The sequence below is a fragment of the Sprattus sprattus genome (assembly GCF_963457725.1).
Source record: "Sprattus sprattus genome assembly, chromosome: 2".
In the NCBI taxonomy this organism is placed as follows: Eukaryota; Metazoa; Chordata; class Actinopteri; order Clupeiformes; family Clupeidae; genus Sprattus; species Sprattus sprattus.
Window position 1 is genome coordinate 50,316,271 of NC_137921.1, and position 252,500 is coordinate 50,568,770.

General features: G+C 44.1%; 6 protein-coding genes across 11 annotated transcripts in view; 3 read left to right on the forward strand and 3 right to left on the reverse strand.

Annotated features, from left to right (window-relative positions):
* The window catches only part of xpr1a (xenotropic and polytropic retrovirus receptor 1a), a 71,769-nt gene extending 56,235 nt beyond the window's left edge, over positions 1–15,534 (reverse strand). The window contains exons 1-2 of the mRNA XM_080831772.1: positions 15,246–15,534; positions 9,607–9,658 (exon numbers count right to left, since the gene is read on the reverse strand). Of these exons, the coding sequence (XP_080687898.1) occupies positions 9,607–9,658; positions 15,246–15,314 (121 nt within the window). The 5' untranslated portion in view covers positions 15,315–15,534. The remainder of the gene's footprint in view (positions 1–9,606; positions 9,659–15,245) is intronic.
* A 15,615-nt stretch (positions 15,535–31,149) lies between these two features.
* LOC308382741 (interferon-induced protein 44-like) lies at positions 31,150–61,089 on the reverse strand (the record flags this gene model as incomplete). Its single annotated transcript, XM_080860269.1, has 8 exons — positions 31,150–31,386; positions 31,620–31,714; positions 35,022–35,193; positions 35,680–35,832; positions 36,684–36,888; positions 37,247–37,298; positions 60,550–60,615; positions 60,918–61,089. The coding sequence occupies 8 exons, from the start codon at positions 61,087–61,089 to the stop codon at positions 31,150–31,152; spliced, it is 1,152 nt and encodes a 383-aa protein (XP_080716395.1).
* A 5,107-nt stretch (positions 61,090–66,196) lies between these two features.
* Positions 66,197–176,923, forward strand: col24a1 (collagen type XXIV alpha 1 chain). Of its 5 annotated transcripts, none has more exons than XM_080860566.1 (64): positions 66,197–66,386; positions 67,624–67,695; positions 69,339–69,505; positions 69,668–69,873; positions 70,718–70,773; positions 81,993–82,063; positions 86,541–87,898; positions 92,242–92,295; positions 94,823–94,876; positions 102,356–102,409; positions 102,906–102,959; positions 105,053–105,097; positions 106,381–106,434; positions 106,774–106,818; positions 109,373–109,426; positions 110,233–110,277; positions 111,675–111,728; positions 112,683–112,727; positions 118,618–118,671; positions 118,814–118,858; positions 119,143–119,196; positions 119,760–119,813; positions 120,589–120,642; positions 122,847–122,900; positions 126,019–126,072; positions 127,470–127,514; positions 127,950–128,003; positions 128,629–128,673; positions 133,844–133,897; positions 135,863–135,916; positions 137,874–137,927; positions 138,866–138,919; positions 144,973–145,026; positions 145,492–145,536; positions 147,188–147,232; positions 149,962–150,015; positions 151,898–151,951; positions 154,004–154,057; positions 154,365–154,418; positions 155,191–155,244; positions 155,471–155,578; positions 156,106–156,159; positions 156,508–156,615; positions 157,635–157,688; positions 159,043–159,096; positions 159,365–159,421; positions 160,838–160,891; positions 162,242–162,295; positions 162,749–162,802; positions 165,278–165,331; positions 165,728–165,835; positions 168,280–168,387; positions 168,772–168,879; positions 170,058–170,111; positions 170,324–170,386; positions 170,483–170,536; positions 171,152–171,187; positions 172,190–172,225; positions 172,535–172,561; positions 173,462–173,524; positions 174,112–174,280; positions 174,501–174,610; positions 174,868–175,083; positions 175,335–176,923. In XM_080860566.1, the coding sequence occupies exons 5-64, from the start codon at positions 70,727–70,729 to the stop codon at positions 175,479–175,481; spliced, it is 5,127 nt and encodes a 1,708-aa protein (XP_080716692.1). In that variant the 5' UTR covers positions 66,197–66,386; positions 67,624–67,695; positions 69,339–69,505; positions 69,668–69,873; positions 70,718–70,726; the 3' UTR covers positions 175,482–176,923. The 5 variants fall into 5 exon arrangements, with proteins under 5 accessions (XP_080716692.1, XP_080716688.1, XP_080716689.1 ...); XM_080860562.1 differs by having other exon boundaries at positions 70,721–70,773; XM_080860563.1 differs by lacking the exon at positions 69,339–69,505 and having other exon boundaries at positions 70,721–70,773.
* Positions 176,924–179,138: 2,215 nt separating this feature from the next.
* Positions 179,139–208,958, forward strand: znhit6 (zinc finger HIT-type containing 6). The gene is made up of 10 exons (XM_080831882.1): positions 179,139–179,292; positions 179,740–179,805; positions 182,286–182,392; positions 182,541–182,626; positions 184,064–184,167; positions 195,502–195,570; positions 195,844–195,924; positions 200,331–200,411; positions 205,358–205,482; positions 207,986–208,958. The coding sequence occupies exons 1-10, from the start codon at positions 179,189–179,191 to the stop codon at positions 208,462–208,464; spliced, it is 1,302 nt and encodes a 433-aa protein (XP_080688008.1). The 5' UTR covers positions 179,139–179,188; the 3' UTR covers positions 208,465–208,958.
* Positions 208,959–215,791: 6,833 nt separating this feature from the next.
* On the reverse strand, positions 215,792–218,678 carry ccn1 (cellular communication network factor 1). The gene is made up of 5 exons (XM_080860798.1): positions 218,462–218,678; positions 217,989–218,202; positions 217,293–217,637; positions 216,972–217,174; positions 215,792–216,851 (listed from the first exon to the last, which is right to left on the reverse strand). Exons 1-5 carry the CDS (start codon positions 218,507–218,509, stop codon positions 216,549–216,551), a joined length of 1,113 nt encoding a protein of 370 aa, XP_080716924.1. The 5' UTR covers positions 218,510–218,678; the 3' UTR covers positions 215,792–216,548.
* Positions 218,679–225,422: 6,744 nt separating this feature from the next.
* ddah1 (dimethylarginine dimethylaminohydrolase 1) overlaps positions 225,423–252,500 on the forward strand; it is a 63,529-nt gene continuing 36,451 nt past the window's right edge. For both annotated transcript variants that reach the window (XM_080860741.1, XM_080860742.1), the window contains exon 1: positions 225,423–225,870. In XM_080860741.1, coding sequence (XP_080716867.1) covers positions 225,577–225,870 — 294 coding nt within the window. In that variant the 5' untranslated portion in view covers positions 225,423–225,576. The remainder of the gene's footprint in view (positions 225,871–252,500) is intronic.

Genomic DNA, 252,500 nt, shown 5'->3' on the forward strand with positions numbered 1-252,500 from the left:
CAGATCTGGGCAGATCCTTATAAACCTGTCCAGGACGCCATTAGGAGGAGAAGTGTTTAGACCTCTGCAGGACACCAGGTCTTCCGAGAACCAATAACCTCCTGCTCACCCATCCCCCCACGCCCTCCCCAACGCCATCCGGCCGTGCTTTAATTCACAGATGAATAATGGATGGAAAGACTTTCATCTAACCCTGCCTGTGTGTGTGAGTGTGTGTGTGTGTGAGTGTGTGTGAGTGTGTGTGTGTGTGTGTATGTGTGTGTATGTGTGTGTGTGTGTGTGTGTGTGTGTGTGTGTGTGTGTATGTGGGAGTGTTCTTATCCAGCCTGCTCCCGCCAGTCTCTGGAAGGAACTGTAATGTGGGTGCATGCATATGGGACACCAGTCTGCCTGTGTGTTTGTGTGTGTGTGTGTGTGTGTGTGTGTGTGTGTGTGTGTGTGTGTGTGTGTGTGTGTGTGTGTGTGTGTGTGTGTGTGTGTATGTACGTGTGTATGTACGTGTGTGTGTGAGTGTGGACACACCAGCCTGTCTGTCTGCTGCTGCTCTCGTCTCCACCAGGCTCAGAGACGACTACTGCTCTCTATCTAGCCCGTCCCTCTCAGGAGATGCTTCTGAGTGCAGAGGTGAGGAGGACTGTTTTCAGATTCAATTCGGCTGACTGCATCTATGCGACGCTCAACAAGAGCCCTGTGTCGTTCTATTTACTTCAAACAGCTCCTTCTCCACCCTTTAAAAAACTACAATTCCCATTGTTTGACTCTCTCGCTCTCTTAGAACAATGGATACACCACTACTACACCAGAAGCCATGAACGTGTCACATTTCACCTTACATCTTTTTCTTGACTGTTTAATTATTTAACATGTTGTCTGGTATCTGGGGTCATTGAGGGAAAACAGGCAGTGGTATTGTTGTGCACTTTTTGTTTTATTGTGTATCGTTGACTGTTTTTAACATTCAATTTTCATTTATATATTGTGTAAGTTGCTTTGGACAACAGCATCTGCCAAACACCATGACCATAACCAAATACCCCAGCAAGAGGTACTTTTGGTGCTTTCTGGCAACCAACTGTAAATAGACACATTTCTTATAACCTGAGGAGATAGGATCAGGTCGATAAAATGATCAGAAACACACACAATGAACACAGTGACACCTGAAAGCCTGCTCCAGTGGGCTCTGCCTGCAATAAAAAGCGCAAGAGAATGAAACTGCCATGAATGGCTGAGGCTGGTGGGGGGAGGATGGCTGCTGGCGGCTGGGCTCCCAGTGTGGGGTGGGGTCCCTGGGGCCCATAATGGAGGCAGAGCCTGCGCTGGGCTGTGCTGGGCTATGCTGCCTACGCATGAAGAAGTAATACCTACAGTGAACAGGCTGCATTTGTCAATCAAACAGAGAGACTACAAAATGGATGCCAGTATTCATTAGCCCCATATGGGCCTGAACTAAACAGTCACCCACACAACTGTGGATTCCATGTAGCTAATAATGCGGCCTCTTTAATAAAATTGATTACTGTGCAAACATATAGAGGATTAACATGGAGCTGTGACCGAGAGAGAGACTGACAGAGACGGAGTGTGTGTTCGGTGCTTCGTTGCTGTTCAATGCTCTTTGATCAGCGCAGGCAGGGATGCTAATTGAGCTGGCTGCTCCCACAGCAGGCTACAAGCTGCTCTAGCTCACATGCCAACACTGCAGCCCTCTACGCAAGACTGGCATTGCCACCCACCACGCCAACATCAGACCCCTCAACACTAGACTGGCATCGCTACCCACCACGCCAACATCAGACCCCTCAACACTAGACTGGCATCGCTTCCCACCACGCCAACATCAGACCCCTCAACACCAGACTGGCATTGCCACCCACCACGCCAACACTGCACCCTTTAACACATAGGGCCCTATCTTGCACCCAGCGCAATTGACATTGTCACCGACGCATGTATCATTCCTATCTTGCACCCGGCGCACAGCGCGATTTTCCCTCCAGAGGCGCGCTTCGAAATGAACTTACGTCGACATGGGCGGGGGCGGAACAGAGAAGGCGTTTCTCTGGCGCAAGTGGTATTTTGCAGTTTCAAAACAACGCCGTGCGCCATTGACAAAAAAAAAGCTGGTCTAATGTGAGGCGCAATGTCTAAAGTCTGTAACGCGTATTCAGAACGCTATTTTAAGGGCGCATGTGCTTGCCCGCACAGTATAGGACCTGTAGGCTACACTTTACTTCTGTCGTCTTCACGAGAGATTTACACCAATTGTTTGGCAAGCCATATATAATTACAAGGAAAATAAAGTATTTACCACATGAGGAAATCATTTTGATATCCGTATCCAAGACATTTAAAAACTAGGCATACATCTAGCGTACACAATTGACCCAAATGATTCAGGTTAATTGAAGCTGCGTGACATTTGATTTATTGTATGGCTTTGTTGCATTTATTTAATGCCAGTATTATTATAAATCTTGTAAACTCATCTCTGTGTATGTGGACTTTATTTATGTACCTTGGGTTTGGTCAGCTGGTGCACTGGCTTGGGTGCCAATTTCCATGCCCCCAAATCCCTGCACGCTCTCAGGCGTGAGGGTAGACGTGGCGATGTCCTCTGCGAGATCCTGGGTCGAGGCAGATCCACCTCCCGTGAAGGCACGAGAACGTGTGTTACCTTCCAGCTTGGATGTCCCACGTCTCCGGACGTCATTATAGCGTTTTCGGCAACGTTTTCGGGTGCCCCGTTGCAGAAACAATCACGGCAATATCTTGACATGCTTGCTTGACTTTGCTTACTTTTGGAGGGTTTCTCGCATCCCCATATATATCTATCTCCCGGCTTTTTACAAAGCCATACAATAAATCAAATGTCACGCAGCTTCAATTAACCTGAATCATTTGGGTCAATGTGTAGGCTACATGTATGCTTATTTTTAAAATATCTTGGATATGGATTTCACAATGATTTCCTCAAGTGGTAAATACTTTATTTTCCTTGTAATTATATATGGCTTGCCAAAAAATTGGTGTAAATCTCACGTCGGTCTCCTCGGCTGTGAACATCTCTCTCAGCCATAGGTGTGGTTTGGGCGTAATATGCAATAAACCAATCGGAGCGTCATTTCACATTCCCTTTAAGAGCGAGAAGCGCATAGTCCATAGCGGCTTGTTATTTTGATGGCGGAATTACCTGGTGGAAGACCGGAGATGAGAGAGATGAGATCAATATTTGGTGGAATAACCTTGATTTAAAATCACAACTTTCATGTGTCTTGGCATGCTCTCCACCTTTTCATGGGATTCAGGTCTCGAAATTGGGCTGGCCATGACAGGGTCCTGATCTGGTGATACTCCATCCACACCTTTACTGGCCTGGCTGTGTGGCATGGAGACTGTGAAAGACTGGTGGAGAGCATGCCAAGACACATGAAAGTTGTGATTTTAAATCAAGGTTATTCCACCAAATATTGATTTCTGAACTCTTCCTAAGTTAAAGCATTAGTATTGTGTAGCTTAAAAATGAATCTGAGCTTGTTTTCTTTGCATTTTTCGAGATCTGAAGACACTGCATCTTTTTTGCTATTTTGACCAATTGTCATTTTTCTGCAAATAAATGATCTAAATGACAATATTTTTATTTGAAATTTGGTAGGAATGTTGCCAGTAGGTTATAGAATAAAACAAAAATGTACATTTTACTTTAACACATACCAATAAATAGTAAAACCAGAGAAACTGATAATTTTGAAGTGGTCTCTTAATTTTTTCCGCGGCTGTATATATACATACAGTATATATACGTATGTATATAAATATACTGTATATGTGTGTGTGCCTTGCAAAAATTAGGTAACACCTAGATCCCTGAGAGACATGCGGTAAGCTTTGAAGAGCACGCAAGGGCAGAAAGCCAGAGCGCTGTGAGAAAGGTGTGCTGTCTGCCAGGAGCCATATGAGATGTGATATACCCTTACGACTCCTACATGAGAACTGAGAAATGCTGTAGTCAGACAGCCAGACGGTGACAAAATGTGGGGATTCTGACTTGAACTACGAGCGACACCTACACCCTACACATACGTCAGAGAAAAAGCTCCGCTCAGAAAGCCAGACAGCACTGAGCAAAGGGAGGTTTCGGAGTAGATCCAACAAGTATAATTGGTGAAATCTATGAATGAGACCTAGATGTAACCCAGACACATACCTCTGAGACACATGGAGACACAGAGGGAATAGAGACTGAGACACATGGAAACATATGGAGACACAGAGACTAGGAGACATTGAGACACAGATACTTACAGACGCAGAGGGAATAGAGAAACAGATAGAAAAAAAAATAATAATAAAAAATCTATGTGTCAGATTCAAACCTTTTAGGTTTCCCACCTAAAAGGTTTGAATTTGACACATAGATTTTTTATTATAATTTTTTTTTCTATCTGTTTCTCTATTGGCATGTCACTATTAGTACTGTGATGTTTCTGTTGTTTCTGTGCAGATTTTGTGGTTGACTGGTCCAAAGACAACATGTTGTATTTTGGTGTATTAATGGCTGCTAATGTTGGATACGTGATGATGTTTACTTTGTAGATGTGTTATACGCTGTGTTGATAATATATTATAAATAACCTTTTAAATGTGACACTAATTAGAATGAGAATTATTGGAATTATAATTAGACTTATTTCAAGTCTGTTTGTGACTGTCTGTCTGTCACTGGCTGTGGATGAGGAACAGGTGTGTTCTTATGGCTTAATATACCACCCTTATGCAGGATTAACATGGTAGTGGTCTGGCCTTTGAGATCTGTGTGATGTGTTATCTGTTTAAAAAAGCTTTAGCCTTAGAAGGGCTTTGGCTCAGCAACTGACTGAGCCCTACCCTGAGCCTACCACACAGCTCTGGACTTTCTGATCTGGCCCAGACAGCCTCCACATTCATCTGATAACCCAGGCAGTCAGGACAGACAGACAGGCAGGCAGGCAGGCAGGCGGGCAGGCGGGCAGGTGTGCAGGCGGGCAGGCGGGCAGGCGGGCAGGCGCGCAGGCGGGCATGCGAGCAGGCGGGCAGGCGAGCAGGCAGGCAGGTCAGCACCATAACGGAGCCCTAGACTCCCTCTGGCACGGCCCCTGTGAAACTTTCATTTGCAAATAAACGCAGCTTCCCCTAGTGCCCAAGTTTATGTGAGGTTACTGCTGCGCGGTATCTAATAACCACACGGCTAATTCAGGCTGATGAGACGTCCACCACCTCCACCATCTCCACCACCTCCACCACCTCCAACACCTCCACCACCTCCACCACCTCCACCACCTCCACCATCTCCACCACCTCCACTGGCCCGGGCAGCCGGCTGTTCTCCCTCCCCGATCCACTCCGCTCCGCTCCAGTCTGGGGTTTCTGAAGCGCGAGCGCTCTTTTAATTAAAACTGGAGCTCAGGAACAAAAGACTCGAGCCGTGAGTCCACAGCGGTAAAGCTACAGAGACGGATGTTTTAATGGCAACAGTCACAGGCACTCGAGTGCTGTGGAGGGCTCAGCATATGAGCACAAATGATACATGGCTGGCACAGACGGGCACAGAAGGCACAGACGCTGGTGGTTCACACCCTGGGGGCTGGGCTGGCAGTGCCACTTGGAAACCAACGGCTACACAATCCATCACTGTTGCTGAGCAAGCAAAGCAGCTCATTTTTTTAATGTTTTATTGGCTCTAATGAACCTGATCTTAATTTCTGTGGGACAATAAACACCTAAGTTACCACCTGACGTAATGAGTAGAGTGTAATTAAGGTTTGTGCTCGTTTGCTTGTTTGTCCTGAGGCCTGGACACAGGTGTTCACCCATCCACTCCATGCTCACCTGTACAACAGGCCAAGCAGGTGCTAATTACACCAACACCATATCACGCTTCTTTTTCCTCAAGTGCTGCAGAGGGCAGAGCATTATGCTCAGACACAGATAAGGCAAATAGGTCAGAATAATACACCACACACACACATACACACACACACACACACACACACACACACACACACACACACACACACACACACACACACACACACTCACTCAATCACTTAATCACTCACACACACACACGCACTCACACACACACACATGCACACACAGACACACGGTCACTCACACACACTCACACTCAATATGGCCCTATTTCCACTCTCCCTGGTCATTTTTTGGCTTGATTAGTGGAGCATGGGCCACCATGGCTTTGTGCTAAAGGTCATGAGGTTAACTTCCAGGGCACACACACACACACACACACACACACACACTGTAACTGAACTGTCCTGAACTGTGCTTCACTTTGGATAAAGTAAAGTTCAGATCAATGTAGAGCAGAGTAAATTACTTCTTAGCTCTAGTGGTTACATGGACATTTATTCATTTTAGCACACACTGTTATCCAGCACCCTTTACAGTACATCCCTTTACACACTGGTGTAGTGGTCCCTGGAGAAGTGGGTATACTCTTAATTTTTTTAAGTAGCCCATACAGAACAGGATAAACGCCCTGTTTTGAGAAGTGGGTATACGCAATGCTGACTGTAAAATAACTGGGTACCTGCATATACCCTGGACTACACCACTGCCTTTACAGTACAACCCTTTACAGTACATCCCTTTACAGTACAGCAATTTACAGAACCGCCATTTACAGTACGACTTACGTTTCACAGTACCACGATTTATAGTCATGTGATTTATAATGATTTGATTTATAGTCATGTGATTTATAGTACTGTGTAATGATTAAATATCATCAGTAGGTGTGTTGCCTGGGGAACAGAGATCTTAGTGGTGTAGGCTTTACCAGTTGATGTACAGGCGCCCAGGAGCTGTTAATCATCCCTGTGTTCCCAGTGTTCCCAGTATTCCCAGGATTCCCAGGATTCCACAGAATAAATGTTTGGAATAGGAGGTGACAGTATGAATACCTCGTCTACTCTATGTTAATTATACATTAATGTTTCACAGATCTCAAAATCCCTCAGATCCATCACAAGGCTCATTCAAATGAATGTAAATGAGCAGTGTGTGTGTGTGTGTGTATGTGTGTGTGTGTGTGTGTGTGTGTGTGTGTGTGTGTTTGCGTGCGTGCGTGCGTGCGTGCGTGCGTGCGTGCGTGCGTGCGTGCGTGCGTGCGTGCGTGCGTGCGTGCGTGCGTGCGTGCGTGCGTGCGTGCGTGCGTGCGTGCGTTCGTGCGTGTGTGTGTGTGTGTGCGTGCGTGTACACACATGCGTGTGTGTTTGTGTGTGCGCGTACGTGTGTGTGTGTGCCCTGAGAAAGTGGCTTTGAAGGGCTGAGTTTCCCTCACTGAACTGATGAACTGACAGGGCAGCAGCACAGTAAATGACTTCCCTGAGGGGGCAATGTGCCCGCAGAACACCACTCAGAGAATGCTGACAGTGTGTGTGTGTGTGTGTGTGTGTGTGTGTGTGTGTGTGTGTGTGTGTGTGTGTGTGTGTGTGTGAGTGTGTGACAGTGTGTGTGTGTGTGGGTGAGTGTGTGAGTGTGTGTGCATGATTTTATGCATTTGTGTGCCTGTGTGTGAGTGAGTTTGTGAGAATGCATCAAAGTAATATAAATGTGTGTGTGTGTGGATTCTTTTCATTAGCATTTCATCTGGGAATATTTAATAAAATCACCACTTCAGAGCACAATATGCTCTTAGCAAATATCTAAATGATGGATGCAGGGGGAAATGCTGCTGTAAGCACTATCTTCCTGGCCTCTGTTTAAATCACGTTAAACCAGCAGCACCCAATCATGTGTGTGTGTGTGTGTGTGTGTGTGTGTGTGTGTGTGTGTGTGTGTGTGTGTGTGTGTGTGTGTGTGTGTGTGTGTGTGTGTGTGTGTGTGTGTGTGTGTGTGAGTGTGTGAGTGTGTGAGTGTGTGTGTGTGTGTGTGTGTGTGTGTGTGTGTGTGTGTGTGTGTGTGTATGTGTGTGTGTGTGTGTGTGTGTGTGTAAACCCCACCGTGAGGGGCTATATGAGGGCCTGTGCTTCCAATACCACTTCACATTTCATACTCTGCTTCAGTCTGCCCTGCCCGCTGACAGATGGCTGCTCCGCCCACTTGACCTTACTGGTGGCAGTGGGACATCAAAGATTTTCAAAAGAGGACGGGAGCTTTTGAACAAATCTAACAGACTCCATGAGATTGGTTGGTTTTCCTGTGTTTAGAAGTAACTGAACATCTTTGCATGTGCATATATTTATATGTATGTATAGGCTTTTTTCTTTGACATTTCAACATTCAAATGTGGTTTTAAATACAAAAGACAATAAACTGATCATTTCAAAATGAACATGCACTGTCGCCTGAGTTTATGAACATGGGGCCCAAACTTTACATCATCTGAAGAACACAGGAAGGGTATTCAGATCATAAACCAGACAAAGACAATGAGTGCTTATTACCCTTAGAACAAGTGTCTCACAATCCATAGGTGTCCTATTTAAACCAGAACCAGGCATATCATCAGCCTTCAACCCAGCAGACCTTTTAAGAGATACAAAATACTTCCAACGTTCATGCTGAAAGATGCTATGAGCAGACGACACTCGCGATGCTTTAAACTTTGATAGAAATGTCGATTCTCAATCTCTTTCTCGTGCTCTGAAAAGTCTACCCTCTCCATAAATACAAACATATACCCCTTCCGTATACAAACATATACCCTCCCCGTACCCTACCCTTATCCCCTGGACACTGAACCCTCCTTGGATCATTCAGATGTCTCTCTTGCTCCAGCTGATCACATCTGCCTCCCTGTCAGAAACACACACACACTATCTGAAACCCACTACTCTCATTTCAAAAGACACAAGGTCAAAGACACACACACACACACACACACACACACACACACACACACACACACACACACACACACACACACACACACACACACACACAGATGAGCCCATCAGCACCTTCCGCTCAAATTAGCACCTCAGGACTGTTGGAATGAGAACAGTGCACCCTTGCACCAGACTGCAACTGGAGCTGTGCAGCCACAAACTACCATTAGTTAGTTCTTCTTCCATATGATAGGAATGAGTTCTAAAAGGGGCCCTCTGTGTTTATGTATGTGTGTGTGCATGTGTGTGTGTGTGTATGTATGTATATGTACTGCATGTATGTGTGTGTATGTGTGTGTGTATGTGTATGTGTATGTACTGCATGTGTGCATGTATGTATGTATGTATTTATGTATGTATGTATGAATGCATTTCTGTATATATGGGTGTGTGTGTGAGTGAAACCCAAGCACTCTGTTTACCCTACTCCGTAACTTCTGCTGATAAACCATTTACATGTTTCACTCGTTATTAATTTTAGCCGGCCCCTTGTCTAGTCTCGGCTCCACTCTGCTCTGCTGTGTCTCGTGTGAGCAGTGTGGTAGGGTGGAGCAGCCAGTGGGGGGGTCGGCCACTGAGGGAGGGTCGGCTGACTGATTTGTGGATCTGTCTGGTTATATTTAGAGAGGGGGGTCTGGTCTGGCCGAAATGAGGCAATGGTCCCAGCCACCCCTCCTAGAGCATGAAGGTGGGGGTGGGGGGTGGTTCTTACCTTCTATGGAGGGCGCCTGGTCCTGGGCAGCGTACAGCATCTCTTTGAACGCCTGCGGGAGGAAATAGAAAACTTTTAATGAGATCACACACGCGCGGTGAAGTGGTGATTCAGCGCTTGGCGGCCATTATAGCGCCAGTTTCCACAGCACCTCTAGAGAGCACATTCCGCACATGTGTTCAGTCATCAGATGAGGGGACCCTCCATTTAAACAGGAGGCCAACAGCCAAGTGCTTTAAAAAGACATCTCCCCCTGCATTCGACAATGGTGACTGAGGTTACTGTATTAAGAAATACTGGGAGTAATGTTGGTGATTTCCTAATAAGGATACACCAATTAAGCACAGATCACAGGGTTGCATTTAATCAATGACTTAATGACCTTATAAGTAATGTATGCAGATGCAACATTCAGGGACTTAGCTGAAATCAACTCCTTTTTTTGGTTGGAAGAAGAGCCTTCCATTCAATACAGTACATTACTAGTAAGCAAAGACTTAAACAACAAATACCAAAAAAACAAATACTTAATAACAACAACAATAACAACAAACACTGCAGTAACAATAACAAATAACAACAAACACTCCATACATCTGCCAGTCTTGGAGCTGTTATATTTGCAGATCTGAAACCTGTAGATAGATAGATGCTTAAAGATAGATGGTAAATATGCTTATGAGAATGCAAGCTCAAATGGCCATTTACAGAGGCAACACAGAAGCAACACATGAGGAATCTGTTGAAAGTGACGGATGTGGAATCTGTTGAAAGTGAGCGGCAACAATGGCCACAAGTGTAACATAGAGATGGCACTGACAGCTTTACTTAAGAGATCAGCTTTCACTGGTCCAGAGATGACCATCACACACACACACACACACACACACACACACACACACACACACACACACACACACACACACACACACACACTCACACACACACACAAACACACACACACACACACACAGAGGGTGTGCAAAAGCATATTATTGACGTATGGAAAAAATGAAACAAAATCAATAAAATGTGCAATGCTAGAGCCCAGTGAGGCGTGGACAAATAAGCTGCATGTGTAAGTGCAGCTTTCTCACTCACAAAATGTCACCACACAAAACAACAAAAAAACTACACATGCGCTACATTAGCAAAGCAAATCTTCTAGCTTGCCCAACTGGTTGGTCACTCGACCAAAGAGCTTGCATGTTTTCCTGAAGGGATCTTTCCTATGAGCCCATTCAGGGTGGCAGGGTTTATGGATGCGGTTGATTTCTGGTTGGCAGACTGTGCCAGCATGGCAACAGATGCCAGCTCAGTGGGGGGGTGGGGGGGTAGTATGAGATGCTCCATCTCTGTCCAATCATCCATACATCCATACATTCAAATACACACACAGAAAATGCCGTATTGTACACCCTGTCTCTCATACGTACCTACATCTACACAGACGCTACAGATTTGTACAAAAATTGGCATTTCATTTTGTATGGAAATTGCCAAATTGCTAAGTCTCCACTGAGCATGTCATGGTAATTTGGAGCAATCATGTGTAGGTGGATTTGTAAGAATCCAAGACTTGAGTGAATTTTTCGTGCTATTGGCATTTTTTATTAGCATTGCTAATAGTGTCACCCCGAAAGGTCACACACTCCATGTGTAAGCCAGATGAGCGGCTCCTGAAAAGAGATATATGTTAATAATAATTATTTTCTTAATTTGAAAACACATTCAGGGCTCTTTCTCAAAACCATCTCTGGACAGCAACCACCATGGTAACTAAGACAGTATTGCCCATGATGGCCTCTCCATCATTTAAGGATGGTAGCTGTGCAATAACACTTTTAGAAAACACACCCTAGCTTAGGAGGACAGAACTATGGCTAACACCGCCTAGATGGCAGTCAAACAGTATAAAGATGGTGATGCCATCAGTTTTGTGATGCTTTAGGAACACATTGTTGACTGAGAAATAAAGTCTTATTTAAATGTATTTAAACACAGTCGTGTGTTGGGTGATTTCTAAAGCACTCTACACTATTTAAACTTATTAAAACACATACAGTACATGAATTGGGTACATTCCAAAGCACCCTGCATTATTTAAACGTATTAAAACACATACATGTATTGGGTGATATCTAAAGCACCCTACATTAACATACAGCCTATTATCATATCAGGGCCAGAGGCAGATGCTGCCTAAGATTGGTGTTAATGGCCGACCAATCACATGTTTATGGGTTTGGACATAAATAATATCACCACTGCCCTCTTTGTGTGCAGCCCATGTAAACCCCCATGGCAGTATGAAAATGTGCGCATTAAAAGCTCAGAGATGCATACACACTCCGCCATCCACACACACTTCGCCGTCCACACAGCCCTCTGCCGCTCAGACCCAACTAGCCGCTGTCAGCCATTACAGGGGATGCATTTCAGCCCTCAATCAGCTCTCTGCCCTTTCCTAATCTCAGTCTAAACTAATCAATAACCTGTTCTGATCAATAATCCAATCAAACTCAGTCCGACCCCCCACACAGATCCCAGAGAGCTACGACTGTTAACTAGCCCGACTGCTCCTGACAATCCTTTTGGATCAGGATTCTCCCCCGTTTCCAGCAGAGATCACCGGAGGTTTGACTCCAGTTTGAAATCATTCTTTGATCTCATTCTCGATCAAATCAGCCCAAGTTATTGCAATCTAGCCATTGATAATAACCTGAAGCTGGATTCCAAATAGATGTAGGCCAACATTTAGAATAACTTCTCTCTAATATGAAATCAAGATTAAAGTTGCATCAATCCACTGCATTTGCTGCAGAGAACGAGGAACAATAAGCGCATGCAAAGACATGGACACGAATGCCCCTGTGTCCACACTGCGGCAAACCTCAAGGCTGCGCTGGAGTTAAATATTCAGATGGAGACCTGCACAACCTCGTTATTCACTCAATTAGTCAACCATTCATCAATACAAACCCTCTCTTAGTCCAGACTCTCTGAACACCAGTGATAAAGCAGCTCACTTAGACATGCACCACTCACACTGGTAAACAAGGAGAGGAGGAGGAGGAGAGGAGGAAGAGGAGGGGGAAGGGGAGAGGAGGGCTTGTGGTTGCTGCGCTGCACCATTCCAGTTCACAGTCAGGGCATCCTCAAAATTACATTTTTTTTACCATCAAAACATCAGCCTGGCACTGATGAACACGCAAGCCTGGGCTATGAAGCAGTGTTTGCATAGCACACACACGCAGCATGCCAGCATGTAGATGCAGCAGGTCTCTGTTCATCTATGTTGCTTTGTGTTGAGCTATGAGCATATCCAGCAACGCTGATCTTCACTTTGCAATAAATGGCCACTTGTTATACGTAGGCTTAGCTTTTCCAGGGTTTTCACTAGTCTTAATGAGATTCAGCAGATCTTTCCTGCTCTTTGTTTGGCCACATGTTTCCCATTGAATTTTTTAATAGATGACCAATGGAGAGATGTGGAGGTCGTTTAATGTTCCACATTTCACTCTCATCTTTTCATGACTTAACACACAGATAAACACTACACACTCGCTGCAACACAAATGGACTCAGACAAACTTTCAACCCCAGTTCACCTCTCTGCATATTTTTATTTTTTATTTTCTATTTTAAGAAGCAGGTTAAGGGCTGGGGGGGGGGGGGGAGTGTTTACTACACTTAGAGTTTATTAATATTATGACATAGAAATGTACCAAACGGTTGAGTCTAGGTCAGCATGGGTCTTGCATCAGCTTTGCTAGGTTCAGGAGGATTTTAAACAGTAGACGGTGTGTGAGCCATTTTTAACCCATAAAATGCTGAATTTTGAGGGTGCACGTACACTTTAAACTGTATCAGAAACCGTTGATACATACCCTTTCACTAAATATGATTAATTACTTAGCACATTTACAGCATTGATGGATGTTTTTAAATTCAAAGAAACAGCCATGGTGTTTGTGGCATCCTCAGAGGCAGGAACAGTGTCACGGAATGACAGTCTGTCTTTGAAATACGCTTGAAATGCTACAGAATGCCTTCAATTAAAAATGTCTTCCACAAAGAATGTGTTGTTAATTTTCTGTCCAAGTTTTTGAGTATGTGTTTTTTTTTAAATGGTAACGTGAAGACACATTTTTTTCTTTAAACAACACTGCACTTTAGACCAGAAGAAAGCGTACGCCATTTCAAAACACCACAAGACACAGACGCCAAAACAAATATGGCTCTCCCTACTTACCTACCACTGAGAAAATCAACAATATAAACCCGGGGAGAGAGAGAAATTGGACAAAACCTGCAATTTTCATTGGCAGGAATTTATGTTGATAGATGTACAATTATATTTGCATATTATTTCACACTTAAACACTGCAAGAGACAATTCTTGAGGCTGTGTGCATGGATACCATGACAGGAATTAATTTCTCTTTGTTTATAATTTATAAAAGCATGAAAGAATGTTATGAACAACTCATATTTTTCAAAAATGTCACATTTTAAACTGAAGCCAACCCATCATGACTGTTTCTCTATATCACGGTCAGAGGAATGAAGGGTCTTCAGCTAAGACCTAGGTGATTATTGATCATTAAGACCGTACATGATACCGACAGACACTATAAAAGAGAACGAGAGACAAAACAAAGCCTAATAAAATGAAACTAATAAAATTAATAAAAAAAAAAATGAAATGCTGTCATTGTTGGGCTCTTGACTAATGGATGGCAATTCCAGCTGTTTAATTTGCCTACATATTTATTAAGACAGACGCAAAGCCGTTTCTGTCACATTTACATTTATGAGTGTATGTTCTCTAATGTACAATCTAAGAATTTGGTCAACATTGGTTGGAATAGGTCTTGTTTTGTTAGCACTGCGACTTGAAAAAAACATAGTAAATTATTTAACATCTCAATGAAGCTTCATAAATAAAAATTGAATAAAAGCTTCACTTTAAATAGTCAACATGCATAGTCTATGTATAGAAAAAAGACACTGTTACATTCAGTCCACATATATTGGCATTGAAATGTAAATTGACCAGTTAAGGGTCAGAAAGCGACCCACCCTAACAATTAGCGACCGAGAGACAAAGAGCTCCAGCGGGCACTCATACTGACAGCTTGACCCACTAACGCCATTGATTCATACTTGGGTTTCTTATTAAAAAAATACCATATTTCGGGAGAAAACAGAGACAACACGTGGACAAAAGCGATATTCAAAAGGTTTAACAACAACCTGGACAGCATAGGTAAAAGACTAGTTGTGCGAGTTGTGTGTTAATGCGGTTTAACATAAGTTGTAGCAAAGTCATTTTAATAAGCAGAGACAATAACTAATTCCTTTTGAGGTGCCAACAGACTCCATTTATTTTCTTTCAGTTTATGAGAAGAGTAACCTGACGTGTCATTTAACTCGGTGTCCAGTTAGATCACCAAAATGTTTGTTTTTTACGCATGGTATGTTATTTCATGTATTATATCTGTTAACCCTGAATGGAATACGCTATGGCTAAATTCATATTTATTGTGCGATATTATTTCAATGAAAAGTGTCGGACAACATTTAGACAACATTCAAACATCCATACAATACATGTATACAATATGATCAGCTACCTCATACTGGACGTATTGTTTCCTCCATTCCGGCGTGATATGAGCCGAAATATGCTCTCCAAATTTCATCCTGCCGGATTTGCTATTTCCTCGAGCGCCTTAAATCCTGACGGGACAGTCTTCAGGTTGGCTCAAGCTTTGTTATTTATCCAAGCTAACTTGCTGGCCCACATGCGTCTGCTCGCACTTCGTGCAATCTGTTAAAGCCTTGTTCAAGCAGCCGTAGTCGAGACGTACTCTTTCTTTCCTACATTCTATTTCGTGGTAAGCTAAGCGCTCTGCACGCAACACGAGGAAAGCTCCCGTCCTTTAACAGGTGGCCGAGTACGGTGCAGCGGCTCCGTTGCGACCGGCATGTAGAATGACTTTCTGTGTCCCGGTTGGGTATGAAGTTATATCAATCCGCCATCACAGTCGGTGCAGCGTGTCTGCGTCACTGACGTGCTCCTATGCTGCACTCCGACTCACAATAACAGTACTGCGAAGCCTCAAAATAGTACGAATTCACACGACGCGGGAGGTAGCCTACAAATGTATAGGCGTAGGACAGCATACCGTCTTTAGCACACTGGCTGGTTACACATAAGCTGAATATGGAACTGACGCAGTTGAAAAAAGACTTTCCAGACCAAATAGGACCTAAAAATGACTAAGCACAGTTCAGAGAGGTGTGGTAGCCCACTTCATGCTGCTCTTGTGACTGGGTTCTTTTCAGAGGAAAACAAGGATGTTAATTTCTACCCGAACAATCAAAACAGTTTATTTAAAGATACATTCTGAAAAACAGGTGGCCCCTACATTTGAAAAATGACAAACACATGTGGTTGCTGCTGGTTGTCCTTTACTGTCTGGTTGTTCCCATTCCCTCTGGCTTTAAAATTAATACATTTAATAAATCAAATTTTCATCACGTAAAACTGTAGAGTTAGACTTGATAGATGTTCAGTAGATCAACAAACATGTCCCTAAATCAATCTCAAAACTTTGTTCACCGTGCTCAACACACGCAACACCTAGCCTACTAGATGCCTATTACATTGGTCACCCCGTTGTAGAAACTGTCATAGCCTACTTTAGTGCAGGTCAGGATCAAAGTCTGGCCATGCACAGAAACACACTCTTACATAGTGCCTAACAGCATTTGGCATTAACTAGCTACCGACAGAAGTCCCGGACAGTTTTCACACACCTTACAATCATATGTCAACAGCGCCACCTGGTGTTCAACTGAGGTGTTGAGTAGAGGCGCGCACTGACAGGAAGACGCCGCCCACCAAAACGCTTAATGTTATATGAAGCACAGAAACGTAAAAGAAAAGGAGTAAGACAGAGTAGTAAGATAGAAATCTAAATGTCTATTTCGAGTAACGTGAGGTCAGACAAAACATTTGCTGCAAAGTGGCACACAGTAAAGATGCAGAAGTTGAAAGAAATCTGTTTCACTAGCGTTGTCCTCTGCCTGTTTTTCTCCCAACCCAAAACCACACCGCTAACCAAACAGCGAAGATGTTTGGCTGTCGGTGAGGTCACACCTACTACAGAGTGCAAAAATCTTCTCAACACCTCAGCAACTGCAGCCAGCATTCAGAGAAGCTGGACCAGGCCACAGGTGCAGTGAGCTGTACCACTGTATCTCTATTACAGTGTTAACACACAGTAACATCTGTGGATGGGTATGGAGATGTCAGAAGGCCTACTCTGTCATTTTCCACATTCTGAGACTTCAGCAGAAGGGTATTGCTGGTGTCGAGAAAGCTGAGGTGAGCACTTGAAACCTGAGTGCTCACCTCACATGGGTTATGGCACCCTAGACGTACATGTGTGCATGTGTGTGTTTGTGTACATGCATGCGTGTATTGGTAATTCCATAAGGCCATCCATCTATGAGCTATGGCTTTACATCAGGCCACAATTTCACTGCTGATTTTCTTGCAGACAAGACAGATGTGTGTGTTCGTGGACAGACTCATATGACAGCTAAACACATGGGCTGGACACGTTCCTCAGCCATCTGCTCAAGGGAAGCTCTTCGCAGAATTCTAGGTCCAAAGCAACAGCATGCAGGGACTTACCATTTTTGAGGCATATTATCGAACAAATTATACTTATGGTAATAGATATCTGTGATAGAAGTTGCTGTCAAGGAAATAGTAATACAAATATCAAATTTCTAGAGTTTGTATTTAATTTCCTGATCATTTAGTGACACAGTGCATGTCTGTCGTCTGACGCCGTCTCCTCCACCTGGTGCACCTTTGAAGATGGAAAATAAAGATTATTACTAATCTGAAATATATTATTCATTTCAAAAATAAGCATAGACATTTACCTTACAGACCATCCTGCACCAGATAGTCACATTACATCGCTACAATCAAGCATCACATCAAAAACTTGGCCTAAGAGATTTCCTGTCAAGAGGTAACTCATATACACAATGTGGCAAACGTCATTAAAGATTGTGTTACAGTTCATCTTATAGATATCTGTTTATAAAGTATGAGTTTAGTTATGCACTTACTTGTTTAACAACTATTCACCAGATGATGATTTAAGGAAAAAAAGGACAGGTCATTTCTCTGTCAGTGTACGTGTGAGAACATTTTGAAGGGGTAGGGCTTTTCAGGCTTAACTCGACTCCATTTTGCGTGGAAAACCTACATTTCTGAAACAGGCTCAAAAAAACAAAAACAGCTCCATCCTAGCCAGCTGCTTCACCAGGCACACCCTCTTCCCTATGATAAAACAAGCACAGAGCCAGCAGAGTGAGTCATCTCCTGTTCAAAGCCATGCTTACTCCTCATCCACACTGTCACACTAAACAGGGAGGGTGTCAGCGACAGACGTTCAGCACAGCAAGTTACTCCGAGGTGCTGAATGTGTTCAGTGAGATGTGTGTGTGTGCGTCTGATTTTGTGGTGTGAACCAATAAACTGAAATTACCCATAGGCGATGGAAGTCCAAAGAACACTCTTTAGAAACACTTTTCGTACACTGTAAACCTGAACAAGTTCAGAGAACTCAAAACTTTTGATGTAACCGAGTACATCAGAAAATTTGAGTACATATATTTTTTTTTTAAGTAAACTTAACTCAAAAATTAAACATCGGCTATTCTGATTTTTTGTGTTATCATTTTCATATTTTTTGAGTTCTCTGAACTGATATTATTCCAAAATCGTAAAGGATTTAGCCTCGTCAGATATTTGTGTTTCTCTGGGTCTTTCTCAAACTAGTTATACGCCCTTACAAGTTTTTGAAAGGGTATCTTCCTTACGTTCCAACTTCTTGCGCAAGCTCTTACTGTAGAGAGAACTGTCATTGGTCGACCGCCTTCCCAGTGTTGCCACTGCATTCACATTTACATCTGTGATTTAGCAGATGCTTTTATCCAAAGCGATTGACAAGGAATTTTGCATTTATAAATCATGAGCAGTTTAGGGGTTCACACTTATACACTTGGTAAGGAGGAGTGGGAAATCGAACTAGCAACCTCCCAACCTCTGGATTACTAAACGACTCCTCTACCTTAAATCTGCTGTGTCCGTCTCTCATCACAAGAGCTTTGCAATGGTGTTCTCAACGACGTTGATGACGTCAGATACTAACATTTTTTGAGTTATCAGGCAATATTAACTCAAACAAATACATTCCAATACAATTAAAACATCTGCACTTGCTCAGAAAACTAATACATTTTAAGTTGGGTCAACTAAATACCAGGTTTTAAGTACTGAATACATAATGTTAATGAGTTAGTAGAACTGTCTGGGTTTACAGTGTAGCGTCATGGGTCCTTAAGTTTGCAAAGGTATGAACTAGCAGAAAATAGTTCATTATTATTTGAAGAAAAATATGGCCCAGTAGGCAGTCACTGGTAAGCAGAGGAATTATTTTGGGTTATGCAAGAGCATTCATTACCCTAGCTGGGTGGGCCAATCCCTCGCTTAGTGGATTTACTGGATTACTGAAACATCGACAAAAAGTGGAAACCAAATCCGCTGGACACTCGCTATCGATGGCCTATGCTCCACTATGGAGTGAGAAGGCAAACAACAACAACAACAACATTCATCACCCTTACACTGGAGATTTAATCCTACCTGCAGAGAAGGGCATGAAGGCTTCCTCTCTCCTGAACTCGCCCTCAGGAAGTGACCTGGGTTGAATTCCGCTGGGGTTTGCCCATTCAGATTCATCGTACAGCATGAAGGTCAGTATAGGCACCGGAGCTGCTACCTACAGAAAAAAACACACAAACATCACAGATGTGAGATTGATGACCTGTGGCTTACACTGCATACATGAAACCCATCAACACCTACCACTTCACTGTAAATCATAGGTATTTATTTACCACAGGGGATGTGTTTGCCGCAGTAGTTTAAAACTTGACTCTTTAACACCTACAGCAGTTTAAGAGAAAACACTTATTCCACTAAACAAAGAATGAAAATCTTTGTTCAGTTTGAGTTAAAGAGATGACCCCACTTTTGGTGAACGCTCCATGGGTTGCTGAGAGGGACCAAACACTGGGAGGATACTTCATATACACTCCTATCCTTACACATCTTATACTGACACACACACACACACACACACACAGAGAGAGTCAGTCACCCCTTACACATCTTATACTCACAAACACAGAGAAAGAGAGAGAGTAGAGTCACTCACCCCTTACACGCATAATACTGACACACACACACACACACACACACACCCTTTACACGTTTTATACTCACACACACACACACACACACACACACACACACACGCAGAGGGAGAGAGAGTCAGTCACTCCTTACACGTCTTAAACTGACACACACACAGACTGATTATACTTCATACCCAAAGTGGGGTCGTCTAAGAGGCATGTTAGCTCGGTCAGCCATGCTGGGTTTGGCGTGACTGACCAACTTCACTTTTCATTTCTGCTTGCATCTTCTCTGTAGTTCAACAGGATGGTACTCACACACAATGACCACAACTTCATCAAATATAACTTGCACACCTATTATTTAGCAATGCACTGAATCCGACAGTTAGGCTAAAATTCACTCAAGATACCTCAGGACTCCAGATCTGCATATAAGTGCAGACAACAACAACAAGCCTATCCGGCTCACGTCCTGGCAGGTCAGAGAGAGGAACGATCCTCTCTCAGAGAGAGAGGGAGCCTGGGCTCACTCCCAGACTGTAGCAGACGAGAGAGAAGCGAAATTAAACATATCACACAAAGTTTATACAGTGGCGGCTCGCCCATAGGGTGCGCTGGGGCTCCGCCCCCCCGCTGACCTGACTGCCTGTTTTTCTTTTCTTTTCTTTTTTAAATAATCTCTCATTTTGAAAAAATAACCTGTGTTAATACAATGATATTGATGATTTTGCTTTAGAATGGGTTTAGAACTCTCCAAAATTATATTTACATTACATTCACTTTCAAGTTCCACGTTTAAAACGTGAACGTTTATCATTTTTGGTGTAGTAGCCAATAGGATGTCTTGCCGGGGCTCCTGGTCGATCAGCCCGTGTGTGCTGTATTTAAGCCAATGGCTCCCCTGTTGCTAGGCAAAAAAGAATACACATCCGCCAATCATCGTCGAGGAATTTTATGGGTTACGGGCGCTGAAGGCTAGAGCCCCTACCAAGATGCACCACTGCTTGTTAACAGGTATTTTCCATTCTAGCAGAGAAGTGTTAAGCATGGCGACGTCGGATGTAGTTGTGGGAGCTCAGCTAGCCCCAAATTCAGTCAAATCCTTACATCTGCATCCCTTTGGAAGAAGAACTTTTGCGGAAAAGCTAATTGTTAAACAACTCGGACCAGACAAGCCAGAAGTGAAAATAACCCAACAGACGCGAGAAAAGGGGAAAACATACACCAGAAGCTTTTCCCGAGATTGGTTCGATCGAAAGGCATGGCTAGCTGTGGGTATGTCAATGCCATCTTTTGTTTTCTTTGCCTGCTGTTTAAAACAAGTGCGTGTGATAGACAGTTCGTGGACACAGACAGGAATGACAGAACTGAAGCATTGGTCAGAACGCGTTTAAAAACATGTGCGGTCAAGAGTGCAATTTGTTGTTTCTAAGTTGTGAGCTGTTACTGTTTCATACCAGTTAAAATAATCTTTCTTCTCATACTCATACAGCTGCAGTATACATGTCTTTAAAAAAACTAAATTGTTGTAGTAGTTGTAGTAACAAAAAACTGTTGTTCCCTAGTATAATTTATCGTTATGTGTTGGCACTTTCTATCTGGACATGGACCATAATAAACATGTAACTTGTTCATTATCATTACCTGTGAAACAGTTGATTTCTACATGGCAGATATATTAATATTGTCTTTAGACCATTGGTATTGACTGGTTTGAGTTATTTTATTGGTATAGGCAAGGGGCTGTTTTAAAACTGAGCAGCACTTCTCTGCATCAACAGCTCACGTCTCGTTTTTAATTTATTGGCCTACATGAAATAGCGAACAACAAATTTATCATTGTGAATGATTTGGGATCTCCGGCTGGCCACCCGAAAATGCACCAGAATGCAGGAAATCATATCTACGAAATTCAAAAATTTCAGGGGGAGAACCCCCAGACCCCCCGCTCAAATAGCCCCACCAAAAAAAAAAATCACCAGCCGCCACTGAGGTAGAAGTAAGCGTTTTGTGACGCCACAACAATTTGTCAGCAGGGATAAACACGTGGTGGGTCTCTGACGTCCGAGGTCATCTTCATATGCTTTCTGTCATGCGAGGATATCAGTTTTACACAAAGTTGAAATCACCTCTGGCCCAAACATGCTCTTACACATATGCAGAAGCGTCAGCACCTAATATTTTAACACACACACAGAAACACAGAAAAGCCATGTTCCCGCTTACATAAGCAAATTATTAATACAATACCAGGCACTTGATTAAAACATTCTTAAGTCATTTACAGTGTTTCAAAATTAATTCTATCAGCACCTGTCATGACTATAAAACCTGCTAAACACACACTTATTCCCACACGTATATTTTATCACTGAAATTATTAAATGACACATTTGTAAACTGCATTATAACCCATTTGTAAACCAGTCATAGCGTTTCTCTGTATTTGCAGATTTGTAATTGACACACAGTGAAATGTCACAAGGGACACCCCATCCCTCACCTTACCAGGATGGAAATCACATACAATGACCACTCATTTATCAAACATAACTCGAAAACACCTGATATTTAACATGCACTCATATCTCTCATGACTTTGTAATTGATATACGTATAGGGGGATGTCATAAGGGGCTACCCACCCCTCAGCTTGTACATCTGGGTATTTGAGCAGAAGTAGCAGGGCCCACCGCAGGGTTGTGGAAGGCGATTTCTGTCCCAGCAGGAAACAGCTTAGAGTTTAGCGTTTAGAACCAAACTGGCCCCATCAGAGCCATCAGTGGGGTCACATGAGCCTTAATGAGCAGAGCATAAACATAACATAGCCTACAGCTGGTAGGTGGAAGCATGCATATCACAGGTACACACTGACAAATGTAGTTGCACTGAGTACATGGTGATATATTACAAAATAAAATGACTAATCTCTGCGTGACTGCAGAATTGAATTAATCCCAGATTTAGAAAAGTATCAATGGAAAATATATACTGTACATGCATAAAAACTTGCAAGAAAGTAAACACAATATGTATCATAACCTCAAAGAATGAAACACTAACAGGTAACATGTATGTAAAACAAGATAGATAAGATAAAAATGATTTTCATCACTATAAACATCAAAGAATGTGGATATTACACTTTACTGCACCAAGAATGAATGCTAATGAATGTCACTGGGTCACTTCCTGTCCTGTACCTTTTTTGCGCCTCCATCTCCTCCTGAAGGTAGCGGCTCTCCATACACATGGCATTCTCCGTTGTCTTCCTCCCACCAGTTATGACGTCACTTTTGGCAAGAGCCAGTGTGTGCAAGGATGGCAACTCTGTGACCATAAATACTCTACATCAGATTCACATGGAAAAAAATGCATATTACTAATACATATTTACTTCTAATCTGTCCATCCATGTTTCTCTCATAGTTTATGTCCGTTTCCCTAGGAAGCTCGAAGGAAAATGATTAATGCCTTTGTCTCCGGATCTGTAAGCTACTTTTTATACTACGATTCTTTGTCGGATAATACCTACAAAATGTAATCCAGCATTAGCTTCCTTCAGCATCCTCCCAGTGCAGCTCACCAGCACTGAACAGGTGTGCTGCTACTATGCAAGTGTATTGCTACTGAACAAGTGTGCTGCTACTGAACAGGTGTGCTGCTGCTGAACAGGTGTGTGGCTACTGAACAAGTGTGTTGCTACTGAACAGGTGTGCTGCTACTGAACAGGTGTGTGGCTACTGAACAAGTGTGTTGCTACTGAACAGGTGTGTGGCTACTGAACAGGTGTGTTGCTAGTGAACAGGTGCAAAGGTGAACAGGTGTGTTGCTACTGTTGTTCTGCTGTCTATGTACCCAGAGACCCACTCAACTTGTAGGACATACAGTAAATCCTTTCCGTGCAGAGACTAACTTAGATCAGGACTGATCTAGACAGGCTCAAATATGGATTTATCGGCTATATGCAAACTAAATTCTGTGTTCAGATATTTTTATTTTTTATATACTTTCCATATAACAACAATGACAATGTTTAACGTTCAAGTTCAACATACAACAGAATACAGTTTGTACTCAAAAATGCTAGAAAAGCTTAATGTAGATATTTATACATACATGTATGTATAAAATAATTTAAGTGCACACAGAACACATAGGGGAGAGTGGGGTGATTTGTGCCAGCGGGGAAGTTGTGCCACCCCTTATTTCTAGGGAACCATAGAAAAAATTGGTCAAGTGACCACATATTTTTGAAGAGTCAGCCATTTAACTCATCCTGCAAAGAAGAGAGCCTCCTTGCATGAGAGATAAGCACATTTATGTTCCAAAACCAGTTTTTTGCCTTCCAAAGTAACATTTCTATGATCACGGTTTTTTGATTGTTGTATCTAAACGGGTTTAGACAAGTTTAAAAACTTTTCACACATGTTTTAGTGCTTTGGTAAGCTGAGTCTTTATAGCTAGTATGATTTTAGCTCAAAACAGCTGGATGATGCATTTTTTCCAAAAAGGTGGGATTGGGGTGATTTGTGCCAAAGGGCCTGTAAGTTGTGCCAGTGATCTGTATAGAGAATTCCATTCAATTTGGTCTTCATTTGAATTTCATTTTGTTCTGAACATGTGTTCATGTAAATTACCTTTAAATAATTTATCTAGCTTTTATATAGCAACACAGTTTCTGAGATGCAAATATACTGTTTTACTTCAATAATCAATGGCACAATTTACCCCAATGTATTCTCTTTAATGGCACAACTTACTGGGGGCAAGTTGTGCAACGAGACCACTTTTTTTCAGAAAGTTATATTTCTTAAATACTATATTTCAGATCCAAAGTGATTGTTTCCAAATATGCATCACATCCTGAAATATATGTACATATTTTAGTTGGAAGCATTACTGTCATGGCCTCGCTTAAAAGTCACTTTAAGTAAAAACTGGCACATCTCACCCCACTCTCCCCTACAGGTGTTCACCTGGACAACATGTGAACAAGGTTGACATGAACATTAGTCAGTTTGAATGTGGATGAGGAGTGCAGGTGGGCAAGGAGGTGCTGTTTCAGTTCCATTTCATTTCCATGCTCACAGTTATAAGAGGTAACGCCAAAGCAAAGTTCACCTGTCATGAAATAGATGAATTTTAAATTGGATTAAAATACTTAGGCAAGTAAATGAGACACAGGGAACTACATGATGCTTGCATCAATCCTTGCTGGTGTCCTGTATAACTTGAAAGCAGTTCATGGACAGAGGTGAAATAAGATGCACAAATACCTTGAACTGTTCTGTCACTTTTCCATGTGTGTCGTCATCTGTTCATCTCTGCCAAAGAGCAATGGAAACTTATTACCTTACACATCGACACACGAGAAGACACTAGACCCACCCATGCCAGAAACAGTAACTGTAATAACACCACTGTTGCCCAATGGCAGGTACACACAGTTTGTTTCTAGAAATACCAAACTGAGGTACAGCAACAGTGTGTTGGAGTCTTCCCGTAACTTTTTAAACTTTATTTTGTTGCAACACAACTTGCAAAAGCACACAGCAGCAGATGAACACCTCGCACCATACCGTCTAGAAAGACTCTCTTGAGACAGTAAGCATTTTAAATGTGTTTAAATCTGAAATATGGCAGATTGCATCAGTGACTTACCACAATACTTTTTAATGGCCACAGCCAGACATACGAGATAAACCACTGCAACAGGGATTTTCAAAAGTATTTTCAACGCGGGAATCCTGTCAGGATGGATTAAGATGATGATTTTACATTTCAGGGGTTTTAAATAAATTACATGGAAGATGTAATATTTATCCATGAAAGTTGCACAGCACTCTGAACTGTCTTATTCACTCACTTCCCCAGGGACGTCTGGATAGACTCATCTGAAGGAACTGTCAGTGTCTGTTGACTGGCTTCTGACTGACTTGCTTTCTGCAGCAGAGTTGTAGCTTCACTTGTGAACGTTGTTTTCATTGCTGTTACAGTAATTGAGTGTAATCATAAGATCAGGGTTGTAGCTTCATTTGTAAACATTGTTTTCATTGCTGGTTATATTGTCATTTATATACTTAAATCACATAAATCAGAGCATAACCATAACTATGAATCAGTCCGTAAGGCAGACATACAAACACTGAGGACAGAATTTGAACTCACCTGTTGTTTGCGCTGGTGTGGTAGCTTGAGTTCTACGGGATGTTGTCTTGCCTGTTAAAAGAGTATTATCACAGACATCATCAAAGACACTATTTCAGATCATAACCATTATCAAAATGTAGTAAAGTAACCGATTATTAATGGATAGAGATCTGATTCTAGTTATTGTCCAAGATGACGCCAAAATAAACAAAAACGTGAATAGAGTTTTACAATGTCACAAAACAAAAGCTGTTTTCATTGCTGTTGATTAGGTGCAATTATATACATAGATCAAGGTTACTTGGTTAAATCCAATAAACAAACAGTAGTTAAATAAACAAAGAAACCCAAAAACTCAGTTGTGTTAAATCATACTTCTTCTCTGGGATATGTGTCCCAACTCACCTTTTGTGACTGGAGAGGTGTGTGTCTTCAGGGTCACAGACACAAACACGGGGAGCTGTGTGTCCCCCCCTGTGCAATAGTACCAGCCGGCGTCCTTGGGGCTCAGATCTCTGATAGTAACTGTCAGCGCTCTGGTCTTCGCGTCGACGTGCAGCGTGTACTTGTGCAGCCTGGAGGCTCGACCAGCGGTCAGACACACGTTCGTGCCGCCTCGGCACCACTTCTTCTCACTGCTCTTCAGGCGGTCGCCGTAGAGACACTGCACCTGCACCAGCCCGCCCACGGTCCCAGAAAATATGCTGCTCTCCGTATATAACTCTGTAGGGCCTGAGGGACACATACACAGAAAAATAATTTGTTAAATGTTTACATCCCTGCTTGATAGATTGGTGGAGTAAGTGTATTCAGACACTTTTTTCAAGTCTGGATGTACAGTATATGTATTATTACATACTGAGTTTGATACATTGCTTTAACATTTATTTGTACAGTGTTTATTGTCAGTTTTAGTTTAATGTTTCAGTTTAAAACTATGGCTGGGATCCATTTGAAATCAATGTGCATTTAATGTCAATTATCTTTATATTATCACCTGGTATGACAATCATTTTCAGATATGCTTTATCATCTGGTCCTGCTGTGATGTCCACAGCACACCAGTAAACATCTGAGTCTCTGTCCTGCAGGTTTTTTATGGAAACAGTGAAGACACACTGGGTGACATCATCACTGATGGACATCTCCGTGTCGGGAGCTGGTGGACTGCTGGTGCGGATCAGGACGCTGCAGGTGTCCCAGGTGTAGCCGCGGCACCAGTACTTCACCTTGGCTTTGTGCTTCTCCTCGTAATGACAGGGTATGGTGGCCAAACCTCCTCGCTGCACAGTCAATTTACGAACAGTCTTCACGCCCTCCGACCCTCGGCACAGAAACATTCAAGTTATTATCAGCAGCTATGGTGGATATGAGTATGGTCTGAAACCCAAAATCTGACAGGAAATTCTACCCACAACAGTCCTGTAAGCAACCAAACATCACCTCACGACACACATATAACACCATGAACACTGGCATTTATTACGGAACAAAAATTTGACCTGTGAATATTGTGATCACCTGTTCCCCAGTAAACCCCAGTACATTTTGAAGGTGACTATAAATGGCTCCTACATGTATATAATGAAAAATAAAAATACGTATGATACTATACATGTTACTATAATTTATTTTATCCATTCAAGTAGGTAGGGCGAAGGATGTTATGAATGCTTGTGAGTTTAAGATGAAAGAAAATATTTTAATTAAAGACTTATGACCAGAACACTACAAGAGGGCTCATTTTCTTAGACAATCTCAGCAGTCTGAAACAAGTTTCCATACCATATGCTGGGAAGTTCAAACAATACCAACAACAAAATAATTTCCTCATAATATTGCCACAAAACCAGAAATCCTAAAGTAAATGATTTAAATATTTGACTCACTCTGTATTCCAAAGAGAAGCCAGACCAGCACACACAGAACAGCAGCCATGATCATGGACGTCATTGTGCTGAGTTAGACAGTGGGGGTGTCACTTTACCCCAAGTCCTTCTATAACCACAGAGTGCTGTGAAAAGATATTTACAGAATGACACAGGAAGGCAGGGTACCTGCAGTGCATCTTTGCCCACTGCGAAATGGAAACAGAAAGCTCTGTAGGAAGTGTTCTTATTGCAACAATTTCCTGTGCCTTTCTGTGTCCACGATAAACGAGAAACCATGAGGTGCAAAATAAGTTATGAAATATTTTAAAACCTTTTTGTCTATAATTTCACTCATCTGTCCACATTTTCTTGTAGTTAATGGCAGTTTCCACAGGGAGCACAACAACTACAAAAAAATCTTCCCCTACTCAGCTGTAGGTCACTTTAAGTCAAATTGGACTGCTTTATTGAATGAGTTCAAGGCAGTCTAAAAGTCCTTTACTAAATACAGCCCAGTGCCATCTTCCTTCAGTACCTTCTCAGCACTGAAAGGTTGCATAATAAATGACATTTTTACATACATTTAATTACATTACCTACAGTTTTTTCAATCATTTTCACACTTGGTTCAATACCATGTACACTTTCTCAAAACACTCAACACATCCAGCATATCAGTAGACTATATGTGAACTAAACTGTGGATACTTTTCTATTGCTTAGATGAAGTCAATGGGCCTCATTCTCGTTCATTTTCTGAAATTCTTCTGAAATGTTACTTACGCGACTTTGTAAAAACAACATAAGGCAAACGTTTCCGCCGCATTCCCGCATGCTTGAAAATGCGTTCATAAGCAGCCGAAGTCTTCTCAGCTGTGTTCCGGATAAGTTTCTTAAATTGATGGCGTTCTTGTGAAAGTGGATTTGCATTCATACACGCTCCGCCAGCTCCTCCGCCAGCTCCTCCGCCGCAATCATAGAATTGTGTGCTGTCGGAATCTCCTGAATCCACACGAAAGTACCTCGTAAGGCAAGTCATGTCTAAGCAGAAAGCGAGCAAAAAACGCAGATTTAACTTAACCGGTGCAGACATGGAGGTAGCCTACTGCAGGATATATATGTGTCCATTCTATTCATCTATAGCTATTTAAACGCGATTGGGTTTAGTGTTTATTTATTTATTCACTCACATTTGCAGTGTTTGTGTACATTTACATTCACATTCAGTCATTTAGCAGACGCCTTTTTCAAAAGTGACGTACAAGGGAGAGAACAATCAAGCTACGAGCAATAGAGACCCAGTGTAACAATAAATACTACTTTACAAAAGAAATAGAAAAACGTGGTAGAAAATAAAAAAGAAGTGCAGAAATGCAACTGCTGGAAGTGCAAGTCAAGCAAGTCAAAGAATAGTCTGGATTAGCATCCTGGTTTAATCCTTTTATTTATGTAATGACATCATGACTATAAATGTGAAACATAATTGTTAATGATACAATTATTCTTGTATTTATTATTATTATAATTATTTTAATCTGAGGATGTCTGTAGAGTTGACGTGAACGCAATCACCAACGGGTTCTCCCAAATTCAACCGTTAACCCGGACAGTTGCGACAGGGCCATCTTGTGGTTATTTGAGGAATCGCATTGAGGAATCACATTTGAGAAGATTCCGGCAGAGTTACGACTGCTATTTCGCGTTCTGAAAGTCTTCTGAAGTTCAGAAGAAATCTCAGATGAGAAAACTATGGAGAATGGCAAATGTTTTCCTAAATCCACCGAAGTGGAGTTCAGAAGGAAGTCCTTCTTAAAGTCTTCTCAACTGCTGTCGAGAATGAGGCCCAATGACCACTTCTTCTGAAATTCATTGATACCCGTGTCAATGTTCACCACCAGCAAAATGTGTGCAACTACAGCATTTTTTGCAGATATTTAGATACTTTAACATAAATATGGTTGGCACTGTGTGTCTGTGTGTTTACATATTGGGCTGTGTGTGCACATATTGGGCTGTGTGTCTGTGTGCACATACTGGGCTGTGTGTGTCTGTGTGTGCACATATTGGGCTATGTGTCTGTGTGTGCACATACTGGGCTGTGAGATGAAGCTCCATGACTCCTTGCACACGCAGTCTCTCACCTTGTGCAGAGTCAACCGAAAGAAGCGGGATCATTTTTGTGGTATACAAATGAATGTGTTTATAAGATATGCTCTTCCTTTCGGTACGTGGGGTCAAAAAACTTAAATATGCATTTTGGTGCATACACAAATTCCTTATTCTAATGAGGAGCATGAGAAACATATTATCTGGACTATGGGACCTCCCTTTGGCAGACACAAGCCACAATGTAACATACCTGGCCTTAACAGTAGCAGGAAAGGCTGCTGACCGACATAATTAACACCACGGGATGGAGCATGTGATGACAATAATTGGAGGACAGTAGGATGCATTTAGTGTATTGTGAACCCCACCTTGAGTCATCACTTTTTCCTAGTCTTGAAGGAAACCAGCCAAAACACGTTTGGTCATATGCTTGTACCCATGTGTTTGTCACTAAATTAATGGGACTGTATGTGTGATGTATGAGTTGAGTCGGTAATGAGGCCCTCGCCCCACAGAGTGTTCTTGCTTGACCCTTGTAGTGCTAGTCACCTTCCCCGGAGTCGTGAATAAATTTGCAGTCTCACACATGTGTTGCCTGAAAGTTTTTACTAGAAAAGGACCTGAAACCCTAATTTGTTTGCCACTAACGAAAAATATAATGAGTAGCAGCGGAGTTATCCAATTAGGTGGCTTCTTCAAAATACAGTGAATAAAAATAAAAAGACAACAAACCTTCCCCTAATAGTGAAAAGGGCTGCTTGACTATTATAAAAATCATAATAACATTTATTTTGGTCAATATTGATATGTTGTTTTCTTACCCATTTGAAGCCATAATTGCATTTTTAAATCAAAATTCAATCCATCGCCCAGCCCTAGTAGTAAATGCCAGTGTTGTTGCTGCTCTGACAAAAAAGTCAACAACAGTGCAAACTCACAAAACCAGTCACAAAGAAAAATCAAATATAAAACCATCTCCTCTGCTATACGTTCAGCTGTAAGACAATCAGATTCAATCCCTTTAGGACTATAATCCTTTATAAAATTCTAAGATTTCTACAGAAATTTCTGATGGTGTTCTTTAGCCATAGCCTGAACTTGTCATCATCTTTCAATTCTCTAGTGATGAGGGTCGTGACGAGAAGGAAACGGCACTGTCTGCATCGTCTGCCTGCTGGGGTCCCTGTGGGTGGTCTCTGAAGTTCAGCTCCACATACTGCAGGATGTGGTCAACTGCTTTAAGCAGCAGTGTGTCTGTGTGCGCCTCCAGCTCCAGCTCCTCTGAGTAGTTCTTCACCGGCACGATGGAGGAGACGGGCAGGCCGAGCAGATCGCCGGCCTTCACCATCTAATCACACACAGACCCCAGAGGACAGGGAACACACACAACGACGCTGTTAACATGACATTTGATTAATTTAGGAGATGGTTTTTATTTAAAATAACATAAAGTACAGGTATTTGTTTGCATTACTGTTAATTCATTTGTTTGGGATACACTTCTTAAATGGTCTTACAGGTTTAAGAAAAAAAAAAAAACATACTTTAACCCACGGACTGTGTAACTCTATCAGGCCTTACCGCATGCTTCAAAGGTAAACTTCTGTACACCTGGGTGATGTCACTGGCTTTAACCAGCTTATCCACATGAGTCAATAGCGCCACCTGGTGTACACCTGCAGCAATGTTGAGTAGATTCTCAGACTGGGACTTACGTAAATCATTCTTTAAATCATAACTTTTACCAATGCATCAGGAATGATAAAGGGTACAATGACCGTTTACAGATGGTTTACAGATGGTCATTACACAGAACACTGTATGAAATGCACCTGCTTACCCCACAGTGGCGGCGCCAGGGGGGGGCTAGGGGGTGCTAGAGCACCCCCTAGATTGGCCATAGCACCCCCATAGCACCCCCAAGAAAATAATGGTTTATTTAGGCCTATTATTGTTATTTAATTTCATTCTGAGTTCTTAATAAAATGTATTGTGTGATAATAATATTTTAATCACAAAAGAAAATAACAGATTGAAACTAGAAAATGCATTTCCTGAAGGAAATACCAGTGCATGAAATGCAAAAGTTAGGAAAGGAAGAAGAAAAGAAAGAAGAGTGAAGAAAGGGAAGAAGAGTGAAGAAAGGAAAGAAGGAAAGAATAGTTGAAGAAAAGAAAGAAGCGTGAAAGAAGGAAAGAAGAAAGGAAAGAAGAGTGAAAGAAGGAAAGAAGAAAGGAGAGTGGAAGAAGGAAAGAAGAGTGAACAAGAGTGGCTCTGGATAAAGAGAAAAAGAGAGTGAAAATATTGAAAAAAGGAGATAAAAATGGAGTGAAGAAGAGAGATTGAGTGTGAGAGAAAGTAGAGAGAGAGGGATAGAGAGAAAGATGGAGAGATGGAGAGGAAAAAAAAGTAGAGAATGGAAGGTGTCTTAATGTTCCTAGTTACAGTTAAATTGAGAGGGACAGAGAAGAGGTTCCTTTGATTTGGCGCAGGTGTCAGTGAAGCACAGGTGCAAGCCAGTTTAAAGACCCTATTATGATGTCATAATGGCCCAATGTTAGTCAATGGGAAAAATTTTATTCGTTTTTATTTAATATCTTAAAAAGCATAAAGTTTAGAAAAGTGAAAAATACATAGCATAAGTGTCCTTTACAAAACCTACGCGACAAAGTTTGAATGAAGTTTCTACGTTAAGCGGTTCGGGCTGAATTAATCGCAGAAAAAGGTAACAAGAACTAGAAAATGCATTTCCTGAAGGAAATACCAGTGCATGAAATGCAAAAGTTAGGAAAGGAAGAAGAAAAGAAAGAAGAGTGAAAGAAGGAAAGAAGAAAGGAAAGAAGAGTGAAGAAAGGAGAGAAGAGAGGATGAAGGAAAGAAGAGTGAAAGAAGGAAAGAAGAAAAGAAAGAAGAGTGAAGAAAGGAAAGAAGAGTGGAAGAAGAAAAGAAAGAAGAGTGAAGAAAGGAAAGACGAGTGAAAGAAGGAAATAATAGTTGAAGAAGGAAAGAAGAAAGGAAAGAAGAGTGAAAGAAGGAAAGAAGAAAGGAGAGTGAAGAAAGGAAAGAAAAGTGAAAGAAGGAAAGAAGAGTGGAAGAAGGAAAGAAGAAAGGAAAGAAGAGTGGAAGAGAAAAAGAGAGTGAAAATATTGAAAAAAGGAGATAAAAATGGAGTGAAGAAGAGAGATTGAGTGTGAGAGAAAGTAGACTGAGAGGGATAGAGAGAAAGATGGAGAGAAAAAAAAGTAGAGAATGGAAGGTGTCTTAATGTTCCTAGTTACAGTTAAATTGAGAGGGACAGAGAAGAGGTTCCTTTGATTTGGTGCAGCTGTCAGTGAAGCACAGGTGCAAGCCAATTTAAAGACCCTATTATGATGTCATAATGGCCCAATGTAAGTCAATGGGAAAATTTAGATTCGTTTTTATTTAATATCTTAAAAAGTATAAAGTTTAGAAAAGTGAAAAATACATAGCATAAGTGTCCTTTACAAGACCTACGCGACAAAGTTTGAATGAAGTTTCTACGTTAAGCGGTTCGGGCTGAATTAATCGCAGAAAAAGGTAACAAGAATAAGAAGAAGAAGAAGAAGAAGAAGAAGAAGAAGCCTAGGAATAACAATACAGGGCATTTCATGCACTGTAATAAGAAGAAGAAGAAGAAGAAGAAGCCTAGGAATAACAATACAGGGCATTTCATGCACTGTAATAAACAGATTGTTCACGTAGCACGACACAGACACGTTGCGCGTGAACGTGATTGTTCAATGAGTAGTAGGCTATAACAGTAATCCTCGCGAGCGGTCAATTCTAAGTCAAGCGTTCACAAAATCACGAAAATGGATCGGTATTTGATCCGCAAATTTCCTCAAGTTGAATAAGATGTTCAAGAGGAAGAAAAATGCAAGAGGTGTTGGATTCTGATTCTGATGTAGAAGAAGAGGAACATCCTGGTCCAAGTCAACCCTTCACCTCTACTGAGGGCGCTGCTAGCTATGCTGCTAGCACCCTGGGTGACTTAAGCATGAACGCCCAGGATGGTCCGAAAAGACCAATATTACAAAAATGTTGTGGAAAGCTTGCGCTACACTGCTTGTCAGGGGATCTCACAGCGAGGCCACATTGAAGATGAGGATTCAGCAAACAGGGGTAATGTCCGCGAGTTGCTATCTGTAATTGGAAAATTTGATAAAACCGTTCAGAAAAAGTTAGATAACAACCCGTCAAATGCAAAGTATGTGCACCATGACGTGCAGAATGAGATCATCAATGTAATGGCAGAAATGATTAGTAAACAATTAAGGGATGTTTTAAGCATAGTTTTGTGCGCACTTTTTGATACACTTTTTGATCTCTTATTATTGTGGTTTCTACTGTTTGGTCTCATTCATGTTTTTATTGATTGTGACCTAAAATAATATAGCCTACACTTTTTGAAAGCATTTCTGACTCTTTGCCTTTTTAAGTTAATTCTATCTGATATTCTAATCTGCCGTCTTTAGTTAGAAGTGTATTGAACTTGGTATGTTTAGTTTAATTTGCCGCACATGGTAGTGGTGACCTGGTAGTCATCTGGCGCAAACTTTAATCCACACACTGAAGTAAGTGAAGTATTTGGGATTACGTTATCTATAACATGCTGCATCCATTTTGACCGTCGGAGATGAACGCAGCTTTGTGCGCGTCCGTCAGAAGTAGCCTAATGATAATGATAATACGATCGATTTGAATGACGCTTTTTATGTACCCCAAAGACGCGTTAGAGATCAAACGTCCAAACATATGTGACGATATGGTGGGGAGGTGTTGTAGTAGAGAAAAATGAGACTCATATGCTATCACCCTAAATTCATAGCACCCTCAGTAAAACGCCGAGCACCCCCATAGCACCACCAGAAAAAAATCTCTGGCGCCGCCACTGTTACCCCACCACCTGCTGCCCTGATCACTGACCCCCCTCCCCACTCACTCACTCAGACACACACTCACCCAGTGCGCTGATATGCTTCCTGAGCTGCTGGAAGGTGGAGGTCATCGTTTGTGAGTAGGATGAGAGCTCAAGGGCACTGACCACAAAGGCCACACAGTGGACCTTCTCTGCACGGTGAGGCTCCTTCACATAGCCTGGCGTGTCCGACCCTACAGGACTGCAGGCACTGAACTAGAGATGAGGGAGAGAGAGAGAGAGAGAGAGAGAGAGATAGAGAGAGAGAAAGAGAGAGAGAGAGAGAGAGCGAGAGAGAGAGAGCAAGTCAGCAACACCATTTCCTGTTAGCATCATTCAAAATGGTGACTGTTATCAAAATGTAATTTTCTTTCCCAAAGCCAACAAGACATGGCCTAAAAAACATGCCTACCTTCTCAGTGATACAGTTATAGGAAAAAGTGTCCTGCTGTTTCTATTTTTGGCCCTTTAGAGCAACTTCACACACAGTCAAAGGCCACCTTACACATGGCAAAAGACCAGACTGCAAGCACCACAATTTCAGTTGACCAGCCAAGAAGGTCTCATCAACAGTACTGATTGCCTGAACAATGATTACTCAATGTGTTATTTTTGCATGGATATCTGTGGCCTGAGGAACCACCTGTAGACACATGAATATAGAGTTAAAGCATTAGAGCCATGGAAAAGAGTGTCTAGTACCGTGTATCCCTCTGGAACGTGTCCCTTGATAGTTGCCAGCGTGTCGTGAAGAGTGGGGCTGTTGCCCTCCCCCAGTCCCGCCATGTCAGATAAGGTAAGAGCCATATTCTTACCATCTCTCTCTCTGCTGCTGTAGAGCTGAAACGACTGAAGCTAAGGAGGTAAAACAAGAGATGTACATGAGCAACTACTACATATAGAACCTTCAGGGCATGAAAACCTACTGTACTCTAAGAATATCATCCATCACACACAAGAAGTGGCAGATCAAGCTACAGGACATACATACAAGCTATATCTCCAAAATATCCTCCATTATGGCTACCTATATCTCCTCCATTATGGCTACCTATATCTCCTCAATTATGGCTACCTATATCTCCTCCATTATGGTTACCTATATCTCATCCATTATGGCTACCTATATCTCATCCATTATGGCTACCTATATCTCCTCCATTATGGCTACCTATATCTCCTCCATTATGGCTACCTATATCTCCACCTCTATGGCTACCTATATCTCATCCATTATGGCTACCTATATCTCATCCATTATGGCTACCTATATCTCCTCCATTATGGCTACCTATATCTCCTCAATTATGGCTACCTATATCTCCTCCATTATGGCTACCTATATCTCCTCAATTATGGCTACCTATATCTCATCCATTATGGCTACCTATATCTCCTCAATTATGGCTACCTATATCTCCTCCATTATGGCTACCTATATCTCCTCCATTATGGCTCCCTATATCTCCTCCATTATGGCTACCTATATCTCCTCCATTATGGCTACCTATATCTCCTCAGTTATGGCTACTTATATCTCTGCAATCTCCTCAATTCCTGGCCTCCGCTCTGATGCCCTACATGCATCATTGTACAGTACGCTTATGATTGATCCACCTGAGTCACATAGAAGTAGATGTTCCACAACCAATCAGAGTTTATCTCTCACCCCCCATCATCTCCACCCTCATGGTCATCTCCTCTACCTGCTTGGTGAAGCTGGTGGAGGAGCTGGAAGATGAGCCTACCATGGCCCGGTTCACGACCCGCCCATAGAACATGGACTGGACGGAGCTGATGAAACTGGACTTGCCCGCTCCAACTGGACCGATTAGCAGAACTCTGGCCGCAGCTACAGAGCAACAGGCCGGCTTATATGAGCGGACGGACTCCATCAGAACCTCCTTAGTCCTAATGGATTTGTGTACACAGTATATGCTTCTGTACAGAGAACACTATAAAATACACCAACACTATAACCTAGCTGTCCTTAGAATAAGCAGAGTATTAGTATATTTCACTGAAATAGACTACTGGGGATAAAAAGACTAGTACATTTCATTATATGACCAGGGAGAAGTAACATATTGTTGAGCAACAAACTACTGAGGAACACAGAGCGATGGCATATTTTACTGCAACTGAGCACTGCATTTCACTATACGACCACGAAGACAGAAGTCAGGTGTAACTACTTTAACACTAAAACCATTTAGGAGAAACACTTATCATTTACTGTGACATGAAAGACAGTGCCCTGTGAACTTACTCTTCAGACCAATCCACCTGCCTCCACGGAGATTCCGGAAAACTAGGCCAGGCTGGCAGACAGAGAAGAGAGGTAACAGTCAAATATGTCTTTATATGTTAGCTTCATGACGAGAGGAAGAAAAAGACAAAGACAAACGTTCACTAACTACACACAGTATGTTAAACACTGTGCCTCCAATTATCTTTGGTGTATTCTCACCAGATTGGCTGTCATTGAAAGGTATACCGAACACATGTGGCTCTGCTTCTTTCTTCCCTCTTATCTTAGGTGAAAACAGCCTCTGAGAGGGGGCTTCAGGTGCACCTGAGTCAGGTGGGACTGGTGCAGACAAGGTGAATGAGGGAGGGGGGTTTATGGAAAAGCTGAATCCTGTAGTCTTGACTGTGTCATCTGTCTTCTCCGCCATCTTTTCATTAACCTCCCTTTCAGCTTTAATGACAGTTAAAGAAAAACGTTAATTCAGCAGCATCAAATATAAGAGATTTTACTACAATAATAATAAACTGTTGACTACATCCATTATTTCATACTTCTGCGTGCATTGGGTGGGTATGTAAAGGATGTTTTGCACAATTTATACAATTTAATACAGAAATTTCATTACTTTACTATCTAGCTAACAATATAGAGGTCAATAAGGCCGCATTTTTTCCTGGCAGAGGTAGGATACTTTGCTAAGCCTTCATGTAACAACTACTGTAGGCCACAGCATGATCATCATGTTCAGGACCAACGCTCTGTTTCAGGATACATTTTATGTTTTTGTATAAGCACTACTACCGGACATTTTAACCAATAAGATTATATGAGGAAGCATCCCTGGCGTCGGTGTCAAGCTGCATTCTGTACCCCTATCATTAGTCTCGGTGGATATTGCCGTTTTTGATGCATTAAAGCAAGTTGACAAGTGAGACTGTCTCGAAGACAGAATCGACTATATAATATTTCGTAGCATTTAGATCTGTATAGGTTTGCAGTCCTCCTTAACCTTTTAAAGTAACGTTAAATAACACGGGTATAAAGGTAGTAAGCTACCTCGGACTTTTATTATGTTTTCCGTGCATTCATTTTGATAAAACGTGTAAAAACTTGTGAAACTATTTTTTTTAAGTTAGACTGACTCTAGCCCGGGGTACAACAACAAAAACATTAATTTGTTTGCGCAGCGTAACCTATTATAATTTGGTGTTGTGCAACGTGGCACAACACCGGTCCTAATGAACCGTGTTTAAAATAATTAGTTATCGTAGTAGTAAATAGTAGTATATAACTTACATAAACTAAATCGTTTTTATTTCAAGTAATGCTGCAGAAAGTTTTTAATTGGAACATAAATAATGCAGCATACTCACCTCACCCAGGTGTGTTGTCGAGATCTGGTAGAATAACTGGTTTCGATTTCACTGGAAAATTGAATGAACAGAAAGCGAAACGGGATGAGGCTGTCACATCAGCTGATGGGTAACTTTGGGCCATATGACTATAGCTCCGCCTTTAGCATCTTCAGTCGAATAATTTAGCATTGTGTAGATTAAGTAGGCTACAAATTGCGCCTTTTTAAGTAAAGTCCGAAAATGCGTATTGGCATTGAATTATATATAGTTGGAAAGCCTGTTTATTTACCTGACCAACTTGTAAGGATCATGCATTTGTGGAATGAGCAGCACAGCTGATTATGTGGGCAGTAGTACAATTTGCCAAAATAATGCAAACTTATCCGCCAATGTTTAAAAGTGTATTCTCCTGTTGGTATTGACTTTTGTTTTGAGTAGGGTTGGAGGATTGAACTCTCGATCGGTAACAAGGAACAAACCAGACATATGGGCAAATGTACCCTTTATTAATTTAACGGAACACATACATGCCTAACATGTGATACACTACGTAATCAATTTAATAATCTAAATACATTTAATTAAACACATTTGCAATTTCGGAGCTAGATATTGAAACGAAAAATACAGAGTTTACATGTCTGCACTTGTGGGAGCAGAAGAGGTCAGCTCTATTTTCTATGGACATAAAAGTTTTCGGATTTACAGAAACCTGTGTTTTCTAAATCCGCTACTTTCTCTCCTTTCCCCAATAGCACAGGCTACGTACTGTGTGGTGATGCAAAGGAATGATCTTTAGCTTTTAGGCTACTGCAACAGCAAAACTTTCATCTTGGGTAACTGTGATATCTGAGGTTAATTAGATTTAAATGTTATCCTTTACTTTTATACTCAGAATTATTCTGGGAACAAACTGTATGCTACTTAGTGCAGTTGATGGATCCAGAACCCCAGCAGAACCGAGCAGGACAGTGAAAGCATTTTTAGCTGACCACTGGATCAACAGGAGAGATTGGACATAAAGGTAGCCTATTCGTTTGTGTAACACTAGGTGCAGAAAGAGGATATGGTTTTAAATTCCCCCGTAATATTAAGCACCATAAGTACGTAAGCACATTCATTCTAAATTACCATAGATGATGACATCTATTGTTACCTGGCTATGTTAGAATTTTTGCATTATGTCGTCACTCTAAAACGTTAGTGAGAAAGTTTAGTTTACTCTGGAGCAACCTGCTGTCCAGACAACTTAATTTAATTTTAATTAGAAATGTCATATTTTTAGATTTAAATATTGATCGGACATACCAACTTTTACAGTGAACGTCTCGTTTTAGCACTCCTACAGAGTGGTTATACTTAGGATGGAGCAATTGGCTGGAAGTAGGTTGAAATACATACATAGTTTGCACACTTTCTTACTTTCTTTGTTCGTTTTTAAAATTGAATTGAAACCTAGATCTAGAACTAGGTTGACCATTAGCCATTCACTTCTATGTCTACATGTGTTATTCTACAATGTATCATATTTTTTCTTTCAGGTGAGCCACATGGCAAACCTCCACTAAAGCCACCCTTATGGGGAAGCCGTGGAGATGCCAATAGCAAGAACCAGTCTACAGCACTGAAGGTAAGAATAGTCAACAAGTACCAATTATAGGGCCAAAACCTAGGGATATGAGATAAAATATTATGCTTGAATCTACAACCTCTGACCTAGATTGGCCCTGAAATAAGTTGATGATGAAATGCTGAAGGAGTTAAACAGAACAAGAGCAGAATCTTAAGGCTATATTATATACCAATTTATATACCACAAATGTTTTCCTGTCCCTCCAGTTTGATGTATTTGCTGTGATATGAATTGGAATTTTGCACAATAATAGAATTAAAAGTTAGTTTTGTGAAGCTTTTTTTAAAAATAGCCTACTAGCAGTCGAGATCTTTGATAATTAGGTCAAATTTGTAGAAGGATGGGATGCTACGTGAGATGCTATAAACTCTGCATGACCCCAGGAATCTGAGGGGGCTATACGTTTTTAACCCATGTGTCAGTAGATACAAGCATCAAAGAATGTCTGTGGTTTGTTGTTGGTGGTAGAAGGACTGATGTTTGAGGCCCAAAAACTGTGAAAGAATTTAATTTACTGTTCACAATTAGTGTCTCAATTAACATAAGAAAGTGTGCAAACTACCTAACCACCTTACACGGCAGAGATAGATAGGTCTTTAGTAAGAAGAAAAAGTATTAGTGCCATAACCTTTGGTGATTGGCCCATAACGATGATAATAAGAAAACACCAATATTGGCCATCATATCAAAGGGTGCTAAGCCACTAATATTGGGAAAAAGACCCATCAGAGAGATTTGCAATGAGATAGATTTAAATGGCTGTAAAAGACATTCAAAATCAAGATTTGTATACTAAAAAAGATTTTAAAATCAAGTGTTTTTCTACACAACACATGCAAACACAGGAGAGGGAAAATTATGTTTGTGGCATCCAATTTGAGCAGATGACACCAGGACTTCTGGAGCAGCAGTGTCCAGTTAATAAAGTTTCAAAGAACACTCCAAAATGCGTGTTCTTGTGTATTCATGTGGCATTACAGAAAAGCCCGTGCCTAACCTCCACAACCTTTCTCCTCAGGGAAATGAAGTCGCTATTGGCTCTTATACCAGTTATGAAGATGACCTATTGCACTCGACCATGCTGCAGAAGATGCTAGCAATTGATGAGTCGCAAGCCCTCCATTTGAGCGATATACTCCAGCTGCAAGAAAAAGCTCAGAGGAGGATTACAGAGGCCCAACTCTGTCAGCTCGCCAGGAAGAAAAGGTTGGTGGTTTATTTATCAATAACATAAATGAGGTTATATGTATGTATGTATGTATGTATTTATAACTGCTGTAGGTAAGAGAAAAATAGGCTAACAAATGAATTGCAAAATTTGCCGTGAGAATTCGCAATTAATCATTTTTTTCTTCTTCAGACTGAAGCTTGTAGAAGTTGATTTAAAATCACAGAATTAAGGGAGAACCAGGTTTTGTTTCTCTCTTTTTGGGTCAAGAGTTTTACTTTTTTGCGGTTGCAGATTATACCGATCTTACTCAATGCTGGACCGATTTCAATCGTTATTGGTGTAACACCCCCAACATCAAGAATTGGTTTCCAGGGGGGTGAGGGGGATAGAATGCTATGCACCACTGTGAGGTATTTGTAGTTCTACGTGGTCCAGCTGGTAACTGTTTCCCCCTTCACTGGCAGATATCATAAGGAAAATGGAGCAGATGAAGGAGTCATCCAAATGCAGATGGATCACCTTACACTCGAGTTCAAGAAGAACCAGGTGCACCTTGGATATCTAAACCAAATCATGTTAACTACAATTGTAAACATTGTCATTGTAAATGACTGATAATGTTTGAAAGATGATATTGTAAAGATACTTCTGTCTCTATATGTGAACTACTAGTATGGAGCTGATATAAATTCTGTCTTTGTCATGGAAATGGTTTTTATTAAGATATTGATTGTGAATCTGTTTTATCTTTAGAATTTATTTCAAAGCTATCACAAATTCCTCCAGTCAGCCACAAGTAATAGGCAATGGCTCACCCAGTTGGTTCAGCGCATTGAGACGACTATGAGCTCTGCATCCTGCCTGCAGGAGGAAATGAAATATCAGGGAGAGGTGATGTTTTTTTCAGACACCAGCAAACACTGCTGCTCTAATTACCTGCAAAATCCTCGTAATTTATGTTCTACCTAAAACTCTCTTTCAGGAGGCAGTTTTGTGTAGCCCTCTTATTCTGGTTTCACATTTGAATGACACTAAAGATCATACTGAGAGGTACTGTTCCTCTTTTTGTACTTTGTAAATCTTGCATAAGCCTGTTACACAAAATACATAGCTCTCTCTTAAGTCTCTTAAGTATGGCATTTATAAGATTGCCATGATTACGTCCAGGTATGGCCTCAAGGACCTGGTTAAAGACAGTGGGTCTCACTTGGAAAGAGTAGTGGATCAACCTAATCAGAAGGTAGGCATGGCTTTGGAAAAGTGTAAGGCCAAGGAGGTGGAGCTCTGTCATGAGTGCATGCTGAGGACATCCCAGGCATCACCAGGTATGGTGTTACTTTTGTGAATCAATATACTTGTCCAATTCGATTTTCAATACAATTGTGTCAAGGCACTTTACAGAGCACAGTGCCTGGACCCCCTTAGAGCAAGCACAATGGCAACAAGGGCAGGGAAAATTAAGAATTTTATTAAGAAGGAACCTTAAGCAGAACAACGGCACATAAGGGGGGACCCATCTGCTTGAGGTCAGGCTGAAAGAGATAGGAAGGGGGGGGGGGGGGGGGGGGGTGGGGGGGGGGTATTAGAAGGGGAAGGGAAACAATAAGAGGTAGCTCTAAGCTATAACATATAAGCATCTCTTTGTGGTGGTCGGCAAACAGAAGTATAGTCATGTCATTTGAATACATATTTTTGTCATAGGAATGTTTACACTGGAGGGCAGTGGCGCAGAAAGGTGCACAAACATCAATGGTGATCATGTCACAAGATACAGAGATTCTGCTGTGCAGGTTTGTGAGGTTATTGTACCATTTCTATATTGCTTTAAAATAAAAAATAAATGTTTTCTGGCAAAATGTTGGTGCGTCGTGGCAGCCACATAGTATTTAAGTACTGAATCACTTTTCAATTTGACCACATTGATTCTCTATTCATCAGACTGATATGCTATATGCTGAGGAAAAAGTTGAAGGGAAGGAGGCAAATGTGTCCCTTCTGCCTTCACCTGATACCCAACTGCTCCTTCTGCCTTCACCTGATACCCAACTGCTCCTTCTGCCTTCACCTGATACCCAACTGCCCCTAGTAGCCATACTGGTGAGTATGCACTTTCCATAGCTGTATTTTATGTGCAAGGCACTTCATGGACATGGCTGGTAAATCATCTTCCAAGAGAGATACAGTATGTCACTGTGATTCTGATGTTTTGCCTATGCATACAATTATACATACAATTATTCACAGTCCTCAATAAACATGGAGGGTGCTTTTCTGCATTCACATCTACAATAAACAGATGGCTTTACTTGGTACATTGTACATCTTGTACAATCTGGCGTTCTACCGAGTGAGCACCAAGCAGCACCTGCAGAATGCAGGCAGCAACACTCTGGATGAAACTAAAGATGTTCTTCAGCACCCTCAGATGAATGTGAGCGCCAACAAATGTGCACTGATGGAGGCGGCTGTGTCCACAGTGCTCACAACTGATGCCAACCTGTCCTCTGCAGTTCTTCTGGTAGGAATCATCTTTTTGCAACTATTATATTTTGAGATGTAAAGTGCCTCCGTTTGCTTGTCTAAATGTGGGACAAATATTTTTGGGGAAAGTTTTGGTAATCTAACAAAAATATTCTAGTAATATTCTTCCCAAAACAGACATATTTGGGTCGGCAGAATTAACATTTAGGAACCAAATGTACTACAATTCGAAGAGCTTTCATAAAATTACTTTTTCTTTGCTAGGATCATAATGATTGTCCACAACAGAATACGGAGGCTGCTCAGCCATTTTTTGAAAATGAACATGTAGGTTGATTTGCTTCCTCCACTTTTCCATCTAAAATGGCTTTTTGTTGGTACATTGTACATCCGTTTTTTATTTATTGCCTTCGGTTTATTCCTTGTTTTAACCAGGTCCCTGATCAGAGCATTGGAATTGCTACTGAGATCACAGACCATGCTAAAATGTGAAGGATGTGGAAACCTCTTGGCCATCCCCTGACTCCAAAAAGCTCCATCACAAAGCCTCAGAATTGGAATATGGTGACGAAAACATCAATCAGCACCTTCAACTAGCTAACGCTGGCATTGTGGATAAAACTGAAGATGACTATGAACACCTTGATGTTGCTGAGAGTGGCCCCAAATCTGAGCTGAAGGAGGTAGTAGAGACTACATTGTTCAGAAACAAACATAATTGCTGGAATTTTATGTTTGTTTACATCTTAATTTAAAATGCACATCAGCCAATGGACATGGCTTGTAATTCATTACGTGACTACATGCTTGCGGACATTAAGCGCCTTAGAGCTTTACCAAGATCAGAAGACCTAGCAGTGTATTGCATCATTACTTTTTAGCTGAAGGCTGTATTATTTATAATGACTGATGTGATAATTGTAACAACACATTTTGCAGATACATTATAACCTAATTAAGCCAAACCATGAGGTGGCTGTTGGTCATAATGAATGTCCTAATGATGGTCCTGAGCTGAAGTTCCCAGGTGCTCAGAAGAGAGTGGGAGAATTGACCCAAAAGGCTGTACAGCTTTTCTTTGCTTCTGAAATGCTCACCCCTACTCCAGCAACAGTAAGATGGCCACTTACTCAGAATGGGAAAAGCCTAAATGTGAAATGGATTGCTAAATGGCAAAGGAATTAGCTTCAGTATTTGATGAACACATTTATTTTTTATTCAGCAGGCCACTGATTTGGTTATTAAAACAACTCCAAAGGTGAATGGCCCTGAGGTGAAAGTGAATCACATGCAGACTTCACGGCCACCTCCTAGCTTTGAGAAACTCCAACATGGAGTGTCAGAAGTGCAGTTTAAACATGGAAACATCAAGATGTGTAATCAGAATATAAAGCATTTCAAGACGTTTGAGAGTGATTCACCTGTCAAGAGGGTTGAAGCTGCTGCTAGATTGTATCCACCAGCCATACAGGTACAATTGTTGTTCCTGCAACTATCATTTTAATTATTTTTTTACGAGGCACAATAGCTTACTATTCACACACTCATTACTGTGTCTTTACAGATTTAATGCAACTCCTATAATTCCACAATTGAGTGTTCATACTGTATAGATAATTTGTTTGTATTGGTAATTCAAATCCAAAGTACAGATAACTTATACTCATCATAACTTATGTTGAGTATAAACATATCTCAGTAAATTATTTTATGTATTTTGAAGAAAAATACTATACCAAACATTGTAGTACATTTTGGTATCTGGTCGCCCTTTGCTCCACTGACAGCTCAGCTGGATATCATATTGCTCTCAGTCTGCCTGACTTATAGAATGGGACTCACCTCATATACCTGATTTAACTTCTTATGTGTGGCATAATGAACGCAACATATCAGTTGATATAGCCCTTATTAAACATTCAGGGTCACATGCTGCATCCATTTATACAATAAACTTCACTTGATGAAGCAGTGTTTAATTAACCATCTGTTGTTTATTCCTTTTCCTCCCCTTTTCTACTAGATGTTTATTCGGTCACTAGCAGAGCAGAAGGTAGCATCCAATCAACAGAAACAGCAAGGGCATGAAGAAGCTGTGAAGGTGCCTCTTCTTAAAGGGTCAAAGCTGCAGAAGGTGCCTCATCTTGAAACACCAAAGCAACAAAATGTGAAAAAGCAACAAGGGCATGAAGAGACTGTGAAAGAGCCTTATGTTCAACTGCAAAAGCTGGTGTACTCTGTGGTCAAGGAAATATATGACCTTGGAGAAGGCCCAAAGGTTTTATCGGGAATACCTACACCGAGTCCATCTATACTCTTTATGCAAACCTTAACATGTGCGAATCACATCAAGCCAAGCGACAGGCACAGCTACCTCAAGGTTCGGCTACTAGGTGTACTGTATAAAAGGGTGAAAATATGGCTAAAACGAAAGTGATTAAGTCAGTTTTCTAGACAACATAAGCCATTTACAAAATAATACCACTTTAACATTTACACTTTTTTTGTCTTCTGTGTGAAGTATACATTTAAACTCTGCTGGGAGATCATTCAGGATATGTATACCAAAGAAGATTGGTCTGCTTGGTCAGACCCACGACCTGAGGACAAATTAAAACCCTTTAGTGACCACCTCTCCAAGATTCAGGTAACAAATAGCTGAATGATTGATGCTTTTCAGCGCAACCAGCATTGCATTTGCCACTGATGCCAGATTTAATTCGTATTGTTCGGTCAGGACAACTGAAATATAAATAACTATTGTAAAGGACATTATATCATAGTTATTAAACACTAAGATACACATACCTTAAACTGTCAATCCACCTTTATGTGACTCAATGAAGGGGGGAAACACAGTGGTAGCAGGTGGTATTACCTCATTGATTTTGTGTGTGAAACTTTGATAATTCCACTTTGATAATTTCTTTTTCTAGGAGTTCGTAAGCAAAACGGTCTTAAGACTGAGTGAAATTAATCCTGAGGAGATTGGAACCCAATGTCACCATGTGCATGAACGAAAACTTTACCCCAATCCTCGTAAGTATAGTGCCCAGCATTCATTCATCTCTGCAACTTTTCTTTCAGAGTTGGAGGGATTGCTGGGGATGATTTCAGAAAGTATATCATAAATACTGTAGATGTGTGTATGTACATAGGTAGAAACAATAGCCAACAATATATATTATCATTTATTATAATATATTATCATATATAATATTGTGTTTCTAATAATTAGTCAGTATAATCAAGATACTCACTATTGCCTCTTCTTGAAGGGCCAAAGCAGCAGAATGTGCCTCATCTTGAAACTCAAAAGCGACAAAAAGTGAATAAGCACCAAGGCCATAAAGAGACTGTGAAAGAGACTGTTATAGAACCTCATCTTCAACTGCAAAAGCTGGTTTACACTGTGGTCAAGGAGCTATGGAAGATATATGACCTTGGAGAAGGCCCAAAGGTTTTATCGGGAATACCTACACCGAGTCCATCTATATTCTTTATGCAAACCTTAACTTGTGCGCATCACATCGAGCCAAGTGACAGGCACAGCTACCTCAAGGTTCGGCCTCTAGGTGTACTGTATAAAAGGGTGAAAATATGGCTAAAACGAAAGTGATTAAGCCAGTTTTCTAGACAAAATAAGCCTTTTTCAATATAATACCACATTAATACAATTTTTTTTGCCATTTTGTCTGAAGGATAAATTTAAACTCTGCTGGGAGATCCTTCAGGGTATCTATCCCAAAAAGCCCGGTGCATCACCTGCTTGGACAGACTCACGGCCTGAGGAACAATTCAAATCCTTCAGTGACCTCTCCAAGATTCAGGTAAAATGTCACGAATGGCTGAATGATTGATGCTTTTCAGCACAACCAGCATTGCATTTGCCACGGTCCCAGCGATGCCAGATTGAATTAGTATTGTTCAGTCAGGACAACTGAAACATAAATTACTCTTATAAAGGACATTATATCACAGTTATATGAAGTTATTAAACACTTAGATACACATGCCTTAAACTGTCAGTCCACCTTTATGTGACTCAATAAGGGGGGGGGGGGGGGGGGGGGGGACAGTGGTAGCATGTGGTATTACCTCATTCATTTTGTGTGTGAAATTTTGATAATTAATTTACAATAAAGGTCTCATGTCTTTATCTAGGAGTATGTTAGCAACAAGGTCATAAGACTGAGTGGAATGAATCCTGAAAAGAATAACAATGGAAGTAACCAATGTGACGTTGAGCATGAACAAGAGCTTTACCCCAATCCTCGTAAGTACAGTGCGCAGCATCCACTCTTAGAAAAAGTGGGGAGATGGAGGGATTGCTGGGGATGATTTCAGAAAGTATATATCATAAAGACTGTAGATGTGTTTATGTACATAGGTAGAAACAATAGCCTACAATATTGTATCATGTGTAATATTTTGTTTCTAATAATTAGTCATTATAATTAAGATACTCACAATTGGAGGGAGCTCAATGTATCCATGCCAAGCTAATTCACATACATTATGATTTCAGTGCTGCAGACAAATTATATGAAAAATATATAAAGTGAAGATAAAGTTGGCAGATGTCCTTGAGTACATAATGGGACACTTTTATGAACTTGAATATTTTTTGTGAAATGAAGAGCAAAATATGAAATGGCTGCTCTCAGTCCCATCTTCATCTCCCTCATCACTTCCCATCTCTACCAATCCCCTCCCTCAATGCATTCATAAAAATGAATAAAACAAATTATAAACCATTATATGGTGGTGTATTCTTTATTAATACTTTCTTAATTCATGTGTACATAACCATAAAAATGACTTTTATAGGCTATAATGATGTAGCATAGCATACATGTGACAAGTACTGTACATTAAACAAATTCCTTCTCTAGCACATCGTTCAGAGTTTTGGGAAACACGTGCAACTTGTCATATGAATACAATTTCAAACTTTGTGTGTCGTCAAACTGAACAGAACTGTTTGAGTTAATCTCTAAACAAATGCACCTCTTGTAAGCTGGCAAAGGACAAAGAAAGAATTGCTTTAGCACAAATTTTCACATACTTAAAAACGGTTCTCAATTGATTGAAATGGTCATTAAACAGATACAAAACCATCATTATTAAACTGAATAACACTGTCACTGTTTGTTGAATTGCTCTGTGAGTGGCAAGTAGACCACTTTACAAAGAAAGTACAATGTACAATACCCTTGCAGGGACAGGGTTTAGACAGGGAATGGGCAGGTCTTAGATCAGAAGTGGGTGGACCTTAGATCAGAAGTGGGAGTTGTTTTATTTCGAAAATTTCATTTGAAATATAAAAAATTGCAAGAATTGAAACGAAAGAAAATCGTGGCTAGGAGGCTGTGAAGGGGCTAACGCGGTTTGTATGCCTATCCACTTTTCATAGGTTTCAGTGTGAATGTTCTTGCACTTACGCAGAGTTATTTTCTATGTGATGACTTATTTTGCTTTAGTAAGCCAATACTTTCAAGATCAGTCAATAAATAAAGTGTCCTGTTAAGCTATGTTACATCATGCAACATTTGAGACGTGGATAATGAAAAATTGGGATAATTTAATGTGGAGCTATGAAGGCTACTGGATGCAACATCTTTTCATAGCTTTCCACCTGTAACTAGTTAATCTAATACTGATACTAGCCCAGAGTAAAGCATATAGCAAACTATACATTGGAGTGTTACAATAGCCAGTTTAATTGTATTCCATGTGTCCATCCAGGCAAATTGGTAGATTCAATTGTCATAAAAAATGTTTACGTATATGATGTAATTTCTTTGTTATCATCCAAAATAATGTTGTGTATGGGTATTTTTCCGATATGTGCGATGCATTGAGTGGGCAACGCGCCGTGTATTGAGTTGGCCGGTCTGACAATAACTCCCGGGCCACTTTCCCCCCTAGTCCGCCCCTGTTTGTATCCCGGACTTTGTGCTGATCTCAGGGTCCGTGTCTTGTGAGAAGCTTTGTCCGCCACTAGATGGCACACACGTTGCAACATTGCAACACAGGTGTCTAGAAAAATCCACATTGACTCATAAACACTTCCCGTTACAAAGAAATTATCTCTTTCTTAATGATGCTGGTGGTGAATTTTTCTACTGCTCTAATAAAATGACACTCTCAGACAAAAAAATAAACATGAATATAATTACACTGACATGTGCAGAAACATTTCTTGGCTGGATATCATTGGTCATGCCATCTAACCGAGCAGCATTTTGAAGGAGGTTTTTTTTCTTATTATTATTTGTCACTGTCATTTAAAACTTCAAAGCTAACATCTGTCCTGTTTAACCTACTCCCAAGCAAGGAAAGAAGACTGTGAAACTAAAAAGTGCTTAATGTCTTATCATGCTGTACAGAGCTACAGTGACTTTATAGTGTACAAAACCCCATCAACTTAATCATGAACTTTCCAAATAACTTCAAATGTCTTAATATCAACTTATTCGAAAGAGAGCGGCATGGCTCACACACACTACATTGCTTTCTTAATGTATAGTCCTGGGCCTGACCTCTCGTTACGTTGCTCTCCCCACTTGGGACTTGATGAAGAGTAGCTCTTCGCTTTGGTCTTTAGATCTCATTCCCTTCACCAGGTCCTGGAGCCTCCCTGCTCCCAGCTGACCCTAAAGGACTGCCCTGACCTGAGCCACCTGAGGCCCTGATTACATTGGCGGGCAACTGACAGCGACCACAGCACACAGCACATGAACTGAAGCTAATTTCATATTTTCATAATTTCTCCCAATTTAATATGTGAGTGGGTCAAATTCCCCCACACAACAGCTATAATTCATGCGTGATGGACTTTCATTGAAATAAGGGCCGCAACTCTAATTTTCAGGATACACCGCTAGTACTGGAGGGTACATTAGTTGATTGTGTTGAGGCTAATGTGGCTGTAGCGAAGGGAGAGCGTAGTCACCCTACCTGGACTTGAACCTGTGTCTACAGGGTGCCAAACATGCACACACTCATCTGTAGTGATGGCACATTGTCACCTTCACCTTCGGGAAGCGCACCCTTGCGCTTCACGCACACAGGCATCCCCGTGCATCCACCAACTGTACTTTTCCCTTGCAGAGCGCACCACACACAAGTGCTTCACCCATCTATGGGGTCCCTCACACAGGGGTCAACCTACACATTAAACAACATTAAAATGGTACCAATAATAACGATAACTCAATCAGGCCTTCACAATATTGATACCAATGGTTATAGGTCACATTCACCGCTGAAAACCTTATAACTCAGTAAATTGATTTCGCGAGGGCGAAACCACATTCCTCGCAAACCTGCCCAAACCATAAAGGCACCCCGGGACGGGAGTGCACTTCCTAAAACAGGACTAGAATCAATGGCGGCAAGAACTCATTCAAGCTTGTTTGGTTGAACAAGCATGGCAGGTACGCTGTCAAACATTATTATATTCTATGTGTACAGACAACGGTAGAACAGTGATCTGATGGAACAATATTGATACAATAAAACAGAGATTTTGATCAACAGTTAATGAATGAGTGTGCAGTGAATTGTTTGGTGTGGTGTTCGCAATCAGTGTGCACCCTTATGCCTCCAAACACGCCAGCAAAGGTAAACCAGTTCACAGAGTTATGTGGGGATGTAAAATAGGCACTGTAGATGTCTCCGTTGACAGTTAAAAGTATAAAAAATATCAGTTGCGTCCACCATTAGGATGCTGTGAGGATGCGCTTAAGAAACGCTGCGTCACAGTGGCCCTCTCCCTTTCTTGCAACAACAAAAAGGTGTGATGTTAAAAATATACACTGTTGATCATTTTGCAGTTTTTGAATCTGAGACAGACAGGAAGCTGGTGAGGTTTTGGTGAAGAGAAGGAGGAGGATGGGGGCTATCATTTTCACCCTGTCTCCCTCTATTTTCTTACTCTCCCTTGGAGCCCGCCCATGATGTGAGAAATTCCCTATGGAGGTGAAAAACCACACCTCGGCTCTCTTCGTCTTAATGTGCCCATGCAGAACTCTTAATAATTATGACTGGGCCTGTCTGGTGGCAGTGTGGTAAGTTGTATCGTTTGTAATCATGCGATTGAATGATACCATTTTGGTTATTCATATGAATAAGATTATTATGATTTTGTATTGGTCGGAGGGGTAATCACAGCTGAGATTGGTCCTCAGTTGGCAGGCCTACGGCTAATCATGCAAAAGCTTTTTGGCTCCATTTGAACTGATCATCTGAGAACAAACCATCAATTTCTAGAGGATTCATAAGAGGGCCTTAAGGAACACTGCACCATGCATGTGCTTGAGACGTTCCAGCATGAGAGGAACATATGGAATTATGCATGCTAATAGCCCTGAGGTAAATGACTGTGGCATCATCACTGATTCTTATGGTTGTTAGACCACTCCACTATAGCGCAATGCTCATGTTTATCTATCTCATTTCTTAACTTGACTTCCTCTTCAGCTGTTAAGCCACACATTCCTTTAGCTGCATCTGTCAAGTGCCTTTTAATCTCTCTCTCTATGTCTTTCTATCTCTCTCTCTCTGCCTCTCCCTCTCTGTGTCTCTCTCTCTGTGTCCTTTTCTCTCTCTCTCTTTTTCTCCCTCTCTGTCTCTCTCTTGCTCATACACACACACATGCACGCACACACACACACACACACACACTCACACCCTAATACACACACTCTTTCCTTAGTGGGTTTGACATAGACGCACCGTAGAGGGCCGGGAATGGGAATGGGAATAACGTGTCTTGTCATGGCAAGCACCTTATTTTAGGATTGCAGCTTCCTTCAGGCAATATGGAGAAAGCTGGCTGTTTGTTTAACTTCTGAGTTCAAGTGCAGAGTCGTGTTAAAGCAAGATTTTTTAAAGGGGGGGGAAATAGACATGTGCGATGTGCACTGCCATGTAATACACTCCCATTTAACTGCATGTAGACACACACACACGCGCGCACGTGCACACACCCACACACAAATATACACACACACGCAAACACACACGCACACACAAATATACACACACACCCACACATATGCACACCTGCACACATATGTGCCCACGTGGAGGACATGTTTGCTGTGGCCACTCATTTTTTGCATTTAGCTAAAATCTTGTGAAGAGGCATTTTTGAAGTAGCTTCATAAACAAAGAGCAAAAACGCCGGGCCGTGGCCTCGTACCTGTTAGGGCTCGTGGTGGGGATAGGGGATAGAGATAGGGATGGGGAAGAGGCATGGTGTCTCCCCACGGCACAACAACCCCTTAAGTTTGAAACCCCTGAGCCTCCTCAAAGGGCTTCAAAGGTCAGCCCCTTCCTCTCTCCCCCCTGGGGGTCTCCTCCCTGGCTGTCAGCTCAGCTAACCCATCACTCCTCACAGAGAAACAGAAGACTTATTATCTTTTCATGGATCATTTGTCTGGTGCTAGCGTCCATGCGTGGTTCTTCCCAAAAAGTCACATTTTTGCATGATTTTAGCAGAAACCCCCTAATAGTATACATTTTTTTTATGTAGATCCCTTTTAATGATCTGAACTGCATTGCCATTTTGCAATGTACACCCAGAAAAGTTGAGCCTTTTGAAATGATACTGAAAAAAAAATTAACACAGATTGCACTGAACTTAAGTTATACAGAAACATGTCCAAGTATGTTTAATGTTTGCATATAGAATATTTTCCAACTTACTTGTGGTTGAGCATGAAAGGACAAGTATCTTAAAGCTGCAGTGTGATCAGTTGCTTCTTCCGAAATACATTTTTAAAGTCTCATCATTGAGACATATTAGTGTACCCTGCTGAAATCTTACTAGACTTAGACATAGTCACCTCAGGTATGTGCATCTTAGTTTTGGCTCATCAATGCCAATGGTGATTATGCGTTTTGTAGATTGTCCACCATTGTGTACAGTTTTTCCCCCCCAGAAAATCGGTATCTGTCAGACAGAGTAGATCAGCATAAATGCATGCTAGAAATATACTTCACATCTCCTGGTCATGGAACTGCAGCACAGCAGCAGAGCAGTATCAGCACCTTCTATGTGGGCACACTCTACATTGCCCTACGCATCTCATCACTGTTATTAAGGTACCTCTGCTGGGGTCCTTCTGCCCTGTAATGACACCTGTGTGCTTTTAAAGTAGAGGGCAGGACTTCACACACCCAGTTCATCACTCAGCTCTGTAGTCATGACCAATTAGTCTGACTAATTACCCTCTTAATTGACCCAATTTGACTCCTCCCTTCAGGAAGTGGCTGATTGTTCAAAGGGCCCTAGGAGAGCTAGTCTTTAAGGCCGGGTGTTGTCCCCCTGTGCACTCTGAGTAGAACACTGCAAACGAGTAAGGGGAAACATGTAGTGTCTGGAAGGAGAGCTTGCCGTTCTCCATCCGCTCGGAGCAGAGAAGTTAGGTGGCAAGTTTGTTTCGGAGCAGTGCAAAAATAAGCCAGGAAGGAGCAGGTCGTTTACGATCCCCCCAGGGACCGCATTCAAGGCAATCTGCGAAACACATTTGTCACTGCGAGGCAGGCAAGTGCCTCCCCCCCCCCCCCCCCCCCCCCCACACACACTGTATGCTCTGCACATTTCACAGAAGAATGCTTTGAGCTCTGCTCCAAAAGCATCCGCACTCTGAATGCATCAGTTAAACAGTGCCATAGCCTCTGCCTGTCACCCTACACGACCACAGGCCGGCACAACCGAGAGGAAACGCAGAATTTGACGGCTAAATATAGCCCCAGTCGTAGCTGCAAACAGACTGAAGCTACAGCTTTAGGGCAAAAAGAAGGAGAGGAAGGAGAAGGAGAAGGAGAGAGAGAGAGAGAGAAAAAAAAAAAAAAAAAAAAACTAGCATCTGAAGGTTATGGGTGAATTGTAGTTTTTGGCCTCGATGACTCTGATGTCATACTGGCACAAATGACCAGTCTCTGAGCCAAGGACTTCCAAACTCGAGTTTCAATTTTCCGTTGTAAGTATACAAGCGCTAAACAGTCTCTGACATCAGCAGTGGGCACAGGTCATGTGTCTCCATCCTTACAATATTCCTTTAATGAGCGTGGCGAGTAGGACCTCATGTCGGAGAGAAAATCTCAGATGAACCCCCCTGTTAGCGGGTCACTGGCTCCTCTGGAGAGCTCCAGGACTTTTGATTGCATTGTCTCTAATGAGCCAAGCAGGACACAATGCAACCCCCCCCCCAACACACTCACAGAGACACATGACGGTCAATCACTGCTAAGGCTCCCTTGTCTCGTCTCATCTCAGCTCTCTGAGACTTGACACTTGAGACTTGTCTCAGGTACTGTCTCTCTGCTTCTTGGCACCGCAACACAAACCCTCCATGATGTCAGATGTTCTTTTCTGCAGTGGTTCTGTGAATGTCAGGTCCCACACAAGAGATGGCCTAGAGAGAAGGCATAGAGCCATGAAAAAAGGGAGAAAAAGAGGAGGATAGAGGGAGGGAGGGAGGGAGGAGAGGAGGAGTAGGACACAGTCTGAAGATCAAACAGGTAATCCCCCCTTCGTCGCGGCGGTCACATAGCTCAGTCTGACAAGTCTTAAGCGACCGCCTCAAAACAGCCCAATTAGAACAGAACAACACTTACCCAACACTTACTGGGCCAAATCATCAAAATGCTGTTATAATGGCTCTCATACACACATGTTACACGTTCACACAGTGATAATGATAGAAATCAAACAACGAGCAGCTCTGCCACCTTGCTGATCCACAGTTCACTCGTTATTCGGCTCTTACTACACCACTCTGACTCAAAGAATAAGCCCTTTAACTGACCTAAAATTGAATTTTCTGTCTCATTAAATATACTTGCTTCAGCTGAGTTCCTAAATTGACCTTTCACGCTGAGAGGCGGTTTGCGAAGGGCTTTTCACACACACCGCTGTGCTGACGTAATTCTGAGTGAGTAAAATCTAATTGTCACTCCATGGGGCTGCAACACAGCTCACTGCTCTCAGTATGTGCGCGCGCGCGTGTGCGTGTGTGTGTGTGTGTGTGTGTGTATGTGTGTGTGTGTTTGTGTGTGTGTGTGTGTGTGTGTGTGTGTGTGCGTGTGTGCGTGTGTGTGTGTGTGTGCGCGTGTGACTGTGTGTATAGCTCACACTATTGGCACATTCTGGCTTTATTTTTCATAGTATGCTGTTGTGAAATGTGAATATTTGTCCATCTATTCATCACAGCACATCCTGGTTGGATATAAGGTGAATTCAGTGCCATTCAAGCAGTGTGCCAGTTGTGTAACTTGCTGTTATGTTAGAACAGTAGCTTAGCACTCTAGTGGGGATGTGAAGCTGGGGTTACGGCCTTCACTGTACAGAGGCTCTAAATGCGCTCTTTCACGGTTGGTAGTGTTCTCCTCTGAGGTATTTACAGGACGGTGCGGTGAGCAGGGGACCGTCTGGAGAACCTCTGTGGGTTGCCGTGCTTACTGGAAGCGCGGTCGAGCCGCCATCGTAAAAGACAGGCAGTGGTGGTGGACGGAGAGGAGAAGAGAGGTGTGGAGCGGAGGGAGTGCGGCAGCACAGGCGGCTTTGGAGCTGCTGTATCAGATTCCACATGCACTCTGTGATTCAACATCCAGGGTTTATCGCTCATGCCACCCCTCCTTCCCGCTCACTCTCTTTCTCTCTCTCTCTCTCTCTCTCCCGCTCTCTCATTCCCCCTCCCTTCTTTTCTTCCCTAGTGCCCATTTAAATCTGTTCTGGGGGATTTCCAGGTGCGATCAGCCTTCCTGCATATGCTCCAGGTATACAGCAGTACAATAGTGACTCTCTTTCTACTTTCCTGCCCACCCTCTCTCTCTCTTTCCTTGCCTCCCTCTCTCTCCGTCTCTCTGTATGTGTGTTGTATGAGATGTTTCAACCCCCCTCACCTCCCTCCATTCCAACATGCCAGGTCATTATTTTTGTCTCATGATTTCTTCTAGGAATAGAACAAAAGCACAGATGCATTATGGGGCGCTGTGATAGATCATGGGCCTTTGTCATCTAGACTGAGAAATTAGCACGGGCCAAAAATGACCACAGTCGACAGCATGGCAACAGATCCTTTATAAATCTCAGAGCACTTATTGACAGTGGTAACTTAAGCCAACACGCATTCAGAATTTTCCATGCTCTCGTGGAGGGAGAGCCAGTATGTGTCCTTGTGACATGTTTTTCTATGATGTCTTCAGCATCCTGCACTGGCTGGCTCTGTAAATACCCATGTTGTTTTATTTAGCATTATTTGCTGATTGACATAGCTTTGTGCACCAAAGAGAGGGCCAAATGTGAGGGTTTATAATAAGGCTTAATATGGAGAGAGACAGAAAGAGTCATAGACTGAGGGCATGCAAGGCCTACAATAGCCTTGATTTAACTGTGTACTGATAGTCCTGAGTCGCGTGTGTTTGTGCATGCATTTATAAGAGAGAGAGCGAGAGAGAGGCTGAGTCTGTATGGGTTGAAACGGATGGATGCCTGTAAGTGTTTGTATGCGTGTGTGTGTGTTTGTTTGTGTGTGTGCACACACACCCTGTTGATTGCTCTCACACAGGCACAGGAATTTTGAAGGGCCATTGCTCTGCCCTGGAAAATAGGGGCAACACGTTCATTTTTGTAACCGCCACGCCCCCTCCCCCTGGACGCATATTCTGCCTATATCACTTGAAACTCTGAAATTGCTAGGGTCGATCACTAACCGCCGCCGCCACGCCCCCTTCCCCGTGCACACATTCCGCGAAGTTCTGCAGCTGTAAAACTATTTTAAAAATACTAGTGCAGTGCCCGTAGGAATTATGCATTCTGTAGTGTTAGCAGACGTAGGTGTAGGCTAGCTGTTGTTCAGTGCAGAACTGGGAGGATAACATGACGACGTGGCCCGACATAACTTACAGCGAGAATTGCGCGTATTTCGTGGACTCCATAGCAACAGATGGGAAAGCAATGTACAATCTGAAAGCCTCCGAGGCTTATCAATATAAGCTACCATTTGTAGCGGCCACTCTTGCGTTGTGATTTTGATTGGCACCCAGCCGTTTATTCATACACTCTGACAGGTTTAATGAACACAGAGCAAAGGTGACCACACACAGTATCTTCCGAATGACAGCCTCTACCAGCCAGGGCAAATGCAGACTGAGGTTTATAATATTGCAATAATGAGAAAACAAAGTCTACACACGAATTACAACAGATACATCGGGACACATCTGAAAACCTCTCATTGCGTCAGTAGATGCATGAACGCATGGTCACTGGTCTAGGCTTACCATCAACATTGAATAGAAAGCTAACTCTTATACAAATACATCAAACTACAATATACTACTTAACATGGTAATGAGAGTTGGTTACATGTGAGGCCCATACGCATCAACTTTGAAACTTAATATAAAGAAGCTTAAAAATAAACGGAACGAAATCAATCACTGTCTTTAGATTATAAAGAAGCTTAAAAATAAATGAATAGATCAAATCAATCACTGTCTTAAGATTACCTGAGCAAAAGTCTGTATCTGTTCACCAAGAAGAATTTGAATGCGGACCTTCTTATCATCCAACGCTATTCTGAACTTTGAGTGAAGGCAGGATAGTTTAATAACGCTACGCGTTTGATTGTGACGTCACTACCCATAGTGCCGACGGAACGGGAGACGATAACCCATTGTTTCCTACGGGAAACGGTAAAATACAAATATCTCGAAAACTATAAATTCAAAAATCTTCAAAATCAAGGATGCACAGGTTCATGACATGCGTAAGCTACATGCGAAATCTCATAACTAACGGAACTACCGTCAGTGAGGAACGCCCTAGACAGACAGACAGACACACAGAGTTCCTGGATTTATAGATAGATATATATTTCCTTCGGAGGGGCAACTTCAATCAAGGAGGGCAAACAGGCAGTTGCTCCGAGCAACCTTAGCCCCCTCCTGTGCACGTCCCTGCTCTCACATGTCCACTTTAGCAGCATCCTCTCAGGCCTCTGTTGCTCAGTCCATAGGATCAAGAGTATGGTTACACTTGGTGCTTTCCCTGAACACCAGTGAGCCTCTGTCTGGTCGCGGTCTGGTGGAACAGAGAGAATTGTTAGGTAACCACCTCTGGTCCGGAACCAGGTTAGGCTCTCTGTAAGCTTGTCCCGTCTGAGTTGGACCCGGCGGCTATAGCTCCTTTAACTGCCAACATGTCTAGGTTGGAGTTTCCGACAACAGGGGATGTAATGCCCACCTGGACAAAAGACAGGGCTGAGTCCAGCAGACCAGTACAATAGTATGTGGGTTTGTGCACACACACACACACACACACACACACCCACACACACACACAAACACACGCAGACACACACACACACACACACACACACACACACCCACACACACAGACACACACACACACACACACACACACACACACACACACACACACACACACACACACACACACACACACACACACACACACACACACGCAGACACCTCACACACAAACACACACACACACGCAGACACACACGCAGACACACACACAGACACACACAGACACACACAAACACACACACAGACACACGCAGACACACACACACACACACACACAGACACACACAGACACACACACACAGACACACACAGACACACACACACACACACACAGACACACACACACACACACACACACACACACACACACACACACACACACACACACACACACACACACAAACACACGCACACACATACGAAGAGTGACTGTCATTACGTAATGATTTATTTTGGCACGTACTGATAGAATTACATTCAGTCTCTTAACCTGTGTCATAAAAAGGTCTGTCTGTCCAGCTGACATCCGGGCCAGAGGAGAGGCAGGCTATTTTTACCCAGGGCCACCAGTGGCAGGCACAGAGACAGCTGGGCCCTACGGGAAACACAGCCTGACTGACAGGAGCCAAAAGGTGCCTTCTGATGTGCCTGTGTAAAAACTTATGAGACAATTATCCCAGTCAAGGCTGGTAATACGAGTCACTCATCTAATAATACAGGAACTGTCTCTCCTGCCAAACGCAGTAAAGCCAGTCTCCTGTTTGTGCCTTTAACTTTTTCTCATTATTTTGTTGGGGTATTTATTCATACAAAGCACTGATGCCTGCAGTGATCTATAAAGATATACAAAGTGCTGAGCTTGCAAGGACTGAGGTGGTCCAGGCCCTTTTATGTGACGCATTTATATAAATGACATTTCTGGGGTTGTGCTGAAAAGGCTTGGATGGCAATCCTGTATTGTTTCAGGTTTGTTTTATTAACTTTTCTGTTTTCTGTGCCGTTTTATTAAAAAAATATATATTTATATATTTAGTTTTCTTTTGTTTTGTTTCTGGACATCTTCATGGAAAGTGCTGAATTCAACAGGAACCATCTATCCACCATTATGTAAATGTATAAACCCCCCAACTCCACCACCAGCCTCTGAGACTGTTTACAATTTTCTGAGCAGTTGTTTCTAATCTTCGGCAGAACACAATGTTTTGCACAGCGAAACGCCGTTTATTCTCTAAAGGAATAAATATGTCTGTTTTTCATTGCCACGGCGTTTGAAGTTTCGAGTGGATGCTTAGAGGCTTCACCAAACAAGGACTGCAGATTCACTTACAGGTAGAGAGCTCAACCACCACATCCATCTTCCACAGGCCCTTGCCCTCACAACGTGCCAAGTGATCTGCAGCACCATAAAAGTCAGAATTTACACAGTCCTCCGCTAGGAGATGTACCCTTCTGTTAACCTTAAAGCCCCCTTCATGTCAAAGGGGCTAAGCTTTTCCACCGCAAAACACTTTGCCTGTTAGATCCTATTCATGTTGTTTTTTTGCCTTCCTCATCCGGATTCACTGTGGAGAGAACCTATTCATTTGTGCAGTGGAAAGGCAGTAAGCTTTGCCGCTCTCTATTGTCTGGGGATAGCCTGAAGCCTCTATTTGTGGAGAGGATTTTAATGTACCATCATGATGTCTTCCTCCAGACCAGTGTTGTGACAGGTGTGCAGACTCCTTTCTTTCCCCCCTGCCTGTCCACCGCAGTCACGGAAACAGGCTCTTGTGTTGTGGAACACAGGGGAAATGTCGCCGGCATCCGGCTCTGTGCGGACAGACACGGTACAGTAGAGTACCTGCAGGTGTTCACAGTGCACCGCCATCCGGTGTCCTAAACTGTTAATCCGCTCAGTTGAGGCACAGGCACAGACGGGTGGGCAGGCAGAACGCCGCTGACCTGGCAAGGTGAAGCCCGGCAAGGTGGAGCCCAGCTAAGAGAAGCACGGCAAGGTGAAGCCTGGCTAAGTGAAGCCTGGCTAAGTGAAGCCTGGCGAGGTGAAACAGGCTTGTGGCCAGGCCAGACATGTGAAATATTTGCAGTCCTGGTCAAGTGAGGGAGAGGCGGTGACGTGCTGGTGTGAACTCTGCCCCCGCTGGTCCAGCCCTGTGAGAGGGAGGCCTAGGGAGCTGAAGGGCCACCAGCGTCCCTCCAAACAGCTCCCTCACTCAAGCCCTGTCTCTGGTCCTCAGTCAGACCTCACGAAAATGTAAATATTTCAACTGGAAATGAGAGGAAAGTAGCAAAAAAAAACACCTCTCTTTGTTCCTGAAGATATTTCATGAAAGCCTCCAAAAACAACCTCACCGGGGCTTCAGTCTTAATCACTCGCCTCAATGGAAAGATGCTATACATCAACGGTGTTAATAAGCTGGCTGTCTAGACTCTGTCCTGTGGTCTGGCGATGGCGCCGTAAAGTTGTAATTGTTCTCCTAACCAACTTCAGAGACACAGGCTGCAGACAGGATGACGACTAATGACTCAGAGTGCCGCTGCAGCGCCTCGCTCATCTGCCCCACAGCTGATCTGAGATCAGAGCCTCTGACCGGTCAGTGAGTCACCAACACTTATCTGCAGACTGCCTGTTTGTGCTGACTCCACAACGCAGCCACCAGCGGTGTCTTCTCAGGGTCTGTCTTGGGTTTCGTGTTAGTTTCGTCTTTTTTCATTCTTTCAAGGAGTTTATGGCGCTGATGTGCCTCAGATGTTTTTGACTTCACTGATATCAGCTTGCTCAGTTGATGGGAGTTTTAGACACACCACTAAAATCAACACAGCTCGCATGGCGTAACAGTTAAGGTTGTAAACCATTGACTTTCTTATAGGCGGTGGAACGTGGAGCCAGGGAACTGAAGTGCGGCCAACCTGAGCTTTTAATAGTTGTATTGATTTATGTCTCATTTAATACAGGAAGGATATTTTTTTAAAGCCAAGGCTCCGAGTTGGTGTATGATTTTGATAATGTTGCAGATATACTATACCATAGAAGGCAGCCACCAACCTTAGCAAAACATTTACTGTAAGATGTATGAGCATGTAGGCAGAGATGGGCAGTATTTCAATTACTTGTATTTGAAATACAAGTTAATTTGCTTTTGAGTATTTTGTAATTTGTATTTGATAGGGCCGATAAAAAAATTGAATGTAATTTGTAACAAAATACTTTAGAGTTTAAAATACTCAAATTACTTTCTCCAGTGTTTAGGCAGAAGGAGATTTTTTTTCTGTCGAATTCTACCATGAGACCATCTGATCTGCCTCTGAATGTCATTGTCGAGTCAGTCAATTTGCCAAAGGTGTTGCTTCTTATGGCCCGCCCCTTTTTGGGGCGAAAAGGAAATCACCCCAGATCTCTCTCATGACTCTCATGTTAAATCAATTTTTTTCACAAAACAGAGTTGTGGTCGAAAACTTAGAAAGCTGTCTTGATCCTTGTCAATTTATCTTCATTAGTACACCGACTTAAAGGAGGTTCTTTCAAAGAGCGAATCGAGTTATTGCACTGAACGTTAGCCATCTTGACACAATGTGACTTGATGAAAGCCGTGTGATGTCCTTATACCCAATTAGAGCTAAGGTCCGGGACGCAATCTGGCACTCTGTGCCTTGGCGAGACTCTCCACTTTGTGAATGAGGCGCACCTCACCTAGGACGCGATCTGGCACTCCACGCCTGGGCGAGACGCTCCACTTTGTGAATGAGGCGCGCCTCACCTAGGACGCTATCTTGCACTCCGCGCAGCATTGCATAGAGGCAGGGACCCGGGCGCACATGAGACTCTTATTAAAGATCTTGGCCTACTATAAACGTTGTTGAGACTCGCACTAAAGATCTAACTCATTCTCACAGAGACAAAACAAATAGCTACACGGTCATTTATCTGTGTGATGTCACATGTGTGCGCCAGTGTTGTCAATCACATGCGGGCGCCAATGTTGTCAAAGATAATCTGTAACTTGTGGAAGTTGTATTGTTAAACGGTGAGTACTTTGGTAGATTAAAGTATAAACCTTGAATACAAATGCTAGTACAACTTCTATACGTTATCTGTAATGTTGTGAGTGTGCAGTGGTAATGTAAGTTGGATTCGTAAAACGTATTTTAGGAAATAAATGACATTGCTTGACGTGTAGCTATTTGTCTCTGTTTTGTTACCGACTTTCAACTTAATACAAATCTCAACAATGTTTATAGTAGGCTACTTGATTGTTTTGTCTCTGTGAGAATGAGTAAGATCTTTAGTAAGAGTCTCAACAACGTTTATAGTAGGCTAAGATCTTTAAAAAGAGTATCATCGGCGCGGAGTGCCAGATCGCGTCCTAGGTAAGGCGCGCCTCATTCACAAATTGGAGCGTCTCGCCCAGGCGCGGAGTGCCATATCGCGTCCTAGTCCTTACCTGGCAATTACGTTTGACGAAAGCACGGTGGGGATAGCCCTCCCGGAAGCCATAGAGATTGCAATGAGAGTCCTGTGGCGGCGGTTACAAACATGAAAAAAAGGATACGGAACTACTGACATGGGCCCATCATAATAGCCTGCACCTGGCCCCGTGGTTACTACGTTACGCCACTGAATAGCCCAAACCTGAATGTTCTGCTATACCAAATTGTGAGAAAACTGAAAATTCAGAAAAAGTATTTCCTGTATTTTAAAAATACAAAATACATGTATTGTATTTTGTTAAATTTTCTGGCAACAGTATTTTGTATTTTATTTTGATACATTTATTTGAGGGGTATTTTGTATTTTGTATCAAAATACATTTTGATGTATTTTTGCCCATCTCTGCATGTAGGATAGGCTACATTCATACCTAGTTATCAAACACCAACTCTCTTTGTTGATCCTCAGATCTACTTTGCCGTAATACACTAAGTTCTGTTACAGCTATCAAGGTGGGCTCCAGTGCCAAACCTTCCCTGCAGGAGAAAATGATCTGCCCTAAAATGAATCTGATACAACACAAAAAACGAATCTGAATACCTTTGCAGTAACACAACTTTGTTTAGCCATTCAGATGGAACTGCAAGCATTACAATGTTGTGTTAGGAGTGTGGTTGAAAAGGAACAGTGTTTCTTCTTCAGGTTTTTTCCCCTTCTCTTTGTAGCCTCTGGTCTACTAATTACTACCTGATAACTCATGATGTTGTAATGTCATCTTAATTCCCACAGTTGATGTCTGTTTGGCTGCACTTCACTCAGATCTCGGCCTCAGCAGTAATTACTTCCTAATAAGACTATCACCACAGATTAAACACACAGAACCACACATTGCCTGCTCTTCAAGCAGCCCTTTTAAATCACCGCAATATTTTGTCTTACAGTAGTTCCCCTCATAAAGCCATAACGCCAGATAACAGTTGACTATGTAAAGGGCTCTGGCCTGAGTATGGTGCAGGTCTGGGCTGTAGCTCATCCTGAAGTCCTCTGTTATCTGGGAGGCTTTCCTCTGTTCCCCAGCCAGTCAGGGAAACACGTCACATCGAGCTCGAGATGGGCCTTCGAGATGAAAGCACGGTCAAAAATGTGATCCCCTCACCCCATTTAATGTCCGTCTCAGTGCTACCGGTGGAGCCCACCTTCTCTCTCTCTCTCTCTCTCTCTCTCTCTATCTCTCTCTCTCTCTCTCTCTCTCACTCACTCTCTCTCACTCTCTCTCTCTATGTTTCACAGCACACATGGCTGTAGTCTCAGAGACCCAGCAGGCCAGGGCTGATTCCTGACTAGCGGTGATGAGCCATGAGGATGGGGATTTGATGAGGTAATTCTAAAGAATGCACCTTTACAGCCAAACTTTAATCCAGCACAGCTTTTCCCAATAAGCTCAATTTGCTGCGTGAGCTGTGTTTGTCTGAAGAATTAGATACAGAGAGAGAGAGCACTCAGTATAGGCTGAATACTGTGTTGGGTTGGCAAGTACACAACTTTATCTCAATTACAGTGTTTAGTTTTTCCATTAAACTCTGGCAGATTGCTCAAAAGCATTGTCTTTTCTGTCCTGCTTAATAACGGCATGCGTTACTAATAGACTGTACGATGGGGGAGCTGTATAATTTAGAAGAAACTGACCTATTGCTGTTATTTGGCTGAACAAACTGATAGACTAATTGGGCCTAAATGAAACATGGAATGAGGTAACAAAGTTCCCTTTACTACAAGTACTCCAGGATTGCACTTCAAACACATTGATCATTTTCATTTAATTGACAGAACAGGCAAGTTTAGTGTTTCTGTTTTTCCTGCACAATGCAATGAGTCTCATAATGTTAATATTATAAACACTTTATCTTCCATAGTCACTGCCAGTGTGACAGTAAGGACTGGTTACTAAAACCAGTTCTGAAATAACATTCTCAACTTAGATCTTTGACATGTGTTTTAACGACGCTGTTAAGAAGTGCTGGGACTATTTTTGTCATCATGCCTTTACCAACACCACCTTTGAGCAACTTCTTTACGACAACAGCAGTTATCAATGGCTCTGCACATACTTACCACGCAAATTCTCTTTAGAGTATTTGGAAATCATATTCAATTGTAGCAGCTACTAGTTTATTCTGCTGTCTACACAACTAATAAAGCGAGCCCTCTATCTTCGGCAATGGGCACCCATTGTAGTGTCTGAGGGGATGACTCCTGCTGCCAGAGGGTTGTTAGAAGTGGTGCTTCTCCATTTCCTTCCACCATCAGGCTTCTCAAGCGATGCTAATTAGCAAAAGTAGGCCATGTTACTTTCTGGGGGTAATAATGGTTTGCAGATGGATGCCCTTATGCTGTATGAGAAGAGACAAGCTCAAGCCACCCGTTGCTCAGCCTTAGCACACGTCACAGTATGTTGCTGTAAGGGGGAAAACATCTATCTTTAGTCAGCACCTTGATCAAATTACTGATGTGAACTCTTTAGGAGCACTTATTGTAACCAGCAGCTCAGCAGACTCTCAGCCGAGCGCTTTCATTCGGGATTGTTAAAGTTCTATAAGATCTCTTTTTTTTGGTGCCGATGGCAACCTCGGCAGACTGTTATATGTCTTTTCAAGTGTTTTAGTTAGTTCTTTGAATTTATATGTTTTTTGCTTAGGAAAGTGTGCAGTTCAGGAGGAGTGATTCGAAGTGTATGGCAGGTAAGAGAAGATTGATGGTGCATGTCTGCATGGTAGGAATATTCCAGAATATAATGGTTCCTAAAGAGAGCTTTGTGCAGATGCAGTGAGAAAAGGCAGAAAAAAAAAGATTTTCCATCAAAGTATAATGAACCGGGTCTCTGGTAGAGAACTTAAGTCCTCTGCTATCCTCTAGTGTAAGTTAGAGCAGGCAAAATCATCGCTTTGCTACTTAATAGTGTAACCACCAGGGAACAGTACAAGACAGAGAGAGGCGAACATGGAAAATGAATTTCCAATCGGAAACACCCAGAGTATAAAGGCCAGGAGATGAGTAGTAAGGGGTTTTCTTTCTTTTTTCCCCTGTCTTTCTCTCCTTTGTACATCATGCACCTAAGCCTTGGCTGAAAGCCTGAACAAAGACATTTCTACTTCATTATTACAACAGTGGAGTTTGACTGCTTCAATGGAATGCTGGGAGAACTATAATGGTTGATTTCATCTAGTATTAGAACTAACTGTTCCTTTTTCACTAAGCTCGGTAAGGTAGAGATTACCTACACTAGATGCTTGACTTGAGTGGTGCCTCATGTTGCATCAGACACAGTAGCTTGAGCATGTAGCAAGTAGCATAGTCTTACACTATATTTCATGTGGACTGAAAGTCCATGTTGGCTATTTTTTTCTAACTTTCTGCCATCAGATAAGTACAGGGAAAGTATGTTTCATAAACATTATTGCGCCTCCTGAGATTGGTTCAAGTAGGCCACTGCCCAGGCGAAACGGTATTGGCTTCATTCTCGACAAGCTCCGCTGACATCACATCAACATTGTAGCACTCTCTGGCAACAAAGTCTTTTGCATTATGTTGTCTTTAGCTAAAGCTATTTAGCTTTCGTCTAAGGTAGCCAATTCCTTGTATATTGTAATGAATTACATAAAGCAAATTACATATCTCAAAAAGGTCTGATTACAACCTTCTATGTTGATACTTTTAATTTATTTATTTGTCAATGAGTGCTATGAGCTAGCATAAGGTCCACAAAAGAGAACTGAAGCCTAAAAGCTAAAAACTGCGTGTCTGTTTTGTCTGGCTATAGTTTCACAAAGTATAGGTATTGTCCTGCACTCAAAGATCCAGTCCATTTTTCTTTTTTCTTCGTTTTTCTTGCTTACTTTTATCCAGCCGGCATTGAATATATTTTCAATCAGCACAATTAATCAGATCCTGTTTTCATTCCCATGTTTTGGATTTCAGGCGCTGAGGACTGATTGAATCAGATTGCAAAAGATCAACTCCTCACGTTCTGTACGTAGATACTATCCTCAGGTCAGTTTTGGCAAATTCCGTGCAGGTGTTTACATTTATTGTATCTGGTATCAACTCAGTTGCTTGAATGTCATCCCCACAGTGTTTCCAATCAAGTCATTGGGGCTATAAGCTATAAGCTATAAGCTACTCTTTGTTTCAAATCATTCCCTCCGTCTCAGGCGATGTCTTGATGATATCCAGTGTGCAGCTAGTGTTCTGTTGAAAAGAATATCTTGATGCATTTACAGAGCAATTTCTAAAGGCCTTTTGAACAGTGTGTGTAGAATTTATATCCATTAATTAATTATATTTATATATTAATAATGCAAAAATCTTTGCTTAAGTTTCAGCACGCAGCTAAAATGTGCTAAAATGGCTGTCTCAGAGTTACTGATTATCTGTTGGTCATGGACATGTGGCAAAGTTCTGTGTTGTTGTTGCTTGTCAATTTTTCTATATTTTCCATCCTTAATCATACCATTCCAGTTAAAAGACAGCCATGGATTGGTTCTTCTCTAATTCAGTATTCACATTCACATTAACACTAACTCAGGAAATCACACACGCTGGACAGTTCATTTTCCCAGTGAGTTTTAAAAGCTTGTGTGTCACGGATGAAATATATGACTTTACTGTTGTGGGAACAACTTTGGATCACAAAGTCATCTGATCACTGACTTAAATGTAGTGTCAAACTGTCTTGTACAAAATAGAGCCGTCTGTTCTTCCATGATTGCTCTCCCCTTTCCTCACCTCCTCAGCAAGCTACATTCTGCTTTCCTTTCTCTCCAAAAATTCCTCCACACTCACCTGGGGGTGACTGTCAACGCCAGCACATCCACTCTTTCCTTCACATCCATGAGGCTCTTTTTTGGGCCACACACACACAAAAACACTCACACACACACACACACACACACACACACACACACACACACACACAAACACACAAACACACACACACACACACACACACACACACACACACAAACACACACACACACACACACACACACACACACACACACACACACACACACACACACACACACACACACACACACACACACACACACACACACACACACACACACACACACACACGTCACACAAACAGACAGACCCATTGGCCTTTCAGACAGACCCTTCCACTTTCTACACTACCATCTGTTTTGTCTGGTCAGCCCAGCTGTTCTCTCAAACACTCTATGCCTGCACCAAAATAACATCCCTTGAGATACATGGAGCAATTTCTCAGAATTACACACCAGCACCTGAGCTAATTAAAGAGACAAGACTGTTTTCTGTCACTGTGGTGGCTGCACATGGTAGTTTGGCTGGCCATGGTCACGCACTCACTACTTTCTCCTATTTAGTCGTGTGTCATCACGTTAAGAAGAACACAAGTGCTTTGTCTGTGTTCACCCTCAACGGAAGGCATTCCAAGTTCAGCTCTTGGAGTTTATCACAATGTGACATTAGAAAGCTAAAAACACTCACACTTGACTTATTGCCTGTGTCATATATTATCTGTTTGCCACTGATATTCACACAGAAGTCTTCGCCATCCCATCACATGCTGTTCCCATAGCCGTCCACGCCTGGCAGAGCGGCTGGAAAGTAAATGTTAAAACAGTTTTCCTCTCTTGTCATCCGCTCAGCCAAAGAGACGTTTAAGCCCGGCTCTGAGCGGGACTGTGTGGTCTGCTCTCGACAGTCTGGCCATGGTCAGTGAGATGGGTACTTAAAAATCAACCACGCATGAATTGTCTGGCAACGGATCAGACAAGGAGCCCTTCATTGGCTTGCCAGTCGTTAAATCACTCAGGTAAAATCCATCCTCTGTGTAGACTTTCTAGAGGGGGTGGGAAAGGGAGGCGGGTTGAGGGGTGGGGGGTTGCGGAGATGCATTCTGACTTTCTCCCCCCATTTTGAACATTTTCAATCATTTTATCCTTTGCTCTCTCTGTCTTCATTTCTGTTTATCCAGGCTTGAGCTGATTTTGGCCTGGCTCTGGTCCTCAGAGGCCGAAAAGTTTCCACAAACCCCACATTTACAAGCTGTTACTATGAGGCGTGCGGCTGAAAGACAATACACGCCTGAACCACATGGTGTTTGGATCCAACTTGAGTAGGAAGTTGCCTCTCTGGTGTTCCTATTACATGGGGCTGAGCTGGCAAGGAAGGGAAGAGGAGGTGTGTGTGTGTGTGTGTGTGTGTGTGTGTGTGTGTGTGTGTGTGTGTGTGTGTGTGTGTGTGTGTGTGTGTGTGTGTGTGTGTGCCTGTGTGTGTGCCTGTGTGTGCCTGTGTGTGTGAGGGTAGGAGGGGAGCCTCAGAGACACTGAGCCAGTGTTTCACCTCCACTCTGGCTTTCATGCCTCAACAAATGCACACACACACACACACACACACACGCACGCACGCACGCACGCACGCACGCACGCACGCACGCACGCACGCACGCACGCACGCACGCACGCACGCACACACACACACACACACACTGACAATCACACACACACACACACACACACACACACACACACACACAAACACACACACACACACACACACACAAACACACACACACACACAAACACACACACACACACACAATCACACACACACAGACAATCACACACACACACACACACACACACACACACACACACACACACACACACACACACAATCACACACACACACACACACACACACATACACACACACACACACACAAACACACACACACACACACACACACACACACACACACACACAATCACACACACACAGACAATCACACACACACACACACAATCACACACACACAATCACACACACACACACACACACACACACACACACACACACACACACACACACATACATACATACAATTGCAAACAATACCTAAAGAAAGTCACACACTCCAAGCATTCATTCCAACACTTGCACCGTGACATGCATTCTCCCCACGTGTAGTGTGAGTATTCTTAACCACAAGCATTTTTCATTTTCCAATGTGCTCCCTTTTAAGTAGGATTTGATGACCACTTGTTCACTTCAACATCTCATTCCGGATCAAATTATAAGGTAATGTAACCTCACTAACATTTTTTCTTCGGCTCCGTACATGCTATTCTCATCAGGGCTGACTTACTGCCTGTGGCTATTGTTTCGGAAGGTAGTCCCCTCCAAAACGGCTGCGGCTTTTGGACTGCCTGCTTCTGCAGATTTATCGGTCATCCATGTATAAGTAAAGAAAATCCAGAGTTGGGAATCACCATATGGTTCACTGGGGTGGTGAACAAGCAGTTTCATCTGAGTGTTTTGTTCCTTTTAGCCAAGTCCAGTCAGGAAGTCCACGGAGGAGTGTAGAGAGAGTGAGAGTTGTAATGGATTCCATTTGGTCTCCATTCGTGTTGTTCTCTTGGTGAAATGCTATTATCATGTACATAATGGACTCATTTATTCACATCTGGACCACTGATAAATGGGACACTGTTTTTTTTCCATTCAGTTCAAAGGGAAAGCCAGTTTGAAAGAACTTTTTGAATGGTTCTGCTTTTTTAACAGGCTGCCCTAATCCATTTTCACCGCAAGATGCTTGTCTGAACCTATATAGATGGACAGTCTCTAATCATCTGTAATTCCCACAAACCCACACTAACTGTCCATACAGACATAGAAATTAAACTATTTTAATTCTGAAAAATACAGTGTGATCTACATATTAACAGTTACAATATTTGATCCGTAGTCAATGCATAGTTGCTACAGTAACAGTACAGTACAGTACAAAGCCTGTCGGAGTGGAACGGAACATGCTTTCGTGTCTCGCTCTCTGTGTCAGGTGATGATAGGAGCACGTTTTTCTTCATCTTTGCTTTTATGTAGATGTGGGGAAAAACATCTGGACAAGGCATTTACTCTCCTGCTCTGCGTAAGCCATTAGTTGGTAACCATGCACGTGCTTCATCTGCAGTCACCCCTGTGGGAAGGAAAATGTGTTTACCTGGGCCCTGTTGCTCCCCGTCTGAGAACACCAACGGTCAGCATACCACCATCACAGATGTATTAATATGCTTATAACACTTAGATTCACATGTATGTGCGCACTCGTACCGCCTAGTGTGAACAGGATTTTCATACGTCGTTCATTTTTCTGGCTCTTAATTTTCTTCTGTTTAAGTGTGTCAACGAGGATTTCAACACAGAGCCACCGTGTATCCTGCTTGCCACATTTTCCCTGAACGCAACACCAGCTGGCTTCCTCACGTGACCGCAATGCACATAGAACTTCTCAGATGTTTTGTGATTCACCTGAGCATGTTTGTTCTGGGTTAATGGGTCAGCCTGGAAACTTGTGGCTGTGGTTACTTCTTATGTCGAAATTCAGCAAACACCCTTGAGACCCGGCATCCTGTTTTTGGACGGGGGGCTCCGTAAGGGGCAGCCTGGCTGTGCAGTCACAGTTGCGGCCCGGTGATAGGGAAGTCTGGCACACAAGCAGAGAGCGCTCAGTCTAACTTCCAGGAACATCTAGCATCTAACATTACTCATCCGTACGGCACGAAAGCACCACACACCACAGTATCAGGCTAAACTTAAATATTTAATAAAAGATATGAGTGACTGTGGTAATTAGATGTCAGCCTGACAAAATCTTCAATTGGGAGGTTTGTTATGACACCAGTTGATAAATCATGCAGATAAAATTAGTATATAACCATCTAGGGTGGTTATTCTTAGGGTGTGAAAGCTATAAAAGCCATTGGCTAGTGGCTGGTGTGGGGCCTGAGTGGGAACAGGGCTATTTTGAGTCCAGCCAATGACAATAAAGATTGGGTCACATTGGGGTCGATCCAAGAGTCCTCTTCTGTGTGGATGCACTGACAGCTTGTAGCTAGGAGAGGGTGAAGCAGACTTCACTGGAAATAACTACTCGCTCTAATCTAGGGACGGGATTTGCTGTTTCATGAACTAAGCCTTCCTGGGTAAAGCCAAATGAAAAGGGATTGTAGGAGTCTTGTTATATTTATAAAATGCTTTGATTTTTGTCAGCACAAGGTAAAAATGTCATCCACTGAAGCAACACATATCCAATGTTAGGTGATCTTCGGGTGTATAAAGATCACATTTTACGACAACATATACCAGACGTGTGCCTTGAGCAATGTACTTTTTGGGAACACTTTGACCTTGTTTCAGACCTGACTTTGTTCTGCCAACTCGACAGGACTTTCTATTTCCCTCTCCCCCTCCCCCGCCTCTGTCTCTGCATCTGTCTGTGAGAAGCGCTGCTACGTTTATTTCTGTGCATTAGACTGAGCAGAGATGACACTTCCACAAAGGGATTAAAGACCTCAGCAGGGCTGTCAGACCCAGCAAGTATCATGGAAGTGAGCCCAAGCTAATTTTCAGCTGACTTGGGCTTGAGAAGACTCCTCTTTCAGGGCAAAAGAAGATTTAAAGGGGCCGTCTGCGTGACTAGAATAACAAGGAAACACTGCTCTCTATCTATGCCCACCTTGCCTATGTTCTGTGATGATTGTGAAACTGCCTTAGGCAGCATTTTACTCACTGACAAATCCGTATATTGTACTATCCTTTGTAGAGCTACAAGTCATTCCTTGAGAGAATAAATTAGGTATAAATGTCTTATGATTGGGCTATAATGGGCCGTATAATGGACAGGAAAGGATTTTGTACATTTAAAAGCTAAAATGCTTAGACATGTATTGCCTTTTTATAAAGCTTTTGGGTCTGACTAATAAATGTTGTACAGACTTTTTAATTTCCTCAATATTTGTTCTCCATCTTTCTTTCAAAACAATAAAGTCATCCTAAATCGGCCAGGTCTAGAAATCCAACTTTTTTTCTATTATTATCAAAACTTGCCGCTGTAAGGAGTTATACAGTTACTCATTGTATCAATGGGTCAGTGATGATTTGCTGTAAAGTAAGAGGTATATCCGATCTGTGATGTCACAAGTCAGTAATTGGTGAAACCTAACACCGGCTAGTACTTGCAGTGAGTGCGGCAGCGTTTGCAACAGTGCAAGTCAAGGCACATGCAGAAACCAACGCCTGGAGGTACAGCGCGGCTGTGGGGTTGTCTGTCTACATTGGACCCCTCTTTTAGAAGCATTGCATCCAGCACAACACGGATTCCTCTTATGCGCACTGTAAATACATTCACGCTTTTTGGTTCCCCAACGCTCCCCAGTGGCTCCGCTGTATCTTTGCAGACTATGCGCTTCTTCGTATGTTAATGAAGTGAGATTACTGAATGCGCGTCGCACTTGGGGGAAAATTTAGAGATTTGGGAATCTCTCTTTCTGGACTCCTCACAATGAGGAAACTCTGAGGTGGCAGTCTTCGTTCAGTTACGCTTCCTTTGGCTGTAACCAAGGGCTAGCTCATGAACCGGTATCCTCTTGCGTGGAATTCTGTTTTCACTTAGAACTCTGCTGCCTGGACAAATGCATACAAATGCATTTAGGAGCCCAACGGACAAGGAGTGGACACGTTTCTCCCACGACAAAAACGTAAGAAACTTCAATGCATGTTTGCTATTGCACGAATGGGGCGATAGAATGTTTAAATCTGCCACAATTATGTTTGCAGTTAGACTTGTCCCCGCGTAATCTCTTTCATTGCCACAGTGTTACGACAGTTTGACAGGAGCGGTGAGAGAGATTTTTTTCTGAAGTGAGCACTTTAGCGCATCTTCTCACTGAAAAGTTCCCAACAACATATGGAGTATGTTTCGTCAGTTTACCGGACAATATATTTGCCATGCTATGCCGCTCAGGTTGGCTTCGTTGACACAAATTGTATGGGCTAGCTTTTCAGTAAAGCACAACCACTGTCGACGGAGTGAAGACAAATGCTTTAGATGTGCCTTCATTTGACATCCTTCCAGTCCACATGATATGCCCATAAATGATTCCGCAGACGATGCATCCAGACATTAGAAAATTAGAAACAAATAACTGAGATCAAACGAGGCTCTCTGGGTACAGTTCTCAGGCTCTACTGGGTCTTAGAAGCGCATAACTTTGTAACTGTATTTATTGACGCCACTGAAGTAAACCACACAACTGTCTGTGTTTAGGGTATTTCCAAACCTTACACAATCCCATACACACATAGCATACGTTTTTAGAAATACCTTGTCCCCATGGAATACCTCACAACACATGTATGAGAGAACCATGCAATTTACCATACATTTTCCCATATGTATTTAAAAAACCCAAACACTACTGAGCTTGCACGTTCTATTTATTTGTGTTGACTTCAATTACATTCAGATTAAATTCGTTTTCAGTTGCGGCCAATAAGAATTTGCAGAGGTTTAGGCTACTTGTAGGGTATGACTGAAGACAGACGCTATCCTGCTCCGGATACATTCTTGGTCTTGGACCAAATAAATACCAGATGATAAGACCTCTGGAGTAGCTCCTCATCAGAGAACACTTGTAGCCGATGTGCAGGAACCACGAGGATCTTTTTCTTTGTCAGCATTTCTACGTCTGTTTATATTTTTATATTCCGTCGCAAGTCTAAGTTGTTGAAGGGCAAAATATTGTCGTCTGAAGCCTCGTGACTTTCGTTATGATTGTGGTGTGCTCATGGAGATGAGCCGGTTTCGCATGATAGCTGACACCAAACAAACCGCTATGATGACACGGGGTTACCGCTATGAACCGCCTCAACACCCACTGCCTGACTGAAAATCGGGCATGAAACCAGTTATGCCCAAAAATTCCTCATGCAAGTGCCTATGGGTTACATTACATATAGATCTGGGTATGCAGTTTTTGCCCAGCTGTTACATTTAGCTCAGACAGTTGTGCTAGATTTAAACTGTCTGATAACTGTACATTTGTGAGTTAGTCCCTGAGTAAGTCACTGTCACAACTGTGCTGTATGTCCTCCGTTGTGTTAATTGCTGCCTGTCATCTAAGCATTTTAGCACGCAAAAGCATCTAGAGTGTGATGAACTGGATTCATTTTGAGTGCTCAGAGTTTTTTATATGGACTGGACTTTGGCAGATAATGTGTTTTGAGAACATAAGTCAAATAAGTGAATATATTGATTCTTTACTAAGGTTGAAGGGAACGGGAGGGAGGAGACTGGGGGCTTCAGCTCTACTCACTCAACGTGATGCCTATAACTACTCATCCTCTACTGTCCTATTGTGTTAGTCCTCATTAAAGCAACCCTGGTTGCTTCTGTGAAATGAATGATCAGTTTGATTAAACAGAACATTCAACAGAAGCACAGGATGAGGTGAGGTTGGTTGCCTTTTTAAATGTAGTAGTAACTATAGTGTTGAATCACATGGCAACCCCTATCTTGAGACTGATGTTGAGCATTCATTATCTTTTTTGAATGGCTGTGTTTAGCTTCTTAATGCAGTGGTAAGTGTCGTTAGCAGTTTCTGCTAACTTCCATCAGATTTAGCAGAAGTATGAAGTCTACCCCTTCCTTTAAACCTGCTCTATCCAGGAAAAATTATTGGCTGGCAGGGCTGCTCATCTCATTGGAGCTTTCGTGATTGGTTTCTACAGTCAGGCTGTGTTGAAAACATTCACAGTTGATCACAAAGCCCTGAAGAGTCTGAGAGAGATTTACCCCCTCAAAAGCAAGTAGCTTATTCTTTGTGACAGCCATCAGAGTATAAAGAGAACTTATAAGTGTTCTAAAAAAACTATCACTTAAAGCAGCTTACACATCTGCAACTTCTACTGCTGACAGAAAAGAGCAAACCAATAAACCCCAGCAGAAGTTTGCTCACAGTGCTTTGTCTGCCTGCTGCCCTGTGGACTAAGTCAATCTTTACTCAAGTCTGCAATGACCTCTTGACTCTCTGACCAATTGGACTCAGAGGGGAAGGGACTCCGAGCATTTAACAAGCTTATGTGTAGCGAGAACCTGGATTCTGTCCAAAACGTTATGCAGAAAGGGAAGGGATCCTTGGGAAAAGATTGGGATGATGGTTTGAGTGTAGATTATTTTTTTGTCAGGGTTATGATTCTGTAATTAGTGTTTTTTTTTGTTTTGTTGCAGTCAGCCAGGTGTGAGATGTGAACTCTAGCCAAGGAAAGCACATTTTGGCTCACTATCAATCATTCATTCAGAAAAAGAGCGAGAGGAAGTAGACACGAATCTTACATAGCAACAGCACCAGGTGACAGAAGAGCCAAGACGTGCTCAGAGCTCGTAACTTAAATCACTCACGTCTGGCATGAACAGAATGAATCGATGAATATAAAATACTGTAAAACCGTAAGTGCTGATGTTTACTTCGTCATGCCTTATTTGGTAGCGTCTTTGGAGGAGTCCCGGTTGAGAGATCCAGTCGCTGAGGTGGACTCCACAAGGGTATGAAAAGAAAGCACTGGGTCAAGTGCATGCTTTATGCAGTAAAGCATGACTACCCACCCCATTCTCTCCTTTGAGATGAAGCTAGCATTGTCGGTAGGATGCTAGACTGGGCGTTGTGCTGTTAGAATGTCAACAGATCCTCAGCGAGAGCACCTAAGGTCAAAGGTCAAGGGTCAACATAAAATGTTTCCGGGGCAGGAGGAGTAAATAAAATATTTCCTTTTAATTACCTACATTGTTTAGATTGTGTAGATTAGATACATTTAGTTTTTTTCACAGTGACTTTTCTGAAATCTGAAAAAAAAATTCAAAAGGATCACCATGGACTCTATGTGAGTGTGACTTGTATTCATGCATCACGAAAAGCCTGGAAATCAGAGGGCAACCAAACCAAACCAAACCTCTAGTTTTACTTTTTTAACTCGTGAACCGTTGGCATCTCACATAATTGTGGAAAGTCAAACTCACACCAATAACTTTTTGCTCCAGATTTTCTCCTACTAAATTCCTTCCATAGGAATTCAGTACTTCATTTTCCCCATCACTGGACTCATTCAATATTGTTTGCCTGTTTTCATTTAAGCAATTGCATCACGTTGGGTTGGTGGACTTGAATTTGGTGTGCGTTATATGAAGGAGAACAAAAATCCCCAGTGGATATTGACGTGATTTCTGTGAATTTGCAGTCATGCATGATTTACAGCCAATTGCTCTTTTGTTCACGCATTCGTAATTTTCCATGAACACATGTAATTGAATAGCCACTTGAAAAAAAAACTAGTCTGTGATACTTCACTGTTATAAAATTTGGATAATTTGCTTAGTCCTTTGGGTGGTTGTAAATAAAGACTCCTTTTTTTTGGTATGTGTTACAACTTCCCTAGTCTTTTCACATAACACAGCGGTGATGGATTGCCCCCAAAAAACTCTTCATCTGTAAATTAAAACTTTTAACAGCATGGAATTTACCATTGTTTAGGCATGGCACTCAATCAAGGTACTGTGGCATTTCCTTTGGTCAACACAAGCCTGTTTGGGGAGCATTGTTGACCATTCAACTCCTTTTCATATGAACTGCATTCGCTGCTGGGTTGCTGTTGACAGACCCCTGCATTGACTGGTGGGTCCAAGGCTCTGTTTATGTGAAACAGAGGAAGATTTCTTTCAAGGGGAAATTTGAGGTGAAGTGGAACAGAGATGGGAGGAGGGGGAGGGTCAGGACGCGTACGATTCAAACTACTTTACTTAATCTTCTAGCATCATCTACTCCCATAATAAACTTAAGGTCACTCATTCCATGAATTTTTGGAATAACCCAGTTCTTTGCCGTGAGTAACGAGAAATGTGCCTTAAAGTGACTGAAAGCTAAATACCCTGGAGATGGAGCTGTGTCTTATGCATTATGTTGTGGGGCTTGAATCCTCTGTTTTGGGCTGAGGAATGTCACACCAGCATCACGACCAGGAGCAGGTGACACGGCTCGTTTGTTGTTTCCCTTCTCTGAGAGCTCAGGAAGCCGCTGTGGTCTGGGAAAACAAACATGGCTGACTGCTTAGCCACCCCAAACCACTTGGCCACACACAGAACAACAACACTCTAGCAAAGCCCCCCTATAACTTGACATAACAGCTTGGGCCTTATGAGTCATCCGTGACAGATGATGAACATCTTCCTTACCAGGGTTTCAGGACAGTGCACTGTAAGTGGTAGGTACATGATAAATGAGTTAGCAGGTTCACGCCGCTAAAGTCATTTTTGATTGATTGTTTCTCAGAAACCCTGCTGGGACCCTAATGAGGATTTGGAAGCCTTTGTAGTTTTGTTCTGTTGAAGCATATTTCGTGTCACAGCAGAGATAGTTGACGTGATACAGTCATCAAACTGAAAATTAAGCCAGTCACCAACGGCAACTCAACTGACTGTTCCTTTTGTATGCTGATAGTTAAAGATAGTGTGTCAGTCTGACTGATGTACAGTCCTAAGCTCCCTGACTCTTTCAGTGCTGCTGTTCTGTAACTTCAAACCCATCCTTTGCATGATGTATATGAGACCTGCCATATCATTTTGAACACATCTCCCAACTCAGAAAGAACATGCAGACACTCTCACACTCACTAAAGTGCTTGAAAAGACTACACTTAGTTTGAAACTATTGTAGAGGTGTGGTCTATTTGTTTACAAAGAGTCATAGTTAAGATTAAGAATAGGCTTTGTAAGGCTTTGAGCTTTGGGCAATGTGTGTGTAATGAGATGCATGATTTACCTGCCGCCATGTCTGGTCTTCATTTTGGCAGCAGGATCAGCTTGGCCAAAAGAAAGTGTAGCTGCATTTCAGGCTTAACTATTTAAGCATTTTTTTGCATCCTATAAATGGCTCAAAAAATATAAAGACACAGACACAGACAAAGACACAGATGCAGAGATGTATCTGAAACAAATTTGTAGTTGAAAGCCTACCATTAGGTCTCTATCAGCGTCTATACGCTTCAAGTCACACTGTTGAAGTCAACTCTCCACTAAGGTTGGGGACGCAGTATTGGCATTGTAAACAGCGCCCCCCAGAGGTGGGTGGCCACACACAGGTATCGCTCCCTAACAGCTGGGGAGGATTGGGTGTATCCCACCCCCACCCTCTCTCCTGTTGGTCGCGTGTGGAGGGTGGCACGGGCTGCTCCGAAAGCATCTCTCATTGTCCCTAACCGGCGTTTAGAGGGCGGCCATTTCCTCGGAGGCTGTGTTTAAAGGGGCTGTGGCAAGTGGTCGGGCCGGTGGTGCCTGGTAGGTATCCTGCCCCTCTTTATCACCATTGCCCCCCCCCCCCCCCCCCCCACCGGTGGATGGTGTTTATGTTTCAGCATGCCCACACACACACACACAACACACACAACACACAAGCACACGCACACGCACAGACACACACACGCATAGACTCAGGGTAGCCCTTCTGTTTTCTTTTCTTTCACTTAGGGGGATAATTACACACAGCCCAGATCCTAGCCCAGAGATTGCCCACACACTGTCCACATCAAATCCCCCATTGTAAAAGGATCAATGTGCTTCCTCAATATGGCTTTGTACATTTTGTATAAGGGTCATTCGGAAATGAATTCCCTTGCCACAGGACTGTTTGTTTGGACTTGGTTGGAAAAAGAATTGGTTTGATAATAGTGAACACAAAACCTCTGTGTCTTGTATTATGTGCATGAGGCTTCAAGCTGCATTAAACAGAACCGTTGAACCAGATAATGAAGCCATTTGAAGAAGGATACGAAGAGGATGCAGCATCTGCAGGGCAGCAACTTAAAATGCTGTAGTAACATTCTAATGAGGTAACAGGAATAGGCATTTGAACTAAGATGGGGGTAAAATAACGCCTTTGGTGAAAGGTATGGTCCAGAAGTCAGAGTTTATGCAGAGTTTACAAGCAAATGCAACTCAAATGTGATGGAGATGGGGCTTTTGGTGCTATGCTTTCATGGACGTCCTCACTGGAGTCTCACTGTCAGCCTAGTTTGAAAGTTCAGCAGTCTGAAGTCCAGCCAGTACTGATTTACAGAAAAGAGAAGAAACCTCAGACCTGAAGGTGAGATAAGACGCAGCCTTAAAAACTGACAGCAGAGGCATGAATGACTGTCCTCTTCGCCAAACATATTTGGGTTAACTCCCCCTGGACTCCACAGGTCCTGGACCACATGACTCCTTGATTTGTGCTCCTCGAGTCTCACACAGGAATGTGGGCCCGGGGGATGTGTGCTAGCGGAGGTGGTTGTGTGTGTGTGTGTGTGGGGGGGGTTCTCTAGGTTGGAAGGAGCCATAATGACAGGTTACCCGAGGGACTAGCCCCCCACTCCAAACTATATAAACACAAAGCTCCAGGACAAGGGGGACTCTGCAAATGGGCGCTCTTGAGTTGAGAGGCACTAATTCATCGTAAGTAAGGCCTAATTCTGTAGTTCGGGGCAGAAGGTGGGCGTTTGGATTGGGTGCTGTCAGTCAGTCGTCTTACAATGTGAAGATGACAGGTTCTTATATCATGAAGCAGTGTTCCTTGCAACTAGCTGTTGAGGAGGTTTGCAGTGGATGCAGTTGAACTCCCTTTACCTTGTGCCAGTGAGTCATTTGTTCAAGTAATTAAGTGTTTGTGCATTCATAGTTGGTTGGGACATGAAATATATTATATAATTCATATTTTAGGAAAGCCACATGCCTCATTTGAACTTGGAGTGAGTCATTGTCCTCTACATTTAGATTTACCTAGATATTCAAGGTAAAGCCTAAACTTGCGTATGAACATTTTCATCTGATGTTGACATTTGGGAGGTTGTGTGGATGTATTAGTGTTGTTGTGGTAGTGAACTTCATGCAGCACACTTTAAGTGGCACTAAAGTGATACTATTGAACATGGCAGTAGTCTGGGGGATTTACGCTCTGACATATCACCTTTCAAGCTTTCTGTGAACGAAGAGGAGAGTTTATTTAGAAATTCTGGTGTGATCTCTAACATACTCTTTTTAATTGACCTCTCCTGTGCCTGTAACATTGCCATGATCAGACATTCTAATCCTGGTGCATCTCACTAATGTCTAATTCTGTACACAAAGCTTGACCCATAGTGTAATAAATATCTGAATCTCGACCTGAAGCCAATACTGCTGAGATGATAGATCTTTAATGCAAGCAGGTTTAGTCTGCCTTGTCAAAAACTCATTAGTCTCTAATCACTTACCATCTGGGTTTTCTTTAGACGCTGGTTGGGAAAGTCACACAGGATTTTTATTTCCTCTGCTGCTTCAGCTAAGTCGGCTGCTAGGCTAAGACAGCTTTTCATCATCTGGACTCAGGCTTGTTTTGGGGAGGGTCACATTTTCCATGAATAAGGTCTGCATTTCTCTTTCTGTTCTGTTTTAATAGGAGAACCGTCCTCCTGCTCCTTTCAATATGCACGGCAGTACTGTTTGCAGACGAACACTCCCAAGCACAAGGTAAGTCCCCCCCCCCCCCCCCCCCTGCTCCTCCACTCACTCAACCAGCCTTTGACCCCACAGTTACCTTTGAACCCGACTAGAATGACCGCGAGCCGGGATGCCCAAACAGTGCCTGGTCTTGCCTGCCCTGTTTCTCGTGAAATTCAAATACAGTCGACAGAGGTGACCTTTTTCCCCCCCAAAAAATTGGTTATTTTTTAAGCGGGGGAAAGGTCATTTTCCTCATGGAACATTTCTGTTTAGAGTGTGTATTTCATGAAAAGTGTTGATTGTTGCAGAGTTTTGTGTGGGTGCGAAAGCTATGAGCAGCTGAAATGTCACATAGTGAACTGGATAGTCTCAATGATGAATCCCATCTTTGTAGTTTTGCTGAACTGTGACCCATATTGGGATGACTTCAATCAGTTCAGTGGAACATAAGAGATGAAGAGACCTTGATTCTGCTCATCTTACATCTGTCATCAAAGGGCATTGTTCTAGAAATGTTCGGACACAAAAATCTCACTCACACATAACCAAGAACCTTTTTTTTTCAAAACCTCAAATCCATGGTCTAAAGCTGCCAGTGTCTGAAGATCAATCACATTTCCTGAGTGCCATTTAAGAAGAGGTTCTCCCTGATCCTGCTGATCATGTTTCAGTCTCTGCTTGTTCCTAAAAAAAGTCTTGATGTCCTCCTTACCACAGCCATTACGTGTCAGTGATATTTTTACTAGCATGCCAAGAGTTGTACTCACAGCCAAAACCACCACAGAATCAAAGCCAAGTTACAGAGTGGAGCAGCTCCTAGAGTAGAAGAGATGCATGCTGGGCCCACAAAAGCCTTGGGTTGGGGTGAAACAGAAAGGAGAATCAGCTTAGAAGGATTAGGAGAAAGACAGAAAAGATAGAGGAAGAGGGAGAGAGAGGGAGAGAGAAAGGGAGCGGGAGAGGGAGAGAGAGAGAAGGAGAGAAAAAGGGATAGAGAGAGGGAGGGAGAGAGAGAGAAAGAGAGAGAGGGAGGGAAGTAAGAGAGGAAGCAGGGCACAGAGAGGACAGCTGTGCACAGGAGCTGTTCTCCCCCCCTCTTCATTTAAACATCCCTCTTTCTCTCTCTCTCTCTCTCACTCTGTCTCTCTCTCTGTGTCTCTCTCTCTGCATGTCCGCTCTTGCTTCCTGGGTCTTGCCGCGCAGGCTGTAACAGGCCTGCATTTTCCGCTCCTCTCTCCCAGCTTGCTTTAAATCAGGCATTCCCCAAGTGCAGGGCAGTGCTGGGAATGCTCTCTCTCTCTCTTTCTCTTTCTCTCCTTTCTCTCTCTCTCTCTGGCTCTCTGTTTCTCTTTCTCTCTCTTTCTCTGGCTCTCTCTTTCTCTTTCTCTCTCTCTCTCTCTGGCTCTTTCTCTTTCTCTCTCTCTCTAGCTCTCTCTCACACAATAAAACACACGTACACACACAGATTGCTCTTCTCCAAATGCATCCAGTAAATAAATTATCACACATAGATAACAGAAACAAAATGCCAGTTTTTTTTCCCGTGCATGTCTGATATATGTGTGCAAGTGTGTGTGTGTTTGTGTCTCTCTGTCAGTCTGTGTATGTGGTGTGTGTGTGTGTGAGTGTGTGTGTGTGTGTGTGTGTGTGTGTGTGTGTGTGTATGTCTGTGTCTGTATTTTTTGTGTGTGTGCTGGAACTTGGCTGGGGAGTGTGAAAGCAATGAGGCTAGATGGAGCGTGGTTCCCTCACTTCTCTTCTGTTTCCTCCGACATACTCACTTAGTGCTGTGTACACCGCTTGGCCCCCTCTCACAGCTGCCCACCTAACCCCAAACCCTTAACCGTCTCTTCAACTAGGGGTCAGGCCAGGAGTGTAAAACCTCCCTTATGGGAAGGTGGAGACGAAGGTGCCATTTCACATAACCCGCTTTCTTTTTTATAGAGATGAGCAAGGTCTTGGGTTGGATTGGATGGATTTGGATTCCTAGGGCACCACTGACTAAGAGAAGAATGAAGCAATTGCTTCTAAAGTTTTTTTTATACTGATCCTGATGGAGCCTGGAACAATACATGTTTTCTCAGAATTTATCAGGAGTAGATCTTGCTTTCCTCCAAATGATTTCCGAAGTATGTACTCTGGTCAACCACTCAATACACTGTTTGCAGTGTATGAGCAAGTTTTCTTTCCCTCTTCGTTTGGACATCTCTTTCTCCCTGTCTGTCCATCCCTTCCAAAATTATGGTTTAAATCAGGATGGACAAGCTCATTAAACAACTCAAGCCTTGGCCAAGGTCCATTTCAGATAGCAAACTCAGTTGGCGCCCGTCATTGCCGAACCCCTTTGCTCTGGATATCAAAGTGGACCTTCCTGTGCACGGATCGGATCCATCAGGGCTGCCAGAGGAATGCGTCGTGCGGGTTGAAAAAGCTTGTCTTCACATATGAGACAGGTTAATTGGAATCCAGGCTGACGTTTCCCCAGGCAAAGAATGTCAAGGGCATCTCTTTCTCTTTCTTCCTCTCTCTCTCTCTTTCTCTCTCTCTCTTACTCTCCTTTTGGGTCTAGATTTGATGCGGATACTGCGGCCACGCATGTTCTTTTTGTCTGTGTCTGTCTCCATTCGTGTGTTTCCCCGTCTCTCTCTCTCACACACACACACACACACACACACACATACACACACACAGTGTCTATAAAACACAACCTTTGGCCCCATTTTTGAAGCATTCACGTAGCAAAAGATTAGAACCATGTCGCCCAGTGAGAACCCTTTATCAAGCGACACCAAGTTCACTTTCTAAACATAAGGACTCGATAGTAAACACCGTTAAGCGTAGCAACATCATTTCACTCTCATTGTAGTGGGATAAACAAAAACAGATGTTAGGATGTGACGTGGTTTTGGCATGACACAAAAATCTGAGGGTGGAAAGATCACAGGCTAGAATCGCCAAATATCCATGTTTTGAATTTGGAGGCTCAAATTGAAATACTAAGAAACCACGTATAGCCGCTGAGCGCTAAATGTCATGTAGGTACGCTTAGTCTGAGGTCTAAATTGGTGGCATTCTTAAACTAAAGTTGACTTTTATTGCGGAGACATCTGTTAGACCAGTCTTATGTCTCTGTTGTCAGCATTTAAAGACAAGGGGGTCTCTGAATAAGTTATTGGCTGTCTGAATTGACCCAAGAAAAGGGTGAGAGGTCACAAGGTCATACATGTGTGACTTGTCAGAAATGGCAGTGATGCGTCTTTGATGTCCGACACCCCCACCACCACCACCAACACCTCCACCACCACCACCACACCCTTGTGGTTTGAGTGGCTGAGTGTTTAAAACAGCACTTTGTCCTCCGACCCCAGAGAACCTCAGTCGGAGTTTATACCAGAAGTATGTTTTATAACTGAGAACCTGAGACCAAAATAAAAAAAGACATGAACTCTTCAGCCTGAATGTCGGTGTACGCATGCAGTGCTCCCACTTCTGTAAAATCATAAAACAGACTTTGTGAAAAATCGCCCCTAGAATGAGACCAGGAACGTTTCAAAGGAAACCACTGTCTCTGGATTAGTAATGAACATGCCTTTCCCTGCAGTCGCACCTCCTGGGATCCCCCCTCTGGCATTCTTAAACTGTTTAAAAGGTCTTTGGTTTCCTGTCTTTCTGAGAAGATGAACCCCTTTTGCCCTCTTTGGTCAGGACCATATGATTGCTTTCTTTTTATTTCAGTGTACGGTATAATTTTGCAATGTTGTAGCCAGTATGTCAGGTTCTTCTGCCTCTGAGAGGTTTTCAAGGTGTCCAGCAAGGGAAAACTTCACCTTCACTTAGACTGTGCCATGACTTAAAATAATGTGTCTGTACCAGGGCATTTACAATTTTTGGCAGCACCATTGGCAACCTTTCATATACAAGGTTAAAAATACCAGTCATCCACACTGGAAAATTGTAAAGTAATAATAATTTAGTATACTTCATGTCTTTTAATTTTGATATACTTCCACTTCTTCTCTAGCCAATAATCCAAAGCAGAATGTCCAGACCAGCTTTGTGGACTTAATGCATCTTCCATGCCCTCTATCCTCAATCGCTTATGTGTATGACATATCTGCAGATGAACAACCTGGGAACGAGAGAAATCCATGAGTCAGCGCTTTCCGTGAACCTAATAGTCACGGTGATTCGAACAAGATGTTGTAGTATCTAAAGTTCTATCCCACAGCAGTCCTCCCCCCCCCCTCCTCATCTGGTCCCTATCTTCCTCAGTGGCAGCAAGAGTGGGGCTTCTGGGAAGTAATTCTCATCCTGTTACCTTACTCACTTTCTCATGAAATGTAATGACATCACCTATAATGACATATCAATGTCTCTAATTTTGCATTTAACAGGTACTAGTTGAGAACTTAGTGAATAACTTAATTATATTGCTCTGTTCCCTCTCTCTCCTTCTCTATACATCTCTCTATCTCTCTATGTGTATCGCTCTCTCTCCTCACAGGTGTAGATCTTGTTCTTCAGCTGGGCCTCACAGGCCGCAGAGAGACGCACTTGTCTGGCACGACTGCGCCCTCTCCCTCGCCCCCTCGCCCCTCCCTGGACGTCCTTCCGCCTGGAGTTGGCGTTATCCTCGGCGAGGATGCCCACATTGAGGCTCCCGCTCCGGAGCTGTTCCCCTCCGACCTCGGGGAGGAGTTCTCTGTCATAGTAAGCCTGCGCTCCTGGCGAGCGAACAATGCATTTCTTTTCAGTGTCCGGGACGGCAGCGATAGGCTGCAGTTCGGCATTCAGCTCCTGGTTGAGAGCGTGGTCGTGTATGTCAGCGAGGCGACAGCTGTAAGCTTTGAACACAGCGTCCTGGACGGGCGATGGCACTCGTTTGCCGTGGGGGTGCGCCCGCGCTCTGTGTCATTCTTTGCGCACTGCGGGAGTGTCCGGTACAGCGAAGAGACCCCCGCTGGGTTGCCGGGGATGCTGGCCTCCAGCGGCCTCTTCTCTTTGGGGAGGATGAACTCTACAGCTGCCCAGCTGGAGGGGGCCCTGTGCCAGCTGGACATCTACCCCTCCGCCCAGGCTGCGGCGCAGTACTGCGACTATGTTAAAAAACAGTGCCGCCTGGCGGACACTTTCCGATCGCCCCCACCGACGGAGAGCGGAGCTGGGAGCGGAGCAGGGCCCTATGTGCCCCCAATTTCATCCTCTCGGGGGTCCCCATCAGCCTCGCCTGCTCCCCTGGTGCCCCTCTGGCAGGAGAGTACCTCCCCTCTGCTTCCACCCACCCCCACTAGCCCACCCTTGGGCACTTCTGTGCAGCCTGAGCCGGGGGTTCACACTGAGAGGACGTTTGCTGTGCAGCGCTCCAGTCCCTCCCCAGGCCCCCTCAGCAGGATGGTGTCTGAAGCCGCCGCCGCCTCGAGGACTACCACAGCCAGTACTGGTGGCAGAAATACCACCATCAACCCCAATGCCATCACCCCTGCAGGCGAAGCCATCCTTCAGGATGCCAATGACACAGAGGACAAGTGGCTCCGCCGTAGGCTCCGTCCCACGGGTGCAGTGACCCCTGGCCTGATCTCCCCCGTCAGGCAGAGCCGGCTGAAGGAAGGCCAGAGGAACGGTACCAGGGCGCCGCAGCCCGATGATGAGCTGATGGAGACCCAGCTACGTCCGAACGGCACCACCCTCTACCGGGACCCTGGCTCGTACAACCAGGTGGACGACTCGGAGGAGCATCCGCAGGGACGGCCCTTCAATGAGGACGACACGGACAGCTATGGCTATGACTACGGCTATGAGGAGGAAGACTATTTCTTTGACTATGACGGCCTCCCTGGTCCGAAAGGAGAACCAGGCCCTCCGGTGAGTGTGCTTTTTTTTCTGCTCAGTTTTCTAATTATGCTCTTGAGTTTGCATCAGTTTGTGGCACCTTCAAAGTGTTTCAGACCTCCACAAGTCGATGCAAACTAAAAAAGTGTGCATGGGAAATGAGTCAAATAACAATTCAGTGCTATTCAAGCTAATTTATAGCCATTATAAAGTAATTTGAGAGCTATTCCATTTGGCTGTGTCACACAGAGTTCCCCAGAATCTCCTGGGGAAAAAAAGTATATGAAAGAAAAATATTTTGGCAGGCCCATGTATTGATTTAGAAGCAAGGTGATAGGTTGTCCAAGTGCTCTTACTTTTTTCATGTATCAACAGGTGGTAAGAATAACACGTCATTTTCCTTTTGAACCGCTGCCAGCTCTCGTGCTGTAATGGCTGAGAGCATGAAGTAATTTATAAGTGCACATGCATGCTCGGAATTGCACTGCCTAGCGACAGTGGGAACAAGGGGATATCAACACGTATTCGAGAGAAAGAAAGAGAGAGAGAGAGAGAGAAAGAGAGAGAGTCGTGTTGGAGGACAGTGTGGGTTCAGTGAAGTCAGATGTATGTATTCCACAACGTATTGCCTAAGGGGAATTAAGTGGATGGAAATGAGATGATGTGAGCTGCTAGGTAAGCAGGTCCAGATTCGCCTTGCGCGTTTCACGACAGGCTCTAGAAAGCTTAACCATGGTTTCTAACATGACGTCATATAATGTACTGTATGTGCATATGCATCAACTCAATACACCTTGACCAAATACAATACTGCTTTATAAGGTATGGACATCCGTCTTCGTCTAGCTTTGTGCTCAGTCAAAAACCCAATGCTCATTGACCGGCCTAGCGAGCAGGCTGTCTCAAAGGGACCCTGGACATATTTTTAGCTGGGGTGGGAGGAGGAGCTTGTTATTTTCATGTTATTTTCATGAGGGCGGGCTTAGCTCCCTGGGTCAGATGCACACTGGGTCAGTGGGTCAGTAAGGCAATCAGCCAAACAGTCGCTCTGATTATGCAAACAAACGAGCTACCGTGAGAGGAAGAGGGAGAGGGAGAGAATGGGAGAGAGAGAGAGAGAGAGAGAGAGAGAGAGAGGGAGAGAGAGAGACATAGAGAGTGAGAGAGGGAGAGAGAGACATAGAGAGGGAGAGGTAGGGAGGGAGAGGGAGACAGAGAGAGAGATATATATATAGAGAGAGAGGGAGAAAAAAGACAGACAAGTGATCCAACTGCTGGAGGACCGCTACCAGCACTAACATTTTAATCTGTTTAAGACTTCACTCTGTGTTCACCGCTTTCACTTAAGCACAGACCGCGCTGGTCATGTTTGGAAGGGAGAGCAGAAATGGAAGGTCATGTTTGGCGTGCTCCCATAAAAGCTGTGGCAATGGGGCTTTAATGCAGTGTAGTATGGCGTGGTATACTAGTATATACTCTTTTGTCTTGATTTCACCCTATTTGCACTCTGGCTGGATCTAGCTCCGCGCTCCTCTGGCTACGCTCAGCGTGTTCCCCGTCCAGGGATGCAAATCCACCAGCTGCAATTCCAGAGAGCGCACTTCCCCCTTGTTTCGAAATCCCTTCTAAATCACATATACTGTCCCCCCCCCCCCCCCCCATAATCATACACCTTAAAAAATGTGGCGCCATGAGGAGTTCACAGACGTTTGGTTTCTCAAGTCAGACAGGGGCAGCTGGCTGTGCGAAAAAGATGAACTCGGAGGGTGACCCAGCCATGTGTGACCCCGCTGGCCGCTGCTCCGTGTGCGTCGGTATGTGTGAGCGAGCTGTGTGGTGCCTTGTGATGAAGCGCTGTCGAAGATGATGAGGGCTTATCTATCTCAAGTCCTTGTGGGTCATCGTTTGGTCGAGGAGGAGGAGGCAGATGGAGGCATGAACAGCTGGCTGTAATACACTCCCTATTCTGTCGTAGGCCCGCGCTCGGAGTTCCCCTCTCTCTCCCAGATGTTACAACACAACAACTGGCCCCAACAGTCACCACGTCGCCATAGGAACGGAACCACCAGAGCCAGAGAAACCCCCCCCCCCCCCCACATTGCTCAGTCTGTGAGAAGAAGGACCAGGGGGGATTGTGTTGGGGGTTAAAGGTTCAGTGAGTCCAGTGGATTAAAAGCAAGAGATGAGTCACTGTGCTTACATGCTATGGCTTTTTCAAATAGTAGGCTGTTGCGTCAAAGACAATAGGACACACAGCATCCAAATGGGAAAGTAGTCAAAGTTCAAGGGCAGCCAACCTTCAGATATCATTTATAGTGTCATATTTATTGTTTTGTGAACATTCCCAGATGATTTAAAGTGGGACTGTTTGTATTCATGCTGCAAATTCAGCTCTTTCCTCGAGCCCACTGAACACTGCAGTTTTGTGGGAGATTAGCCTCCTGTATTAACATTGGCATCCCTTCTCTCTACCGCCGAGGCCCTGAGATGGTTTCTGCTGGTTCTGTTTACTTTGGAAACCCATGAAAATGCCCACGCAAAAGACAGATGATAACTGTGCAAATGACTCTGGAAGGCCTCCAGTTCGCAGTCATATTTTCCCCCCAGAAGTAGCTGGGGATGGGCCAGTCTGCAATGAAGCCCTTCTGCTCCATTGATCATGTCAAAAACAGCACTTGTCTCCATCTGCAAAGAGACACCACAGAGAAAACAAACAGAGCTTCAAATGAAACCTGCAATTGTATACATACACACACACACACACACACACACACAAACACACAAACACACACACACACACACACATACACACACACACACATGCAGATGTGCATTGCCTTGAACCAATTTATGGTCATAAATTGACTCAACCATAGCTGTGTCACATGTCTTTTGTTTTGTGTGTGATATTCATATGGTATGTTCATTGCACAGTAATGTCCACATATTAACCACATCAGGAAGGGATTGGTTATATATCATTAGATTCATTCATTCGTCATGTCTCTATGCATTAGGATTTGGACGCCAGCAATAAATGCAAACTGCTCGAATGACTGATGATACTGAAGGCAGCCAAGTCAGAGACATGCTGCTGGCGCTGTTTCGCATGTGTCCAGCAGCGTTCACAGTTTTCCAGGAATCCCAGAGAATTTCTCACAGATATGGCTTGACGCTTTTTAAAGGTGCAGTAAAGGCTGTTGTCAAAAAGGAAACGCTATTAGACGTTCTGCTGAAAAAATTGAATCTTTATGGTTCAGCAGTACTTTGCATACTGTGCTTCTTGTTTTATCTTATTTCATTTATTCATTATTTATGTATATTTTTCTGGCGCTATCATGTAAACAGTAAACTGTGATAGCTCTTAACCTTCATGTATGCAAATGCAAGTAAATGTATATAGATGCAAATAATGCATCTCTTTGCAATGCAAATAAAGGAGCAGTGGGCAACATTGTGTCATTGAGCTTTAGAGCATCATTGTCACCATCTAGAATGTATTACTACACATTCTTGATTATCTGTGTAGTGTAGTGACTGTAGTTCTGAAAAAGCAGCTGTTCTTCAGCTGTTCTTCCCAGTTCATTTCCAGTTTATCAACTTGTGAAACACACCGCTGGCAAAACCAATCCCAGCAGAATGAGATGTCTTTTGACTGTCGCCCCTGTTTTATGAAATGGTTATTGGATTAAAGGAACAGGATGCGGCAGTACATCAATCAGAGGGAAACCAATGGGCTGGATGAATTGGACATGACTGTGAGCCTTTGCAGACCAGTCTGTTGTCATGTTTGGAAAGAGCCCAGTGTCTTGTCCAGCATATCCAACCCATTATGTTCTAAGTCATTTGACATATACTCACTCGGCATTACTTTCTGAGAGGGAAGTGCTGCCAGCGAGGCAATCTCTCTGTGCCTTGGCCAAAAACCCCTGTTGAGGCCCATGTCACTACAAGGTTCATAAAAAGTTTCAAGTGGTCATTAATGTGAGACGGTTTGTTGATGTTGATATCGTTCGAGTATAATCTCCTCAATGTGATTACTGGTAATAGGCTAGATGTGATCGCGGAAACGTTGCAGGATGCAGTCACACTGACCCTTACCCAAACCCTAAGTATAATCTCAACACACTGTACGTTATTATAGGTAATAAATGTCTGTATTCTGTTAAGCATGGACTGGCAGGTTGGTTGATATGCTGGTTGGGTTAGTAGAAACAGCCTTAGCTTTTCTCATGCAGAAACATCAGGTTTATGTTATTCCTAAAGACATCCTTAAGCATCATGGCTATATTAAATCCAAATGAATACAAGTACAATCCCTGTGTCTAACCTCTCTCTACCTCTCTCTCTCTCTCTCTCTCTCTCTCTCTCTCTAGGGTGCTCCTGGTCCGTCTGGGCTTCCAGGACCCTCTGGAAAGAGAGGACCACGGGTGAGAAAAGGAGTGATTCCTCAGCTGATGTTTGTATTATGTCAGAGCAGAGCTCCATAATGATGTTTGTATGATGTCAGAAAAGAGCTCCATATCAATGTTTGTATGATGTCAGAGCAGAGCTCCATAACGATGTTTGTGTGATGTCAGAGCAGAGCTCCATAATGTGTGCAGCCCATGTGACAGGCACGGGAAGACTGTCACACCACTCCGTCCACTGTCAGCAAAATCAGGATTTTGCTCTCTGCAGTTGTCTGAAGGGGGGAGGCATTGTCAAAAACATTGTCAGGAGCACATTCTGATTGTGTGTGTGTGTGTGTGTGTGTGTGTGCAGGTGTGGGCTTGTAGCCATGTTGTTAAATGACAGGGAATTACTGGTAAGATTAGCAAATGAAAATGAATCAAATCAGTGCATTATTATTGCAATACATTCTGTCAACAGTTCACACTATTTTAACCTCAAAAGTGTTTTTATTGTGCTCATTTGTGAGCCACTTACGGTCATGAAACTGGGATGATTGATGCTCATTGGATTTTTTCCCCCACTATCAAGCTGGCCAGCTTGTGTAGCTGCACAGCTGACACTGATTGGGAAATGTGTTAATGGTTCAACTTTGAAAATCACTGTCTTAGCCAAAGTAATTTATAATAGCTGATGCTGGTGTGCTGCCTAAGATGCCTACAGCGTGTCATTTCCATTGGCAAAGAATCACAAAGACGCTCTTTATTATTCTATGAGCTCGATTGGTAGCTGATGTTAGGCCAAGCACTTTGGCTGACTTTGTTATACTGCTACCAAAGGAACGGGTTAAAATGGTGCAATTACATTTCAGCTCCACTGCATCTACAGGGTATAATCAATGTCAGTGGATTGCTAAAACAGATGCTTACTTTAATTTGTAACTTTGAAATACTCTAGAATGAGGTCCTCTTGAAAGATCCCCAGTACGGTGGGTTTATTCACACCCTTATCCTATGTGCCAGTAAGACCAGTGATTATACCAAAACAGTTTATCCTATAGAGAAATGATTTGTTGTGGTCGTTTTTACATGACAGTTGTGATGTTGTGAACTTTGGAGGAACAAAAGTTGGCAGGATTTGCATGAATCAATTTCCGAAATGGCGAACAGTATCATTGTGTAGTAGTGTTACGTTAAAGTCTTGCTTACCGATACAAGTTGATATCAAGAAAGAGAATGTTTGGGGGAGGTTGTATGTTTTAAGGCACGGTGGGGGGTTCATTAGCTGGAGACTATGGAGGTCCATTAGCTGGAGACTAAGGGAGGTTTATTAGATGAGATGTTTGGTGGTGATGGAGGCTTTGCTGCAGGGTAGCACAGCGGTGGAGCTGCACAGAGCTCTACAGCAGCCAGCCGCCGCCACGCTCTTCAATGCCCAGGGCACTGTGTGTGTCTGTGTCTCCCTCACACAGGTGTTAGCACTTTTCTCCCAGAACCGCTGTATTAAAACATCTGCTCTTAAAATCAAAGAGGGAGAGAAACTTAGAGAGAGAGAGTGTGTTTCATGTCTTTGTTTTTGTGAGGTAGAGAACGAAAGAGGCTGTGTGTATGTGTATATTTTACCTCTGTGTGTATGTGTATACGTATGTGTATGTGTATGTTTGTCTGTGTATCTGGCATGCATGCATGTGTGTGTGTGTGTGAGTGAGAGAGGAATATGCAGAGGAAAAGAATAGGACGCGTTCGGTTCTCATGGATCAAGGAGTTAACAGTATTAACCATGTGGTATTTTTTCACATGCCTACACTGTAAGGAAATGTTCTTACCGCAGAACATGGCTACAGCAACATAAGAAGTGATGGAAAGTGTGTGGGCGAGAAAGAGAAGGTGGCATTAAGGGTTGGCCCAGGGAAGAAAAATGAAAGCAAGCTGCACATGTTAGCAGTTGAAACAGCGGTGGGTTTTCACCAGCTTTCAGTCCTGCACAGCGCCTGTGCTCAACCTGGATACCACAGAAATCTTGAAATTAAAAAGGGGGGGGCATTTACACCAGAGTGGAGTCTAACCTAAACGAGAGAAAGAGTGAATATGTGAGAATAATAATGTGTGTGTGTGTGTATGAGAGAGAGAGCAAGAGAGAACAGCAGGAGTGCAGATGTGCATTGCTCGCTACTGCATTCCTCCACAATACTGGGAAGAAGGCACAGATTTGGCATATGGGAAAAAATGTGACATCATATTATATATAGGTGTGATGGTGAGTGGACTACCTTTGAGGTATAACTTACAGTCACTGTTTATCACTCAGGGAGCAGGGAGGCCTGTCTCCCCAAAGCCCTCGGCTGTCAAGGCCTCAAGCCTCTCTTTCCCCCTGAGGATTTTAGAATGGCTTTAGTGACTTTATCTGCCCCATAGATAAGATACTGATGTAGTCCTTCAACTGCAGACCTTGGTCTTGGATCTTGTATGCTATGGCAGTGAATAATCTGTGTGTGTGTGTGTGTGTGTGTGTGTGTGTGTGTGTGTTTGTGTGCGTGTGTGTTTTCCCCCTCTCTCTCTTGTCTAGGGTCCGCTTGGTCCCCATGGGAACCCTGGCCTGCCTGGTTTACCTGGTCCCAAGGTGAGTTCACAGCTCTGGGCCACAGCCAGCCTTGGCCGACCCCCCTCCTGTCTCATGTCTGCTTCTCCTTAGGTGTGTGTGTGTGTGTGGTGGGGGGCAGGGGGCAAGTTTCAAGGCCACACACACATCCAAGGAGAATTCTCACTGATGTTTAATGTCATCCATGTTATAATGCCACAGACCCCATCCACAGTCACAGGCATTGAACTTTCAGCAAAACCCTGAATTCGGTCACGTCAAATCCCCCCCATCCCGACCCCTTTCACACACATTAACCCTGTGCAGTTCCACCCAAGCTGGTCAGCATTGTAGCTCAGTAGCTCATTCTCCTCCAGGCCATGTCCCTCTCTGTCTGCACAGACTCCTTATTCCCCCTCTGTCTGCACAGTCTCTTCATTCCTAAATATGAGGAGCAAATGACTCCTGATGGAGATTGATGACTCGATTGAAGAGAGAGGTGAGCAGGAGGTGGCTGACATGTTAATATCCAGCTTGAGGAGGCGGCTCTGGTTGCCAGTCCTGTCACGGCGAAGTGTTGCAAGTCTTTTAAATGGGTGGAAAGTGCCTCTTGGGCACTGGGGAGGCTGGATGAGGCGGTGAGCTGCTGATAGATGAGGGGAAAATGCCCTTATCTTTCTTTCCAAACCAAGGAAGCGGGCATGTTTTTCTTTTTTTCGGGGAGGTGACTTTGTGTACGTGTGCATTTTTTATGTGTGTGTATGTGTGTGTGTGTGTGTGTGTGTGTGTGTGTGTGTGTGTGTGTGTGTGTGTGTGTGTGTGTGTGTGTGTGTGTGTTCAAAGTAAGCACAGAGTTTGAGAAAGACTGAGAGAAAGAGAGAGAGAGAGAGAGAGAGAAAGAAAGGGAGTGAGAGAGAGGGAGAGCGAGAGCGCGAGAACGAGCATGTGTGTGAGTGTAGACCCATGGAAAACACCTGGTCTGGCCTGTGTTGGCTGATAGTTGAAGTAGGCGTGTGCTTTGGGCATTGATTAATTTGTTCCTGGGAGAAACGGGATGTGCTTGCTGGAGTCTTCTCTTTCAAGCTAGGAAAAGACCCTCTGCTATCATGATTCATGCTCAATGATTCATAAAGGGGGTTTGTTTGCTAATGCTTTCACTGCTGTTTTTTTTCCGCCCACTTCAGTATAGTAACATTTGCAAGTAGTATATAGACAAAGCAGTCCACACTGGGTATCATGAAATTGGAAGTTTTTTGCAAGTTTTTGAGGTAATACTGTATACAGTCAACCACTGATCCAGCCTCTGACTCCCTCTCTCTGGCTTAAGTCTTATTTCATTTTTGTCTGTTTATAATACATTACTATAAATCATGGTCAAAGATTTTTCCAGCTTCAGTGGAATGGTCCCATGTTTGCATATTTGCTTTTTGAGAAGACACTGGACCCATACCTTAAGCTTTCGATAGCTGACGGCTTTATTTGTTTTAATGAAAAGTACGCTCAATATATCACAAGGAGATAGCTTGTGGCCTCACTTTCAAACGTCTCTGAAATGTGTTCCAAAGCCAATGTCTTTGACACTTCAGCACTGTGCCACATTCTCCTCAGCACTTGTCTCAGAGGGACTGAAAGCACTCCAGCTCTCCCAAAGGAATGCTGTTTTTTCCCTTGGTGAGGGAATAAAAATACACTTTGATTTAGTGCATGGATCTGATATGAAGATTAAAATGTCATTGGTGTATTTGTATCTGTGTCTGTCTGTGTGTGTAAGGAAAATCTGTGAAGAGGTTAGCTTTACAGTGTGCATCTTCTATGCAATCCTCAGGCTCAGTGAGGTAAAATAGCAGGTCAGTGCGATGATCCCACTATTCTGTCTGTCAGATGGGCTCTCCGGAGCAGAGGGAGGGGGGTGAGGGGAGAGCCAGTGGTAAGGCGGTTGATCAAACACTACTGGTGGACTGTAAAGACTGTAATGGGCGCTGGATTGACGGAGAGAAACAATGTGATGTTCTGTCTTGGCCTTGTGAATGTCGTGTCCACGGGCAGCCGCCTCTGCCCATCTGATCTCAGATCTGAAGAGTAATGGCATCAAGCCCCGACTCGGCTCAGCGCGGCCCGGCGTGGTTCATCCTTGGATCTGTGCCGTCTGCACCACTGATCCTCCTTCCTCCGCCTCAAGAATGCTCTAAGCCTCCAGGTCCGGGCCAAGATATGTGCACATTTCACCCCAGGCTCATCTCGTCTTTCTGCCCGACCGCACAGTCTTGGTCAGGCTGCATGCACCCGAGAACACATCCAAGTCTTTGGTATTGCGGACGATCTTTTTTCCAATTTTTTTTTTTTACCTTTGTTTACTTAGCGTCCTATCTAGCCGTTCCAGCCCAGCCTAATTTTGGCCTGTCAGCCTTGTGTCTGGATAAACTCAGTCTCAGAGCTAAAGGGCAGAATTAATAACACTGCTAAGAGCCTTTATTACTCTCACTGCAGGTTGACGTCTGAGTAGGGAATCAGTGGGCTGCGTCCACAGATGTTTCGAGCGGGGACTATTGTTTTGCAGTCCTTGAAGTTTTGCGGGCTGAATCGGATTGTGGAATGACTTCTGCTGGCGTGCTGTCTCTCTGGGTCACCATGTGCAGAGTGCTGCAGAACCGGCTCACCGTGTATTTCATTATCTATGTTTGGCTGTGTAGATGACTTATCACACGCACACTCAAACACACACACACACACACACACACACACACACACACACACACACACACACACACACACACACACACACACACACACACACACACACACACACACACACACACACACACACACACACACACACACACACACTCACACATCTTCTTGCACAGAAAGAACACGCTCCAAAAGTGTTTTTGCCTTCAGCTCACCACAACTCTGCTCTGAGACTGAAGAGTGACAGGAGTCTGACATCACGTCGCTGTTCTGTACAGTGCACACTTGTCAGCCATCGCGTTGGCCCAGTCAGATCCGACCGCATCTGCTTGATGAAGAGCTGCCTTTGACAATCACTGCTGTGGTTTTGGCACGCCACTCGCTTGCCATCGCTTTACCGGACTGATCCGCCTCCGCCTCCACCCAACCTCCCACAAACCTCTCTGTGTGTCTCCTCAAACCTACTTGTTCTTCAACACCTGTTGACACCTCAGCTCTGGGAAGTCTTACCTCAGCCCCTTCACACCCTGCAAGCATTGAATCAGTGACAGGATGGAGCTCACCCAAAAATCATACACAGACAGAGAGATGGATAGAAAGATAGATTCATGGATAGATGCTTTGTTAGTCTTTTTTTTAATACCCTTTGGAAATCCTCAGTGGTGTCGTAATGAGGATGTAAAGCTTCGGAAAATGCACCTGCAGTCTTTTCCGCACGCTGTCTCCGAGCCAACCTGTTCAGTGTTTCGACTCCGATTGCACCAAGTTTCTTAATTTATGGACACACACTTAGTGCGTATTGGCCTGTAGTTTTTCTATGGGGTATTTGTCTTTCTTTACATACAGGAAAGGGTCTATCCACTGACCAAAGATATTTTGGGTTAATTAGTTATTTTTCACATTATGTGCAGTGATTATTGTTTTATTTATTTGGTTGTTTTAAATTTTTATTTGGTTATATATTTGCATTATTAAAGCCTTTGCACAGCTGGGTTTTTAAGCAGAGTAATAAAATGGAATGCAGCATGTAGCCTCAGGGGAAAGGCAGCTTTCAAACCCTGTCCACTGCATCATCTCATAAAACCGCATCCGATCTGATCATTTGAGTCCGTGTCTGGGAGTGTGAAACTCCCCTCCCATCTTCCATGTCTTCCTTCATTGCTTTATATAGTCAGGCGATGTACAATTAAGGGCCTTTCTTGTAACAGGATGCACTTCACGTAGGTGCAGCGAGGCTTGCAGCAGTTAATGTGGACTGGGAGGAAGCGGAACCCCCCATAAAACACTTCAGAAGGGGCTCCAGGAAGGGGCTGTGCTGTGCTGGGCTTGTCCTGGCTGGGCCTGGCTGGGTTGGACTCGCTCTCGGGCTGTGCTCCATGCAGCAGCAGCAGCTCCGATGTGGATGTGGTTTTGTGCTCGGCAGACGTCTGCGGCCAGTCAGTGGCTGCTCCAGAGCCGCAGTTTGGGAGGGTGTGTGTGTGTGTGTGTGGGGGGGGGGGGGGGGGGTTAAATGTTCCATGATTGCCTGCAGAGGAGGAAACTTACAAAACTGCCTTTTAACAGCTGCAGAGCCTCTGCATTGTGTTGACGGGGGAATTATTCAGGTTTACAAAAACTGGGCTTGTAATGCAGTTGTGACTGTTTGCAGCCTGTTTGGTAGACGTTTTGCCTCTGCATTATCTTCCCAATCAGTGTTATACTGTGGAGTCCCTGCTGCAGTCACACACATTAATACTACAGCCATATCCTTTTTCCCCCTGCCCTTCCAACAAATGAATTCCTTTTGAACGTTAAAAATGATCTAGTGTTTGTTTCTGTGTGTGTCTGTTGGTGTGTGTGTGTGTGTGTTTCCTAAACTTTGACCTTGAATGGCTGCCATGGGAGGCCATTCTGGATGCCGTTGCAGTTATGAGGAACTATGGCTGTGGGCTAAAACAGCCAGATTTATCACCACATTGCGTCTTGTATGAGTCATCCCGCTGAAGCACTCGAGAGAATGGCAACAAGCTGACTGCTGTTCATTTTCGCACTCAAAATCCCTCAGTAAGCTGGGATGGGAACATGACTGTAGCTGTGTGTAAACTGGTGTGTGTGTGTGTGTGTGTATGTGTGTTTGTGTGTTTGTGTGAAACCTGGTGTGTCTAAAGATCTTCGGCAGTGTCCTGAAAGCTGGAACTGACAGCTGTTGTGTGTGTGTGTGTGTGTGTGTGTGTGTGTGTGTGTGTGTGTGTGAGTGTGTGTGTTCGCGTGTGTGTGTTCATGTGGGCAGTGCTGTAGTGGTAAAATTTGAGGTGGGCAAACTATGAATTTTGTGATCAGACAGACCTCGACGTGAAGCAATGCAACACAAAGCGTTGCGACTCACCTGTAGGCCTCACAACAATGAAGGGGGTGGAGGGGGAGACAAAAGAAAGGACATCTATAGGACCTACAAAAATATTAAGGCCTCTAGAAACAGGCCCTGGGTGTTACAGCTGATATAAAAAGAAACCATGCTGCAATTAAACACTTCCCCTGTTCTTTAACCATTGGAGAAACCTCCAATGTCAACACAACAACACAATTCATTATGAAAGTAAAATACAAATTTCTACTGATCTGTGCTATAAATATATTTTCTGCATGATTCCAATCATTGTGAGGATTTATATAATCAAAATCGCTGAATTTGTGCTTGTCCTGTTCAAACTGGAGATAGCGAGACGGTGAGGCAGCAATGAGCTGTGCCTCATCTCAGATTGCGCAACCCCTCGCAAACTGGGTTGAGCGTATGCGTAGAAACTACTAGTCTTGCTGATCTGACATTAAAACGAAGTGAAAATACACAGAGGGAATGCAAACAGTACCTCTGCCCATAGACATGAATGCACATCAATGAACGTTTATGTCTATGACTATGCCTCTGGCTCACCGGTCGGGTTAATGCTTGTTCTGCAGTTGCTCCTCTTCTAGACTTATATTTGACCTTGACCTCGAAAATAAAAGATTATATAGCTAAGCTAAAACATTTCACCTAGCAATTCACTTAACTATGTCTTACTGCCTTGCAAAGAATCTGTCTACAATTTTCAATGAATAAGCTTATTATTAGCTATTTATCTACAGTGATATGCGTGTGGATAATTACTCATGCATCTTCAATTGCTGAAATAATTTACGTTTTATTAGGCCTATTTAGATGGGACCGGGAAGGCTGGCTTATTACCTACATCATCGTAATCGCAAGCACGTTACTAATAGAGATTGTCCCTGTTTTAATGCGATGTTGTCCGAACCAAAACAACGTTTAAAAACGTGAATTGATCTTCTTCAGTCTCACTTTTTTCCTTCAGGCCTTTTGCGGGCATCTGTGGGAGTTGGAGCACTCGATAGTCTCTTCAAAAATCGCCTGATATCCATGGCTAGTTAATCCATTCCGAGGTATGCAGGCAGCTTAATTCACAACGTGTAGCCTATGTGTTTACATACTTCCTGGATCCTGATTGGTGTCGCCGGCGCAGCAAAGACACTGATTGGTGGTTCACAGACCATAGTACAGCACAGATGAAAATGATGACTACAGCGTTTATATGTTCCACAATTTGAAATGTTGGTGTTTTAAAATGACACAAAATTTATTTCTCATTATTCCAACGGCGGAATACAATGCCCATGGAACTTTGAGGTGCGTAAACGCCATTTACAGGTGCGTAAACGCTATTTCCAAAATTCCAAAGGTGCGTAAACGGCGTTTACGTGCGTTTACCCTCCACTACAGCCCTGCATGTGGGCTTGAAGAAATGTTTTGATGATGTGCCTCAGCCTTAGAAATTGGATTATATCTGCACACACAATATTTTTCCTTCCAAGAAAAGAACCAGGATTTCACAAGGAAATCTTTTTCATCCTCAACTAAGTGTTTGAATGAGAATGAATCAGTCAGCTCATCAACCGTTACTTTGCTAACAGTTCAGTGCTCAGAGTTACCGAGTTATCTGGCCTATGAAGGCATGGTAGTTTTCTGTTTAATATTTAGTCTGTGATAGAAATATTTACTGATCCTCAGAACACCTCTTGCTCCTTTTCAGAGGTCATGCCTATTTGGCAGAAAAACGTGAAGTAAAACTCCCACCTGCAAATACATATTTTTGGGGTTTTCAGCAATGTTTTAAGAATGGTGTTACTGAGGACTCCTTTGTTGAGAACTGTCTGTAGAGTTGCCAAAGTTGTAAACATGTCAATGGAAGATTACCAGGCAAGACCACATGTTTGAGCCCACGTCAAATGAATTGTTGTTTCATTTCCTGGTTTCTGCTCCCCCTGCCCCTTCACTACTTTTTGCTTTGCAAAATACTCCCAGGAATTCATGTTGCTGTCAGTAGCCTCTTGAGTCAGGGCTGACGTGGCTTTGTGTCTCAATTCCTCCGGGCAGAAGGGTTCTCAAAAGAAGAGCTTAAGAGAGGATGTCTTCACCCAGCCCACCAATCAATGCTCTCAAGGAGTCCTCTCTCAATGGCCGTGTGCACACATACACAAAGCTTGACAGCTATATGTCTCCCATGAATACAGGGATCACTCAGGAAGTGACAAGGGGCTTTTGAGGGAAAAAACACATTGATTAAGATCTCGCTGCTGAGATCTCTGTTGTCAGCTAAGAATGTAATCTCAAGTCTCTCTGTATTCTCTTTCTTTTCCAGCTAAAAGAACTAAAAAAGTCTTTATTGTAAGAGAAAACCATACAAATTGAATAGTTGATAACACATCCTGCACACCATTCAGGCTGTGGAAATGAGTGCTCTTATGTAAGGAGGGGGCTTGAGTAAGTAACGGTGTGGTGAATCTGTCTTTTGTTAGGGCTCCAAAGGTGATCCCGGACTCTCCCCTGGCCAGGCCCCTGCAGGGGACCAGGTAAAGCATCTGAGATATAAGCCCTAAATCCAGCATGTCCTGTCAGCTCCTCTCATATCTGCTCTAAATCATGGCTCTTCCTGTTCCAGTCTCTCTCCCTCTCTCTCTCTCTCTCTCTCTCTCTCTCTCAGCGACTGTCTTTGGAGCCTTTGTGGCTTTCTTGTCATGTATCTTTTCAGTTCTCCTTCCTGTAACTTTGTTTTTCCCCCTACCCCTTCACTTATCCCTAAATATTTTCTCAGCGATAACATCACCTCTAGATTGCAGATCTAAGATCATAAGGTCAAGCCTCTTTTCTGCTGGGCCTCCGCTAAACTCCTTTCCCAGTGATAACGCCATACCATAACACTCCACTCCATTCACTAACTATTTCCCTATTCCACTAACCCAAAGCACATTTTTGGTGCACACCGCTGTTATAATAATTCCATAATAATTGTGCGACGGTGGGTGAGAGTCCACGCCCTTGACTGTTTTGATGTTGGTTGTGTTTCAGGGAGACAGGGGACGTCAGGGTCCTGCGGGCGCAACAGGCTTCACAGGTCCACCGGTAAGGGCTGTCTTTCATTCATCGTCCTCTCCGAGCGGGTAACACAAGCTTGGCACTATTTAAAACCTAGGGGTTAACTGTGTGCTTTTACAGTCCTCACAATCCTTCCACACAGAGCGCCAGCGCTTCACTTTTTTATGCCTGCACTCTTGCACTGGAATCAGAGGCTGCTGCTGCTGCTGCTCCAGCTGCCACCCAGCTCCTCTCAACACACAGGCTATGAGCTGGATTAGGTTACCGCCGTGACAAAAAGAGCCTGTGTCAGAGTGCAAGGCTGCCGTCTGGCCTCTCAGAGGCCGGCTGCCACCGCAGCCCTGGCGTCGGTCGGGGCAGGGGTACGTCTGCAGCCCTGAGAGAACCCGAGAACACCTTAAAAGTCAAAGGTCATCCCACGGCGGAAAATACACTCCATGGGAGGTTATGCTCCCACTGGCCACAAGCATCCCAAACAACTTCAAGGAGCAACTGGCCCTAAGAGCAACCCTCTTGCTGTCTGTGTGCTGTCACTTAAATCAAGGCTTTAAAATCAGTCTAAGCTTTAGTTTTTTGAATTACCTAACGTCAAACACATGTAATAACACATCTACTGACATGTAATAAAGGTCATAAACAATCCTATAACCTTTTATTTCCAAATATTATGCCTACAACAACGGACTCAATAGACTTAGTGTGTGACCTATTTCATAAACACTTACAGATTCCATGTTTCCTTATCAGTGACTTGTCTTTCCGAGGAAGCCTTTAGAAAAGCAAGTGTAAATCCCTTGCGAGGATATACCTGAAGATGAATGACTGGAGCTTCTATTTAAGCTGCGTGTCTGCAGCACAGTAGCTCAGTGAAACGAGTCTGCGTCTCCTGTCCCGTGAGGACTGTTGAGAATGTTTGCAGAAACTTAACCTAATACCCAGAAGATGAACTAGGCCCCATGAGGTATTTTCATAGGAAATGGATGACATTGGACCAACCTTCTCTGACCCTCACAAGTGAAGTCTTTTTATTGAGCTCCGTTAGAGTTCAGGTGTCACAACCTAGGAAGTGATTAAATGGCACAACACTGCCCACAGATTCTTTTTAGTTCTTTATCTCCTTCTTTGCCTGAACAGGGTCCCCAACCAACCAATCAAACCTGATCTCCTTGGACACAGGAATGGAGCAATCTGAAGTGGGTTCAAACCCAAAGCATATCTGGACAACATTTGGCCTGAGTTCAGGGCATCTCAGTGTAGATCTAACTGTCAGATAACATTTTGGGTTATGAGCCACCCTTGTTCTATGTAATATGCTGTGTATGTAGCTGGGCATTCAGCAAAACTATCCTTGAAACGCTGTGCCAGATATCCTTAAAATGCTGAACTGCTGCGGTCTACAAGTTCAAACCCCCCATTTGAGGATGTTTCTGTTTTACTGATTTCTGTTCGAGTTATTTGTGGTTTCCCCCAAACTACAGTTCTTCGCCTCCTCTTATCCTATCCTCTACACCACTGTTGCGCATTAATAGCTTTTGAGGTTTGGAAAACGCTTGTTGTCGTCCTGCCATTTTCCTGCCATGCGTACCCTCTCAATGCCATGCTGTCTATATGGTGGGAAGTGAATAACAGCCTCCCAGTACTGCTCTCAACAATGATCATTACGCTGTTGCTAGCGTGCTTAAGGCAGATTTCCCACACGGAAGGTGACCCCCAACAGAAATAGCCTGTCAGGTCTAGGGCAGGTTAGGAGGTAATTCATGCCGACCTTTGACCTCGGTAGTGCCATTAGGCTGCTGGGTGTTGGAGTATTGGCCTTGGGAATTTTCCAGACCCTTCAGAGAATTCAGACTGGATGGACATGCCCCTCCTTTTCTGACACCACCACAGTGCACTGCCCTCTGTTGTTATGTACATCTCATTGTTTACTAACTACCCACTGACAGAGAAATATAAGTAATACAGGGATAAGGATCACTTAATTTGTAATGAAGCAAGCCAGTATTGTCTATTAGGCAGGCTCTGAGTCAAAGGACTGATGGTCCTCATGCGAGGCAATGTCCAGGCCAGTGTTAAAGGATCTTATTAGAGTTTAGGAGTTGATTTTGTTGTTTTACTCGCAGGGTCCAAAAGGGTACACTGGGCCTCCAGGATTGCCAGGAGATCAGGTAATTTGTTCACACACTTCATCTTATATCCTTGACATGTGATGCGCTTACACATGTGCATAAAAAGTACATACCCAAATCATTGTATGATCAATCTTTATTTTATCACTCTGTTTTCACACGGACACTGATACCCAGAACAGTTGCCTCACACGCTGATTTGTCTGTCTCCTCACTCTTGCTCAATCTGTCATGCATTTTTAACACAGATGAACACACACACACACACAAACACACACAGACACACACACACACACACACACACACATACACACACCCACACACAAACACACACACACACACAGACACACACAGACACACACACACACGCAGACACACACACACACACACACACACACACACACACACACAGACACACAGACACACACACACACACACACACACACACACACACACACACACACACACACAGACAGCTGTGGTCTGCATGTCACCGGTTATGTCACTCCTGTCAGCTGTTCCTCCTTATCGTCACATCTTTCATCCCTGTGTCCTTTCTACAGGAAGTACAAGCCTTCAGAACCTAATAATTAACACTTACACCAAGCTGCCCTGAAACACTGATGACATGACCAAACATGACCATCTGGCGGCTGGCCTAACAGACAAAAGAGATTCACTTTGTGTTTTTAACGCTAGAAGGAAAAAATTAGATACGTTAGGTTACACATCTCTATCACCTGTGTAATTTCTATGCATAAGTCAAAAATGGCACCCTTGAAAACAAATATTTATTTACATCTGACAGGCATTGCCAGACATATAAAAGCAGTCCTTGATCAGTTTAACAGTCTAGATCATGATGCTTTATTAATTACAATCCTCATACTAATTTCAATACACTAAGGGTATCATATGTCATTAGGAGACATTGTAATATGGAATATTTACAGTATGTCAGACAAGGTATACACTGAAGCTTTAACCATAATTTGGTTGATACCACCACTGAAGACAGGGTTATCAGTATTAGTATTAGTATTAGTTATAAGTATCAGTATTTTGTGCTCTTTTATTACCCAAGTTGAGATGCTTGAGTAATAGCGCAAGCTAGATAACAGTTCAGCTCATATTTCGCCATCAGACCTGGATCACTGCCAGTGGCGGGGAACTGGAAGAGATGGGTATTTCAGCACAGAGACTGTGGACATGGCAGAGGGAAGGGCCTCATGGGTCGGGGGAACAACTGAGAACAATACCTGTCTTATTCTCCGCTGGCATAGTTTCCTCTCTTTCATGCCCCTCTCTCTACTCTCCCGCAGGGTTTGCCAGGACTACCAGGCGAGACCGGGGCAGCAGGTTACCCTGGCAGGCAGGTGCAGTGACCACGATCCACTTAAAAACTACACTACCCAGAATCCTACTACTACAGTACCATGTGTGCCACCACAACTTCCCCCCTTAACTGCCCAGAATGCACATGCTTTACCTCACTGAAAAATGTACACAACACATAACCCTAACTCTAGCCAGTTCTCATTGCTCATCGCTTTACCATAATAAGTACCTCTATATATGACATTTTTTGCGTTTACATTTTACATTTTCCCCATCTACTGTCTATCTAAAGCTATTTGGCACACACTTTTCCTCAAATATTTCCATTTTGTTGTATGGGATAGTGCATTCTCCTCCTCATGTCTGCTCTGTTTCAGGGGTTGGCTGGACCAGAAGGTAACCCAGGTCCTAAAGGTGTCCGTGTAAGTACAGCAAAATCCTCTCCTCTTTCCCTCCTGTGCTGTAAAATGTGAACTTTTAATTTCCTGAGAGGATTAGACAGTGGCAGGCAGCTCAGGCTACCATTCCTGTTCACCAATAGCTGACCTGGGGTCTGTGTGCTGCTTCTTTAATGCTGCGCTGCTCCACTAGGGGCTGTTCAAGGGCCTGTGTTATTTAACGAAGTGCCGGCTGACCACTCCCACAGCGCATACTCTTCAGGAGGCACCAGCATGAGAGAGAGAGAGAGAGAGAGAGAGAGAGAACCTAGAGAGCGAAAGAGAGAGAGAGACTAGAGAGAGAGAGAGAGAGAGGAAGAGAGAGAGAGACAATGGGTGGGGGTAGGGTTACAGTGAAAGAAAAGTAGGGGGATTCAAGACAGTGCTCAGAAAAGAAGGGAGAGACTGAGGGGGGGGGGGGGGTGGGAGAAAGAAAAGTTCAAAATGACAAAATGAACAGGGGAGGAGAGAGCAAGAAAAGAAGAAATTGGCTGACGAGAGAAAGCTAAGAAAAAACCCCAGAAAAGACCTACATTATAGTTTGAAAGCTTTTATAGTTGCATCTGAAGACCTACAAATCACTGCATTGTTTTATGTCCGGGGACTTCAGAGGCATTTACTGAGCCTGGACTTTTCCAATCTCAGAGGAATGTCTAAGAAGGAAGAAAGTACAGGGAAAAGAATGGCAGACAGTGGAAGACGAGAGAGAAAGAAAGAGCTGAAGCGGCCTCCCGTCTATCTTATTTCATCTTTGACTGACTGGCCATGTGATTTCATTTAACAAGAAGCCAAAACATAGCAGATAGCCTGCCACCTCTGTAGCCTAGATTGCCTTTCTCTTGGATTCTGGAAGTGGTCAACCTGGGAGCGTAATCCCTCAGTTTTAAGGAACCCTTTGCCTCATATTGAACACAAACTCCACACTCATCCTGCCCATATCTTATGAATGATTGGTGAGGTATTGACCTTGTGATGCAGCAGGGTGAAAACACAATCTTACATTCTTAGGTGGTTACTGTATTTCATGATGAGAACCAGTTGTCCCAACAGGGCTTAACTAAGGGGGATTTAGTTAACAGACAGGACAACATCAACTTCAACCCAAGTAAGGCACGTGTGCAGATAAAGCCAGATTTAGTCAACCTAATGTGGAAAAAATATATAACAATAGCAAACATATATTTAACAACATATATATGTATAGTAAAAATCTATGTAAATATATAACAACATGCAGTTGCTATGATGAGCTTGTCTGGGAATTCCCCGCCCCTTCACTGCATTTCATTTGTTCAGTTAGTCTGGCCAACTCCTCAATGGAGGTCCACTTCACTCACGTAATTGGACACGCCTTTAACCAATCAGACCAACGATACTATACAACGATACAACGGTCGGTAATAAAGCAAACACATCTTTTTTCTGTATGAATTGTTCCAGAGCAGGTTTCTGTTCTATTTTCAAAGAAAACTTGCCTTTGAAATCATCCAATACAGCCGCGAAAGCAGTATATAGTTTACTGTGCTTTTCTCTTAAGTTTCGCTTTTGTTACGGTAGACGTGGTTATTTTAAATCCGCCAATGGCGCGCCAGGTAGCCAAAAGCCAGTTTGTGATTGGCTCCAAGGATTCTGGAAATCTTGAAATGAACGGCTATCCAAAGTTTGCCAGACCCAGTTCTGAGGCAAAATCAATTTGGCCGGAAGAAGTGGGGCGGGCCTTCCCAGACTAATGATGAGCTGTACTTCCTGCACAGAAGACGCTAGCTAGCTCTGACCTCTCAAGGGGAAGCAGGGGGAGGGGGAATTGTGTTGGATGACTAGTTAAAGCATACATAAATGATATAGGAAGAGGACATACCGCAAGCCCAAGCACAGAGCCATGAAGCACTCCAAAGCTAAAATGTCGCTCTCAGCAATTCAGCAATGAGCTTTGTTCTTTTTTTCCCAATAGAAAGAAGTGCATTTTCTAGGAGAATACCAATGCACAGTAAATCTTTAACAGTGTTTCACATAAATCATGAATTTACTGAGACCCTCATATTTTGATGGGCTCTGGAAAATACTTTTCCAGATATTGAAGGGTGGCTTGGAAAAGAGTACAGCATTTTGCAGCTCAGACTTTCTCTTATTTATTAAGTGGTATTGTTCATCATTCAGTCCTGCAGGAAACTAGATGTATAGTATAACATTAAAAACATTTATTAGAACATGCACAGACAAATGATTTGTACTTTTACTTGGTAATGTATGTGTTTATTTAAAGATGAAATAGTGAAATTGAAGCATCAACCAAATAATTGTATATGTATACGGCTTTCTGCACTATTTCAGCCATATTTTGATATTCCATCTTCCCAAAAGTTTTATAAACACTTAAGTAGGTACTGCAGTATTATATCATATATTATTTATGTATACTGATATTTTTTTAGTAAAGTTAAATTAGATGCAGACACAAAAATTGACACGTCTCATCTTTGATGGATATCAAGTGTCCAGCCTCCTGTAACTGGTCGGATTGTTAATTCCACTCTGTTAGGGGTTCATCGGCCCTCCAGGTGTAGCCGGTCCAACAGGCCTGGAAGGAGAGAGAGTAAGTCATGTGATTCAATATAAGGAGTCTACTCCTGTTGCTTTTTTTTTTTTACTATGGAGTCCAGGGAAACTGCATGTATATGCTTTCCTCTGTGTAAAAATATACTGTAACCCTAGCATGTCTGTCTCTCTGTTTTACTGCGGATGAAGTGTAACACATGCTGTTCCTCTCTTGAATTCCCTCCACTATTGAGTGACTATATAACTCAGTTAATTTATTTTCCATCACCAGCATGCCTCTCTGTTCCAAAAAAAGATGTTGGCAAGAACTGAACAACCGCATTGAATAATTTTCTAGCTGTCTATGTTTTGTCTTGTCCTTGCAAAGTTTCGATTTGTACATGTTCTTGTTGAGGAGAGACTAGTCAGGGCCAGTTTGCCATGGTGAATAAACCTCTCCAGATAGGTAAAGTCATACAGTATATACGTTTTATTGGATCATGGGAAGACTGAACAAAAAATATCGCATTGCCTGTGTCGGGAATTTCTTTGGCACTGGCAGCTTTTATGGTGATCAAGGCTCATGGGATTTCATGTTTTGAAGCAATAAAAATAATTGAACACATTTTTCCATAATCCCCAGGCCAATGTTGGAAAAATGACCTATAAAAAGCAATAAAAAGACTGAATTTAAATGTCAACTTCTTGCTTAAGTAGCTCATTCCATTGCAATGTTTCCATGTTTTGTTGTAAGATGCAAATGGTAGATGAGAGACTGGAGGAGTGTTTGAGATGTGACTTGGTTGGGAATGGAAACATGGCACACTGTAATCAAGAGCTGTGTTATCTCTCTTTATTTCCAAGGGGATTCCAGGTCCTCCTGGGAAAACAGGTCCAAACGGAAGGCAGGTAAAGTGTTGTAAACAAACCAGAAATGTATACTCTTTGAGTAATTGTCTGTTCCATGTTTAGACAAAATGTAGTGTATCAGTGTATATATATATATATTTATATATATATATCAGCAGCAGTAGATATATATATCAGGAATAATTCTACAAATGCAGAGAACATCATAATAACCTATGAACTTGTACTTCAAGGACTATAAAACTGTAATGCTTAACTATCATGTAGCCTGCAGGCATGTCACAAAAGGTGATTTTTTTTTACGGTGTGCACACTCAATGTGCCGCATCCTCAGCCAAAAGTGTGGCTCTCAGAGGAGCACCTTCAGAAGCACAGCTGAGTACAATTGGTGTGACTGCTGGGGGAAGTTTCTGTTCCGGGTTATTGAAGCAATACTTTTTACTGAGGGTGATTGCATATTGTAACCAGTGACTGGCACCAGGCTTGAGGCAGTCTGAAAAGTAATAGCCTTATGAAAACACGGGTGTCGGTAAAGCACCTTGAAAGACTGCAAGCCGCCGCAGTGCCAACTGGGCGCTCTTCCCTGTGTTGCCGAGCAGGACTGGATTATCAAACATCTCTGGACTGCTGAAAGCTATATGGAGGCCTTTCAAATTCCCTGGGGTAAATATGGGTGGTGGGGGGCGGGAGGGAGGAGGTGATGAGAACAATGTCACAGAACGAGCTGGCTCCTCTGGGCAAAGCAGACTTTTTCCATGGCCTCGAGTGGAACCAGGCCTTCGTGCCAAATCAACTAACATCTAACTGGTTGGTAGCACCAGAGAGACTTGGGGTAAGACTGGCCCTTGGTGCTAGGACAATGTGATTAGTCCAGACACATGGGGGGGTGGGGGGGGTGGGGTGTGTTAGGCCACCAGCATAGCCAACTAAGGTCATCCAAGAGATGCACAGATAGTAAAAATCAAATGCAAGGCATCGCATTGCAAGATGTCCCCCAGTTGTGAACTCTTTCTTCTTTATCTCGTGTTTAATTAGACAGCTTTACCCCAAGAAGACTCAGCAGCACACTTTACATCTTGTGCTTATACGAACAAAAAATGTCATTAGTCATCATTCCTTCCAATCTATGTTTTTGGAGATTGCATCGTACTAAACAGGCCTAGACAGTCTTTTTTAGGCATTTTTTGGTGACATTGACATGGTCTTGGTAGGGATACTGAAGGCTGAGATACTCCACATACCTCTACTTAACATGCATCAAGATGTATTGATGTGGAAAGAACACATGTAGTAAATCCAAATCCATCGTGCTGAAATTTCCAAAGAGTAGATTGAAAGTACCCATGGCAAAGGTGAAATTCATATCCCATTTGTCATGGCCTACTTGCTGCCAAGGCGTGTACATGCAGTAACTCAACTGTCTGTTCTGTTTTCAGGGTGTTGTTGGCGACACTGGTGAGAGGGGTCCTCCTGGGCCGGATGGGAACGAGGTAAACACTTAATTATGCCCTCTTGCAACCTGTTGCACATAAAACTTCACAAGAGTTTGTGGCCATTTAGTTGATGTAACTAAATTACAGATCCTTACTCTTACTCAGCTCTGTGTGCCCAGACCTGCCCATACTCTGTAAAAGGAAGCGTTGACAGCTTTCTCCATGTTTCAGCAGAGTTGTAAACATGGAGAACTACGTTTTGATTAGAGAGTCAGCTAAATGCATCTTCTTTTCATAACATACGGCTTACTGTAGCGTCTGTGAAGGTAGGCTGTAGGCTAAAGGCGGGCTTAAGTGCAGAAATGTCTGTATGAAAACATTTTCGCTCATGTCAAGCTGTTTGAATAAACACAGCTTCTCAGTAGCTTTTACAGTGAAGCAAGCGCACTGTTGTAATCTCAATTTACAGTTTATGCAGAGCGTGAGCCACACGCAGACACTCATTCTTTGTCGTGCCATCAAGTTTATGTAGCCTATTTCAATTTTTATGTGTACAAATTCAAGTGATTTATAGAAACACTGTAGAATGATGTGTTCTCCCGCTTTTCTGAAGAATATCGGAGTTCCAGTAAAGCACTTACTTCACACTATTAGTGTCAGGACTAGTCAAACTAGACTCCATTAAACTCAATGGTGTTGAAATGAACAGTCATATATGAGATAAATAGCTTGATGCTTTGCTGAGCTGGGTTGAGAAGAATATACTGGAAGGTGTTCTGATGCATTACGCTAAGATCAAAGCCCCCTTTTTTTTTGTTTTTTTACCTTTGCAATTTGTACATTTTTCTGGTGTTTAGCAAGATTGTATACATACACCTGCGACTTGGTATAAACATATAACACTTAAGCAAATTGGAAAATAAGTTGTATCATCTTCCTGTGTTTTTCTTGTTTTATCAGAAGGCATGTTCGAGTTCACTCATATCCCATTTGTATTTATTTTGCTTCCAGGGGCCTGTTGGAGCTACTGGTACTGGCGGCTTTCCAGGACTGAGGGTGAGAAGGCTGAACCAGTATTCCACAGTACAGATGTTTGAAAAAAAAAAAGATTACACATGTTCTTTCACTTTTGCTTCGCCTGCTTTGTTTTGGAGGTATCAGTAACAAATTTGAACGTCATACACATTCGAAAACTGCAAATCGCCTTCTCACATGTCTTAAAGGGTCTCAGAAGGGTCTTGATTGTACTATGCTTTATACTGTCATCTTTAAAAAATAACAAAACTTCAGTTTTACACTGAGGGCCGTCTTTTCCAGCAAAACCACTTTCTATCTATATATCCTTCTGGATATTGCTGAACCTTGGGATTACTTTTAATTTGAAACATCAATCATTTTGCATCATAACACATATCATATGCTTCCATTGTGTTGCTCTCATCTTTTTTGTCCAGAGCTAAACTCATAATACATGACTTCCATTCATGTCTGCCATGATGAGCTATATCTGTATTAAGCAAAAGAAAGTCATTTTTTGCTAATCATTTTTTTCTAATCATGCATCTTCTCATCGATCATTACTCAGATGATTCATAAGTGGACATTCTGATTTGTTTTCCGTTTATGACATAGTGATTGATATGATGGCAGAAAGAGTTGACATCCTCTCCAGCACATATCAATGGACATATTTCGTGCCAGTCTGTATTTTTTGCTCCGAGGAACCACTGGAGTATCAGGCCCAGGTCATTTGTTTTTAATGGCAAGAATATACGGCTCTCTCCTGAGTGCTACCGTAAAGTGCTTAGCTTGGCCAGCGAGCTTCTGCCAAGGATGGATTACTAATATTTTATGCTCTCTAAATGCTTGGCGGCCTGTCAGCCCTGAAGGGATTCACAGAGAGAGGGAGAGGGAGGGATAGAGAGAGGGAGACCAGAGATCTGGAGATAAACAGGGGTAGGAAGAAATGCAACTGCCCTGACGCTGGGTTCTAAATCCCGCAGAGTGGGAAGCAGTGGAAGGCCTCTCACGGAGCTGCAGTAGGAGGAAAGGAATGAAAAAGAGAAGATGGGAAAGGGAAACACTAGACAGAAATGTAGTGGTGTACTGTGGGCATATACGTAGAGGTGCAGAAAATGAAAAGTGAAGCGGGAAAAAAAGAGGCGAAGGGTTAGAGATGGTTACAAGAGAAATTTGAGAGGCTGTATCTAGTCAGTCTCTAGAGCCTAGAATATAAGGTGAGGAACCTGGTGTCCCAAATCCTGCCTACACACCTGTGAGCAGGCGAACCAGCCATACCTCATTACAAATCTTAAGGCCCCCCAAAAAGAAGCTTTGGTTTCAGAGGCCCTGTTGATGGTCCTGGGACAGCAGTCAATAAGATTTAAGGGGCTACCCCTGCTGATTCTCACCCATGGAACCTGCCCCCATTTCAGGATAGATTTACACTTACCTTTTGCTCCATCCTTCGGCACAGCCACAATAACTCATGACTGTATGGAGCCATCTGTCTGTACAATGTTACAAACTGCCAGGACGACATGGCTTCCCTGCCGCAGGGCTCCTGTAAAGAGATTGCGCATTCAGAGGCAAACCCCTTTCACAGCTGGACACGGTTAGCTGGTTCCACTGCATCCCCCAGTCCAGTCTCTTTCCTGAAGCTATCAAATTGCCTGCCTGCATCACAAGGGTAAAATTCTGAAACACTGGAAAAAGAACTGGTCAGAAACAGACAAGTGATATAATTGAAATAAATTATTATGGGACTGTCCAAGACTGAGTCTTACTAGCCAAACCAACAGAGTCGCCAGCTGGTTAGAGAGCCAGGAGATCGACTTTAGCCAATTCCTCAAAACACTCTTATTGGATTCATTCAACAGTCTGGATATGCTACACTGCTGCACTAACTGACTGCGCTTTTTAATCGATTGGCTGTTGAGGATCAGTTGTAAGAGCTTTTTAAAGAGGGGCTCCTCGTCACTGTCATAGGACCAATTCCAATGCACTGTTGTCTAGGTCCAGTCCATCCCAGTCCAGTATGCTGCCATTATTTTCTCTGAGAGCTGTGGATCGGATCCAGGTCCGATTTGTTGTCCATCACGACCAGCGGAGCCAGACCCGACACGGTCCGAATGGGAACCACATGCGGCCATTGAAGTGAAAGGAAGGCCGGCGGGATGTGCATTCGTCATGTCCTCCCCCTTGTATACCCCATGCGCGAGGAAAGCCTTTCAAATGCAAAGTGGATGGACAGGATGCGCCACGCTACAAATTGGCTCATCTCCGTTGAACAGGCATCCATGAGAAAAGCCCCCTTATTCCAACCACAACCCCTTGAAAGATGATGTTCGTGTCTCCACACCAGTCCTTAGCCTTTGGACTCCATATTTATTGCTTCAGAGTTATCTCCGTGATCTGTAGTGGTCTGGCCTCATGGCAAGGAGTGTCTGAAACCAGGTTACGCTGTTAGACCCTTGAAGTTTAAGCTGATGAATGTTAGGTCTTGAGTGGTAGACCCTTTATAGGTTTATGTGACACAGTGTTGTGATGGTCTCTTGAGCTCATGAACATCAGTTGAACCGCCTGATTTAGGTTCATGGTAATGTTTATGAATAGGCGATTATGCTTTGCTTTTGACCAGCGTCAGGTTAACAACTGTGGTCAGTCCTCACTGTGGTTAACTGAGATGTGGTGGTCGACCAGATGGTGGAGGGCAGACATTTTAATGCCGGGATTTGGGATGGTTTCCATTTCAACATGTGTTTTGCCTCAAACACACACGCTGTAAGACAGTGGTGACAATACCACAGGGTCGTGTTCTGCCAACAAATGAGTCATTACAGTTTCAGATTCTCACAGACCATATTTCAATTGCATCCCTGTATTGTATGATACAAATGTTAAATATGCATCAAGGAATTTTACCAAGAGGCTGCATTCACTGTGGGTGTTCCTCTTGAATTTGATGAAGATAAAACAACCTCAACTGGGTTGTGTGAATATGACACTAAAGTGATCAGTTTTCATCAGAAGATACATGACTTTCCACAGACACTGTGGGTGTCTGTGGGCCCCTGCTCTGCTTGGGTTCCCAGAGATAAATAGGGGTTGTTGTTCTCCTGATCTTTTCGTCATGCGTGGTCACATTAGCCTTGGTTTTTGCACTGAGAAAGGTGACACCTCGTCAATTCCCTTTGAGCGGAACAAGCCCCAACTCTCAAAGATGCTTGTGTGTTTTTTTATTCCTCCGAGTGTTCAAAGGCTTTTTCAGTTTTTAGAGAAACTGTTGCTGGGGAGGATGAAGACCTGTGGGAGAGTTCCAATGTGGTTTGCATCAGGTTCATCAACAGCAGTTTGCCATGGCAAACTAGTCATGAGCCATACACACACACACACACACACACACACACACACACACACACACACACACACACACACACACACTCTCACACACTCACACACACACACACAGAGACACATTTTTGTTGTGATATGTCAGAGATAATTTGTCTGGATGAAGCAGGAGCTGGTGGTTTTCATGTTACGGCTGGCCTCTTGTTCTCCTGCCCCCTCGTCCTCTACATGCCACGGGGGTTGAAAGCAGTTTTTTTTTACGAACTGCGTGCGATTAGTCTTCATCCAGCGGTGCCATTAGGCCTTTCTCCTCGCCATCAAACAGCGTGCTTACCCAGCACCAGATGGACTCAGCTCTTTTAAGCCACATGCCGTTGATGACGCCGCATTAAAAGCCGCTCGCTCATAGCACACTGCCCTGACCGCGGGTATTGATCATTTTGATGGAGGATACCTCTGCAGCTGTGAACAGGCCAAAGGAGAATCCTTTCCATGCTCCCTTCATCGTTTTAGGTCAGGGCTCTGTTCTAGCCAAGAATTAATCAATTACACTAGCCAGATGTAATTCCATGCTTGTGTTGTGTTCATAAAACCTCAGAGGTGACATTTTCTGATAAAAGCTTTTACATTTTTTTTACCAAATGTTGGTCAGGCTTGGGCCACCCAAGTCTTTGGATGTCAGTCGGACGTCAGTCTAATCCAGATCACACAAGTGTGTAGTTTTGTATACCTCCCAATTGGATGTGTTGTTGGTTCCGCGGTTCCGCAGGACGGATTTAAATGATTGGCCTAAGGATTGGGGTATTTTTCTCGCTCAAGCCATGTGACGTACTCAAAGAGGGCAGGGCTATTCTGGATAAGCCTCACCGAAGCCCCCTATGAAAAGAAACATCACAAACAACACATTTGTTTAAATTCTGATTGGCTGCTGGCTGCTTACAGTACATGAATCGGCATCACCAACAAACCACATAAGCTCTGATTAATTTAGGACTTGATTGTTTCAACACGCCATGCAGGCCATATGTGACATTTTCCACACACATTTTATGAACCTATACATGACGCAACTGGAACTTTCCGAAACCATTTTAATGCATCATTCAGTTCTTAAATCTGCCCTCTCTGGGGTTGCTTGTGCCACTGGTGTCAATTCCTGAGACGCCTACACGCTCATGCACAAGGCGCAGTGAATAGCTCAGGTCAGTGTGTGTGTGTGTGTATAGTGGGGAGTGGGAGGCGGGCTCTGCCTGATGCGATCAATGTGTCCAACAGATGCATCCACACGCATACTGACGCACATGCTCGCTCACGCACCAGGAGTCTGGACGTCTCTCGAGATTGTACATAAACAACAGAAACAATGTGCTGCAGATGCGATCGTCAAGGAGTTTGACCTGTATCCGTGACGACAGCCATCCTTACTGACATGAAACAGGTCGTTGGTGGGTGTGTATGGATGACTGTGGGGGAATACCATTAGGGACCTTGGTAAGGTTAAGGGGCCGAAATCCATTGAGGTCTTCAGCCATTATGTGTTTAGTTATTAGCAATTTATTAGTATTGTCCTGATAGCCTAAGTTCCATTCTCCATAGTGACCATCTGGCCTGAAAGTATACTGTTACAAAACAGCATTACACCAGAAAGCTCCCGGCCCAACTGGAACCACTTAGATATGTAACAGAGCCATGCGCAAACTGCCCCAGGCCTCACATTATATACCTGAGAGGTCCGCAGGGCCTCTGCTGGATTACTTTCTGCTCGACATAGGTGGCAGACTCGCGTCCAACTCGAAAAAGAGCCTCTATCAGGCAAGCATGGACACAGATGGCCATTCATCCAGTGTCAGACTGGATTAGATTTGATTTATTAACGCACACAGGCAGATGATAAGGCCAGTCCGTATGATTGTTTGCCAGTGAGGCTTTGATCTCTCAGCGAGATGTTGACACTGAGGAATGGGCGTTTTAATGCGAAGAGCACAACTGTGTGACGGATCAGCCCAAAACTGGGGCTGGCACAAAAGGGATTGAACGTTTCCTCTGAAACATGTCATTTAGTGCTGGCAGGGCATTACAGGTGGTGAAATAAGTGCTTTTCCAGAAGTCTGTTCCCAGCGGGGCTTTTAACTTCAGGCTGTCTGAAGGCTTTGAGTGTGTTGTCATGGTGAACTGTTATTGGTGCCATGCATTTATTTATTGTCCTATTCTCTTGTCCACATTCTCAACACTTAGGCAGTGATTCTGGTCAAGCTTCAAAACTCTTTCATTATGGTAGTAATAACATGGCATTTCATTTGGATAAAATTAGAAATGGGGTCTTTCTCTAGAAGTGTCCACAGTTTACATAAAAGATAAAAGCAAAGACATAAGGAAAAACAAAACAAAATTATACAAATAAGCATGGCTAAAAACTACGATAGCATCAAGTGACACAAATATAACATAAATGCCTGTAAAAGGGAATAAATAAACAAATAGTTTGTAGTTTCTCATGTGACCATCATTTTTCTCCCCTGCCTCTCTGTCTATCTCTCTCTCTCTTTCTCTCTCTCTCTCTCTCTCTCTCTCTCTCTCTCTCTCTCTCTCTCAGGGTGACCCTGGGTCTGAAGGACCTCGCGGCCTGCAGGGAATCTCAGGACCCCAGGTAACATTAGCAGTCCGCTGTGTTTTCGGTGTGTTTTCTATAAAACACTGATTCTCAAAATGGCCCACGCTCAGGACCTCTCCACCCCACCTCACCACCCCCACCCACCCACTCCCCCCCCTACCTTTTCTCTCATTGGCAGGGCCCAGCTGGCAGGGCGGGGCCACCAGGATTGAAAGGTGATAAGGTGATCTAAATATTTCTATTATTGCAGTGAAACATGTTTTCCGAATGTAGTGTGCTAATGCTTAAGTATTAGCAATCCTGTAGTAGTGGCAGTGAGCGAGGTTAGCAAGGTGAAAAAAGTCACGTGCATGCTCCGACATGCTAATGCATGATTTGGGTAGACACTGAAGGGATTGTAGATTGGATGATTTAGCTGTTTCATGTCCCATTATCATGATATTCCATGGGTGCTGTGCTGCAGTGGGTTGTCTCTATTTTATCTTATTTTTCTGTGATGAAATTTAGGCGGAACCTGGATTAATTGGCGAGCCAGGTGAAAACGGTTACCAAGGTGATAAGGTAAGGAAGACGATGGAGATCGCTGGTCAGCTGGATAATCACCAGTCATATAGACGCTAGTGTGCATTATGTGGATCTAGGTGTACATCACACCATGGCGAGGATAATGGAGTCCATTCAAACATATGATTCATATAATATAAGGCCTCTTGACTTGTACTGTATTTTCCTGGTATTTGTGTTGAGACACTATGAGTAGATTAGCACACGACGCATCATGGGGTCTTAACTACTACCAGCCCGGCACTGCTGAGCCATGCCAGTGGGGAGTGTTACTGTAAAGACAGACATGTCAACCCTGCCTTACTTTCAAACGTCCAACCCTTCATCATGTGGGATTGCTCTCAACACAATCCCCCACACACTATGGGCTACAGACTAAACAAGCAATAAACACCTGGAGGGGTCTCTTACACCGTCAAACACAAATGTGGTTTTTGTGTGTGTGTGTGAGTGTGTGTGTGTGTGTGTGTGTGTGTGTGTGTGTGTGTGTGTGTGTGTGTGTCTGAGAGTGTCTGAGAGAGGGTGATTGTATTCACCATGTTTGATGTTTGATTTTGCAGGGTGCACCAGGCTTGCCAGGACCTCCGGGGCCGAGGGGAAAACCAGGACCACTCGTAAGTCTATAAGTTTCATTTGCCTGCTGTAACAGACATACTGTATTACTGTGCAGAAAAAGGCAGAAGAATGCAAAACACTTTCATGAGGTTTTTGGCACGCGTTCACCTTTAATGGATGAGTATGGCTTAGAGAAATTGTTATCTGAAAGTCAGCATTAATGGAATTTATACTCACAGCGTAAGTGTGTGTGTGTGTGTGTGTGTGTGTGTGTGTGTGTGTGTGTGAGAGTGTGTGTGTGGAAGGTGCTGGGCATCAGGATGTTTAAATCTGATGTAGTTGCGCAGTAGACACAGCTAGTTGCTGGACCATGGAATGGCGTGCTGTGTCTGATTTAGCTTCTGCTTGTTCTTTGCCATGTTTGTCCAAGTTCTGCTCCCAGCCCCCCCGCCCCCCAGGGTAGATACTCTATCTTTTGTAGTTCCAGCGCCAGGACTCCTGGCTGTAATTTTAGTAATATCAAGTTAGCATGAGAAAAAGTGGGGTTGGAAACATTACCACCCATGGTTTCCATCCTGACAAACGCTGGCAACTCCCATGGGTTGGAGACTCCCAGTCAAGTAAGATATGAGGGCGGCTTTGTAGAACAAGTCCCGGTTTGCCTTCGCTTGGTGTGCGTGTGTATGTCTCTGTGTGTGTGTGCGGGCGGGCGGGCATGTTTTTGCATTTGTGTGAATGGGAACGGTTGTGTGTATGTAAATGGTTTGGCATCGGTTTGGTTCTGCTGGGGTGTTGCGAGTGTCTCATGTGTTCTCTCTGTCTGTCTGTTGAAAGGGGAGACTGGGGGAGATGGGACCACCAGGCCCGCCAGGCCCACCTGGACCTGAGGTAAGACACTCAGAGCCACCGCCCTCCTTTACTCCAGGTTAACTAAACATATGCGGTGATGGATTCAATATGTCGTTCTATCTGTCCCTCACTTACACACACATACACATACATGCACACGCACACACACACACACGCACGCGCACACACACACACATGCATTATTACAAGTTTGACTGGAAGGCCTGAGTGGATTAGGTGGTAATGTAAATGTTCTGTTTTACATTCCACTTGCACGGCCAAGCTCCCTTGTGTTGATCAAAGTCTACGGGCTCCCAGAGACATGTCAGGGAAGGTCATCCATCACTTACCAGCATAAACGATCTGCCTATGTCTTCCTGTAACCCAATTCACTGTTACACTGCATAGGAATACACTGCAGAAGACACAACAACAATACATAATACACAAAACCAACGTATATATTGGCCAGTTAAACTTAAAAGATTCCTGCCTATCAAGATTATTTTGCAACTTCTGTTATACTTAGTCCCAGCACTGTTGATACAAGAGCTTAGGAATCAAGACTGCTCACTTTGACAGTCCAACATTTTACACATCACCAAGAATAATGGCCTTTTTGTTAATGCCAGACAGTTGACACTGTGTGTGTTGCCAGGTATGAGATGACACATTTTTCTGATAGCTGCCATCTTGGATGACTACTCATGTCTATCATGAGGCAAGTCCTGTGTGGGTGGGGTAAACATCCTGAGCGGCACTGATGTTTCTGAGTTATGCGTGCTGTCACCAGTCCCTATTCCCAGAGCTGTGCTGAATTTGGTCTGTTCAGTCTGTGTTTCATTTGAACACATAGTGAGACATGTGGAAGTCAGATGTGCTGTGTTTGTGTGTAGACGCTGTGGTGCATTTCAATCTGACACTGTTGAAAGCTGTTGATATCAGGTCTTGTTTACTGGGCACTGGGGGGGAAGAGACTGCATTGATACACATAAAATGGAATGGGTTATAAAGTCCAGTACTATCATCAGACTGTCAGTATTGTGGTTCTTCACAAATAGCTGGTGATGCAACACAACAATTTGACTAAAAAAGATTGTTTTTGTCACACAATTCTAAACGTGGTTTTTCTTCGATATAATCAATTGCCATCTAGTGGATAGCGGTATTCTCTGCACCCAGATGAAGAAGTGAAAAGGAAACTCCACTCCTGCCGTCTCTTTCATGGCCATTACTGGATGTGACAGTGTGGGGCTCTCTGATCTCATGTAGGATGTCTAATTTTGGCTGCATACAGACTCACAGTATTTGTGCATTACATAAAAGGAAAGAAGATCTGAGATCACAGAGCAAAGCTCTGCCAAAGGCAGAAATATAGTGGGCAACAAGACAGCAATCTGGCCAAAAGATGTCTTTGAACCCGTTTAATTAACAGAGTCCCATTCTCCTGTTTTGACATTTCATGTGAAAGTAACTCAGAATAACTCCTCCAGTCTGCCCTCTCCTCTAGGTTAACCCTTCGCTGACTGTGGTCTCGCAGACTTCAGGTCTACTGTGGGTCTTAAAAGTTCTAGGTCATATTTAAAAATTGCCATTTAACCAATCTAGAAAGTTGTACACCCAAGGAGTTGTTTTTAGTATGCTTATTCATTGCAAAAAGACTGGCGCCTTTCAACTTTGGCTGTGGGTCCTGTCACTGATGAAACCATCACAGGTGTGGAATGCACATGGTGGCAGTGGTGCTTGTGATTTGGCCATCCACAGCTGAAGTGAGATTTCGGAACGTGCTGGAAGATGCCTCTGACAGAGCTGAGCCCACTGGCTCATCAATCACACCGCAGGCATCGGGTTCCTATTACGGAGCTGTTTGTGATTCTCTCTCTGTCCCTGATTTATATGCACTCCCTACATGTGCAGTAAAAAGAAGAAGTCTTAAGAGAAAGAATGAAAGATGGAAAAGAAAGAGTGGCCATGGGCTCCACTGCGCATTCGGCATGGATAGGGTCATGGACTTGTTTGGGAGAGGGTTCACATATGGACTTGGTGGCTCTTGCCCCAACAAGATGGCAGAGTAGCAGTGGGTACATTTTTTGTGGAAGGTGATTGATGGGTCACGGTGCACTAAGTGATTCTTCAAAACTAACCCAAGGCCATAAAAAAAAACAGGTTGACATTTTTGTCTCTTTCACCTTTGACATTTATCTTTCATTTCTCTTCTTTTTATCTCGTTTCCTCTTGGACAGGGCTTTCCTGGAGACATCGGTATGCCAGGCCCCAACGGACCTTCTGGACCCAAGGTACGGTACACACGCAACACTAACTGCCTCCTGCTCATGAAAACATGCCTACATTAATGAACTTGACCTGTCAGCCGTAGACCATGTGTTTACGTACAAAATACAACAGAAGTGAGAAGACCCCTGTGCAATATCACTTAAATGTCAAATGCTTCAAAATCACCTTACAGTTATTGCATTATGTCTCATTTATATTTATTGCAATGTAAAATTCAATTCTAACAGGTTAGATTTACCAAATTAAAAATACAGGCCCCACAGCAGGAACTCAATGCAACAAAGGCAGTATACCTTGAATTGCTCAAATTCAAATATCTTATTATAAAAATATAAATGTATTATAAAATGTAAATATTTAATTGATATAAACATTTCAATATTTAGTATTTCCACTTTTACCAGTGTTACACAAATTCCTGGAGAAATGTTTCTCTGAGACATTTTTTTTGTGTTGCACTTTCTCCTTAAAATACCCCAAATGTGTTCTGTTGGATTCAAGTCAGGCAACATCCTTGGCCAAGTCATAGTTTTCACTTTTTTCTTCTTAAGAAAGTCTTACGTGATTTTGGCAGTGTGCTGGATCATGGTCATACTGACGTGATGTGTTGGAGGCTTGCATTTGGATTGCTGAGGGGAAAGCCTTCTTCCTGGCCAAACCACAGGTGCCGGATCAGCAGGAAGGGCAGTGTGTTGCATGTTGCCCTGATAAGGATACTGTGCCTTGGGCCTGTGGGATATTCCACAGGTCCGCCATACTGATGTTTCTGCCAATCACTTCTTCCCACATTTTCCAGCCCCATCGTTTTCACCTCAGAGACCATCAGTTCCTTTTTCTCTCTCCTGCTGGCCTTGGACCAGAACCACGGGGGTTCTCCCCACCTGAGACCCGTCCTTCCTGTCTGGACAGCAGGGCTTTCCACTTGTGACCATTGCGGACCTGGATGTTTGTGTTTCTCACTGCCTGGTCAGTGGACTCCCTCATCTCCAACACTAGCCTGGGCTTTTTCTGCTTGTAGCCCTGTTGATTGATTGCAGTGGCAGCTGTAGACCGGTTTCAGTGAGTCATCATGGCAAGCCCAGCCACTTTCAACGAAAGTTGGCTTTCCCATGCATCTTGCTCACTGTGAATAAGGGGAATCCACACAGTTTGAGCGGCCAAAATGTCCTCTGGTACAGAGTGGTGGGGTAGCACCACACCCTACACTCTCGTGAAATCTGGCTTTGGTGGATCCTTACCAGGCGAGAGAGCTGTTTCAGCACGCTTTTCCCTGCATGCTTGTCAGAGAGCACTGACTTGTGTTGTCTCCCACAGCTTTTCACAGGCTTTTCAGCAAGCGGAGGGATTTTCTTTCCACCCACAACAAAAATGGTGCTGTTCCTGACCCCTCCTGAGGCGAAAGACTTCAGGTTTTGGCAGGCTCGATTTTTTATATTTTCCCAGGACATCAGCTCATACATGTGTTTCACCTGTCTAGATATACACTGTCGGGAAGAGGTCAGTAATATCATCCATGTAGGTTCTCGGGGGGCCATCTGTCATGCTCCATTGAGTATCACCTCGAAGGCAGCCATACAGAGGATGGGGGATACTAAACATCCCATGGTGATTCCTACCTCCAAATTCTGCCATCCCATTGTGAGCTCCTGGAGTGTGATGCCCAGCAGCAGGTCCTTGAAGTCATTTAAAGACCAGGCTCCTGATGCTCTTAGGGATGTGGAAGGACTCCATAGCGTAGTAGTTGATGAGCTTGTGTGGCACTGATCCAAGGTCAGGCCACGACAAGTCCTCCTTTTTTGTGCTTGCCCATTTGGATCGGCTCCCGTATCACAGATTAAAGCTCGACTCATCTTGGGAAGCCTTGGACATCCATCCTCTGGTAGCATGGTGTCCACATGTCTTTGTTACAGTTTACATTCACATTTAGTTATTTAGCAGACGCTTTTGTCCAAAGCGATGTACAAGGAAGAGAACAGTCAAGCTATGAGCAATAAAGACCTAGGGTAACAATAAATACTATTTTACATTAGAAATAGAAAAAAGTGCAGGAATGTAACTGCTGTAAGTGCAAGATAAGTACTAGTAGAAGTGCAAGTTAGGAAGGCAGGTGCTCTTTGAAGAGTTGGGTCTTCAAGAGCTTCTTAAAGGTAGAGAGTGAGGCTCCTGCTCTGGTAGTGCTAGGCAGTTTGTTCCACCAACGTGGAACTACGAATCTTTAAAGGGTAGTTGGTTACTCCTCTTGCCAACACAGGCAATACTCCTAAACTGTCTGATTTCCCAGGACTCCTCATCCTTAGGGATGCAAACTGCCACTGCTCTTCACCACTCCTCTGCTTGATCTCCCCGCACAGCACTTTGAGGCCATCTTTCTCACTCTGTGTTGCCTTCCTCCAGTTCTTTTGGAGTTGTCATCTCCGTTGCACCACCATCTTCCTCACTCTTTAGCTGGCTTTACACTCCTTGTAGATAATGTCTCCAGGCAGGTTGAGCCTAGATCCCACACCCCATCACAAGCGGCCTTTCCCCTCCACACGTCGCTCCTCCCTGGTGGATTCATAGTCCCCTGAATGTGGTCCCCTTTTCCCACCCTCACCCACATATCTGCAAGCTCTTGTTGTTGTCCGTGTTCGTTCCTGTCATTCCATTGTGATCTGTCCAGCTAGGCCCATCTTTCATCCTGCCTCTCACAGGGCCTGTGGGTTGTCTTCTCTTTGTAGACTTCATGGTGAGTGTAGCAGCAGTGTTTGAGAAACTAATGAGTTGGGTTACCAGCCACCCACTCCCGGTGTTGTCTTTCCCGCCATCATCAAGTCTTTCCTGGCTGTCCTCTAGTCATTCCTGGACTCCAACAGCCCTGCCCACGGTAGTCACTGGGTTACCAGGACATAATGCAATTACTGAAAGGTGATACAATTTTGAATAATTTGACATTTTAGTGATGTTGCACGGGAGTGTACTCATCTTCTGTTGTGTACATGTACATTAGTCTCTGCATGCTGTACGACAACCACTCACATTATCCCACTCTCCCTTGCTAAATGAAGAGCAACCCCTATTCATAACAGCACTAACTGAATGCTAATGCTAGTCCCTCACTGTCCATCTGATATTTTTTCTTAGGGGATGCTGGGAGCTAGAGGCCCTCAGGGACCACCGGGACCAAAAGGAACTGAGGTACAGTGTGACATTGTTTCCCTTCCCTTCTCCATGTCTTCCCTGCAGGACTTAGGAGTTTCTCTATGGGGCCACCTCAAGAACACAGCCCCTTCTCCAGGCCTTTGAGTGCATAGTCCTCAGCCCCTTATAAAGCTCTTGCATGTGTATTTAGCATTACCATGTGTGTGTGTATATATTACAAGCAGGGAGGCACAGGGGCACGGACGGAGGCAGCGTGGCTGGCGTATACGTCTGCGCTCCACCAAGAGGCATGTTTCACTGCATGAAGTCATTCCTCATTAGCGGAGGCTAGTAAAAACAAGGCCAGGGGAGCCTTTTTTTTTCCAGAAGTGGAAAAAGGAACAGAAGCATTTGGCAGCGGCGTGCGCTGCATACACCTTTCCATTGTGCTTGTGTTACATTGGCCCTGGTAACCGGAGGTAAGCGTCAGTGCCTAGAGGGAGCAGAGAGAGAGAGAGAGAGAGAGAGAGAGAGAGAGAGAGAGAGAGCGAGCGAGATAAAGAGGACAAGAAAGGTGGAAGATGGGGGGGGGGAGGGACGGGACGGGACTAGAAGGCTGTCCTGTCTGTCTTTTTGAATCGTCTGTCTGCCTGTCTGTCTACTGGCATGGTGAGACAACAGTGCCAGCTGTGTGTTTAGGTAGCAGAGAGGGCATCTGCAGCCCCTCAGTGATCAGGAGTACCCAGACAGCAGGGCAGACAGGACAGTTATACCAAACCACATACGGGCATCTGTTTGTGAAATTCCCGTGATGGTGTGTAAAGCCGCTGGAGGAGTATCACTTTATAAATTACCAGATCTTCTGTCACCTTTTGTGTTTTCTTGTGAGCAGCAGGTTTGCATGACTCTTCTGTCGCCTTTTGCCTCCTTGTGAGCAGCAGGTTTGTGTGACTCTTCACTCCTGGTTGTTGGTCAGCGTGTGTGTCTGTGGACGAGGATGTGCTGTTCGACAGGCTTCTTTAGCGCTCCTGTGGAGTGATGAGCATGGAAAGCCCCAGCTGTATTTACTAATGCCACAGATGCTCTTCCATTCTCTATCTCTCTCTTTCTCTCTGTCCCTCTGTTTTTCTTTCTTTCCATCTTTCTTTTGTTCCCCTTCTCACTTCATTCTTCTTTTCTCTTTCATAATTTCTGTCATAGTCCATTACATTCACATTTCTTTTTGTGTTTCTTCTAGTCTGTTCTACTCGCAAGCTGTGTTTTCCAATCATTTTTTTCATTCATGTGTCTCTCTCTGTTGTGCTTTATTATGTCTTCCTCTGATTCGCTGCTCCTCCTGCCTTTTCATCTGTGAGGACGGAGGGGTAACATGATGGAGGGGGAATAACTTCCTGCCTCACGTGTAATTGGTGTGTTTACTGAAATGTTTCCACTTTGCTCTGTGTTATTTACAGGGTGATGAAGGCCCTTTGGGCCCACCTGGCAAACCCGGGCCCTTAGTAAGTATCTCCAGACCCCCGCCTGCAGTTTGCACACACACATTCCCAAAGAACAGTCTGCACGTTTAGCCCGCTTCAAGGCCTATAGAGGAGACCCTATAAGTGCATAAGCTTACTCAAAGCATCTAATGCAACCTACTACCAGGCTTGTAGAGAGAATTTAACAACACTTCTGTTGTGGTGAGAGGAAAAAGAAAAGCAAGCTGAAACCCTCTAAACGTGGCATTTAAAGTGATTCTGGCTGTTACTTTGCCTGAAGAGTGTTAATGTGTGTGTGCCTGTGTGTGTGTGTGCGTGTGTTCGCGTGTGTGTGTGTGTGTGTGTGTGTGTGTGTGTGTGTGTGTGTGTTCGTGTGTGTGTGTGTGTGTGTGTGTGTGTGTGTGTGTGTGTGTGTGTGTGTGTGTGTGTGTGTGTGTGTGTGTGTGTGTTCCATAGGGAAGACCTGGGCGGAAAGGCTTCATAGGGGAGCCGGGACCTGAGGGACCAAAGGTAAAACAAATAACTCTTCTTTTTGTGTTTGCTGGGGGACACTTAATACTGTCAGCACAGCACACACGTACATAAATGCACACACACACACACACACACACACACACACACACACACACACACACACACACACACAAACAGAAACACACAGCGATGTGTCATCTATGTAATAACAGCGATGTGTCATCTATGTAATAACAGGGCCTGAATCCAGACTTGCATTTCTTTATTGCCTCTAATTATCCCTTCTACCCTCCACATGGCTGGTGCCATCACAGCTAAGACACGAGGAACACACACTTTATTGGGCTAAATTACAACAAGGCTTTCAATTTGCAGTCTTCACACTTAGACTGCACTCTAATGCAAAAAGTAGAACAAGGAGAAAAAAAAAAAAAAACCTACATTTGCCTGTGTCATAAATATGTCAGATGCCTCATTACAACTGTGCAGGAATTCTTATTTGGCCGCCATCGCACATGATACCAGGTTTTAAAATGCCACAGGAGTTTATTCCCTTTGTGTTTATGTTTGTTTACTTGTGCAAATGAGGTGGAGGGTGGCTGTGATTTTCATGTGTCTGACACCAACCCTGTTTTTCTTGTTTATGGTGTTTTGATTACAGGGAGAGATTGGGGACCCTGGAAACCTCGGAAAAACTGGACCTCCAGTAAGTCGACTCTTTGATTTACTTTTCTTTTTACATGTTGACATAGTCAGAGTAGTGCGGAGCTATTACTCTGTATCAGTACAGTAACTCTGAAATGTAGCCAGGCTCCTGCTGGAGGGACAGAACCCCTATCTTTTATCTTTCTCTCCCTTTTTTAAAGAGAGATTTCATGTGTTTGTGTGTGTGTGTGTGTGTGTGTGTGTGTGTGTGTGTGTGTGTGGGAGCCTATGGGCCCTAATTTGATAGATGTGCACCACAGGATCTGACATGCAACCAAGAAGGGCATTACATGACTTGTTTGATCATTTCATAACATGTGCACAAACCTAAGCGCTTTTGTGGGCATAAAGGGAGGCGTTGCTTGGACATGACTTCTGCCACTACCTTCTTTGAATTGTAACCTGCACCTTGGTTTTCAACGCCTGGCAAGCGCATCTAATCTTATCTCTACATTATTTGACAGCATAACATTTACCACTCATCTAAATTTACCACTCATCTGAGTCCATGTTTATTAGGCCCATAGGCCTATGTTAAATAATGTAAAGACCAGCAATAAATACACATTGGTGGTTTGGACTGTGCTGTGTTGACTGTCCGTTCAACATGTCATTTAATCATTTCACAATGAGCGTTTAACAACTTATATTATAATGAAAATCACTGTCATCATAGGACACGTCAGAAGTCCTGTTTATGTGATGGCTTAATAGACTTCAATTCAACAGCGGCACCCACAAATGAATATGCTGTTTCGCCTGTACCACAAAGGCCTCCCGCTATTCTAGTCCTATGAGTGGATACATGAAAATAACAATTCTGCTCAACACCTCCCTTCCTTTGAAGTTGGACCATTGACGGACTATCATTACGTCACATGCATAGCTCACAGCTCGTTGCTCTATGAAATTGGGGCCCTATTTGTGTGACTGTGTGTGTGTTTGTGGTCTGGCGTCTGGCTGGGGGAAAGCATGTAACCAGATGACTTAATATCAGCCTCGCTTGATGTCTTCACTGGGCTCTTGACCCAGTTTCAGTCGGACAAGTATTTGGACATGAATTTGCTGCCCTCTCATTACTCATGAAGCAACAGTTAAACAACTCGAGAGTCAGCATCTAGAGGGAGGGAGGGAGGGAGGGAGAGAGGGAGAGAGGGAGAGAGAGAGAGAGAGAGAGAGAGAGAGAGAGAGAGAGAGAGAGAGAGAGAGAGAGAGAGAGAGAGAGAGAGAGAGAGAGAGAGAGGTGGCCTCAGATTGGGAGAGTGAGGTCATCTGTTTTATGTACTTGCAAGTTCCTATGGTGTTTGTAATAAAAAAAAGAAAACATTATTTGCTTCCTTGCCTCTGGGAATAGTAGTCTTTTTCCATCAAGTTAACACATCAGAGATCTCCCATAGGTACGGGAGCAGGCCTTTGTAGAATGTGTTGAAATCCTTTGTTGTAGGAAGTAGTATCGTGATAGGTATGCAAGTCTGTAAATTGCATATTTCTTACTTAACAGACTTTCAGTTACTACATGTAACATACTCCCCCTCTATTACAAACTGCTGAAATAGACATAGTGAATGTAATGTTGCTTCAGTTGTGTATGCAAAAGCAAAATTTTTATGTTATTTGCTTCTCTAGGCTTCTTTATCATAATATTTGCACACTGCAGATCAACAGGCCTCAGCTAGCTAGGCCTTGTGTGGCAGTAGTGCGAGTGTACAAGCACACACATGTGAAGAATTAAAGCACCACAGCCTGTTGGGCACTTTGAAGCTTAGCAGGGCTTGCTGGCCCTTGGTTTTAAGGAAAGGAAAACGGCATGTGGACCATATGGGGCTCTCTAATGAATGCCATTACATCACTTTCCAAATAAATAAGGCGAGCACTGTCTGAAAGATACTGTCAGTGTTCCTCAGGTTATCCGTGGGTCAGCTTGGAAGCCCCCCCACCCCCCCCCCCCTGGATTTTTAGGATGTGTTGCTGTCAACAGGTCACTTTTCAAAGCCTCTTTTCAGAGTGGTACCCAAAAGCCCTTTGATCCTTGCTTTTATTGGACTTTTTTTTTCCCCTATCAGTGATTTAACCATCATGGAAATGGTCACTGAGTGCTCCGTGTTTGATGACCCACTGTGGCAGAGATGAAAATGAAACCCCTGAAGAGATCCATGGCCTTCTTGTGTGTGGTGCACGTTGGCCTGCCCGGTCGGCCAGATGGGTAAATCGTGTGCAACCAGACTTGACGAAGTACACTCCGGCACCAGCCGTAAAACAACAAGCCGTTTATCTCCTGGGTAGAGCTCTTTGCATTTTACAACAATCGAGATTCAATACCCACTCTAGTCGAGGGCTGATAAACTTGATGAGTCTCATTCGTGTAAAAGATCTTCTCAAGATTGCAGCAGCAGTCTCGAACAGAACTCTAAAAAACAGTATGGACAGCGTAGGAAATCAGAAGGGAAGGAAGGAAAGTAGAGAGATGAAAGAGTAAAAAGAAACATGTTTCATATCCCCCCAAACACACACACACACACACACGCCTTCACACCTTTAAGTCCCTGTTATTGTCAGCTCAGGCGCTCGCAGCCTTGGTGTTGGCCCTTCTGAATGGCGCTGAAATCCACTCTTTGGTGAACACTTAAGGTGTCTGATCACAAACCAAGCTCTCAGATGAGTTTCCTGTACATCCCCAATGCATGACACCACGTGTCCGACTTCCCGTTCTAATTAAGGGATCTTCTCTGCATGTGGAGGGGTTTTGTGTGCGTCTCTGCCCACAGGCAGTCTGGGTAACAAAGAGGCCGTGTGTAGGGCAAATCAGAGTGCTTTAGAATTAATATGACTGTGCTAACAAGTGCCTGTCTGAAGCCCTACATGCCTGTAGCTCTTGGGTTCACATGTAAATAAAGACCGTATGGCACAACAAGATGCAGTACAACTCATATTACTGGTTGGCAGTCATGAAGGTTTAAAATGAAAAAGAATTTAAAAGTAAAACATTTGAAAGTCTGTGAGGTAAGCTGACTGTGTAACAATTTGTGTAAATAAACGTCTTTTGACGTGAGCTAAGAAACTACTGGTCTTTGGATGATGATTCAGCTCAGGTTTCCCATTGTCATCATGTTTGCTGTAAAACAGAGGATATTACGTCACTTCTAACATCTTCACACACAACGCCCAGGGAGTTTGCTAGTGGTGGCCATCGCCATCCGCTTTTCCAGGAAGGCTTTGGAGGAGTCTGGGAACTCCCCCCTCCTCCCTCCCTCCCTTCCACATCCCCAATTAATAATGACCAGAAGTGTTGTCTAGAAGGGAACCGTTTGTCCGATGCCTAGTCTGCCTGCTTTGGGCATTTTCTATTTTTAAACCGACGCAGATGTGCTCTCTGTTAAGCTGATGAACACAGCCTTCAGAGAAAAGAGGGGTGGGGGGTGGGGTGGGGGGTTTGGGACAGAAGGACGGGGGTGGACAATCGGTAATTGTAAATGGCAGCGTGGATGAGCGCAGTGATGTCCAAAGAAGTGTTTGTACCAGAGTGAAACATGGCACTCAGACGAACGGGCTCGTCGGCGGTGGTGGCGAGCCAAGAGCAGGGGATATGTGTTTACCAGTCCTCCTCCTTCCCAGCGTGCATGGGGGCTCCACTCAGCCGCAGCCGCTGCTCTGCTCTGCTCTGTGGTGTCTGGCATTCCGACAAAGTTGCAGCGTTTTTTTTCCAGACGTCTGATCTGGAAGCAATTATGCCCTTTACATTTATTCCTGTATTTACATTATCCACTGTTCTCTTCCTTATCTTACACCCATAACTACATGTTGAAGGTCAGAGAGTGTTGTTTCGGCCTAATGGTCAAATGCCAGTGTGTTGGAGTCAGTGAGGTGGAGTGGAAGTAGTGGGATGTTCGGCAGAATGTAGGTTAAGCATGTAGTTGTAATGTAAAGCTCTGTGCCTCGACAAAGAGTTCTTTCTTACAGCAGTTTTCCGATATGAGGTCAAAATTGGCCGGGGAGATTTTATGCTGATGAATGTGGAGCGGCTTCTATATCCCCTCAGGTCACCTATACTCTCAGTTACGTTTTACAAGGCCAGAGTTTGAAAAAGTACAAAGCTCTCTTTTGCAGTAAATTAACAAGCCCAAATTAAATTTTAAGAAAAGTTGGACATGCCCAACAACCCTAAATGAAAATGTCAGTTGAACATGATGTGAGAAGAGAGAACAAGAGTAAGAGGGAGAGAATGAGAGTAAGAGAGAGAGAGAGAGACAGAGAGAGAGAAAGAGAAAGAGAGAGCGATGTATTTGAAATATCTTGTGTATACAGTGTACACCCCCAAGCCAAATGCTTTGGCAATACTGTAGAACATTATGGTCACGCCAATAAAGCTCCTTTTGAATGTGAGAGAGAGGGAGAGATAGAAAGAAAGAAAGAAAGGGAGATGAAAAGGAAAAAAGAAAGGAGCATGGGGGCCAATAGAAAAATGCAATGTTTTTAAAGGAGAAAGACAGCAGGAAATGAATCAAAGATTGACAAATAAAGCTAGTCAAGGGTCTCACTGGACAGAATGATCAAGTCTATCATGAGAACACATATATCATTTGAATGTAATAGTAGCCTTGTCTGTAAAACAGCTGAGCTCGTCAGGAAGCCATGAGTGTCTCTTGTAATGATGAGTTAAGCTTGTTAGGGAACTGGAGAACCTGTCAAGAGGGTTTGTGTCTTTGAACTTAGGTGGGTCTGTCCGAGGTGTTACTAATGTCAGCGCACGAGGGAGTCATGGCCCCGTGCAGAGTCAGTGTGTGTCAACATTGCTTCTGGAGATGGATGATCGGACGGACGACTCCTCACCAATTGAGCAGAGCAGGACTTCACCTCCCAGGGCTTTGACTCCATTGGAATGACTGGATTGTCTGGTTGCTTTCCTTTTTGTAGTCGGTGACTTTTACTGTGCATAGTGACATGTCTAGAACTCCACTTACGATGCACACGGAAAAAATGTCCTCATAATTCACACTGCTGTTGCACTGTAATCTATGGCTTGCTTGCATTCCTCATGTCAACTAGGGGTCGGAAGCAGTGCAAGAACACCTGAGTCATTTTTGGGGATAATGCATAATGGGTGGACACCATTGGTTTCTTCTAATTCCACCCCTGTCCTCTCTTCTGTTCCTCTCCTGTCTCTTCTCATGCAGGGCCCGCTCGGCCTAATCGGAGTGGAAGGGGTGATCGGAGTCCCTGGTGAAAAGGTAGAGTGGCTTTTACTCCGTTATTATCCTGTCAGAGTAGATCACCCAGGGGCTAACATCTCTCTCTCACACACACACACACGCGCACACACACACACACACACACACACACACACACACACACACACACACACACACACACACACACACTCTTGTACAGTAAAGCACATTTGAACAAGTACGTACACCCTATGTAATTACCCCCTGTTAAACAACTGTAGGGAGCAAGAAAATTAGAGGGGGGGGGGGGGGGGGGGGGGGAATGGGAAAAGAAATAGGAGCAGGAGGCAGACTATAATAGGCAATGCAATGTAACTGAAATAACCACTCAATACAAGATTGAATTGAATCAAATGAGGGAGGCATGAAGACAGGTGAACATAATGGAGGAGGTGGAGAACTGAACATTACAGTGAATCAAAATGATAAGAAATAGAACAAGATGCAGTTGTGAGGTTGGGACTTGGGTAGATGGACACAGTTGAGGAAGAGTATTTCAGCAACACACAGATGACTCACACATCAGCAAAGCGACAGCAAGACTCTCACATCCATGGCGTCACTCACTGGCTCCCACCCGTCCTACCCCAGTGAAGACCTGGAGGGGAGCTCAGCATGTCGATTTGCCACTGCCGGAGCAGAGGACTGGAAACATTGGCTGGTTTCGATCATGCTGGCAACAAAATGGCTTTGCAACCATGGAACAGGGCCCTGACTGGATCAGCCGAACAAAGGACGGATTATGAGAGTCATTAAATTCAACAGAGCTTTAGTTATGTTTTATTGAAAACAGCGTGAAAGTAATCTATGAAAATATTGTGTGCAGGCGTCCGTCCCAGTTGCCAGATCCCATTTTGCATGCGTAGACTCATTCGCTGAGTCTCTCAGGGAGAGTAAGCCTGTGGGCTTCTTGGGGTGAACCCCAAGTTCAAAAATGACTTGGAAAAATAGGTGACAATAATGCTCTTCTTTCATTGTTGCTTAAGCTCTGAACTACAATTACAACATGGCCGAGGCGCATTGCTCGAGTGATTTTAAAGGCGCTATTTAGAGTAGCAACTAAAGCCCACAGACGGTTTGACATTTGCTTTATGTAATAGCCAAAGCTAATCCCTGTCAGGGCCCATTGTTCCTTGTCTTGCGACTGTGGTTTGGTCCAGATTCACTATGCTCCCCCTGAGTAGACACCAATGTAATCAAACCACAGACAGATTCAATTTTATTATCTGTCAGATATAATTTTTTGTGCCTGACTTTTCATATGAGGAAACTGAGCATCTTACTCCAGACCAGCGGAGGGTGCAATCCTCAGTGCAAGTGATGGTCCTGCTATCTAACACTGTGCCCACACTTCTTCAGTGACCTGAAGTCTACCCTGAGCCTCCCCAGACCCACAGCACAGCACTCGACCTGTAGCTGCCTTTGCCGATCCTATCTTGTTCATCTGTCATTGGCAATCTCACCATGACGGACCATGAATTCCTTTCAGCATATATATGAACTGTATTGCTTTTAATCCAATTATGTGCCGGTGGTACGAACTGCTGTTTCTAATACACAGAGACTCTTGAACAGCACATCCCCCCCCCCCACCCCCATGCATGCTTCAAGTGTTGGAATGTACCTGCACAGTCCTGACAGAAGCACAGGGAGAGGGATTAAGATAACAGCATAGTGTGAGTTCACTGAATGGGAGACATGTCCATCTTCTGGAGAGAGCTCTGTTAGAAAGGGTTTTTTATAGGCAGTGTCGTGCGTGCCTTTACTGCTGGGTCATGGCATGTGCGGTGTCTTGTCTTCTCTGAGTCCCTCGGGCCCTGATGCGCCATCTTGCCATGACGTGCTCCTCCTTCTTTTCCTCATTGTGTGTCTGTGTGTGTGTGTGTGCGCTCTTAAAACAGTTTACGTGCCAAGCTGAGACTGTATGCTAATGGTTCGCTACCTTTGTGTGTGTCTTCTTTCCAGGGTGACCGTGGTCCAGCAGGTCCTTTGGGCCCAGCTGGAGAAAAAGGCACAGTGGTAAGTAGCTTGGCAAGCAGAGGACAGTTTACACACTTCAGAGGACTCTTCCTGGCCCAGTCAGTCCTTATACACGCTTACACTCACGCACACAGTTTACACACTTCAGAGGACTCTTCCTGGCCTAGTCAGTCCTTATACACGCTTATACTCACACACACACGCCCCAATCACAAGACTTGTGCACTTCAAATCAAACGTGACTATGTACAGCAAGTATTACACGGATGGGTGCTGTGAACATCCTACAAGTAAAAACACGCACCATGGCTTCAAGTGACATACATGGATACAATGCAAAATGTCTGACTTCTGTAATCATGGAATATTTAAGAAAGCTCCCTATAGCCTTCTCCAGCATACAATCTAAGGAACTACTGAGACTGTTCCCTATCTCTTTGCACAAGGCTGCAAACAGCAAATCTGTTATGTATTTTGGAAAGTTTCTGCAAAATGTTAGTGTACTTTACCGCATTTCATATATTCTAAGTGTTTCTCTCTGTCTCTATCAGCTTGTTAAGTGTCATGTTTGGACCTCAGTGCTTTAGGTCAGAGTGTTTACTGTAGCTAGCCTTAAATCAGACACATGCATAAATCCCTCTGTTGCCAGTCCCGTGTTTCTTAGCGGGCTCTGCTCTCTTTCTCTCTCCCTCTCCCTCTCCCTCTCCCTCTCCCCCTCTCTCTTTCTCTCCCTCTCTCTCTCTCTCTCTCATAATTGGTCATCAGTCAGCACCCTTGTTTTCTTGTCCCCTGCCCTCCCATAATTGCTCCCATGTTACAGTGTGTGTTCTCTGCCCCATTACTCTCGAGGACAGCTTTGTGGCTTTGGTCTTCTGCCCTGTCCGCACTGGCCCCAGAACAGCTCCGACTCCCTCTCTCTCTCACTCATACCACCCCTGAAGCGCGCTGAGGAGAGCCCCCTAGTCTGTGGCTTCTCTGGGTTTCCCCCCCCCCCCTGCCCTGGTCTGTAGCCGCGTTGCAGTCTCCAAGGCCTGGTTCCTAGCTGGGTTTCCACCCCTGCCCTGGCTCGGCAGAGGTCTGTGGCCGCAATGCAGTTGCCAAGGCACGGTTCGTAGCTGCCAGGGGGGGATGGCCCTGGGAAGACCTGTTTGTTCTGGAGAGGAAGTCCCTTTTCTGGAGAAGGGCTGCTCTAGCAGGCTCTCCCAGAGAAGCTGTCAGAGGAGCATGGTGCTTTGGGCTAGGCTAGCTGTACTTGATTTGAATTGAAATGCTTAATGCATTTAGCCTGTCATTCATTAGGTGCTGACCCACTTCTGCAAATGTTGATTAGCTCATGTTATTAATTATTAGTATTACTCCTATTATTTTATCATGATTTAGATCATAATTCTGATTTACTGAATCATTGTATAAATGTATTTTAGTGTATTATATTGTACTGGCCAAGAATAATGGCATTATGCATCTGAGCATATAATGCAGAATGATAGCATTTAGATCGCTTAAGGAGTCCCCCAAAACTGATGACATGCAGAGTGTACGTGCTGTCCACTTTGTACACACATTGCATTTTTCATCCTCAAGGTTTTCACCATGAAAGCGTAAGTAGTGTTCTAGCAGCTCTTGTTCAGGCTTTTGTTTTGTCATGTTTGCTAAGAGTTGAAGGCCAGCACACAGCCAAGCACTCTGTCAGCAGGTTCTGTTTGACATTCGGCTCTGGACTTTCACTTCTCAATACAGGGGAGGAAATCTTCCCCTGCGCTGTTTTCTTGCAAATGTCACAGTAGCAGCATGTACTCTAGAGTCTGTACAACACATGCATTGGCTTTAGATCCACTCTTCAAGTTCAAGTTGGGCCTTGTTAGTGAAGTCTTTGAACTTTGTTCATGAAGTCAACTGTTTTGCATACAGAGGATATGTACCTTTGCATGCATAGTATGGACCTTCCCCTTGCCCTCTAACCATATCACCTGTCTTTGTTTTGTTTGTGTTTAAGGGGTATCCAGGCTTACCAGGAGGTCCAGGTGAAATTGGTCCTCATGGACCACTGGTGAGTCTCCAGCGTGCCGCTTGACAGTAAACAGACACACCGTCAGACTCTCCAGGCGCCTATTAACTCAGACAGTACATGTTGCTGAACATGGACAACATTAGCATGTGTGGATACCACACATGCAATCAGACTCACACACATAAACGTGCGCACACACCGACACAGACACAACACACAGCACACAACACAAGTCGGATAAGTGGAGGAAAACTGACAAATGTAACTGTGGAAAGTGTCTACATTCCTCGCTAATGTTTCTGCTGTATCCTGTTGTTGCATCTCTGCTCTGGAATGATGTGGCGAAGGAAGCCTGCAGGGCTCTAACTTCCATCACTTCTCCACAGTGACATTAATGATTTTCTCTCTTTATATATCCTTCTCTCTATCTAACTCTCTTTCTCTCTCTCTCTCTCCCACTCTTTCTTTCTCCTCTCCTCTTTCCGTCTCCATCTCTCTTGTCAGATAGTTGTAAACATTCAGACTTTGATTGCACACTAGAGTTAGTCTATTTTCCCTTCTGTATCGTTTGTGGTACAACTTTGAAATCCACCCCATTTTCCCTTAATCAGTCGAACTGTGAATTTGTTTGGTTACTGTAAACAATTTGCTCGTTTTTTTTTTGGTAGCCCTCTCTTCCATTCTCATCTGGTGTAGGACTCTGTAAACATTTAAATTGGACTGGAAGCCTCCTTATAAATGATCAACACTCCTGAGCCGGAGTCAGCCCAATGTAAATACTGTTTAGTGTTCTGTTGGCAACGCTAAGGCAATCTGCCTGCTTGCTTGCCTCGCTCATTGGCCGTGACAATCACACGCCAACTGTTCCGGCTCTTTGGCCTTGAGCCCTTCTCTATTAGGCTAGATGTGACTCATCGCGAGCATATTTGATGCAATGGAACCCCCCTCATTCCCCACTCCCCTCTCTCTGCTTTTAGGGTCCACCAGGTCCGAGAGGAACAGCGGGGATCCGAGGACCAAAGGGCAGAAGGGTAAGAGAACCCTTCTTCTTCTCCCTCCGCCCCCCACTTCAACCCACTCCCGTAGGGCAATCTGCCTCTGCTCTGTGTGTCAGTAAATGATGTGAGAAGAGAGAGATGGAGGTCGAAGGGCTCAGGTGATGGGGGTTGTTGATGAGCCATGTTCCTCTGTTTTCTGTTTCATATTAGCACAACTGATCCCAGGTCAATGTGCAGGGCCGTTAAGTGTTAGGGACTTTGGGTTTCATTATCAGGTTTTTATTTTTTTGGTTGTCAATGTGGGTTTATGGGTGTGTTGGTGGGGTGGCGCAAGTTGGGAGCGATCACTTAGGGTATGCTGGTGAGACATCTGGTGGTATGACAGTGTACTGCATGTAGAGTGTGCACTGTGCAAGGCCTGGGACAGAGGCCACATTTACACTAGTTTACCACATTGCATTTGTGCACGGCCTTTCCACATTTGCACATAGCTTTATACATTGACATTCATTCAGACATTCGTGTGTGTGTGTGTGTGTGTGTGTGTGTGTGTGTGTGTGTGTGTGTCATGTGTGTCATGCGTGTGTTCGGCGTGTGCGTGTGCGCGCACGCGCGTGTGTGTGCGTGTGTTTGTGTGCGTGAGAGAGAGAGAGAGAGAGAGAGAGAGAGAGAGAGAGAGAGAGAGACAGAGGAAGGGAGGGAAGCAGACTGGGAAAGACAGTTAACACCTAGCAGGGGCCCTGAATGTGCATGTTTATTCACGGAGCTAAAGCATATTTACCCATTTGCTTTCCCCTGCTGGAAGTGGTCTCTGGCAGCAAATAGTGGAGTGGGCAGTGGGCATCACAGAGATTCATTCGTTTTTCTTGGGCGGCGCAACCAGAAGTGGCAGACTCTCCTAAATGCACTCTACTGTACAGGGAGTTGTAAACCCCCCCGCCTGCTGCCAGCTCCGTCCCCATGCCCAGATCGCTGTGGTGTTCCACACTTGTGCCAGTCCACCTGGCAGCCCCCTCTTTCAGCCGCGCCAGCGTCTGGAGACAGAGGGATAGGGAGAGCGACAGCGAGAGTGGATCATTAACCCAGTAACTTGGCGTGCCCAGACAGTTTTGCACCTGGCTTCTCCGTGTCTCGGGCCCTCCACGAGCCTCTTCTGTAGCCTCTATCCAAATTTCTTCTTCCTTGTTCTCCATCACGTTTTACTCCAAGCACCTTGAGAGAGAAAGGTTTTGCAAGTACAATCTGCTTCCTGAAACTCACTTAATTTGATGCTTACAAATGCGGTGCGTGTGCCAATTAATGCAAAGTGTGTGTTGTTGCTCTAAGGAGCTGCCAGGGCAGCTGTGGTGTTAACGGGCTTCAAAAGGAACAAGAAGGTTTTACAGCTTTTAGGGAAAGATGTTTGGGGCTTTGTTATAAAAATGTTTTTTTTTTTTTATACAGCCGTTGGAAGTCTCATTAGGTAGCAAACACATCTCGTCACTAGCCTTTTGCAAATATTTCACTTACCGCACACACACTCACGCTATGCTGGAAGGCTTTCTCTCCTCTTTGAAACATATGGCAGCACTTACGAGCACACACACACACACACACACACACACGCACACACACACACACACACACACTTGCACACATATACACGCACACAAACACCAACACACAAACACACACATACACATATGCACACACACATGAACATACGCACACACACACACACACACACACACACACACACACACACACACACACACATACACGCACACGCACAAGCACACACATATATATGTCATATTTATGTTGTTTACACTAATCCTCACCATGCACATTAGAGGTGTGTGGCATCATTTCCTGTTTGCCTTGCCATGCTTCCGTGACCCTCTGCCAAGAATAACCATGTTAAGACAATGTGCTCTGGACTTCTTCAGGCAATTAAAACTCATTCTGTGTGTGACAAGCAGGGGAGTGCAAAGGAAGAAGCAAAATGCTGAGTGCTAATTGTGGTTCTCATGACAAGTCGCTCTGGAATGCTGTTGTCATTCACAAACACATGTGTGTTGCTTCATGGGTACTCCAGTGTGGTGTGGTTTGACACAGCAGTGCTCAGTAATAAGGCTAAACCATTTGGAGGTCAGTGCCTGTACACAACATAATCACTTTAAACCAGCCTTCCCCTTCCTAATTGTCTCTGATTTAAAACAAAGACAAATTAGATAAGGAAGTGGCTAACGGCTGGCTTCATAGCGCTCTTTTCACCACACTGTTTTGCCCTGGTAAAAAAGTAACAGCACAATGAAATTCTAATTAAGGTTACGGTAAATTATGTTGATTGCTAAGCAACAGCACAACTATATAGCCGCGGAAAAAATTAAGAGACCACTTCAAAATTATCAGTTTCTCTGGTTTTACTATTTATTGGTATGTGTTAAAGTAAAATGTACATTTTAGTTTTATTCTATAACCTACTGGCAACATTCCTACCAAATTTCAAATTAAAATATTGTCATTTAGATCATTTATTTGCAGAAAAATGACAATTGGTCAAAATAGCAAAAAAGATGCAGTGTCTTCAGATCTCGAATAATGCAAAGAAAACAAGCTCATATTCATTTTTAAACTACACAATACTAATGCTTTAACTTAGGAAGAGTTCAGAAATCAATATTTGGTGGAATAACCTTGATTTAAAATCACAACTTTCATGTGTCTTGGCATGCTCTCCACCAGTCTTTCACATTGCCGTTGGGTGACTTTATGCTACTCCTGGCGCAAGAATTCAAGCAGCTCGGCTTCTTTTCATGGCTTGTGACCATCCATCTTCCTCTTGATCACATTTCAGAGTTTTTTTTATGGGATTCAGGTCTCGAAATTGGGCTGGCCATGACAGGGTCCTGATCTGGTGATACTCCATCCACACCTTTACTGGCCTGGCTGTGTGGCATGGAGCATTGCCCTGCTGGAAAAAACACTTCTCAGAGTTGGGGAACATTGTCAGAGCAAAAGGAAGCAAGTTTTTCTTCCGGGACAACGTTGTACTTTGCCTGGCTGAGGTTTGTAAAAGACCATAAGGATTGAACCAAAGCCGACTGGAGGGTCTCCTAGTTCGTCTTCTCTGATGAGTCCAATTTCACAGTAGGTGCAAGACTCTGTGGCTTGTAGGCCTCTCCAGGTCTCCGCCTAACCATCAGACGACCATGTGTTGGGCAAAGCTGAAAATTGGACTCATCAGAGAAGACGAACTAGGAGACCCTCCAGTCCGCTTTGGTTCAATCCTTATGGTCTTTTACAAACCTCAGCCAGGCAAAGTACAACGTTGTCCCGGAAGAAAAACTTGCTTCCTTTTGCTCTGACAATGTTCTCCAACTCTGAGAAGTGTTTTTTATTTTTAAATAAATAGTAAAACCAGAGAAACTGATAATTTTGAAGTGGTCTCTTATTTTTTTCCGCGGCTGTATTCTAATTAAGCTTAAGTTAAGTTATGCTGAATGCTTAGCAACAGCCCAATCATATTCTTATTGAGGTTCAGGTATGTTATGCTTATTGCTAAATTCAGAGCAGTTTCTGTTCCACATTAGGAGTTGCACAGAGTACTCGAGCATTTGAGTATTTGAGCAGTTACATCACCTCTCGAGTGTCTACATTAACGTCTAGCACACTCAGTTTTCAGTTAGAACCCTTGGAAAACAACAGGAAGGATGGCGATAGCAAAAAAAGGATAGATCGATTGTTCTTTAATAAAACAGAAGACTTGGCATATATACTAATGTGGCAAATTAATGTTGTTAAAAAATGTATGCAAGGAAATTTGACTAATTTCATTTTTTTGTCAGGCTTACAAATGATGACCAGGTTTCACAGAATTTACAAAAAAAAACAGCTGCTATATATTAACACAATAAGATCACTTATTGATTCATATCATATCCTCATATCAATTTGATGCTTAGCTCTATGGCCTGAGACCACCCCATTATGGTTGCATGGTCTTTTGACTGATGAAAGACACCTCCCACATAAACTTCACCCTACTCAGCAATCGAGCACTTAAGTTTTTCAGGAAATGGGTTCTCAATGTGTTAAATGATGCACTTGTGCAACCTCTATAATAAGCATGTAACACTGTACTTAATGGGCTATGTAGGAAAGTGTGACCAATACTGTTTGTTTAAACAATAGATACACAAAAGAAACAGTTTCACAGAATAACCTAATGTGCTTATTTTAGCAGATTTAGCAATAGCAACAAAGCCATGTTCTTAAATCACACCAGACTCGGGTCGTGACTATATCTGTGCAAATAACGACATTCTCTCATTTGGATCCCCTTCAGGCTGCAGAGGGCAAAGGGATAAGCCTGGTGCATTCTGGGAATAAACACACCATATCTAAAGGCCCCTGTCATAAACAGTCCATTTACGCCAAAGCTGTTAAGTCCATCAGTCAGGTCCTGATCGTAAAATGTCACCTGCCAAGGCACTTCAGTCAATCTGCGGACAGTGTCCTGATAACCTTCACTACTGCATAAATACCAAAACACGTATCTCCTGACCTGCCACACTCGTATATGAAACAGCCCAAAGTGTAAGGCACTTTATGAACTCCACGACACCTTGAGGATTCACAGTAGCAAGCCAAGGACTTATATAATCCAGGCCTTGTAATGCACATTAGGCTGTAATAACAGAGGGCTTCAGTGCTGGCACTAGTATGTCAGGCACGGTTTACTAAGCTGATGGGGATGTATTATGTAAATGTTTTACTATAACCTGTTTAAATAAAGCGAAGAGCGAGTCTAGCCCTGAGCCAAATTTATATTGCAGAATGGAAAAGAGGATCTTTTTCCACTCTTCAGGAAAATTAAAAATCCTGGCTAGCGCTCCTCTCGTTAAGGCCACTGAATGAGGCTTTCATGCTCATAATCCAGGAAAATATGTGGATTTGTTGTCCAACGATGGTTATTTTTAAAAGGAACTTCTCGGGCTGTGATTTATCTGCGCCTAGCTCCTGCTCGTTTTGTTTGGCCTGAAAAACAGTAGCTCTGCTCTCGTTTGCTTTGGCCCCCAGTAGCTAGTGGCTACCTGCCTGTCTGCCTCTCTATCTTTCAGCTTTCTTCACTCAACATAGAAAGAAGAGCTCTGTGATAAAGGGAGTCCAGCTAGTGTCCGACGGTAGTGCTGACTGAATAAGTGACATTTGTCAGTGTGTTTTTCATTATATGAATGACTGAATGAATGAATGAGTGAAGGATTCCATGAATTAATGAATTAATAAATGTGTTTAGATTTGGAATGATGAAGTCTGAGTCTACCTAATTGTATGTGTGATTGCGAGAGAGAGAGAGAGAGAGAGAGAGAGAGAGAGAGAGAAAGAAAGAGAAAGATATAGAAAGAGAGAGGATGGGAAAAAGCAAGACACTATATGCATTTAAAAAGTTCCAAGAGAAAAAAAAGATGGTGAGAGAAGCGTTAAAGTGAAGTGAAAGTGAGTAAATGGCCATCTCCTCTTCACGAAGGGAACCCCAGAATGTGTGAGAATGAAGGAGGCCCTGGAGCCTTTCACAATGCGTGACCTATAGAGGGAAGGGAGAGGAGAGAGATTGCTGCAAAAAGGAAAGAGATAGAGAGACAAAAACGTTCGTAAAAAAAGCAACGTATCCCATTGGATGCCAGACTAACCACAGGAGGGCACATCAAAGGCCAGCTGCCTGCAGAAATGAGTATCTGTATTTCTATCTGTGCTGATGGTGGTGGTGGGGGGGGGGCTAATGGAATTTTTATTATGTACTGAATAGGACTCAGGTAAGCTTCCCTTGGGGGGTGCATGTCTGCTTCTGTGTGTGTGTGTGTTTTGTGTGTGTGTGTGTGTTTCTTGTCCATCTTGCTCCTTTCTGTGTGTATGTGCGTGTCTGCTTGTCCCCTCTGTGTTCTGTGTGTATGAATAATGACGTTATTTAATAACCATATGTGTACAGTATGTCTAATATATAAACTGAATATAAATATGTGTGTGTGTGTGTGTGTGTGTGTGTGTGTGTGTGTGTGTGTGTTTGTGTTTGTTTGTTTGTTTGTTTGTTTGTTTCTCTCCAGGGCCCCAGAGGTGCAGACGGTCCTCTGGGAGAGCCGGGGCCAGAGGGCATAAAGGTAAATCCTTCTCCCCCTCTCTCACCTGTCAACCCTCCTTCCCCATGTCTGCTCCTTCCCTCCTTTCCTCTCTCCCTCCCTCTCTCTATGGCTCGTCTCATCCCGGCACAATCACCCAGCCCGTTTAAAACACACACACACACACACACACACACACACACACACACACACACACACACACACACACACACACACACACACACCGCTCTACCACCCTAATAGAGAGCTTTTGCTCTGGGTGTTTGTACTTTTCCACTTTCTGGTGGTGTCTGCACCATTGCTGACTGATTGGTGGGATAGGTGGAGAAAGCTGGCCTGGGGAGGGGGAGATTTATGGCAGCCTAGCTGTGGAAGCCTAGCAGTAGCCAAGCTGTGGGGGTCTGTGTCGGGTGCTGATGGGGGGTGGATGGTGGAGTTGTGCTGAGAGTAAATGTGTTTTCCGCCTGTCTGTTCTTTCCTGCACAGGGGGAAAGAGGGGATCCAGGGAAGAAAGGAGGATTTGGATTCATTGTAAGTTCCGCCTGGTTTGTTCTCACTGTGTGTGTGTGTGTGTGTGTGTGTGTGTGTGTGCGTGTGCGTGTGCGTGTGCGTGTGCGTGTGCGTGTGCGTGTGCGTGTGCGTGTGCGTGTGTGTTTGTGAGAAATAGAGGGAGAATGAGAGAGGCAGACACACAACACACTCCCCGTCTGCCAAGACAGCATAGTGACTTCTGCAGCACTCTGCGCCTGTCTGAATACAACTGTCTGGAGACCGAGCTGGACAAGGCCAAGCTTAGCCTCAGGGCCCAACAACGTGCCTGCTTTATTTTTAACTCACGCGAAGTGTTATTCGTGAGTCTTTCTGTGTGGGTGTGTCATTGTGTTTGATTGTGTGTGTGTGTGTGTGTGTGTGTCTTTGTGTTTGATTGTGTGTGTGTCTTTCTAAATGTGTATAGTTCTGTGTTTGGTCCTGAATGGGTCCATCTGTCTTGGACTGGAGGCTAGTAAAGATGACAAGGCATCATGACCTCAGCAGCACTCTCCCCCTGACTTACTACAACAATGATGCGTCAGGGCCCAATGGGACTCCGGTTCGCTCTGGTCCAATTGGTCCTCTTTATGCGCCAATGTGGGAGGCACAGACAGAAAGCTCTGCTCTGATACCTTTAGCACATGGCCTGTTTTTCCATTTAGTTTTTTTCATGTAGTGTGGTGTATGAATTAAAAGGTGAGCCTACGGCTGCTATAACCTGACATTTTCAAAGTTCTTATAAAAGAGCAGTGCAAAGGTTTTAATTCCCGTTTTATTCCTTCCAGACCCCTTTAAATGTCTGCTTTTGATTAAAACCCCCAACTCGATTAAATGTTGGCTGTCGTGTGTGAAAACTGGAGGCATGTCAGTCAGTAACAGACTACTTGAAGAGAACAGAGCTTCTTGTCTTGGATGAAAAGACGACAGAATGGAAAAAGTCTTTTCTCTCTCTCTCTCTCTCTCTCTCTCTCTTTTACTCTCTATCTTGCTATTTTTTCTTTCTCTCTCTCTGTGTTTTTGTTCAGAAGTGGTGCTTACTCTTTAGTTTCCCAGTGGAGGCTGTAGTTTCCATGATTCACAGTGCTTTTATTTGGCCGTTGCGTTACAGAGGAAACAGGAGCTGGAATTCCGGTTACCTTTTTCCAGTGTACTCTGAACAAAACTGCAATTTCAGACGAAAATGATATCCAGAAGCTGTAAAACTCTTCTGGTCTTCCAAAAGCCTTGCGCTTAAGCTTCTTCAGCTGATTAAAGAGTTGAGGAGACCAAGTTGACATTCTTCGTTGAATCTTTTAAACGGTTCACTTAAGAAGACGAGCAGTGGAAAAATTATATCACAGTATAGCTTCGAGCTTATAGCTCCTTAATGAAAAATCGACTCCGAGCCAATTGTTCACACACACAGACACGGCACTCATCATGCAAATCCTCCCTCCATGTGAGGCAGGCATCTGTAAACATCTGGCGTGATTCCTGTGTGTGCTATGGAAAATGTGACCTCACTCCCATCTACTCAACCCCTCGCTGTAGGAGCAGTACAAGAGCTGCTCTCTGAAATCAAGCTGTCCCACGGTCACGCTGTACCTGACCTACACAACATCATTACTTTCTGTTTCATTGCCTTCTATTCTCACACTGTCTGCTTTCACAGGGCAAGGCTGGCAGCCCGGGGAAGAGAGGCCCGCATGGCAGTCCTGTAAGTACCACTCTGGAGCTCTTAATCCGTCCCTCTTGAAAATGTTTTCAGACATATCTTGCCATTGTCATCACATGGCTGCGAGCAGTGATTCTTTAAATAGTTTTTTTGAAATATCACCAATTACAAGACTAGAACTCTCTGACCTCAGTGTGTCTGTGTGTGTGTGTGTGTGAGTGTGTGCGTATGTTTATGTGTGTGTGTGTCTGTGTGTGGTGGAGGACAGAGAGAGAGCAGCCAAAACAGCTTATGGCTTCACACCAACCTGAACCCAGCTTTTCCACTTACCTTCAACAGTTGGCAGAGATTAGTCTTGTTAGTTGGGACGCCTCATTCAAGCTGTGTGCTGGCTGCTGACTCCACCTTTCGCAGCTGTTCTTTTTTTTCCTTTTTTTTTTACCCATTGTCTTGGCGCAGGTGTGGACGCAGTTGTGTGACTCATAGAATCTCAACATTAGAAGAACACTAACATACCTGTGTGCACTTGTTGGGGCCCCAGCCTAGGCTAATGTCTTTGTGGCTGCTGTTGTGTGTGTTGGCAGTGTGTGTTCACAAGACCTGGTGTGGGCGCATCAAGCAAGATGCAGTGTTCCAAAAAAGATTTGTCTCCGTTGACAATCCTCGTTGTGTTTACCCCACCTCAATCTCCTTGCCCTCTCTAACCAACCCACATCTCTACTGACCTGCCCCTGTACCCCGGCCAAGGTACACCCAAAGCCCCCAGCAACAGTGCCTCCTCCTCAGCCTGCGTGCTCCTCTCCAGTGCACTCCTAAGCTCAGTTTCAGGTGGCAGTGGGGGATATCATGACGTTCAGGTCACGGTGGCCTAAACGCTGGCTGGCCTTGATGAAACAACACTCACGCATTGTCTTTAACTCCCCCTGATCAGACCAGGTCAGTCCCTGAGCTGTGGGATGTCTTTACCAATGTAATGAAACCATCAGCAAACACTGAGATCCCCCATCCAACTGGCCAAAAGACCCAATTCCCCCCCCCCCCTCGTTTGCTTGCTTGCCTTCTCCCTCACTCTCAGTCCGTCTTGCACACGCTCTCAGACATGCTTTCCCACTCGTCCCCTGGAGTTATAGCGCCCTCTAGTGTTAACATAAGCAATATGCTAAGTTGGAAAGGGGACTTCAGTCAAGGCCAAGGCTGTATTTCAATGCTTTATATGGGCTAAGCCCTGCAGCTGCATTTGAGTCCTGCAGGATATTTCAAAGCCTAGCTGTGAACTGTGATTACACCATCATTATGTCATCTGAACCCAGATATATGGTCTTATTCCATGGTCAGTATGCTCCATTAGACGCCCTATTTACCTAGCGGCCTTTATTTAATTTTAGTGACATGTATTTGGTACTCAGAGCTATCAGAGAGGGCTAAGATTTACTGTTTGTTTGAAGAAGACCAGGAAGTCTAATTACACCCCATGTGCAGTGATTCAGCTGTGATTTATACCGCATTGAGTGTCTTCAGGTGGGCCCTGCAGGTAACTAGATAAAAGTCCCAAGTCACAGCACTACTTTGTGTAAATCAACTCTGAAGCCACCATGGTTGCAGTCTGTTTTGGACAGTAAACTGTCTGAAAAGAGATAAAAACAGAGGAATCGGTACAGTGGCTCCCTCGAGACACAAACAACAACATTCCTCTGTGGGCCAGTACAGACCGTATGGGCAGTTTTTGGCTTGTGTGATCAAATACTTGGCACTGAAGTAGTCGGGGTCCGCCTACATCTTGTCTGTATTATTGAGTTGCCTGCAGTTACTAGCTACAATCAATTCATACAAATACAGATAAGGCCTGTCCAAAACATTTGGATGGAAATGTAAGCCTGGTTTTTAACTTCAGGATGACTGTGTTCCTGAAAAGACACGCTGATGAGAGATAGGGACAGAAAGAGGCATATAAAAATACCAGGAGCAGGAAGCTCTACTACCCTCAGTCTTGCTAGGCGGCCAGAAGAAAAGACAGAGACACAGACTGAGAGAGAGAGAAAAAGAGAGAGAGAGAGAGAGAGAGAAAGAGAGGAAAAAAAATAAAGACCAATCTGGCCTCTGCTGTGTCTGCTTTGTTTCCAGCTTGTCCTTTTTTGGGATGGATGAAACCTAAACAGGCGAAAAGCTCGAGGTCCAGTTCAAGTGGAACTCCTGGTGTTGAGAGATTAGGGGCTTACATCCCATTAGCCGGAGCCACAGAGAGGGGAGCGGAGATAGGTCCCTGGAAGCTGTTCAAAGGCTTTATTTGGAATGATATTAAATAGAGGCAAAAAACATATTAAGAGCATTATGCTGATAAATCCCTTAAGCCTGCCATAAGGTGTAAAGAATTGGCCTCCAGGCCTCCAACAGACTCTCCGCATCTGATTTCCATAATGAACGGTTATTGAGCGTGAGATTCTGCTCAGTGTCAAGCTCTCGTTTAGTGATAATAAGATTTGCATAGTATCTGTTTTGGATCACTGGTTAAAAAATGATTTGTACGTCCTTACTGGCACGCATACAATGGGCCATGTGATAACTTAACTTGAATAAACTTTACCAGTTCACAGCAGTTGTGCCACACATTTTTGGATCCTGTATAAAATGAAAGTTACCCCCTCCATCCCTCACTACGCAGTACTTAAATATATCAAACATCTGTCGAACCACCACTGAATCTAGCTGATAAACACCAGCTTTACCTGAGGGTGCCTAATGAGGAGGTTTTAACAGTGCTCTGTCTTTCCCAGGGTAAACAAGGCATTGCAGGCAGCTCAGGAGAAAGAGGAGCCCATGGCGAACCTGTGAGTATGACACTGCACTCTCTGGACTCTCTGATGACATCTCTATGTGTATGCTGTGATCATCTCCTCTGATTCTGGATCTGTATTTAAAGTTGAGATCATAACTCATGGATGCTCTACTTTATGAAAGTGGTCTCTCCAAGGTGTTGTAGAGAGTCATATTCATTCTGTTTGTCAGCAAACACTTTAAACATGTGTATTTGTTATTGTACAGAATGTCAAACACAAACACAGTTTTCCTAATGTGCATTGCTCCTATAACAAAGATTCGGATTTGCAAGGATTATGTGGTAGGGTTGTGTTGGCGTCGCACTAAGTTTCAGAAGGTTGCTGACTTTGGAATTCCTTGCTGTCTCACAGCCAAGCTCATAATCATTTGTACTGTTCCAGCATTATTGCATCTGATGTGTCTGTTTATTTGAAGTGCGGTAAGCATTTACTAGAAGACCGCATTTTTCTCTGTCACTCCTGAGCATTTTTTCCATCTGAATCCCCAACTCTTGAACTAGGTTCCAGTAAAGGCTGTGCTGAGTGCAAAAGACAGGGTGACAAGGCTCATTTTCCACTTCTGAAATGTCAACCCCACGCACACACACACAGCATAACTCGAGCTCACAGTGATACATCAAAATGAATGAGTGAAAAATACGCCTGGTGTGATGTAAGTTTCCTGCCCTAGAAGGAACATGTCAACACCTAGGCTGCTCTGTTAAACCGCCTGCTGGGCTAATCAACCTCAGTGTGGTGCCGGCTCACTAAATCAGCAGTCTGGGTCCATTGTCAAACACTGTAATTGGGACGGGAGCCCTTTGATGCGGAGTGACTCATTTTTCCGTTCTCGAGCAGACACTGAGGGGACAACCCCCCCCCCCCCCCCCCCCCCCCCAACTACATCTTGTGTCTTTCTCACGTCTCATCCACATACACTTAAATAGAAACAAGCACGGGGACAGATCTAATCGAGTGTGGCCTATACACATATGGACACAGGAGCAGAGAGCAAACTCGTTTTCGTTATCCCTAATCATTAATCAGCACAGGCGAGTTTAACCGCAGACATACTGGAACACATGTTGCATAACGCTCTACTGATTTTCCAGTAAGCCATGGTGTGAACACATGCACACACACATACACATGCACATGCACATGCACATGCACATGCACATGAGCACACACAATCACAGACACAAACACATAACCACACACACACACACACATATGGACACACAGACACACAATCACACACAAACACATGCACTAAATATGGTTTTCATCAGGGTCCTCAACACTGGTTTGTCATGAATGTTATGGGGAAAAAGTTCTAAGCCTTATAAACACACACACACACACACACACACACACACACACACACACACACACACACACACACACACACACACACACAGACACACACATACACACACACACATACACACACACACAGACACACAGACACACACACACACACACACACACACACACACATGCAAGCACACAAACACACTCTGGCAGACGGGCGGGCAGAGACACACACACACAAACCACACACACAAACACACACACATACACGCACATGCAAGCACACATGCAAGCACACAAACACACTCTGACAGACAGGCGGGCAGAGACACACACATAAACAAGCATGCACACACAAACAAAAGCTGGTTTATTTTCCAGGTTTCAGCATCTGAAGGGCTCCAAGAACAGCATGCTTGAATCCAAATTATGGAGCCAACTCAGCACATTTCAGAAATGTCTTCAACCCTACTCTGTGGAAGAAGCCTCGAAGTACTTGTTGAACTGGTTTGTTGTAACACAGTGTCTTTGACATGTACCTGTCCAACGATCAGACGTTTTGTTTGTTGTTCTCGTACAGGGCCCCAAAGGACCGCCAGGGGACGACGGACCTGATGGAGAACAAGGCCCAGAGGTGCCAATCACAGTGATCTTCTCTCAGTCTACCTCTAAATAGTCAGGAACATACAAACATATACCGTACCACACCATTAGTGCCAAGGATACATAAAAGGGTCAGCCTTAACACAGATAGTAAACTCTTGGTCAAGGTGTTCAGACCAGGGTAAAGCCACTAAGAATACTTTTTGCCATTTTTATACTTTTTCCTTTAACTTTGGCGGTTTGGCAAACCTTAATCACTCACAACAAATATATACAGCCGCGGAAAAAATTAAGAGACCACTTCAAAATTATCAGTTTCTCTGGTTTTACTATTTATTGGTATGTGTTAAAGTAAAATGTACATTTTTGTTTCATTCTATAACCTACTGGCAACATTCCTACCAAATTTCAAATAAAAATATTGTCATTTAGATTATTTATTTGCAGAAAAATGACAATTGGTCAAAATAGCAAAAAAGATGCAGTGTCTTCAGATCTCGAATAATGCAAAGAAAACAAGCTCATATTCATTTTTAAACTACACAATACTAATGCTTTAACTTAGGAAGAGTTCAGAAATCAATATTTGGTGGAATAACCTTGATTTAAAATCACAACTTTCATGTGTCTTGACATGCTCTCCACCAGTCTTTCACATTGCAGTTGGGTGACTTTATGCTACTCCTGGCGCAAGAATTCAAGCAGCTCGGCTTCTTTTCATGGCTTGTGACCATCCATCTTCCTTTTGATCACATTTCAGAGTTTTTTTTATGGGATTCAGGTCTCGAAATTGGGCTGGCAATGACAGGGTCCTGATCTGGTGGTACTCCATCCACACCTTTACTGGCCTGGCTGTGTGGCATGGAGCATTGCCCTGCTGGAAAAAACACTTCTCAGAGTTGGGGAACATTGTCAGAGCAAAAGGAAGCAAGTTTTTCTTCCGGGACAACGTTGTACTTTGCCTGGCTGAGGTTTGTAAAAGACCATAAGGATTGAACCAAAGCTGACTGGAGGTCCCTAAGTTCGTCTTCTCTGATGAGTCCAATTTCACAGTAGGTGCAAGACTCTGTGGCTTGTAGGCCTCTCCAGGTCTCAGTCTAACCATCAGACGACCATGTGTTGGGCAAAGCTGAAAATTGAAAATTGTTTGGTGTCCCTCAGGGCGATATGGGGCTGCCGGGACAGGAAGGACTCATCAGAAAAGACGAACTTAGAAGAACCTCCAGTCCGCTTTTTTCAATCCTTATGGTCTTTTTCAAACCTCAGCCAGGCAAAGTTAAACGTTGTCCCGGAAGAAAAACTTGCTTCCTTTTGCTCTGACAATGTTCCCCAACTCTGAGAAGTGTTTTTTCCAGCAGGGCAATGCTCCATGCCACACAGCCAGGCCAGTAAAGGTGTGGATGGAGTACCACCAGATCAGGACCCTGTCATGGCCAGCCCAATTTCGAGACCTGAATCCCATAAAAAACCTCTGAAATGTGATCAAGAGGAAGATGGATGGTCACAAGCCATGAAAAGAAGCCGAGCTGCTTGAATTCTTGTGCCAAGAGTAGCATAAAGTCACCGAACGGCAATGTGAAAGACTGGTGGAGAGCATGCCAAGACACATGAAAGTTGTGATTTTAAATCAAGGTTATTCCACCAAATATTGATTTCTGAACTCTTCCTAAGTTAAAGCATTAGTATTGTGTAGTTTAAAAATGAATATGAGCTTGTTTTCTTTGCATTATTCGAGATCTGAAGACACTGCATCTTTTTTGCTATTTTGACCAATTGTCATTTTTCTGCAAATAAATGATCTAAATGACAATATTTTTATTTGAAATTTGGTAGGAATGTTGCCAGTAGGTTATAGAATAAAACAAAAATGTACATTTTACTTTAACACATACCAATAAATAGTAAAACCAGAGAAACTGATCATTTTGAAGTGGTCTCTTAATTTTTTCCGCGGCTGTATATATATATCAGCCATTCATCTACTCTGTCCAAAACCAGCTGCATCCACAATGCAGAACTTTTGCTTGAACTAGATCTCCCCAGTCCGTAGTTGACCGCAAGTCATGTTCTCCTTTTTCCACAGGGTCCCCGTGGTCCAGAAGGGGATCTAGGTCCTGCTGGAGAACCTGGTATGAAGGTGAGCCTTCTCGAACGCAAATAACCAGCAACAAGTGTTTTAAGCTATAACCAATAAGCCGCAGAGAGTGTTTGATGCCAAACTACTGGAATGTAAGATGATTTTCTGGGAGTGCTGCTTGACCAAAATTCCACAACCTGTCTGTTTAGAGATGAATGTATTAGTTTTGCATAAACTACAACCTAATTTCACCGTACAGAAAGCCTAGGACTGTTGATAATTCCTCAGCCTAATTAAGTGACATGCTCTGTCAAGTTAGCCCAAATGTATGCTGAAATGAGTTGTCTGTGTGTTTGGTGTCCCTCAGGGCGATATGGGGCTGCCGGGACAGGAAGGCGAGGAAGGCCAGCTAGGGATGAGGGTGAGTAACCCACGCACCCCCCTGCAGGGCTCATACCCCCATGCCTGTGTTTGGGCGAACACGAGCTGCCTGTATATTTGCTCTTTTTGACTCTGACGACAGAGGACTAATCTCTGGCTAGAGACAGAGCTAAAGGACTGGCTACATCGTGTTCATTCGTTACAAACACTTCAAATCGAAAGGGTCTTCTTTCTTTCGTTCTCTCTCTCTTTCCCTCTCTCCCCTGCTGTCTGCAGAGGCACAGGGGTTCTTTGTGACCCGGCTCGAGCTCACTTCTTTGTTTGTCTAAATTGTTCAAACAGGCTCTTGTTTTTATTGCACGCTCTGTATTGACACTAATATCTTTGGCCTTAGCAGGACTATTTTCCTCCTGGACTATGGGATATTGTGTCCTTGTAATTGTTCAAATTCCAAAAAGGCAGTACAACCATATTGGAAAAAAAGCTTTGATAACCAGTTGAAGCAACAAGAGGCCCTTTCAGAGTTCTTCGTGGGGTCTGCCCTTCATCTAACAGTCCAGATGAAGATGATTTTGCAGTTTAAACCACTTTAGACACGAAGGCCTACGTGAGACGTATTGGTTCAGTGCAAGTTGCTTTCTATAGCATTTAGGCATGACTTGATTTCAACAATGTTTATGTTTACGTGTGTTAAGGGTCGTTAAACATGATGAGTTTATGATTCTGGTGCATCTGAACTTTATTAAAACACTAAGTCGAGCCATATTGTGATGAAATTAATGTGGGCATGTGTATGTGTGTATGTGTTTAAGGGGCCTCTTGGACCAGTCGGTGAAGATGGGCCTCAGGGAAAAGATGGACACAAGGTAACTGATCAGATTAAAGCTTGCTGTAGGGCACACACACCCTGTAGATTGACAGATACCAGTGCAAATCAGCCCACTGGCTAATAAGTAATTACTTAATGGTCTTGTCAGGTAAAGGATTTCCCCTTTAATCATTGCAGAATTGTTTACAGTAAACTGATCTTTTGTTTGTATTTCATTGCTTGGTTGATCTTTTTGATGACCCTCATGTTGCTTGGATCTCCAGGGGGACCCAGGTGAACCAGGTCCCATGGGAGAGGTTGGAGAAAGGGGAGAGGAGGCCGACCCCGCCCCCCCCGGACCACCCGGCGAGCTAGGGAAGAGGGGCTTTCTAGTAAGTCACAGAATTGCGAGGGGCATGGAGACGATTTCGATAAAGAGATGAAATTGCCAAAGTGCCCCAAAAAAAAAAGAGTCTGACTCAAACACTCACATTTGTCTTCTCGTGGCAGCTAGCTTGACAAAACCCATTAAAGGGCAGTGCCTGAAACCCTAGCTCTCTAGTTTGAACGCCTTCCATGCATGACTCTCACGTTTTCCAATCACTTCCAATTCTTTGTTATTCCCCAAGCATAGCCAGGTGGTGGATGCTGATAAATAGAAGCTATCTTGAGGGATTATAGGTTTACTTGCTAAGTAAACGAAATGGGGAAAAAAATCAATGTGTGTCTACCAGTAGGAGGCACTCCTCATTGTTATAGACCTCATCTGGGGTGGGGTACGTGTTGTAGAAGTGGCCATGACTAATGTTAGGCTGACTGACTTGATTACATTTATGGCCACTCACTGAAAGCTAGCTTAAGGCTCTTTGCCAGTGGTTTTGATGTACAACACTCTTAATGAACATCCTTACCCAACCAGGGACCGGAGGGAAAACCAGGACTCCCTGGAAATCGCGGACGGCCTGGAAAAAAGGTAAAGACATGCATCCTGATGACTCAACACTTTGTTCCAACTGTGAGCTTCATGATGTGTTAAGAGCGCCAAATGCGCTTCTCTGTTACATTGCATAAGGGCTCTGGAGTTCGTCTCTCATGGTGTGTTAGTCCGTTTTTGCCTGGATTTCCTGGATTATCACTGGATTGTTTGTGTTTACTCCCACTGTGCCGTGTTCTCATCTCCCTGGGTGGTGTTAATGAAGCCTTTCTTTTCCAATTCTTCCCGTAATCCCAGAAATCCAGCAGCAATCCACTTGATCTGACTCTTTAATCTGAGTTGGTGATTCGCTTAAACATTTCATTTTTTTTTGCTTGCGTGCCCTAGGGTGACAGGGGACCTTCAGGTGCCCTGGGTGAGATGGGCGACCACGGCAAGATCGGACAGGACGGCGAGAGAGGACCCAAGGGTGCCCGAGGAACACGAGGCCCTCTGGTTAGTTCGGTGCCCATTCTCCTCACACTCTGAGGCCCCCATTATCCTGCCATAGGGCTCCGAGCCAGTCTTTACACTCTCATTTCCAGAAACCCTCACCACCAGAGCCAGATACCCATTAGATCATTGCTTCAATTTTTGCCAAGAGCAGAGAGAGAGAGGATTTTTTTTTCGGTTCGTTTGTTCGGCCCAAACTTAAATGACATGAGCGGTTGGTGATATTTTTGGGGAGTACTATGCGTTGAGAGGAGGGGTAGGGTGGTGTGGGCAGGGGGTGGGTTGGTCTGCTGAGAAGTATACCATGTTTTAGGGTGAAGCAACCAATTCGGCTAATGAGTTGTTCCCAGCGTGCAAAAGCCGCTTTTGCGCAGCTTAACTAATTTACAGGCGCTGTGACACAACAAAGAGGGAATTTCTTTTGTATAGCTTCAAACAAATCGCTCTCTCAAGACTAAACAACTGACCTAGTAATGGGAGTCCTATTGACCTGCCACTGCTAAGACTTGGCAGGCCCCTGCTGCTTGGCTTTTGCTAAATTGAGTGCTTCTTTACCCAGAACTGATTTGATCTTTTCTTTCTTTCCAGAATTCTTTCTAACTATATTAAGGATGAATAAGAGCCTAAAGGCTAATCTCTTTCTGTGGTGATGACTAAGGAATAATGTCTAAGCCGGTTGTCTGGGGATACATGATCTACTTTTGCATATGGTTTTAAGCAAACACAAAGTCAAATCCTGTGCCTTTCTTTAGTAGAGAGTAAGCTCAAGCTCAACAACAACCACAACAGGAAGATATTCACTTCAAGTGAAACGCAAACAGTTTTTGCCAGTATTGCATTGGCATTGGCTTTGACCGTTCGGGATACATGTTCTGTCTGTTTCCCAGAGTTCATGGTTGCGGACAGCATAGCTGGCAGTAAACGCCTTAGTTATATTTAGAAAAAACACTCAGGTTAAGTAAAACAGCCAGAACCCAAACAAACAACTGAGCATTTAGGTCTGTTTTCTGCATCATTTTCAGGGTCAGCCAGGAATGATGGGACCCCTGGGAGAGCCAGGAATTGAAGGATACACAGTAAGCCTATCACTGCCTCAGTGACAAACGGGCCCCTCGCACACACACACACTCACAAACACCAATTTGATGTGCCCAGTTTATGTGCTAACGCCCAGTGCTTGTCAGACATACACACACAGATGCCGAAACACGTGTTGCTCTGCCCAAAACAACACAGAGATACAACTTCACTTGTGCTATACTCCGTAGATCAACAAGAAGTACCCAAATACAAAGGCCCTGTCTACTCTTGGGTTTAAAATGTGTCTTGGGCATTCGTATCTCAAGTGGACACATCACCGTTCACACCCGTCCGAGGTGTCCAGCTGGCCGCTGTTAATCAGATTTTGTGACTGCCTGCATTACCTCCAGAAGAAGCATCCTGGTCAGATGCGCTTTAGCGTTTACACTACAAAAGATGTGGTCAAACATCGTCGCCTCATGGTTTCAGTGATCAGATCACAGTGTGTCTTGGAGGATGTATTCTAGTCTAACTAGTCGCCTGAGGTGCATTTTAAAACCAAGTGCACACAGGGACATTTTCAAATGCATGGCTCATACAAAAAGATCGTACTTCAAACTCTACTCTAAACGCAGTAGCCACAGGTCAGGTCAGCTCTTAAAGACGGACACTGCCGGACAGATATATTCACCTCGCTTAAAATAAAAGATTTCATCCCACATAATCAAGGGTGTAGTTTCGCAAAGTGTTCCTCGACATCCTTGGTGCCTCTGGGACACACGAGATGTCCCATTAACTGGGCTACCTCACCTCACCCTCCAAACGTTAGCGCACACAGCGAGTGCTGACACTGAAGGATTGAGGGAGCGCTTGGGCCAACTTGGGTCGGACTCAACCCAAACAGCTCTCTCTTTGTGTCCTTCACCCGCCCTCCTGCTCCAACAAAGCGCTGAAGCAACAGAGAGTCCAAACAAGAAGAGGCAGGCACACACAGACACACTCCGCATGTGGTGTAGCCTCAGATGCCAGCCGTGCCAAGCCCAAGAACCTGCCAGGCCCATCATGTGAACCTATCACTAACTAACTAGGGATTTTACAAGAACATATAAAGTTCTCGTTTTACTCTCTTGTTTCATGAGGAGAAATCATTTTCATATGCCCACAGGCACGCACAAGGAGAAATGCACAAACGCATACATACACACACACACACACACGCAGACACTCATCCAACCCACAACACCTGTTGCATTTTAATATGTGTTACGTAAACAGGGATGTCGCTTTGACAAAAGCTGGATTGTTTTCACTGCTGTTTCTTGTCTGCTTTAATGAGGGGCTGAACTCCTCCTTTGTCTGCATTTTCTCTCTCTCTCTCTCTCTCTCATTGTCTTCTTCTGTTCATCTTAGGGTCACTTGGGCAAGCCTGGTCCTGTAGGCTCACCAGGCCCTAAAGGTGAAAAGGTAAATCCAATGTTTTATTTTTCCTATGCAGATTTATTCCTCTGTAAAATGCTAACACTGACTTAATTAGGGGCTAGACGCTGGCGAGACACGCATCTTGTGGTTACCTAACAATACATAAAATAGTTGGAATCTCCGGAATCAAGCTCACCGAAGGACTCCCTAGGGCCACGTGTTCCAGAGGCTCAACATGTCTTGCTGTTACAAAACAGAGTCCCCCCCCTCCAGAGTGTTGTGCTAACGTTGGATTTGTTTTGATACTTCCCAGGGTTATCCAGGAGAGGACAGTAAGACTCCAGGAGCGCCAGGGCCCTTAGGTGAACCAGTAGGTCTTGCTTTCTTCCCACCTCTTACTCCTGCCCAAGCCAGAGCTTGTCAATCTGCACCTTGCATGCTATCTGAGTTGCTGAACGTTAACATCACTGACAGTTGACACAAACCAGTGCTGTCTTGAACATTACAACTTTGACTCTCATCCGTTTTGTTTGTGTTGTTGTTGAACAATTGGAAGAGGGATATAGATACCCCTGAATATGGCATGGAAATAGTCACCTCATGGCAATAGAAACAGCAGCAAAGTGACAATAAAATATGCTGACATCTAGCTCCCCTCCACAGAAGGAACAGTTATTCAAAGAATGAACTCATGAAAATAAAAGTAGTGTAATTCTCCATAAAGCTCAGTTGCTGCAATATGACGAATGAGGCAAAACAGAACAAAAGTCCTTTGTGCTATTCTAATCTCCTAATCTCATTAGCTCTTTAACAGCAATACACTGGCCCGATACAAAGTGCTCTTTCCCAGTGGACGTCATTTTCTAGTGAAGTGACAAGGCTATCTACAACACGGCTGTGTCCCGTCATTAATCATTATTACAACCTGCTGCAAATAAATATCATACTGCGTCATACGCTGTCCATCACTTTGACCTTCCCAGGTCACTTCAGTGCACAATAATACGCTAACTGTTTGGGTATGAAATTATTTTCAAGTGACAAGTCACGCTTGACGAGCAGCAGTTGTTACCAGTCAGAATGGAAAAGCTTGTAATGCTTGTTATGATTTGAAGTACAGCGCTACAACTTCCATGTGGTTTGGAGGATAATGAACTCCTACCTCACATTGAAGAGCCTACCACGAGTCCCGTCAGTTCAGTCAGTCTGTGTCACTCGCAAGGCCTCATCTAGGCAACCGAACTGAAGTTAATGGCTGAACAGTTAATGACTGAACCCCGAGTGTGGGGAAACTGGGAAACGGAAGTGGCCTGTGAGTGTGGATACACAGAAAGTGAGAGGGAGAAGGAGAGAGATGGTGGGAAAGCCCTTCTACAGAAAGCCTACTATTGTGTTGCAGCGGTGGTGTACTCTCATAGCCTATAGCGTCTGCAAAAGCACAAAGCCAGCCAGTGTTTCTCCCCAGTCTTATCCCACAACCAAACCTGTGACTTACGTAGGGAGACGAATATGCCATCAGTTCAGTCTGAAACTAGAGCCTCCATCTCTGTGTGTGTGTGTGTGTGTGTGTGTGTGTGTGTGTGTGTGTGTGTGTGTGTGTGTGTGTGTGTGTGTGTGTGTGTGTGTGTGTGTGTGTGTGTGTGTGTGTGTGTGTGTGTGTGTGTGTGTGTGTGTGTGTGTGTGTATTCAGAACATAGGAACAGTGGTGTGTGTGTGGTATGTGTGTATGTGTTTTGGGGCATTTGAAGCCTTTCTCTGTGCACTGATGCTGCCCATGTTTGGACAGGGACCCCCCGGGGAGCGTGGAGAACGTGGAGGGCCCGGAGACGATGGATATCAGGTAAACACCCCTCCTCTGGCCTATCACACAATCACTCTCTCCTTCACTCCCTGTGGATCTCTGTTTGGGGTGCGCTTCTCTTAAAGATGACCTGCTTAGATAAGAAGCATGATACAGCTATGAGCCCACACACACGAGAGAGAGAGAGCGAGAGAGAGAGAGAGAATAAGAGAGAGGAGAGAAAGAGATGCAAGAGTTGATGGGCAAGACGTACACTTCAGATTGCTCACTATTGCATAATCACCTCTTTTGCTGTTTTCCCCTCTATCCATCTGTGGACCAATCAGGAATTCTCTCTCCCTCATTGCCATGTAATGGCTTTTTCATGCACCGCTCTCTAGTTAAGGGGCCTTTTTGACGAGATGAAAGCTGAGTAGAGCGTGACCTCCCGCAGGTTAAATGAAGGTGAATCCCTTTTAAATAAGGGCAGACAAAAGAGAGGAAGGTTAAGTCTTTTACAGGCATTTCATGCCAGCGCTGGGAAGCATTTTCAAAGTCCTTAAGAGAAATATTTATTTGCCAGTTATTGAACGCGGTCCAGGACCCTATTAAAAGTCTCTTAACTGGCCACCATCTGACCGGAGGGTGTTGCCGTCCTGCCGAGTGCTGAATTTATTGGATCCATTTTGTCAAATTCACCTGCAGCCCACTATAATAAAAAGAAAAAGCCTTTTCAAAATTGGCCACGGGGGCCTAGGTCTGAGCTCACAATGTGTTTGTGTGTTTGTATGTCTGTGTGCTTGTGTGTCTGTGTGTGTGTGTGCAGGTATTTGTAAGGGTGTGTGGTGAGGGTACTTGTGAGCACACACACATGTGAGGATTAGTGTGTGTATTTAAGGCGTTATGTGTGCGTAAATGTGTGGGCGCGTGTGTGAGTGTGTATGTGAGAGCGTATGTGTATGTGTGCTGTGTGTGTTTGTGTGTGTACGCGTCTGGACCTCCTCATCCGCTTTCCACATCTATCCCAGCAGGATGCTGGCCATACTGTACCTGTGGTGCTTGTAGATCCAGCTGCTGAGACTAATTATTCCATATGATCTAATTCATTTCCTAAGTGTTTCCTCATGTTCACATACCCAGTAGAGCCCTAGAATGTGCAGAACTTAGTTCAGGAGCAATGTACCAAAAGCCCTCCTTTATCAAGTGAAAAATAAAGTATTTTCTTTATTTTTCTTTCCATTAAATCACAGCACATAAAACCGATTCTATCAACCACATATTTTAAAAAAATAAGGGGAAATTCTAGTCCAAGACGATGTATAACATGTACAGCATTATCCATGCACATATAATATTGGGTGCTGGTAAATGAAACACATTCTCATTTTTTTCCTTGGCTCTTTTCCACAGGGTCATGCTGGCGTTCCTGGGCTTCGTGGAACGCTCGGGCAGCAAGGTCCCCCAGTAAGTCAAACTGTTTGCAGCCCTCCAGAAACTAACAGCGGTCATGTCTCTCATTAAGCAGTAACATAGCTGGCATCAAGTTTGTTTGACCCACTTACTTAAACTGGGTCAACATGCCGAATGCGTGCATGCATATGATTAGCTTGGAGCGCTATGCTTCAGCTATCATTAAGGCCGCTTCGTCTGCTAATCTTCAAACATAATGCAAGCTAAAAAAACAAAGGCCCTGTGATGGACGCACACATACCTGTGATGGACGCACACATACCTCACTGGGGTGGAGTTGCTGGCTATGACATTTAATCCGTCTTTGTGTCTTCATGTGCTCATTCGTTGAAAGTTTGGCTGAACTCAATTGCTCCAAGGAGATTAAGACTGTTTTTATGGTGAGGCTAATTCAAGGCAATATCCACAGGAGAATGCAACTCTAATACAGCTGATGTCTATTTTTAGGGATCAACCGGAAGCCCCGGAGAATCAGGACCCAAAGGAGAAAACGGACCCCAGGTGTGTGTGCCTGTTCTTGAGCTCCAGATCAAAGCCTTCTTCCATCCCTTCTTCCACCTTACAATAACAGCCCTCCAGTATGCCATCTGTGCCAAGTGATCTTAGCCTGTTCACAGCACGCCTTCAAAGATAGATCTGCGATGGCTCTCCACTGGCATTGACCCAGCATTGACTTTGAGTCATGTATGACAGTTAACGCTAAAACCCATGGGGGCCAATTTGTTATAGTGAAAATGGCAGGAGAACTGTTTCATGAAAAGGGACATGCTTTTTGTTTCGCTCTCCAATTCCTCTAATGAAACACATCAGCATCTTTAGAGCTACGTTCCGAAACGAAAAATGTATGTAAAGTATGAACCAACCTATGCAACCTCTTTCTGCATTTTGTTGCGGCCAAGAAAAGGGATCTTTTGTGGAAAATATGCTGGTGTTGCACGACATTTCTTCTTCTGCCATAGTGTAGTTCGACTACAGTATGTGAATAGATATAACTAGAAAACAGTAAGTCATGAGCATGACGTGATATGTCGTTACATGACAATCGTTTACTGCTGCCATTTAATTCAACTTGGACAAATTAGAGTTCCCAGAAGCGTGAGTCTTTCAAGGGGTTTAACCTGTAAAAACAAGCATTTTATTTAGCTTGAAAAGCCTGCCAGGATATGTGTTAACTTCATGGAAAGATCTAGATTGATTGCTTTAACCCATAACACATGTTTACTTCTGCTTCCTTGCTAATACAGAAATATGAAGGCATAATGTGGCACTCTTACAACAAAGGGAATGTCATATATTTTTTTACCAGAGATAAATCAGACCTGGGCAGTGATGGTTTGTGATTGGCACATTCCAATGTTCCCTGTCAGAGAAGAATATATCCCAAACCCATGCCTTGGTGGAAAGGTATATTAGTTGCCGGAGATAAGACAACCATCCTAGGCTGGCCTTTTCCCCCAGCCGTTTTCACACTCAAACTAGGGCCCATTGAGCTTGTGGTGATTGGTTGTTCTACTTTGGCCTCAGACACAAAGGAAACAGCTAAATTGCAAGATAAAGAAATCATCCTTTGAATGGGTAAATAAGATTTACAGCCCTTTGATTCTGAGAGAGAGGACACAAATATAAGAAAATACAACAGAGGATCGAGAAGATCACTCTGAGAAAGAAGCATTTTTCTTGGCCACCCACAATGACATTAATGAGATTCCAGACATCAAAGATTCTCTGAGAATGTTTTGTTTGTCCCTTGATATTGATTTTCTTCAGAGCAAAAGGATTTATTTTTCTGTTGGCTTGATACCAGGCTTAAACTAGCTTAAATACTCATAAACAAGCTTAAATTGCATATTTAGCTATGAAACTAGCACCACAGAGTTTCAGAGTCTTTCTGTCCTTTACAAAACAGTGCTTTTAAATTACATACTGTACATGGTCGTGTTACACAAAGGTGAGTCTTGTGGCAGACTCTTGTGTGAAAATATGTTGCTAGTAAATACAAACCATACCCCATCTATATTCAAATTGACAGTCTGAGTTGTTAGAGAGTGTCCTTTGATATATAGTGATATATGATGGCCCGAAGCCAAAAAAGTGTACAAATCTTTCGTTTGGACAGTGGGAGGAATATCAAGTAGATATCTGAATGCCTGTGACTCGCTTCGACATGTTAGGTGGTGTCCCTGCCAGTCAGGAGTGAATGAGTATCCTGTGGGGTTGCAGAGGACGTGTGGATTTATTTGACTTGGCAAAGCGACTTGAGCACATTCTCACAGTTGTCCTTGCTTGTCGGGCTCAGACGTCGGTTTCTGTGTAACGCCAGCCAAAACCAAAGGCATAGATCAGATCCTTGCAATCCCTGTGAAATTAATCGCTGTGCTGCCCCAGCTCTTCAAACTCTCCAAGAGCAGATTAATTCCGATTTTTGTAAAACAGAGGATTTTCTTTTTGGACTTCTGCATGATTTGGATATAAGTAGTCATTTAAGTCAGACAAAGGTTTGATGTTTTATTTGAATAAATATCAGAAACGTGAGGTGCTGGTCAGATGTTGCAATTAAAATGTAGTCAGGCTTGCTATGCCAGCAGCCAAAGCTTCAGACTGCCTGGTCCATCAGACCATTAAATCTCTGGCCCGAAAAAAGCCGACAGGGGCCAGTCTACTGTGACTTGTGAGACAGGACTTCTATCTGATATTGTTGTCAGCCAGTCTGGTTGTCACATCATGAGCGGGCTGGCATCCACGTCTGGAGGCTACAGACCTGAAAGGGCTCCAAACTAATCACTCCACCTGAGACTACCAGGTGCTGTTTATTTAGCTGAGTTCTTTCACCAGGCTGTTCAGTGCAGGTTGAATTGATCATACGTCACTTCGACCACCTTTCTCATTTTTGTCTCTTCTACCACCTCTGTCTCTCTCTCTCTCTCTCTATCCCTCTCTCTTTTTTTTCTTTGTGTGTGCATGCATGTGTGCGCAAAGGGAGCTGAAGGAAAGAAAGGTGCTCGAGGTCTTACAGGAAGTCCAGGTGTTGAGGTGAGTGACCCACTTCCCACCCCTCCAACAGCATCTAAAGTTGTATCCTTTGAACCCAATGTCCTAGTTCACTGTACTTAAAGAAATGTACTTTACTTTACGGTATACTCACACTGCAAGTGGCCTGAGCACCAAGTCAGAGACTGGTTATTGTAAATAAAAGGCAAAGCTTTTGAGTAAAAATGAATGACCATGATGGAGTAAGACAAAGGAGAAGTTATGAAATACGATAGTCAGTGCGTTATCAGGTCATAGCATTAATCAATCACAGTACATCACAACCAGACAAAAGGACTCTCCCATGAGATGTTCCAGATGTTGGTGGGAGATGAGAGAGGAAGTGAGGGGTTTTATCACTGAAAACTGGGACCCAGCTCAGCGTCTTGTGTTTCACAGGGACACACAGGGCTTCCCGGGCCAAAAGGCATGGCAGGATACCCAGGCCCTGATGGCCCACCTGGACTGCCTGGGTTTGCAGGGTTCCCAGGCATGGCTGGACACAAGGTATGTGTGAGTGGGAGGGATGGGTTAGGCAAATGTGTACTCACAAAAACAGACAAGAGAGAAAGACACATTACACATCTGTACACACAGACACACATACACGCGTGCACACACACACACACACACACACACACACACACACACACACACACACACACACACACAAACACACAAACACACACACACACACTCAAACGCACACTCATATACATGTGCACTCTCACACACACATGCACATGCACACACACACACCCCCACACAAGCACACAATCTCTGGGCCCCCTAATCTTTACTCTAAAAGATGGTTATCCCCATCATCACATTAAATGAAAGGTCAATAGGAGTCAAACCATTATATAACCTCCTTCCAAAGGTCCTAAAAGAAACCCTGGTTTGACCATTATAGTCTACCTCCACTCAACAGAGTCGGCGTGGAAAAAGATCCCAAAGTCATACGCCACACCAATTAGGCCAAATAGCTGCTGTTCAATCTGCAGAAAGACCACTTGTACAGTGCAAATAATCATCTTAGAGAAATTAACCTATGTCAGTGCTTCTTGCTACATGCTGAGTTCCAGCCATAATCCACCTTACAAAGAGTCCGCAGACCTTTTTCCCTCAACCTCTTAATGGCTAAATGGTTGCAGCAGCATTCACTTGATTGACAGGTTTTTTTTGTGTGGAGTCCATGCAAGAGTACACAGGTTGCATAAGAGCAGAGAGTGTGTGTGTGTGTGTGTGTGTGTGGGGGGGGGGGGGTAGAGAAGGGGGCACAGGTTAATTTCTCTGCGGTTTAGGGGAGCACAGAGACTCCTTAACAGTGTGAAGTTGTGCAGGAAGCAGGCTGATTTTACACCCACGCCTCACAGGAGGAAACTCAAAACCCCACGATCCCCAGGAGTGGCCTGAGAGAGCCGAATCCCCCCACCCCAGTGTTGTTCAGTGAGGTTTTTTTTTTTTGTATTGCTTTCTACTTCCACGTGAAGCGGTAAAAGAATGAAAGTGCTGTCTCCCATCCCAGCCGAGGGTGAAATCTCTGGCCGGCAGGTGTTTGTGTTGGCATCTGGTAACCAGGCAGTCAGGCATCTGTCATGACAACCCCCAAATCAGCCCTTCTAAATAAACAGGAGATGGAGGAAAAGATAGAAGCCAGCTCCTGTTTCCACTCCAAACAGACCGAATACCATTCCTCCTCTGTCTGGCCAAGAGTTTTAGCATGGTCACTTTCACTCTCCCGCTTCTCTTTTGCTCTCATCCTGGCGTCTATTTCTCTCCGTCGTCTTTCTCTTCTCTCGTTTTGACCTCTTCACCACTCGTTCTCCGAACCCGCCTTTCAGTCTTATTAACACAAAAACAAAGCAGAAAGGAAACAGCAGCACGCCAGAATCCAGATGATCTTACGCCTGAGCTGTACAGTATGTGCTAAACTGCTCAGGTACTCACTGAGCTATGATGTCTGCAGCCAACTTTCACAGTTGTGTTGGCATGAGAGAGAGTGCCCTGACAAATTGCCATCTATTCAAAAAACCTAAATGACTGCTTGAGGAATCCCTAAATGACCTGCAAAAGCACAAGTCACATTTAAAAAAAAAAAAGGTCATAACAGTTAGCATCCTGTATTTGCCTCCTCAAGCCACTTCGCCTTGCCAAAAATGGCAGCCCCACATTTGCTCTACGGCAAGTTCAGCCCGACAGGTTTCGCTCCATACCACGCCATGTTACCGTCGCCAGGGGAACAACACCCTGCACGTCTGCCCCTCCATTCTTGTCCTTCTTTTTCTCTCTTTTGTTTGCCGTCTGGATTTAAACATGGTCATGAGTTCAGTGAGTCGCCTGCCAGCAGCTCAGTGAGTCGCCTACGTGCCGGTCCTCACTCTCCCCACTCTCTGTCTTTTGCCACTCAAAAGGGAAGCCAGTGTCCACTCTTCGTGACTAGGCAGACTGTGTACAAAAACCTTATAAACACATTGTCAGGGACTTATGAGGAGGGTTAGTGTTTTGCGGTGTAAAGCTTTGCTTAGATGTAGGCCGTGTTTGTAATGTTAGTGATCTGGACGATAAGAACACTTAGCTCCAGTACAATATTATGTTAATCACTAGGTCATCCATCTTCAGTGTTTGCATGTGCCTGTATTTTGGCCTTCAGTCTCAAAGAGACCAAAGGTTGGGCCATGACACCAGTTCAGGCTTCAAGGCCTGCTGTGGCCTTAATTGCTTCACAGTAGCTTGACATTTTGGCTGTTTTCATTCTACAGTTATCTCCATTTTTCTACTGTAGGTATTGTCCATATGATAATCATGCAGTCATATTGTCATTACACTCTCTCATTATATAAATGGGAGGTTTTTATTCTTTGAAAAGCATTCAAACCAATTCAGCCAGAAGGCTCCTTGTCTAGTAGACACTATGCTCCAACACTGACTGCCTTTGCTCTCTTCTGTAGGGTCCCCGTGGCGTTCCAGGTCCAGAGGGACGGCCTGGCCTTCCAGGGCTCAGGGGTGAGCTAGGATTTCCCGGATCAGTTGGTGATAAAGGACCACCGGGCCTGAAGGTAATGAAGTGAAGAAGAGCCAAGTGGTCACCACAGAATCTGGATCACTCCTCTGCTACAATTTGCTCAACATCTCCTTTTATTTAAGACACTCTGGAATTGATACAGTGGAATTATCCAGCATCAAAAAGGGAACTTCAATGTTTTCGGCCCCCTCAAACTAAACCTTTTGTTCGGATAGTTACATAAATCAGAGTCCCAGATGTGTGATGAGAACCATACCGACCATACAGACTCACATACTCACTCAAGATAACCACGAGGCTGCTCAAGGTTTCCTGTTGGACTGGCCGCCATTGAAACTGTCTATCTTAGATCACTGGGACTGCCATTCATTTGATAATCGCAGCTTAACTCCATCTGTGGTGGGTTTGTTTTCCACAGGGTGAGACCGGTCTTCCAGGAGAGAGGGGGCCTGCTGGAATCAAAGGTCTGCAAGGCATCACTGGGGACCAGGGCAGGATGGGCGACCCAGGGGCCAAAGGACAACATGTGAGTATTTGAGATCGCGTCTACCAAACAAATAATACTTTAGCACTGTGGTCTTCAAAGATGAAAGATGAAGTGTTGTCAAGGCAAGCCATAAGCTCCATTAACAGGCAGTGCGTTAAATGTAAGCTTTCATTGTAATGTGTGCTGTTTGGAATGAATGAGTCTGTTGAATGTAAATCATATGATACATGATTTGGCTGTATCCCCACGATACGTTTCTGGCTTTCAGTTGATAAATAGTCCCTAGGCTCAGTCAGTTTACATGGCGTCACATGAAACAAATACGTTGGAGAGCATGCTCCTGCTGAGATAGACCCTAGCTCCTCCCCTTGCAGCTGAATCAGGCCTCTTGTGTTTTCTTTCCCACTTTTGTTTGGGACTTTCTTTGCCAGAAAGGGCCCACACAAAGGCCCACACATACCTTAAATCCATAAGTGGGCCTATATATAGCAGACAGTCGGGAGAAGCTAAGCTGCGGTGGGTCCCATATGCACCGCTCTTAATGCCTTTCCGACACTTAGATCCCAGTGAGACGAGGACTGGAAACATCCTGCCTGGCAGAGACGGCTTATGTAAGACAGAGGGGGCAGTGGGGGGTGTTTGGGGGATCTGAAAACGAGGTGCTCCATTTTTCTTACATAACCGGCAGCAAAATAATGCAAAGGCTGCCAGGAGGCGAAATGGAGCCGCCAGTCCTGGGACCGCAGGTCGGATCACCTTTCCCTCTTGGCGAGGGCTGCTCCCATCCTGTGTCCTGTCGCGGCCAATCCCAATGAGGGGAAAAAGGAGCTGTGAAGGATGTGGAAAGAGAGACAGAGAGAGAGAGAGAGAGAGAGAGAGAGAGGGACCCCCCTCCCCACAAAACACGGCTGTAGAAAGGCAGTACCCAGACACAACCACCACAGTGTGCCCACATTTGTGTGTGTGTGTGTGTTTGGTGTGTGTGTGTGTGTGTGTGTGTTTGGGGTGTGTGTGTGTGTGTGTGTGGATGGGTGTTCCTGAGTCCCTTGTCAAAGGCAGACAAAACTACATATGCATGTGTAAGGAGAGATGAGGAGGCGGGAAGTGGAGACCAATGTGAAAATGGCTCACACCACTCTCCTGGACTGGGCCGTCTGGCTTGAATGACAAATGGAGCGGTTGTCAAAAAGTGGGTGTTTATTTTCCATTTCCTGCAGGGAGAACCAGGAGACCCAGGTATGCGCGGCCTCCAGGGATTCCCTGGCCCGAAGGTTGGTACGCCAATTTGATTGGTTCTGCACCTCTCTCACCATGTACACCATCCTCATGTCTGAGGGCCTCATTGCCAACTCTATTGTTCTTTGACAAAGGGGAATGTAATCAATGAAGTTTCAGTTATGAACCAAACTGGCCCTAAATGTTTTTTAACCATTGCTTGTTTGTTTGTTTGTTTGTTTTTGTTTGTTTGTTTGTTTTGTTGTAGGGACCAGATGGAGACATGGGCTTCAGGGGCGTTGCTGGTCCAAAAGGCCCCATTGGTGTTGTGGTAGGTTTTCTTTAAGTCGAATGCTACGAGATGTTCTCTCTCCATGCTTTGGATTTAGTTTGTGCTGATGCAGAGTCCCTCCTTCACTCTGTTTAGGGATTCACTGGTCCTGTTGGTCCTGCTGGGATGATCGGTCCAGTGGGAATGCCAGTAAGTCTTTCATTTCTTTCACTGTTTGTGTGTGGGAGTTGAGTGTGTACTTCTGTGTGTGTGTGTGTGTGTCTGTGTGTGTGTGTGTGTGCGTGTCTGTGTCTGTGTGTGGTTTGCTTTACTGTCTGTGTGTGTGTGTGGGAGTTGAGTGTGTACTTCTGTGTGTGTGTGTGCGTGTGTGTGTGTGTGTGTGTGTGTGTGTATGCATGTGTGTTTGTATGTGGTTTGCTTTAGTGTGTGTGTGTGTGTGTGTGTGTGTGGGAGTTGAGTGTGTACTTCTGTGTGTGTGTTGGATATGTTGGAAGGGATGTATGCACAGATTGTAGGACTAACTGGAAAAAAGGTGTTACCTGCAGAGCCACAATGAATTAATAGAACTCCCTGTTGTTTGCAAGACAAACAGACTTTTAACGAGGAACTGTTTTAAGTGCCAAAACCCTTAAGTGTTTCCATATTGGTCATTCCCTTGGGAGATGGGAAGGGGACGGCTCTGTCAAAGTGAGGTCACAATCACCTGCTTTGTTTTATTGGTCTCCAAAATAGGCTTATTTGGAGACCTTACCTATTGGAAAAGTTTAACTCCCCTCTCTCTCGCTCTCTTTCTCTCCATACTAGGGCTTCAGAGGTCTAACAGGAAGCGAAGGGGAAATGGTAAGCCCAAATGTCTTGTCACCTTCATTGTATACCAGGAACTGCAGTCTGGGTTTTTACGAAGACTGTGTAGACACGCTAAACACAAACACTTGCATCTTGGATCTATTGTGAGATGTTTCTCTGCAAGGAGTTGGTTCATCTATATGTTGACAGCCCCACTGTTAGCAAGCTGCTAAGTGCATCTCTTAGAGACGCAGAGGCGGGGGGAACTCTGCCGCCGGTCACACGCACCGGCCCAAGAGGCGCTGCTCTAGCCACATTACTCCCCTGAGACGTGCAGGCAGGAAATAGACTGTCATAATGTTTGCACTGTTGCTCAGGGAGGTGGGTCACTGTATGAGTCAGCGCTCGACTCCGGCCATGTAAACTGTTTATGATTCCTTCCAAATGGAAATATGTAAGCTTGCATGTACACAAACACACACGTACGCATGCACGCGCACACACACACACACACACACACACTGTTATGATAAGGAAAAAGACAGAGAAAAAGACAGAGCGGAGAGAGGGTAGAGGAGGACTTGTATGCTGGGGCCTAACCATAGGCCAGCTGCAGCCTCCTTCTCCCCCAGCGCGCTGGTGTTTTACATGAAGTTCTCACATCAGCCTGTGGGGGCAGTCATGTTCTTTCCTAGAGTGCCTGCACACAATAATACAAGTTTCCCTGATTTACTGTGGCGTCTCCTAAAGCCCCTCCCTGACTGGTGCAACTGTAAACAGCTATTCCTATTGAGTCCGAATTTTTTTTGCAACACATCATAGTCCTCATGGACCTTTTCAGTGCCCAGAGAGCCACTATTCGGACAGCTCCCTGCAGAAAAAACACTGATCTCATTCGGAGAGCAACAACAACTGAGTTAAATATCGAAAGAACCCCCATGAATCTTCTGTTGTGTTCATGCGCTGCTGGCTTTGTGCCAGACGAAATTCTGACAGCAAGAGTGGGCCTCAGGGGTTACCATGGTAACGTGAGGCATGTTTCTGTTTCTGTTGTAGGGGCCCCAAGGGCCACGGGGGACTCCAGGGCCCAGAGTAAGTAATTCTCTCTTATGATGCTTTACAATGCATAAGATGGATGGAAGCTTTAGGCGCCTAGCTCATATGACTACATTGCTAAACTTGTCATTAAATGCTAGGATATATTTCAACTTAAAATGTTCTTGCATGGTAATGAATTTTGCAGTATTACATTCAGATGGAAATGTGTGTCTTTATAGGTCTGTGCAGTGCAGTGTAGAAGTGCCCTGTACTTGAAACTCCTGTATTTGCATTAACTAACATTCTATAGAGAGATTACACTGTGTTTACATAATTTCTTTCCCTGTTTGTATCTCTGTCTAGGGTCCTGCTGGTGTTCCAGGCCCCACGGTAAGAACTATAATTCCATCATTATTACCGGTTAATCATTATTGTGTTTGTTTGGTGACAGGACATGACTTGGACAGCTCTGGTTTAGAAAGCCCAATTTCTATGGTAATACTCCTGTTTGTTTGAGTGGAGTATGCCATGTTGAGACTGCCATGGATCTGACCCTAAAGGTTTCTGTTGGCAGAAGCTAGAAATGCAACCTTGCAGCAGTTGTGTTCCACACTAAGAATCACATTTGATTTTAGCTAATAATACACCAGCCATTCACTAATTAACACTTTCAGACTAACCTTGCTGTGCAGCAAGACAGTACTGTTCTACCTAGTGGAGATATGTAGCATGTAGGAGCAAAATCCCCTTCCCCCAACCCTGTCCATTTACTGGCACTTGCAATAACCCACATGGAGAACATGACCCATCTCATAAACCCCACTGGAAAACATGAAGCACTGGCATTCTGGATGGCCTCTGGCTTGTAGGTAGGCTCCAAGTGCGTCAGCAACTCAGGAAAGACGATCTAAAGCCACGGTGTGCTTCTGTGCCCGCAAGAGTGCTGAGGTGTCCTGCCTATGGGGCCCTGGCGGGGGAGGGGTGGTGGTGTAGTGGTGGGGGTTGGTGGGTGTTTGCCCAAGCCACTGGTGAGCGAGGGCTCATTAAAAAATGATTACGTGATAAAAACCAGTGGAATGTGATGTTTGTGTATATTGCACATGAGGATAACGCTTGCAGTCGATTCCGGTGGGGTCGCTGCCTGTCCTCCCCCTCCACCCCCCCAACCCCACCGTGAGTGGCGCTGGAGTTGGTTTGTTGACTCAGGCTCTTGTTTGCTTTCCTCTTTACTCTCCTCCTGATTTTACTCGAAATTCTAACGGCCATCTCCGCTGTGCTTTGTGTCCCAAGAACGTGGATGTTGACCCATCTATGGAGGCACTGATGGATTCCAATGGTCCCTTTCGCATGGAGGTAATACACCCCCCCTTCACCCCACTGCTCAGTATCTCAGCCTCCTTATCCTCCTCCTCCTCTCTATATCTCCATCACATTTTTTATACCTCTCCTTCCATCTTTCCATCAATCTGTTTCTCGCCCTCTTGTTCCAAACGGATGGAGGAAATTGGGGAACAGAGCTGATGAAAGCGTGCATGTTTTTCTCTTTTGTGTAAATATGTTGCGTAAGATGTTTGTACTGATACTTGACAGGAATGTGCTTGCATGCAATCAATTGTTTTGTCTTTATAGACCGAAAAACATGTTTTGCTGAGCGGTTCATACCAAGATCTATGTTTATGGGAGGGTCAGAGTTAATAAAACGAAATATACCAGACTATTATCTTAGAGAAACCTTAACGATTTAACGTCTGTTTTCCTCAACGAGTGATTCTACATGTTGACCTGTACACTGTGATTAATGATGTAATTAGATTCCTGACATGAAGTATTGAAGTAACTTGTATTGATAGTTGGTTGTTTTGAGATTGTTGTTTCTTTTGCTTTATGGCACATTGCATGGTATGTGCAAATTTCTCACACGTCTGGTCCTGCACCCACAGAGCTACCAGAACACCGAGATGGCCCAGGCGGATCAGAACTCTGAGATCTTTAAGACGCTGCGTTACCTCAGCAGTGTTATAGAGAGTATAAAAAAGCCCCTCGGCACACGAGAAAACCCGGCCCGCTTCTGCAGAGACCTGCTGGACTGCCAACAAAAGCTTGCCGACGGTGAGTCTCGTACTGCCGGCTCACTGCTTACCCACTTTGCTTTCTGTTATTTCACCAATCTGCTCCCATGTTTTTGTTATATCCAAGGAATGTGTCTATTTGCAAGAACACCGAATTCCAACAAGGTTGTTATTCTTAGCAGACCCGAGCCAAGAAATACAAAGATAAAGAAGTCTGTACTCATTACACCTCTGTCTCTTGCCTGATTTGTGTCCATCAGGACCATTCTGGATCGACCCTAACCTGGGTTGTACATCAGATGCCATTGAAGTGTTCTGCAACTTCACAGCAGCTGGTCAAACATGCATCCACCCAGTTGCAACAAACAAGGTAACCTAGACACTCTAACACAGACATAGTATAAAGATGCAATGGCCTAAGTCTGTGAATTACATATACTTCACGAACGTCATAAATCCAGCATCCAACTTTAATGCATGGACATTATTGGAGTTACTGTAGTTATTACCTACATGGATACTGGCATAATGTGGTTTTACTGTGTACATCGATGTCTTAACGAAGAATTAGACTGCCGCATGAAATGGTGCTCCCTCAATTCAGTTTTTTCATCTTTGCAACCACAGATGACGTTTGCCATTGGGAAAGTCCAGATGAAGTTCCTCCACCTGTTGAGCACAGAGGCAATGCAGACCATCACTGTCCACTGCCTGAATGACCCATCGCTGGGCACCACAGCGTCACAGACCCAAAGAGCACCGTTACAGTTCAAGGGCTGGAATGGGCAGATTTTTGAGATGGACACTTTACTTGAACCATTTGTGCTCTCGGATAAGTGTGAGGTAAGTCTGGGAGGGTAAGATACTGTTGGGGTAATCCAGGAATACGTTCTTGTGGACTTCCATTTCACACTTCAATTAATCAGCTGGCTGTTCAGCCCTGAATAATGACTTGCTAGCCATTAGCCCTTGATAATGGCTCAATAATGAAGAATAATAAATAATAATTATCTATAACTATATAATGAATTCTAAATTGAAACTGAGTGAATGCTATCTCTTGAATGGGCATATCTTCTTTTGATTCCTGTCAGATTCAAGATGGCAGCTGGCACCAGTCACGCTTCCTTTTTCAGACTCAGGACACCTATCAGCTTCCCATCGTTAACCTCCAGGGTCTTGCAGCTACGCAGCCTGGAGAGCTGCGGCACGTCGAGGTCGGACCCATCTGCTTTCTTTAAGAGGAAGTGTTCTAGGCCACTTCTCTGTCTCTCTCTTTCTCTCTCTCTCTCTCTTTCTCTCCCTTCCTCTCTCTCTCTTTCTCTCTCTCTCTTCCTCAAGCTAACCTGCCTGTGAATAAAATAAAAGAAGAACAGCTCCGCTTTATCCACTCAAAATGGCTGCCGTCAAGAGGTCACATGCAGAGTGCAGGGCATTTCTCTGAAGAGGCCACAACAGCCCCCCTGCGATGGCCCCGAAGAAGTAACAGTATCTGTAGGACTATTGACTTATTCTGAAGAACTCAGCAGAACTCAATGGAGAGATTTGTGTCTTTAAAAGGGAGCACGGGACGATGCCAACACGTATCAAGAATTTGTATTTTCTGTTTGTTTGTTGGATTTTTTTATTTTGATTTGGTCAGAGTAGTAGTGCTAAGGTATGATGTCTCCAGGCCAAGAGCGATGACTGTACCCAGAGCAACCTTGTCCGGTCTTCTATCCACTTCCTCCCCATCCCCAATCCTCACTAGGCTCCAAACCCACCTTCTCCTCTCTGTCTCCCCACCCCATCTTACCTGCCTAGCCCAACCAGGCCCATGTGCCTGAAGAGGAACACAGGCTCCACCAGTGGGGCACTGTCTCCTTATCACTTCCTAAGAGTGCAATAGCTTGTGCGTTATTTGCGTGAAAAAAATAATTGCATTTTTCAATCAAGTTTTTTTGTTTTGTTATTATTTGTAAATTTAAATCCGTTGTCCACCCTGGACTCGTACATCTTATCAGATGGTGCTCTACCTCCAGTATGTTTTGCCTTCAAGTGTAGGTGCTTGTGTCAAGATTTTATTCAAAGTTGTATGTACTGGCTACATCAAGATATGTTCTGTTGTACAAGTACTAATTTGAATTTGGTCATTTCTTACTAAACTTAATTTATATGAACATTGTGTTAATAAATTATGTCACATTGGCTTAATTTACATTTCAATAGGAAGGGGTGCCCAATAGAGGCAAGCTTTCCACGGTGCTGCAACAGACACAAATAGTTAATCAGTGAGTAAGACATTTTTCCTGTGTATATTTTGACGTTATATGGTTAATTATTTATATAAGTTTTGTTTTGTTTGTTGTTTTTTTCTCTCAAATTACTACACCCCAATAAATTATACTATCTCCCAGAGATCTATTTGGTCAGTTACCAACTATTCCAAATAACTATTTATGTTAAATTTGTATTTGTATTTGTGTATATATACACACACAAACATGTGACTGTTTATTCCTTTCATTCTTCCACTCTCAGTTAGTGATTTTTGAAATGTTCTGGCAGCTCACTGTAGCTAGACCCAGACCACATCATAAAAAGGAATCTTCATGTGTTAAATTATATAGCATTGAATGAGCTGTAATTAAATAAATACTTTGGAGGATTTAAGTAAAAAATGTAAATATGAAATGTGTTGACATTAAATAAAAAATGTTTTAATCCCAACGTAGTTACTTTTCTAGCTTGTAGTTGATTTGATTTCTTTGCAGTATTTGCTGGTGCTGTTTTAGTCCTATACTAGGTCTGATCTTCATTGTAACCACTGGTATGTAAACCATTTAAAAGATTCAACCCATAACTCTACTGTGCCAGTATCCTCTTTGTGCACTATACTTCTAAATGCCTCCAAGTTGTGACCTGCTGAAATCCATCTGTTTCGTATTGTCCTGTTGACCCAACCTTTAACAGACCCTCAATTATATTCTTATAGCATCGTTGTCTGTCCTCTCAACCCATTTGACAAGTGCTTATTACCCAAAGTAAATGTGTGGTAGCATTAGTTGTTTTCTGATATAAAGGAAAGACCCTCGATTACCTGAGAGCGATATTCATGGAATATGCCATGGAGTAATAGCCACCCTGATGACCAGAATTAAACATCTCCTGAAGGACATTTTGGCAGAGTTTGGGTGGTGTAGTAAGCTACAGAGCTAGCATGCTAATTAAAACAGTAATTTAAATGTGTTCTCAGCGGAGGTGTGGTTTACCACCTGGATTAGTAATGGGACTGGAAAAAAACATCTATCAAAGTGTCACAACCTCACAAGCTCACTGTGAAGCCCATACGCCTAAATTTGAGAATGAGTAATAATGTATTTAAAATTGTATGCGCAGAGTCATAAATTGTGCAGTTTGAGACATACTGTAGAGCTAAAATGTATAGTTTAGCTCTTACCATAACGTAACAGCTCAGCGTGAAGCTATTTCAAGATAGATAACCCTGTGGATTGCCATTGGAGGTCCTAGCCATTTATGTTCAAACAACCTGATCCACTGACTTACCACAAGGTAACGTTTGAAAAATACTGATTTATGATAAATATGTGTAACATTAGAAAAACGGTGGCTCAGGTGTTTGCCCTGCTGCCTCACAGCAAGAAGGTCATGGGTTCAATTCCCACATGGGGAGCTGTTGGCTCTGGGGGGCAGGTCCTCCCAAGACCTTCAGTGCTCAGGTGGGTTCCCGGGTCTTTCTGTCAGGAGTTTGCATGTTCTGAGACATGCAAAAGAACAGAACACTCTCCTGTCTGTCCCTGACCAAGATGGTTCACTTCACTTGGTCCCACTGCTCCTGGGGTCCTGGAGGAAGATCAGTCGGGGATGGGAAAATGCAGAAGTCAAATTCACGCCGACTTTGGCCTGCGTGTGTGTCGCCACCTTTATATATGCATGTGTGTGTTGTTGTGCAACAACAACGATATTTTTTTTTGTTTGTATGTGTAACATTTGAAAAATACTAATTTATACTACATGTGTAACATTTCAGGAGTTCACACAATGAAATTCAAATAACTTTAGTATGAGTGAAAGTCTTGAATAATCAGTCAGTAACAGCAGGGGCCCTCATGCAAGTCATGAGTATTTTCTACTGTTATGCAACTCAGTTGTGCTGTTCAGATAATATGTCCCTGCATCAAGTTTTCATGACAGCTTCCCTGAAATATAGTGCTTCATTCTCATTCTTTCTGAGTAATTTATCAACATGAAACCTTATCCTTGCATTCTTTCTTGGAAGGCTGGAGCTCATAAAGCATTGTTGTCTTCATATTCCAGAACAGAACAGGCTGGGAGAGATTTGTGTTGACCCTGAATGTAGCGTGAAGCTGGATGAGAAGCAAGGTAGGCTACCTGTTACCTTGGATATGGTCAAACCAAATACAAAAAGCTTGTGAAAGGAGAGACTTCTTCTTGGCATCACTGCCGTGGTTTTGATTAATCTCATGCACAGTTCTCTCCAGCTGTGAACAATTCTGCATTCACAGTGTCAGTCTGATTTTACTAGTTCCAGCAAACTGAAACGATGCATATTATTATTTACAACAGATAATTCAAATGTGTTCGATCAGCTTATGCCTAAAATACATGCATAGCAAGTGCTCACATTCTTCGAAAGATACCTTTTGTTCTCTGTAATAAACGAAAACACTACCGACGGCCTGACACAGACACCATTGACCAACTGTTGTCATTCTTTGCTTAGTCCCACAGATTTAGAGTAGAACTTCAGTTTTCCAAACACCAGGGTGCGCTAATAGTTCCTGACCCAACTCTACTGTCGTAATTGTCAACGCGAATCGAATTACGGCACCTGCATTACACGTGTTGTCAGTGGAAATAGCGGCTACCAAAACACATTTGTGTGTAGAAGTTTTACACAAGTTCCCTTCCCTTACAGTCTGTAAATATGGAATCCTTGATTATTCCAACAAAGGGTGACTCTGATAATCCATTGGTCTCACCCAGCGAAATGAACGAAAGAGGAAAGAAGCGAAAGATATCTCTGACAAGGTAATGTTAGCCAATATAGGCAGAACGTTAAGTTCACAACATCGAAAAGGACCGTTTTGGCACGTTTTTAATTGTTGATGAAGCTGTTATACTTCTACGTACAGTGTTGTAATCTCTTGATTTGTTATACGGAAAGTCTTTGTTAACAACCAATGTGTTATCTGACAACGCATGCTAACGTCTCCAGTGACCGCAATAGCCAACATACCGTTGGCTCATGGCTCCTGGATAAGTTGTAATTTAGTACCACACACTGCTCATCTTCGCTCTCAATTGCAAGTTTACAAATAAATAAAGAAGAAAATCTTGAAATTGAGTCATAACCATCAATAGCGAGAGCAGCGAGTTAATCTAAACGTCGCAATCAAGCCTTTAATTTCATCTGAATCATGATCCATTAACATTTGTTAACATTTGTTTGGTTCTTTACGTCGCATTTCTCTACAGCTGTGGTATGTGTGTCACAGAGGAGGCGAGATACAAGTGTCCTGGCTGCATGACGCACTCCTGTAGGTGAGTTCGGAGAACAATCTCGTCAAGATTTATATACAGTAGGTACATACAGTACTTCAGAATGTAGGCCTATGCCTAGACCGACGCACACCGCCGGCCATGTGCATTCTATGGGTTGCATGACTTAAGGCCCAGATCCTCCCCTGGTATATTACTTGAAAATAACGTTCTCCTAGAATCCACAGTTTATCTCTGATATTAAAATATACAGCCTTGAATATTAGAATTCCATGCTCAATATGTGCCAGTTGGCATTAGGGGTTGTATAAAACTGTGCTGTATCAATTCCTGGAATAAAAGTTATGTCAGGGCAGCCCAAAGATTTTCATATGCAAGTTGAACTGCAGTAGATTAAAGGAGAGGTACTCATAAGCCTATTTTATAATGTTACCATGAGATTGTTATTAGGGCCTTCAAGGTGTTCCAAAGAGTTGCACATCCAATTCTGTTCCCTTGTCCAGATTGATCGGACCAATCCAAGGCTGTTGTTTCATGTTCACTTGTTCTGACTGATTTAAAGACAGTGCGTGCCTGTACCTACGCTCTCCATGGATGATTGAGCTGGTCAAAGGATTTATAGGCAGGCTTAACGTGCAAATGGCTCACACAAGCCAGAAATCTTGGAAAGTGGAAGCACCTTGGAATACATCCCTAGTTTTGTAATCGTAGGATATTTATATATTTAAAAAAAAAAAAACGTTTCAAGGATGCTTGAAGTCCTGGCTTTAAGAAACCAATAGTGGTGAATAGTGATTTGCTGTAATTAATTGGTAGTTACAAACGGAATACATTGAATGTATTAATCAATTGAATGTTTTATTCTTATTGAAGTATTATTGACCACATTTTCTGCAAGCAATTGAAAGTGTATCTTGTATAAGTCAGTGTTAATAGTCTCCCACCATTACATAGCCTTGTTTATGCTAGTTCGCCTTATTTCCAATGGTCACAATGACTGACTTCACTCTGTAGTGTACAAAACATCAACAGTGCACCTGTGGAACAAGATTAAAAAAAGCCTGTTAAGACCGAACAGTAGTGCCTACATTTTTGTCATGGTTTCTCATTGTTCAGGGTTTCCAGTAACATTTTTCAGCAACAAGTATTCAAAGATAAGGTCCGCAAGAGGGTCTTGCCAAATATTTTCCTTTCAGCGACTCTCTGAAATGTACAGTATGAAGATGAATGCTTCAGGCTTGGATAAGGTCCAGCAGATAGCTGACTGCTGTCTGAGGTGACCCAAGCGTGCTTGAAAACCTGTCACCTTTCTTCTGTGTTTATGAATTCCTTTCGTGATTAGGCCTATTAATGCCCCCCCCAACCACAATCCTTTTGGCCCACAGCACCGCTAAAGTGAAGACTTAAGGCAACAGTAATACCACCAAAGTTCTTAAGACGGTTGATGTGAATACTTGTAGTTGAATGGCTTATGTGCAATTTTGCCAAAATGGTTTGTTACACCCTATATAGTAGCCTTGAGCATTATTGTTTTATCCTGCTGGAAAGAAGTCTTATCACTAAAAGTGCATAAGCTCTCCAGGTGAAAACTTTAACTTACCAAACGTGTGTTTTTATAGTATTATTTCCCACGAGAAATCATATGATAATTCAGTTTTTTTTTTCTAATGTAGAGGGTAGTATTGCCAGTCACATAGACATGCAGCAGCAGTGATGAAATGAAAACAGGAAGCTTATAGTCAAATCACAGGTATGGTGTCAACATCACCATGTCACATGTCACAGGTGTGCCGTGGCCTTAAACTGATTTATGAACAGCTGAAGAGGCTCCAAATGTCTCCAAGCTGTCCCAGCCGAATCTGCCAGTCTGGCACAGCTAAATCTCCCCTGCCCACAATGCGAGTGTTGGATAGATTTATGCCTCCCTCCACCTCTCCATTTCAGCCTCTGCTTGCATGATTCCCTTTCACCAGTTCTGCGCAGTGTTTTCCAGCTCCTCTTACATAACGCTGTTTTCCTATTGGCAAAATGAGCTCCCACAGCAAGCGCTTTCCTACACATCAAGACGCTGCATCGGGAGTGCCGGCTGTCCCTAAGAGTCCGGGGTTGGGTTCAGGCCAAACCAGAGGCGTGTGATGGGGAACCACCACTTTTCCAAAGAGTGGCTGAACGTTTTATGGCAGAGTTTGTTTTGTTTTAGTCTTGTTGCTTTTGGTCGGTGACCCTTGAGTCAGGTTTTCATGAGGTGTTGGTGAATGTGATGTGCGTGTGCGCGTGTGTGTGCGCGCGCGCGTGTGTGTGTGTGTGTGTGTGTGTGTGTGTGTGTGTGTGTGTGTGTGTGTGTGTGTGTGTGTGTGTGTGTGTGTGTGTGTGTGTGTGTGTGTGTGTGTGTGTGAGAGAGAGTGAGAGAGAGAGAGAGAGAGAGTGTGTGTTTTCCTTTTCTTTTCTTTTTTTTCTAACAGTAGGAATCATTTCTCAGGAATTGCTGATAGGTATTGACATGTTCTCTGTGCTCTCCCCAGTTTGGTATGTGTAAAGAAGCACAAAGTGGAAACCGGATGCAGTGGTGTTCGAGATAAAACCGCTTTTGTGACCCTCTCAGAGTTTGATGAGATCAACCTCCTAAATGGTAAGGTCACATACTCGTGTGTGTGTGTGTGTGTGTGTGTGTGTGTGTGTGTGTGTGTGTGTGTGTGTGTACATGTGTTTATCCAGTAGGTCCCCATTCCATCCGTTTCCTGGTGGTGTTCTGCTTTTAATGTTTGCGTTTCATCTAGACTACAGGTTCCTGGAGGAGACTGGGAGATTGGCAGATAGTGCCACCAGGGATGTCCTTACTCAGCTACCTCAACACACTCAGAGGGTAAGACAGGGCTCACAGTCCCTACAGTCCGTGTTAGTCTGAACAATCACATGTTGAATTAATTACATTCAATTATTATGGTATATTATTATAATTATTGAATTAAATTCAAATCAGGAAACCTTAATGTAGTTCTATGTAGTGTTGTAAGGTTATTATACATTTTAGGACACTATAGAACTATAAGCAGTGGCGGTGCGTCAATACAGGGCGCTAGGGCGCCGCTCCTCCTACAATTTTAACCCATTATAGATCAAATAATTAAAATAAGCCCCTGTCAACAACCACTTAAGTGTGACCTAATATAATATATTGCCATTTGTTATCACTGTGGGCGCCGGCCAAGTGGATCTATATGGGAGCGAGACAAATGGGCAGAAACATTTGAGCAAGGACAGCTTCTCATTGCCGGATGACAGTTCGAGCCATGGGCGCACATTTCTGCGCCCAAGCCAATAACAGGGATTCTTATATCATACGGACTGGACTGGTCCAATCAGAGACCTTTTGTGATTCCCTCACATATACGTATAATATATACGTATCACATATCTGCTGGTTAGCGGGCTGTGCAGTGAGTAATGCGTTTTCAAGTTACAGGTTGTTGATAGATGTTATTGGATAGTGTTGAGCACTGTGTGTTCTTGAAATAAAGCTTTGTTTTTATTTTAATATTGTACGAAAGACTCCGTTAGTAATGGCGTAACGCGTGTAGCTCCCTCAGTTAAGATTAACAGTTATATATCGATACATTTCATTCATAGCCAATTCAGTGGCAGTAATAGTTAAGTTGTTAAACATACTGAGTGCCTAGTTTTCCAGTCATCATTGTTTCAATATGTATGTGAGGCATTGTGTGCGTACCTGATAAAAGTAAGCGTGTTTCATGTAGTTATAGTGTTTGTTGTGGTTTTAACATTGCTATTAGCAGCGATTTGCGATTAGCATAATAGTAGTCATTAGCATGTTCTGTTATAGGTTCTCTTATATTGACTTATGTAATAAGAATGAGTTCATACTGTAAATATAATACGAATGAGATCTATGTTGCTTAGTGTAATGTCCACTATGATATGTGTCTTAATAATATTGGTTATGTGTAATTGTTATAGTGTAACAATCATTCATGTTGATGTAATCCAGTGCAGTGCTGATTGGTCCCTATTCCCATTGCAGGCCACACCCATATGTACCATCTCATGCAGTGTCATGTAGTGAAAGCAGAAATATGCAGTCCTTTAACCTCAGTAACAAAAATTCTACTCAAAACCTGTTTTCTTCTCATTGTGGAGTGCTATTTAAACCGCGCCGCCCAACTACGCCCCCCCCCAAAAATATGTCACCAGCCGCCACTGACTATAAGACATAAGGTAGAATGTGCTATTAGAGGGTAGAATGTGCTCTTATTGGGTGGAATTTGCTCTTTCTTACGTGCAGGTCCAGAAGCTGGCAAAGGAGGCCCGCATGGCTAAAATCACCCTGAAGAACCTCCCCAGATCATTCACCAAAAGTAAAGAGAACTCTACCTTCTTCCACAGAAGGTAGGCCACATTCCATTCAGCCCCTTTGGGAGGTTAAAAGAGCCGCTGTAACAAAAGGTTGCCATTATATAAGACCCCTTCTGCTGATCTCTTAAGCAGTCTATAGTTCTCCACAGTGCTTTGTAATTTAAATATATATTTAGTCATCCCAAACTGGAGGTAACCATGTGTGTGGTTGCTTATAAGGCAACCTACAGGAAAACAATGGCTGTTTGCTGTTTCATTTCTTATATAAGAAATCTTATATCTTTGTAGCTTTGCTCCTCCAATACCAAGTGCAACACTGAGTGAAATGCATCCTAGCAGTCCCAAAATAAGTTAAATAACACTGAGTGAAAGGCATCTTAGCAGTCCCAAAGTAAGTTAAATAACAGTGAGAGAAAGGCATCCTAGCAGTCCCAAAGTAAGGTAAATAACACTGATTGAGAGGCATACAAGCAGTCCCAAAGTAAGTTAAATAACACTGAGTGAAAGGCATCCTAGCAGTCCCAAAGTAAGTTAAATAACACTGAGTGAAAGGCATATAAGCAGTCCCAAAGTAAGTTAAATAACACTGAGTGAAAGGCATCTTAGCAGTCCCAAAGTAAGTTAAATAACACTGAGTGAAAGGCATATAAGCAGTCCCAAAGTAAGTTAAATAACACTGAGTGAAAGGCATCTTAGCAGTCCCAAAGTAAGTTAAATAACACTGAGTGAAAGGCATATAAGCAGTCCCAAAGTAAGTTAAATAACACTGAGTGAAAGGCATCTTAGCAGTCCCAAAGTAAGTTAAATAACACTGAGTTAAAGGCATCTTAGCAGTCCCAAAGTAAGTTTAATAACACTGAGTGAAAGGCATCTTAGCAGTCCCAAAGTAAGTTTAATAACACTGAGTGAAAGGCATCTTAGCAGTCCCAAAGTAAGTTAAATAACAATTAGTGTTAGACCTGGCCCTGCCAGACATAGCTGTGTTACTCCACTGTGTGCTGTACAGTCCAGCTCAGATTACCACCTGTCTGGCCTGTAGCTCTGTGTCCCACAGTGTTCATTTCATCAGTGAGCATTCCATGTGAATGTGGGAATACAGTTTCTTCAGACAAAGAACAACACGAGGATCATTAATGTAATTTTATATGTTTGAATCATATTAGCTTTTTTGGGACATCTGTACGAAGCTCAAACGGGATATGGTTACACAGAGTGCTGGGCTAAAGCATCTTCTCCTGATCAGGTTTTGTTTTGATTGGCTCACTGGTTTGACTCGCTGTGCTGCTTTGATGGGCCTCATTAGCACAACAAAAGCAGCCTGCTGCTCTACCTTTCATGCAGCGTGAACAGTGTGCTTGCAAGAAGTATCGCATTTTCGATCGGCCTATCAGAAGTAAGATCTCGAGTCCCTCACAGAAATGCACTGAAATATCTGAACCAGAGGATGAGCAGCAAGTCAAACAAGCCTGCCACATGGTGTCGCCCTTGCTAAGTTCCCAACAGTTCAGTTGCTGTCTCCTCTCACAGCGCAGCATCCACCAGGGTGGTGTGAGGGTCACCCATAAGAAGGTCTTGACGAAGAATGATATTGATGCTAAAAGAGTCACAATAGTCAACATTATGATGCCTTGGATGTATTAATGACTGATTAAGTGTCACAAAAGTTTTTTTGGTTGTAAGGATTTGTTCATTTGCACATCAAGTTTATAACAAGTTATTACCATAGGTAAAGACACTCACAAGGGGTAGCCATTATACCCAGTGGTAAATTGATCCCCTCCAGGAGCAAAAAAGGTCTTCATAGTTACATGTTTGTTGCGCTGATGAATCAGACATCTGGGGGAAAGGTCCCAAAATAATAACGGATAACTAATGGCTGGAGAAGTGCAATATGCAGTTTACCACAAACGCTGCAAGTCGAGAAGGTCTGGACCAGCTGCTTAGAGTTGGCAAGTACATAAATCTCCACTTTTAGGATGCTGCTTGAACACTCCTTGTAGGTTAATGATAGCACTGACAGCTTGTAACTTTTAAGACCGCATGCTGATTCCTCGCTCGTGGTCTTGCCTGTACAACACACCCCCAAAGATAACTTAACTGTGTGTGTTTGTGCCCGTGTTATGTTGCCATGGCAACATCACTCACACTTCCCATGGCCCCCTAGCCCACCAACCCTCCCTTGTCCGTACAGAATGTCCACCCGTTGGCGTACCTCATACCCCCATATTTTCGCCACCACTTTCCCTCTTCCTGTTTCCACATCACATGACTTCCTGTCATGCCACTGGTGGTCCTGCCGATTTTCAGAGCGACTCGCTTCTGTAGGGGACTCCCTTCTGTCACTCTGGAAGTATAAATATTTACCCCTCGAACCATAATATGAAAAACTGGGAAGGGAACGGGGAAACGGTGCTTTTAATTCAATATCCAGGCGGCGACATTCTGTCACGTCTAGAACGGAGAGAAGGTGTCAATCAGGCCTGCTGTGTGTGAATGAGAGCGTTGTCTCGAAGTACACCCTCGTTTATGTCACCGCTCTGCTCCGGGCTGACCTCCTCCCTGCTCTCCTCACATCTGTCAGGGATGCTGCTGACGCTGGAAAGAGTGAGTGAGCAACCCAAAGTGAACAAGAGTGGAGGCCGGTGTAAAGGAAGCGAGTAAGTCAGTGGCCGAGCTGGATGAGTGTGAGATTAGAGATGAACAAGAAGCAGAACTGGATGAGAGTGAGGAAGTGCGAGTGAGTCAATGATGGTGACATTGTATGCATGGTATTTGCGTTGATTATAGTTGGGGGTGGGCAAGTGGCAGAGATGGATGACGGTGGGATAATTTCTCTCAAAGCCAACCGACATGGATGAGTGTAACAACTGCTACGGTATAAAGGAGACCCTGAGCTTGGCAGATGAACTGCGTTGCCAAGGTTTTTTTTTTTCATAAAAGCTGTGAACCCTCCTCCTTCATAATTTAAAGACAACAAACAGAGAAAGGGGAGAACTCTAACTGCTAATTCTGTCTTCCTTCACACTATCCCTACGATATGTGAATACAAGGTAGTGGAACCTACCATGTGTGAAAAAGTTTGTGTGTGTGTGTGTGTCAGTTTGGCAACGCCCCCAGAGAGTGGTCACTTACCTGTTGACTTGGTCGGATCCCCTGCCAGGCGGCTCTGTACCTCCAGACATGAACTATTGCCAGCTCTAGCTTCATTGTCAGTTCAGGTCAGGTTTTGTTTGGTGGCTGTCGAAATGCCATGGGTTTTCTTCAGGACACACATGTGGCAACCAATCCAGAGAGAGACACCTGTCAGCCAGTGTTTTGCCTACCATGTGACCAAACCTGTCTGATTCCTCACTCTCTGTGTCTGTTAGGTAACATTGACTGTGATAGTAAGGCTGGAAAAAACACACACACACACACTACACTGCTACACTGCTACACTGCTACACTGTTATTTTCCTATTGGCCAAGAGTGATATTTCTTTCGAAACCCCTTTATTTCCCCATACTGTGTCAGAGAAGTAATGGATTCAGTTTCCTTGAAAATGAAGATGCACCAGATTTCAAAACGTCCCAAAAGAATAATTTGTATTGTTCCCTAGAAAGCCTCCCTGTGTGCTGTCAGCACCCCACATTTTTAAGGAAAAAGACCCAATAGAGACTTCTAATCCGAGAAAATTCCAACCCGGCATCTCCTTGCCTTTCTTGAAAAGCCTGTCATGCTGGCGGTAGGTTGTCTGGCATCTGTGCCTGTTCATAAATGCAATTTCCACTGCACAACAGTGCAAGTAGGCTTAAGTCAATAGCATCCACCATCATGCACACTATCACTGAAAGATGGATGCACGATAAGTTGCTGGAGGACAGAAATGGGTTTCAGAATGTACCAAGTACATTATATAAAAAGCAGATGTTTTTACTCAAGTGACTGCAGATGGTTAGCGACATATTCATGCTACGCATTTGCATTGCCAGAGAGAGAGAAAGAGGGAGATCATTATTGTCGGCTGGGTCTTAAGGCTTTCAGGCTTGGCTGATGGGTTAGTGTTGGTTGTGTGTGTGTGTGTGTGTGTGTGATTGAGAGATCCTGTTTTTTCTCCTTTCTTCACTCTCCTTCTGCCCTCTCTACCTCCTTATCCATGGTGGCTAATGTCAGGCACAGGGCACACAATAAAGTATTTAACTAGAAAATTACCTACCCTGTAATTTCAAAGGAGCCATAAGGGCACAAATATGTAATAAATGGCAAAGCATGTGGGGAAATTGTCAGCTGCATAACTCTTTTTGGCTTCACATGACTTCTGAAGCAGAAACACTGACCCACTGAACAGTCGTCATCACCATGTACATTCTGCTCCCCTAATGGAGGAAGAATTCAGCCATTTCACACTAACAGTGGAGCTGAGGAAATGTCTCATCACCTCTTGAGTCACTTGATGGTTTGGTGTTGTGTTGTTTTCCTCCGCTCTCTCAGAGTGATTGGACGTCTTTGGGGAAATGGGATGGGAACACCGTGTTACCGGATACGCGCTGAGCAGTTTAGGTAATTTCGTCTCGGCAGATGTGCAATGAAACCACAGCAGGCCCCAAACAGAATGCGACCCCGTGATCCGACTCGTGGTGGGAACACCCAAACAACGCGACTGTGTTTTGTCGTCCCTGTTTTATTTATTTCCCCCCCCACTCTGCGTTCAGGATGTGTGGCCGCCTCCCCTGTCCAAGATCACCTCTCAAGTTGCACAGCAGGACATTTGTTCCCTCTGGGATTGGTCTTTTCCATGTACTATAGCTTTTTGGCCCCCAAGTCGCAGTCGCTTGTCTCTCTGCGCCAGGGATTGCCGGACCAAGCCCAGCGCAATGCAGCAATTTGTGCATTACTTGGGACTACAGCAAGGAGCAGCCAGCAAATAGAGGGCTTAAGGAACATCTGCCTGTAATCCTGTAAACCTGCCCTGCCTCCTGAGACACCCACTGTCCCTCCTCCTTCAAGGAGTTAGTGGATGTCCCAGAGAAGACCCCCCACCCCTCTGCCAACCCCACCCAAAAACACCCGGGCCCGGCACAGTGTGTCACCTGGCACCACCACCACTAGCACTGTCGCCACCATCTCCATCATCTCCCACTTCTGTCTTGTGGTTCAGCAGGTGGTTAGCAAGATGGATGATTAAAGGTATACATGGATAACGTGTTCTTAAGCCTTTTGTGAAGTCAGGCCCGTTGCCTGCCAGGTCCCTGCTTAGCTCTTACTCATATTCCATATGTGCCCGTGTTTTTGTGGGGCTTATTACTGGTTAGATGACAAAATCCCCACAGTCCTAGTGGATCCATCTGTCAGGGGCTCTGTTACACATGTGCTTGCCTTGCTACCATGGCAAGTTTCTTAGCTGGTTTATCCCATCTTTCTTTGTCCTCGCTTTTTTGTGGTAGCAAAGGACGTGCAGTGAGGCGAGAAAAAGCCAGACTGAGAAAGTCATCATCCTGTCATAGCAGTCTTCCTCGTCCTTTTGAAATTCTGAGCACAGCTAGCACTCCACTCCGCCCGCACCTCTCCCCTCTCTGATCCAGGGCATCTGTGAGGGTGCGAACAACAGCAGCTGCCCGTGGCCCCGCTCTGCCACACGACATGAGTACCCCACCCCCCCCCCCCCCCCCCCCACCCCCACCCCACCCAAGCCTGTGACACTAATGTATGCATTCAGGGGCAGCTTAACACATGGCAGACACCATGGGCGTGTTCCAAAATGCATCCTATTCTCTATGTCATGCACTGAGGTTGAGGTCATTCCATGGAAAATGCGAGTGTGCGGTGTGTGTGTGTGTGTGTGTGTGTGTGTGTGTGTGAGAGAGACAATTGACATCCAGCCCAGTAGTGTGATTGTTACCCACTCATGTTTTTCATTTCCTAATGTCCTGGAAACTCTACCTGACAGATATAGAAGGTTGGGGGCCTGCGTCATCCGCTTTGTTGTGTTCTTCGTTGCTCACGAAAGCCGCCCTAGGAGTTATCGTTGGTTCAGACTAGGGCTGTAACGATACACCTACCTCACGATTCGATTCGTATCACGATTCTTGACCCACGGTTCGATACACCCCACGATATTATAATTTTTTATTTTTTTTTTTACCTCGCGATTTTTAAAATATATTTTCTAATTCACATTAGAATAAGTATGAGCTATAAAAAAATGAAGAAACAATTTATAACCAAATATTGAGGTTTTTATTACTCAAAGCAATGCTGTTGAAAAACATTCAACAAACTTCTGAAAAAGTAGGCTTCAACATAGCCTAAAATAAGAGGGAAACAACACATAAATAACCAAATAACATAAATAACTTTAACTATGATGGCAGTGTATGGCCAAATGTGACAGACCCTAACTGCCACGTATTTTATGAACAGGGCCCAGGCTAATCAAATGAATGAATATCGAGGAGGCAAGAGTTTAGCAAAATAAAACGTTTTATTTCTGTAGTTTAATAAATATCTGGTCACTGGTATTTAATGACATGACAAAAACAGTTCTCACACACGCACACCCTCATACACTGCCATCATAGTTACCCACGATTACCCGCGATATACAGGCTACTGGCAACAGTAACACACCCACCAAAAAGAGCTATAAGATCTGGAATAACCCAACTCACGCACACAAACCAGAGCAATCAAACGTGTTACAATGTTTCAGAACACTACACACATTAGTGAATAGCCGCCACACTACTACACCACGTATTATGGTATGCACTTCCACACAATGCGCACACTTGGGAACCACTACAAACTGAACGTTAGGGTTACACAGTAACCCCGTACATCACAAGATGGCCGTTAAGTAACGAAAGCACACTCACACATTCATACAAACAAAATACAGAAAGATCCAAAGAAAGTAACATAAAGTACTGGTGGCTCTCTCACAGCCTATTAACTAAAAACAATTTAAGTACGGGAAAACAGTGGTCAAAACACGACGCAGTGTACGTCTTTCTTCTGAGGGAGCGTTAGACCACCCGCAACCAAAACTCCGGAGAGGGAGAGGGAGAGACAGCTACGGAGCAATTAACGCACACACTTCTATTCTCCGTGCAGAGCAGTCCTCCAGCGACAAACAATCCGGCAACCACGCGCCAACAATTCAAATGGCCGATTCAAATGTCATCTGAGGTAGCCATTGCGCACAGCACACGTGTAGGCTTACTAGCGAACCAAACTTTTGTATCACGTGATCGCTGAGGGCATGTCGCGGTTCTGCCTCCTCGCATCGCAATGCAGGTTCGTGGCCCAGAGTGTCGCGATTTCTCGGTTCGATCCAATATCATTACAGCCCTAGTTCAGACACATGAAGGTGCAATGTGACTGGGAAGTGGATGCACACGCAAACCCACTGTTGTCTATGCTACTTTTGATGGACAAGTGCCTCTGGCGTCCTATGAGTGCAAAGATTCAAACAAGGAATCCGAATGATGCCCGTTCCCCTTGCAAGGACAGTATTTCCACAGGGAACATTATGTGACATAATCCGCAATATCTTTGACCTCGATGACAAGGATATCTGTTGCTTTCTTTGTTTTTCGAAATGATTAGAACATGAGGTCATTCCATTGCCAAGTGTTGTTATTGGTTGTTTTGTTTTGTCCTCGAGGCCTATAGATCAAGACCAGTTTTTCCGCTCTTTTCCCAAATTAGAACCGTGACTGTTGCCTCGTGGAAATCAAACCCAGGACGAATTTTGAATGGCTGACTGACTCTGGATGCTGTAATCAGTGACACCAGAGCTGGAAGTTTTTGGGGGCTTCGAGGAGGGCTGGTACAGTGATGGCCTCCAGGCTAACCCTACTGATGGAGGCATGACAGCAAGGCTCTACTGCATCTGCAGACTATGGTGCGATGTGGAAAAATAAAGCTATTTTCAGTGTTCAGTGTATTCACGCTCAGAAACAACACTGAGATTAATGTGGAACACACAAGATTGTTTCCAGAGACCACGCCGTATGAAATACAGTGTGCCACCGCTTCAATACAGGCCATTCTGTTTTGGTGTGATGCTTTTAAAAATGTCTTGTTGACTCAGCAATTGACCATAGCAACCCTGTGTTTGTTTTTCCAACCCAAAATGTAAGAGACGGTTTCTGACACATAACCAGGTGTAGCCCAACGGTACTTGCTTATTAACTGTTCTGAAAAGGACAGCGCATATCTGCCTCTTGACCTATTTTGGGTAAATTTGCATCGTGACACGACTACGAAGGTGCAGATGATCCCTGAAGCGCGGATATGTGTGGCGCCCCTAGTTTTTACGCTGAGTATTTGGACGACCTTTTCAGACAGTCCACAGTAGACACTCTCATGTCAGCACAGAGACATGTTCTAAGCGCTAATGTATGTCTCGTTCTCGTGGAGCCATTTAGTCTTGGAGTTTTCTCTCTCTCCCTGGCTGGGACGAGTGCTGTTTTGCTGCTTATTGGTGCCATCTCTCCTCCATGTCTTGACATTGAGTGATGGCGTGTGCGGCTGGAATGCTTCCTGACCTCTCCTGAAGAATGCCTACACGCGTCCTCCAGCCAAGCCCTTTTTCCATCGAAAAAAAATACTTTCCATTCGCAGTAGAGGCAGAACAATACCATTACACCTGGCATTCCAGCCCTCCTCCTCCGACACGCTCCCTTGCCTGCCTTCGCCCCCCACCCCCCACTCCCTCTGCACCACACAGCCCAAGCAAACACTCATAAATTCCTCAGCCCCGGAGGGCAACGGAATACCTCCGCACCTGCACAGGGAATCCCTCTCAGCCCTCAACCCTATCACCACCCCGACCCACCGTCTTTCCCTATCCCAACCCCTACCACATCCCAGGCCAGCCTGCCCCTGCCAGTAACCTGTCTCCCAGTCAGTGCGCCCGCCCGCCCGCCCGCCTGCCCACGTTCATGTGGAAACTCATATAACAGCCACCTCTGATTAGGATGTTCTGCCAGCTGTGCAGTTTTTGCATTCGGCTCCTTCCTCTTCACCCTCCTCTCCTCTGTTTTTCTTCAAAGAAAAGGCACTTGTGGGGTGGAGCAGGGGAGAGGGAGGGGGGGGGGGGGGGAGAGAAAAAAAAAAAAAATCTCCCGGGGTTGTGTAACATTGCCATCTGGTACAGAATATTCTCCACCATTACAAACAGTACCAGAACTGGAGCTTGGCTGGCGCTTGCGGGAGCATTGAGAATTCCAGGCTAGGCTGGGCCTGTTGTCCTCTCCCTCTGTCTCCTCCCCTTCAGGGGGAAGCGAGAACATTAGGCTTTCTGTGTCTGCTGCTTACCTCTGCCTCACTTCCATTCGATTGCCATGGGCTGCCTATCGGTAAAATGCAGTGCAATTCTCAAAAACATTTTAACCCTGTTTACAAAAAAAAATCGTCTTGATGGCCACACTGGTTTGTTGATATTTTTTTGCACCAGGCTCTGCTAAAAGAGTGCAAAGCAGCCAGTAATAAACAACGGAATGAGGACCATAAGTGGCTGCAGTGCTGTATTTTTAGGTCAACCCTCTGACTGCGTCCTGCTGGAGAAGCAGAGCGCGTGCAGTTCCTGGGCATGCCTGCCACCGGCCTCAAAAGTGGTTTGAAATGAAGTCAAGCGCTAACGTCCCTCAGCTGCGCCGTGGCAGCCCCGCATTCACAGGCATCACTCAAGCAGGGTCAAGCTGTTCGCAGACCTCTACTGAGCACTAATAAGGACCCGTGAAGTTGCCCAGAGCTATTACAGGACCTCGGGGAGCTGTTTGATCTCACAAACATCGCCCTCTGGCTAATGCACTAGCTGATTGAGGTGGAATAGAGACAGGGTGGTGAGGGCCTGTGAACCTATGTGTGTGTGTATATGTGTGTGTGTGTGTGTGTGTTTGTGTGTGTGTGTATGTGTGCATGTGCACATATGTGTGAGTTTTTGGGAGGGGGGGGGGTGGGTGGTATTGAGTTTGAACCCCACCCGTTTAATTGGCACCACACCCACCACATGGATGGCTCACTGTGGTGACCACATGAAATAAAAGCCGTGCTTTATAGCCTGGTTGAGCTTGTGATGGACTTGGTGCCAGCAGAGTTGTGGTGGAGTGGGTTTGCCGTCGCAACCAGGGCCAAGACTTGAACAGATGCCCTTGCTGTAGCAACTACACCCACTGTCCTTTGCGAATCATGTCAGGGCTGTGTGTGTGTGTGTGTGTGTGTGTGTGTGTGTGTGTGTGTGTGTGTGTGTCTGTATGTGAGAGAGAGTGTGACTCTTATGACGACTCCTCGTATATAATTGCACAGCATGTATCCCACCAGATTAGATAGGGCCGCACCCTGTCTATGTCTCTATAGTGCGAGAATGTAGACAGGCCCAGCGCTTAATTATCCCCATATTGTTTATACATGTAATTATGACAGCACCCAGCCTATAAGTGTTGGATCTAAGCTGCACACGTCGAAAGGGAATCCCCGGTGGACCCTTTGGAGTCATCAGTCATAAATCCCAATCACGAACGAGAGTTCTGTTTTGATTAGACCCCTTTGGTCGGGAGGTGCTTCATCATCCCCTCTAATCCCTGTAGGCTCAGCGGCTTTGCCGTGGGCCCTGACAGCGTCGGAGCTTCACCCCCATCGACGTTGTTTATGGCAGAGGGGAGCTCGAGTGAAGGAACACGGATCACTGTGTTCCCCTCTGTCCAGGGGGGTGGAAGGGGAAGGCGAATGTTTTGCGTGCAGTGGAGAACACCTAGCAACCCCTAGTAACTCCAGCCCTAGCCTGCACCCCAGGGCCGTGCCTCATTATGGGGGTGTCTGCCAGCTGGAGCTCCACCACGGACTCCTCGTCGCCTTGACGACTGGGGTCAGCTCGCTCTACACATGCATACACAGCTATGCATACACACACACACACACACACACACACACTTAGATCTCAGGCCAGTGTGTAATGGCTGAGGTGCATGGCCAGAATCGGACTGAGATGAAGATCTGGGCTGCTGGGATCAGAAGCTAGTATAGTAGAAGTTCTAGACTTCTCACAAGCAGGGCGAGACCGCTGGCTGAGAAAGCCCCATAATGAATGCAGCTGTGGTTAAGTCTGTCATAATTGCAAAAGTCGATGATCCAGAGTATGTTGCATAGTAAGAAATATTGATTGCGCATGGTTTTTCATTTGGCAGCATCCAAAGGATCTTCTTTGTATCAGTCTTGACTGAACCGCAACTCCCTAATCCTGCTGTCAATATATCTGACTAGTGCCTGAACCTGAGCATTAGGGTGATGGCAGCTTTTTATCAGTTGGTGCTATCCATCAGATGGTTCTTTACCATTGCGTTGAAAGTCCCATTGATCATTTTCATTTTCTGCTCCCACAGAGAGAGACGTTTCTATTGGCATCTGAAGCTCCTTTTCCCTCAGAGCAGTGCCGAATACACTATGAGGAGGTACGCCTGTTCCTTGAAGGAACGTTCATTTATTAACATTATGACATTTGCTATCCTAAGTAATAGCCTTTGTGTATGTTAAACATCTGTGTGAAACTTATATTTGTTACCCTTGTAACAATTTTGAATTAATATGTTTGGATTATATAAGCATGTAATAACTGTAATACAAGTCTTGAATTTGATGGTTCAAGGATTCTGTCACTTTCAACATCTTCTGTAATTTTTTTGTCTGCAATGTTTTTTTGTCTTCTTTTCTTATCTCCTCTCCAGAGTTCCAGATGATCAAACCTTGGAGGAGATCCTCAAGTCTTACGTTCACCCTACAGAGTCTGATCCAATTAGACGGCAAAAGTAAGACGGCATCCACACGTCGTCAGTCATCTAAATGTGGTCAAAGTTACCAGCCAAACACTTCTTAGCTCTCCTTGTTCTTAAGAATGGCTAGGATACACATGAGCTATATTCACACAGTAAATATTCGAAGCTTCGCGCTGAGCATGACTCTGGAAGGACTCAAGTCAGATATTTCTCTGTTCTTGGCAGAGATGGACAGCACTGCAGTCTTTCGGTTAAAGGAGCATAACGGAAGAATTGCTCATCGCTAATGAGATGCTAGAGGCTAAAGCTAGCGAAACCTCTTGAAATGTGCTTACTTTGACACTATGACAAACTAGTAAGTCAACAACTGTCCTAACACATTCAAACAAGTGCAACACAAGACAAAGCAATATGGCAAATAAGCTACTTACTAGTTCGTCAGACAGTAGAAACCGGGCGGCTTCAGGCAAATCTACATAACGCAGTAATATGCCTACGGACACTTGTATGGCAATGGCACGGAAGCGATTCTCCATACTAAAAGTCATTGTAGCGCCCCAATTTTAAGCTTTTATTTTAAGGTAAAACTGCTTATCCTAACCCTAACCCTGAAGTACAATTACTGCATAATGCCATTTTAAAGACATTCAATTTTAAGGACTCTTTTTTTACAATGTTATTTTTATAGCCCCAGACTTCTAATTGCACCCTTGTTCCAAATTGTCTGTGCATATTCGCATTTTTTGTCTCCAACAGATATGCGCTGTCTTCTAACGTTAAAAGTTTGGACTCTGTTTCCATTACTTAAAACAAATAAAAATACATTTCCACCAGTGGCTAAAAATAAACTGCTTCCTCAGTGTACAGTGTAGCTTTTAAAAAGCACGATCGCTCAATAATTTTTTCATGCATCACTAGTGGTTTTGTGGTGCCCAAGCTGAGATGGGATATATTTTGCTCATTTTACAGTGCAATTAAGAAGTATAAATTTAGTACAAGAATGAGCTGACAAAGTGTATTTTGTAGTTTGCCTTCATTGATGGCCTACATTTAGAAATAAAAATCCAAATACCGAAACTGAAATCCGAATACCTACCCAAAAAATTTGAGTCCAGCTGTAAAATGCTGTATATTCAACTCAAAAAGAGGTATTTTGTCTTGTTTTTGTCCTGTTTATCTTGTTAAATAATGTGTTTTGCTGGCCTTGTAGAGCCATTGTGCCCTGCATGGCCTTGAGGCTTGTTATTGTGTTGTGGTCTTACTCCCTGTGTATGTGTTCAAATCAAGTATACACACTGGTCCAGGTGTGAGCCCACATTGTGTCAAAGGAAAAAACACCTAAAACATCTCCGTTAAGTGGATAGGGAGAAGGGTAGAGTGAGAAACAAGTCTTCAAAACACATTTACTTTGGCAAGCTGGTGTACACCAGGGTTTCTTGAAAGACAGACAGACAAATATATTGCTCAGGGACAGATGGAGCAATAAGTGAACCGTAGTAAGGTTTGGTTGTCCAGATGGCTACAACAGTGATGTGCTCCTCCAGACTATTAGCGGTCTCTGAAGAAAGGATGCTTGCAGAAAAACATATCCCAGCTCAGCAGGCTGACAGAAGAGTGACGAAAGCGATTTCACCATTGACTCTAGGAAATATAACTAAGCTAAGAGGTCATTGCTACAGGGTGGTGGTGCATCTCTGGGTTAAATTAGGGCAGACTATGCCTGTAAAGTGTATGTGTGTGTGTGTGTGTGTGTGTGGGGGGGGGGGGGTACCTGACTGTTCCAAAGTTAAAAGCGATCATGACATTAACATGTTGTTTATTCTCAATCAGCACCATTCAAATTAGGTTGGAAAACGGGCCATGTGTGACCTTCAGTGGAGAGCTATTATCTGTGACCTCCAGCAAAACCTCACAGACATAAAACTGGCTTCGCCCTATCTAAGCACACGTAACACGCAGTCTGGTTCACTGGAGAGTTTCACACATTATTTTTTACTTTTTATGAGACCAGAATATCCAGACATCGTTAATATCTCCAAATCCAAAGCAGCGATTCGTTGGAAGGCGTGAATGTAGACACTAGAATGCCCTGCAGTTTTGCTCCATCGCCATTTTAAAGAAGAGTTGTAAAAGACTAACAGTGTGATAATGATCCTTAAGAATCAGCAGCCATTCTTTCTCCACTCTTGGGTGACCCACTTTGGGAAATTTATTTGAGTGTTGTTTCATCCAGAATTGTGACACCATTGCAGTCGGGGAATATATTCTGATGCAGGTCATACTGTTTGGTTCTGGTTCTTTTTCCAAGTGGACCATTGAAGAGAGGGTGTGGAACATTCTGAGCTCATTCCGGTTCTGAGAGTCGCGGTTCCCGACTGAGATGAAGATGAAAGTGGCGTCAGACCTTTTGACATGAACTGCAATGTAGCTCATGTCTCCCCTGTGTCCTTAGCATGAAAGCCGTCGGAAAAGTCCGGAAGACCCTCTAGGCATTCCGCTGAGCCCAGATATGGCTAAAATCCTCTGCCTTCAAGATGTATCCAAGGGTTCATTAAAGCTTTTGTGTCTCAGCCAGAAGTATCTGTCAACTTTGCAATACGGTTGATGCTTAACCACACGCAACAGCCATGTTCTCTCATTGGCTCTGATGCTTTAAATTGACCCAGTTTACAGACGAGCCTCGTCAGGCGTCTGTTTGAGTCACAGACGAAACTGTTGCCATGGTCCCCCTACTGCAATTTAGTCCCCCTAATCAAATTTTGGTCTGCTAGACTTGAGTATTTCCCAGACGAGGCCCTAAATCAAATTTGACACAAATTGTTGGATAGGGCAGGAATGCACAAATCGGGTTTCAAATATAGCTCTAAGGTGAAAGGACTGTCCATGGTGAATTCATTAGGCTGTACACCAAGCTCCAGTCCAAACTATCGCTTACTATTATTTTACAAGTTGCGTAACACGGGGGGAGCCATATTTTAATAAGGTGTTGGCTTACAGACAAGGGGTTTCTTTCACCTTCCTGCCATACATCGTCCCCGCAGCTCTGTAAGCCAGGGCTGGAAAGTGCATTTGGAGAAGCAAGAAGTGCGGTTAGTCTTACAGACTTTCACTCGTCTGTGGATCGCTGCTCTGGTCAAACAATGAGTCACGCCAAACAAAACCCTTGCGCCCGTCCGCACACGTCTAAAGCGGATGTAGCAATCGACGAAGGCGATAAACTGGGCGCACAGGCATGTCAAGAACATGAATCATCATTTGTCCCTTTTTCCTCCCAGCCTCAGGCTTCTTATTCATGTTTCTTTACATAGCAGTGTCTCCTCCTGACATCTCTCAGTCGTGCGCCCCATTTCGCCACGGCCTCTTCCGTTCTCGATTGAATCATTAGGAAGTAATGCGGCATCGTGTCACCGTTTGGCAGTGGTGAGCCCCAACGCCTGCCGGCTTCGGTAAGTGCGGTTGTGGTGACGTGCAGCCTGTTCGGTGGCGGTGCAGCACCGTGACCAACGAGCAATGGAATGGGCGCTTTTACACTCCCGGCGTGACGATGTTTCCCATAAAGCCATGTAAACGGATCCAGTTGACTGAGCGAAGCAGGCATGTGCAATAGAAATGCACAAGCTGGCATTAGACGATTAGAGTCTCTACCAGGCTGTTCCTTGTTGGCCTTGTGGCTCAGAGTCAGAATTAAACAGAATTTAAGTAATGCAGCAAGTTACAGGCCCATGACCTTTTCAGTAATACTTACACACAGGCATACACCTGTTTGCCGACTATTTAGTACCTTGTCCTTCAAGATGAACAGATCCAACATGAATTGAAATCGGTTTGCTATTTTCACAATTGTATTGATACAGCCGGGAACAGAATATACCAGTTCACACACTCAGACAGAACTCTTTTCACTTCTTTTTACCCCCCCTTCGGTCATGCAACCACACTCTCGAACACACTTTAACGGTCAGCCTTTTCTCCAATGACTCACCAACTCAGTCATGTAATAAGGTGTCTTTGCTTAGTCTAGCTTCAAGTGGTGGGGTTTACTGGACAGGAGTCGTTGCTCGTGTGTTTAAAGAACTGCAAGGGGGGCGTTGCTAAAGGGTCTAGTAGAGAGCACTTGGTCATGTTGTGTGTTTTTCAACATCCTTTATCAAAATAAAGCGAACTTTTTCCCCCATTCCCCCATCAGTGTTAAGTAAATAAGTCATTGTTTCATCGTCTTTGGGTGGTCTCAGAAAGTGGCCTCAGACTATCACTACACAGCGTAGTGTTCATTCATTTTCTTTTCTTTTTTCTGCGCTTTTAAAGAGTTATCTGATAAAATCATTTTTTTCCCTTCACTGTGTATTGTCAGTGGCTTTATAATGAAGTATTAATAACACTGGATGTGAATGTGCATATTTAAATATATAAAAAAAGCGTATTTTTTTCCTATCTTGCAGGTTAAAGATCTACGCTCACACCCCAGAGGACCATCTGAGAGTCTTCATGAAGGCGGAGGAGAACAGACCTAACTCGCCAAAGTAAGGCTTAGTTCATTTTATGTGAAAATTCTCATTCAAGAACATGGGAAATGTAAGAGAGCATGGAATTGTAACATTTTTATGCCATGAATCCTTCTGTTTTGTTGCCAGTATTGTCTGAGGAAGTCGATCCCAACTGATCAAGCAAATGGGCTCATGCAAGCAGTCGCAAATGAGGTGCATTGGATGTTTTAGTTATTTTGCCCTATTGGTTGGTGCCACCGTCAGGTCTTCACCTCTGAAATCCACTCCGAGGCTCCTGGCAGTACAAAGGCATCTGCGTCATCCCTGCGTGTTGCCCGCGCCCATCCAATCCTGACTGATTTATCTCGCTTGTATGAAATCGACATAATTGCTTCATGAATACGACATCGCTCCTCGTAAATTCCTTTTGAGTTACGTAGCGAGAGCAGGCCTGGGATTTTTTTTCTCTCCACCAGCCAAGGATTGTGTGGATGTAGGGCAGAATGGAAGCGATCATCAAGATTGCCCCACCTTTGAGGAGACGTTAGGGAGCAGAGGAGAGTTCAAGATATGGGAAGTGGTTGGAACAGAAGGCCACAGGTGTGCATGACACCTTCCTCCTATTCCACCCCTCTCTCTCTCTCTCTCACTGGCTCCATTTGTCTCAGTCAGGCACAGTCTAAGCATTATCCCCCCATTAATACCCTCTGCTCATGTACTTGCCCTCCCCTCAGCATTCCTCTGCCCCGCTCACCCCCACCACCTTCAGCCTCATTGCCTCTCTACTCCAAAAAGGGTACAAGACGTTCACATGTAACCTTTGCTCGAACATCCCTCCGCTATCACTGAAATACCAACCCCCCCCCCCCCCCCCCCCAGCCTTTCCCAGCTTAACTCAATCTACAGAGTTGTGCATCTCTGGTGTTGCAAGGTTTATGTAAGCAGCTGTCTGTGGATCTGCTTGTCAAAAGGGGGGAGAGCACATTAAAGCCCTGGATTACAGCCTACTCAATACCCCTGTCTGTCTGCCGAGGGGGATTCCAGGCGCGGTGTGGCGCGTGGGGGCAGGACGGATGACAATGGGCCCAGATGTTGTCAGCGGGCCCGAGAGCCATCAGCCAGCTTTTTAAAATGGGTGCACTCGAGCACCGCCTGGGTTTACACTGCGGGCCTCCTGTTCTCGGCTGCCGCAGGGGTGAGAGTTCAGAGTTGGCACGCAACCATTGTCTCTGGACAAGCCGCCTTGGACAGTGGCCCGTGATTTGTAGCCACGATGATGAAATTGTGGCTACTGAGATACGAATGAAAGTCTTGGGCTGTTAAAGATGTCCAGTGAAAGGTAACTAAAAGCACAATGTCAGTTTAGCTGGGTGTGCGTTGGCAGCCTGACAGTTTAAGCTGTCAACTGGTTTAGTCAGTGTGAAGAAGCCTGTGCCACGCCTCCCGCCCCGTTTAATGGCACATCCATCCATCCACACCTCATGTGACTCCTCCGACTCAGCCCCACTGTTAGGAAGTGGAACGCACATACTGGGAACCCGAGAAGCTTTCTCTTCCTTACCTCCCTCCCTTTCTCACTCCATTAAATGGTCATACAGGTGGAGATTGGGTGTCACAGCATGTGCAAAAGCACTGCAGTCAGCATTAGAAGAAACGTCAGCGTGATGTCGAGTCTGGTTAATGAAAGGCAACTGTAATAAGACCCTCTCCCTGAGGGCTGAGTGTCAGCCCTGTCCGCTCAGGCGGCGGGGCTTTAATCACCGGCCCGTCTTCCAGGCCACTTCGCACTGACACGGTAATGGATCCCAGTTCATCCGGGCCCAAAACGGAGCCTGTGCAAACGCGTTTTAAGTGTTTTGTTATGGATCGAGCTCTTCTTAAATATGACTTCCAACGTGACCTGCGGCCGATGCGGGATTACCTCACGTTACGAGGCACGGTTGCGTAAGCCTCAAAAGAGCTGTGGTACGGAGATGGCACGCGATGAACCTGTCCGAAGACGAAAGACACAGGGCGCTAAAAGAGTTCTTTATAGGGCTTGTCGCGTTTCCATCCACGCAGTTCCCATTCATCTCAATCAAATCAAATCAAACAAGTCAACTCGATTGAGAGCAACATGAGCTGTTCGTCGACAGCTGAGTGCTGTCATCTTTGGCATGTTTTCACCTTGCACTGACAAAATCAAATTATGCAGGTCTTCTCAGTGAATGTAGACCTCTTTGAGAATTCCAGGCTCTACTTTGATGCATTATGTAACTGCGCTCATGACATGTCTAGGATCTTGCTCGTCTGTTGAAATGAGAATGGATAATGGCTTTTGCTTATCTCTGTTCTTTTTGGAGTGTTCAGAGACATTTGAAACTGCAAATGAGAGCAGACTGGAAGCTATCTGCAAGGTTACACAGGGTCAACTCTTCAAACAGAACGATTCAGACGAAAATGGAACGAATGGGGAACGAATCTAAGCTTGCCACCACCGCAGAGGTAGTGCCATGTTGACTCTTCAGCTAGAGGTGTGCAGAAATGTACGTCCCCAAAAACATAAAGCCGCCACTGTACTAAACATAGCTGCATAACCAGTAAACATCCTCTTACGGGAAACCTGTGAGCCAAAACACAAGTGGACCTTTCACATGGACTGTAGCTAGTTTATTTGATTCGTGGTTTATTCGTTTCCTTGCTCCTCTCTCCCTCTCTCTCCCCCCTTCTCTTTCGTTCTGGATGTTTCATTCTCCTGGGCTCCAAGGCCAAGGAACAGCTGGTAAACCTTGGGAGAGATGAAAGTGAAAAATTGAATCTCCTGAATCGAGTCGTCTCAAATCACTGGTTTCCACTGGGAGGATGGTTGGGGGGGGACTGAAACCTTGCACCGCAAATGTTCCTCTTCCGTTCCCAAGACAGTGGTGCATACCTGCGATACAGTCTGTCCTCCCTGTCTCCAAACCTTCCTCCCACCCTGTCTTTGTTCCAAACTCTTCTCCAAAGACATTCACATGCCTGTGGTGTATCTCTCCATTGCCCAAAACCCTGATCACAGTGTCCACATGAAAAAATCTTTGTATCATGGTGACCATTACTAACTAAATAGCACTTCTCAAAACATAATGAGTACGTATGACATGGATGTGGGTTTATGTATGTGAGTGTGTATGAAATAGACAGCAAGAGAGAGATGGGTGGGTCAGCAACCTCCCATCTTGGAAGATAACATATATTGCATTCACCATTCAGTAGAACACTATATACAGACCAGATGTGTGCTGGTCTGCAGCTGCCAGAGTTGTGAGTTTCCTGAGTTGCACAGGCTTGAGAGGTCCAGCAAGTGGGTGCTGTATGATCTGCCTGAGTGCCCTGCTGAGATGCTCATTATCTCCTTATTAATGGAGACAAACACAGTGAAAGGCATGTGCTCTGTCTCTCTCTTACTCATTCTGTCTCTCTCTCACTCATTCTGTCTCTCTCTCTGTCTCTCTCTCACTCATTCTGTCTCTCTCTCTCTGTCTCTCTCACTCATTCTGTCTCTCTCTCTGTCTCTCACTCACTCATTCTGTCTCTCTCTCTGTCTCTCACTCACTCTGTCTCTCTCTCTGTCTCTCACTCACTCACTCTGTCTCTCTCTCTGTCTCTCACTCACTCACTCTGTCTCTCCCACACTCACTCTGTCTATCTGTCTCTCCCACACTCATTCTGTCTCTTTTTGTCTCTCTCTCACTCACTCACTCTCTCTCTCTCACTCACTCTGTCTCTCTCTCTCTCTTTCAAACCTGCTCTGTGTTAAGACAGTCACTCTCATTTCCTGCCCCTTGCTAGCCAGTTAGCCACCCAAACTTTGACACTGTCCTTACCCACATTTGGCAATGTGGAAAGTGTGCATGGGTCACGATTTGTGGAAGTTTACCTCACCTTTTGGCTGCCGAAAGGTTATGCCATCGTGGCAGGATACCAACGAGCAGACGTTCTGTGTGTGTGTGTGTGTGTGTGTGTGTGTGTGTGTGTGTGTGTGTGTGTGTGTGTGTGTGTGTGTGTGTGTGTGTGTGTGTGTGTGTGTGTGTGTGTGTGTGTGTGTGTGTGTGTGTGTGTGTGTGTGTGTGTGTGTGTGTGTGTGTGTGTGTGTGTGTGTGTGTTAGTGAGAGAGATGGAGTGGAGAGTCTCTCCCATGCCTGGAAGTGTTTTTGCGGTGGCTCATCGGATCAGTGCCTCAGAAGTGAGATATGCAAGTGCGGTGACTCTTTCCAGAATCTTCTAAATGAATTTAAGCGCTCAGACTGATTGGGACAAAAACAGACTTTGAGGAGATAATTCTGTGGTCTTCTGCCAGGCAGACGTACCATCCTGATGGCAAGGAGAGGAGGGAGGGGGTTGATGGAGCATATTTTCGCATAGCATCATGTCTCCCGGTTGTCACTTGTGACGGGCCAGACAGAATGGTCTCTGAGCAGTTACAAAAAGGAAGCAAAACAAGCATCCTCATGAAGTCTGCTACGCATTTTAAAATGGTGATTTATGGCTCTTGCAAACACATGACTGGATTAGGCAAGGACTAGCTGATGTAATCTCTGAAAGTGAGAGCATGGGCAGAATGGGAGGGGGGGGGGACATAGTATGAGGAACAGCAGCTCGGGATCAAACAGTTGCAGGACATGTTATTCAATCAGGTTAATTTACTTTCCATTCTTGAAGATGGATGGAGTTCAACACTGAAATGTTTTACTGGGCCAAAGCATGACTACTATCCTCGACAGAACCGTAACTGGTGAGGTCACTACAAGATTCCTGAACTGGAACACTCTAAGCATGATGTGAATAGGGAGGGTTGTCAACAGCCCCCCCCCCCCCCAACACACACAGACACACACACACACACACACACACACACACTCACACTCAAACACACACTCACACACAAACACACACACACACACACACCAGCCTTTCTCAGGTTTGATTATGAAATGCTGTCATTTCTCCTTTCTGTCTTGCAGGTATCATGAGCTAGACCTGAAGAAAAGCTTAAAAGACAACTTGGTGCACAAAACCATCATTGAGTATCCTGCTCTGCATGTGACTCTGAAGGACCACTGCCAAGACTACCTCACCCAGAGACAAGGTAAATCTACAGACGTCGAAAACCAGCTGCCATACGGCTATAAACAACTCACAGTTTGGTCAGTTAGCCCATTTCGCATTGCATTATCTTTTATTTATTTTGTTCTTTACACTGTTGACACTCAATTCAGACCTGGAGTTACTTATCCAGTCACGGAACATCGAGTACCTAGTGTGTACCAGGCGCAGCCTCACAGCGGGGACATAGCAAAAAAGCTCCCTGAATGCAAGTTTGTCTTTCCTTCGCTAAACATGACATACCTGCTGCTCGAAGGCAAACGAGTGCAGGAACATTCATCCTGTGCTGTGGCAGAGCCTGTTTGTCTGGGTTCTGTAAAACCTCTACACCTTCTAGGTACTCTGCTCTTGGCCAAAATCCCAGAGCTCACTGACACACACACACACACATACACTGAAGAGTGGGAAAAGGTAAAGGGGGTAATGGCAGCGATGGGGGCACTACAGTGCTAAAATTAGTGGCCGAGTCCTTTCCCAGCCTGTTAATCCCAGAGGCACCACACTCCGCACACACCTCTCATGTTGACTAATGGAAGGCATTTAAGTCAGCAGGAGGGCTCATTTGGAAGAGTGACACGGGGACGGAGGAGCGGAGCGGCGACGTAACACTTGCATAACCACCGGTCCACACGGTGCCCTTTATCTTCTCATCAGCAACCCACAGTGTTCATGCCAACAGCTCGCCAGTTTTTTAATCCCCTGAAATCGGCCACATTGACTTTGAAAGCAGGGGGGGTGGAAACGTTAAAGACTTTCTTCCGATTAATACACAGACAAAAACAAATAACTGTTAACAAGTAACTAATGGAAAAACTTCAGGTATGTATGTTTATCAGTTTCAGCATTAGTAGGACAGTGTAAAGACACCCCTTCATTAGATGTTGTGTTCAAAATAACTACATCATTACCTGTGGCTTTAAGGGAAGTGATAGACCACACAGGAGAAAGTCCACTGTAAACAAAACTCTACTCAGGTCCAAGTAGATTTCCTTTCGTTTGAGGCAAGCCCTGCAATTTGGAAGTAGATGGTAGTAGATATGGAATTCATCAGAGGCAATATAATACATGTGCAAATGGTTGTCATTTTCTCTTTTCCAAAAGACATTCTCTTGTGAAAAGACTTAGGATGGGTAGGGGTGTTAATAGCCCCTCTCTGCATTTGCATGGCTTAAGCCTCCCATTGATACCTTTTGATACTATAGTCACAGGGTCATACATGTTAGATGGCCATTTATTTGTTCATATGAATGGAGTGTTTAAGAGTTTTTATACCTATAGCATACCCAAGACTAAAGAAAATCAACACAGGTTCCCAACCCAGTTTGTCACTGTTTCAGTATATGATTTTGCACATATTCCAGCACGCAAGTGACGTGTGTACTACTTACATGTTGTTGTACATAAACGTGCACAGCATACAAACACATAAATGTGACTTTGGAACCACTGTTTCAAGTTGTTTACATTTTCAAAAATTTCACAGCATGTCAGAACCACAAAAGTGCCTGAATCTAGTCCTGAACTCCTGGGGGTTAAGTCAAGCTAGTGAGACACAGACACGCACACAGCTAAGGGCTTGACGTCCGTTTTGCCCCCCTGTTGAGTGCCTGGGCCTTGCTGTCAAAATATTATCGGTCTTAATGTGGTCATCACATGCTGCGCTCTGTGTGTTAGTGAGGAAAGGAAAGGGCAGCGAGAGCAGCTTGCAGCGCTCGATAATGATATAAAAAAACACACAGTGGCTGCTGCTTACTCGCTGCAAGAGCCATTCGTTTGCAAATTTAATACACCCAGCCTGCTATTTGTGGTCACCCAGTGGCCGTGTGTGAGAAAATAACACAATACGCGAAGAGCACTGAAGGACGCTAAATTCCTCCGGATTTTATAGCACTGACGGCACGTACACGTCTCCTATGCGCACACACACACACACACACACACACACACACACACACACACACACACACACACACACACACACACACACACACACACACGTAAACATCTCTAATGCTGGTACTGTTTGCTATTCTGTGAGCTGGGGGTATCTCTGTGCTCTGTACGGAAAGGTGGTGTGTGCTGTGCTGGGCTTCAGCCTCGTGTTAATGAGCCATGTTTTCACACTGACCTCACTCACAGGCTGTGTGAACAAGAGAGGACGCACATGTGCTGCCCTCATTGTGCGAGTGAGTAAAGGCCTGATGAGTGGAGCCCAAGCAGAACGAGATGACTGCTGCAAGCCTTCCCCACCCTCAGTCCTGACCCCCTTCCCCACCCTCAGTCCTGACCCCCTTCCCCACTCTCAGTCCTGACCCCCTTCCCCACCCTCAGTCCTGACCCCCTTCCCCACCCTCAGTCCTGACCCCCTTCCCCACTCTCAGACCTGACCCCCTTTCCTACTCTCAGTCCTAACCTCGTTCTCCCCCGGCCTTCCCTCCTAATTCTGCCCCAAATTCTAACATTGTTCTCCTTACTGTTTTCTCCAGGCGAAATATGGGCACCTGGCCGCAACACCACCTCAACAGGGAGAGCCCCATCAGGAGCCTCTGCTGGGCCTGAAGCTGGTCCAGCGACAGGGCTTCCTAAGGTGGACACCCGCCAGAGGTGTGCCACTGTTCCAGCCAAACCCCTGAACAAAAGGGTGAAGAGAACCTCGCTCGGGGAAGATGAGCTGGAGGAGGGCGAGCTCATGAGTGATGGCGAGGAGTTGGAGGAGGAGGAGGATGAAGATTGTGAAGGCAACGCTGCTGATGGGGCTGGCAGGGAGATTCCTGATCTGGATGAGCAAGATGATGATGATGATGATGAGGAAAGCGAGGAAGATGTTTGTCAAGAAGACAAGACTGATGACCATCATGGTGAACAGATGACTGGTTATGCTGTGAATAGTGATGGGGCTAGAGTTGAAGGCAGTCATAGTGAAAAGACTTCTACAGTGGACAGTTGTGTTGAAGATGACAGTTGAGTTGATATCTGCCAGTGAGACAAAGCTGAGGGAGAGGATTGTGACAAACTTCAATTGCAGCTTCATCACCATGACAGAGAGCAAAACAGCTAGTCTTCATTATGAAGTTTGCTGTGATAAAGATTTAGATTGTATATCTTTGTTACAGGGTCTATATGAATGTTTAGTTGATGAGTGCAAACAGAGCTGCCTGAGCGATAGGATCACAGTTGACCGTGGGAATGGGGTTGACTTCTTTTTCAGGTCATAAAACACTGACACTGACTGACAGTTGACGTTCCTCTGACGTCAATACAGTAATCCAATTCAGTAACTTGAGAAAGATATCATAGATGTATCCACTAAGCATCAGGAACATACTGTGAGAGTTTGCCTCGTAAACAACAACAACAATAGAATCCCAATGCTTAATTTGTAATAATAATAAAAAACATACATTATGCTTTTAGATTAATTAACAGATGTTTGTATGTGCACAAAGTAAAACAAGTGACACCACTCCTTGGACAATTTAATATATTTTAAGTGTTTTTTTATACATGGTTGTCCATTTTATGTGTTTTATTTTGTTCCATTGTTTGAGTCATTCCTTTGTTACAGATGTGATGGATAATGATTTGCAGACATTTTCAATTAGTGAAATCGACTGATGAGCCTGGACCTATAAGTTCACAATAAAAGCATCATTATTGTCCCCTTGGCGTTCTTGTACATCGAAATTCTTTAATTTGTTCTGACTTGAACTACAATTGACCTGGACTTTCCAAGTGAACGTTTGCCATGTTGTGTTAAAGCCATTTCCCGCTGACCGAGAGAAGTTTGAATCATAACTAAATGTTTGATGCTTTATTCCCCCTGCAGTGTTGAACTGTGTCTGTACTGCATATGTTACCATTCAATCAGGGCCTCTGTCATAAACATAACATAAACCTACCATATGCAGCTACACCTGGGAGAATTGAACACATTACAGTGCATAAAGTCAGCGTTTCGCCCCAGAGAGTAATTCTCTGTGAAGGTGTAATGGCTGTGTTCTCTGTTGCGTAAACGCCAGCCAGCGCTGTAATAAAGCCGGGGGAGTCTCCATGGGCCTCTGCCGCGCCGCTGACACCTCCGTTGTGTGTGTGCGCTCGCGCTGTTGTTTTAACCCTCGCGGACCCGCTGTTGCCATGGCTTTGATGTCTGAGCTCCGGTGACGTATTTTTCCAGCCTCACGCGGTGGGGAGCAGGTGACCTCACATCCCCCACAGGCCTCCCACTCCCATGGCGCCCCCTCACCCACCCATTACCCCCCCCCACCCCCCTCGTACACCCCATCCCACCCACCATCCCCCCTTCTCTCTGTACATTTAATCCATTTTCTTCGCCCCTTTCCCAAATCAGTTGTACTTCTTCTGCCTCACTTCGTCTGCCTCGTACTCATTCCTGAAGTCAAATTCTGAAGGTTATGTATTGCGTTTCCAAGGCCTCACTCCAAAAACAGAAAGGTTCAAATGGGCTGGCAGTTTCTGCAGAAAATACATCAATCAAGTGGCTGCATGGGCCAACTCTGAGTTGAATTACATTGCGTAAGAAACGTAAATGCTATGTTGGAACATTGCTGCCCTTCCACAAGCTCTTATGCAATGTATTTATTTCCCCTCACAAATAACCCCTCTTAACCGCTGTGGTCTTTATTTATTCTCCTCTGCCTCCAGACGTAGCCTTTCACAGAAGTTTGCTTTCTATCAGTAGCAAGCCTGCAGAAGTGTCTGCTGCTCTGTGAAACAGCCCAAGTTACCCGTGTTTGTGTGCTAGAGCGCACTGCCAAGGCCTCCCTGCAGGATGCTCACAGCACCCCAGGGCTGTTTACTGTCTCCACACTGGTAAGGGCCATGGCAGACAGGAAACAAAGCTATAAAAATAAGGTGCTGTACAAACGTACATGCCTCCCCCCCTCCCACCATTCTCTCTCTGTCTCTCTCTCCCTGTCTCTGTCCTTGTCGAGAGACGGTGCTTTGTCCCACATGGCTGGGGGTTGGCATGGCTTAGTGGGAAACTGAGGCATTTGTTATGGGAGAGAGGAGTTGTGGCTGAGTCGGCACCTTCTCTGAGGATGATCGCGTTGTCAGTGTTATGGTAGGGAGGATGAGCTACCTCGTGCAAGTGTCTTTATTTTCAGTGGTATCGTTCATCGAGACATATTTCAACTGAACTCTTGCATGCATCCAGCAGAGCTTTAGTTTTTGGGGAAGGAGTCTTGCACTCTCAAGGTTGTTTACACTTCATTACAGTAGTTTAGGGCTGTTTTATCAGAACCCCCCCATCTGTGATTGTACTCACACTGTTTTCAGACAAACCAACTTGAAACAAACCAGATACATTCCCTTTTATCACCTTTTGTCCATATTTCAGTGCAACTCAGTTTCATAGTTGTGTCCCCATGGCCTTGTGTTTCTATGCGTTTAATTGGATGCAGTATGCTCCTGTTGTGTAATAGAACACTGGGAAAGCCTGTACAAAGTAATTAACACTGTGCCATGGCATGGCAGTGGTTCATTCTTTTGAATACTTATTACTTACTAGACATGAAGGGCTCTTCACACAAAGTGCTCCTCTCATTTTCCTCAAATGCTTGTGTGCATGTTTCCTTTTAGTAACAGCATTTTCTAAATTCTCTTTTTTATTAGAACTGATTCCTGAAGCAGATATAAAAGCAGGATTTTCTCTGTTTTTCGGGAAATAGTTCCGCAATAAATCCGGGCCCATTGTTAATCTCACTCAGCATTAAAATGTCCCAATGAACTCAGTTTAGCTAAACGGTTCCTGATATTTCGGAACATGTTCGTAACTCATTAGCGTCGAAGTCTGTTGGGGTTTTTTTGTAACACGGAGTTGCGTGCGTAATCGGGCCCTTTATGGCCTGAGCTTGGGGACCAAATGCAAGGAGTGTGAGGAATGTGAATGTATAAACGCAGAAGAAGCATCTGCAGCAACAGGTGCAGAGACACACACAGACATTTTTCCCTCCCGGGAGAGGCTTGGCTTTGTTGTGCGTGTTCTCCAGGTCTTGTGTTCATGGGCCACAGCCAACATGGAGGCCATGCTCCATTTCCAATGTGGTCAGTCCTCCCCTCTCTGTGTGTGTGTGTGTGTGTGTGTGTGTGTGTGTGTGTGTGTGTGTGTGTGTGTGTGTGTGTGTGTGTGTGCCAGTCTCTTAGAATGATTGCATGTTGCATGAAAAAAGGATGAAAATCATATTGCTTACATCTTATACTCCAATTATGTCTAGTTTTAATGAGCTTTGTTGTGCGTGTGTGGGTGTTTTTTTTTTTTACTTTTAAATTCAGTAAAAAAAAAATTGTGTGTGTTATTTTTAGACTGAAAAGCCAGATACTGTAGGTCATGCGGCGGTGTAATCTTGAAGGATGACTGTGCACACAGTCCACGGAAGTTGAATTGCTGCAGCCTTCTTCCTGAAGTGGCCTAGAGGGCTTGAGCCCGGAAACAGCTGCCACTGGAGGAGTGTGTGCTGGCTGCTCATGGAAAAGAAACAGGACTCTTTGTGTGTGTGTGTGTGTGTGTGTGTGTCTGTGTGTCTGTGTGTCTGTGTGCGTCTGTGTGCGTCTGTGTGCGTCTGTGGTGCATGTGCTATTGATATGCAGTTTATGTGCACTGGTCTTGTCGGATGTACAAGTGCAATGAAGAGAAAGTCCAGGCCAGCTACGTCCCCATGACGCCATAAGCATCTTGTTCCATCTGACCATCTCCCATGCTAAACTCTCTGTAAATGATAGGTACTTCTGTGAATAATGAGTCACCCTCAGCACAGAGTGTAGAACTTTTAGAGATCACTGAGCTTGGCTCTTCTTTACATTTGTGCAGATCTCATTCGCGAGGGAAGGTGTTGGACAGGGTTGCGTCCCTTTGATCTCTGTGACGTCAGATTGGTCTGTGTTTTCTGCCGCCCTTTGAAGGATCAGTGACCCCCAGATGTCTTTGATGACGCGAGGCGTTAACCAAGCCAGTCACGGCCCGTGCTCGTCCAATCCGTACGTAGTGTCGGGCGCGTTGGATGACACTCATCACCGACTGAAATGGCGTTTCGAGACCATTGTTCCCTCTCAAACTGGAGAAGCCGCTGGCTTCGGTGCCTTCTTGGTGCCTGTCCATAGGCTCACAGCAAGCGCTCCCACTCCCATCAATGTGCTGCTTGTTTGAGCAAATAAACACAATCCAGCCCTCCCTTTCCCCCAGTGGGAGAGGCCAAGCGGCCTGGAGGCCTCCGAGCGAACACAGTCTAATTTTCCTAAAGCCAGTCTCATCAATTATTCTTATGTAAGGGACTGAAGTGGGAGACGAGGGATGTTTTCTGCGAGGGTTGCGTCATTGCTTATATCTCCAAGCTGTGCGCCTGGACAGTGGTGACGTTATGTTTTAGCGCTCTGCCTCGCTAATTGACTTCTGCTACCCAGGGCCTTGCGACTTAGGAAGCCCCACACCCTAGCCCTGGTTGGACTCAGCGAAAGGGCCTTCCATGTCGCATCCCACCTACGCCCTCACGCCTCATTGCACTCAGTGAGTGAGTGAGTGAGTTGGAGACGGAGGGAGAGTGTGAATGTGTGCATGAGTGCATTTAAGTGTTGGATGAAGGTGATGTTTAATACACACCCCTCTGTAACAGAGACCTCTTTCATTCAAGAGTGATGAGTTTGACGCAAGAATCAGGACCCGTAGGACTCGAGATGTACAAATGAATATGTAGTGGTCCTCTGGCTGCCAGCTTTTTTTTCTTGCTTTTTTTTTTTTTTAAAGGTCCAAGCTGTTTCCTTCTGTTTTTGTTCGCACATTTAGTAAGAAAGAAGGAAAGAAAGACACCAAACAAGCACAACTCATGCAATGCAGCAAATTTAGGCGCTCACTTTTACCATTACGAAACGTCATGAAGAGTTGCCCTGTTTGTATGAGTGGAATGCACTGTGGAGTTGTCTGAAGGGGAAATGGCTCTGTGTCTGTTCCCATGGCATTATGAAACAGGCCCTGAATGAAAGCTCTGGTATAAACACAGGGGGAGATGCTATCTCTGTCTCGTCTGTGTCCTCCTCACTGGCTTCCCCTGCACCACAGACATCACAATGGCTTTACTGGGTCTTAAGATTACAAAACACCCTTCCTGGGGCCTTCCAGGCACCAACAGAGGGAACAGTTAAAAATGTTCCCATTTTTTCCCCCCCTTCCCGTCTTTTTCTCTCCCTCCCTCCCTTTTTTTTCTTCTCTTTCTCTTTGCTGTCTCATTCATTTTCATTTCACAGCTCTCATTAAACGAGCTTGCTGTTCCATCTGGATGGAGGGGAGAGACGATATTATCGGGCCCCCCCGGAGAAGATGAAACAGAGGAAGCCATTTATATCGCTAATAAACTTGGCAAGTCATTAAGACTGTTGTGTAACAGCTCAATCTCGACTACGCTGCACCGGGGCTAATTTCAGCCGTCCCGACCCCAGTCTGTAGCCTGCAGGTGTCTCTTAGTCCACCAGGTGGCTCACTTACTTGAAGTAGTTCTCATCCTACTTTACCAATGCACTTAATGGCTGTTGGGGGGAAACAGAGAGAGAGAGAGAGAGAGAGAGGGTAAGAGAGCAAGAGTAAGAGAGAGTAAGAGAGAGAGAGAGAGAGAGAGAGAGAGAAAGAAAGAAAGAAAGAAAAAAGGCCCTCCTCCCTCTTCTGTTGGGTTCCCAATAACACTTGGTATTAACCTGGTGTTCTGGGCTTGGGGGCCGTTAAAGAACTGACATCAGTCCACAGACCGTTTCCAGCATGCTGTAATGGCCACTTATGTTCTAGGTACCCAGCATTACGTATCTTTTAACAAAGCCTGAATGTTAATGTCTTTGTCAACACGCTGCTTTCTAATGCAATAATGTGGTCTGTGACTGATCCCTGATCAGCTTGTTTGTGTTGGATGGGGGGAAGAAACCAAACCACGCATGATGAGCCGTGACTATACTACTCCGCTGCCATGCTTGCAGAGATTGACTTTGCACAGAAGAGTGGGCTTCCTGCCCATCCTGGCATATCAGCATCATATAATGTCTCCATCGACTTTGCAGTATTCTGCATGATGCATGTTTAGTATGTATGGCAATGCTGAGGCCTCAGTTCTGGCGGTGTTGTTTTTCTGTTATGCTGTTATGGTGTGGTGCAGCTTGACTCCTACGTGGTGGAGAGCACCGGCATTGTGTATTTTTAGAGGGAACTCCAACCAAAGTGAACATGTTGCTCTGAAATATTTTCCAACATCTGCCGACCATCAGGATGTCTGCTTTTCGAGCCACTACGGCATTCCTGAGCCATTCCTTTTCACCTGGATCAAAACCTTTCTGCATATATATCACTTTCCCCCCAAGAGGAGGGGATGTGGACTGTGCTCCAGGGAGCAGGGAATGGGCAGTCCAGTGGAGGATGGGCCGTAGGATTTCTTGGAAGAAGAGGAATCTTTGATCCAAGACCACACCCTCATTGTGGTCCAAATACCCATTTGCTCCTCAGTCTCACTCTCTCGCGCTCTCTCTCTATCTCTCTCTCTCTCACACAGACACACACACACACACACACACACACACACACATACACCATGCAATCAATTACATTAAGCATTGCTTACGAGGAAGCATATGTGAGTTATGGGGGCACATCACTTCACATTCCAAGAATGAATTTATTCTCCTCATGAGTTACCCTCATGAGTTACCCTAGCCTTACTTTCGGCCTGTGAACAAGCTCCTCAAAGCCCAAGAGGCTACAATGACTGGAAGAAGAAGAGGGGGAAAAAATGGCACTCGGTAGAAACAGTTCTTTTAGTAAGCCTGCCAGTACCATTTGGAAAAGCACTCAAGATTCTTGGCATAGCTCCAAGGCTGATTGTCATTGTTGAGCTTTTGATCATTTTGTTAATAGAATTAGTTGAGTATGTGGCTTAGGCTGGTGCACAGCGTTAGCCACCCTTTGAGAGTCCACAATGGCATTCCATTCCACAAAAACCCTCTCTTTTCCGGAAGCACTCAGCAACTGCTGTTATATAATATGACTGACCTATCCTGGCCTCCCATTCCAACTGCTCCCATTCTGTTTCCTTCATTCCCCGAAGAAGACGAGCTATGTTGATCTACATTATTTAAGATTCGGTGTTTATTTTGGCATTGAATGTTCGTCATATAGAGTAAACATGTGTTGTTGAGGTATATCTTCATGGTAGTTATTTTGTTGTGTTTGAACCCATTTTGCTCTGAATTAATTCTGAGAGTCCATGTGGCAGAAAGACAACAAAGAGAAATGGCATTTTCATAAATAAATCATTTTTTATTTGTTACATATAAAATTAGATCATTTTACAATTTATTCCAGTATGACAATATTCAAATAAAGTAGCTACATTTTAGATAAATAATATTAACAATAATAAAACATTCATTCAATCTTTAACATGTCTCATTTCGTCTCGATGTACTAATGGAGTTGGAATTCAATAGCTGCCGTACAATGCGAACATGATGGTTCACACTTGGAAGGAATGTTCCCACAGACTTGTTAAACAAGCACACAGTGGTGACAGTTTCTGGGATAAAACTTACAATTTACAAATTGTAGTTACATATGTGCATATATATATGAACGCATATATATACACACACAAGTCTACAGGTTGGGTCGTATCTCATATTTATGAATCAAAATATACACAGCAAATTGATATCGACAACTACATTGTACATGTTTCCGTTAATTACAAGTTGCTCCATAACGAAGCTACTAAATAATGCTCCCATAAATGAAGCAAGTCTTTCAAAGTTGAAAGCTATCAAACGCTGACTCAATTGCAGCAAACAGTGCACTTCTTCAAAGTCCTCATGAAGCAAGTCTATAGTTCCATGGAAATTCAATTACAACAGGAGATGGTAGATGATTGATGGTCAGATAATTGGCTTTATGTCGAACTGTCACTGGCTTTTATGGCATCTCTGCAGATGCATTGCTAGTTCATGTTCTTGTTTTGATTCTCTTTTGTTTTCTTCTTATCTCTAGTGAGGGGATTTCCTTTAAGAAACTTAGTCTCTGAACTTGTGGATGTCATTGAAGAGTCTGTAGAAAGGGTAGGATGCCTCGTTTGAATGGGGACAGTTGAAGGTGCATTTGCAGGTCTCGATCATCATGACGTTCTTGTTGAAGGTCTCGCCATCCTCGCAGCGGAACTTGACCCGGATGGTGCGGGTCTGCTGTGGGCTGCAGCAACGGCCATCCACGCAGGATCCGCAATACTTGGGCCGGTACTTCTTGAGGCTGGAGCAGCCAGCGTAGGTGAACTTCACTGCTTGGGTGGACTTCTTTGTTCTGTTGCACTTTTTCCCTTTCTGTTAAAAGAAAACAATGGACAGAGGCAACGTTAGTCAAAACAATCCAGTGACCAAAATTTTGATTTGTATGAGCTAGAACATTTTGCATTGCATTTTCCATTGAGAATTCATCTTTACCTTAAGACTGGAGTAAGGAGACTGGGTACATGGGCGAACTTCGCAAATGCGGCTCTCCTTGACCAACTTGCATTCACTGTTGTCATTGGTCACTCTGGTTGAGATGCCAGTCCCGCAGGTCTTGGAGCACTGCGACCAAGCTGTGGTCTGGGTGATGCACTTCTGGGTTTCAAACAGGTGTGTCTCAGCAGGTGGGCTGAATGCTGTAATTGAAAGTAGAGAACCTATTTAGTTATCACATACTCACAGGTTGACAAGTAGTTCATTAAGAAACCCCATTTGGCCTTACAGTTAGGTCCTAACGCTAAATAGACTACTTACCAGGAAGGGATTTGAGTCCACCCTTGAAGATGGTGATGAGTTCATTCCTGTTGGTGAGGTCACTCTCGGACTCATCTGTCGTGGTATCTTTGCCAAAGAGCTTGTCCACTGGATTCATCTCTTTGTCATCATCGCAGACCCACTCTTCACAGCATTGACCTGGCACCTTCACCAGCCTGGGGTTGGCACATCCCAGGTTGGGCAGGGACAGCTCCTGTGGGCACAGTGGGATGCAGCCCACTGCACCATCGATGCATGTGCATTGGTGCTTGCAGTTGGGTTGAAAGCTTTCTCCATTTTGGTAAATCCTGCTGTTGTACTCACAGGGTCTTCCTTCAGACTTTGCTGTTAGAAAAAAACAGAAGATAGACACTTAATGTTGGTTCAGTACTGTTGGTTGACAACAGCAGTTTACAGTCATACTTTGTACGAGGCTTCTCTTCAAAAATCAAGCTTTGCTTTATGTGACTTCTCAGCCTGTTGTTTTCCCAAAGCATGTTTCCCTTCAAAGTTAAGTTTAGTATTCTATCACTTAAAAGAGTTCAAAACTTGCTGTATGCTTTCTCTCTCTAACTCAGGCAGGCTAATGTAGAATTATAGACAGTCCACTCAATACCGTACATTCCTCAGAGCCCACCTCCCCATCCTACATATGCTTCTCATTCAGCCTTTTTATTGCAATAATGAGAAACATACCTCGGCAGATGCCTCTGGATGCCCCGAAGCTGGCCCCGAAGTTGCACTCGAGTCCCTTGGTGTGATCGCATGGTTCTGACTTGCTGCAGTCTTCGTTGAGCTGTCTAGCGCAGACCTTGCAGTATCCGCAGCCGTCTGAGACGAGGCTGACTCCTGGTGCGCACTTTGGCAACTCCAGCGGGCACTCGTATTCCGATGGACAAGCTGAGAGGACCTGAGCGAATAAGCGACCACAATTTAATGACATGCATTTAAACCAACAAACAACTTAGCCTATACACATATCAACTTCACATCACATGTCAATAGTGTCTTTCCATAAAATGTCTACAAGTAAAAAGGGAAAAAACACGGCCCAGGGCCATTCAACAACTTAATGGTTTTATCCAACGTTACCGATGTTTGTTTCTCTTACAGAACATGAACGATCACTGGTAAAATTGTACATTTGAAAGATGAGATAAGTAACTTACCACGTTGAAGGTCCCAATGAGGATCAAAGCAACAGATAATACGAACATCTTCGCAATGTCTCCAGGTGTAGTAGCGTATAGTCAAAAAGAGGAAAACTTCGCTTATTCCCTCGCTTTACGATTGTAGTCTCCGCTGTTGTGGGTTACTGAGTAAGTCAGTAAAGAGTCTTTGCGGCAGCGTTTGTTTTCTTGTCTCTGCAGAAGCCGAGGAGTAACTCAGGCTGTGGTAGCAGTTGCAGTCTGCTGAAAGAGAGTTCCTCCTCTCTTTTATACTGTAGTGAAAGCTGACGTCGTTGTTGGCTTACTGCTGAACTGTTCCAAAACTATGCGTGGAATGTTTCTTGGCGCGTTTTCCATCCAAGCTAAGCACCACCCTGTCTAACTTTTTTTCTTAAATGAATTTTCCCCTCTCTCTGAACACATTCTCTCCTTACGTTTTTCTTCTTTGCTCTCCCTTTCCTATTCACCACGTCTTACCTTTTCTTTTCTTGATTTAGATATTTCAACACTGACCGTATAGGCAAGGGGCAGGTTTACAGACCTATTCACACAGGCAGATGTTTCGTTATAAATAACACATATATGTGTTACGTTTATCTTTTAAATAATAATGATCGGTTAGTTATATACTGCAATTATACGGTGTGTGTTGACATTAGTCTTAAATGAAATACTACATACTTGTGTATAGTAGCGTACACTAAATACCATAAATAAGTAGGCTAACCGTTTTATTTCATGTAAACATAGCGACACATGTCAGTGAACACATGTCATTCATTGCGTCAGTGAGTTATTAAAGACAATTGGCGTCTGCTTTGAGGTAGCCGACCACATGCCCGCCTCTAAAGTTAGGCTGTTTGTCATACGTTGAGTAGTCTGCATCCTGAAAAGGATTTCTTCTTCAGAATTTCTACAGTCTGACTGACTAACGGCAAGATGGAAGGAGATGGCAAAACTATTTGTTTTTTTTTTCTTCCACTGTCTGTTTTGTCTTCATGTCATTGTAGAATAGGTGGGCTACCTGTGTTGCGGAGTAAGAAGTGTGCGTTTGAAAACGTTTGAAATCTTGAGTAAAGTTTACGGCTTCTATTTTTGGCTCGCTATGCCCCTTTATTCTCTAGCGCTAAGCAATTCCAGATGGAAAGCAGACTCCAGACGTAACAATATTGCCATATTTGGTATGGCAGAAGCCTGCATTATTAACATATTTCTACCTCAGTTAGCCAACCACAAAGCATTCCTGACAGCTTAAAGGGTTGTTAAATATGTTCTCCATACAGGAAATTCCTGTGCGTTCCTTTGGGTTAATTTACATTTCACGCAATCTGTCCATCACGTTTTGAGAAAAAAAGATCCCGATCCAGTTTCCATGTAAGATTTTGGTTGGGGAGAAAATTGTAGTTTAGTCTACTTTTCACGGGGGTTCAAATAAGTGACATTCCATCGACACTCGAAATTCAGAGATTAAGACTTAAAATAGAATGTATAACCACGGTGACCAAACGTGACAGAATAACGGAGAGTAGAATACTTAATTACATGTTATGTAGGCTACTGTGAATGACTTTAAACGCACACAAAGCGCTACGGACAACTTGTGAGTACATGTTATATCTAGTTTCTTGGATCCCGATAGGCATTCGTGAAGTAATTGAATACCTTCTGTAGGTTTATACTGTGAGACAAGGCTCTGCGCTACAAGCAACCAGGGGTGAATGGAGATGCGTGCGGAGGCGGTATTTTCCGGTAAGTTCATATTTTTTAAGACAATGTTGCTACTTGAAGTATAGTTATGTGACTTTAGGGTGTTTAGTCTGCACGGTCACTGTTATCTTACTGAGAGTTTAAACGTCAGCACAAAGCTGTTTGACAATGAGATGTACCGTTACGTTGTGCGTTCACCTGTTAATGACAATCTGTAAACCAAGAGTAATACTGTGCTTGCATACAACCTTTCCAATAGATACATTATATAATTCTATACTTCCAGATCAAGACACTAGATGGTGTTATGCCTTGGATAACGTTGGTATCATGATTGTACATGTACGAATACGATATAATTTCTTATTGTGGAGTGTTGATAAGCTGACAATATGTTAACTGCGTGGAACTATGGGATAATATTGGTTTTGAAGATGAGTGTGAGATTTGTCCCAAGATCCCACTAAGGATGCTGTAGAGTGTGTTGCACACGTGTGTATGTTTTTTGTTTTTTTAGGTGTTCGTATGTGGGGTGGGGGTGGGGGCCCGGATCTGGTACTGTCATTGCGAATGTGGGCTTGTCTTTATAGAATGTAATGATAGCCAATTACTTCGCTCACATGCCAGCCAACAGAAAATTATGCCATATCAAGTACTGTTCTATCTGTTTCAGCTGAATGAACAATCATAGCACGTAGCGGTTTTAATTTTTACACAGTCTGCATTATGGTTCGAAGTGCAGGGTCAGAACAGATGTATTTGCTTTGTTCTGTAATGACATCTGTTTTCAGTATGCCACTCAAGTCCTGTCTCTCCAGAGGAAGACTGTTTTAGGAAACAGTGGTGTCATTGTATTCCAGGCCCCAATGGAATAGGTTCCTAGTTTTCTGTACAGTAATTGCACATTAGGAAACATTACAAACACTGGTCTTACGTCTTCATGTTGTAATGGCAACAATAATATTTTCCGTTGAACTCCCAACCTTTCTTGTCTGAACAAAAACTATGACTTTTTTGATCAATGTGCTGGCATGTACACTACCGTTCAAAAGTTTGGGGTCACCCAGACAATTTCATGTTTTCAATGAAAACTCACACTTGTATTTATCAAATGAGTTGCAAAAGGAATAGAAAATATAGTCAAGACATTGACAAAGTTGGAAATAATGATTTTTATTTGAAATATTAATTTTGTTCTTCAAACTTTGCTTTCGTCAAAAAAGGGTCAATTTGCAGCAAATACAGCATTGGAGACCTTTGGCATTCTAGCTGTTAATTTGTTGAGGAAATCTGTAGAAATTTCACCCCACGCTTCCTGAAGCACCTCCCACAAGTTGGATTGGCTTGATGGGCACTTCTTGCGTACCATACGGCCAAGCTGCTCCCACAACAGCTCAATGGGGTTGAGATCTGGTGACTGCGCTGGCCACTCCATTACAGACAGCATACGAGCTGCCTGCTTCTTCCCTATATAGTTCTTGCACAATTTGGAGGTGCGCTTTGGGTCATTGTCCTGTTGTAGGAGGAAAATGGAGTGATAGCCTTCCCTATTTAAAATCCCTTTTACCTTGTACAAATCTACCACTTTACTAGCACCAAAGCAGCTCTACACCATCACATTACCTCCACCATGCTTGACAGATGGCTTCAGGCACTCTTCCAGCATCTTTTCACCTGTTCTGCGTCTCACAAATGTTCTTCTGTATGATCCAAACACCTCAAACTTTAAATTCGTCCAGAACACTTTTTTCCAATCTTCCTCTGTCCAATATCTGTGTTGTTTTGCCCATATTAATCTTTTCTTTTTATTGGCCAGTCTCAGATATAGCTTTTTCTTTGCCACTCTGCCTATAAGGCCAGCATCCCAGAGTTGCCTCTTCACTGTAGAAGGTGACACTGTCGTTTTGCGGGTACCATTTAACCTGTGAGGTGTCTATCTCTTAAACTAGACACTCTAATATACTTGTCTTCTTGCTGAGTTGTGCACCGGGGCCTCCCACTTCTCTTTCTACTTTGGTTACAGCCCGTTTCTGCTGTTCTCTGAAGGGAGTAGTACACACCGTTGTCGGAAAAGTTCAGTTTCTTCGCAATTTCTCGCATGGAATAGCCTTCATTTCTAAGAACAAGGATAGACTGGCGAGTTTTACATGAAAGTTATCTTTTTCGAGCCATTTTGAAAGTATAACCGAACCCACAAATGTGATGCTCCAGATACTCAACTAGCTCAGATGAAGGCCAGTTTTATAGCTTCTCTCACCAGCAAAACAGTTTTCAGCTGTGCTAACATAATTGCACAAGGGTTTTCAAGGGTGTTCTAGTCATCCATGAGTCTTCTAAGGTGATTAGCAAACACAATGTACCATTAGAACACCGGAGTGATAGTTGCTGGAAATGGGCCTCTATACACCTATGTAGATATTTCATTAAAAACCAGATATTTCCACCTAGAATAGTAATTTACCAAAGGACATTTCTAAGTGACCCCAAACCTTTGAACGGTAGTGTATGTTTGCGAACAACCGCAGGCCACAAATGAGTAGAGTAAAAAAGTCGGACTAAAAATGTAAAAGGCCATTTTGGGTTCTTTAACCTAAACAGCAGGATACTTAGATTAGGGATGCTTGGACTTGTGTCTGGCCATTCAGCAGCTAACTTCTGCCTGTAATTTTCTTTGTCTTTTGGTGCTCCGACAGAGGAAACAGTGACATGGGCATATGATAGGCAACTATGGATCTCAATCATAGTTTGTCATGGAGATCACATATGCACAATATAAAACACGTCAATTAAAACCAAATGGAGTATATAGTGTAAAGCAGTTAACGTATTCAGTGAAGGTAAATGCTCATTGGATATGAAGCCTTCTGACATTAAACAATTGACGTTTGCGCATAAAGACATGGCAGTCTGTGTAGATCATTTCATTATCTTTGTTTGTCTTCAGGACTTTTGCTATTGCGTAGTTGTGACGTAAAAGGTAGTTTCATGATCATATTAATATACAAAACTAGAGTAGGACTTAATCTTAGGTATGATCTTAGGTAATTCCATTCATTATAGAACTCTGTCATGCACAGCTGGTGGTGGACTTGAATGGGGTGTTTCGCTGTCTTTCTGTTTGTGTGTAAGTGTGTGTGACAGTAAGAGAGAGATTGTGTGTGTAACTGAGATTGACTTGGCATAAGCTTGAGAGATGTTGAGCTAAAGCAAATTCTAACACTGATTACACAACTAAGTGTGAGTATTACCGATATCTCGCAGTGTTGATGCAGCAGCGCCTCTGGCTGACAGTGGCGGCGTGATGACCCCTCTGGCTGACAGTGACAGTGGCGGCGTGAACTCTTGGACGGTGGGCTGGGCTACTGGGGCGGTGGGGCACAAGGGCTCGCCACACAGCGGTCGGATGGTGGAGGCCGTATTTGGCAGACCTCTTACTGCTTCCTTCTCCTCGTCATTGTAGTCAGTTACCTTGATGCATGGTGAAAGTGTGGCAGGCCACATGGAGAGCCCCATCTGAATCCATTCAGCCTCATGGCCAGCCTCTCTGCAGGATAGGGGCATGGTGAGGTGAACGTGCAGGTACAGCCTCTCTTGGGCGGCTGTGTGGAACTGCAGGTAACCATGCTGGGCACATTCTTGCTGCACTTCTTTGGTGCCAAGGCTTTTTCCTTCTTGGCAGCGGCGGCTGGCTAGCTGCTCTCTGCTCTGATCAATGAGGATGATCAATGATCACCGCAATCACCCCGGACGCTGTTGGGGCCGGGTTGAGGAGCACCTGCAACGGCTTTCCCAACAGCGTCAAGGCCAGGTGGGTATAGACTTCTATGTTACTCCAGCTGCTGTTTCTATGCTGCTAGTTGGACTTGTGAGAGGTATGGTTCTAGTTGTGTTGTCCCATCATACTTGGGCAGCTTGGCTGGTGTTCTAGGCTCAGTTGAGAAAGGCTATGTGCAGGTGCAACAGGCTGGGTGGCTGGACCAGTGGTGGTGGTTCGGTAGAGGCAGTGGCGATGATGGGCGGCAGTGGCTCAGCATCTGCAGCAGGGTGACGCTGGCCGATGTTGGTTCTCATTTACTGTGATGAAGCAGCCTTACTGTTTGAGATAGACAAATAAACAGTCATCAGTCATTTGAATAAATCAGATATTAAATCACAGAATATATATTTTCTTTTTTTATGAAAAACGTTTCCATATGGGTTGAATTTTATTCAGTGTGTTTTGGTATAGTTTTTTCAAATCCACCAAAATACCTCCTGTTTTATTCATTTGTAAATGAAAACGGGTCTCCTGGGTGAACTATCCCAAGCTTGACCCACATATTTCTTATTTTCTAGGGCAGACAACAACATGGAATGTAAAAAAATATACTCAGGGAAAAGAGGGGGTGGGGGGCATCTCGGAGTGGAAAAGTCTGCGGGACTACTGGATTGTTGACACCAGTCAGGATAATTAAGTGGATCTGGAACAAGAAAAGGCAAACTTTGGTCTCAGGGTATGGAAGAATGTGCCCAGGGATGTCTGAGGAAACATTCCATTCAAAGCTGTGTTCCTTCCATAGCACTGTGGATCTCACTGCCTTACTGGGCTACCTTTCACCAGTGATTTTGTTTTGATTGTGCAAAGGAGTATCTATAACATCTTAAATTGTCACCTACATTATAATAAAATATTATAATTATAATGACAACGAATTACTGTGGCTCGCGTAAAGAAGACAATTTATGAATACATTCGTTTGTTGACTTTAAAGCAGCCCATGGCTGGGAGATTATTTCTGTCAATGAATACTGAGTGTTTGTGGCTTTAAAATGTGATGGCTAGAATTAATCCTCTGTTCCTTTAGGTCGGGGACGTACAGCCTGATATAGTGTGTCACGCCGTCCAAATTAAGATAAGTAATGGAAGTATCACTGGAAAGTCTTGTCGACAGGTTAGGTTGAAGTGTGTTGTGTGTTTTAGGACTTCGTTCATTCGTGTGTGTCCAGAAACAATAACAGGAGTCCGCTACATGGCACGTACAGGCAACAAACTCAGTGACTGAATGTATGACCATGTTACTGTGTAACATTGTGGTTGCCGCTTATCTCAAAATGCAGAACTGACCCCGCGTTTCTCTCAGTAAGTCCTGTGTCTTTGAGTGTAAATTGTAACTTGTCAGGTTATGCGGTTCAGTGGGAATTGATACAGTCGTACACGTGATGGTTTGTTGCTACGCGTCATCAGAGCGCTGCTACTCGCTTGCAAATCTGCTGAAGTGAGCGTGTCGGTTTTGCAAGATCAAAAGAAAGCAAGAGAAAACAAACAAACAGAACCACTAACCAGTCAGTCGGTTACAGCAGCACTTAGTTTGAAATTCTGTTTGGTTGTTTTACATTTGAGCGCTAGTTAAACGGATCCAAAAGCAAACATGGCTGGTTTGATGGCAGGTTTTGGTAACTTCACTCACGCCGTTGTTCGAGCAATCCCCGAATCTCTCGCGAAAGAAGCGCTGAGGATGAATAAGTTCGATGTCGACCTTTCGAAAGCCCAACGGGAACATGAACTCTATGTAGAGGTTCTTAAAAACAAATTGGGTTTGGAAGTGGTCGAACTACCCGCTGACGAGAGCTTGCCAGACTGTGTGTTTGTGGAGGATGCTGCCGTGGTTTGTGGTGACACTGCTTTGATTACCAGACCAGGGGCTGAATCCAGAAGGAAAGAGGTAAGTCTTTGTATTTATTTTAAACTTGCAGGTGCATTTTTGGCGATTTGTCATATAGTCTACGGTCCTCTCTAGGCTACAGAACGGAGCCGTAGTCTGACATTGTCTGATAAATGGCATACGTCTTCATTGATTGTCATGATTTTCTTCTTGCCATAGGCAATACAGTGGGCAGTTGTTATTTAATAAAATTATAGGCTACACAATCCACATAAAGGAAATTGTGATCCTACAGGCAACGCCCTTTGAGAGAGCCAGATATGGTCACTCTTGGAGAAACGCACCATTGTCCATTGACCGCTTCACCTCATGGAGCAAAAACTGTCCGATCACATGTATGTCGGAAATAGTGCTATTCCTGTTGTTGTCGTGTAGTCACATCTTTTTTAAAATTATTCCTGTTATTGGAAGTCGCCAGGTCTTAGTTTAATAGTAGTCTCATTGAAACGAATGTAAACCACCGCGGTGAGCGCACTTATGATTCAAATCCGCTACTTGAGTGATTACACCAGTGGTGTGACACCTTGTCACAGCTTTAACATAAAAAGTCTTTGACAGCTTTTCACTGTTTCTTCTTTCTTCTTCTTTGACCAATTTCTGCTGAGACTGTTTGAAAAAAAAGAAAGTCACACACTTAAAAACATTTTTTAGGCTTATTACAGCTGTATAGTGACTGAATGAAAAGTGTTTTAATTGGAATGGAACAATACGGATATGCATTAGCCTGAAGAGCCACTGATTTGTCTGATGACCTGATGGGAGGATGAGTGGGGTTTTGAGATTTTACTTGTCCAATCAAATCAGTTTCATGAGCACAGAGAAGCTTAGTCTACTGCTAATGCTGGCTCCCTATCCGGGTGGGCACTGATTGAAATCCTCTTGCAGAGCCCACAACAACTGGTGTTGGGGTCTTATCCGAGTTGAGCTTGAAAATAATTGTTCGGTTCAGTGTTTTTTAGTTGGGTTCAGTAGACATTCCCCAGAGACTGGATTTTAAACATTGAGAAGACACACGTCTCCAGCTGAGTCATTTACAGAAGCCTCACAAACAGACTGCTTAATTGGGTGTGCTGGTGTGTTTTGATCCCAGAGGTGTGTGTGTGTGTGTGTGTGTGTGTGTGTGAGAGAGAAAGGGTGTGTGAATGGAGGTCTGTGTGTTTGATACACCTATGTGGTTGGATCTGGAGACAAGCAAATTCTCATTGGTTCACCTGTTCAACTAAACAGCAAGAATAATGTTGCTAGTATAAATCCACTGACCACCACAGACTGACTTGAAACTTTTGAATACTGAATAGTTTGATATTGAAAAGTGTCAATATCAGGGATTGTGTGTGAAACAGTTTCTGTTTCTTTACAATCAGACATACTATTGAGGATACCACCATACCACACTGGTCCATTGTTAAAAACACAGTAATGTGACCCATCTTTTAGACCATTTGGAATTACCAAAAGGCTTGAGATTTTAATGGTGTTCAGAAAGAGCGAAAATAAGGTGTCCTGGGGTTAACAATAACATAGATCAATCAAGCCCAGGGACCAATAACAAAATGCCATCATCCCCTTAATTGTGATGCCTATTTCAGTTTGGAAGCTTGAGCAGAATGCTTCCTGAATAACTGAGAACAAGTCCCGTAGGCCTGTGGTAATTACATGTTTTTAAAGCACAACCAAACAGGAAACGATACCAATATGAATTCAACATGGTCTAAAGACTACTAAATCTATAGTTTTTTGGGATATCTTTGTCTGACAGTCTTTGTTTTGTTGAAAAGATGTCAGATGTCTTCATAAAAATTGTAATGACCAGCCACTCTTCCATTGGCCACAGGTGTGTAAACCTGCATTGAAACCTGATAGATAGATGTTATTCCTAATTAAGGGCTCATTTCAGAAAAGCCACTTTATACTCTCCTTTTTGATGGATTAGACTAATCTGATTACTGTTATACTGTAAAGCATTTTGGAATACAAATAAGTATTATTCCACAGAGGAGAGGGTCTGAAGACTGTAGGGTGTAATGAGGCCAACATTGATTAGGGCCGAGACACAACCTTGACTCCATCTGTCAGGCTTGCATTATTCATTGATTTAGAGAGAATGTGTCATGTCTTGTTCTACTAAATGGGTTCCACAGGAATATATGATGTGTATGTAACAAGTGACAAAATGGCTGAAAATTGCTGCTCTTATGATTGCTGTATCTGTCGTATTGTGTGTCATTGGGCATGCATCTCTGTGAGTGTTATTGCTACTAAGCAACCATTATAACACAGATCAGATACATTATTTAAGGTCTCCATTTAACTTCAATTGATGGATACATTGATTCTCTTCCCAACATCTTGAAATAGGCAACGGCCTTTTCATAAATGGATTATACGAATAGTTTGTCAAAATAAGGGAGTTGTCGCCCCTGTAATAGATGCACATCTTACCTTTCAGGATAAAAGTATATTTTGCTTAGTAGAATGTGAGTCAGTTTCAGTGGCTTTATGGAACAGTGTTGCCTCTTGGTATACTCTGTACAGCCTGTGCATACGAGACAGCAATGGAGTTGTCCTCCGTAATAAACATAAAGTGGAGTCGCTGCCATGAAATGAATCTGTCACTGGGGCGTTTCCAGTATAAGGTTGATCATAGCTGGGAGCACTGCATATCTCATGTATCTGTGTGTGTGTGTGTGTGTGTGTGTGTGTGTGTGTGTGTGTGTGTGTGTGTGTGTGTGTGTGTGTGTGTGTGTGTGTGTGTGTGTGTGTGTGTGTGTGTGTGTGTGTGTGTGTGTGTGTGTGTGTGTGTGTGAGAGAGAGAGTGTAAGAGAGTGTGAGAGAGAGAGAGTAAGAGAGTGGCTGCCCAGAGAGGACAGGCTGTGTACCAACTGCACCCAAGGTGTAATTGAAACAGAGCTTCACTTCCTGGCAGAATGCTGCAAATGGAAAGACATAAGGGACCAATTCTTTCCTAAATTCAGAGCCATGCACCCAGACCCTCAGAACCTTGACCCAGGTCTGAGGGTGTTATTGGGAGAGGAAGAGAGGAGCACAAGAGTGGCAGCAAAATATATAGATGCTTGCCACAGAAAAAGAGAAGAGTCACTTCATCAGTAAACCACACACACGGATACATTCCTCCACACACACTTACATGCACTCACATCCACACCACCACACATGCATGAACACACACGCACGCATGCACACATGCACACACACACACTGCCGTTACAAAATTATTTTTTATTTTCTACTTGTTCTATTATATTATTATATGTATTACAAGAATGCTTTGGCAATGCAAATTGTGTTTTTTTTGTCATGCCAATAAAGCTGAATTGAAATTGAAATTGAAATTGAAATTGAGTGTGAGAGAGAGAGAGAGAGAGAGAGAGAGAGAGAGAGAGAGAGAGAGAGTAAGTGAGAGACAATATCAACACTTGAGACAGAGCTTGAGACAGAGAGAGCCGGGGCCTGTTATTCCTTATTATCCATATTGGCGCCTTGTGATTGCGTTCGCATATGATTTGTTGGCTGATGCTGATTGGATGGGTCTTAACATTACCTCCCTCAGAAATGCTTGCATGCTTTCTTCCCTTACTGTTGTAGTCCATGTACGCAGTTCCCAGCGGTGTCTGTTGAATGCACTTTCTACTGTATCTCTCCCATGAGACAGTGACCACATATTAACAGTACGTGTGTGTTGTCATTGAGAGGCGACAGAATAGATGCATTGAGGTTAAATGTGTTGCGGCTCATTTTACTGTATGTGCAGTAAAGGCTTTGAAGCCTGATAAGGCCGATGGAAGGACTTTGGACTCGCTGGACTTAGTTAGTCTTGAGCAACTTGCTGCAGCCAGACATGCTTGGACTTTGACCTGGCTGTACGCTGTTAAGGTTGTCTGAGAACCTCTGTGAAGGCTTGACTCTGTGGATACCCACGTGTTACCCACCCTCTTTTGACCCCAGTATTTGAGTTTAGTAGTATTTGCAGTATGGATAAGAGCACTTTCCTCCTTGGTTTACATCTTACTGATTTGTCTTATTTTATTTATGAGTTTTAACGTCAAGCCTGGTTTGAAGTCCCATGCTTTGTGTTGATAAATAAATCCTCCCACCACCCGGGCCAAGCCGATGAGACAGAGGAGGGCAATCTTGGATGTTGATATAACAGGTCAGCTAGTGCAGGTTGTTAGTAAGCCATCCAGTTTGAATGAAGATGATGATTTGCCAAGTGAACTTTCACCTCAAGGAGTAAACCTATAAACCCTGAATGATAATCACATCAGACAATGTCCCTTTGCATAGGTTAAATCAGCTCATTTGAATTGCATTTTAGTACCTGACTTTAAACCAACTAAATATCTCTCTGTCGTGTAATAGAGTGCAGTAAAATAAATATTCCTACATAAAGATTTCAATGTTGGTGAAACTTCCAAGCATCAACACCCATCGTTATCTCTATGTGATGTGGGGTTTCGTTCTGCTTAGTCTAGCATGTCATGCAGGCTTTGTCGATGAATGAAGTCCTGTGTGTTACTGTACTCTTCTGGCACCCTCCACCTTCTGGGGCAATGGCAGCATTCCAGGGTTGATCCTTCTTTGAATATTTAAGCATTAAACACACATAATAACTTCTGTCCTAACTGTCAGGCTAAAAGCTTTTGCATGGTAATCCCCTTTCACTAACTCTTCTACTGTTAATCCTAACTTTCACTGGCCTCAAAGTTATTTTCTTCCTGCCACATGCTGCTGGAGTATGAGGTTGTGAGCTTTTCAGCCACCTGCCTAGACAATCTTTTATTGTAGATGATAGAGGTGTTCTCATTCGGTCACTGCATGGCAAGTTCGGTTGCTGTTTTTTTTCTTTAAACCAAATATTTGGTCACAACTTTTGACAAACTGACAGTCATCTGAAAAGAAATACATTTATCTGCTTCATCAGGTTATGAATATGAAGTAAAACGCTCAGCCTATGCATTATTAATAATTGCTGGCTGTCGGAAAATGGAGGTTTTGTACCGAGTTTGGAGATGTTTAGATCCCACAAAGAGGCCCTTTGCTGGCAGCGCTCCAGGCCGACTCATTAATGTGTTTGTGAGCCATTAGGCCTGTCAGGAGCGATTGAGATGGATTTCTGCTCTGGTGACTTTATTGATTGTTTTTGATGGACTTTAGCTGAAGAGTGGATTAAGGCCAGTCGGCAACAGACCTTTTTGTACGGAAGCATCAAAAGGTGAATACTGCGGCTGTGGACTTGAAATGAGTGTGATAAATAAATCATCAGTTTATTCACAGGAAGCAAAGGAGTTGGGTTTGGAGGGACGGGGCTATAATTAAATGCGTGGTTTCCTGATAGTTTCACCTCACCGAAGTTGATTCCCCCACTTCAACTGTGATCTTATCTGTATCCTTTTTCATAGGCCTGCATTGAGAATTAATAGCATACCCAGCTCTCCTGAGTATGGAAAGTGTTTATCGGGTGACTGCCATAGTCCAATGGGCACCAACACTTCTTCGTGATGAGCTCTTCCCTGAAAGTGGCACTCTGATATCTGTCTGCCCCTCGCCACTGATAATTATACAGTGGAGAAGGCACAGCAAGATTTCATAGTAATATGAGCCTCTTTGGGGCAATAACATACTCTTTCACCACATCTCACCCCTCCACATCCCTTCCACATCCGCTCCCTCCTCCTTTTCACTTCATTCTCATCTCATCGCTCTTGCACTCCTCTCTGCATCACAATCTTCATCTGCTAATCATTTTAGCTCACAAGCTAGCGAGAAGAGCACTTGGGATATCTGGGCCAAGAGGCAGCTATCTTTCTTTTGCATTTAATCAATTAGTATGTAATCATGCTGTAATGAATTACTCTGCTGCAAGCTGTTTGTGCTCAGCAGTAGATTAAATGTACTGGTTCAATTTTGTGTTGCTCACATTTCTGTTTCATTCGGAAATGCTTGGCTGCCTTGTCCATTATTGCTCATATTAAAGTTTGAATTTGTTACATAAGGGATTGTGTCAGCCTATATATCCAGAAGATGCACAACTTAACAAACTGACTAACAGTTTGTTGCTTCACTAGCTTTTCATTAATGGTCATTTCCTGTTGTTCCTCACGGCTCTTCTTCCCTGTTTGAACAGAAAAGAGGAGAGAAATGATTTTCCCTTTAGTGCATTTTTGCACTCATTGTGCCATATGGTTCATTCATTCAGCCTTCACATTATGTCAGGCAGGGGAAGCAGTCGGAGCTGTAAAATTCACAACGTGTGAAACACTCCCTCGCCAATATCAGCAACCTGCAGCAGATGGGTCTTCTTAAAAATTCAGACGCTTTTGCTCAATATAAACACGCTCTCTGCTGCCGTCTCCCCGCTCCCCGCTACCTTAACATAAACCAGACAGTGGCGGGCTTTGTTATGGCCAGACAGCGCACAGATGCAGGTTCTTCTCTGTACTGGTTATATAAGACTTCCTTGGAGGAAGCGGGCCGGTTTCCGTAGGGGGGCTTTGACATCCGTGTGCAAAATGGTGACCGTCTCGAACCATCCCGCTCCAGGGTCATCTTAGTATTCCAACTGTTTGTGTCAGATTCCTGCACTTTAACCTGAAAACCTCCAACCACCCTTTTTAAAGTGAGACAACACAGGGCCCAGTGTCCTGTCTGTGTTTTGTAAGTGTGTGTTTGCGTTTGGGTATGAGGGTGTGTGTGAAGTGTCTCAAGCTCCTTCATCTTGAAACCCAAGAGTTGTGTTGATACTGTCTCTCACTCTCTCTCTCTCTCTCTCATTCTCTCTATCTCACTCTATCTCAGTCTCTCTGGCTCTCTCACTCTCTCTTATTCAGGCTCTCTCTCACTCTTATCACTCTCTCTCTCTCTCTCTCTCTCTCTCTCTCTCTCTCTCTCTCAAATCAGTTCAATTAAATTCAAAAAGCTCTATTGGCATGACAGTAATAACAATATTGCCAAAGCATAAAATAGCAACATAGAACATAGCTTATAAGAAGAAGAAGAGGAAAATAATAATGGATAAATCATAAAACATGATCAAGGGAAAAATATATACAATTATAAAATAAAATGACATAAGGAAATGACACCTTAAGGAAACCAAACCTACACAATGAAGAGAATATGGAAAAAAACAACAAGTGTGAATATTTTATTTATTTTTGACAGCCATGTGGTATTCTTTCTCAGTTTGTGGCAGTGTAGATACTGGGAGGCTAGGAGTATGCATTCATCTATTTCACCAAGGAGGAATGATCATTTTTTTTCTCTATTTATTTTGTAAGCTGAGGGCAAATGTCTTCTATTCTTGAGAATTAAGTTTCCCTGATGTTTTTGTGTACACTCTCTCTCCTCTCTCTCTCTCTCTCTCTCTCTCTCTCTCTCTCTCTCTCTCCTCTCTCTCTCTCTCTCCCCTCTCTGTTTCTTTCTCCTCCCGTGACCTCTGACCCTCTTCAGGCAGCTGGATGATGCAGCTGTGCCTCAGCTCAGCTCCTGGCTCGACCCAGCCAGGTCATGGTGAACCGGCACCACTCTGCGAGAGTCTGGTTTCGGCCCGTAGAAACAGGAAAGGCACAGAAGGTGGTGGGGGGGGGAGGGGGGGGGGGGGTTGTGTGAGGCTCGCGGTGGGCCAGACTCAAAGCACACACCTGCAGTCATGTGTCTGCAAAAGCAACAAGGTGTCTTTACTAAAGTAACAAACAAATGCTGACTAATGGGTTGAAATAACGACCAATAAGAATATACCATCCATGTTTGTCTTCAGCTTCATTTGTCATTGGATGAAGTGATTGTAGACTTGGATGCTTGTTTCTGTAGCTTAGTATAATAAGTACAAAAATTGTACCCTCATTTCTCCCCCTCCTAAAGGTTTTTCATTTTTAAACTGTATAGTGTGTGTGTAGATTTTTAATTGAACTGAGTTTGCCCTTGGTCATTCTACATTTGGGTATTTGTTTGATGGACGACAACGACACTTTCATTCTGCTATGCATGATGGGTGACAGGAATACATAATGGGTTAGACTGTTCTCCTGCCTGTAATCAGCCAGGCTTCATATTCCATTTTAAAACCGAAATGGAAACACCTGTGCCGGGCAACCTAGCATTTCGCAAAAATTGCTTCTAGGTCAGTCGAATGCCTTTTCCTGGGCACAGACAATGTGAACGAAAAAATTGTCTTTTTTGTGCTGTTTCTCTTATCTTTTAAAACCATGACCTGTTGTAAATATGGCTGTCCATGTTCATGGTCGCAGTCATCCCGTTCAGCGGGAGTATCAACAGGAGCATCTTCCCTACTGTTCACTTCACTGATGGACGCTGATGTCACGTTACAGTGTCTGAATTGATGGCCAACCCTAAAAGCCACTTCCTCAGCGCCAGTATTGACGCACAGATTTATCAAGCCACTGAGCATGATGGAGCCCAGTGGCCTCCAGCACCCACCACCACAGTCATGGCTGCAAGCTGTGTTTGTGTGTTTGTGTGTATGTGTGTGTGTGTGTGTGTGTGTGTGTGTGTGTGTGTGTGTGTGTGTGTGTGTGTGTGTGTGTGTGTGTGTGGGTGGGATGGTGGGTGCTTAGCGCTGGTCTGCTGGTCCTCTAGTCCGCTCCATCCCACGGCAGAAGTGCTGCTGCCATGGCAATGCCACTTCTCATCGCTGCTCAGTCCATCCAGGCTGCCAGTGGGCACCGTGACAGCGGCGCTACCATCAGCTCGCAGTCTGCCCAGTCTGGCGTGCCGCTCTGTCGCCGACTGTAAACACCCAGAGCCCTGCTCTCTCAGTAGGTGTTGCACATCCGACTGACTGCAGGCTTAGTCACACAGACCAACCACAATATAAATCTATTGCAGTTTGTGCTGATGCTGTATGTTGCAACTATATACAGTACAACGTCAAGCATTTGATTTTGTGTTGTTAGTTGTCCTCCAGTAGAGTCACTTCTGACATCAAATGTTAATGGTAGAAGTATGATAATCTAACATAATGCAGTGTGATCCTCAGCAAAATATTCCAAAGCTAGACGAGCTAGACTAAATAGCCCCCCCCAGGAAGTCTGTGCTCCACACTGCAGTGGCTGACCCAAATCCATCACGCATCTCTTACGTTTGCATCTCAACAGCCTGTTTTGTGTTTTCTGATATTTAAGAGTGTTTTTTGCACTTTTTCAAGGTCACTTCCTTCTGTGTGTCACGTGCCAAATCAGTTTTCTTGGAAATTTCAGGCCATTGTGTGAGCACACATAATAAACTCCTCCTCACCTCAGAGGGGTCCCAGCACTTCCACCGGCAGCTCTGTCTGTGTGTGCTCGGCCAACACGAACACGACCTCGGGTCACCGTCTGTCTGGGGTTCATCGCTCTGTCAGCTGACATCTTCCACAAGGAGGTCAGAAAAGGGTTGGTCTCTGTGCGTGCGTGCGTGTTTGTGTATAAGTGTGTGTGTGTGTTTGTGTGTGTGTGTGTGTGAGTGCACGTGTATAACTTCTTGTGTCAAGTATTGAGGCAGGATTGTCCTGCCGAGGCAGTGATGAAATGCTGTGGTGGCAAGCAGTCCCAGTGGCACAGGTGCGTGGGTCTGTCCTGTGGTGGCATGCAGTCCCAGTGGCACAGATGCGTGGGTCTGTCCTGTGGTGGCATGCAGTCCCAGTGGCACAGATGCGTGGGTCTGTCCTGTGGTGGCATGCAGTCCCAGTGGCACAGGTGCGGGGTCTGTCCTGGGCACCTGGCACCTCGGGGGTGCTGTGTCACACATGAACTCCAGCCACACAGAGGAGACTGAAGAGCAGCGGAAGCGGACACTTACTGAGGCATTCTCAGCTGTTTGTTTAGTCACTGTGTGTGTGTGTGTGTGTGTGTGTGTGTGTGTGTGTGTGTGTGTGTGTGTTCCCTGCTGGCCACAAACTAATGTTCTGAGTCCTGCTGCTACTCACAGTCACAGTGCAAACACAGTCACCCTCTCCTGCCAACCGTATGTGTGTGTGTGCATGTCTGAGCATGTGTTTGTGCGTGTGTGTGTCTGCCTGATGGCAGCTGACTGTGGGACTGTACAGTGCTTGAGCTGGACCCAGACCAAGGCCAAATCTTTTCCTGAATCAGCTCCCACCTGGGCAGCTAAAGCACTGGAGAGGCTGTTGGGTAGCCATTGAGTACCGTCTGGGTAGCACTGGAGAGGCTGTTGAGTAGCCATTGAGTAGCGTCTGGGTAGCACTGGAGAGGCTGTTGAGTAGCCATTGAGTAGCGTCTGGGTAGCACTGGAGAGGCTGTTGAGTAGCCATTGAGTAGCTTCTGGGTAGCACTGGAGAGGCTGTTGAGTAGCCATTGAGTAGCGTCTGGGTAGCACTGGAGAGGCTGTTGAGTAGCCATTGAGTAGCGTCTGGGTAGCACTGGAGAGGCTGTTGAGTAGCCATTGAGTAGTGTCTTTTTAGCTATTTGTCTACTGTGTTTTGCTCTATCGGCTCTTTATTGTTCAGCGTTCTTGTGCTTCCACTTTCATTGATTTGACTTAAATCACGTTCCATCACGGCACCCAGGCACTGGTAGGTGTTTTGAGGTTTGACAGGTTGAGTAAAGAGAGTTGCCCTAATCAGACGATCAACCCATTTATCACGGCAGGCTCAACACGCCAGGCTTCACTGTCACTAGCACCCAGAAAGCGTGCATGCTGAACTCCCACAGGGATGAACTTTAATCAGCTTTCATTCAGCTGTCACGTCTCTTTAAGAAGTCGTTTTTTCCCCTGCAATCACAATTTTTTTCCCCCCTTTGTAGTCCTACCTCTGTAGATGTGTTCCTGTAGAAGTTTAAAATAAGGCCTCGCTTTCTAAGCTGACGCGATTGAGCAAATGGCCGCACAGTAGTGCTGTGTGTTTTTGTGTGTCAAATGCAGCTGGTTGTGCACTGCAGGACACCGCTGATTTATGAGCGCCATGTGACGGCCCATTTGTAGGCCTCTCTGTTATGAGCAGTAGTGGTGATTGATTGGATAGACACTGGAGGTTATTGGCTATGGAAAGAAGCAGGGCGTGCTTGCAGTGTCTGTTTGTGTATGTGTGTGAGAGAGATGGAGGGAGTGAATGTCGTATGTATAAGGGTAGTGTGTATAAGGGTGCACGTGTCTTTGTGTTAGTTTGGAGTGTGTGTGTGTGTGTGTGTGTGTGTGTGTGTGTGTGTGTGTGTGTGTGTGTGTGTGCATATTTGTGTCCATATGGGCATATTTCTGACTGTTTGTGTGTCTGCCCAGCATGTGTGTGTGTGTGTGTGTGTGTGTGTGTGTGTGTGTGTGTGTGTGTGTGTTTGTGTGTTTGTGTGTGAACAGGGACCACTGCAGATGTCCTGGTTCCCACCGGTGGGCAGCGAGGGGCTGAATGAGAATGTGTAGGCTGGGTGCCAGAATGTAAAGGGGGTGTCAGGGGCGGGGGTAGCCCAAGTGACCCTGGCCAGGACGTTACAGTGTGGCGCGAGCTCCCTGCTCACCCCTGCTTCTCACGCCAAGGCCACAGCCAAATCCTCAGAGCCGGGTGTGAAGAGGACCCCCGTGTCCTCTAAGGTGAGCCTCGGGGCCACAGGCTGACAGACTTCCACTGTAGGATGCTTCGGGACATGTGTGTGCAGAGCCATTCACGTCCTCTGCATCATGTAGTTGTAGGGGCCGCTCCTGGAGTTGCCGGCATAGAGCTCTGTCTACTGTGCAGTTAAACCTCACCACACTTTGCAGCTGATAATGGCATGGCCAGTGATCAGGATGCATCTGGAAAATGAATAGACCCCTTACATAGGGCTGTGCTCAACATTGATACAGTTGATTGCATTCATTGGACATCAGCACAAGTTAAGTTAGTCAATAAGTTAGGTGAACCAAATAGTTCTGCAAACATGTCGGGCATCATGAAAAGAGGCTATGTTCATGGCATGTAAAAAAGCATTGAGGTTTGTTAAATGCTACAGTCCGTTAATGGTTAAAACATGTGTTATCCATTGCTAGCAGGCCTCTTGGAGGCCTCAGCGTAGGTTTATATTTGAGCTTCGGTAACTGAGATGTTCTCTTTTGGAGTGGTACTTTAACATCTGAATGCAGTGGGCTGCCAAACATCAAGCAGGAGTCATTGTGAAATGAGGGGCCTAGGCTGCACTTAAAAGTTGTTGTTTAAAGTTTCCTTGCCTAAAGTTTTCTTACATTTGTTAATGTTGGAATGACTCCTTAATGATTGTTTAGGCATTTTCAAAATATTCACAATCATTTTAGTGATAGCAATATTTTCAAGGTTTTGTGATATTGCAAAGTGAAAGTTAATACCTCCAGACATCACTCGAATTAGATTTTTATTAAACAAAATTGGTAGGAGTACTGAGTGTATGCAGGACATAAACTTGGAAGACTTCCTCCTTGAGTCTGATGTTTACCACCTTCTAACTTTGAAGTTGACTGAACATCGAGACTAGCACCAAGAGATCTGACCAAGTCCAAGAGAGTGTCACCAGGAGTAGAGTTCACCATAGGCTAATCAGCTCCTCGCCACACGCAGTATCTACTCTGTGCAATAACAGAGGCTGACAGCACATGCTCAAGGCTGAACTTATCTGATCCCCATCTGACATTCTGATGACTCCTTCAGATAGCGGGACCTGCCGATTGACGCGTGACAGCGAGTCCACACAGCGCTGCGTTTTAATCCAGGGTGTTCCCCCAGTTATCATCCCTTAATCCCATCAGTCGAACACGCCGGGGTAAAGAGGTAGTGCAAAGTGTAAGTTGATGGTTGAGCGTGCCTGGGGTGGGGTGTAGGTGTTGTGTTTCTTTTTTTTACATATCAGAGTTGGGGGGGGGGGGGGCAAGGTTGACATTGGGGGGTTTAGGGAATGACCTGGCTTGTGTTGCGTAAGCCGTTTTCCATTGCGTAAGCGTGTGTGTTTAATTTTCCACCAATTAGCTTTGTGAAATAGGTGTGTGGTGGGAAGAGAGAGACGGGGAGACACGAGTCTCCGAGGTGCTCTCACAAAGTGCTTTACTGGCACTGCACATGGAAAACAGACATCAGTGTTGTTCAGGGACCGCTGCATTTTATGTTCCTTTTCTTTTTTTTCTTCAGAGGTTTAGGGGTGCACAGGGGGGGAGTCACTTCCATCATCGATGCCTGTTTCGTTCCCCAAGTTCTCCTGTTCATCTATCCTATTTGTTTCACATCGCTTGGAGAGAGTTGCTCTTGCATGCTGGCCAGACGTATTTATCTGATACCTGGCGCACAACACACATCACTTAAGTGAAACGGCTTTACTCACGCGCTGGTGAGTTTGTGTGGACGACGCCAGCCATGTGTGTTTATAGGGTGGTGTACTCACAGCAGGTGGCAGGCTGATGGGGCCGTTGTAGCCTGGCCTCTTCTGGCACTGACCCACTGCATTACAGCTAGAGGGCAGTCATCGTTTCAGAGAATGAGAGAGGGAGAGAGAGAGAGCGAGAGAGAGAGAGTTTGTTCCTCTGAGTTCTTCATGGTTCTTGTTCCCTTCTAGGGTGAGTGCGGTCGTGCCCTGTTGGACACTCTAATGCGGTACCGCAGCCCTTCATCTGGATTGATTTCAGGATTACTGCACTGGATTAGACCTCAGACAAAACAGGGAGAAAGTCTTGCATGGGGTCAGCATCTGGCACCTCAAGGAAATTGCCCATGACAGACTGACAAGCGTTTCCGACTTTCACACTCCACAGAAACTCATCTAATTGCTTTGTAGCTTGAACCCACAATGAAAAGGAAAATACCTGCTTTGAAGTTCAAATTAGGAAAGTTGTCGGCTGAGTTGGACTTCCAGTAAGTTCCCGTACTCTCCACACAGGCATACTCATTAAGAAAAATGCACATGCGCACACACACACACACACACACACACACACAAACACAAACACATACATATACACACACACACACACACACACACACACACACACAAGCCCTACTGCACACGCACACATACAGATCCATGTGCCTCTAAACTGTTTGCAGCTGGTTGGAGAGTGATGTCTCTCTGTGTCGTTAGCAGCGAGGTAATCAGCTCAGCCCAACTATCCATTGATATTCTGTTTAAAAGACACTTGGCACAATTTCAGGCCAACTCACACTGGATTTAGCAGTGGATTAAAACTCCTAGGAAATTTACACAAAAATGATTTGCTGAAAAATCACCCTCACCTCCACCTGCAAAACACACACAAAACCACACAATCTCCTAGAATCTGGATTTGACGATGCCTGAAGAATGTTTGGGTGAAGGTTCATTCACATGTTCGATGTAAATTTGCAGATGTAAAAAGATGTCATGATAGCTTTGTATACTATATAGCTTGTATGCAAGGAGAAAGCATTCCGTAGTTGTGCGGATGAACTTGACCTTATGTGTACTAATGTAAAGAACATTGTGTGCTCCATCAGAGATGTACTTTGTCTTCTCTTTCAGACAGCTGACTTATGAAAGCAATCCAAACAGATCCAGCTATTGTGTCTAAGCAAGCCAGACACACCCCAAAACATTTTGTCTGACTGACTCCCAAATGTTTGTAGCTTGGCATGACAGAATGTACCTTCAAGTCAGCGCAATTCTGGGCTCTGCTTGTCGCATTCCCAGCGCATTGTCAATACGGAGTGGGAAAAGTCCTGTTATTGTTTTACATTCCGTGACGGTGAGCCATAACCCCTACCTTAGAGTGGCTGGAAATACATTTTCCCGCTAACACAGTACGTCACGTTTTGCTCTCCCGTGCCTCAGAACCGCATGGGCTTGGACTGGAGACAGAGGTTCATTCTAACCCTGTGGTTCCATTAGGGTAATAACTCAGGGATCCCCCCCCCCCCCCTTTTCTGAAAAGCTCTCATCAGTGCATCTCCAACCCTCGCTTCCATACTGTGCACTCTGCAGCTGCTCACATGAGGTGCTGGCACATCAAGTAGCCAAAGACTCACTCACGTGTGAGAGTTATGGTGGGCCTACATTGTATTTTCTTTGGGCATGGATGGGAGCAGTACATTCATAAACACGTGCATATGTCTCTGTGCGTGTGCGTGTGCGTGTGCGTGTGCGTGTGCGTGTGCGAGTGCCCTTGCATGTGTGTCTGTGTGAGTGTGTGTTTCTGTGTGTGTGTGCTTGTGTGTGTGTGTTTGTGTGTGTGTCTGTGTGTATGTTAATGAGATTGTATGTGTGGATATGTGTGCTTATGTCCATGTGTGTGTGTGTGAGGGAAAGAGTGACTCCCTGCTGGTGACTTGCATTCCTCTGACCCTGGCACGTCCAGTACGGGCCTCAGACCTGTGTCTGTTTCCTCTTGGCTAATCTGCAGTGCAGTGGAGCTCCATCCAGTCATAACAGCTCTGTCCCCAAGGCCCCGAGCCATGACTCCTGCCTGTCAGTGGACCATGGGCGGCTGGGGGAGAAAACACCAGAAGCTTCCTATTAATCTGCCTAATTGTCTGACTAAGGCACACACAACCAGGTCCCACTGCCACAGCACCACTGTGCTTGGACATGTCAAAGTAGGACTTTGCATGCATGATTTTATCTTTGAGTTTCTGATCTCACTGTGTGCACTGTAAGCCCACTCACTGTAAGCCTACTCACTGTTAAGAGTCTAAAGTCTGTAGTGGGTGTAATCCTGTTGAAACAGATATTTCCCCTGTAATGGCCAAGTAAAATCTGATGTGTCTGTAGTTGGTGGTTGGATCAAAGATAACCCTTAATTAAACACACACAGCTATATCTTTCCTTCCCTGGAACTTAAAAAAAAGTAAACATGCTATTACAACCGTCTCTTCTCAGGAAGCCATAAAGATTCCTTAGCCCTTCAATAAATTCAGGAGAAACTGATAATATTAATCATAGGTTATATATGTGATTGGGTCCAAGATAACCCTTAACTAAACACACACAGCTTTATCTTTCCTTCTAAAAGAGTATGCTGTTCTTGGCGAATCCTTGATGAAACGCTAAAGTTAGTTCCTTGGTTCAAGTTAGTTTGTTCAGAGTAAGGCACTTGAGAAGAAGCTTTAGCGAAAGAAACTATTTATTCCGACGCATAGCAACCTTGGATAACACAGTCACATGTCACAAGGAAAGTCTTCTATGATCTTACAGAAATACGTAGGTTATTCAGAGTAGAATTAACATATTAACACAGTGGCATAATTCAATTATCTACAGGTATCCATCTGGAGGAAATGTTGGGGTGTGGGCTACTCAGGACCTTTTGGCAAGAGGGGGTTTTATTACGTATGCGGCCGTTATCTGATGTATGTATTTGTTTGATGTCACTTTAGAGGATGTGGACGATATGTCTGCTTGGGGGGAGTTTGAGGTGTTAGGTGTGTCTGGCGGTCACGGTCTGATTGTGGGGGCCTGAGAGGAAATGCCAGGCAGAGAGGTCCAGTTGAAATGCTAATATGTTTGTCTTCAACCATCTGGTGTGGCTGAGGCTAAAAGGGTGGGGGTTTATTAATGTGGTCTGATATGTGAAATACACTTCTCTGAAACTGAAGAAGTAAACATCCAATAACAACCTTCGTAGTCATAAAAATTCCTTTGCCCTGCAATAAATTCAGGGGAAACTGATAACATAAATCATTGGTGGATCATTTATATCTTGTTAAACAAACACAACTTTTGAGATACGCATTTAAAGTTGCAGGGAAAGCCTACTGTTCTTTCTCAATCGAATGAGAAGAATCTGTCTTTCAGAAGGTTGTGTTCATCAGGCAAATCCTCCTCAGAACCCAGGTGCTCCTTTGGTATTCAGAACAGTTCACTCTGGGACTTTTTCCTGGCTTGTCTCAGCACCAGTGACAGGCATGAGGTGGATTGATTACGCTTGCAGCTTTATGGATCAGACCCTTGCATTGTGGGTTATGACACTCAACACCAACAGTGAACAGGTACTGTATACCCCACCCAAAATACACACACACACACACACACACACACACACACACACACACACACACACACACACACACACACACACACACCTGCTGCCTTGAAATATGGTCAACATGCCAGCTATTATTAAAGCTCAGCAACACATCCGATATTAAAAATATCATGACTCCCAGTGAAGTAATTCACCTTGTGAAACTGAAGCTGAATAATATAATGCAGAGAGAATACTTCAGGTGGTATTTTGGTGAGAATCACTATTTCGCCGAAGCACGTGCTCTCAGTAGAGGCTGTGTGGAACCACCCCTACCTAGAAATGGAAGCAGGAATCAACTTGCTATTAGTCAATGATTGAATAGTTCTGTGGAATCGATGAGCTTTTAAATTTGTTCGAACTTGTGATTATATGCACATTATTTCTTAGAACATGCAGCTCAATCAGCTACCAAAGTCTTCTGTGGTGTGTTTCAGTAAAGGTTTGTGTGTCATGGATCTAATGGGGTCCCTGCAGCACTCAAATTACAGGCACAGACACATGCATATGCTCCCAGAGGACCGCCACTGGGTGTGCTGACAGGTTTAGCATTACATCATTCTCAAGCCGTGGGCACACACACACACACACACACACACACACACACACACACACACACACACTCTCTCAAACACACACACACACACTCTCTCAAACACATTTAAAGACCCGGTGTCTTCCATCATCTTCTATAAACAGCACACTAGTTGGCTCCGGCATGCGTGTGGATGACCAGTAAGATGTTGTCGGCGCTTTTGTAGACGGAGTTCAGAATGCTGCAGCATGACGTCCGTGTTTCCCTTCTAATCTTTGACCCCTCACCCCACAAAGCCTCCAAACCCTTCCCATCACCGGCCTCCTTCGGTCACCACTGGAAGCTCTCCAAGCCATGAGCTGAGTTTGGGGGAGCTGGAGGAGATGACATCACCACACTAGTGTGGTGTGTAGACCACCATCAGAGCCACACACACACACACACACAGACATACACACATAGGATGACCATGAGTGTCTCGTTCACTACCGTACTTCCTGCCATATCATTGACATCGTTGCGGAGAGAGAAATGAAAACGACAAAGAGCGTTCTTTATTTTATTTATTTTTTCTATAACTCCTGACTGGAGTTAGAGAGTGGCTGCTTTTTCCATCATCCCTCTGTGGTGTCCCCTTTGCATACAGCTCGCTGTTCAACAGCCCACTGACCTCAAACATGAGCCACTCCAGGAATGATAATGACAGAAACATGCCTGTTGGAAAGACACATTTATTCTCCCAGCATACTCAATCGTCAGCTATCGGAGTGTTTATTTTTAATGGATTATTTCTCTCTCTCTCTCTCTCGCTCTTTCTTTTTTTTCTCCCCATCAAAGAAGAAGTCTGAAATTCAAAGTCTGTTGCCGTTGTTTTATTGTTTTCTGTTGCGTTCACTCGCTGCTCGCTGCTCCTGGGGCGATGGAGTGCAGGGGAGCGTGCAGTCGCTGTTGTTTGATTGGCGGGGAATGTTCCTCCCAGAGTACACCTGTCCCCTGCCAGAGTCGAGTACATGCCCAGAGCCTGCAAGCCAGTCCCATAATACACCTCACACATAGCTTTCCTGTGACAGCATGTCTGCTTTTATAAGGTCATATTGGTGAGATTTTTTTTCCTCTCAAAAGCATTTTAAAAGTCTTTTTTCCCCTCCATAAGTCATGTGCATGATTAAATGGCAATTTTAAGTGAACAAATATGGCGACCTAAGTCACCTGACTAGCTTAAGCAATTAAAGAAATTACATCTTGTGGATGTTTAAACCATTAAAGTTAGAATGACAGACAGCTCCCCATGCATTATTGTGACTTAATGTCAAGCCTCAGCTGTGGTTTAATGGGCATAAATGGCTCTGTCTGGGGAGGAAGGAGTTTTCAAACTCCATACATTATAGCCACACATGTCAAAAATGTCACAGAACGCCCTTCACTTCCAAAGCCATCTTTTGGAATGTCAATACCCCACCTGCTCAGGGGTCTGTGCCCTATTGAGGAACTCACACACCACACACACACACACACACACACCCCACACCACACACATACACACACACACATATGCTCACCACATTAACCTCACAGATGACTGGTCGTAACCATCTTGCCCTCCGCTGCAGATCAATTAACCACAAGGCTGGAATGGCCAGCGTATCTGCCCATGTATGGACCTCCAGCAGAGGATCGTGGTCAGTGATGCATATACCCCAGGGGGGTGAGCTCATGGGGGGGTTCTTCTTGTCCTTGGGCTCTGCTTCCTCATACTTGTATGGGCCAAATGTGTTTTCCTGGACTTTGCCAGTAGGAACTGTGTATTTTTATTTTGTGTTTTAACCGGCATGAAATAATTAAGAAATTCGTCATTGTGCGTGTGTGTGTGTGCGCCTGTGTGTGTGTGTGTCAGTGTGTGTGTTTCTATGTGTGTCTCTATCTCTCTCGGTTTGCAAGGTGCAGGGAGCTTGGAGTAATACGTGGCACAACTGCTTGTTTCTGATTGTGTGTGTGATCGTTATGGATGTGCTTTCCCCCATCACCATGCTACTCCACCCCCATCCCCTTTCTCTTGCAAGGACAATAGGGAAGACAGCACAACATATTCTGGAGCCAGAGAGATTGATCATATCCTCTCACTGTTATTTTCTCCGGCCTTGTGCTGTCGATCGCCGCAGATTGCAGCTTTCGAAAATGACTGCCATTAATTGTCATGCATTGTGAGTGGCAGACTCCAAGCTTTATAATTGGAAAAATAATAGTCACTTGGAAAAAGGCCGTGAATAGGAGGAAGTGTTTCAGCTCGACGGCCTAATTTTTTGGCCGATGCTCCCTCTGACTTAGGCAAAAAGATATTTTCTTTAAGCTAACATTCTCCTTCGTCATCGTTCCATGAGGGTAGTCCCCTCATAGTGTTCCTATGAGCTCATACTGCGGGAAAACAATGAGTTCCTGGAGCGCAGAGATGGGAAAAGGGGGGTGCTGAGTTTACGGAGAACATTCCTAAATAAAAAGTGGCAGAAATCATAACAACGTTCATTGGGTTTTATAAGAAGGTTAGGGCTGCTGTCCAGACCGATCTAGGCAGGAGGGTGAGGGGGGAACATTTGGTTCTGGTTTTTGCAGTGGTCGCTTGCCGCGTTCAGGAGCGGTCATGCTCTACACAGTAACTCTCTCCGTGGGTTCATCTGGGGTCCTTGTGAATGAAGAATAGTTTGTGTTCAAACCCCCCCTTATCTGCCATGGGCCCAATTTAACACAGAAGACCTGAACCAACCGGCACTTCAACTTCAATTAGAGTTGAAGGATCATTGCACTATAAAAGGCTTTTTCAGTTTTTGTTTTGAGCCTTGTGTTCCAGAACATTCACTGCTTAAACAATTCATTGGAATTGTGTAATCCACTTTCTTTTTTCCCCCTCGTCTTCTTTTTCTTTCATAATAGTAATACGTAATTGTCCATGGACCCTTTTATTGAATCCTTCTCTGCTGGCCGTATGGACCAAGGATAGGGAGGAAGAATGCCCCCTCTTTTGTCTTTCGGGATGGGCATTGCTGTGTGTTGTTTACCGTGCTGTGTGGAGGCTGCCACACCACCGTCAGTAATAGGAAGAGTGGATTTATGAAGGTAGCATGCAAACATGTCAGACCAAAAATAGAGCTGGAGTCTACATCGCAAACCCCTGGTCATGTGGTCCGTTTGTGACCTTGACACGGCTAATGAAAGTCCCCAGGCATCTGATAGAGGGGGATGTGTGTGTGTGTGTGTGTGTGTGTGTGTGTGTGTGTGTGTGTGTGTGTGTGTGTGTGTCTGTGTCTGTGTCTGTGTCTGTATGTATTGGGGAACTACATATGTGGAGATATGTCTTATCAGTAGCCCAAGCCCACATTGCCTTGTGAACATTCCCCGCCGTTACAGCCCTTGAGGTTCAATAAATCAGGCTCAGGTCATTGTTACTGTTCCTGGCCATTTCACATGTGTGAAGGCTGCCTCTGCACGGGTCACTGGTGCGCTCTGCCTCCATGTGTCTGGTCTGGTCTGGTCTGGGTCCTGTGCCGGGCCGTGTGGGCGTACTGTGTCTGGGAACGGGTCGACCGCCACTTTCCCCACTGCAGGTGTTCAGCTGGTTGTGCTCAGGCCTGGGTCTTGTGTTGTGTGTGGTGTGTATTTGTGTGTGTGTGTGTGTGTCGGGGGGGGGGGGGGGGGGGGGGGGGGGGGTTGGGGGATGGGGGGGGGGGGGGGCGGGGGGATAGGGTGTAAGAGCAAGGAAAACAGCCGGGAGAGCAGCAAATTGGACGTTGGTCAGGATCAGACCTAACGCATCGGACCAGTTTCATCACCACGTCTATCCATCGGTTTATGTCTTTTTTTACTCCATGTCTGTCTGTAAATCTCCCTTTGGCTCAGTCTTTGATTGCTCCTGCCTGTTTTTCAGGTCAGGATGAAGTGGCCATGCCGACTCTGACCTGTGCAGACTTTGTCTTCCCCTGTCTTCTGAGTCATGCTCTGACTTGGCCTCATAGTCCCATATGGCAGTAAGGACACATTCCTCAAGTAATGCCCCATATGGCAGTTAGGACACATTCCTCAGTGTTGTTTCCTGTTTCTATGCCCGTACTGCCCCCTAAGCTACCAGTTGATATTGTTCTCTCTGTAGGTGGCCGCTGTTAGCCGTATATGGAGAGAGTCCAAAGGAAATGCCGTTAGGGTCATGCATAGACAGCAGCTTGCTGAGTCACACACACAAGCAAACCACTCCTGTCATGCCAGTGAGCTGATGCATAACACACATATACGCACACATGCATGCACAGACACACACACACACACACACACACACACACACACACACACACACACACACACACACACACACATGCCGACATTGACCACTACCCAAAATAGAGCCGCTGCATGATGACATAATGAAGCCATCTATAGACAGTTAGTGGGTGAGTGAGAAAGTTCCCATGGGTGTAGGAGTGAAGGGTAGGCCCCTCATTTTGATAACCTGATTTTTTATTTAATTTAGGGCACTGCCTCAGGAAATAAATACCACCCCTTTCTGCCAGGAAATATCAGGTCGGCCTCGCATTTGTTTTATATCAGTGGGAGAGAGAAAAGAGATCGTGGGAACGGATGCATACGAACAGTAGCCTGACGATGTCATACTCATAATTCTAGTCAGAATATGAGTCTGATACTGCTCCATTGAGCTGTGATTATGGGGCGTGTTTCAACGAACCAGGAAAGAAAATGCCTCTTCGCTCAGATACCTAGAACCAATCAGAGCATCGTAGTATGACCATCTGATACATTAAACTTTTACCGGATCCCGTAGGAAGGACGGCAAAAACATATTTTCGATCGACAAATGCCTTAATCGCGTTTCTCTGTTCCTCTTTCAAAATGAATGCACTGTCAATATCTGCGAGATATGCATGCTCACGTTATACTTATTAGCAGCGAGGCTAGCTAGCTACCATGTGTTTCAATGTATTTTTGCGTTAGCAATAACCTAACAATAATGGTCTAGAGAGCTTCAGTTAAGACCTACAATACTCTGCAACATCCGTGTTGCACATACACAACTAACCGAGTCAATGTAGACATAAAAAAGTTGTCTACATAGCTTAATTCACATAAAATATTTCCCACTAACAGGCTCCCGAGACGCCGCCATCTTGGTACGATTTCGAATCTACCGTTAATTCAACTCAAGCCATCTGTCCATCATCGTATAAAGCCCGCCTCGCCTTGATTTGATTGGCTAGATCCGTTTCGGATCTGTGATAATTTCTCCCCAACGGAGCAGTGCCAGACCGAATTTCCAGACCAAAAATGTTGTGGGCAGGGTTCGGTCTGGTATCCAGGCTATACGAACAGCAATATACTCTTTCTATCATCTACCCTTCATGCATGATCCTGTCCGACACGAACAACATGGCTTACTGCTGCATAAATATTTATCTGGAACCTGGATAAAGAACTTCCTGTCCTTATTGAGGTCAATATCACTATAATCTATCATGATGACCCTGCATAGCAGCACGACCATCACTGTTATCCTACAGAATTGAATCAGAATAAGCATGTGTATCTTTCAGCTTGATGCACAGCGGATGCACCTTCTATGACAATGTACTCGCGTTATGGAGAGGAATGACTTTCCCGAAAGCATAACTAAGACTGAAAACATACAAGATGATAACCTCTCTATGATACAACAATGATAGTTACTCAACTTAAAGGGAACACACCCCTTATAAAGCCCTTTGTCGCTCTTCTGATAAGCGCGTGGGCCACTGGCCCAATCAAGCTGGTTATGTCACTGTCTCAGACTGATCCACACAGAATAAATGAGTCAGGTGGGAAAACCCTCTGTAACCCCACCTAAATTCCACCTGCTGCCAACCCCCAGCGCCACCCACAACCCCCCCCCCCCCCCCCCCCCCCCCCCCCCCCCCCCACACACACACACACACACACACACACACAAACACACACACTCTCTCGGACTGCTAGACAGGAGGAATGCTGCGGAGTTCTTGAGTTTCCGAGATGTTCCAAAAGTTCTTTCTCAGAGAGATTCTTTCCCCCTTTTCCATTTACCCCCTTTTTTTCCTCCATGGGCTGAATGGAACCGAGTGTTCTCCCAGCAAGCTGTGTCAGCGGCATTCTCAACATCCTTCCCTCGACTCACTAAAGCTGCTCAAACTATCCGGGCGGTATTCAGAGCGCCGTGGAAGATAAACCAGACTCACCAGCTGGGAGAAATATGTTCCTCAATACCAGGTCCCCCCACCACGCTATCATCTCAGGCCTTATAAGGGAAAAGAGCCTGGGAATCTATTTCACAGTATGGAGAAACGGGAACTTGGGTATCTGTGACTGGGAAATGCATCATGTGTTTTAAAGACGTCCCTCTGTGTTTGTTTCTTTGCTGCTACCCCTGAACATGCCGTGGAATTTCGACTGGCTTCTGCAGCTACATAAATAGCCAGTCCCCCACCCCCACCCCCTCCTTTCCCTTTCCCTTTTCTTCACCAGGACCATGTGGTTAAAGCATCAGCTAGCTTTTCTTGTGCATGTGTGCCTGTTATGAAAGTTGAGGAAACAAACAAACCGGGCTCTTGGTTCGTAGAGCCCATTGAAGAAATCTGTTTGTCTTAGGCCCTCCATTCAGACTTGATATCACTGCTATGACTTGCCAAGCCATGCAGCCTTTGATATGCCTGTCAGGAACAGCGAGAAAACGCTGAATATGACTACATATATAATATGTATATATATGTCTCTCTCTCTATATATATATATAATTAGTCACTGCTGAGCCCCTGTCACTTGCCAGTGGGTTGGATGATGCCAGTGCTGCCTCTTTCAAAGGCTGGTAAACTCAGCTGACACAGAGGCCAGTGCTGCACAGTTCTCAGCCCATCTGGTACAGCAGCCGTTGTTTTTCTGAGTCTGACGCAGGTCTGGTCCTATCCCACAGTCGGCACAGATAGAGGCTCACCTTCAGGCTGTATAATAGCCATGATGATGAGGCCATTACCATCAATATAATGAAGTGTGTCCGTGTTTGCATTGCATTGAGGCTAGATTCCATTAAGCATTATATAACTTGGTGTGGTGATGTGTGTGTGTGTGTACGTGTGTCTGTGCGTGCGTCCGTGCGTGCGTGAGTGCGTGTGGCTGTGTTTCTTCTTTTTCCCAGTGGATGTGCCCTGTCTATGTATCTTTGCATACGGTCTGCATGTGTTGTTTTGGGTGGTGGCGGGTGTGTGTGGTAGGGCTGGGCGATATGGGAAAAAACATATATCACGATATGGATGATTTTATATCACGATAATGATATAATAATGGAAAAAATGTAGCGGGAGCATTAATCCGCTACTAAAATGATGTGTATAGAGTGAGTGTAACTAAGATCTCACTCCCCTGTAATATTGACTAATATTAAATATAATGAAGAGATAAAAGCCATTCAGTATTAAATAAGACATGTACTAATATTAATTATTATAAATAGATACATTCAATGAACCTACTCTAAATATTTGCTTTAATAACTATTTTCATACCCATTCAATATCAGTGGCCTAATGCCCAATCACTCTCTCGTTCACGCTTGCTATAAATATACAATCAATAAACAACTTAACTAATGCAATAACAATATAACAATATGGCAATACAATCCCGATGTATTTTACAGTTCTTTGTGTTCCGAATAGATGTATGAGTTCAGAGTTCAAAAGTCGATGGTCACAGCTCAGAATACGTACGATGACGTATTTGTCAATCCACAGAGTGCTGTGCCGCTCCGGCAAGCGGCTGTGCTGGCGGTGTGTGTGAGCGATACGAATGTTTGTATAATGCCGTTCAGTTCGGGAAGGAGCTCCTTGTTATGTATGTGTGTGTAATGTCAGGATAATAACTCAATAAAACTGGAACCCAGTACCTCGATGGTCCAGAGAGATGGGTCAAACTGAGTTGTCCGTGGATGGCAGGGCAAAGAGCGTCAATCAGAAGGTAGAGTAGACCCAGGGCTAGCTGCTAACCGTCTGTCCGTTACCAGGGAAACCAGCGACACACCGTTGAATCTCAACTAGCAGCGATAGCTAAACGTTGCTAGCAGCCACTGAAGCTGCCAGCTGACTGTATAATGAAAAAAAGTTTATCACGATAGAAACGATAGAGGAGAAAGGTCACGATAGACACGTTTCTATCGTCCTCACGATATATAACGTCATATTGCCCAGCCCTAGTGTGTGGTGTTTTATTTTTTCACCTGAAGCTCTGGTGTGTGTTTGCCGACATAACAGTGTGTATTTCTGGCGTGATGGTCTGTGTGTGGCATCGTATGCCAGAGGTCCCCACCGTCCTGTTAATCACGAGTCTCATTTTAGCAGTCTCTCGAGACCTGAGGTAGCTGACCCCTTGCATCCAACACACAAGTCTGTCTCTCTCTCTCACTCGTGGAATAACCATCAGCACAGCCAGTGTGGAAGGAGAGGAATGCAACTCGCCAGCCACACACACACACACACACACCATCAGCAGCACTAGTGTGGATGGAGAGGAACTTAAATCGGGAGCCACACACACACACACACACACACACACACACACACACACCATCAGCAGCACTTGTGACACGAGCCAGCAGAATGAGGACTTCCAGCTGCAGGCTCTCGAAACTAAATTATCACTTCAAGCAGAATAACTAACAAAGTTGCAAGCTAATTAGCTCCCGAGATTTAATTGCAACTCAAACTAAATGTGTTTGTGGTGATTACATTCCGCCATGAACTTGAGTGACATATTTCAGTCACACACAGAATGTTTTCCATTTTAATTTGAGATTATATCAGTCCATATCACAATTTATGTAAATACAGTATGTGTCATATGAATGAATCTCATTGGTGTCTTCAGTCTTTGTTGTTGCCAAATGTTCCAATGACTTTGAGCGGCTTCCAGGTTGCAGTTACAGATTTTATTTCCTTAGCTACTAGTATAGAGTGCTGATACACCTTCCTAAATGCTGCCTGTATGCTTTATAATTTCTGCAACAGCATATACATTCTGGGTGCAATCGACGGTATTAATTTAATCCATGAATCCTCAGGTAACAAGGCTCTTAACATGACCT

What these genes read in the sequence shown, in the direction of transcription:
- col24a1 (XM_080860562.1), top strand. Translation starts at nt 69,787, where the DNA reads ATGGTGTTTGGATCCAACTTGAGTAGGAAGTTGCCTCTCTGGTGTTCC. An exon ending in CGGGGCCAGAGGGCATAAAG is followed by an intron (nt 145,027 to 145,491) that starts GTAAATCCTTCT and finishes TTTCCTGCACAG; the next exon opens with GGGGAAAGAGGGGATCCAGG. An exon ending in CTGGAGAACCTGGTATGAAG is followed by an intron (nt 154,058 to 154,364) that starts GTGAGCCTTCTC and finishes GGTGTCCCTCAG; the next exon opens with GGCGATATGGGGCTGCCGGG.
- znhit6 (XM_080831882.1), top strand. Translation starts at nt 179,189, where the DNA reads ATGGAATCCTTGATTATTCCAACAAAGGGTGACTCTGATAATCCATTG. An exon ending in TGCATGACGCACTCCTGTAG is followed by an intron (nt 179,806 to 182,285) that starts GTGAGTTCGGAG and finishes TGCTCTCCCCAG; the next exon opens with TTTGGTATGTGTAAAGAAGC. An exon ending in TACCTCAACACACTCAGAGG is followed by an intron (nt 182,627 to 184,063) that starts GTAAGACAGGGC and finishes TCTTACGTGCAG; the next exon opens with GTCCAGAAGCTGGCAAAGGA.
- ccn1 (XM_080860798.1), bottom strand. Translation starts at nt 218,509, where the DNA reads ATGTTCGTATTATCTGTTGCTTTGATCCTCATTGGGACCTTCAACGTG. An exon ending in ATCCAGAGGCATCTGCCGAG is followed by an intron (nt 217,638 to 217,988) that starts GTATGTTTCTCA and finishes TTTTTCTAACAG; the next exon opens with CAAAGTCTGAAGGAAGACCC. An exon ending in CTCCTTACTCCAGTCTTAAG is followed by an intron (nt 216,852 to 216,971) that starts GTAAAGATGAAT and finishes TTCTTTTAACAG; the next exon opens with AAAGGGAAAAAGTGCAACAG.